This window comes from Antechinus flavipes, chromosome 5, assembly GCF_016432865.1.
Source record: "Antechinus flavipes isolate AdamAnt ecotype Samford, QLD, Australia chromosome 5, AdamAnt_v2, whole genome shotgun sequence".
Classification (NCBI taxonomy): Eukaryota; Metazoa; Chordata; class Mammalia; order Dasyuromorphia; family Dasyuridae; genus Antechinus; species Antechinus flavipes.
The window spans coordinates 275,146,596-275,379,046 of NC_067402.1; the positions used below are offsets into that span (position 1 = coordinate 275,146,596).

The following is a 232,451-nucleotide window of genomic DNA, read 5'->3' on the forward strand; positions in this document are numbered from 1 at the left end:
TTAGTATCTCTACTGGGTCTGTATCCCAAAGAGATCATAAAAAAGGGAAAAGGAGCCTCGTGTGCAAAAATGTTTGCTACAGCTCTTTTTGTAGTGGCAAGGAACTGGAAACTGAGTGGAGGCCCATCAGTTGGAGAATGGCTGAGTAAGTTATTATATGTGAATGTTATAGAATGTTATTGTTCTATAAGAAATGATCAGCAGGATGATTTGAGAGGCCTGGGGAGACTTATATGAACTGATGCTAAGTGAAATGAGCAGAACCAGGAGATCACTATACAGGGAACAGCAAGATTATAAGATGATCTATTGTGATGCTTGTGGATCTTTTCAACAGCGAGGTGATTCAGGCAAATTCCACAGTTCCAGTCTTGTGATGAAGAGAACCATCTGTACCCAAAGAGAGCCCTGGGACTAAGTGTGGATCACAACAAGTATTTTCACCTTTTTTTTTTTTTTGTTGTTGTTTGCTTAAATTGTTTTCTTTCTCATTTTTTCCCTTTATGATCTGATTTTTTTTTGGTGCAGCATGATAATTGCAGAAATATGTATAGAAGAATTGTACATGTTTATCATATAATTGGATTACTTGCAGCGTAGGGAAGGGGGAAGAAAAGGAGGGAGAAAAATACTTGGAATACAAGGTTTTGCAAGGGTGAACGTTGAAAACTATCTATGAATGTTTTGAAAATAAAAAGCTTTTAAAAAATAGGGGCTGTAGCCAAGCAGCAACAACAAAACAACCTGTATGTGCAGCTCTTTCTGTTGCTTAGGAAGCTAGAACACAATGGTCTTTGAAGAATCGAAAATAAGTATCACACAAGTACATCAGATATATAAATGTTAGAACAAAGAAGAAAAGTCAAAAAGAAAATGGTGTAAAGAAAGCTATAAGGCAAACATTTACAAAAGGGAGATATGTAGGTCAAATATAACAGGGACTGCAGGAGGGCAATCTTGTCCCAGAAGCATCTTGTAAAGTCAAGAGAAAGCAAGGGACCTTAGCATAAGGTACCCTCCCCATGTGGAAGAATGATGGACAAATGGCAGAAAGGATGAGTTAGCAACTGTGGGATTATGATTTGTCAAATTGGAAGGGACATCCAAATTGATGAGAACTCAGAGACATTGATAAAAATCAGTGCTTTATAAATGTTTACTAATTCATTGACTTGGCCTTTGAAGCCTTTCAATATTGGTTTTTATGTTATCACCCTCTTACATGTTATACATTCTGGACAAACTGACCTATTTTCTGTCTCTTATACAATATATTATTTCTTGCCTCTTTGCCTTTAAACTGGGCAGTCTCTCATGCCTACACTGCATTCTCTCACCTCAAAGAATGCAAAGATTACAGTTAGATGGGATGTTAGAAACATCCTATATTTTATAGAGAAAATAAAAACAAACTGAGATTCATTTGGTGAAAATAGCATGGTATTTCCAAAATAATTCAAGTTATTACTATTATTATTTTCCCTGCAATGAATTTTTGTGCCTCTTTGACCAATCTTTTCATGATTTTCTTGCATCTTTTTCATTTCTTTCCCCATTTTCCACTACTGCTATTATTTTTTTCTTTAACTCTTCCAGAAATCCTTGTACATAAGTCCAATTAGCATTTTTCTTTGAGGCTTTATTTGTAGTTTTTTTTCTCCTTTACATTATTGTCTTCCAAGTTTGTGTCTCAATCTCCTCTGCCACTAAAGTAGTTTTTTATGATCCAGTTTGATGTTGCTGTTTGCTTATGTTGCTTGATTTTGAACTTTAGGTTAAAATTAGGTTCTGTACACCTGGGGTGGGGAGGCATTGTGCCAAGCTTCAGGTTTTTTCGTGCTACTGTTTTCAGAGCTAGTTCTGAGGGTATGCATGCTGGCGGTAAGGATAGGAAGATAGAGAATGTTACAACTTCCGGAACCACCACTTAAAACTTGACCAACTTGTCATGATTCTAGTATAAACATAACTTGGGTTTACACTGCACTCCTCCTAACAAGGAACTCTATTGGAGATGATTTCCTGGCTTATTTATTTGTGATAATCATATGGGCCCTTGAGGTTTCTAAATTCTGGTAGTTTCCTTTTTGCAAAGGAAACCTGGAGATGTGAGCAAAGGGTCAGAATGAGGAAATCCTGGCATGAGTTACTCTGATTGGAATGGAGGAAGCAGGTAGAGCAATATTGGGTAAGGACAGACAAGAAAACAAGGTGAAAAAGGTTAGTTGAAAGGTTTGTGCTTGATTTAGTAAGGAAAAGAGAACAGGGGTTCTTTTCTAGCATAGGCTACAGAGCAGGGGAACTAAGAGCAAATCACAGTTCTGCTATTGACTACTTGTGAGTCATTGGGCATCACTTCTGCACTCTGTGCCTCAGTTTTCTCATCTATAAAGAGAAGAGGTTGGGCTAAATGCCACTGAAGTCCCTTCCTGCTCTAGGTTTGTGATTTTAGGTCATTCAACTGTTCTGTGCCTCAGTTTCCCCTTCAGTGAGGGGATCGCATAGAGGCTGATCTGTGATTCCCTGCAGCACTAGCTGCATGTTCTCTTAGGTCCCCTGCAGCATTAGCTCTAGGTCCATGATTTTAGGCCATTTAATCACTCCCTGCCTCAGTTTCCCCATGGGTAAAATGAGAGGGTTGCATAGATGCTGATCTGAGGTACCTTGCAGAGCTAGCTCTAGGTCCACGATTTTAGGCCATTTAATTAATCCCCTGCCTCAGTTTCCCCATGGGTAAAATGAGAGGGTTGCATAGATGCTGCTCTGAGGTCTCTTGAAGAACTAGCTCTAGGTCCGTGATTTTAGGACATTTAATCACTCCCTGCCTCAGTTTCCCCATGGATAAAATGAAGGGGTTGCATAGATGCTGATCTGTGATCCCCTGCAGCACTAGTTCTAGGTCCATGATTTCAGGTCATTTAATTACCCCCTGTTTCAGTTTCCCCATATGTAAAATGAGGGAGTTGCATAGATGCATGCCCTCTAAGGTCTCCTGCAGCACTAGCTCTAGGTCCATGATTTTAGGCCATTTAATTACTCCCTGCTTCAATTTCCCTATCTGTAAAATGAGGAAGTTGCATAGATGCATGCCCTCTAAGGTCTCCTGCAGCACTAGCTCTAGGTCTATGATTTTAGGCCATTTAATTATCCCCTGCCTCAGTTTCTCCATGGGTAAAATGAAGGGGTTGCATAGATGCTGATCTGTGATCCCCTGCAGCACTAGCTTTAGGTCCATGACTTTAGGCCACTTAATTACTCCCTGCTTCAATTTCCCTATCTGTAAAATGAGGGAGTTGCATAGATGCATGCCCTCTAAGGTCTCCTGCAGCACTAGCTCTAGGTCTATGATTTTAGGCCATTTAATTATCCCCTGCCTCAGTTTCTCCATGGGTAAAATGAAAGGGTTGCATAGATGCTGATCTGTGATCCCCTGCAGCACTAGCTTTAGGTCCATGACTTTAGGCCACTTAATTACTCCCTGCTTCAATTTCCCTATCTGTAAAATGAGGGAGTTGCATAGATGCATGCCCTCTAAGGTCTCCTGCAGCACTAGCTCTAGGTCTATGATTTTAGGCCATTTAATTATCCCCTGCCTCAGTTTCCCCATGGGTAAAATGAAGGGGTTGCATAGATGCTGATCTGTGATCCCCTGCAGCACTAGCTTTAGGTCCATGATTTTAGGTCATTAAAAAAAAAAAAATCACCCCCTGCCTCAGTTTCTCCATCTGTAAAATGAGGGGAGTTTATTGATCCTCTGCGATAGCTTCAGAAGCTGCAAATCGTAGGCAAGCTACAAGGACAAGTTTAGTTCTCTCTCCCTCCATGCCCCGCCCCTTTCCCCCTACTCTCTCCCGTCCCTCCCAGGGAAAGGGGCCCCGCCCCGTCCGCGCGCTTCCGCCCGCCCACGTGATGTCTCTCTAGCGGCCCCTCCCCTCGCTCTCGCGGTCATGGCGGCGCCCAGAGTCAGGGTGCGCACGTGAGCGAGGACCCCCCGCGGCGTTAGGGTCTCGGTTGCTGTCTCCGCCCTCGACTCGCCCGCCCCCTTCCCGCCAGCCCCACTTCTCGGTTCGCGGACAGTCCAGGCGCCCGCAGCCATGAAGCCGAAACCCTTTGCCCACAAAACGGAGAACACGTATCGGGTAAGCACGGGGCCTTGACTGGCCTGGGCCGGAGCCGAGGCGCAGATCTCGGGCGGGAGCAGGGTTGGGGGCTCTTCCAAGGCCTCCGAAAGGCTGCGGCCGCAGCAGGGCCCGAGCAGGGGGCGGGGAGAGGCGCGCGGCCTCAGCTTCCTTCTCTGTGAAATGAGGGAGGGTCGGGCGCGGATCGCTCCGCGACCCCCGCCAGCCCCTGTTCGGCTTGTCCCTGTCCTCGAGCGCGGCGCTTCCCCCTCCTCCTCCGCCCCTCCCCCCGCCTCAGTTTCCCTTGTCTGTAAACCGAGATCCCCGGCCTCCTAGCAGGGAAAAGGGCGTCCTGTCGCTTCTTGGCCGCTCTTTAATTCCCCATTGCACAAATCCTGCTCAGGGCTCCTGCCAGGGCATTTTAAGCCCCTGTCCTCAGGGAGCTTCCAGTAGATGGGCGGGAGCCTCGGTAAGGGCCTCTGCAGCCCGCAGCGCCTTCCCGGTCCAGCCTCTGAGCATCTTCCCGGAATCTGAGATCATCCCGGTTTATTAACGCCTCCCTCGTATCCCTACCCTCCTGGGGCTCCCCATTTAACGGGGACCCCCACTGGGGATCCCTGAGAAGCTGCTGGCCGGATGTTTGGGAAATCATCTTGTAGAGGGGAAACGCCCCCGGGGTTGGAGTGCTTGTCATTCAGCCTGAAAGTAAAAGCGGTTCTGCGGCACTGACGTCTGCTGCAGATCCTTAAACCAGCATCTTTCATTTTGTTCTCGCTGTCTGGAGACCTGGCTGCTGTCATCCTTATTGATAACAGCAGGACTTTGCAGCTGGCGTTTACCTAACGCTGGGAGGTGTGCAAAGCGCTTTACAGAGCTCCATTTCTACTCTCCCTCCCCCTCCCACCCGAGCCTGGGAAGAAGCTGCTCTTATTATTATTAAATAATACCTTTATATGGAGAAAGCTTACAAAGCTCGTCGGAAATACCCATTTCCTTGTATAATCTTGGAAGTGGCTGCCCTAATAATAATAATAATAGCATTTAAATGGAGGTTCGCAAAGCGCTTTAGAAAGATCTGGTTTCCTTGTATAATCTTGGGCGTAGCTGCCCTTGTGAATATTGAATAATAATAGCAGTTCTATAGAGACGATTTGCAAAGGTTTTTCAAGATGTCTCATTTTTACCTTTTTCTCCCAGTCTCGAAAGTAGCTGCTCTTATGATTATTTAATAATAGTAGCTTTATATAGAGAAGGCTTGCAAAGCACTGTAGAAACATCATTTACTAGCGCAAGCCTGGAAGTAGCTGCTCTTGTAATTATTGGATAATAATAGAATTTATATAGAGAGGATTTGCAAAGCCCTTTACCTCCCCTACCCTTTTATCACACAATCTTGGAAATGGCTGCTGTTAGGATTATTTAATAGTAATAGAAATATCTCATTTCTTCACATAATCTTGGAAGTAGCTGTTCTTGTGGTTATTTAATAATAATAGCTTTATATGGAGAAGGCTTGCAAAGTGCTTTAGAAATAAAAAATATCTCATTTCCCTGCTTAATCTTGGAAGTAGCTGTTCTTGTGGTTATTTAATAATAATAGCTTTATATGGAGAAGGCTTGCAAAGTGCTTTAGAAATAAGAAATATTATCTCATTTCCCTGCTTAATCTTGGAAGTAGCTGTTCTTGTGGTTATTGAATAATAATAGCTTTATATAGAGAAGGCTTGCAAAGTGCTTTAGAAATAAGAAATATTATCTCATTTCCCTGCTTAATCTTGGACGTAGCTGTTCTTGTGGTTATTTAATAATAATAGCTTTATATGGAGAAGGCTTGCAAAGTGCTTTAGAAATAAGAAATATTATCTCATTTCCCTGCTTAATCTTGGACGTAGCTGTTCTTGTGGTTATTTAATAATAATAGCTTTATATGGAGAAGGCTTGCAAAGTGCTTTAGAAATAAGAAATATCTCATTTCCCTGCTTAATCTTGGAAGTAGCTGTTCTTGTGGTTATTTAATAATAATAGCTTTATATGGAGAAGGCTTGCAAAGTGCTTTAGAAATAAGAAATATTATCTCATTTCCCTGCTTAATCTTGTGGTTATTTAATAATAATAGCTTTATATGGAGAAGGCTTGCAAAGTGCTTTAGAAATAAGAAATATTATCTCATTTCCCTGCTTAATCTTGGACGTAGCTGTTCTTGTGGTTATTTAATAATAATAGCTTTATATAGAGAAGGCTTGCAAAGTGCTTTAGAAATAAGAAATATTATCTCATTTCCCTGCTTAATCTTGGACGTAGCTGTTCTTGTGGTTATTTAATAATAATAGCTTTATATGAAGGCTTGCAAAGTGCTTTAGAAATAAGAAATATTATCTTATTTCCCTGCTTAATCTTGGAAGTAGCTGTTCTTGTGGTTATTTAATAATAATAGCTTTATATGGAGAAGGCTTGCAAAGTGCTTTAGAAATAAGAAATATCTCATTTCCCTGCTTAATCTTGGAAGTAGCTGTTCTTGTGGTTATTTAATAATAATAGCTTTATATGGAGAAGGCTTGCAAAGTGCTTTAGAAATAAGAAATATTATCTCATTTCCCTGCTTAATCTTGTGGTTATTTAATAATAATAGCTTTATATGGAGAAGGCTTGCAAAGTGCTTTAGAAATAAGAAATATTATCTCATTTCCCTGCTTAATCTTGGACGTAGCTGTTCTTGTGGTTATTTAATAATAATAGCCTGGAGAAGGCTTGCAAAGTGCTTTAGAAATAAGAAATAATATCTCATTTCCCTGCTTAATTTTGGACGTAGCTGTTCTTGTGGTTATTTAATAATAATAGCTTTATATGGAGAAGGCTTGCAAAGTGCTTTAGAAATAAGAAATATTATCTCATTTCCCTGCTTAATCTTGGAAGTAGCTGTTCTTGTGGTTATTTAATAATAATAGCTTTATATGGAGAAGGCTTGCAAAGTGCTTTAGAAATAAGAAATATTATCTCATTTCCCTGCTTAATTTTGGACGTAGCTGTTCTTGTGGTTATTTAATAATAATAGCTTTATATGAAGAAGGCTTGCAAAGTGCTTTAGAAATAAGAAATATTATCTCATTTCCCTGCTTAATCTTGGACGTAGCTGTTCTTGTGGTTATTTAATAATAATAGCTTTATATGAAGAAGGCTTGCAAAGTGCTTTAGAAATAAGAAATATCTCATTTCCCTGTTTAATCTTGGAAGTAGCTGTTCTTGTGGTTATTTAATAATAATAGCTTTATATGGAGAAGGCTTGCAAAGTGCTTTAGAAATAAGAAATATTATCTCATTTCCCTGCTTAATCTTGGACGTAGCTGTTCTTGTGGTTATTTAATAATAATAGCTTTATATGAAGAAGGCTTGCAAAGTGCTTTAGAAATAAGAAATATTATCTCATTTCCCTGCTTAATCTTGGATGTAGCTGTTCTTGTGGTTATTTAATAATAATAGCTTTATATGGAGAAGGCTTGCAAAGTGCTTTAGAAATAAGAAATAATATCTCATTTCCCTGCTTAATCTTGTGGTTATTTAATAATAATAGCTTTATATGGAGAAGGCTTGCAAAGTGCTTTAGAAATAAGAAATATTATCTCATTTCCCTGCTTAATCTTGGACGTAGTTGTTCTTGTGGTTATTTAATAATAATAGCTTTATATGGAGAAGGCTTGCAAAGTGCTTTAGAAATAAGAAATATTATCTCATTTCCCTGCTTAATCTTGGACGTAGCTGTTCTTGTGGTTATTTAATAATAATAGCTTTATATGGAGAAGGCTTGCAAAGTGCTTTAGAAATAAGAAATATCTCATTTCCCTGCTTAATCTTGGAAGTAGCTGTTCTTGTGGTTATTTAATAATAATAGCTTTATATGGAGAAGGCTTGCAAAGTGCTTTAGAAATAAGAAATATCTCATTTCCCTGCTTCATCTTGGAAGTAGCTGTTCTTGTGGTTATTTAATAATAATAGCTTTATATGAAGAAGGCTTGCAAAGTGCTTTAGAAATAAGAAATATTATCTCATTTCCCTGCTTAATCTTGGAAGTAGCTGCTCTTGTGTTTATTGAATAATAATATCATTTATATAGAGAAAATTTGCAAAGTGCTTTTTACAGAGTCTCATTTTTACCCCCACCCCCAGTCTGGGAAGTAGCTGCTCTGCTTTAGAAATATTATCTCATTTCCCTGTATAATCTTGGAAATAGATTTTCTTGTCATTAGCGAGTAATAGAATTTATATAAAAAAGGTTTGCAGAGTGCTTTACAGATCTCTCATTTTTATCCCTTTTCCCCACCCAGTCTGGAAAGTAGCTGCTCTTATCATTATTTAATAATAGTAGCTTTATATAGAGAAGGCTTGCAAAGCACTTTAGAAACATCTCATTTACCAGCACAAGTTTGGAAGTAATTGCTCTTGTGATTATTGAATAATAATAGAATTTACATGGAGATGATTTGCAAAGTGTTTTACCGATGTTATATTTTTCTCTCTCCCCTCCACCCCCCAGTTTGGGAAGTAGGTTTCTTATGATTATTTAATAATAATAGCTTTTTTATATAAATAAGATTTACAAAGCACTTTAGAAATATCTCATTTTTATTATTATTGAAAATAGCTGCTCTTACAGTTATTTATCAATAGTGGCATTTGTAAAGAGAAGATTTACAAAGCGCTTTAGAAATATTATCTCCTCCCCTCCCCTTTTGTCACCCTCCTCCTCTCACAGTCTTGGTGGTAGAAGCATTTATGTTTAATGAATAATAATAGCATTTGTATAGAGAAGGTTTGCAAAACGCTTTGCAAAATGTCTCATTTTATTTTCACAATCTTGGGAGTTAACCTCTATTATCAACATCATTATTATTGATAATAATGATAGGATTTATATAGTGCTTTAAGGATTACAGAGTGCTTTAGAAATCCCTCACTTTATCCTTTGTCTTGGGACATAGGAGCTTTTATGAGTGTCATTGGTGAGAATAGCTAGTATTTATATAGTGTTTTAAAGTTTACAAAGCTCTTTATGAATATTATCTCATTTTATTGTCAACAAACTTGGAAGATAGGTGCTATTGGTAACCCTATTTTACAGATGAGGAAACTGAGATTGAAAGAGGTTAAAGGTCACCTGTCTAAGAGATGGATTTGACCTTGGGACTTCCTGAGTCCAAATTGTTTGCTCTGTCCACCAGACCACAAGACCTTCCTTAAAGCAGGGGATTTTTAGACAAGTAAAATTCATGAAAGCAAACCCATATATGTAATCCTAGTACCCCAAACTCATGTTGTATACTTCCTAATGGTTTAATGTATCTGTGACCATCCTGTTTGTTTTCCGTTTTCAGTTTCTTACGTTTGCTGAGCGACTTGGGAATGTTAATATTGATATCATCCATCGGATTGATAGGACTGCCTGTTATGATGAGGTAAGAAAGCCATCCATGACAAATGTTTTCGTTATTGAAGGTTTTTTTTTTTTTTTTTTTTTTTTTTTATTAATAAGATCCCTGCTGGTGTGTGTGGAAGAGTTTTCAGGTTGATTATATTTTGACCAAATATAATGCAAGATGGTCATTATGATTGATGTTTTATACTGTACTTCAGCGCTTATAAATTATCCCCAAGAGCCTATCTAACTGCTTCCTCTGGCTTCTGATCTCTTGCCCTCTTCTTGTACTTCTCCTTGGGGAAACTTTTGCTGTCTGAGTTTTAGTTCCAAACCTCTGAAAATGCCTTCCCTAGCCTGACCCCAGAAGGCTGGACTAGAGTTCTTTTCCAAAATCAAATGAACTGCTACAGGAGAAAGTATGTTCTCTGTTACCAATGGTCTTTTTGAAAAAATATTTTCCTTTTTTGATAACAAATTTAGCAGTTATCTACAAATAATAACTTTTTTCAATGTCGAAAGAACAAGAAAGGATATTGTGTAGGAAACCACAAACTTGTTATCTTCAATTTCTTTTTAAAAATACATATTAAATTCAGCATACTAGTAACCACATACCCATTGTAACATTTTCAGCACAAAAATATGTTTTAAATATTTCAATGATAGTTTTTTTTTTCTATTGTTAATACATTCCTTCACTATCTCCCTTCCTCCAAAGAAATATCCTCCCTTATAACAAATATAATGAAGTAGAACAAGTTAGTACTTCAGCTGTGTCCAAAGATGTGTTTCATATTCTTCCTCTCCAGTCCATCCTCTGCCAAGAGGCAGGAAGTATGATTGACTGCTGTCAGCCCTGGGCAGTCTTAATTGGACACAACTCGGTCTTTCAGAGTGGTTTTCCTTTATATCACTCTGATCAATGTATTCATTGTCGTCCTGGTCTTGCTTATATCACTTAGTATCTGTTCATGCAGGTCCTTCTAAGTTTTTCTGAATCCCTTCACTAGAGGCCTAGGATTACAATTGTGGAAGGGAAGTAATTCACATAGAATCCCATTTGGAGAAAGGGGCAGATCCTGGATTGGATCCCAGCTAGGCTTTATAGGCCTTTATCCATCTTACTTTGACTTTTTTTTTTTTTTTTTTGTAATTTTGATTCTACAACTTGTGTGGTGTGCATAATTCTTAGTCAGAAGATAGCATTGGGAAAATAAAGCCAAAGATGGAGGTGTTTGATGCAGGATTGTTAAAAGCATTGCATGATTTTCTTTTAAAGGAAAGGAATTTTAATTTTAAATTCAATTTAATTTTAAAAAATTTAAGGTTTTTTTTTGTATTCTGAATGTCTAAAAAGATCATATCCATACACAGAGCAGAACATCAAAAAGAATTTTGTGTGAAATGATAAATCTCCATTTCATTCTTTTCACTTAAAAAAAATGTAATTCAAAATTATTCTGCTTTTCTGTTTATCTTCACTTTCTTCTGAAATGTACATTTAAAAAAAAAATCCTATCTTATTTTTTCCCCAATTACATATTAAAACAATCCCTAACTTTTTTTTAATGTTTCATATTCCAAATTCTATCCCTTCTTCCTTCCCTTCTCCCTCAGTGCCCTTTGCAGACCATTCAGAGTTGATGGAATACTTATTAGATCTAATGGATCTAACACCATTAGAATGTTAGCACCACATCATCAGCAAATTGCTCCTAATTACCCACTTAAATTAACTCTTGTATGTTTCACTTGATCCTTGAATTTATGTTGTGTTTCCAAGTCCTCTGTTCATTCAAGGTCTGTTTCTCCCTTTAGATGCTATATCCTGTCTTTTAGGATAATTTATTCTTATTTGTAAGCTTGTATCTTTTCCTTTTTTAGAATGGTTTATATTCTGTACTTTCATTTTTAGTAGAAGCTGCTAAGTCATATGTGTTTCTCACGATTCCATGGTACCTGAACAGTGTCTCTCTGGATATTTGTTAATTTTCCTTTGACTTGGGAGTTTGGATTTTGGTTGTGATACTCCTATGACTTTACCTTTGGAGATGCTTTTCAGGCAGACTGGTGATTTCTTTCTATCTTTTTCTTGCCTCCTAATTCTAATAAATCTAATAGATCCTTTTGTGATTTCTTAAAATATAGTGTCTGGTTTTGTTTTTAAACTTTTTTTTTTTTTTTTTTTTTTTTTTTTTGCTTTTTGCACATGGTTTTCAGGGAGTTTGTCAGGCAAATTTTAGTGTTTGTTGGGGTGTATTGATAATGTGGGAGCTTGACTTTCTAGTAGATGGTGGTTGAGATAGAAAATGCCAAAATTATTTACATCATCTGCATAAGTATGATTATTAAACCCATGAGAGGTGATGAAAACACAGAGAGAGAGACAGGCAGACAGATGGATGTATGCATGAAGACTGAGAACAAACCATCGGGTTTAACAATTAAGAAATCATTAATAACTTCAGATAGAGCAGTTTCAGTGGAGGGATGAGTTAGGAATGAATGAGAGGAAGTAGAGACGATGACTAGTTTGTCTGGATAAGGAAAAAAGAGATAGAGGATGATCACTTGAGGGGCTCACAGGGTCTAGTGAGAGTTTTTCAAGGATGGAGGAGCTGTGAGTACATTTGAAAGCTGTAGGGAAAGAACCAATAGATAGAAAGAGAATAGGGCATTATATTAAAATTTATATTGATCAAAAAAAAATATGGATTAAATCTCAGTACAAAGATAGTAGTAACTGTTGATTTTTAGCTGCTCTAAAGTTTTCCTGAACAGCCTATTTTATATTTTTAAAATCAACAAAAAAGAAATTTGCAATTTGGAAAGACTTGGCTAAGGTATAAATCATTTTCAGTTCTTACTTGGAGTATTGCCTTTGTTACATCACTAACTGTGCTTGTAGTTTGATCAGAGGGTTTTCACATGGCTTGTTTAATACAATATTTTGGTTTTCTAGGAGGTGGAAACCTATTTTTATGAAGGACTACAGAAATGGAGAGAATTGAATCTCACCGAACATTTTGGTATGTTCTATTAAAGTCGACTAATATAGTCACCAGTCATGGCAATAATGTTTTCTGTTAACAAGGAAATTCCTTGAGAATAATTCCTTTCTGTCTCTCTTCTTTTAGGGAAATTTTACAAAGAAGTTGTCGGCAAGTGCCAGTCATTCAATCAGCTGGTTTACCATCAGAAGGAGATTGTCCTGAGCTTAAAGTCCCACCTGCAGATCAAGCACAGCCTGGCCTATCAGCCACTTTTGGAGTAAGTTGAGGCTCTCTTGAGGCTCTCCAGTGAAGGCACTAAAGCACAATTGTAGATTTAAGAAAGAGGTCATCCCACCAGAGCATGAGAGCAGTCCCATCTCCCTTGGGAAGGGTCTGCAGTCTTTTAATGGAGATGGACAGAGACAGAGTGACTTAGGATACAGTTCTCTTACTAAAAGTCTTCCTCAAGTCCTAGATCTAACTCTGTTCCCAAAGGCTATGTCTTTGGACGTTTAGTGCTAGTAAGTGTTATAAGCCAGGGGGTGTAGGAGTAAAACTGGGAACAGACTTCTTGTCAAGGCCCTCTGTGATCCTGTGACCTACAAAAGTCACAGATCCTTGAAGTATAATAATTGTCAATGGTTTATGAGTCAGAAACAAGAAGAATCTACTCTTTAACATGGGCTATTTGAATATTAAAATAGTTGTCATTTATACAAAACATTGATTTACAGCAGTGATGAAAATATATAATTATACAAATGTTATAACATAGCTCTGTGTGTGTGTGTGTGTGTGTGTGTGTGTGTGTGTGTGTGTAGCTAGTTACTTGAATTTTTAAAATTAACAAAAAAGAAATTTGGAAAAGCTTGCCTAAAGGGTAAATCTTTTTCAGTTCATACCAGGAATGTTGCCATTTTATATCATTAACAACTATGCTTGGGTTTTGATTAGAAAATCTTTTTTTTTTTTTTAATTTAAATACACACAGCATTGCCTTACAACAGCGATATGTGAATATATATGTATATATGGGTGTGTGTGTATATTGTGCAATATATAGCACATAATACTATATAAGATACACATTTAGCTTTAAATTTTGAGTGTGCATCTGTATATATATGGGGGTGGAGGAGAACAGTAAGATAGAGCTTAAAAAACCCCTCCAACTCCTCCTAATTTTGTATGATAAAATTACTAGATTAATAATATTTTTCTTGATGTAAATAGAAAAAGCAATACTTGTTTGATCCAATTTTTTTTTTTTAACTTTTTATTGACAGAACCCATGCCAGGATAATTTTTTACACCATTATCCCTTGCATTCACTTCTGTTCCGATTTTTCCCCTCCCTCCCTCTACCCCCTCCCCTAGATGGCAAGCAGTCCTTTACATGTTAAATAGGTTACAGTATATCCTAGATCCAATATGTGTGTGCAGAACCGAACAGTTCTCTTGTTGCACAGGGAAAATTGGATTCAGAAGGTATAAATAACCTGGGAAGAAAAACAGAAATGTAAACAGTTTACGCTCATTTCCCAGTGTTCTTTCTTTGAATGTAGCTGCTTCTGTCCTTGATCCAATGTTTTATTGGTTTTTTTTTTTTTTTTGTCAGACTCTGAGGAGAGGAAGAATTTTTTAATGTTTGATTAAGCACTAATTTGTAAGTGCTTTGATATTTGAAAGACATTTTCATATTCTATAAGCCAACATTCTCTCTTTCCTCTCCTTCCCCTCTGCAACTCCTTTTAATTTTATTTTTCTGGGCCAGACTATGAAAATGTAGAAATGAGGTTAAATTTGCCTCTACCAAGGCAAATTTTCCTTTCTCTGTAATTTGTAGGGAGTTTCCTAGAGCCCCCAAAGGTTACTGACAGGCCAGGGTCACAGAGTCAGGTCTTTCTAAGCATGAGGTCATCCCACGTCCCCTCTCATCCTACTGCTTATGCTCCAGATACCAGGAGATTTTGGACTCCTAGTCTTGTGACGTCATGATGCCTTTTTATTATTTCCAATGCAGCCTGGTTGTTCAGTTGGCTCGGGATCTGCAGACTGACTTCTATCCAAATTTTAAAGATTTTTTCCTGGCCATCACAGCGATTCTAGAGACCCAGGACACCGAGCTGTTAGAATGGGCTTTTACGGCCCTCTCTTACCTTTACAAGTACCTCTGGAGACTTATGGTCAAGGACATGCCAAACATATACAGGTAATTCTCTCTTTTGTTGCTTGGGCTTCCCTGGTTTGTGCTTGCCTCCGGGCTACCTCTTCAGCCCGATCTCCCATGATGCACTCTCCGAGCCCTCTTCCTCTCCCTTCTGACATGCACCAGCACATTTTGCTGGCAATGACAAAAGAACCCAGCGGCTGCTTCTTTGGTTCTGGTGTAGCCCTAGAAGCCCCGAGGAGGCTTATCCCAGCTCTCGCGCTCACGGCCAGAGGGAGCCCCTCGGCCAGGCTTTCTCCTCCCCTCCGTGCTTTGCTCCCTGAGAGGTGGGGGGAGGGCCACTTCTCGGGGTTGGCTAGAGCTCCATTCCACTGTGTTCTCCCCAGGGTTTGCTGCCCGTGATTAGCACCCCAGGGCTACTAACTGCTACTGAGCACGAGCCTTTGCAGAGGACCGTTGGCTAGGACAGCCCCTCGACGTGCCGCAGGGCAAGCTGTGTGGTTACACACAAAGACGGGCACGCAGGAGCGTGGGTCAGTCCCAGTCTCCTGCTTTTCTCCTCAGCCCTTGGGCAGAGGGATGGCTCCTGGAGCATTTGCTGTGAGACTCACCAGGGCAGCTCCCCCAGTGGCGGAGCCGTGGGGGCGAGTCTGTGTCGGGAGCCGTGGCTGTGGCCCCCCACATCCCAGGAGCCCAGCCCCAGAACTTGGAGAGCTCAGTATTCTGACCTTCCTCAGCTCCCAGAGGCCATCGCCCTTCCCAGGACTCCCAGGCAGGGACAATAAACTATAGGGAGGCAGAATCCACAGCAGGCCCACACGCCCAGAGGGCACTGGTGGGGGCTCCCGGAGGCCTCTCCCCACCCAGGACTTCCAGTACTCCTTGCCTCCTAACGGCAACAGAGCTGGGCAGGAATCCAAAGAGATCCCTCAGTCAAACCTTTGTGCGAGTCTGTGCCCTTGGATTTCTCACTTGGCTTTCCTGACTGAATATGTGTCTTTCTGCTCTCCCCGATGAGATGGATAAAAGGCCCCCTCCTCGGGGGCCTTGTTCTTGAAAGACCGTCTGATGTATTGCCCAGTCGGGCTCTTGGTTACCAGGAATCTCTCACTTCCCTTGCAGTTTATACAGTACACTCCTGGCTCACCACAAATCACATATAAGAAATTTTGCAGCAGAAAGTTTTACCTTTTTGATGAGAAAGGTAAGCTCTCTTACTTCTTTTAAGTGTTTATGGAACGGCTTATTCAGGAAGAGATCCCTTCCCAGACTAGAAGCAGGTTCTGCCCCTGCTCTAAATTAGATTCAGCGCCACACAGGCACAGGCAGGGAGGAGGGAGCAGGACGGACAGCAGAGACAGCTGCCGTCAGCAGGGGAAAGCACAGACTGGTCGGCAAGCCAGAGGGAGGGAGGGGCTGATGGGGCAGCCCACGAGGCAGTGGAAAGGGAACAGGAGCTAGTCCCAGCCCCCCGGACAGGGAGAGAGGAGGACGTGGGTGCAGGGGGGCACCGTAGGCAGGCGTGGTGGAGGGGACGCCTCATGAATGAGGTCTTAGATGGATCTCCCAGGCTGACGTTGGTCCTTGTGCCTCTTTCCCCTCCAGGCCCCTTGTGTCCTTGCCTCCCGCAGTAGGCTTTGTGTACCCTGGTGCAGGACACCTCATTCCCCTTTCTCTATGAGTCCTGGACCCCTCCAGGTAACAGTCTGGGGATGCAGAAAATGTTTTCAGATGCATGAATGTGTAAGACTCCCAAGGAAACCAATGACAGAAATACAGTGGTCAGAATATTAAATAAGAAGGTGATAGATGGCAGGTGAATGGCCTCAGTGCGCTAGGAAAGGGAGAGCCAGGCTGCAGAGCTTTTTATTTCGTCTTTGTACCCCCAGCCTCGCCCAGGGTCTGGCAGGTTATTGATGCTTAGGAAATATTGGTCCCTCGGAATTCAGTTGAATTTCTCCTTGGGCTTAATTCATTTCTTAGAATTCAGAGACACCATTTGGGTTTTCCTTTCATGTTTCTTCAGATTTATGTTAAGCACTTTTTAGTGTATGAAAGGCAGCTTTTGATTTAAGTCACATTTAGTCCTTTGGGTGGCTAGCTGGCTAGATACACGGAGCATTTACTATGTGTGTGCCAGGCTCTGTGCTAACTGCCGAGAGTACAAACAAAGGCAAAAACAGAGTCCCTCCCTTTGGCCCTAGAGTCTCTTGGGGGCAGGTGACACCCACAAGGGTGCTGTCTGGGGGGGAGGGGAAGAGCAGGAAAGATCTGGGGTCCCCTCCTGGGCAGGGCCCTGCCAACGAAGGGCCTCAGGTGGCAGCCTCGAGGGGCCATGTCTGCAGCGCCTGGTTTCCCTGAGCCCCTGGCACAGCACATGCCACGCAGTGAGCGCTTAATCAGTGCTTATTGAGTACGAGGTGAGGAGAGGATGAGGAGAGGAGAGGTAGTGCACTTCGACAGATGATTTTAGACATGAACTCAATCGGCGGTTAGTAACGTTAGTATATGTTGTGCTTTGTAATGAAAGTCATGAGCATGTTTCTCCCCATTATCGTTTGTAAACCATATGTAAATATGAATCCGTGTGATTGATTTCCTTTGAGAGGCAAGAGTATTGCCTTATATGATGAGCTACTCGTGATTGGTGTGAATGTTTGGGTCGCAGGTCTTTTGCTCAGGGTTTCTATAAGGGTAGGTATACTTAGTTAAAACAATTGGAGATCATGTTTTGAACCTTTAAATATTTATTTTCCTGTGTTAAAGATACCTGAGACAGTTTACAAATAAAATAAAAAGTTGATTTGTTATAAGTTATACGTTTAAAAGCTATGAATGACCTTTGTTTGGGATTTTTTTCTCTAGGTTTCGGATGAAGACACCCTCTTTAATTTAATGTTTCTTGACCTTGGCAAATATCCCACAAAAGCGGAAGGTGTTGGACAGTTACTTTTTGAAATGTGCAAAGGAGTTAGAAATATGTTCCACTCCTGTACATCCAAGGTAAATAAAGGAGGGGAAAGGATTGGATGGGGGGATGAAAAGAAGTAAAGAATGACTTGGGGAGTGAGGGTAAAGAGCAGTAAGAGGAGAGGCGAGCCGGAGAGGGAGTTGTACTTGTTCATTACGACTTCTGGTTCTCTGATACCAGTCTAGGGCATCAAATCTCTTCAGTCGCTTGCTCTGGGAATAGCCCTTTCTCTCCAGCTCTCACCTGGGGCCTTCCTGTTGGCCCTGCATTCTTTTATCAGTCAGGTCCCTTTTTCCTCTTTTCTTTAAAGAAATGTTTGTTTTGGCTGTTGGCCCAAACCCCAAAGGGCGTGCCAACTGGAATTCCCCCGTCATTCCCCCAAGCACGATAAAGTATTTCTGCTCCATAATTTTTGGTTCTCTGCCAGATTTAGGGCGGGGGAATTGAGAAATGATTCTTGATCCATAAATCAGTTCTGGAAAGGGAAGGAACTAAGGATGGGCTGGCTAACTGAAAAAAATTTGAGAATGGGAAGAGGAAAGCGATGGCGAATCTGGACAGCAGACTAAAAGGCAGAGCTGTCACCTTGCCGACAAAGATCCCTAGAGTCAAAGCTAAGGATTTTACAGTAGCGACACATGGCGGTGAGAGCTGGACCACAAGGAAGGCTGAGCCCCATGGAGTCAAGGCTTGGACATTCTGGTGCTGGAGGTGACTTTGGGTTTAAAAGTCCCTTGGACAACAAGGAGATCAAATGATCAGTTTCTTAGGAATCACTTCAGGCTGTTCCCTGGAAGGTCCGGGGTGGGAGGGAGGAGGGGGCTGCGTTGGAGAAGACCTGATGTTGGGAGAGGGCAGCAGATGAGACGAGCCGACGGTCTCATGGCAGCCACGGACATGAGCTTGGACAGACTTTGGGAGAAGATGCGCAATAGAAGAGCCCCATGTGCCGGGATCCCTGGGTCAGAGAGAGTCAGGCGGGACTAAGCTGGGGGCCCCTGGAATCGGGAAGAGCCGAGTGCAAATTCCGCCTTAGACTCTTACTAGCTGTGTGACCCTGGGCACAGACAGTTCTGTCCGTCTCAGTTCCCTCATCTGTAAAATGGGCAAAGGAGCCCCTCCCTCGCAGGATGATCGCAGGGTTTAGGAGGGGCCGTCTGCAGACAGCTTTACCAGCTTCAACGTTTTGGGGAATGCTTCCAGTTACTGTCTATTAGGTTAACTTTAGAACAGGTGTGAATGTCGCGTTGGCTTTGGCTTTTCCCAGGCAGTCCGGGCAATCCTGAAGAAGCTGGGCCCAGTTACAGAGACCGAAGCACAGCTGCCCTGGCACCTGGTGGCCGAGGCGCTCAGGCAGATGGTCAGGGCGTCGGCTGCCTATGTCTACAAGGACCACTTTGGCGTGTTTTGGGAGTGCTTGCAGGTGAGTCTGGCTTGGAGGAACCGCGGGACGGAGGAGAGCGGCAGAGCAGGGAGAGCTGGCCTTGCCCCCGGGTTTGAGCCTTGCCTGCGCCCGCTGCTCTTTGACCTGGCGCAGGTCACGGTTCCAGGCAGCCGGCTCTAAGATTGTGGGCAGGGCCGAAGCCCACGACATCACAGGGCCAGACGGAAGGAGGGTCTGTACAACCTTCTGTGGCAGGGATTTTCTGGCCGGTGCCGAGGAAGGTTCCATTGAACTGAATTTCACTGCATAATAACTAAAACCGAACCCACGGGGGTAGTAGGGGTGTCTCAGTCGGTCGGTGACCGATGAGTGAGCCTTCATGAGGCCCCTGCTGTGTGCCGGGCCTGTGGTGGGAGCCCGCTCCGCACGCATTTTCCTGAGTGCCGGTGACCCCTGGGGCCCTCCCGGCAGCCGTGGTCCTTCCCTCTCCTTGGCAGGAAGCGCTCCTGGAGCTCCAGGACAGAGTGTCCAAGGCCCCCTCCTCAGACGGTTCAGACCAGATGGAGAGGCTGCTGCAGGTCTACCTCATCCTGGTGAGACACGCCAGCGGCTCCAAAATCGGGCAGCCCGAAGCAATCTGCACGGTGAGTGTCCGTCCCGCCTGCCGTGGACGCGCCCTCCGGGGCCCCGAGTGCCGGCTAACCCGGGCTTTGCTCTTACAGACCATACTGCAAACCTTGGACATCCCCGATCTCTCCACTTCTTGCCGTAAGGTCCTCCTCGAGGTGATTGCCGCGTTAGTCTTGGGTGAGAATGTTTCCTTGCCAGAGACCCTCGTCCGGAAAAGCGTGGAAAAGGTAATGGGCCCGGGATTCTGGGCCAGAGTCTGGGCGCGGCCGGGGCCAGGAGATGCCCCTTGTCTAGCTGATGAGGATGGGAGGATTCGAACCCAGGACCTCAGACTCCAGAGTTGGGGCCCTTTCCGCGTTTGGGAGCCTCATAGGGGAGACATTGTGTATGACAAGGAGGGATCCCTCCCTGCTTCAAGTAGCTTCTGGTTTTGTCCCCATTCCGCCTTGACCGCCTAGTGTGTGGTCTCCCCGACACGGTCCCAGCTGCTCGGGGGGGGGGGGGGGGGGGGGGGGGGCAGGAAGGGAGCTGTGATTGGGTGGGGGGGGGGGGGAGATGGGTGTGTGTGTGTGTGTGTGTGTGTGTGTGTGTGCAGATGGGCCCCCCGCCGGTAGGGGGAGGGGAGTGCAGATGGGCCCCCTGCCGGTAGGGGGAGGGGAGTGCAGATGGGCCCCCCCCCACTGGTAGGGGGAGGGGAGTGCAGATGGGCCCCCTGCCGGTAGGGGGAGGGGAGTGCAGATGGGCCCCCTGCCGGTAGGGGGAGGGGAGTGCAGGTTCCCCCCCCCCCCCCCCCCCGCTGGTAGCTTGTGGCCACAGTCTGCTCTGAGGGCTCGGGTGTCTCCCCCCTCTCAGACCACAGAGGGCGAGCCCAGCACCACGGGCTGTCCCGATGGCATCGACGGCCTCCCTCTTGTTTTCTGGGCTCTCCCACGTGGCTTTTCCTGCCTTCAGCGTGATCCATCGCAGCCCCTTTGCTGATGAAGTTTAAGCACCCGGGAGCCAGCAGGGCGGAGGTGCCCGCCAGAGGCCCGGGCGCTGGGGCCCTCGGTTCTGTGCTGGCCCTTCCCGGCTGCAGGCGGATGTCCCGGGGCAACCACACGGCCTCCTGGCCCGCGGCTCGGTGTCCCATGTGATAGTTACCACTGATTCTCCGAAGGGCTCCCCCGGGCCTCTCCAGCCTGACTGCAGGCGGGGGCCCTGATTCCCTGGGCACCGATGGGCACCGATGGCACGGAGCCCTTTTCTGCCCTCAGGCAGGGGGCGCCAGGGACCCTGCTCCCTGGCACTACCCTCTCCTCTGTCCCGGGCAGCCGGATGCAGAGCCCTTCGTGCGGCCCGCTCACCTCCGACTCTCTGTTCATGTCCCACAGACTTTTGCAAGCGGCTTTGAAAGACGTCTGATTTTTGATTTCTCCGGAGGGATGTTCTCCATGAAGCAGTTTGAGCAGGTAGGTCAAGTATAACGTTTAGAGGGAATGGGGCCCGTGAACTTGGAGGGGGAAAAACGGCCCCTCTATTTTTCTCACCTTGGGTTTCCTTTGCCCATCTTTTGTGTTTTCTACGTGCGTTCCAATGCTGTTCTGAGACGGTGTCCTCAGGCTTCACCAGGCGGGGGGCCCCCGCTGCCTTTCTGTGTAATAATCGCCTTGGGGTCCTCGGCCTTGCCCTCCGCAGCCTCTGATGGCGGGCAGGTTCCCAGGAAGGGCAAGGCTGGGGGCACCTTTCCAGGCTGAAAGTCCCTGCCCGTGGTCCTCCGTCAGACGTTGGGCACGTGGGCCTGGGCTTCGGAGCACCTTGCAGAGCAGCGAGGCGCTTCGCCAGCTGACGGGAACTAAAAGGGGGTCTCTGCTCCTGGACCCCCCACGCGGGCGCTGTGCTCCACAGAAGCCCTGGGGCTTCGGGTGGGAGGGGGCTGGCCGGCGGGGGGCAGTTACTGGGGAGGGCCTGCCCTGGGCAGGGCCGGAGGCTCCCCTGGGGGGATTCACAACTCCTTTCGGTGCTCCCCCCTCCCCCCCCAGTTTGGGCGTTGGAGTGGTCCAAGGGTCACAGCACAGTCCTTGGGGGAGCCCTCAGAAGCCTCTTGTTTTACTGAGGAGGAAATGGAGCCCAGGGGGGTTAAGGGCCCTCCCAGACCACCCTGGGGAGAAAGCGTGGACCCCAGGGAAGTGTCGCTCAGCACTGCCCCGTCCGGGGCTTTCCATGTCTTCCAGATTTTCCTGCCCACTTTGTTGGAGTATGTGGAGAACTGCTTCCTGGCCGATGAGGCGGCTGCCAAGGAGGAGGCCTTGGCCATCCTGGCGAAGCTCATTCTGAACAAAGCCCCGCCGCCCACCATGGGCTCCATGGCCATTGAAAAGTACCCCCTGACTTTCAAGGCGAAGTCCTTGGCGTGAGTAGCTCTCTGGGGCCGAGATCCCCCTGGACAAGAGAGGAAGGGACGGGCGAGGGCTGTCCCAAGGCTGCGGGGGCGCCGCCCCTTTCTCCCTCTTCCCCATTTCCAAACGGGCCCCAGCCGCGTCTGCCTCGGGTTCTCGGGCTGACCCGCTGGGGGCAGGGAGCCGGGCTTGCCCGCCGGATGGTGCGATGGCAGGGGCACCGCTGCTGCCGCTGGCGCTTTTTCTGTGGCTCTGGGGACGCTCGGCTCCTCGGCTTCCTCACCTTGTGGAACGAGACGGGGCTAGACTCGGTGCTCGCGGGCCCCCGGGCTGGAGGCCGACTGGTCCGAGCGGAGAACGCGCTCCCTCTGTGCCGCCCCATCCCGTGTCCTCGCTCGCTCTCTCCCGCAGACCCCGTACGAGACAGAAGAGGACCAAGACCGGCGCAGAGTCGGAGCAGCTGCTGGTGTTGGGCCACGTCCTCTCCCAAATCCAGCTCCCGCCCAGCGCGGAGACGGGCTCTCTTTCCCACCTGTGGGCGGCGCTCGTGGTGCTGCCCCATCTTCGGTAAGAGGCGGGCCTCGGGCGCTCAGGGAAGGGCAGGGCCACGGGGAGGGGGCGGGTCTGCATCAAAAGGGGGGACGGTCTGCGTTGGGGAGAGGGCCTCTCACTGGTGGGCGGCCCCTGCTTCCAGTTTCCATCTTTCCCTACTCAGGAACCATTTCATTTGAACCAAAATACCTTCTGCATTAGGGGACCTAGAGACAGAGATAGAATAATCCTTGCCTTCAGAGAGCTTACGCTCTATTGGTCAAGTGCCACCAGATGAAGGGACTGTTTGGAACTGATGTGATTTCTTGTCTCCCTCACCCCTTATGAGCAGACCCATGGAGAGAGAGAAGATAGTGCCTCTGGTCACAGAACTCATAGACTCCTTCTTTGCGGCCAGCAGCAGCCCAGAGAGCGTTGGTAAAGGTGGGTGCTGCTCCCCTTTGGCCTCTGAACTTCCTCTGTTGGGTGCATCTGGCCCGGGGCCTCCCCGGGGAGCTGGGACCTTGGCCCTCGGGCAGCGAGTCCTGAGAGTGGGGCCGCCGGGCTGGCCGCGTCCAGGGTCACCCTTCCAGAATTCCTTACGCATCCTGCACGAGCGGGCACCCCCCCTCCCCGCACGAGCGGGCACCCCCCCTCCCCGCACGAGCGGGCACCCCCCCTCCCCGCAAGAGCGGGCACCCCCCCTCCCCGCACGAGCGGGCACCCCCCCTCCCCGCAGGAGCGGGCACTCCCCTCCCCCGTCCTTGGCACGGGGCCGGCAGGACTCAGAGCCTTGCTCGCCAGGTCTGTGCTGTCCTAGGAACTTAGAAAAGCCGAAGGTGGCCCTGATGTGGGCCAGAAGGGCTCTAGTCCCTCTGCTTCCTCCCCGAGTACCCAGCCTCTCGGAGCCCACAGCAACAGGAGCCACAGTAACTCGGGGTGATGGAGCACTTGGCGTCTGGGACGTCTGCTCCCGCCAACCCCTGGCAGGGCTGCTACTGTGAGGGCCGCCGAGGGCACCAGAGGTCCCATAGTACGGACAGTCTGAGGCAGGATCCACATTCAAGTCTCTTATTCCACTTTTGGTGCTCTGTCCCCCCTCAAGCTAAAAAAGACACTCCGCTTCTCCAGCTTTGTCTGGAGCACCCTCCCTCCCACCCCCCGGACAAAAAAACAAAGAACCCCCATGTCCCTGTGAGGTCTGCCAGGTTTTTGACTCTCCTTCCTTCTCTTTTACTCTTGCCGTTTAGATAATTAATTTTTATTTTACTTCAGAACACAGTTATTAAGCACCTAATGTGTTTTTAAAAGCATAGAGCTGGGGGTTGTTTTTTTCTCCCTGAAGTTGAGGTTAGCTTTGAGGCTGAATGCATGTTTGTTCAATTCACGAGTAAGTTTTGTTTTCCACCTCCTCCAGAGGAGTTATTCGTCCTGTGCCAGGCAGTAAATACTCTGCTAAGTTTAGAAGAGTCTTCTGAAATTCTCCAGTTGGTTCCTGTGGAACGAGTGAAGAAACTGTTGGAGTAAGTAAAATTGTTTCTTGGATCTTTTCAGTGGTTTAAAATAAAGAACATTCATGAGGCAACGAGAACTTGTTTGTTAAGTGCAGAACAAATATGATCTTATTTTATCCTCATTAATGCTGTTAGCCCCATTTTCTGGATGAGGAAACTCAGGCAGTTAATGGATTTGAATTTGGGTTTTCCCGGCTCCACGTGAGGTTCTTTATCCATAGTGCCACTCAGTGGCCTCTAGGGAAGGGTCTTTTGATGCTCATAGAGGTTATCTAGTCTTTTCAATCTTTAAAAGAGACACTTTTAAAAAATTAAGTTCTAATTTAATATTATTTTTTCCCCAATTAATTTTTACAATTTTAACATTGTTAGAAATTTTGAGCTCCAGATTCTCTCCCTGCCTCATTGAAAGGGCAAGCAGTTTGGCATAGGTTATCCGTTTGTGGTGCAAAAAACATGTCCATGTAAGATGTTTACAGCATTTTAAAGTAGCCTGGACAGGATCAGTCTCTAACCTGGGAATAGCCAGAGGCACATAAAGCAGGCCAGAGACAGCAGTGCCAGCAAACAAGCAGCAGCTTCACGAAGTGCTTTCAGAGGGGGAGTCGCTCTGCGGGCCTTGGGGGTTCCTGAGGAGAGCTCCTCCAGCTGGGGGGGAAGGTGCAGTGATGTACATAAGTCACAGGGGGAAGGAAGGGGAGGGCGAATTATGTGTGGGCATCTCCAGGACCGAAGGGGCTTGCCACCAGCTCGGGAGTGCAGGACAGTGTGGGCACTCGAGTTCTAAGTGATCGTTTGTGTAAAAAAAAAAAAAAGGTCATCATTGGTGGGCCCTGGACCGGAGTTCTGTGACAGGAACAGGTTCTGCAGTCTTTGATGGATTTCACTGAATGTGCAGAGGAAAGCATTGTCAGGATTTAAGCAATCATTTCAAGCTGCCAGTGAGACTGACTCCCTGAGTCAGGATCTGCTGGGAAAATGGTAGCTCTGAAGAATCTAAATTAGCAGTATATTCATTCTACATCTCTTATGAAATATGTGAGAATGACAGTTTCCTTCCCAAAGTCCTGCTGTGGAAGAAAACAGACCAAAAAACCAAAACAAGGGGGATGATTGCATTCATCGCGTCCCTTCTCCCCAGGGACTATTTTATGTTTGATCTTTGTTCCTGTGACCTTGTATGTACTGGGGCTTGATAAATGCTCCTAGAATTGTGTGCTGAGTGCATGGAGCTGTGGACCTGGAAGGAAGGTGTGAGTGAATCCCATCTTAGGGAGTCTGTAATTGGGGCCTGTTTGCTCATCTGTAACATTGCAAGCCCCTTTCAGTCGCTCTGCTGTGAATTCCACTTCCTCCCCCAGGTTATTGTTGTGAGTCAGGCGGTAGTCTCCGAGGTTGTTGGAGTGTGTTTGGAGAAAGGGCCCGGGGCCGGCCAGTGTTACAGGTGACCTGGATGGGCTCCATGACTGCTCTTTGGATTCAGTGGAAGCCTTCTTTGGGAGGGGGAGCTTCCTTGGGGGCCTCAGTGTCTCTGCCTGCCTGAGCATCCTTGCCAGAATTGTTTTCCTTGGAGAGTTAGCATGGGCTTATGATTTATTTCCTCAAGAACTAAGTTTGCGCTTCTTGTGCATGAGTTTATTCTTATGACAAAAGTTACTGGTACATGTCAGGGGATTCTGAGAGGCGCTGAAACCTATATTTTTATTTGTGGGAAAGAGAAGTGACTGGTCCTGGGAACATTTATCACCCGAATTCCCACAGCCAGTATGTATTTATTGGAGGTAGAAGCTGAACCTGGATTTTCCTGATTTGAAGGCCATCCAATTTGCCATTTATTTGTGGTTAATGGATGTAAATTTTTTTTATAGCCAGGTGAATTTTGAAGAAATCCTTGTAATACAACCCAATATTTCATGCAACAATTTGTCCCTAAGTAAAATAAGTTTGTCAGGATATAGTGAGTTAAAGAAAAGGTCTTAAATTAATATGATGGATTTTTTCTAGTATACTTTTCAAATGACTTTCATAGTAAGAGATTCAGAGAGTATCCAATGTCTTTTTTTTCTTTTTTAATAATTATACTTTGTTTTAACATTCATTTAAAAAAAATTTGAATTTCAAATTCTTTCCCTCCAACCTTTTACTCATGGGGAAAGCAAGCAATGTGATATCCATTATATGTGTGAAGTCACGCAAAACATTTTCATGTTGCCAACAATTTTCAAAAAGCAAGAAAAATAAAGTTAAAGAAATATGCTTTGATCTGTATTCTGGCTCCATTTCTTTTTGGAAGTGGACAGTATTTTTCATCATGACTCCTTTGAGGTGGGTTTGGAGCATTGTTGAGTATTGCAGAGACTAGCTAAGTCATTCACAGTTGATTATTGCCTAATTTTGCAGATTGTGTGATGTTTAGGTTTTGCTCACTTCACTTTGCATCAGTTCATATATGTCTTCTCAAGTTTTTCTGAAAATATCTTCACCATTTCTTTTCTTCTTATTTTATTTATTTATTCATTCATTTATTTACTCATTCATTCATTCATTCATTTATTTATTTTTTCCATCAATCCATTCATCCATTTATTTGTTTGTTCATTTGCAAAGCATATGCATGGGTAATTTTTCCAACACTGACCCTTGCAAAAACCTTTTATTCCAAATTTTCCCCTCCTTCCCCCGCCCCCCTCCCCTAGCTGGCAGGTAGTCCAGTATATGTTAAATATGTTGAAATATATGTTAAATACAATATATGTACGCATATTTATACAGTTATCTTGCTGCACAAGAAAAATCAGATCAAGAAGGAAGAAAAAGAAAAACTGAGAAAGAAAACAAAAAAAAAAAAAAACAAGCAAATAACACAGAGAGTGAGAATGCTATATTGTGGTCCATACACTGTTCCCATAGTCCTCTCTCTGGGTATAGATGGCTCTCTTCATCACTCAACAAGTGGAACTGGTTTGAATCATTTCACTGTTGAAGAGAGTCACGTCTATCAGAATTGATCATTGTATAATCTTTTTTAATTTTTTAAAAAGTATATTTCCATATGCATTCAGACTCCACTTCTTTCTCTGGAGGTAAATAAAATTTTTCATCATTAAATCCTTAGGAACTGGCTTTGGTCATTATATTGTTGATGACCAAAGCCAATTCCTAAGGATATTGCTGAGAACAGCTAACTTTTCAGATTTGATCATCACACAAGACTGCTATTACTATGTACAATGTTCTCCTGGTTCTGCTCACTTCTCTTTGAATCAATTCATAAAAGTTTTCCCAAGTTTTCCTGAAACCATCCTGCTCATCATTTATATCATCATCAATAATATTTCATCACAATCATATACGACAACTTGTTCAGCTGTTCTCCAGCTGATGGGCTTTCTCTGAGTTTCTCAAAGCTATAGCTTTGCTTTGGATTTTTTTTTAAAATAATTTTTTATTGATAGAATGCATGCCAGGGTAATTTTTTACAGCATTATCCCCTGCACTCGCTTCTGTTCCGATTTTTCCCCTCCCTCCCTCCACCCCCTCCCCAAGATGGCAAGCAGTCCTTTACATGTTAAATAGGTTACAGTATATCCTAGATACAATATATGTGTGTAGAACCGAACAGTTTTCTTGTTGCACAGGAAGAATAGGATTCAGAAGGTAGAAATAACCCGGAAAGAAAAACAAAAATGCAAATAGTTCACATTCATTTCCCAGTGTTCTTTCTTTGGGTGTATCTGCTTCTGTCCATCCTTGATCAATTGAAACTGAATTACCTCTCTTTATTGAAGAGATCCACTTCCATCAGAATACATCCTCAAACAGTATCGTTGTTGAGGTATATAATGATCTCCCGGTTCTGCTCATTTCACTTAGCATCAGTCCATGTAAGTCTCGCCAGTCTTCTCTGTATTCATCCTGCTGGTCATTCCTTACAGAACAATAATATTCCATAACGTTCATATACCACAATTTACTCAACCATTCTCCAATTGATGGGCATCCATGCATTTTCCAGCTTCTAGCCACTACAAACAGGGCTGCCACACACATTTTGGCACATACAGGTCCCTTTCCCTGCTTTAGTATCTCTTTGGGGTATAAGCCCAGTAGTAGCACTGCTGGATCAAAGAGTATGCACAGTTTGATAACTTTTCGAGCATAGTTCCAAATTGCTCTCCAGAATGGCTGGATGTGTTACAATTCCACCAACAATGTATCAGTGTCCCAGTTTTCCCACATTCCCTCCAACATTCCCCATTATCTTTCCCTGTCACTCTAGCCAATCTGACAGGTGTGTAGTGGTATCTCAGAGTTGTCTTAATTTGCATTTCTCTGATTAATAATGATTTGGAGCATATTTTCATATGTCTATAAATAGTTTCAATTTCTTCGTCTGAGAATTGTCTGTTCGTATCCTTTGACCATTATCATTTGGAGAATGGCTTGATTTCTTATAAATTTGAGTCAGTTCTCTATATATTTTGAAAATGAGGCCTTTATTGGAACATTTAACTGTAAAAATATTTTTCCAGTTTATTGCTTCCCTTCTAATCTTGTCTGCATTTGTTTTGTTTGTACAAAAACTTTTCAATTTAATATAATCAAAATTTTCTATTTTGTGGTCAGTAGTGATCTCTAGTTCTTCTTTGGTCATAAATTCCTCCCTTTTCCACAGGTCTGAGAGATAAACTATCCTATGCTCTTCCAATTTATTTATAATCTCATTTTAAAAAAAAATTTATTTTATTTTATAATAACTTTATATTGACAGAATCCATGCCAGGGTAATTTTTTTATAGCATTATCCCTTGTACTCGCCTATGTTTCGATTTTTTCCCCTCCCTACCTCCATCCCCTCCCCTAGATGGCAAGCAGTCTTATGTATGTTGGATATGTTGCAGTATATCCTGGATACAATATATGTTTGCAGAACCGAACAGTTCTCTTGTTGCACAGGGAGAATTGGATTCAGAAGGTATAAATAACCCGGAAAGAAAAACAAAAATGCAAATAGTTCACATTCATTTCCCAGTGTTCCTTCTTTGGGTGTAGCTGCTTCTGTCCATCATTTATCAATTGAAACTCAGGTCTCTTTGTCAAAGAAATCCACTTCCATCAGAATACATCCTCAAACAGTATTGTTGTCGAAGTATATAATGATCTCCTGGTTCTGCTCATTTCACTCAGCATCAGTTCATGTAAGTCTCGCCAGTCCTCTCTGTATTCATCCTGCTGGTCATTTCTTACAGAACAATAATATTCCATAACATTCATATACCACAATTTACCCAGCCATTCTCCAATTGATGGGCATCCATTCAGTTTCCAGCTTCTAGCCACTACAAATAGGGCTGCCACAAACATTTTGGCACATACAGGTCCCTTTCCCTTCTTTAGTATTTCTTTGGGATATAAGCCCAATAGAAACACTGCTGGATCAAAGGGTATGCACAGTTTGATAACTTTTTGGGCATAATTCCAGATTGCTCTCCAGAATGGTTGGATTCGTTCACAACTCCACCAACAATGCATCAGTGTCCCAGTTTTCCTGCATCCCCTCCAACATTCGTCATTACTTTTTCCTGTCATCTTAGCCAATCTGACAGGTGTGTAGTGGTACCTCAGAGTTGTCTTAATTTGCATTTCTCTGATCAATAGTGATTTGGAACACTCTTTCATATGAGTGGTAATAGTTTCAATTTCATCCTCTGAAAATTGTCTGTTCATATCCTTTGACCATTTATCAATTGGAGAATGGCTTGATTTCTTATAAATTTGAGTCAGTTCTCTATATATTTTGGAAATGAGGCCTTTATCAGAACCTTTAACTGTGAAGATGTTTTCCCAGTTTGTTGCTTCCCTTCTGATCTTGTTTGCATTAGTTTTATTTGTACAAAGGCTTTTTAATTTGATGTAATCAAAATTTTCTATTTTGTGATCGGTAATGGTCTCTAGTTCATCTTTGGTCACAGATTTTTTTCTCCTCCACAAGTCTGAGAGATAAACTATTCTATGTTCCTCTAATTTATTTATAGTCTCGTTCTTTATGCCTAGGTCATGGACCCATTTTGACCTTATCTTGGTGTTCTGTGTTAAGTGTGAGTCAATACCTAGTTTCTGCCATATTAGTTTCCAGTTTTCCCCTGCTGGTCATTTCTTACAGAACAATATAAATATTTTTGTACATAAGCCCTTTTTTCCTTTTCTTTGATCTCTTTGGAATACAAATCCGGCAGTGCTGTTGCTGGGTCTGAGCCGTAGTTCTTTGCGTATAGATCCGAATTGCTCTCCAGAATGTGCTCTCAGTGCATAGCTCCACCAGTAGTGCATTAGTGCCCCGCTTTTTTGTGGGTCCACTTTCACTGACGCCGTGGGACCTGGCAGAGACAGTACTGAGCAGGGAGGGAAAGATGAGGTGTAGGGTTTGTCGCTCCTTACTTGTGCGACATGGCACGAGTCTGTAGCTTCTCTAGGTTGTAGTTTCTAGGCCTCCTCTGAGTGGAATGGAAGCTCCTCGAGGGCAGGGACCAGTTCCCTTAATAAGTAAATCGTCTGCTTGTGGAAGTGAAAAGTAGACTTGACGGTTTCCCCCAGCTCAGCGTTGGGAATTCTGGTTTCAAGCATCAAAGGGAAGCTTCATAGATTGTTTCTACGCCTCGGCCATCGTTGGTCATCGCCAGCTGCCCCTGGGCGCTCCCAGGGCCCGGCTTCGTGCTTGTGGAGAACTGGGTGCTGAGGCGGGCTCTCGTTTCAGGACCTTCCCCGCGGAGCCCTCCGTGCTGCTGCTGGCCGACCTCTACTACCAGCGACTGTCGCTCCTCGGCTGTTCGGAGCCTCTGGCGGAGGAGACTTTGATGAGCCTGTTTGTCAGTCTGCAACCAAACATCTCGGCTGGCGTGTCCAAGGTAAGAGCCTGTGCTCGCCTTTCCCGGGCCCGGAAGTGTGCGGAGAGAGCCTCAGGTCTGAGGGAGCCCCTCTCCCCTTGTCTGTCCCTCCGAAGACCCCGGGGGCTTGGCCCAGGGCTCCTGGGAGAGGTTGGTGCGACTGCTCACTGGCGTTTCTGTAGCCCACTCTCGGCAGGCTCTTGTTTGGCCCGGGACCCCCGGGGGGCGCTGCTGCTGCTGTCTGCATTTAGAACTGAAAAGGGGGCCAGGGTCCCCGGCTCGTGGGTGGGAGGCCGCCCCGATGCCAGTGTTCTGGCTCCAGGCCTGGCGCTCCTGAGGAGGGCCCCATGAGTGGTGGTGTAGAAACGTCCAGCCCCAAGAAGGCCCCGCGCGCTCTGTCCCTGCTGTTCTGCTGTTAGTGGGAGGCCCCTGCCGCGGCTCAGGGAGGCCTGTGTCCGGGCCAGCAGCCCAGGCAGGCGACCCCGGCCCCTCTTGGGAGGAGGCTCCTCTGAGATGGCCCGCGGCCCTCCCCTGCTCCCTCAAGGGCCTTGGCAGAGCCCAGGAAAACGGCTCTGGCCACTCCGGGCTTGTGTTAGGTGACCAGTCCGTGTGTCCTTCAGACATCATCCGTGGATGGGTCTCAGAGGCAGCGGGGGCTTTGGAGTGACTATGTGATGGCTGGGTGACCTGGCCTAGGCCCCTCACCTCAGTTTGCCTTGGTCTCCTCATCTGTGGAATGGGGCAATGAGAGGGAAAGTGTTTGCCAGCGGTATCTGTGGTGGAGATGAGGAAACTGAACAGAGAAGATGTTAGTGGGACTTCTCGGGGGGGGGGGGGGGAGGGGGCTGGGAGGAGCCTCTCTGGGCTTCCAGCCCTGCTGGCCGGCTGCCCTCCCTCCCCTCCCGCTGCAAGGGCTCCTGTCAGCCCTGTGCTGGGGGCGTTTCTGGGGCCCTGGCTAGGTGGCCTGGCAGCGTCCTCCCCTGGGCAGCCTCGGGCCCGAGGGAGGTGCTTGGTGAGCGGCCGGTGCCGCTGGGAGCTCGGGGTCAGGGGGCCGGGCCGGGCTGCGGGCGCTCTTGGCCCACTGGATTCTGCCTTGGGTGCTGAGCGGGAGTGGGGGCTTGTTCTCCGCCCCTGTGCAGGCCGGGAGACAGGCCCCGCCCCTCAGGACAGCCCTTCTGCTGGCCCAGAGCTCAGGGCAGTGCCCGGCTCACGGATTTTTCTTTGTCTTCCTTTTGATCAGATTCGACTTTTGACGATAAGAATCCTGAATCACTTTAAGGTCCAGCTTCCCGAGGCGATGGAGGTATTGCAGCCCCTTCCCCTGGGATTTCAGTTGCTCTGTTCCTTTCCTCTACTTGCCGCTTACTCACGGGGCACTTGGAGTGCCCTGGAGTTGGAGGCCCACGGGAGGCCCAAATCTTACCTGTTCATGTGACCTGTGTCTGAGTTTCCTCCTCTCTCTGAGATGGAGTAAAGCAGAGCAGCTCTAGCTCCCCTGATGCTAATGGGAATAATGAGGACTGTCCTGTTTTCTTTCTTTTTTGATGATTTAAAATACTTTTGTTTGAAATACATCACTTTTTCAAAATAATTGAAATTTTATTGCCATCTTATTTTTATTAATATTGCTTTGTAACCTTTAAAATATATTTTTGCATAGGTTGATGGGATAGGGGAGCACCAGTCTATCTTTGCTACCTTGCTGCAATCTGAACTTGTCCCAGCAACTGTGAACGATTACCGAGAGAAGCTTTTGCATTTGAGAAAACTGAGACATGACTTGGTCCAGGCGTCCATCCCTGACGGACCTTTACATGAGGTAAAGGCAGTATCCATGTAGAGTCCTTCTGTCCCGGGGTTTGGAGACCGGCTGATCTGAAGACATAAGCTGTGACTTCCCATGGGCCCGATCCCTGCAGCTTGTCCGCCTCCCAGGCCTTCCCTGCCTCTCTCTCCCTTCCCACTGCTTGGCCTGGGGACGCGGGCCAGCCTCTCTGGGCCGTCTCTTCTTGCACTCGCCCTGTTCCGCCCCGTGGTGCTTCCCTGTGGGGGAGCGAGCCCAGCCTCTGCCCACAGAGCGCCGGCTCAGAAGGCTTTCCCGGCTGGGCCGGCCTGGTGTCGGGCCTGCCTGCGGTGGGGTGGGGAGCTCACGTGCAGTCTGGCTGCGGGGCGAGAACTGGGGCCCAGAAACTCTGCTCCATCACGCAGAGCTGTGCCCGTGCCAGGAAGGTGAATCAGCCCTGGAGGGCCGGCCCACTTCCCAAAGTCCCACCTCTGTTTTCTCTTTGGAGCCTTGGCTAGTTCAGTAAATATTTTCATTCTAAGTAAGCCTTTTACTCATTTGCCACAGTGACGGCCCTTCCCTTCCTTTGCCTATCAGAGATCTAGCCTTTCTAATCAAGAATTAAAAAGAGTGTAGTAAAACCAACCAGCCCATCCAAAGCCTGACGCTGCCTGAAGTTTGGCACCCTCGGTGCCCGCCTCCTGTGCCAAGAGCCAGTGACGCCATCCTTGGCCCATCAGCGGCTTGGCGGCAGGCGGTTTCGGTGGATCTGTTGGTCTTTCTGTTTGCATCACTAGCAGTGTGTGTGGTTTTCCTGGTTCTGCTGCGTCCCTTTGCCTTGGCTCGTGTGAGTTCCTGGGCACCTTTGCCCCCTCCCGTGGCCTGGGCAGGTTTCACTGCATCCACACGCCATGCTGCTCTAGCCATCCCCGTGAGCAGGCACCTGCCTCGTTCTAGGCTTTGCTACCGTCGCAGGCATTGCTGTAAACATGTTGGCGGCACTTTCCCCCTTTGCTGGTCACCCACAGTTTATATGTGGGGGAGTCTGCTCCTCCAGCACCCTTTGCATCCTAATCCCAACAGATTGCAGGTGACGGCACCTTTTAGTGATGTCCGTTGTTGTTTGGTCACATCTGACTCTTCGTGACCACTTTGGGGTTTTCTTGGCAGAGATACTGGGGTGGTTTGCCATTTCCTTCTCCGGCTCTTTTTATAGATGGGGAAATGGAGGCAAACCAGGGATAAGGGACTTGCCCAGGGTCAAGTGCCTGAGACTAGATTTGAACTCAGGTCAGACCTGGTGTTCTGTCTACTGTGCTATCTAGTTCCGTCCCCTCCCCTTTAAAATTTTTTTAATATTTTTCTCCAGTTACATTTAAAAACAATTTTATCCTTCATTTCATACAGTTTTGAGATCCAAATTCTTTTCCACCCTTCCTTCCCTTCCTCCTCTCTGCCTACCTCCTCAAGCAGTTTGATGAAGATTGTGCATATTCTGTCGTGCAAAATGTATTTCCATGTTAATATGAAAGGAAACGTAGTAAACCCTCTCTTCCCTATCTCCCCACTTTACCCAAAAGAAAAGAAAAATAAGAGTTTAAAAGTATGCTTCAATCTGCATTCATATGCCATCATTTTTTTCTCTAGAGGTGGGGTAGCATTTTTCAACCTTCAGAATGATCTTGGATCTTTGTATTACTGAAAATTTAGCTGCCCCTTAAACAGACCCCTCATTAATTCTTTTTGGAAATCCTTCTATAAGCTGTCTGTCTCCCCTCTGTCTTTAGCTGACTTTCTACGCTTCCATCTCTTTATCTTTGTTTATTATCTTCATTCTACCTATTCTTCCATGTGTCTTTCTGTCATTCTCTCCGTCGTAGTGGTCAGAGAGGTTGGGTCCGAGCTTGCTCAGTGTGCCCAGCTGTCCGTTCTCGAGCAGTTGCCAATCTCTCTCGGGAGGGTGCTCAAGGCCCGGGTCCCACCTTTTGCCTTTCCCTGCCCCCTCCTCAAACAGGCCTTAGTTACATTTGGGGTTCTGAACTGTGAGAGAGCGTGATGTGAAGTGATGGAGTATCTCTTTCCTCAGGAGACATTGAAACCTTCTTCTTCCTCCTCCTGTGCTTTTTTCTCTCCTGAGAGAAAAGGTAGCCCATTAACTGGAACACTTAATTTTTTAAACTGTTGGTGATGAAATTCAGCATTATCAAGACTTAACATTCGAAAATAAGAGAAACCTGGAAATTTAAACATTTAATTTTCATTCTTGAGTGATTTCTGGACTTCTGTTTACTTCTGCGTCCACTTAGACCTCCCTTCTGTTTGCCCCCAGGTCCCGCTCCGGTACCTGCTCAGCATGCTGTATATTAACTTCAGCGTTCTCTGGGATCCCGTCATTGAACTCATCGCGTAAGTGTGGGACACGTGGGAGAATGATTAGAGGGGAGTGGCTGTGACCGGGTGGGGGGGCAGCCAATCCTTGGTGGGATGGTCAGTGCTGAAGGGTGACAACAGAGACATGGGCCTTCCAGAGGAGAAGCAGCCGCCTCTCGCCGAGGGCTTTGGCTCGCTGTGGGAAGGAACTCTGGTCTTGGTCGGACACACCGTGGGGGGCTGCTCCTGATGGCAGGGGGTGGAAAGTGCTGGCATGGACATAGAAAGCACTCAGCAAATGTTGTCTTGCCCCAGTAATCCCCAGAGGTGGGGGCCATTATGATCAAAACTCTTTTGGTAGCTTTTAAATCAAAATGAAACAAAGCAAGAAGATTCTGAGACAGTTATGAGACATCTCATTTTCTACAAATGTGCCGGATGGTCTTTTAACTTAACTGGCTTTTGTCCTGTTGAGCCTAGATTATTGATGGAAAGCGGCTTCTTTCCTATTCTTGTATTTGAAGGGCTTGCTTCCTAGGAACAGCGGGTGTATCACGGGTCAGGGGTGACTTAAGACTGGGCCATTGGTACTTTGGGTCCAAAACTGGAACAAAAGGATACAACTGTGACCCACTCAAAACCCAAGGAGAGCTGGCGAGAGCCCAGAAGGGATGCTGTGCTGAGTGAACATCCCAGTGGTGGTGTAGACTCTAGAGCATGATCTTTAGTTCCAAGAACCAATCAAATCTTAGGGTCAGCGTTAACACCTTTTTAAGGAATAGCTTGGCAATGAGGGGCAGACAGTTAGGCCTCTTGCATAGACTAGGAAGCATTGTGTGTGTGTGTGTGTGTGTGTGTGTGTGTAATTTTTTTTTAAAACATAGATTGTATATATTTGAACATAGGAGAGAAATCCCCACCAAGATTAAAGCTGTTAGGTTCCTATTTTAAGAGATATCTAATTACTCTTTTCTCCTCTGGATGCGGGGCAACTTCCCTCTCCCCATTGTTTGTCAAATCTTAATCCTATTTTGTAATTCTAGGATTCCATTTCTTGCAACAGGCTTCTTAAACTCCTCTTTTGAACACTGTCTAAACTTATTATTCTGTTTCTTAGTTCTTATGCCAATGAGATGGAAAACAAAATGTTTTGGAAAGTCTACTATGAACATTTGGAGAAAGCCGCTACACGTGCTGGTATGTAACGTTATTTTGGGTTGGTGCTTAAAGTTTTTAGTCTTCATGCTCATTTACTCATGAAGTTAGGTAATATTTTGCATTCTTTTTAGCTCACTTTTTTGGAAATCTTTTCTTTCAATATTTTAGAAATTAATTCATGATCACAAAAAAACCCAAGTAGGATTTTGGAATCATCTATTTACTGCTGAAAGGGACTTCAGACATAACCTAGTCAATTCTCATTTTATTAATGAAAAAATAGATTGCAAGGTTGATCTCTTAAGTGACATATGGAGGTAATGAGTATCAGCCTCGATTTGAATTCTGATCCTTGGGCTCAAATGCAAGACTCTTTCCACTGCACTATGCTTTTACATATCATATGCTTCCTGTTGCTTCCTGTACTACTAAAATCTTTCGGAATTGTGTTTTCTTAAGTTTTATTGGTGCCTTTTTTCTTTTTGCACCACAAGCCTATTATATTGCACCCTTTCCTAATTAGAACCTTTGTTTGTAACAAAACTAACACTGAAGCAAAACGCACCAATACAGATAAGGCCTTTAATTGTTTGCAATATGTGGGTAAGTTCTTCTCAACCCCTAATCTAAAGCAGAAAAAGTTCTTTCATTATATTTTCTTTGGAACGGGCTATCAGTTATGACTGTTATTCTGAGTTCAGCTGCCTCTTTGCAGTGTTATTTTTCCATTGATGTTATTGAAGTAATCGTGTGTATTGTCCTGTTGCATTTTTGTTTTGTGTCACCTGGTTCAAATCTCAGTTGTCTTTCTAAGTTAGCTGTTATTAAACAGTAATATTCAGTTATACTGATATGTTACAGCACAAAAGTGCGAGGCAAAGGAATTAGACTTCTGCTCCAAAGACAGTACTTGTAGGGAGCCATTGCAAATTCTGATTAAAGGAAGGAACAGTCCAGATTTATGCATGATAAAAGACTATTTTGGCAACTCTAGAAAAGGAAGCATGAAGAGAGGGAGAGAAGAACCTTGGGAAAATAGGGGACTGTATCACAGGAAGAAAGTTCTAATATTTTAGTAGGCGGTAATGAGAATGTGGATTAGGATCATGGCAGTGGGAACAGAGGAGAGAAGAAATGAGCAATATGGGAGAAGACTCGGTATCATTTGTATAGTGCAGAATTATTTGTGTTTTATGTTTTCACATCACCTACATTTTGTCTTGTAGCTTAACTCCAGTTCCTCTTATAACAAAGACTAAAAAAAAAAGGTGAAAGAATTCAGCTAACATAAAAGTGTGACATTCTATATGGTCCCCTAATTCTTCAACAGAGCACCAGGATGTGCTTTCTTCCATCTATTCTTTGAGCTCATTCTTTAGGCTCTAAACTGACATTACTCTTGTTTTCCTTTGTTTTGAGATTGTTATTTCTATTTCTATTGTTTGGTCATTGGTTATTTTGTTTTTCTGATTCTGTGTCCTTCATTCATCATCTCTTTTTATGCATCTTCCCACAATTCTCTGTAGTTATCATATTTATATTTCTTTACAGTTTAGAAATTATTCTTTCCATTCATGTACTGTAAATTTTTTAACTGCCCTCTAACTAGTAGACAACTATTTTGTTCTAGTAAAAGTACTGCTGTAAATACTTTGCTGTATATTTTGTTGTTGAACTCCTGGTGGTAGTTGCTTAGCAGGGGAATTTCCTGGTCAGAGTGTGGCCATTTTTGGTTATCCTCTTAGCAGGATTCTGAATCAGAAAGTGGTCCTGTTTACAGCTCTACCAACCATGCCCTGAGTTCACACCAACAGTGCACTGGCGTGTCTGTCTTTCCACAACCTCTCCAGCATTTGGTATTCCTACATTCGGTCATGTCTGCAGGACTTGAGATCCCACCTCAGAGTGGTTCCGATTTATTTTTTTCTTAATGCTGATGATTTGGGGCATTTTTTCATGTCATTGTTAGAGGTTTGTAATTTTTCTGAAACCTGTTTATGTCCTTTGACTACTTAGTGCTGGGGAATGGCTTTTGGTCCTTGTGTGCAGTTGGGCTGGTTTGAGTGTAATGGCACTCCCTGTTCTGTGAGAGGTCTCCGTGGGCTAGGGGCCAGTCCCATAGGCTGGATCCCCATTCTGTCTCTGGCCCATCCGACCTTGTGATCCTGGTTATGTCACTGAATCTGCCAGTGCCCCAAGCAGCTTTCTGAGATGCTTAAGTTGCCAAACAGTTGCTGATCTGCCTTGGTAAAGGGAGCTCTTCCTATGGAATTCTCTCTACCAATGAAATCACAGGTCAGGTCCAAAAAGATAAAGAAACGCTGCTCAGGTGAAAAATGGGCCCAGCCGCTGAAGCTGTCATGGTGTGGTTAGTCCAGATATTTGTCCTATTGGTATTTATTACTTTAAAAGGAAAAGAGCCCTCATAGTGATGCTTCTTGGGACCACCATGCAGTGTCTTTTTCTCCCACAGAGAAGGAACTACAGAATGACTTCAGAGATAAACGTCTTCGCAGTAAAGTTGTCGAGAAGACCAAGATGGGAGATGTGGACACCCTTTATCACGAACAGCTGGAACAAAGAACCGATTGTCGGGAGAGGCTGGACCACACCAACTTTCGCTTTTTGCTCTGGAAGGCCCTGGCGAAATTCCCAGAGAGAGTTGAGCCCCGGTCCCGGGAACTCTCCCCTCTTTTCCTGAGATTTATTAGGTAAGGAATTCTCCTCCTGGGATCTGTCCTGGAGTTTCCTAAGGGAGAGATGAAATTTGTGAATATTAATGAGCTCACTGGGGATAGCTCTTGTAAGCCGGAGTGTCAGGTATTGCGCCAACTATGTTCCCAAGGGCTCCAGAGCAGATGAAAATGTAATTGGGGAGATAGTGACCAAGATAAATACAAACCCAGTAGAATGAAGATAAGGTTAACACACGGTTCTCTAAGTCGGCCTCCATGCACGGTTCCTTGTGGGATCCTTTTTTTAAATGATAGTTTCCACCATTCCTCTTTGAGCTTGACACCACTGTGTAATAGCCTGTGCCTAGGGAATGGGAATCCACCCGGGGAGCGGTGTCCACTCCTTTCTAGGATCCTCTTGTTAGAGGGCCTGTGCCGGTGGGCTCTTGAGCTCAGGCCTTAGTGTCCTCGTCTCTGAAAAAGGAGGAGGTTGGACTCAGTGGCCTTCCCGGTAGGTCCTTGTGTACTCTGCTGTGTCCTGGGCCTGTTCTCTGAGAATCAGCTCCCAAACAGCATGAGCCTGAAATTCTGCATCTTCACCCAAAAGCGGGGGTGTGGTGCCCGGTGACTGAGGCCCAGGGCAAGGCCCGGTCGCTTGTGTCGCCTCATTTGCCACGTCCCTAATAGCCATCGTCTGTCCAGGACGAGAAGAAGCCCTCTCTGGGGACCCTCAGTCAGGAGGAGCCCCCGCCCCAACCTTATTGCCAGGGCAGCCTTTCTCCCCACCACAGGCAGGAGCCCTCCTGCCTCCTTGTTCTCTTTGTGGCCCCCACAAAAGCGGGCTCCAAGCAGTAGTTGGTGGAGACCGTGGTCGGCCTTTACAACATCATCCTCAGGAGAGGAATTCTGGCTTCCAGATAGCTTCTAAAGTCCCTATATCTTTCGTGGTTCTGGTAGCTGGTGATTAAATTAAATTTATCTGGAGCCTAATTATCTTTGGGTCTACAGAACTTGTCTGGCTCTTCCCAGAGTAGTCTGCACTGTAGGAAAAAGAGAGTGTCTTTAAGAGACAGAATGCCGGTGCTAGAAGGGACTCCTGAGACTGCCGAGGCCGGTCAGTGGCTCCTGACTTCCCTGGCCTTTGCAAGGCGGAGTAGGCCCATTTTCTTTGGATTGGGATCAGTCTCCATGTTTTGTCTTCCCTTTCTGCAGCTGAGGCCCCGAGTAGGCCGGTGACTTGTTCCATGTGGCAGAGCTAGCAAGTGGCAGGGTCAGGGCTTTGACCCCAAGTCCAGGGCTCTTTGCTCTGTGCTATGTCTTGCACAGCCCTCTTGGCTTTATGTCATGGTGAAATCTGGCTGGGCAGCTTCCACCAGGGGCTTGCATTGCAGCCTTTGCTCTATAACCAAGCTGTCAGTGTAATTCTACCTCTTCTTGGGGATCTGTATGTGGGTGATTTGCCTCCTGGGATTAACTCATTCAGGATTAATTAAGTGCTTGCTGTGTGCATGGCACTGTGCTGGGTGCAGAGATACAATATAAAAATCGAGCATCCCCTGCCTCAGCAGGCTTCCTTTTTACTGAAGAAATAGACCACATCTACTCATAAGCAAAGCAAAAAGAATAATGAGCAAGACAAGTGTGATGTTCTCTCTAAAATGTTAGTTCTCTGTTGGGAGCAGCCTTCCGTTTCTGTTCAGTAATCACCCCAAATGCAGCCAGGGCTTAAAGTCCAAATCCTTTATTGTCTCCTTCAAAGTCCTGTCTCCTTCCCTTGGGGCTGGGCCAGTTTTCTGAGGCCTTCCCGATCTTGGTTTCAGTGGAGAAGCGAAGGAGGAGAAGCTGCCATCAGGGCGGCGTGAGATGGGATGCATCTGTCTGAGTCCAAGGGCTTGGGCTCCAGCCTTCTGTCCGCTTGTCTCTGAATCTCTGGCTGAGGCTTCTGGCTTATATGCCCCACACTGAGTACACACCAATCACCATCACTAGGAAACCATTATTTGTTGTAGGATTAAATCAATGCTAAACTAGACTTAACCACTGTCTCCTCAATTCCACTTAGTGGGATTCACGTTCTGGCCCATAACATCTCCTTGTAGGATTAAATCAATCCTACTGAACCGTGCTAAATGAGATACCCATTGTCTCTATCAATTCCACGGAATCCTTTGTTTCAAGTTCAGAGTTCTGGACCATAACAGACATCAACAGGTGGGAGCATCAGGGAAGGCTGCCTGCAAAATAACAATAATAATAACCAGCATTTACATAAACATTTCAAAGTTTGCAAAGCCCTTGGCAAATGCCTTCTGATCTTCACAGCTCTAGGAGGGAGGTGCTGTGATTATTCCCGTTCTGTAGATGAGGGAATTGGAGTGGTTCTGCTGGCTGAGGCTGGATTTGAACTCAGACCTTCCCAGCTCCAGGTCTGGTGCACGGTAGTGCTCCCTCGCTCTCATGGAGTGGAGACGGCTCTAGGGGAAGAGCCCTGGGTCGCTTGGTTACCCACAGTCTGCTGGCTGGGCTCGGTCCCCAACACCAGGCAGGGAGAAGAAGCTGAGGCCATGCAGGCCCCTGCCCCTGCCCCTGCCCCCGGAGGCTTCCTGTGCACTGGAGCCCTCCACCCAGAGACAAGGAATTAGCGCCACCGGATTAGCTGGGAGGGGTCTGCCCTGGGCAAGAAGAGGGTATGGAAGGGCCCCAGGCCTGCTCCCGAGGCAGCCCCTCCCCTTTCTTCTCTGATGTCACTGAGCCTTAGAAGACCTGGGACATTCCTTCCTCCAGGTGGCTTGTCTTCCCCACCCAGAGAAACCCAGCGCCGCGTCCCTCTTGCACTTCAGCATCTCCCGCTGCTTCAGCCAGTCCCTGAGGCACGCACAGCAAGCAGGCGGCTGAGATGTTGGGGACCTTCCAGCTGTCTGGGTCCCGAGAGACCCAGGACTCTGCTTTTAGCCTGGCCCCCTTCAGATGCTGCGGTTTTCTCGGGCTGCCCTTGCCTCCCATCCCTGGGACTGTCGGCTCTCCGGGGCCCGCTTGGGGAAATGCCATTTTACACACTTTTTCTCTTTTGTTCTTTCTCCTTTGTTCCTAGTAATGAGTATTATCCAGCAGACCATCAAGTGGCCCCAACTCAGGATCTCCTCAAGAAAGGGGATGCAGCCTCTGAAGAGGAAAAAGAGGAGGGGGCTGCTGCCGAGGGCAACGAGGGAGCTGCAAATGGGGAGGAGCTGCCCGATGAGACTGTGGTACTGGGCTTCCAGAAGAAGAAGACCAGGAGAGCCGCAGCCAAGTGAGTGCTTTGGGGGCCCTTGTCTTGAGGTCCTCACCGCAGAGGGGAGCAAAGAGGCAGCCAGGTCTTGTGGGGTCTCCCTGGCCCATTTTAGTTGCCTCCCATGAGACTCCTACAGTGACCAGTTGCTTATAAATTTATTTCTGAGCCATGCAGACCATTGAAGATCAAAGTGATGGTGATAGCCTGCATTTCTATAGCACTTTTAGGTTTGCAAAGACCTTTCTTTGTTTAGCTTTTTGGATCTTCAAAACTCATTTACAAAGAAGGAAACCAAGACTGAGAAAGGTGAAGGAAATTGTCCCTGATGACACAGCTAGCTATTAAGTGTCTGAGGAAGGGTTTAAATTCAGATCTTCTGACCATGGAATCATCTAGCTACCTGGAAGAGTAATTCATGTAGTAGATTTAAAAGAAATTATTAACTGGCCATTTCAATAAATATATTTTCTTTTTTTTTTTCTTAGTTACATGTAAGCAAAAGTTTGTCCCTCCTTATGGCTCTCCCTTTTTCCCTGAGAAGGCAAGCATCTTGATATAGATTATACATGTACAGTCATGCACAACATATCCATGCTAGCCATATGGCAGAAGAAAATGCAGATCAAAAATGTAGTAAAGTAAAAAAATCTGCTTCAATTTGCTGTCAGGCTCCTTCAGTTCTTTGTCCGGAAGTGGATCGCATTTTTCATATGAGTCCTTCAGAATTATCTTGGATTGTTGTATTGCTGAGAGTAGCTCAGTGATTCCCAGTTGATCATCATGCTATATTGCAATGACCATGTTCAGTATTCTCCTGATTCTGCTCCCTTCACTCTGTATCAATAAAAGTCATTTTAAAACCTTTAAGTACTGATGACCTGCTGAAGAAAATGCACCAAACAATTTTTAAGACTAACAATTGTCTTTTCACACTGGAAGAGAAATTTGTGCTAGAGAATTTCAAATTAAGGATTTTGATGCAAGGGAGGGGAACGTAATAGGATTTTTAAAAGTCTTAGAAATTATAGCTCACTCAGGAGAAATAAACCTTGCCAGCAGCTGAGTAGGAAAGCAGACTCCAGCTTCACCACGGTGGGTGGGACACCAGCTGGGGGGGCTCCAGCCTCACCACCAGGGGTGGGACACAACAGCTGGGGACATTTCAGAACTATGTTGGAAGACTTGCTCATACGTGAGCTCAGGAGGTTTGAGGGCTGTCAGAAAATCACAGTGTGAGATTCTGAGGGAGTGGTGCGCGTTGTTTATTCCAACATTTTTCCTTCTTGTTTTGTTTAGGCAATTAATTGCTCATCTGCAGGTTTTCTCTAAATTTTCAAATCCTCGGTCCTTATATCTGGAGTCCCAGCTGTATGAACTGTATCTGCAGGTAAGTGAGACGAGGGATTGGCTTTCGTAGAGGTCTAGACTTGCAGTAGGAAGGGAGAACCCAGAGTCCCAGCTGTAGGGTATGGGACGGATCTGAAGCAGAGCCTTCCCGACTCCAGGCCCCCGGCCCCTGTCACTAGCTGCCAGTGCCCCTTCCCCTCGTCTTTGTGAGCCCTTTCCTCCTGTTATCTAAAAGTAAGCATAGCTGGGAAGCAGAGTTCTTAAAGATAGTGAATATAGTGCCCTCCGTGCTTGACAATAGGATTGTAAAACCAGGGACTCGAAAGAGACTCCAAGGTCCCCTCCTTCAGCTTCTTGTCCAGTGTATGGATTTTCTCTGGAAAATCTTCGGTAAATGTTTTTCCTTCTGCAGAATAGAAATGTGAGTCAAGTACTAAAACAGCAATATTAGCCGGCATTGACGCCGCACTTTGAGGTTTGAGCGTGAGCACCTTCAGAGAGCAGGGGCTCTCCCTCACAAGACAGGCAGTCCCTTCTGTTCCCAGAGGGAGCTAATGTTCGGCCACTCATCACAGTGAGCCGCTCTCCTTCCTGCTGCCCTGTTACTAATAATTTTCCCTCTGCGGTCCAAAGAGAATAAACCTGATTGGCCCTTCTGTCACCCGTTAGGCCTGCGATGATTGATGAGCTTTTTGGTATTCATGAAATTCATTTAGTTCTTTTTTTAAAGCATAATCACAATCTCTTATATTTCCGGACCCCGCAGTTTGTGGCCATTCCTTGCTCCAGGGCCATCGACTCATCCAGCTCTGCTGCTCCAGAGTGATGCTGCTGTAGCTGTTTGTGTCCATGGGCCCTTCTTTTTGTCATTGTCTAGATATTTCCGATCCCTGTTCTGTCATCTGCCTTGTTCCCTTTGTACCTTCTCTGGGAGTGCCTTTTAGGGATTTCCATCTGGTCATTAATAAAGATGTCGAGCAGAGCCGGGCTCATGCAGGACCCGTCCCCTTTGGCTGATACCGATCCATTCCTCGGTGTCTTGGTTATGCTTTATCACCAGTTCAGCCCTGTAGCCTTCCCGAGGCAGCCCAGTGACTAGAGTGCTGGACTGGAGCCAGGAAGGTGGAGTTCCCATGCGGCCTCGCTGTGGGGCCCCGGGCCAACCCCTTCCCTTTTCTCAGACTCACTTTCCCCCTCGATCATCATAAGGATCAAATGAGGTGATAATTGTTACGTCCCACACAAGGCTGCTGCTGTTCTAATTTGACTCATATTGCTACGAGAAGTTTCTAAGGATGTTTAAAGCCTTTGTGGAGATTTGTTTAAATCCACATATGATAAGTCTGGGTTCATTAGTCTAGTTCTCACAAAAGAAAATACAGTAAGTCTGACATGGCTTGTTCTTAGCCTATCCTTGCTCCTAGTGATCAGATCATACTTTCCTTTCTTAGGGCCCTCAAAGCCACCCATATAGTAATCCACTGGATTCATTTAATCAAATAATTGACCACTGGAATCATATAAACTATTTTAATCTCCCTGAGATTATGTTCTGAAAGTATTGATTTGGATAAGTAAAAATGAAACATTGCTGACTTCAACATGGAGTGATGAATTAATACGCAGAGCAGAATTTGTACTTTGATGGGATGACTGATCATAAGAATGGACCATAGATGAAGATATGGACAATTTATCTTTTTCTAGTTAGAGGTGATTTTTTACAGGAGGTGAAATTTCTAGAATTGTTTATAAGGAGTTTGGTGAATAGAGTTAGAAAAGGAATTGTAGTTTAGGGTGTGGTTTCCAAGCTCTTTCAAAAGTGACATAGCAGAAGGCTTATTTAATATCAACAGAGTAATAAGTGTTGGGATGCTTTCCTAAATCTCCAAAGGAAATGTGTTTTTCTATTTAGATCTTAATAAGTTGAATTTTATGAATATATTAAAATTTACTCCATTTCAGCTTAAAATGATAAACATGGACCATATCTGCAGAGTCCAAGTTCAGAATGCCAAATTATCATCACAGATTTAGAAAAGGCATGTTCTGATCCTTTCCCTTCATTCACCGTCCTCATCCCACTTGCTCCTGCTTTGCCTCAGGAGCTGGTACTACAAGTTCAGGGACATTCTACACATTGTTAGGAGGTGGGATCAGAAATGTCTTGTGGGTGTGGGACAACAATATGAATTTTGTATTTTATTTCAATAACTCCTGACTCCTCTTCCCACCCCTATCCTTCCTAGCAAACAGGAGTGAGGTAGGAAACAGTTTTGAAAAAAAAAGGAAAATTTCTGTATTTAGCAGTAGGTATGGGCAAATGATGTAACTGCTTTACATCCTCCTCTTCCTCCTTTTTTGAGGAGATGCCCTGAGACAGCTACTTATGGAGGTGTTTTTATGAAAGAAGGGAGTTTCTTTTAATTTCTCTTGAGGATGAAATTCCAGGTGTAGGTGTGTGTGTGTGTGGGGGGGATTGTATATTTTAAATGAATGACTTTCACCTTTTTTGACCATTTTGTAAAACTTTATACATAGTTACTGTTGCATCCTGAACAAGATGTGCAAAAAATGGCCCTGGAGTGTATCATGACCTACAAGCACCCCCACATTCTGCCTTACAAGTAAGTGAGAGTGATGCAGGAGGGCAGCCGGCTGATGTTAATCTTCCATGTAGTACAGATCATTTTTATTGCAGAATAGGAAATCATTTGTTCCTTTCAAATAGAAAGGGAACCTCAGTAATAAGAATTTTATTTTTAGATTCTCCATGAAAGGAAACAGATTGTTTTAGAAATGTATAGAGTAGTTTGTATCATCACCTTTTTTTAATGCAAATATTAAAATGAATGCCTGTTAAAATAATGTTACAACTTAATGAATTAATTTTTAAAAATCCAATAAGGAGTGGATGTCAGAGTTAGGAAGACTTGGATTCAAGTTTTGTATCTGATACATAATGATCTGTGGATGCCTTCCCCACCCCCACCCCCTCCACTGGGTCAGTGGCCTTTTAGTGCCCCAGGAAATGTTTTTAAGACATTTAAAAATTCCTTCTTTTCTCCTTCCCTTTCTCCCCTCACCCTTCCCTACCCAACGTGCTATCTCTTGTGATAACGATTTCTAAAAAGAGGGTAGGGAGAATAATTTCAGGAAAACCAGCCAACATATCCATCAAATCTGATTGTCCTCTACCTCTGCAAAGGGAGGTCAGTGCCTCTTTCCATCTCTTTGAGACCAGCCTTATTCGTTATAATGACACAGAATTCCATTTTGTGGATTCTTTGTCCTTCCCGTTTTTGTCATTGTAGTTTCTGTGGAGTTTCCCTGGCCACGCCACGCTTGGGAGGATGGCATAGCTGTTCTGCATTCCAACATTGATGAATTCACAGGTCTAGATGACCCAAAAAACAAACAAACAAAACAAAACAAAAAAAAAAAAGTATTTGAAGAGAAGAAATTCTCTATATACTTGTTTTATTAAATCGTAGTTGAAGTCTATCTCAGGTTTTTTCCCCTTTCACAGTGAGCAGATACTGATTGTGTTACCTTCAGTATACAGGATGTGTTGCTGAGCACAGGACACAAAGACAAAACAAGTATATTTGCTAAGATTTCCTTGGAAAATCATCTGTTAGAACATAAAGACTCTTGTTGGTTGTTAAACAATGCTAGTTTTGCTCTTGCCTTGTGGGAAGATGAAGATGAGACTGACGAGCTACTATAATTATGACCATAAATCCCCTGACCCTCTGATTTATGTTTATTATCTACAGGGAGAATTTGCAGAGGTTGTTGGAAGACAAGAGCTTTAAAGAAGAAATTGTCCATTTTAGCATTTCCGAGGAGAATACAATTGTGAAAACAGCTCACAGAGCCGATCTTTTTTCAGTGCTTCTGAGGTATGTTGACTACAAATATACAAGGAGTGGGTAGAAGGCGAGCCTTGGAGTCTGGAAGGCCTGCGTTCAAGGCCCGCCTTTGACACGTACTGACCCTGGGGTCCCTGGCAAATCCCAGACCACTCTGCACAGCCATAAAGTGCGAGGCCAGAATGCCCACCTGCCTTGTGGGGGGAGATCCCACTCCGGATGTTTTCCACCCCAGTGAAATCATAGATCGAATTCTATCCATTTCCTCCCTCTGGCCCCCCTACCGCAGTACGGGTCGATGTTTTAGCAGTAATGTTTTAGGGATGTCACTTAGAGACTGACCAGCCTTTAGTATACAGTCCCAGCATCTTGGAGCTGAAGAGAGCTTTAGAGTCCAGTTTGTGCCTGCCAATGCCTCCTCGGTGCCCTCCCCTAAAGGATTCATCCAGTTTTTCCTGGAGGAATGGTAAACAAGCAGCTACTGTGTATTCCCAGCCCCTGTCAGATAGGTTCTGAACCCATTTTGAGTTTAGGCTGTAGTTGGTCTGGCAGCTGGACCTGAATCCATTTCTGCCAAGTGCCTTCTGTTTTCTCAGAAGTTCAAATAGGGGTCCTTCCCTAGGTACTTTATATTTTGGGGCTTCTGAGTTCAGTTGTTTTCGATCCTTTCTTCTTGAGTTGAACCAGATCCATGTCAATTGAGGTTTTGTACCAGCACCCGTCTCTTTACCAGTTTCACTCATGGGGAGAGTCATTGTGGTGGAGTGGAAAGAGATTTGGATCGGGGGAAGAAATCCCAGCTCCTGCTGTAATTAGCTCTGTGATCTCTGGCAGATTGTTTGACCTTGACATGGGCTTCAGTTGCGTCCTCTAGAATGAGGAGTTTGGGCTATATCAGGTGCTCCTAATCTTTTTTGCTTTCTGGATCTCTTGGGCAGACTGAGGGAGCCCAAGAACCTCATAATAATGTTTGTGGTTGTGGAATTCTGAAAAACCAAATATATTGACATAGAATTATAGTATTGCAAAAAGAAAAGGTCATGGATGCCAGATGAAACCTCCTGGGCTAGAGACTCTCGAAAGTCCCTTTCGTCTTTGAATCCTAGACCCGCCTGCCTCTCCATCTTTCCCCCATTTGTCCTGCTCAGCCCATGCCCGGAAAAAATCCTTTCCTTGCTCCACATGGCACCTTCCCAGCACTCAGCTGTCGTGCAGTCTGCTGCCTCAAAGCTTTCCTTCCAGCAGGCCCAGCCCCAGGGAGAGTCCCAGTGAAGACCACTTCCTCCTGTTTCCATAGAAGAGAATGGCCTCCTGCTTTGTCTCTGCTCCTTCATGCCATGGACAGCTTGGATGACTTCCTCATTCACATTCACTCCGGCAGTCATGGCATCCCTGAGAGTAGTGCAACAGTTAGCTCTGCGTGTTCTTTCATCAAGGATACAATTCAGCTAGGAGCCCTCTTAGTAGCAGCTCAGTTACACTGGGTTTCAGTTCCCTCTTGCTCCCTGTAACTCTCTGCTCCCCATTTCGGATCTGTCACTGTCCTCAGTAGCCTGGTGAGAGTGGAGAGAGCTACACTTCTGCTCTCACATCAGTTTCTTCTCTTTGGCTTAAATCTGATGAAAATGAATGACGGGCCTTCTCTTGGCTCTCCCTGAGTCAAAGATGTTTTCAGCTTTTCTTTTCATGGCTGTTCTAGCTGATGTCCAGATAATCCAAGTTCTTCATCCTTGTAGCACTAGGCCCTGTGCCCATTCTATGATCTTTTCCAGAAGTACCATCTCTTTCCTCCTTTTGACAAGGAGGTCTGTGTACCACGCTCATCAAACTTGGCTCCTCTTCTTCTCTTCCCTTGATCCTCCCCTTCACAGTCATGTTATTCTTCACAAGTTCATAGCTTCTTGATGTCAAGTTCTGCTCCACCCACTCTCTTTAATTGTTTTATTTATCTTTTAAAAGCTGCTTTTTGAATAATGTACTATTCATTTGTCATATTCCATCAAATGTGTTAAAGCCTATATTTTCTTAACTTTTACTCTTTTGGAAATTATTGATAATGTAATTAATACATTTCAGACTATGATAATATTTAAGAGTTTTATTTTTTTCCTATTTTTAATAGCTTTTTATTTTACCAAATACATGCAAAGATAGTTTTCATCATTCATCTTTGCAAAACCTTGTATTCTAACTTTTTCTCCCTTTCTTCCCCTATCTCCTCCTATTGACAGCAAGCAATAGGTTAAATATGTGCAATTTTTCTAACTATATTTCCATATTTGTCATGCTGCACAAGAAAAATCAGATCAAAAAGTGAAAGAAAAAAACACAAGGAAAAAAACAAGCAAACAATAACAAAATTAGGTGAAAATTCTATGTTATGATCCACATTCAATCCCCATAGTCTTCTCTCTGATTGCACATGACTCTCTCCATCACAAGTCTATTGGAATTGCCTTGAATCACCTCATTGGTAAAAAGAGCCAACTTCCATCAGAATTGATCATCACAAAATCTTGTTGCCGTGTATAATGATCTCCTGGTTCTGATCGTTTCACGCAGCATCAGTTCATGTCAGTCTCTCCAGGCCTCTCTAAAATCATCCTGTTGGTCATTTCTTATAGAACAATAATATTCCATAACATTCATATACCACAACTTGTTCAGCCGTTCTCCAGCTGATGGGCAGCCATTCTCCAGTTCCTTGCTAGGACTGATACAAACATTTTTGCCCGTGTAGGAACTTTTTCTTTTTTATAATCTCTTTGGGATACAGACACTACAGCTTTATTACTTTATCGGAAATAGAGAAGTATAGGCCCAAGGACGGTGCATAATTTGTTAAACCTTCATTAGTTTGCCAGATTCCCGGGACCAGTCTGATGAAGGTAGTATTGGACTGAAGTTGGCAAACCTTGGTTTTATTCTGGATTCTGCCACTGATGAATTATCTTTGGGAAATCTCTTGGCCCTTGTGTGTAACAATGGCAGTCAAGGTTACTATCATCTAGGCCCCGGTGATGCAATGCAAGGAATTTCATTAAAACAGGTTGTGAAATGGATGGATGGTGAATTAACCTCTTTTATTTTTGGTTTTGTAGAATTCTTTATGGACGAATGAAAAACAAGACTGGGAGTAAGACTCAGGGCAAGTCGGCCTCGGGGACGCGCATGTCGATTGTCTTGCGGTTCCTCGCGGGGTCTTCGTCCGAAGAGGTCCACATGTTCTTAGACCTGCTCTTTGAGCCCGTGAAGCACTTCAAAAACGGTACTGACTCATTGTGGCCCCCTCCGGTGTGAGCGCCCCGACCCTGCTCCTCCCCTAATTCTGGGTGCCGGTTCTCTGTGGGTCCGGGTCTGAGGGACAGTGGGCAGAACGCGCACGCTGATGCTGGCCCGGGTTGTTGTGAGGAGGACGGGCCCAGGAGGTCCGGGATTCATTGGGGCGGGGAGCTTCCTCTCCAGGGGCAGGGCTGCCCCTTGTTTGCAGCTTAGGGAATTCCCTGGGGGTGAGATGACTTGGGGGTCCCTCCCCTCCCAGAGCCTCAGAGACGGCACCGAGGGGCACTGCCCTTCGCCTCGGCGCTCCCCACCCGGTCCTGTCTCTCCCGATGGGATCTGGTCACAGATCAGGAAACGGCCTTGGCCGCAAACAGTGATGGACAGGGTGGCAGGGGAGAAGACCGGTAAAGGGAGCGGCTTCAGTTTCACAGGAGAGGGGCCCACGCGTGACCTGGTGATTTCTTTGGGAGAGCGAGCTTCCTGGTGTGGAGCCCCTCTCCCCTCGGGCCTGGAAATGGACAGTGGCTGGCCCTGAGCTCGGCTCTCGTGACCTGCTCTGTCTGCGCTGGGCAAGGCTCTGCTTGGTAACGAGTATCCGGAGCCAGGCTCGCAGGCAGCAGGGCCGGACCTGGTCTGCCCACGACGCCCCTCTCACAGGCTCTAAAAGGCTCCGGCCTTAAGGACCATGGAGGGCCAGATGAGCCCTGGGGCGCTCACGTTCCTCGTCGCCGCCGTCGTTCTCAGGAGCAGCTGCGGCACGTTCCTTCTCTCAGGCCTCTGTTTCTCGGCTTTTGCCAGGGCCCTGCCACTCTGCGGTCCTGCGAGCTGTGGAGGACCTGGATCTGTCCAGGGTCATCCCCTTGGGCCGTCAGCACGGTGTCTTCAACAGCCTGGAGCTGGTCTTAAAGAACATCGGTCACCTGGCCAGCCCCTACCTGTCGGAGATCCTGCAGATCCTGCTCTGCATGACGGCGACCGTGTCCCACGCCCTTCAGCAGAGGGAGAAGGTGAGGAGGCCGGGGGCAGGCCGCGGGGCTGGGCTGTGGAGGGGCCGTGCCCCACGTCTGCCCTGAGACCCTGGGGCCGCCGCAGACAGGCGCACCCGTGGAACCGCTGGGCACTGAGGCAGGGGCTGGGTGGGTCGCAGTGCGCTTGGGAGAGCTGGGTGAGGAAGAGCCTTTTTTTGCTGCCGAGATCCAGAGCTTCCCCAAGTGCTGTTCCTTGCAGCCGTCCGTCTTTATCTTTCTTCATTCTGCAGACCTGGATGCTTGCGGTTTTCCCTGCTTTGGTTTCCCCTGGCTCTCCTCCTTCCCCAGCTCTCCTTTGCTTCCTTTTCCCAGTCCCTCAAAGTGGTTGTTCTCCAAGGTTCTCCTGCCGCCAGGACCACTTTTACGCCCCTCCCTCCCAAGCCTAGACTTCCTGATTTAACGCTTCAGTTGGAAATTAAACAGTTCCCCATAGAAACCCAAGGAATGCTTAACCTGGTGTCTACGCACTTGTTTTTAAGATGTATTTTAATAACTATATTTTGATGAAATTCATTTCCTTTGTAATCCTGTGTATTTTCTGAAAAGGGGTCTGTAGATTGATTGCCGAAGGGAGCCGTGACGCCAAAACGTTTAGGAACCCCTGCCCCAGCCTCCCCTCCCCCCTGCCAGAGCCAGCTTCCTCCGCAGGGTATCGTGCCAGTCTGGGCAGTTGACCTTTTGGACGTTTGTGTGTCCCCTCCCTGTCCTTGGCCCCACGGAGAGCACTTTTTCGTGCTTCTTTGATCTCCTTGCCTGGCAGTGTCCTTGTCTAAGGTGCTTCCTGAGTACTCCTTGGGTTAGATCAGTGCGTGCCATAGCTGCTCACGATCCTTCAGACTCTTTATTGCAGAGCAAGTACGGTTCTGTCCCCGCTCGAGCCGGGCCTTCGAGGCCTTGCCCAGGCCGGTGCCGAGTTCTCCTGGCCTCCCTCTCCCTGGCTGCTGATACTGTTGACTATGCGACTTCTAAACGGGAAGCCGTGGTGCCTCCTAATCTGCATTTCTGAACCGTTGCTTAACTTAGCGGTTACTTAGTAATGGGGGCGATCTCAGGCCAACTCCGAAGGTCTTTGTGACTTGGCATTGTGTTAAGGACGGTGGTGGTCAGTGACCCAAAGGCCCTTGGCCTTAGAGGACCTTAGCCCTGAGCTTCCCCAGGTGACAGAGGTGGAAACAGCACCCAGGCCTCTCTTTCCAGATTCATCATTTTTCTTCGCTAAAGAAATCTGAGACTTAATTTTTCTTCAAGTGTTATAGGAATTAAAAAAATTATTTTCATAATAACAATAACAATAGCTAACGTTTGCATAGTGTTTTAAAGTTTGCAAAGTACTTTACAGGTATTCTTGTATTTGCTTTTCATACTTTATCACTTCTGTGAGGCTGGTGCTATTTTCCCCATTTTACAGTTGAGGAAACAAGTGAGTGAGGAAGAAGATGAAGCAGGATTTGAACTTGCCTCTTCTTGGCTTCAGACCCGGCACTTTAATTGTTCTGCCACTGTGCCACCTCATTACATGTTCTAACAAATTTACACATTTATCAAGTTGCTTCCCTGGATTTGGATGTTCAGTTTTGAGTAAAGATTCTCTGTTTTCAGATGGTTAGAACTTAACCACCTTAAGTTCTAACACTTAGAAAATTTTGCCTATGCTTTATTTTTTATTATCCGTAAATACTATGTTATTATTTATTATTGCCTATGCTCTTATGTTTACACTGAAAATGGACCCAGATCCTGAACTGAAAGCAGTCTCACTGGGATGTGGCTGATTTTCTCTCCTGAGTTTCTGTTTGTGTTGTTATTTTGGAAGTGGAGCACAGAAATCCCTCAGGACATGGAATGTATGGGTCCCATCTTTTTTCTTCCTCCCCAACTCTGAAGGCATCCTTGCAGGCCTTGTCGTGTGTGTCTTGAGGGTCTCATCTACAGCTACCTTGTTCTTTCATATTGTGAGCTTGGACAACATTCTTGCTAACTAACTCCCTCTTTTTTTAATTTAAAGCTTTTTATTTTCAAAACATATGCTTAGTTTTCAACATTCACTCCTGAAAAACCTGTGTTCCAAAATTTTTTCCCCTTACTTCCCCTCATCCCCTTCCCAGATGATGGGCAATCCAATATAGGTTAAACATGTGCAATTCTATACATATTTCCACAATTATGCTCCACAAGAAAAATCAGATCAAAAAGAAAAAAAAGAAAAAACAAAATGCAAGCAAATAACAACAAAAAAAGGGAAAGTACAATGTTGTGATCTACACTCAGTCCCCACAGCCCTCTCTCTCTAGGCGCACATGGCTCTCCATCACAAGTCCTTTGGAACTGGTTTGCATCATCTCACTGTTGAAAAGAGCCACATTCATGAAAATTGATCATTGTATAATTTTCTTGTTGCCGTGTGCAATGATCTCCTGGTTCTACTCACTTCACTTAACATAAGTTCATGTAAGTCTCTCCAGATGTCTCTGAAATCATCCTGCTGGTCCTTTCTTACAGAACAATAATATTCTATAACATTCATATACAATAACTTATTCAACCATCCTCCAACTGATGGGTATCCACTCAGTTTCTAATTTCTTGCCACTACAAACAGGGCTGCCACAAACATTTTTGCACACGTTGGTCCCTTTCCCTCCTTTAATATCTCTTTGGGATACTGGCCCAGTAGAGACACTGCTGGAATACAGAGTATGCACAATTGTTCTCCAGAATGGCTGGATGTGTTCACAACTCCACCACCAATGTATCAGTATCCCAATTTTCCCACATCCCCTCAACATTTGTCATTCTCTTTTCCCTGTCATCTTAGCCAATCTGAGAAGTGTGTAGTGGTTCCTCAGGTGCAATTTGCTTTTCTTTCTGATGAATAGTGATTTAGAGCATTTTTCCATATGATTAGAAATGGTTTCAGTTTCTTCATCTGAAAATTATCTGTCCATACCTTTTGACCATTTATCAGTTGGAGAATGGTTTGGTTCTTATAAATTTGTGTCAGTTCTCTATATCTTTTAGAAATGAGGCCTATAATAGAACCCTTGATGAAAATTTTTTCCCAGTTTATTGCTTTCCTTCTAATTTTATGTACATTGCTTTTGTTTTACACTTTTAAATTTAATATAATCAAAATTGTCTATTTTGTATTCCATAATGCACTCTAGTTCTTTAGCCACAAATTCCTTCCTTCTCCACACATCTGAGAAGCAGACTATCCTTTGTTCTTCTGATTTGTTTACAATATATTACTCTTTATGTCTCGATCATGAATCAATTTCAGCCTTATCTTGGTATAGAGTAGCTGTCTGTTTTAACAGTTGGTCCTGATTGGGGCAGCCAGGTGGTGCAGCTCTGAAGTCAGGAGGACCGGAGTTCAAATCCAGCCTCAGACACTTAACACTTCCTGGCTGTGTGACTTGGACAAGCCACTTAACTTCAATTGCCTCAGCAAAAAAAAAACCAATTGGTCCTGATTATCCAAATCATTCTTAAAAATTGAGACTGTGTCCTCCATCTTTTTTAAGTTGGTGCCCTCTTCCTAGTCTCCTCCTGCTTGTGATGGCCAGAACAGATACTTTCAATGGGTCAGAACTTTGTTTGTCTAGAGGCTTGGTTATTCTGGGCAATGTGCTTTCCCCTCTAAACTCTATCTCTTGATATTTAAATAAGGTCTTTTCCCACTTCAAATTGATGTTCCCCCAGGAAACAGGGTGAGCTCATCTCAGCCCCCCACTCGAATACACTGGGCCTTGGCATGGCAGAGATGACCAGCCCCAAGGCCACTCTCCTGTTGTCCTTCTCTCCCCTCTCTGCCTTGTTTTCCTATACCTAAGGATGGATTAGTGATTCAGTGCCTTCTCCCTTCTGGGTTCCTTCCCAGTTTGTTCCTGGAACTCTGGGGAGCACTGGGCTGGAACCATGTCTTACTGACCATGGTCTTTGGATACGCCAGGCAAAAACCACATTCTTCTTGTCATTTCAAACAAACAGACTTCATTCTCTTAAATGTAACAAAGTCCTTGGGGAGGGCTGCTTTCTTGGAACTTGGTCTGCTAGGCTCTGGGGGGCAGAATCAGCAGGGAGAGAAGTGCCAGGGGGCCAGGCCGGGCCAGGTCTGGACAGGCAATTTCTTACCTGGCAAATGATTTGTGTCCTAAAGTTTATTTGCAAAGGGAAATAAATTTAATGCTGTAAAGGGCCTGATACCACGTCCCCTGGCCGGCCTGTACAAGCCAAGCTTTGAGCACTATGTTTGAAAATGGAATTCAGGTCTTTGCTGTGATGCTGACTGACTTCATGACTGTAGATGCATTATTTAAACCTAATTTCTCATGGGTAATAATGGGAATAATAATGCAGGTGCTGTATTTCTTCGTAGGGTGGCTAGGACAGAAAAATCTCCAGCAATTAGAAAGATTTCTGCATAAGTGAGAGCTCTTACTTAGCCAATAGTATTTTATGACTCGGTGAGTTCATCTGTCCCAATACTCCCCAGCCTCCTAGATCCTGTACATGAAAACTTTAAAAGTCCCTCTCCAGCTAGTACCACTCAATTGTAAGCAGACTTTATAGGATGAATGAATGAAAAAGCAATTATTAAATGCTTTCTGTGTCCCATACACTAGGGATGGATTAGTGATTCAGTGCCTTCTCCCTTCTGGGTTCCTTCCCAGTTTGTTCCTGGAACTCTGGGGAGCACTGGGCTGGAACCATGTCTTACTGACCATGGTCTTTGGATACACCAGGCAAAAACCACATTCTTCTTGTCATTTCAAACAAACAGACTTCATTCTCTTAAATGTAGCAAAGTCCTCGGGGAGGGCTGCTTTCCAGAAGCGGTGATAGATTTGTGATGATTTTGTTCTAGAGCTGAAAGTGGAGAGTTGGGATAGGCAGCGAGGTGAAGTGGAGGGGTCAAGGAGATGTCTGGGTTGCCCTAAGGTGCTTTGGTTCCCTAAATAAACTCACTCATTATTGGGGCAGTTGAGTTCAGCTCCTGGGAATTTTTTTTTTTTAATTTTTATTTAATGATTACTTTATATTGACATTATCCCTTGCACTCGTTTCTTTTCTGATTTTTTCCTGGGAATTTTTAAAGCTGGATGAATTGATTCCCCCAGAGTTGTTCTTGGGCTGCTGGTGGGGTGTCAGGCTCTTAGAACCTTCACAGTGGATAGACTCAAACCTGCCTTGGCCAGAATCAAGGTAGTATGATGATCTTTCATTTTCACATCTGCTTTTGATTTCTCCTCTCTAAAACTGTTGGCGTGAGACCTGAGGTAGCTTCCCCCAGCCAACTCTTTGTACAGCAGGGTGCTGATTTTTCCCCAGCATCAGAACTTCCCCTCCAATCAAATCACTTCCCTGCATCTTCTGTACAGAACCTGCCATGGCTTCTGTAATTGATTTCTGTCAGAGTGGCTTCTTAACTCTTATGCTTTAGATCATCTTCTTTACTTCTGCCTTAGGCGGGAAATCCCAAAATGCACATTTCTGTTAGAAAGGATACAGTTATCATTCACTTTTCCTGTGGTTCCCCAACAGTTTTGTGATTCTGATTTCTAAAGTCCAGAAAATAGTCATACTCAAATTAGCTATTGGCAAACAGTATTCAGCATTTGTTTATATTATTATTACGCTTCTGAATTTGGCTAACACCAAATAAAGAGGACAATAGTAGAACAAGAAAAAGAAATTGCATGTAATCTCCATTATGTGTAATGTCCATTGGTACGATTATCTCTGAGCTGCTTTTCTTCAGATTCTCTCATGTCTTATCTGAAGGGTTGTTTTTGATGCACAGACCTCTGGTTTTCCTTATGGGTACCTCACAAAATATTCTTTTCTTGCTCTATTAAATAAAATGTTCATTTAACAAAAAGGTAGCACCCTACATTATGAATTTTTTAAAGTACATTTTCTAAAATCCCAGTTTCATGACACAGTTCCTTACGTCTAAAATTGACTGTCAATAAGAAGCCATCTGCCCCAGCCAGTACTTGACCAGTGATTCTTTCTAAACATTCCTGATGAGTTGGTCATGTAGCCTCTTTCTGAAAGTCTGCAGACAATAGGATCCCCTTAGAAAGTGATGCTACCTCCCAAGGCCTCTCTTTACACTTGGAGAAAGTTTTCATTGTTTGAAAGCTTTTTCTTATGTCAAGCTCTTAATTGTTTTTAATTCCATGTGGGATCAAGGTAAAAAAGATTGAATCCCTTTTCTTCATTATCATCCTTGAAAGTGAAGAGATTTATCTTATCAGAAGAGATAAGATTTCTCTTCTGAAATCTTTTTCTCTTTTCTTTTTTCTTTTTCTCTTTTCCATGTTAAACATTTAAGAATAAATTGTGATGGCAATGAAATCTGCTGCGTAGTGTGGTGAGACAAGCACCATATCAAAATTCAGAGACTGGATAGGGCCTAGACTTGGCTGTGAATATGACTTTCACTGCAAAATGAGGAGTTTGGCCTCAAACATTAATTCTTACCTGGTATCTAGGGACTTTTTTCTGGAAATCATCGGGGAATGTATTTTCTGTGTATTGAAAATGGGTTACAGTTCACCATATGTCTTTTTAGTGCTATCTATCTATAGACTAAATTTAATCTATTAAAAGGGGAGAAAAACTGCATATATAAAATAGAACAAAAAAAGAACAGTTTATCTGTAACCTGGAATCTCCATTGTATGTAGCTTGCCCTTTTTTCCACACCACATGGCTTGCATACTCTTCTTTGTCTACAGTTTCCCCTCTTTTCAATTTCCACCTTTATTTTTGTAAAATTTTGAATTGCAAACTTTTTTTCTCCTTCCCTTCCCTTCCCTTCCTGACATAGTTATACATAGTTATACATCTGACATAGTTATACATGTACAGTCATTTTTAACAGTTCCACATAAGTCATGTTGGGAAGAAAAAACCAGAACAAAAAGGGAAAACTGTGAGAAAGAAAAAAAAAACTAAAACAAGGTGAAAAAAGTTGCCTCAGTCTGCTTCTAGGATGCTTTTAGGTTGTTTTTTTCCATCCAAAATATTGGAATTGTCTTGAATCAGCCAGTTTTCCTCTTAAGGAAGGTGACTTGTTCACTTGATCACCTATGATGGAGGGTGAGAGCCCATGCTTGTAACACTTGTCCTCCTATCTTCTGGTATGGTGGATAACATCTCTTCCAGATGGTCATTGCTTCATTGTGCTAAGAGAGAGCTTCTGTTTTTTCAGATACAACTGAGGGTCATTAATCCCCTAAAACATCTGAGGCGTCTCGGACTCAAGCTGATAGATGAGTTTTTTTCCGAGCAGGAAACTTACAACTTCAGCACTGATGAAATCGATGCTGTTTTCCAAGGTGCCATTTGGCCTCAGGTAAGGGATGCATTCAGGATTCAGTTCAGCAGATACACGATGAGAGGTGGGGAGGGCCGGGCCTTAGTCAGCGCGAGCTCTGGGGCCTGGAGCCCGGGGCTCCCTCCACAGCTGATTGCCCTTTGCTGCCTCTGTGATTTTAGGCTAGCCTCGCTCCGGTGGCTTCTCCTCCACAAGACACGTTTCTCTGATGCATTTATTAAAGCCATTAGTTATGGGCCATAAAGATTATCTTGGGGTTAGCAATCTCCACAGAAAAGTGGACTTTGAGTTACAGTGTTACCCATGATGATTCTTTATCTTCTAGATCACCAGACTTGCATCTGAGAGCCAGTATTCACCAACTCTTCTGCTGAAACTTATTCATACTTGGAGTAAAAACCCCAGGTACAGTTTTCCTCCCTCCCTTCTTTTTTCCTGGTCGCTTGCCTTCAAAGTTTGTCACGCATGGAATTTGTCCTTGACAACAGATTTCTGGTGTTGGCTCGATATCTGACCTCAGCCAAACGGGGCCTGAAAAGCAGAAACAGTATGGAAAAGGGGCTGGACTATACTTGATTTACCTAGATATTGCTGTTTTCCGAATATAGACTTAGCGATAAAAGTTGAGTGGGAATGGGGCCTCGTGTCATTTGTGACTCTTACCTAAAAACAAAAGAATTTCATAATTAACTACCACAGCTATTATAGATTTGAAGGTGCTCTTCCTAAATGATTGCCTACCTCATGCAGCAGACATAAATTCTCTTGCTATTTTTGCTTGGGCAGTGTGCTATAGTTTGACAGAACACTGAGGACTGGGCTTAACCAGGAATCCTTGTTTCTTGTTTTGCTTCTCTGGGCCTCAGTTTCCTCGTCTCTTAAAATCAAATGATTGAACTAAGATTCCATTGTCTTTTCTGTCATGGTAACATGGTGAAGGGAGGGGGATAGTATTTAGTATTATCCTTTGCCTTTTAAAAATATATATATATATATATATATATATATATATATATATATACACACACACACACATATATTCTCAAAAAGAGCTACAAAACTTTCTTTTTCTGAAATGTCCTATGTTATTTTTAAAATTTAAAAAATACATTTTTATTGGTCTTTCATTTCCTCTTACTTACCTTATTCACTATACTTGTTCATAATTATTTTCAACTTTTAAAACTAACATAAATCGATTTTCACCCCCTTTCACCTGCCCTAAGCCCCACTTTGGAAAAGTTTTTAACAAATAAGCATAGTCGAGCAAAAACCAATTTCCTCATTGTCATATTTTAAAATATTTACTCCTTATTCTGTCTTCTGAGCCTGTCACTTCTCAATCAGAAAAAACTGACTGATTAGTGTTCTTATGAGTAACTTTGAACAACTTGAAAACTGATCAGTTCAGCTGTCAACTGCTATTATTTTTATATGCATGTATATATCAGCTCTCACACTGATGATATATAGATATATAAACAATTAAAGACCACAAGTTATTCCTCAGAAGATAACATCAAAAGATATGACTGGTTCTCCAAAGAAGTAAGAACTACTAATAATAGATAAAAGAAGGCCCCAGATTGCTAATGCAAATCAGAAAAAAACCTGAATTTTCATCTCATACTTGCTAACGTGAAGAAAAAAAACCAGTGTTGAAGATATTGCAGAAAAATAGGCACACTAATGCTGTGTTATGTATGTGTATATATAGGCTACCAAAATAAACTCATAACATTCTACTATGATAATCACAACCCAGGAAGCAATAATAGAAAGGAATGAAGTCTCATTCAAAATAATTATAAAATATACAAATCATCTGCAAGTTATTCTAACAAAGCACACTTAATGCCCAGATGAATACAATTAGAAGATGATTCTTTAAGAAATAAAAATAGGCACAACTTAAGTAGATAGGAGACCATTTAGTCCTCAGGACTGGGCCTTGCCAATATAATAAAAATGACAGTACTACTAAAATTAACTTGCACATTTATTGCTATGCCAATAGATTGCCAAAAGGATACCGTACAGAGCTAGAATAAAACATAAACAAAAAAAAAAGCCTTCCTTGATGATGATGCTTTTGATGGGAATGATGAAGCAACAGCACTTTTGGACCTTAAACTGTATTATGAAAACAGTTAGCAAAATTACTTGATAAGGTTAAACAATAGGAAAAGTAAATCCATGGAACAGACTAGACTAGGAAGAATCTGGAATAATTGTATTATGTAGATTGTTAATCCTTAAAATATAAACTACCTAGCAAGGTAAGTTGCATGTTGGACGTGGAAAACTGTAAAGCAGTATGGGAGAAATTAGTCTTAGATTAACATTTTGTATCATTTTACACAAAGACTACTGAATGGACGTGTCATCTGAATATTGAAGACCATACCTCCCCCAAAAAAATTAGAAAGGAAGTATATAATCTAACTTTCTTTCTAGCTATATGCAGGGAACATGGATTATTTATCATACAAGGTATATTTGCCATTACAATAAAATCGAATAGATAATTTTAATTATGTGAAATCCAAGTGCTTTTTCATAAACATTATTAGTGTATCAGGGGTCAACTGGAGGGGAAAATATTCATGTTACTTTTTCCTGAATGGGCATTATTTTCATGTTTTTCTCACAGATACTTCCCTTTGCTGGCTAAACAGAAACCTGGGGAGCCAGAGTACGACATCCTCAGTAATGTGTTTGCCGTTCTCTCGGCCAAGATCATGTCTGAAGTCACAGCCAGTGTCGTGATGGATATAGCTGACAACCTCCTTAATACGCCAGATTTTGAACCCACAGACACAGTATCAGAGCTGAGTGTGACTGGATGTGTTTATACAGAGATAACAGAAAATGTGGACGGTATGATAAGAGACAGATCAATATTAGGATCTTGGTGTAGAGCACTGTTTGTGCCCTCCTTCTCTCTCTTCCTTCCTTCCCCCTTCTTCTGCTTTCTTTTAAACCAGAATTGTGATTTCAACCATGTATAAAGCTCCTTTCAGCAGAGTGGCTACAGCAGTAGCGTCCAAGTCAGAGAGAAATTAGAGCCCACTAAGCCATACATAAGGCTATCTGTGGGCTGCATATTTCCTGAGTTTAAAGAGTCATCTTATTTGTTGTTGTTTGTTTTTGTTTTTTTTTTTTTTTTGCTGGGGGGCTGGGGGGGATATTTTGGTCTACCCTAAGGAGTGCCTGTCTTAGACCCCTGAGAAGTCAAGTGACATGTTCGTGCAGGAAGCATGCATCAGAGGGAGAAATTGAATCCAGGTCTCCCTCACGCTCAGGTCAGCTCTCTGTCCATTATCCCAAGCTAGCCTTTCACAACTCTTGTTGTCTCAGCAGCAGAGCTAATTTTTAAATAGAACAAATCCCAGTTTGCTAAGTAGCTATGGCCATTATGGCTTTTATTTTATGTTTCCCTTTCTGTAAATCTTCATTTTAATTCCAATGGTTCTGTGATCTCACCTCCCAGGATGGGCACCGTCTGCTCCATTGCAGTTGCAATGTCTGGGAATTGCTTCTCTGACTTTATTTTCCCCACAGAGAATTCTGACCTGCAGTGCTTTCCTCTTGGTGATCAGTCCCACACTGCTGGGTCTTTCCACTTTGCATCCTTTGCTTTCACTTGCTTCTGGTTCACCTCCGTTTCCAATTATTCAGTTGCAGTTGCAATTTTGCTTTGATAGAAATAACTGCTAGGAAACATTTTAGTTGAAAACTTTTAACACTAATCTGTCAAAATAACTATAAATTTGTGGTGGTTTTAATTACTTATTTATATAGATGATTAAATTATAGTAAATTTTTGTAGACTGTATAACGATTATAGAATAGATATTATGTCTAGTTTAAGTGGATAGAAACATATGTTTTTGGTAGTGGAAAGGTCATTGACTCTGCAGTCAAAGGACCTGGGTTCAAACCCTACCCTTGATGCTTGCCACTTGTGTGACTTTGGTTGAGACCTCAGTTTTGTCCTGTCAGAACAGGCAGTAATTCCATGGAAGGAGTGCTGGTTATAAGACTGAGGCTAGAACCCAGTTCTCCCTGTAATCATGGACAAATCGCTTTCTTTCTCTCTTGGGAAAGATGACTTCCGAGGTTTCCCCCAGCTCTTGACGTGTAACTGATTATTTGTCACTTGAGATATAAATGGGAATGACGGGGCCTCCTCTGCTCGGATTCTCCTCCACTTTTGCCATGCTGGCCATCTGACAGAAAAGCCTGTCAGCTCTGCTGGGAGCTCTCAAGACAAACAAACTCATTGCAAGCCTGGGCCTTGCAGCCACCCCTAGATTCAGTCGCGGAAGTCTGAGGCGGTTTGGATGGGGAAGCGGGCACCCCACAGGATCCCTTTGGTCCTGCTGTCCTAGTTGGGCCGTGATTGAGGATTCCAGCTCTGTCCGATTTGACACAAGAGCAGCTTGGGAAGGCCGAGACCCTGACCTCACCTGTCTGTTACAGAGTCCATCACTGTGGGCGGAAGGCTGATGCTGCCCCAGGTGCCTGCCATCCTTAAGTACCTCAGCAGGACCATGGTCAATGTGGAGAAGGTGAGGAAGAAGAAGTACCGGGCCCAGGTCAGCAAGGAGCTCAGCATCCTTTCCAGGTGAGAGCCGCGAGGCCTGGGGTTTTCGCTGAATCGTATTTATGGCGCATCCCAATTGTCAGTTATGTTTCTGTTTTAAAAAAAAAAAGTTTTGACTCTTGAAAGACCTTTGCTTTTAAGTCAGCCCAGGGTTTAATTTGCCGTTGTCTTAGGAGCCAGTGACATAAGAAAGAACTTTCCCGAGGCAGGCGCCCCCCTTGTTTTATGCAGACTGGTGACTTCATCCTTGTTGGAAGCTCCCAGTGAATAACTTCCCTGCCCCATTGAGCACTGCTCAGGGTCTTGAGAAGATGCCTGCGATAATGAAGTTTCAAGTGCCCAGAATCCCGTGCGCCAGAGGCAGGCCTTAATCCAGCCTTTCTGGCCTCTGTTGGCTTGGCTGGCGCCCTTGCCTTGACCGGACCTCACAGGGGTGATTTCTGTCCTTGACCGTGGTCCATGGGGCTGGACTTGTGACCCTGTGGACGCTAGCATGTGAGGAGGCCGCCTGGCCAGTGCAAAGTGCCGCTTCTGACACTTACGGACTCTGGCTCGGGGCTAGATGGGGGACTGGACCCTCAGGGGTGGCCTCCAGGCCCTGGCAGTTCTAGGTCTGTGATCTTTTGACCCAGCAGTCCCGAGGCCTTCTGGGAGAATGGGAAACAGTAGTGAGCATCAGACTCAAAAATTGTCTATTTGACGAGTACCTCGGGAGCCTTGGCTCCCACGATTGTCCAGGTAGGAGGTGTTTCTTAAGTACTTCCCATGGGCGGCCCAAGAATACCAAGACCAGACCAGGATTAGCAAAAGCCAAGCGCTTGTGGCAGCCAATCACTCCTTTCTTAACGGTTGAGTTTTTATCCTTACAGGATCAGCAAGTTTATGAAAGACAAGGAGCAGAGCTCCGTCCTCATCACCCTCCTCCTCCCTTTCTTGCATCGCAGCAACATTGTCGAGGTAAGTGCACGTTGGACGTTATCCAAGCAGTGGACTCCCAGGCCAGGGGTCCGCAGGCTCATAGGGCAGCCCAGATGCCGCTGACTTCGGACTTGTGGCCAGAGCACATCTCTTCTGTTCTGGTCAAACTGCCCTGAGTCAATGAAGTGGAGAAGAGCTTCCCGTCCATCCGCTGAGAGCTGGATGGAAGAAGTAGGGATGCTTAGCCCTCCTTGGATTTCTGTGTTCTGTCTGTCAAGTTGGCCAAGAGGCCTGTGAGAAAGTACCCCATTTACAGAAGAGAAAACAGGATGGAGAAGTTAAGGGATTGCCCACAGTCACACACAGAAGGTGCCGGGCTCGGACTCGGACCCAGGGCTAAAGCCCCTGCCCAGCCCCTCTGATTTTTTGGCACTAAAATGCTTTTAGAGGTTTCTGATTCGGTTCTTTGCATTTCTTTCCCTTAAACGTAGAGAGGAACTAGGGTAGGACCATATCTGGACAGTTTTCCTCCCCACTCACACTCTGGGTGTGAGAAAGGCCGAGGATCTGGGGAAAGTGGCCACCATAGATAAAAGTAGTTGTCTCCCCTCTCATAAGGAGGCTGTGTCTCTGGTGGCATGGGAATCCTACTGTAGGACAGTGGGAAGAACGGCAGTGGAAATCCTGATGACTCGCATTAATTGGGCTGTTACACAAGGTGGAGATTTGAAGAGAGTCTCATCAAGCTCATAGCTTCAGCTTCCTAAGGAGAAGTGCCCTCGGCAGCTTCTGAAGTTGGCCTGTGCTCTCACTCCTGCAGACCTAGTGTGGCCTTCCCTTCACGGGTCATCTGGATACCATTTCATTCTTCCTGATTTGTGAATAAGTCTGCTAAAACACAGTCTGCCTTTAGCAGTTGCGTTTTGTTAAAACAAAAACAGACCCAGAAACTTTAGCTTAATTTTTGGACTTTGATCCTTGCTATTACATCTAATAATAGTAATAATAATCCAAATTCTTTAAGGTTTGCACAATGCTTCACAGATATTTTCTCATTTTATCCTCATAGCAGTTCTGAGAAGTAGGTGCTATCATCACCTTCCCTTTATAGATGAGGTAACAGAGAGAGTTTAAATGACTTGTCTAGGATCACCCAGCTAATGAATGTCTTGAGGTTGGATTTCAACTCGGATCTTTTTGAATCCAGACCCTATTATCCATTTTGCAACCTAGCAACCTCAAAAACTACATTGAAAGGATCAGAGATTAGTAGTCAAAGGAACCTTAAAGGTCATCTGGGTGAACCTTTTTTTTTTTTTTTTTTTTTTTTTTGAAACAGATGAGGGAACTGAGACCCAGAGATTAGGGGCATTTTGTCATAAGATTTTTAATAAGATTTGAAGCTGGGATTTTTTGGGGAAAAAATTTCGTTCTCTTCCCTTTTTTCTCATAGATTCATAGTTCTTATTTGACCAGAGAATGATAGAAAGTGTTCATCCTTTTTCTTTACTAGAAAGAACCAACCAACTTTTAAAGTAATTTGAGATGGAAAGGTCCTTAGAGGGTGCCTCATTCAGGTAAACTGAGTGCCAGATCAGTGATGTGAGCTGCTCTAAGGGATATAGTTGGGTAGTTTTGATAGAGGCTAGTCTTAACAAAACCTCACCCTAAAGGGAGGGAAGGAAGAAACTGCTCAAGATAAAGCTGCTCTTAATTTCAAAAGTGGCTGTGGATTTGGGGGGTAATTAGAATTCTAAGCATTTAAAAACAATTTGTAGGAAAAGTATAATCAGAGCAAAAACCACACATATGCAGATAATTGCATTTGGAGAGGGAGATCATGTGACCGTTTCCCATCCCTCACCTCTTCCTCAGTGTCATTCTCCCAAATTCTGAAACGCTCTCTCTTTTGATCTTAATAGGACACTGAGATTGATATCCTGGTGACCATACAGAACTTGTTAAAGAATTGTCTGGAGCCAACGAGTTTCCTGAAGCCCTTGTCAAGGCTTTTCTCTGTCATTCAAAGCAAAATGTCCCGACAGATGCTCTGTACAGTTTTTAAGGTAGGTACATTTGGTATTTTAGCAGCAATTGGCCTTTTGTTTTGTAGAAAATTAATAGGATATTTCAAGCTTGGTTTTAATTTTGTCATCCTTCTGTTTGCTTTTTATAAGGAGCTAGAAAGTAGTTATAGCCATCAAACACCCAAATGAATTGGAATTCTCATTGATTTGGGTGGGTCCTTTGATGATATAGATTACAGCTCATCCACACCTGCCCATTTAGTGGGACACTTTTTCCCGTGTCCTCCCATAAATTCATCCTCGGGCTCCACCTACATTTGAGAATCCTAAGTGCTGGGAGAAATATTTTCTGATACTCAATCTAATTTCTAATTTCTCAACGATTTCTTTTGTTTTAGACACTTTCTGATTATGACAGTAGATTGGAGTACATTACAGAAGTGGTCAAGGTATGAAAATAATTTATTCTCTTCTTTCAGAAATAGGTATTTTTATGCCTTTTGTTTGTACACTGACTATTTCCCGGAAGGTTTGATGTGGAGAGATTATTGTGCACACTCTTCCTCGGTGGGTCCTTGGGGCAGGGCTTCCTTCTTCATAACTGTTTCCTAGAAAAGCTGTTGACCGGCCCTGAAGTCAGCTGGGCTGTTGTTCAGCTCGTGGCTCTGTTTACTGCCCTCTCCTCCCAGATATTTCAGGTCAGGCCTGCGTTTGCTCTCCTGCCTCAGCCTGGCAAAGCTTGATGCCGTCTCCACATCACCGGAGGAGGGTGCCCAAGCCGAGGCCAGAGTGCTGACTGCTCGTTTCTTTATCATTCAAAAGTAATTCATGATTTCCGTCCTGTGTTTCCTGTAGCTGAATGCTTTTGATCAGAGACACCTGGATGACATCAACTTTGACGTTCGCTTGTCAGCTTTCCAGAAAATTACTTCTCGCATCAAAGAGATGGAAACTGTAGACATCGCCTTCTTAATTCCTGTGATGCACAATTGTTTCTACACATTACAGGTGAGTCGTTCTGGCAGAGCTTGATAGAGCTTTATTTTAATTTGGGTGTTGCCATCTGTGGCCTTTTTGGTCGTTAGAAGTCGTGTCCCAACATTCATTCAAAACATATGCATTTTTGAAGCCCTTGGTCCTTGTGGGATGTATATTTGTGTAATTGTGTCCAGTAGATATAATATACAGCAATGTTATGCTGACGTAAATAGTGGGAGCTGCTGAACAGTTTGGAGACAGTGTGGTAGAGAAGCTCCAGGTGGAAACCCTCCTTTGGATATTAGGACCCTTTGACCTTGAATAAGTTCCTTAACTCTCAAATTCCCTGCGAGGGGGGTGAGCCGCAAGTCTGCCTCTGATGTCCCTCCCGCAGCTCCTGGTCCGTTATCCTGTGACGTGTCAGGACATTGAGATATCATAAAGCAGCGTGTTCTGGGCGACGGGTGGGGGAGAATATTGTTAAGGCCTGGTGGGGTGAGCAGGGAGAACTTCATCCAGGAGGTGGTCATGGGAGACTGCTTTGCCTGTTTTGTGAATGCAAGTACGTAGGGAGCAAAGGGTGGTGGGAGCTAGAGTTTGGTTGGGGCAGAGAGTTGGGACAGGGAGTAATCTGAGGACACAAAAAAGGTGTGGGGGCCCTGGATGGGAGGGCCACCCTGGCGACCACTCCCTGCAGAGGAGGGGCCGGCGTGTGTCCGAGGAGGTCACAGGTTCTTTTTCTTTCCTAATCATTCCAACCCAATTCATTTCCATGAAGAAGGGAATAGAGCACCCCACCATGTACCCCCAACACCCTCCCCAGCACTTTCCCAGATTCTCGGGCCCAATCCCCCGAGGCGAGGAGGAGCGTGGGCGCTTCTGTAAGCGGGGGTCTCTGTGTGATACGGGGCTGGCCTGCACCCGCCGGCCCTGGTTTAGAATTTGACTTTGATCTCGTGAGTCTCCAGGGGTCGCTGCTTCCTGGGGGAAAGCAGAGCCTCCCGGCCCCTTGGGTGGCTCGGCGCACTCTGTGACTGCCCTTGTTGCCCCCTCCTCTCCTCAGCTGAAGGACATGGCCCTGAGTGACAGCGCCAGCCTGTGCTTGACCACCATCATCCACCGGCTGGCGGCCGCGGACGTCACGGAGGCCCAGTACCGAGAAGTCATTCAGCGCACGCTCTTGGAGACCCTGAGGAAAGGCCTCAAGAACCCAGCCGAGGTGGGTGAGGGTGACGGGGCTTCTCCAGGCCCTCCTGGTGCGAGAGCCGGTCGGTGACGCCAGTCGTCAGGCTCATTATCCTCCCATTGTCGGTGCTCTTCTCGTCCATTCTTGCTCTTTTTCCTCTCGGTGTATTCCCCCGTCGTTTACCCTGTGGGAGTTATCTCAGAGGCCGCTCCTGGCTTTCCTTGTGCCCCAGAGCCCTCCCACGGGGCCAGCCCCGGGCTTGGGGGCCGTGAGAGTCTGACTAGCTGGCTCCTTGTTTCTCTGCATCTGATAACCCCGTGGGGGCTCTTTCCAGCGGTAGAGTGATTGTAAATAAGGATGCCTTGGACCTTGTGTAGTTTATTTTGAGACCCAAGTGGGCGCTTCCCTCAGCAGTGAGTAAGCGTGCCCGTTTGTTCTCATCCCCGCCAGCTTTCAACCTCGTGGCATCGTTTTTGCCCATGCTGGGTTGGGTGTCTCCTGGTGCCTTGGAGCTGTTCTAATCTGTGTCTCTGGTTATGTTAGTGAGATCCTTGAGCATCTTGTCACATGATTATCAGTGCCTTGCATTCTTTGCAAAATCATCCATTCATCTGCTTTTGTCCATTGGGGACGGGGTGGCAGTTACATCTGTGCTTTAGACATCAAGGAGTTTTTTTCTATCTGAAAAAGCAATATGTTTATTTTTTCCCCCTCAATCTGATATTTGCAGAGTATCCAGCAGGAATACACCACTTTACTTTCCTGTTTAATTCAAACCTTTCCAAACCACCCAGAATTTAAAGACTTGGTTCAGCTGAGTGACTTCAATGATCCTGAAATGGACTTTTTTGAGAACATGAAACACATTCAGGTAAGCACTGCCTCCACTTTCCTCGACATTGGCTTCGGTCAGTCTTCCTCCATTAACACCATAATTAAGTAATTCCCGAGGTCTCGCTAGATTTTGCTGGACCTCATCTTTATGGGGTGCAGCAAACACCTGCTTCCACTGGTCGAACTTTCTGGATAGCGTCACAGAGCCAGCATGGCCTGGGGAGCAGGAGACTGCCTCGGCTGCAGAAAGACGGGGTTCAACTCCTGCTTGGGACCCCCAAAGGCTGTGTGACCCTGGGGAAGAAGCGTGACCTCTCGGGGGCCCCTGAGAGAACTTCTCCGAGAGAACTTACACAGCACGTGCATCTCTGCACCTGAAAGGAGACTTGTTATACTGGAGCCATCCCAAGTTTAGTCCAAAAAATAGAATTTGTTTATATCATGTGAGACTTTTAAGGGCTTTTTGCTGCACTTGTGAGGTTGGTGACACAAGCAGTCTAACTGCTATTTTATACCTGAAGGAACAGATTCAGAGAGAGTCATAAGCAGATTTACCAGTTATCTTGCATTTGTCTCACGTGTTGTCTGAGAAACTCCTTGGATTCAGTTTCTTCCTCCATGAAGACTGGATGGCCTCTGGCCTCCCTCCCAGTTCTCCATCTGTTCTTGGAGCCCGAATAGCTGCACGTTGAACCCCAGTTCCCCCATCTGAGAAGTGAAGGGTTGTCTCCGCCCCGGGAGCTCCCTCCGAGCTGCACTTCTGGAGGATCTTGGTGGGACGTGCCCCGAGGGCCGCGGGCTGGGTCTGGCTCCTCGGCCACATGCTTAGAGAGGGGGGTCTCTCCGAGTGGAAGAGGTCTCCTCCACGCCGGGCTGGTGGCCGGGGGCCCAGCGCGGGCGCGTTGTTCGTGTGGGTTTCTCACCCATCTCATTCGCTTTCGATGTCTTTTCAGATCCACAGGAGAGCCAGAGCCTTGAAGAAACTTGGCAAACGCCTGACAGAGGGCAAGTTTGTTCTGTCGTCCAAGTCCCTCCAGAACTACATCATGCCCTACGCCACGACGCCGATTTTTGATGAGAAAATGCTTAAGGTAAGAGTTTATAAAGGAGAGGGAGCAGTCCGAGCCCACCACAGGCTGCTCTGGGGCTGGGGATGAAACGGCGGCAGTGGAAGGCCATCCGGGGAGCTCGGGGGGACGTGTGTAAGCACAGAGCGCACATGCACAGTGGGAGGGAGCGTCGGGTTCGGTGACATGCCCGGCTGCAAGCACTGAGGCTTCCCTTGCTCCTCTCCCATGGGAGCGTGGGACCCAGCACCCCAACGCCCTTGTGCTCTCACTGAGTCCCCCGGGGCCCCTCCCTGAACTCCATCCGGCCTGGCTCCGTCCTTTGGTTAGTAAGGGAGCGGGGGGTTCAAGGAATACCAGACGCATGGAGGTTTTGGCCTGCTCTTTTTCTCTTCTTTTGGATGCTTCTGCCTGGTGCTGTGAAAGGAGGGAGGACCTTGTCGTTTGTGGAGGAGCGGGTGGGGAAGGGCCTGTGTCTTAGGAACTGGACCAGACCAGGGTTCTTCACTTTTTTGGTATCCTAGATCCCTTTGACAATCTAATGAAGCTTATGGACCTCTTTTAATGAGGTTGTAAATTCATAAAATAAAGTACAATAAAGGGAAACCAGCTATAATAAAATACAGCTATCAAAGTATTTTAAGAAACAAGTTCGGGTACTGGACTAGAGATTCCCTAGCTCCTTAGCTGTGCCATTAAAATGTGTTGTAATTCTTTTCTGGATATTTAAAAATAATCAATTACTTGAATAAGCAAATGGCAGCACCCTCCTATTTCAGGCAGCCAAAATAAATCTGCAGGGTTAAGCTGATGATGGGTGGTAGCTGGAGAGGGGCCTCCTTTCTCTGGGTGGCTGTAAGGGCAGATGCCTCGGGCCCCTTGCCTGGGGCCTGCTGCCTGTTATCTCCCCTGGGAGAGCAGCGGGCAGAAGTCCTTCCCGCCACACATTGTGCACTATACTTCGGATCAACCTTTCCTGTCAGGAGTTTCTTCTTTCCCACTCTCCCTCTGGTCCTTAAACGAACTGGGCGCTCCAAGGTCTTGGCCCAGCCTCCCACCCCCATCTTTAGATTGCTCGTGTCTCCCACGTGGGTGCCTTTGCCCAGGCAGTCCCCAGGGTCCTGGAATATGCTCCCTCCCCACTTGCTGCAGGCCCGGCTGAGCCTCTGAGCTCACATTCTCTACTACTCCCTTTTCTATTACGCAGCATCTCCCCAGAGAGGAGGCAGGGCTGCTCCTTGCACACAGTAGGTGCTCAGTAAATAATGGTTAACTTCACCCACTGTTCTTGTTTTGTTGTAGCATGAAAACATAACAACCGCTTCCATGGAGCTTATTGGAGCTATTTGCAGGCACCTTACCTGGCCAGGATATATGTATTACTTGAAATTTTTCATTCATGTCTTACACACAGGACAGATCAATCAAAAGTTGGGCGTCAGGTACGGTTGCCCTCGTTTTTGTTACCCAAGCCCGTTTTTTAAAGTCTTTCACTGATACATTTTTATAACTGATATTTGTTATTTGGGGATTATAATGATCAGTCTATGTTATGCATGTTTAAATGAATTAGAAATAAAGCCAATAAAGTATAAAGTTTTATCCTCCCCTTTTGATAATATATTTTTAAACCAAGTAACCTTAATTAATCTAATAACTCTACTTATTTTTCTTTTTTGATAGCTTGTTAGTCATAGTACTAGAAGCTTTCCACTTTGACCATGAAACTCTTGAGAAACAAATGGAAAAAATTCAGAGTGAAGAAAGTAAGTTTTTTCTTTTCACAACTTTTTAACCAAATTTTCAGAGTTTTTTTTTTTTTGGGGGGGGGGGGCGGTGTTTGGTCATTTACTACCATATGTAGATCACTTATTCAGTTCCACAGACATTCATGGAAGGCTTGTTCTGTGTCAGGCTTTGGATACAGAGACAGTAACAACCTGGTGCCTGCCCTCACGGAGCTTATATTCCATATTGTCGTTTGGTCACATTCATTTGTGTCTGATTCTTGATGCTCCATTTGGGCTTTTCCAGGCAAAAATAATAGAATTGTTTACCATTTTATTTAGCTCATTTCATTATTATTCTTCATAATAAAACAACAAAAGCAATTACTATAATGGCATAAAACAGGAATTAGGGAAGGGGTTCTAAGTTGAGTTGGGAGTACATAGGCGTACATGTAAGTGATTGTGGGTTTCCTACTGTTCCTGAGATCCGTATCTTTTAAAGCAGAGTTAATACCTTATATTAATTCACTTGTTGGGTGATCAGCTGGGTAGTGCCACGGGTGGCGTGCTGGCTGGGCTAGTTCTTGAGGCAGGAAGACGCATAGACGCATTTCCCTGAGTTGAACACTGCCCTCAGACACCTCCTGGCTGTTTGACCCTGGACAGGTCACTTTACTGTGTTTACCTCAGTTTCCCCAGCTGTAAGATGAGCTGGGGAAGGAAGTGGCGAAGCACTTCTGTATTTGTCAGGAATGAGGCCACAGAGAGTCGGACACCAGTGAAATGACCGGGCAACATTTCACATTAAAAGAGACCGGACTAGTCTGTCGCTGTTCCTCTTTGTTGGACCTTGAGGTCTTTTGTCACCCTCACTCCTGGGGAAGGGTGGGTTTTAGTGAATGACACCTTAGTGCTGTTTCATTGTCTTCACTACGGTGGGAGGGGGCTCCGACCCTGCTGTCTGCCCCGCCCTTGGGAAGGAGAGCAGCGCCGGGAGCCCGGTGCCCCCTGGCAGTCTGTGCTGCAGCCCCTGTGCCGGCCGGAGCCGCCGGGCGGGAGGCGGACGGAGCGCCCGCCTTGTCCTGGGCTCCCCGGGGCCCGGGACTGACCCTGGGGGCCAGGCAGGTTCTTGGGCTTCCTCCTCCGTGCGCTGGCACCATAATGTCTGCCTCCCGGAAGGGTTAGTAGGGTCAGATGGGCTGGAGAGGTCATATATGTGAGCTTGGGATGTCTAAACAGCACCATGGAAATGGTACTTCCTCCTCTTTGTTATCAGTGTCATTCATGAAGTCATGTGCTTGTCTGAAGCATCTTTTCTTTGCTAATTCACGAATTGTCTAATGGCAGGATGCGGGGATCGGAGTGTCAGGGCTCATCCCTCTGGGATCCTCGGGGGAGTCGCCTTCCCCCTCCCGTGTGTTTCCTTGTCTGTAAATGACCCCTAGCTCTAGGACCCTCGGAGCCCTGACCTTTCTGGCTGTTGGCCACACACGGGCCTCTGGCCCAGCCTCCCTCGCCCTCACCCCTGTCCCGGGGCTGCCCCGCCTGCTTCTGTAGGGAAGTTGCCGCATCTTGAGGGTTGATTTACAAATGTCTGGGAGTTTGGGCTGACTTCCTCGGTCCCTAAAGAAGTGCCTGTGGGAGAGTTGGCTGTTTTCTGTTATGGGCAGAGGGGCGGCTGCCGCTCCCTGGAGTGGGGGAGAGCCCCCGGAGGGACGCGCTTGCAGCGGGCTCCTTGTTGGTGCTGGGCCATGTCTCGGGCCTCCCGTGAGCTCCCAGAGCAGTCCTGAGCCTGAGGGGGAGGAGGCAGAGCTGGGGCAGATGTTGGGCTGGGTTGGTAGGGTCCTTGAAGCCCTTAGAGTCACTGTACACAAGCTCCTCCGGGGGGTGGGGGGGCTGGGCCGGCGGCCCTCCCCCCTCTTCCTGATGGGGAGAGGGGAGAGCCCTGCCTCTGGCGGCCGGTGTTCCTTCTATTTGAGCCTGGGCACTGTTTTCTCTCTTGCCTGTGCAGATGCCATGGAGGTGGATGTGCCCACCGAGCAGGAGCCCATGGAGGTGGATCCCCCCAGCGAAGAGGGGAAGAAGGAAGAGGAAGAAGAGAAGGGGCCGCGTCCGTGCGAGGCTGGCGAGAGCCTCCCGGGCCCGGCCCCGGAGATCTCGGCCCCAGAGATCTCAGCCCCAGAGACCTCGGCCCCAGAGACCTCAGCCCCAGAGACCTCGGCCCCAGAGACCTCGGCCCCGGAGATCTCAGCCCCAGAGACCTCGGCCCCAGAGCCCGAGGAGGGCCTCCAGGTGCTCCCGGGCCTCCCCAAGAGCAAGCAGGAGCTGGAGTGTTTGGTCAAGCAGATCCACAAAACCATCAACAGCAGCGTCCTTCCCAAGCTTCACAAATGCCTTTCTGCCACGGTAACGCTGCTGCGGCGCGAGGGCGGGGGTCACAGCCCGAGAGCGCCCCAGAGGTGGGCCTGCTGCCCGCCCCCGAGCCGGCGGGCCCTCGCCTCTGATCTCGGAGCTCCCGGCTTCTGGCCAGGCTGTGCCTAAAGGCAGCTCTGTCCTGGCCGCCGGGATTGGGTGCGGCTGAATCGCCACTGCAGCGGGGGTCGGGGTCCTCAGGCGAGCGGCGCCCAGAGTAGTCAGTCTCGGGTGGGATTCTCTCCTGATTCCCGCTCCTCCCCGGCCAGAGTTCTGTGGCTGGGTCCTTCTGCCTCCTTGATGTGGCTCTATCTTGGTCTCACAAGTGGCCCCATACAGCTTTTTTTCTCATTTCTAACCCCCTTATTCCTCACTCAGCTTCCTGCTACCTCCCTAAGTGAAGGCCGGTCCCTTTCATGGCTGATAATAATCCACATCTTTAATTGTCATGACAAGTATCGAAGGGAGCAGAACGTGCCTTTGCCACGCCGGGTATCACACCGACGGCTGGGCAGCGGCAGCGGGGGCTGGTAGAGCCAGAGACTTGGGGGTCCGGGCTGTCTCAGGCTGCCGTAGCTGCCCTGGGCAAGCCCACAGCTTCCCAGAGTCCCCAACGACAGAAAACGGGGGCTCGTTTGGCTCGGCAGCTTTGGGCTTGGGGTGGGGTATTCCTGAGTGTCCCCGGGTTTGGGCTTTTAGGAAGTGTTCCCTTTGTCCTCCAGTTCTGAGAGGACCGGCAGAGTTCCCGGCTTTTTGTGGTCAGTTTTCCAGGGAGCTGGATGCTGCCGGCCGGTTTTCCGCGTCTGTCTGTGGTCTCATTCCTTTCTCTCTGCCTGGCCCTTTTCTGCCTTTCTGGGCTGCAGCAGAACCCCACGCCGCTTCTCGGGTTCTCTTCATTGACTTTCGGTGGGGTCCTGTACTTGCTGGGGGGCCCGCGGGGGAGCTGGAGCCTTTCCTGTCCGGGCAGGTGCACAAGCTGGGGGCGGGGCTGAGGGTCTGCTGGGAGCCTCCACCTCCCGCTGCCTCCGCAGAGAAGACCCGGGTTGGGCTTGAGGGACCCCAGGAAAACCGCCCTTCCCGGGGCCAGATGGCTGCTTCTAAAGTAGCTTCCATGACTCTAACTGAACTCATCTTGCAGACGAAAAGGGAGGAGGAGCACAAGCTCATCAAGTCCAAGGTCGTCAACGACGAGGAGATCGTTCGCATCCCCCTGGCCTTCGCCATGGTCAAACTCATGCAGTCCCTGCCGCAGGAAGTCATGGAAGCCAACCTGCCAAGGTGCGCGGGCCCCCGGCCCCTCCCCCAGCGCGGCCTGTGAGACCGGGGGGAGGCCTGGGCTCACGCTCGGCCTCCTGAAGGGGAGCAACTGCCCTTGGGAGGCAGGGACCTGAGGGGGAGGAGGCCCGTTCTGTAGTGAGGAAACGGAGGCCCTCAGGTCACAGCCTGCGGGGCTTGGAGGGAGATGGGGCTCAGGCCTCCTCGTCCAAGCAGGGAGAAATCGGCTTCAGGTGGGGGGGGGTCTCCTTGGGAGGGTCCCGCTCTGATGGTCAGAAAGACTACATGTCACCGGCAACCCGTGGCTCGGTGCCCCGGAGGGAGCCTTGGAGGCCGGGGCAGATTGGCTCCCTCTGGGAGCAGCTGGTGCCCCCGCCTGTCCTGGCGTTCCCAGTGGGCGCCTTGCCCTGTTCTCTACAAGCTGAGTGTGAGCCCCTCGAGGGCAGGGCCTGCTTTTAATTTCTGACTAGCCCCACCATGTCCCAGGCCTGGGTGTAGTAGCTGGTAGGTCTTTCTCTTCTTTCTCCCTCTTCTTCTTCCTCCTCCGTTAATATCGCATGTAGAGTTTACTATGCTTCCTAATGGGGAGAAATTGGTCAAGTTTGCTCAAAGAAGGTCTTTGTTTGCTTCTGTTTATTTGATTCTTTTTTCTTCTCTCATTATTTTTTAATAGTATTTTGCTGAAAGTGTGTACCCTCCTACGGAATCGAGCCCAGGAGATCCGGGATGTTGCTCGCAACACCCTTACAAAAATAATAGAAACCTTGGGTGTGCATTATCTGCAATACATTTTAAAAGAATTACAGAGCACCCTTGTTCGTGGATACCAGGTAGTGAACTTTTAATTTTTAGTGGGTAACTAGGAAGCGCCACAGTGAATAGCGCCCTGAGCCTGGGGTCAGAAAGACGTGAGTTCAAGGCCGGCCTCAGATACTTACTATTTGTGATCCTGGGCAAGTCACTTAGCGTGTTCGCTTTGATTTTCTCGTCTGTAAAATGAGGATCATAATAGCTCTTTCCTCCTATGGTTGTGGTGAGGACCACAAGAGAGTGCTTAGCAGAGGGCCTGGCACAAAGTAAGCACTGTTATTAGCTATTGCTATTATTATTATAAGGTAGCTATTATTGTTGTCATTACTATTATTTTTTTGGTCTGTGCTTGAATTTTTTACATTAAGTACTACAAGATTAAAGAAACTGGAACCCAGGAAATTTTTATAAAATGGTCACTGTCTCTGTAGAATTTAATGAAGGTAAACTGAGGCACAGGAGTTCAAGCTTTGTCAGTTTATTAGCCGGGTGCCACTTGTTTCCAGAGTGGAGTTAGGCCGGTCACCCAGAGGAGGGGCAGTGCTCCTTTTTTATAAGATAGGCTAAAGAGCAGAGCCGGGTGGGTGACTAAAACAACACAGTGGGTTATGGGTTAGCAACATCGTGGGGGAGAGGACAACACTAACAAGAGTGGGCTGACGCTGACGCGGGGCTGGCAAACCCCCTTTTTGTTTTAAAGCAGGGCTCGGTTGGTTTATGGGCTGATCAGCAGCCTGAGATCACTGAAGGTAGACCAAGGAGCAGCCTCCCTGGCTCCGGGGAGGTCGATAAGGCCCTCCTTAACTGTGCTGGGACAGGCAGGGAGGAGCAGTGTCTCTGGAAGCGTACCAGGTCTGCTTGTGGGCCTGCACCAGTAGCAACAGGGGTTTCTTCTGACTCAGAGTAGCCCAAGAAACGTTGAGTCCTCCTTCAAGGTCAGAGAGAGTGGCCAGACTCCCTGGTGTCCACCCACGGCCCTCGTGGAGAGCAGATCCTTGTGGCCAGATAAGAGCAGTGGCGAGCCGGGGATCTGAAGCGCTGACCTTCACTCATGGGCAGAGAGCACTCGGGCAGTCACCCAGCAATTCAGAAGAGGGCCAGTTAGGAAAGGACAGGGTCCGTGGGCTTCCCCCGTCGCCCAGATTCTCTGACTGTTCTTTCCAGCCATCCAAGGAGAAGCAGACTGCAGAGCATGGAGCTCATCTCCATCATGTTTTAGAATAGGGGCTGAGGGTCTTAACTTTGCGCCCACCGCCCTTCTAGCCTGCCCCCCACCCCATGGAGCTTTTTTGGCAGAGCAGGAACTAACCTCCCTGCCTCCTCCTTCACATCCCTCCAGGTTCACGTGCTCACCTTCACTGTTTACATCTTACTGAAAGGGCTTGCAAACAGCCTCAAAGTTGGAGAGTTGGACCCTTGCTTGGACATCATGATTGGGGTAAGAGCTTTTTATTTCGCTGCCTTAAGGCAAAATTCTGACTTAATCATCATCACTTTGGCTTTCCTCAAGGTTAAAGTTGAAGAAACAAAATCCCAAAGTCAGCTGAGGGGGTGGGGTGGGCAGAGGCCAGAAGGTGGGCCCCAGATGGTCGTGGTCCATAGCTTAAGGTCCCGTTCTGCACGGATGTACCACGGTTACAAGTCAGAAAATGATTTAGAAGCATTTAAAAATAAGTTTCATAGTAAACAGCCGCAAGAGCAACCAGACCTGTGAAACCAGAGCAATGTTTTACCCCAGCTCCCTCCTTTGACAAGGATTAAACAGCCTGCTGGGAGAGCGAGATTTGTTGTTCTCTGGTCCCTCCCCTGGGCCCGGGATGGGGCAGCCCGGAGGACGAGTCCCTGAGTCCAGAGCCGGGCGGTGGGTCTCTGCCCCGAGGCCCTCCCTCTGCCCCCGGCTCGCCGGTGACCCCGACCGGGCCCCCGGCCTCACTCACTGGGCTTTCTCTCCCACCAGATCTTTAACCACGAGCTCTTCGGCAGCGTCGCTGAGGAGAAGGAGGTGAAGGGGATCATCTCCAAGGTCATGGAGGCCCGGCGAAGCAAGAGCTACGATTCTTATGAAATCCTCGGCCGGTTCGTCGGGAAGGACCAGGTCACCAAGCTCATCCTTCCCCTGAAAGAGGTGAGGCTCTGCCCTCCCTCCTTAAGGCCCTGAGTGCAGCCTCCTAGTGCAGGGACTGGCAGACAGTCAGGGCCTGTCGAGAGACCGGAACGGCCCCGTCCTGCCAGCTCAGGTTATAGGATCCCAGGGACAGCGCGAAGGGAGCTCTGGGCGCAGCTGCTCCGCCCTTCTGGTCTGATAGGGGAAAGAGCGTGGCGGTGCCCCTGCAGCCCACTGCAGCGCTTTCCCTGCATTCCCCCGTTAATGCGGCCTCTCACCCCCCGCAGATCCTACAGAACACCACCAGCCTGAAGCTGGCGCGCAAAGTGCACGAAGCCCTGCGCCGCATCGTGGCGGGCCTGATCGTCAACGCGGGGATGACTGCCGAGTGCGTCCTGCTGCTCGGCCACGGGCTCATCAGCGAGAACCTCCCTCTGTTAACAGAGAAGGAGAGGTGAGTGCCGGCCTCCCCAGCATCGGTGTTCCCCTCGATAAGTGAGAATGCGCCGCTTGGAGGGGTGGGCTCCCCCTTACAAGTCACATTTTAGGGGTGTCTTGGGGTTTCATAGAGCCCCAGCTCTCCCCTATTTCTCCCCTCCCCTCTCAGAGATCCTTCCCCTGCAGCAGAGTTTTTGCCAAACAAAAAAAAGGAAGGGGAGGGAAGGAAGAGCATCTGGCGCTTTAATCGGCTCCGGAGTTTCCCCACAGAATTGTGTCGCTCGGTGTCCCTGCACGGTTTGTTTGTGGCTCCGCTAAGCGGAACACACTGACACATTTTGTTTGTGGAACGCCACAAAAGGACGTGCGCCCCCCACGGCATCCCAGCGGGTTAGGAAGGCGGGACTGCCTGCTGGGGACCCGGCTTCAGGTCCTGCCCAGCGTGTGCTCTCCGAGGGCTCTGGGGGATTCCTCCACCGGGTCTGGCCTTTTTGTCTTGTATTTGGAATTTAACCGTCCCCGCCTCCAGCCGGGCCCCCAAAAAGCAGCTCGGGGTAAGACACGAGGCTCCCTTGTCGCCCCTGGCATTCCCCCGCTGAATGGGGGCGGTGAGCCAGGGGAAATGTAAAGAACTTTCAGAAGCCTTGGGGAAAAGCGTTGCAGGAGGACACTGAGGCGCGGGGGTGCAGACGGCCTTTTGTGTGCGTACACTGCCCACGAGGCAATAATGGTGCGTTTTCCCCTGGGTGCGCTAGCGAGGTAGCTACTTCAGAAATGGAAGAGTGAAAAGTCTTGCTCGGTTAGTTTAAACTGGACGGGATCCGAGGCTTTTCCTGACTGATGACAGCCCCCGGTGTCTGGCAGCTGCCCCTCGCCCAGGGGCCTCGCGTGGTGAAGCTGGGCCGGGTCCTCGGGCCTCGTTACAAAGCACAGGAAAGTGCGCGGAGGGAGCGAGGAGCCCGACACCGGGGGCCTCCCTCCTCCCCGAGCTGGCTAATGTTCTCCTCTCCCTGGCCATGTGTCCGCAGGAGCCAAGCCGAGCCCCTTCCCGACCCGCGCCTGCCCCCGCAGAGCTGCCTCCTGCTCCCGCCCACCCCCAGCCGAGGCGGGCCGAAGGCGGCCGTCAGCCGCAGGACCAACATGCACATCTTGGTGGAGGCTGGGCTGCGGGTGAGTGCTGAAGGCTCAGGTGCCCCCTGCCGCCCCCTGCCGCCCCCTGCTCCCCCCTGCTCCATGCTATGGGTGGGGGACACGGAAGTCAGACAGGCGCCCCCTGCCGCCCCCTGCCCCCTGCCCCCTGCCCTGGGTGGGGGACACGGAAGTCGGACAGGCGCCCCCTGCCGTGGGTGGGGGACAAGGAAGTCGGACAGGCGCCCCCTGCCGCGGGTGGGGGACACGGAAGTCGGACAGGCGCCCCCTGCCGTGGGTGGGGGACACGGAAGTTGGACAGGCGCCCCCTGCCGCGGGTGGGGGACACGGAAGTCAGACAGGCGGCCCCTGGGCTCCCCGCCCCTCCTGGGCCAGAGCGCCCCCTTCGGCCACGTGGCCCTGCCTAAGTTCAGGCCTTCCTCCCTTAGCTGCTGCACATGAGCCTGAAGCGGTCCAAGGTGAACTCCTCCGACGAGCGCGTGCTGGAGATGCTGGATCCTTTCACGTCCCTGCTCATCGATTGCCTCAAGTCCAGAGATGCCAAGGTGAGGACTCGAAGCCCCCCGGGCCCCAGGGTCAGAGGTCCGGCCGTGGAGACCGCCTGGTCCAAAGCCCCTTCCGGCTTGGGGCCGACGGGCTGAGACCCCCAGAGGGGGCTGGGAGGCCCGGCCCCGGTTCCAACGCTGCCTTCGTGCCCTGGCCGGGCTGCCTTGGGCCTTGCCCCCCGGGACCCGCCTGGGTGCAGGGCTTGGCCTTGGGGGGGCAGGGGCCAGCAGCCCCCTCCTTAGTCCGCCAGGCCCACGCCGACCAACATGTCGCCACTGCCCGGAGCTCCTCACCCAGGGAGGCTGCCGAGCTTCTGTCCCCCTCGGTCCTGGTGCTCAGCGTGGCCCTGAGCGCTCTCGGGCACCAGCGCCCCTGGGGATTCCAGCCGCAGCGGTGGGGACTGGGGGGGACACCTTGAGCCTCATCCAGCCCAGCCCCTCTGCTTTACAGAATGGGGGGAGGGAATGATGCTTCCTACGTCACACAAACAGGGCCAAAAGCCTCTGTGCCTGCAGTCGCTATCGTTCCTTGAATTTATCCCATATAGGGGAGCTTGAAACGTTTAAAAACATTAGTGTTTTTTGCTTTTTTTCACCCTTGTTTCTGAATTCTTGCCTGTGAGGCCTCCATTATGCCAAATACAAAAAAACCCTCAAATGGTTAAAAACAAAGAATAAGAAAAACAGCAGCAGGGGGGACAGGCAGTTCTGCCAGCCCTGCCGAGCCCCCCGGGTGCCCCGAGCAGGCAGGGACTGGGTCACAGTGAGTGTGAGCCGGGGCTCTGTGAGGGTCCCATGGGGGAAGCCGACCAGGGCCCTCTCTTCTCAGCCTCTCCCTGTGTTGCTGTTTCTGTGGGGCCATAAATTACCCGCATGGAAGGACCCTGTGAGGCTGTTCAGGTGCCTTGTTGAGTCTTCCCTCTGTCATCGAAGTTCAGGATAGGTTAGAACTTGGCAGCTTGGAGCATGTTCTGAAAGTGGATTTTCTTTGTCTTTTCTTGTTTTTTTAAGCTTTTTATTTTCAAAAATTTTTTCAACATTGACTCTTAACAAGACTTTCTGTTCCAAATTTTCCCCTCCTTCCCTCCACTTGCTCCCCTAGATGGCAGGTTATCCAGTGTACATTAAACATCTTAAAAATATATATGAAATTCAATATATACATATTTATGTAATTGTGCTGCACAATAACAATCAGATCAAAAAGGAAAAAAATGAGAAAGAAAACAAAATGCAAAAGAAGTAGGTTTTCACCAGCACCAACGTGCTCATTGATTAGTTCCCTTCCTAAGGACCATTTGGATGGCGAAGAAGGCGTTCCCTCGGTAGCTGCTGCTTCCGCCCCACATGGGTGCAGCAGGCTGCAAACCGAGGGCCCCGGGGAGGAGCGGCATTGCCCGGTCACCCCCACGGACGGGGCAGCCCGGGCAGGAGGCCGTGTTTGCTTCCTTGGTCCAGATGGCGACAGAACTCCTGCCTCCTTAGGACACGCAGGGCCAGGGCTGCGCCCCACAGCAGTGAGAGCCCAGCTTCCTTGCAGGGCAGGCCTGGCACGGAGGGCAGAAGGCACTTGATAACAAGGAGATTTGGGTGGCCCCGAGTCACCACGTCCTCCTGTCCGCTCCTGCCACGCTCCTTGCTCTGGGTCTGCCCGTGCACCTGGCGTATTTCTCGGCAGAGGAAGGGCCGGGGCCGTCGCATCCTTAGGGAGTTCCCTCTCGGGGCTGCCAGAAGGCTGAGGGGAGCGTGGGCCCAGCCACGGGGCCTCTACAGCCTGACTGTTGTCTCCAGGTCATCACGGGAGCCTTGCAGTCTCTCATCTGGGTGCTGAAGTTCCCCCTGCCCTCCGTCACGAAGAACTCGGAGAAGCTCACCAAGCAGCTCTTCCTTCTGCTCAAAGACTACGCCAGGCTCGGGGCTGCCAGAGGCCAGAACTTCCACCTGGTCGTCAACTGCTTCAAGGTGAGGGAGCGGGGGGCCAGCGGGGTCTGCGCTTCCGAGGAAGGGGGCGAGGTCCCCTCAGAGGGAGCATTGCTGTGTCGGGGGCTCCCTGAGAGCGGAGAAGGCGCAGAGAGGAGCCAGATGAACCTATTTGTGCCATAGCAAAGAAACGGAGCCTTGCCAGGGCCCGCCCTGCTCCGGGCTGTCCCCAAAGGGCCCCCCTAGACTCACCCGTTTGGGGGGTGGTTGTGCTGGCCCGTCAGGCCCTCCGGTCCGGTGCCTGCGTTCTCTGCTCCCCTCGTTGCACCTGCCCTGCGGCGGGCCTGGTGGCTGCGGCTCGCGTCAAGCTTGCTGTCCTCAGGAAGGCTTCTGTCATCCCGGTGTCTGTCTCTCACGCCCGCTCGAGGACAGCCTGCCTCCGTGTGCCCGGCACACCGCGCTGCCGGAGGCGGGCCGCTCATCCGTGGCGCTGGGTTTTCCTTTTCAGTGTATGACCTTCCTCGTGAAGAAGGTCAAGTGCCACAAGATCACCGAGAGGCAGCTCCAGGTCCTGCTGGCCTACGCCGAGGAGGACATCTACGACTCGTCGCGCCAGGCGACCGCCTTCGGGCTCCTGAAGGTACACGGGCCCCCCGTTCGCACTCTGTTGTAGCAGGACCCTCGTGGCCTAAGCTTGCACAGACTCTGTAGAGAACCGATTAGCTTGGCAGATAAACTATTCCCGTGTGAGTCCCCGTAGCTAAGGAACTTTGCAAAGCGGGTCGCCTCCAGCTGTCTTAGGCTGCCCCTGCTGGGCTGGAGGCTCTTCGAGGCGGGGTCTGCCTTAGCTGAACACGTGTCTCACTTGGCTAGCATGGCACGCGGCAAGGTCTGCTCCTCTGCATCATCACAGCCACTGTTCCTTACCGCCCGGTAATGTTCCATATACCGCTTTTGTCGGGTCATGTCCCAGCCAGTGAGAATTGTTCCTGATTCTTTGCTAACACCAAAAAGGGTGGCCGTAAATTTGGCTCACCAGCTTTGATTCCCTTGGCATATCTGTCTGCTTGTGGGATTTTTAGGGCAAAAGTGGTGGACATTTTAGACACATTATTAGCCTAATTCTAAATGAGAATACAAATTGCTCAGTAAAGCTGAGTTACATATTTCTTCTGTTGTATTGCAATAGTTGCGAACTTAAATTCTTAAGCGCTTTTAAAATGAGTCTAAAAAACAAGTGTAAGGCTTCTACACAAAAAGTGCATTTTCCCTTCTGTATGTAGTAATGAGTCTGTTCTTATGTTTTAGGCCATTTTATCAAGAAAATTGATGGTCCCAGAAATTGATGATGTCATGAAAAAAGTGTCCCAGTTTGCAATTACTGGACAAAGCGAACCAGTCAGAGTCCAGTGTAGACAGGTTTGTTCTAGAGTCCTTGCTGTATGTTCTTGGTTTGGGTGTGACCTCTTCATTGTTTGTTTGCTTCGGTTTTGTTGTTTGTTTTGTTTTTGTGAGGCATTGGGGCTAAGTGACTTGCCCAGAGTCACACAGCTGCGAGTGTTCAGTCTGACTTCAGGGCTGGTGCGCTATCCACTTGCTTTGGGTTTGGTAGAGAGGGAACTGAAGGGCTACCTGAGGGCCAGTGGCAACACGCTCCCCGGCCAGCAGCCGGGCCCTGACTGTTAGAGAAGGAGCAGAACCGGTACGTTCTCTTTGTACAGCCAGGAGCGTGTAAGATGGAGCATCTTTTTTGCTCTCGGTGCCGCTTGTTAGTGCCTACGTTTGTGAAAGCTCGTTACGTGCATTGTTTGTATGACTGCAGAAGAGAGGGAGGGACGCACCTCTGCGAGAACAGGGGACAGAGAGGAGATCGCGGGGGGCAGAGCTCGGTCACCACGGCTGAGGTGCTGAAGGACAACTAGGCTCCTGGGCTGGGGGCGGAGCTTCCGCTTAGCTTCCTCAGACAAGTGCCAGAAGGGAGGGGACGTGGGTGAGAGGGAGACACTGGCTGCGGACTGCACGGGCGGCCAGAGGCGGCACAGGCCGAGGCGGCACAGGCCGAGGCCTTCTGCCGAAGCAGACGCTGCCTCCTCCGTCCCTTAGCTTTCCCATCCACGGAAGGCCCAGGCTCAGGGCGGCAGGGGCCAGAGGGGGCGGACCCATTGGTGGGTCACCTGGCCCAGGCCTTCCTCCGACTTGTGTTCAGTCAGCGTCACTTCTAGAGTCTGGGCTCATCTCTGGGCCAAGACTGGAGTGGGATGTGTGTGGGAGAGGCTAATTCCTGGTTTTCATCATTTATTTTTCAGGTTTATCTGAAATACCTTCTTGACTACCCTATTGGGACCAAACTGAAATCCAACTTGGAGTTCATGCTGGCTCAGTTGAAGTAAGTTAGAGCAGAAGCTGCAGCTTCTGGAAAGATCTTGGGGGTCCCAGGAACCATCCAGTCCAGTTCCCTCCTCTTAATATAAAAATAAAGACTTTCTCAAGGCCCCATAGTAATCAGTATCCAAAATGGGTTTGAAATCCTGGTCCTCTGACCCCACAGTGAGGCTCTTTTCATTGGAGCCCACTGCTTTCCCTGTCGGTGGGCTTTCCTTCCATCTAGGTGGGTCACCCTTGAAACGGCAGTGTAAGGTTTCAGAAATCCCCAAGCAGGCTGTCTTCTACTTGACTTTCTTGTTTAGTCTCACTGTTCTGAGGTGTAGCCTGATAAACTTTTTAAAGCCAGCTTCCTTGCTTTGTCTTAATTAGTGGATGTGGCAAACGAGAGGGATAGTATTATTTCCCATGGATCCACATATCTTGCATTATAGCAAAGTAACCCGGATAATCATTGATTGTATTTAAGTAAGTGTGGATTATTTCATGAACTCCAGTGTCCCCCACCCATTATCTAGACTGACTTCTCCCTGGCCTTTATATAAACGGTTCGCTCTCCCAAACCAGCCTTTGGTAGCTAAAACTGTAGGAGGGATGGCCTGCCCTGGGATATGAGAGCCGGAGGACCTGGGAACCATTCAGTCTTTATACCTGAGCAATCTGAGGCTTGAATATATGTAAGGCCACTTAGCAGCTGGCAGTTTAAGGGATTAAAAATTAAGAAATTGTATTAAAAATATTTAAGGAAATAATTGGGATTTATTTTTAGTAGCTTAAATTTAGTATCTTCAATTAAAGATTGAGAGGATGGCACACAGTAATGGAAACTGTGTTAGGGGCAGGGGATCAAAGTTCCAGAGAAGCAACTCTAGGCCTGATGTCAGGAAACCTTTTAGAGGCCTCTGGAAGTGTAACAGAATTAGGAAGTCACCATGGGACACCCAGCTCTATAGGGGAAGGGACTGTAGAGGTCACCTAGTGCTGGTCACTCATCAGACCTTTGAGAGGTCAGGTAACTTACCTGGCATCACCTTGTCAAATAACTGACAAGGGCGGGCTTCAGATGCAGGACTCCATCACCAATTTTCCTTTTTCAGTCCCACACTGCCTCAGGCTAAGACTGTTCAGCTCCTTTGTTAGGTCTGGTCTTCACTAGTCTTTATATATTTATTTTTCTCAGCAGTATTGCATTCTTACAAATACATGTAAAGATAGTTTTCATCATTCGTTTTTATAAATTTTTATGTTCCAAATCTTCCCCCTCCCTCCCCCCCCAGACAGCAAGCAGTCTGATAGAGATTATACATGTCCAGTCTTTTTAAACATTGCCCTATTAGTCATGTTGTGCAAGAAAAATCAGACTAAAAGGGGAAAAACATGAGAAAGAAAAGGCAAACAAATTTAAATAAAGGTGCTATACTTTCATCCACGTTCGGTCCCCATAGTTCTCTCTCTGGGTATGGCACTTTCCATCTCAAATCTATTGGATCACTGCGTTGCTGAGAATTACCAAGTCTGTCATAGTTGGTCATCACGTACTCTTACTTAAGCACTTGTTAAGTACTTACCCTGTGCCAAGGCACTCTGCCAAGCACTGAGGTTACAAAGAAAAGCAAAAAACCGCTCTCTGCCTTGGAGGAGGTGACAGTCTAATGGGGTCGAGACAGCAAATTATGTCCAAATGAGCTAGATACAAAATACATTGGGTATGTTCTCAGAAGAAAGACCCTGAATGGCGGGAAGGTTGACCAAGGGTTCTTGCAGAAGAGCCAGTGGTGGAGGGAAGAAAGGGAGAACTTGGGACATGGAGGATGCTTCTCCAGGGGTATCTTGGATGAGGGGCACGGAGGGTCCTTTGGACCCAGATTCTGTGATTTTGAAGATATTAATGTCTGTGCTTGCTGCCTTTGCCTTAGCTATGACTACGAGGCGGGGAGAGAGTCTGCTTTGGAAATGATTGCCCACCTGTTTGAAACCTTCCCTCAGGTAAGGAGCGCCAGCTAGAGCGGGTTTGGGGCCTGGGCTGAGACTGGCGAGGGAGGAAGCGCTGGCCCACACCCGCTCCTTCCCGTCTCTCTTAGGGGCTGCTCCACGAGAACTGCGGGCTCTTCTTCGTTCCCCTGTGCCTCATGATGATCAATGACAACTCTGCCAAGTGTAAGAGGATGGCTTCCATGGCCATCAAGCTGTTGCTCACTAAAGTCAGCCTGGAGGACAAAGACCTGATGTATGTGCTCGTGGCCAAATGGTTTGGGAGTCAGAAGGTAGGGAGTGTTTCAGTGCATTCTGCTTATGGCCCGCTGAGGGGGGAGGGGGAGCTGGCGGGAGGCGGGGGCCTCTAGTGAGCTGCGAGCTCCCGGACGGGTCCCCGGGCGGGTCCTGCTCTGCCTGACCCTGGGCTGGCCTCCTTCCCTGGACCTGCCTCTTGGGCCCTGCCTCCTTTGGATTGGTTATGGCTCTACCTGCAGAGTCTTACGTGTCCCCACCTTCTCCCCGTAAAACGGAAGCTCTTTGCAGGCATCTCTTCTGTCTGCAGCACCCGGCACACAGCAGTACCAGCCCAGGGCCTGGTACACGGGGAACACTTGGTCACTAGAACCCCATGAAATCACAGATCTGGGCCCCCACTTGTCAAAAGCCCGAGAAGCAGCAATGGGAATGGCTCTTTTTCTAAGTCTGGGTGGCTTAGGCCGCCTGCCCCGAGATGTCGGGAGGCCTTAGGGATGCCCCGACCCTGCGGCAGCCACTGACGGCCTTGGGCCTTCTCTCCCGCCGGCAGAGTCTGCAGAAGCGCTTGGCTGCCCAGACCTGTGGCCTCTTCGTGGAGGCCGAGGGCCCAGCTTTTGAGAGGAGGTTCGCGACGGTCCTCCCTGTGATCGAGAGAGAGCTTGAACCTTCCCAGCTCCGGGATGTAAGTTGTCTGCTGTGCAGGAAAAGCTTCTTATCTGTGTGTTTCTTTTAGTTTGGGTGAAAGTTGTACCCTGGGAAAGAAAAGCCTCCCTCCTGGCACAGATGCCAAGCGCATTAGGGTCAGAAAATCCTAGTTGAAAACGGGGCTGGTTCCTTGGCTCCCTGCTCTCGCTCCTTAGTGGGTTCATCTAGTTTCTGCTTCAGCTATCATTTCTGTGCACTAGGATCTCTGTCCTTCTTGGACTTTGCAGGCCACAGCAGCCCTCCCTGCTCTCTGCTCCCTTGTGGAGATTATCTCCCCCCCGTGAGCCAGGGCCCTCCTGCTTCTAATCTGTATTTGTATGGCCTGCACCAAACACAGTACGTGGCAGACACTGAGGGCTTCACAAATGCTCATTCTTCAGTCCATCCACACACCCACCCAGCTGGCCTTTGTGTCTTATTTAAACTTCCGTGATCGGAAATAAAATGAGGGGGCTGGATGAAGGGAATATCATGACCCTGAGGCCTTTTGCAAGAAACACATTACTGTCTGTACATTTATATTATCCAACATGTCATTCCCCTTCAGGTATTCCGTAGTAATAAAAAGAAGTTAGGGATTTTAAAATTAAATGTCCATTTCCTTATTATTTTGACTTTTTAAAGGAGGGGCATTGTGGCCTGTGGATAGAGTCCGGCCTCGGAGCCGGGAGGACAGTGTGACCCCTGCCGGGCCGGGGGCCAGCCTCGTCACACTCTGCATTGGCCCCTGCCTTGTCTTGTCCTTCTCAGAATGACCTCATTCATGTTTGGGTTTGGTTTTTAGCTCATTGAAGAAACTGATGAAAAAGCGTCAGACCGACTTCTCTTTGGTTTTCTTATTCTGATCACTAAACTCATCAAGGAGTCCAATTTTCTCCAGCTCACCAAATATCCGGAGAGTCTGAACAATATCTGGAGTAAGTCGCTTGTGCTCAGATCGCCGATCCCCCATTTCCTTGGCTCCTTGGCAGGAAAAACCTTGCAGGCTTGTCCACAGGTGGCTGCCCCGGGGGGCCGATGTTTCCGGGGGAGCCTGGAACACCCTTCTCAGTAGGCCCAAGGCCTTCCTCACCATTCAGAGGCTCCTCGGGGTATAGGGAGTGCTGGCGTGGCGTGCCAGCCACTGCCAGGCGGGCATTCTGCAGGGGAGACAGCCCTTCCCTGGAGAGACTGAGACCCCGCGGGTGGGGCAGGAGGAGATGAGGATGGCAGGCCAGAAGGTGAAGCCGGAGCCTCTGTGAGCAAACGCACAAGGCGAGACTGTAAATAGGGTGACAGGGCGGCACTAGAAGGACCCCAGAGACAGGGATGGATCCACTTGTGATAAATTGTCTCTGAGGAGTCATGGGTACCAAGGGTCCCCAAAGTCTCAGGGAACTTTCAGGCTGCTGAAGCTTGCTCGTGTGGCCATATCTGTATCTGTGCCTATAGACCCTCGTGTATTTTCTACCGAGCATGTGGACAGACACTCCTGCCATGACCCCCATAATTATAGAAGTGGCCGTCTTTGTTGTCTTTGCACCAAGTTCCCGGGATCACTTAGGATGGATGCTCAAACTTCCAGTGGAACCCAACAGTTCCCCACAGGGCTAAGCGATAAAGAATAAAAAAGTCTCTCCCCCCACAGGTCACATCCAGACCCATCTGTCACACCCCCACAGCTGGGTATGGCTCACTTCAGCCCAGATTTTTGGACTGTTGTTTGCCTCCTGCAAACCAGAGGACCTGATTAAGAGGTGGGCTGCCCAGCAGTCTAAGAAGAAGCAGTCAGGCCCGGTAGCCATTAACTTCCTCACAAAGGACCTGGATCACAAGGTAGGATGTCGCAGGGCAGTCACAGGAAATCTCTCCCCTCGGGGTCCCCCCAATGTCTCCCTCAAGGCCCTTGTGTGTGACTCATTTTTATAGCACGAGGCAGGACGGAAAGTGTGCTGTTGGGGAGGGAGAAGAAACGATGGAAGTCCAGGGGCCAGGGAGTGTGTGTGTGTGTGTGTGGTCACGTGCTTGTTACCTTTCTACAAACCCTGTGTAGGTGTAAGCGAATAGTAATTTATAACAGTTTTTTTTTTTTTTTTTACCACTAAGTCCCCCTACCCACCTTACTAAATTTTATCGTTTCCGTCAAACCCCAAAACCAGAAGATAGGCCTTTAGTATGGTAATTTAATACTGTGGAGAAATAGGTACTAAAACATATGTAAACAGTAATTAAGCTTGACTCAAGCCCACCAAACTACTATTCACTACTATAAACTGTATTATCATAAACTATCATAAATTATTATAAGATTATAGGATATTATAGAAAATCCTTAAATGTGTTTAAACTTTTTATAAAAACTAGATAGGTATACCATCTTTCAAACCGAAACCTTAGTTCATCTATTTTATAAGTTGAAACACGAGTGAGCAGGTGAATAACCGGCACTCATGCATCACTTACAAGGTTGCAGAGCACTTTGTACCCATTATTTCCTGGGCTGCTGTATCAGTAATGAGCTGTTTAATGATCATGGGATCCTGAGACCTTCGGCTAGTGATCTCCTTTTGTAAAAGAGGCAGGCCCACTGATCTGGGCAGGGCCCTCCAGCCCATATGGGCCCGGAAGCCAGACCCAGAGCTTGCTAATTCCAGGCTCCGAGGTGTCTTTGTCAGGTTCACAGACTTCTCTCTTGTGTGTAAAGGGTTTCTCTGACCCTGTGAAAAGAAAGGGGAGCATTTAGCGAGCACTTTCTGTGTGCGTACCTCTGGAGGTGGGTGATTGTCACCTGCTACTTGGGTTTCTCTGAAGGAGTCTGCAATAGTGGGGGGGGGTGTCATGTCTGGTCCTTGGGGGTCAGCAGTACGGGGTGAGGGGGAGCACCATGTCTAAAACAGCCCGACCTTTCTTATCGTTTCAGATGAAAAGACTGGCTTTAGCTTTTTGCTTTCAGTTGCAGTCGAAGTTTCTGGATATGTCTCTGGGAGAACAGGTAGGCATGAGAATGCTCTGAACGGGCACACTTGGGCGTACAAGCATGTAGGCATAGGTGTAGGTGTAAGCGAATAGTAATTTATAACAGTTTGTTTTTTTTTTTACCACTAAGTCCCCCTACCCCCCTTACTAAATTTTATCGTTTGCGTCAAACCCCAAAACCAGATGATAGGCCTTTAGTATGGTAATTTAATACTGTGGAGAAATAGGTACTAAAACATATGTAAACAGTAATTAAGCTCGACTCAAGCCCACCAAGCTACCATTCACTACTATAAACTGTATTATCATAAACTATCATAAATTATTATAAGATTAATAGGATATTATAGAAAATCCTTAAATGTGTTTAAACTTTTTATAAAAACTAGATAGGTATACCATCTTTCAAACCGAAACCTTAGTTCATCTATTTTATAAGTTTTGAAAAAAAATGCAAAATTTTTAATACTGACATAGTATATAAACTTGAATTTTATCAAAAATTATTTATTAGTTTGTGTAGCTTAACCCAAAGCAAAGCACTGAAAATGCTTAGATGGGCTTTAATCAGTCCCACAAGCACAAGGGTTTGGTCCTGGCCTTTCTGTTAATTTTTATTAGACCTGCATGTGCAAGTTTCCATACCCCGGTGAGTGTGCCCTTTTAACTTATATCAAGTTTAAAGGAGCGGGATATCAGGCACACTTCCCAGAGTAGCCCGTGACACCTTGGCTGCCCACTCATTTACAAGGGACACGACTGGTTCCGAGGGGTTTTACTCGGGTCTACCTACAAGGCACACTGGTCACGCAGAGGGTGGCTGGGCAGCCAGCGTCTCCCCGCTGGCTTGTCTCTCCTTTGGTCTCGCGATTCCCTGGGAGGTGGAGGTGTTGTCTCCCTGACAGGTGAGGAAACTGAGTCAGACCAAGGACAGGTGAGCTAGCTAAGCAGCATCAGTGGCCCAATTAGTGCCCAGCTCCTCCTGGCCCCAGGCCCAGCACGCTCCCCTTTGCACCACCCACCATCTCTACCTGGCCCTCTGTAAAGTAAACGGGGATAAGGAAGTCCCGTTCTGCCTTTGGGATAGCCGCTTGACCCTCGTTATAGTGGGCCGGCCAGAGAGCCTCAGCAGCCCGGGCCTCCAGGTTTTGTCTGTAAAGTGGCGGGGGAGGAGGGTCTCCGGTGACACAAAGGCCAGGATGACGAGCGAGAGCCCGAAGCTTTACCTGCCGAGTCCATGTTGGGGCCTGCGGCTTCCAGCTGCCTCCGCCTGCCGTGTTCTCCCCTCTCCTCGGCCCAGCCCGGCATCTTTGGGGATGGAAAAGTCTGTGTTAGTGTGGGGAGGGACGCATTATGCAGTCAGTCAGAGTTGCTGAAAGGGCAGGGGACAAGGATGCTGCCTGAGGCCAAGGGTCACGTGGCCAGGCTGGGTCAGAGGCAGGCCTTGAAGCGAGCTCTTCTGACTCCCAAGCCCTCAGCCGCTGAACCTGCAAAGAGAATGATCCAAAAACAAGTCTCCCTCCCACCGGCCCCTCCAGTGGATAAATGGAGAATCGCCCGTGTCTCAGCCCCAGCTTAGCAAACCTTTTGTTTCAGGAGGGCAAAGAAGCGGCCGCGGCTGCCTTCTGTTTTTCCTCTTCACCTGCTAGAGTCCGTGCCAGGGCCTAGCGGAGAGCCATGAGGTGATTCAGTGATTAGGGGGAGGAAGCACAGTCCCGAGGGGGCTTGAGTCACAGGCCCTTTTCTCCTAGAGAGTTCTCCCAGAAGGTTTGAAACCCCTTCTGACGGCAGATTGGTGGCCAAGGGCTTCGACTTCCTCTTGGCTAAAAGGAGGCCGTCTGTTGTCCCGAGTCCTTTTTGCTTCTGTTTTTGGTGGCCCAGACGCTGCATCTTGTTAAACCCGGGCCTCAGGGAGGCTCGACTGGGCCTCCTCCGATCGGTGGTCAGGTCTCCCTGTACTTTGCCTTTGCACGTCCAGCCCTTAGCACATAGAAAGGGCTCGACAGAAACTTCCGTTTGTTCCAGTGGGAATGACTATTAGCAAGCTTAGCCTTGTCAGGAGGAGTTTCATAGAACGAATGTCAAAAGGGGACGTGGCAGTGTTAGATGCCGGGCTCTAACAGCCCCTCTCTGCCCTCAGAAAACAGGTCCTTCTAGCGGAGCGCAGGTGAAGTTCACCCTTGGGGAGGAGCTCTCAAGCAGGGCGAGCCGTCCTCCTGCCCCATCCCAGGGTCTCTCTCCTACCCGTGGGGGGCCAGGCGTGGCCCCCAGAATGAGCTTCCTAAGCCTGCTGTGAAGGTCTGGGAGAGTCAGCGCGCAGACCTGGAGGCGAGAACCTGACAGTAGGGGCTTATGAGAAAAGAAGCTGATGTGCCTTTCTCTCTCTTTGTTAAAGATCGTTAAGAATCTCTTGTTTGTGGCCAAAGTCATCTATCTGCTGGTGCTCCATGCAGCAGAGAAGGAACAGGCCCCAGAGGAGACCGGGGAGGCGGCTGCCCCAGAAACATCCCAGGCCGCCAGCAGCGAGGAGGGGGCCGGGCGCTCCGAAGAGGCCCCCGACAATGAAAACGAGGCGGCTGGGTCGGCGGAGAAGGCCGGGGCGGAGGAAGAGCTCGGCAGGCCCGCCAATCTCTTCTGGCTGATCCACAAGCTGTCTGTCATGGCCAAACGAGAAGCCGCCTACTCGCCCAAAAATCCTTTAAAGGTGAGACTCTCAGAAGCCGGTTTCCTCTGCAGCCCTCGCTGCTGGGCTTTGTGCCTCTAAAGCGGGCTCCGGCCTGGCGGACCCTGGGGGTGGCCCCTGCATCCCCCGTCCCCGCCTGCTGGCTCACGCCCACTCTGTGCTTTCAGAGAACCTGCATCTTCAAGTTCCTTGGAGCTCTGGCCCTTGATCTGGGCCCGGACAAGGTGCGGCCTTTCCTCCCCATGATCCTCGCCCCGCTGTTCCGGGAGCTGAACAGCACCTACTCAGAGCAAGGTGAGGAGCGGGGCTGGGGGCTGGGGCTTCGGGGGGAGGGCTCCCAGGGCACCTACTTGGGAAGAGCTGGTCTGCAGCCACAGGGGTGTCACGGAGGGGAGGGCAGGAAGCCGCCCACTTCCTTCTCTTCCCCCTTGTTGTACGTCCAGGCGTGCCCCTCCCCGACTCCTAGCTCCCCAGCCCCTCCTTGTGCAGCAGCCTCCTCTGCCTGGGGTATCCAGGGAGGGTCTGGGCGGCTTTAGTCACCCCCTTTCCTCCTTGGAGCCCCTGCCTCTGTCAGAGACCTGGCCTTTTTTCTGGGCTGTCTTTGCCGGATGGCGGGGAATGACCCCATGTCCCTGTGTGTCCCTTTGTCATGAGCAGACCCTTCCCTGAAGAACCTCTCCCAGGAGATCCTGGAGCTGCTCAAGAAGATGGTGGGCCTGGAGGCCTTCTCGCTGGCCTTCGCCTCAGTGCAGAAGCGGGCCAGAGACAAGAGGGCGCTCCGCCTGAGGCGCAAAGCCATGCAGGTGAGGCCTGGCCCCGCCCCCTCCCCTCCTACCCATCTTCTGCTCCTCCCCTTCCCCAGGTGTTCCCCAAGGTTGGCCCCCATCTTTCCCACCCTCCCACCCCCTGTCCGTGGCCCCTCCTCCTCCCATCTGTGGCCCCTCCCCTTTTCCATCTTCAGCTCCTCCTCTTCCCCAGGTGTTCCCCAAGGTTGGCCCCCACCTTTCCCACCCCCCCATCCCCCCATCTATGGCCCCTCCCCTTTCCCAGCCTCTTCAAGGTTGGCCCCCATCCCCCCCTTATGGCTCCTCCCCTTTCCCAGCCTCCCATCCCCCCATCTATGGGCCCTCTCCTTTCCCAGCCTCTTCAAGATTGGCCCCCATCCCCCCATCTATGGCCCCTCCCCTTTCCCAGCCTCCCCAAGGCCCCCCCCCCCCCCCCCCCCCCCCCGTTGTGGCCCCTCCCCCTTCCCAGCCTCCCTAAGGCAGGCCCCTCCCCAGGTGTTCCCCATGGTCAGTTCCCCGCCCCCCCCCGCCCCTCCCTCCATCGCACCCCCTCTCCCCTTGCAGTTCGTCACTAACCCCGACATCGCGGCCAAGAAGAAGATGAAGAAGCACAAGAACAAGAGCGAGGCCAAGAAGAGGAAGATCGAGTTCCTGCGGCCGGGCTACAAAGCCAAGAGGCCCCGGAGCCAGGGCCTGCGCGATCTGGCCATGGTGGAGTGAGGCCCCGGCCTGCCGGGCCCGTGTACAGTACCGTGTTAATAGCGCCCCTGGTTTTAAACATTAAATACGCTGAAAGTTCGCTGCCCCTGGTCTGCATTTGTGCGCCCGTGTACAGAGGGAGGCAGCCCCGCTTTCCAGAGAACGAGAAGGAAAGCTTTTTCTCCTTTTGCGCTGCGGGGGCCCGAGGCTCCTGTCGGAAGTGAGTCTGGTGAAGCCGGGGCCCTTCCGCATGAATGCTCCGGAGAGATGGAAGAAAAGGCTGGTTCAGGTAGAGTTTAGGGCTAGGCGAGATGGCCTCTCTTTTTTCCCGTCCAACCTCACAGACCCCCTGAGCCCCCTCTCCTCCTCCTCCTGTGGGTCTCAGATCAAGGGCCTTGGGCGACATCTGCCTTGGGATCTGGCTCCATCCCCTACGGGGGCTGGGGACAGGTCGCAGGGCGGAGCCTTCCCATAAGGTAATGCGAATTTGGGGCAAGTCATTTAATGATACGGATCCCTGCCTAGTGCTAAGCACCTGTAGTGACTCACTTAAGGGTCCCCGACTCCCCTGGGAGGTAGGGGACGCTATCAGCCCCTTTTGCGGAAGAGTAGACTGAGGCTGGCGGGGGTTCAGTGACTCGCCTGGGTCCCACAACTCCCGGGTGTCTGGCCCAGCCGGCACCCCTTAGCTCTCTTCAGAGAAGGTGCCAACCTAGGTAGGAGTTTGTTCCTCGGGAGTTCCTCATACCAATGAAACTCGGGCAGAACCAGTTGTTGGCCATCTCCCCAACCGAGTCAGATTTCGGAGTCTGCCAGTGTTGCTTCTACCTCAGACTTCTCCTAGAGCCTTGACATGGCCTTGTGTTCCGGTGGTCCAGTTTAAAGTTCGCGTCCCCACTGTCCGCTGATCTCAGTGACCCTTTCCCCGTGGCCAGTAGTAGTTGACCGTTTTGTACAGTGTTGTTGCTTGCCTGACAGATGTAATTGTTGTCTTGTATTTCTATTACCCTTTGACCCAGTATGATTGACAGCTGTCACCTAGTGGTGTGGCCCATCACACGCTAGCAAGTCATCTCGTTTTTAATCTATATTTGCAAATGTCTCAATATTAAAGTTGTTATGTTTTATGGAAACCGTGTGTGTCGTCTATACAGAAACGGAGTTTCTTTTCTCCTGATCCCTCTGCCCTTGGAAATGGGCCCAGCATCCCGTGGGGTTACAGGGGGAAGGAAATGTGCCAAGCAGGTGCCCCTCAAGGAGAGGGAGGTGGGCTATTCACTTCCTCTTCCTTTTCTGCCCCTTGCCCCGAGACTACGGAAATGTCCGTGGCCTTCTCTGCTCATCGGAAAGCACGGGACTAAGGAGCCAGCGGCAGGGCGTAGTTGCGAGAGTGCCGGGCTTGGAAGCCGGGGAGATCTGGATTCAAATCCTGCCTCTCACACTTGACAGCCGTACAACCCAGGGAAAGTCAACTCATCCCTTACTTCACAGCAGAATTTACACATGAATTGCTGATCTCCATTAGAGAGGGAGGCCCTACACCGAGGAAACCCAGTAATCGACAGCTCCCCCACTCTTTGATCCCTCCTTTAAATAACCTAGTACAAAACAACATCTCTTTCCCACAAACTCAGAGGCGATCTAGACAGCATCTTAAGTGCTCTTTGTGATGAATGACCTCGTTAATGAGGTCAAAGTCAAAGTCAACAGCACCTCTCACTAATGAGGTCAAGATCACTAGTAGGCAAGCTGTGAGTTTTGCTCCATTACGTACCAAAATCCCGCCCATGCTACTTCAACCAGATTGAAATGTCAAGGAAACTTCCATCTCACTGCCTGAAAAATCCCCACGCATTTGCCCCACCAGGCGTCTCTAGCGTTTACCTAAAAAGGGAATGTTACTTTTTAACCAGCTTTTGGGGATAGCAAGCGTTCCATATCTGCCTTCCAGAGAGGTCTTTCTGTCTCTTTTGACGGAAAATTCTTTTTTCTATGAGGAAAATAATTCACTAAAATGGATCACTATATCTCAGTCATTGTATACAACGTTCCACCTTTTGCTTTGGCAGAATATGGGTATCTTCTCATTGCTCTTTGGGGTCATTTATCATATGGAACTTTACAACATTATTTTTTGTGTTTCATGGCAATTAAACTTTGGCCTTGTGGCGGTTATTATTATATATTGGCTTTTCAGCTCCGCTTAGCTCATTCACATCACATTCTATAACTAACTTTCCACGTTTTGTCTATCTAGCCCAATCCAATCATCTTCGAGCAGTCATTTCCAGTTATATCCATGTAGTAGTTCAGCCATTTCCGAATGAGCAGTATCTTTTATTTGCTACCTCAAAAAGGTAAGAATATTTTGGTGTATGTGGAAGCTTTCTTTTTATCAATGCCCTCTAGTGTTTAATCTGTGTTTGAAGCGTGGCCATTTCCACCACTCCCTGCATAATTGTGAACTGCTTTCTAGAGAATTGTACAAATTCATAGCTCCATCGGTACCTGTCATCCTACAACTCTGTAACTTTGAGGATTTTTATCTTTGACTGGTTTTATTTTCCCCCCAATTTGCTGGATATGAGGTGAGTCAAGGCTGGTTTGCATTTTTATTGCTTGTTAGGGAGTTAGAACATTCATATGGTTAATTGTATGCAATTCTTTTGAGAACTTCATATCTGAGGTATATTGTTAATAGTAATAATCATCTTAGTGTCCAATTCTTTATATAATAATCTGTCCCCAAACAACTTAACTGCAGAGTACAATTTAATTTAATGAATTAGATACTAAATCTAGCATCTGGTATTTATAGGTAAGCTTCAAAGCTACTGGAATACCCAAGATCATACAGCTAGAGTTGGGATTAAAATATCCAGGCCTCCTGAGCCCTTAATTCATACTGAATTATGGACATTTCTATTGCTTGGCTCTATCAATCCTTTATTCAAATTCTTAGTATATGTATTATGCGTTTGAAAAAAGTCCAAGGACACTCAGTATAGACATTCCAGGCTATCAGGAACTCTAAAACCTCAAATTCTGGCCACTGAACTCGATGAGAATTTACTGCAAGCTCAGAGAGGACAACTCTACAAAACTTTCAATCAGTCCAGAGGTGACCACACCCAGAAATGGGGAAAGGTTAAAGCTAGGCCTTCTCCAGGGTCGATAATGATGTCTGGTGTGTTGTCGATTCCCAGAAATATACCTGAATTTGGGAGATGACACATTTCTGATGTGGATAATTAACAACTTTAGAACTGGTTCAAAGAAGTCTACACAAACCATGTTGAATTTATAGTGATTACTACAAGAATTGGAACTTCATTTAGGAAGAGTTGTTCAGTTTCATTTCAAAGGTTAATAGGCAATTTATAAATTTAATTGATTCTATCTTATTTGTCATCTCCCAAAATCCTGACTGCCTACATACTGTCTTCAAGGTACTGTCGCACTGGACGCATTTGGCCGACCTATTACTATGAATTCTTAGATAGATTTGAACACTTCTCAAAAGAATTGTATACTGTTAACTGTGGGAACGTTCCAGCTGTCAAATAAGCAAAAAATGCAAATCAAGACCTCACATCCAGTAAATTGGCAAAACCCCCAAAACCCACAATGCTACAGACAAAGAAAGACTTGAGTTTGGAGGGAGAATCTGAATGCTATGCCTGTGGGTTTAGGTAGGTCATTTTACATCTGGTTTCAGTTCCCAAAAACATCAAAAGAGGGGGATTGATCTCTAATGTCCCTTCTGAGACTATGTATTCAGTCTGCTTACAGTTGTACCTTGTTGCTTAGCCTGATGAGGGGGAAGAGGAAAGTGAATCCCTGGTGATTTACAAAGGAGAGAAAGAATAAAGGAGTATGCACCCCCCTCCACTTCCCCCCCCATAAGAGCTTTGGGTCATCCACTAAGAGACTTATGGTACTTTCCTTGCCAAGAGGCCTCCAGAGTTCTGATTACAGATTATTTGAAAGGTGATTCTAAGGCCTATAAACACAAGCCTACTCTGTGTTGTATGGGGTCAGGAAGGATGAGACAATCCCGAGGGGCGATCTGTGGGTTCTAGCACTTCCCTCCCCTTCCCATCAGCAGCTCTTTGCTTTGCTGCAGCTCTGGCCCACCTGCCCGGGGATAACAGCAGCAGAAAAGAATCCATTCTACAGTGACAGTTACGATATTTTATTAGTGTTTACAACAAACAAGCTACAGCCACTAACTCCAAAATTAAATTTTAATTCCAACAAGGATGCATTTTTCAAAAGGACCATACCTGGCTAGAAATTCCATACAAATGAACAGACTCTATCTTAACAAAACAGGAAAGAAAAGATTATATAATACAGAATAGACATTCAGTTGGTTCAATCAAGATAAGATATCCCTTGAACAAAGACTTTTATTTTCGATATTACGCGTGTTTCAGTCAGTCCAGTATATGCCAGAAACTATTAACATTTGATGGTAGTGTGTGGCTCTTTTGACTGTTTCAGAAGGGAAGCCTGATGCACCTTCCCTGTGTCAGACTACTGCCGGCTCTTCAACGTTTCTACCAACCTGTAAGAAAAGAACACGTATTTTAGTAGGATAAACTTCAAATGTGCTCCCCAGAGTAGTCAGCATTCCCCTGCAAACCAAGCTCTTAGGAGGGCACATTTGAAACCTCTCAGCCCCTTCAGTATAATCGTGGCCACGAGAGTTCTCGTGTGCTAACACACAGACATAGCAGTCAGGGAGTGCAAAAGTCAGCAGCCTTGCCTAAAAAACAAGGGGTGGCCTGGCTCCCCCTTCCCAGCTCTACAATCCCACAGTCTTGCAGCTATCCATCAGGAAGTCTTGCAGGTTACTTTAGGGGTTCGGTCTATATGGCTTGGTCCTATTCCATGATTGATTAGAAGCCATGTTTCTTGGGATACAGAATTCCAATCTCAGAGGATGGGACCAAGCCAGAAAGGAGGAGCTGATACACCATATTGCCATCATCGCAATAGTAAAGACTCTGCGGAAGACACTTGCCATTCCATTGCCTCATCAAGGCCAGTGCCTTTAGTCGCTGATGTTTTGAAAATCTGCCATTTTCGATCCTTCAAGGCAGGAAGTCCAAGTGAATTTGCCATCTCTGTGGGGGTCATGGCCTGTTCCATGTCCTGTTTGTTTGCAAACACCACTAAAATCGCTTTCCTTAGCTCTTCTTCCTACAGATAAGGAATAAATACAATTTGTCTGTTTCACAAGTGTAATCCCGACTGATAAATCCTATCTCTAATCTTAAAAAAATGCTTATTTCTGTTAATGTAAGGGAAGTTTGAGGTTAAAACATCTCAAGGTCTAGATTCTACAAATCAAACTCCATTACCATAAATATGCCTTATTCAAAAGTTTTTGTGTAATAAGATTGTAGGAAATAAACTTATTTAAATCTCATAAATACCTAATTTAAAGGGTGAAACTGAGTAAATTCCTTGTACCTCTAACAGAATTTAATTTTAAAAGTTCTTATAAATGTGAAGCTACCTCATAAAAAACTGAAAAGTATTTTGTTTTTCTTTTTTTTTGGTGAGGTGAAAGAATAAATACTTTTCAACTGAAAAAAATTTTTTTAGAAATTAAAAGTGATGTAAGCCATAAAATTTGTAATTTCCACCCAGGAAGCAGCCAACAATGGTCTGACAATATCATATAAGCCAACTCTATTCTTGGAAATGTCTTTTTGTTTGGAAAACTTGTTCCTTCCTACATAAGATGGTCTAGACCATAAACCTTAAGTATCCCCAGTGGCTGATCCTGTTCTCTGGAAAGTTCCCTTTTTAGCAGTACTAAATTTAAAAAGTTGAACCAATAAAACTTTATAGCTATTACATGATGCTTAGATGAAGGCATGACCTTTGAAAGCTTAACTTTTCTTTTAGAAATACTTTTGGAGGGGATATCAGACCCACAGAAAAAGCTTAGGTTCACACAGGGCAGTGTATTGAGTGCCTGCTACCTGGGCCCCAGGAGAATGGTCTGGGTTTTCTGCAGGTTACGCTGCCAATTGGCAAGTGAACCTGCCCTCTCTGCCTGACTCCCAGCTCTGACACTTATAACTGGCCTTTAAGCTGCTGCTTGTCTCAGGGAATTTATTGTATGGTCTGTGGAACAAGGAAGATGAACCAAGGTCTTTTCATGTTCTTTCCTATGCTAAGATTCTAAAAGTATGAACAATTTTATAGAAAAATAACTTTTTCCTATTTCTTTAAAAAAAAAAAAAAAAGAGAGAGAATCCTACCACACCTCCCCAAAGCAACCCAACACAAGGAAACATTTTTCACAGATGGATGAAGGTTTTCTTACCTCCAACATGGCAACTAACTCTGATTTGGAAACTCCAATTCGGTCTCGATCACAGCTGTCTACGACATAAATGACTGCATCCGTGTTTGAATAATAACATCGCCAGTACGGCCTGCAGAAAATGCAAAAGTAAAAGCTCTCATAATTTGAAATAAGCTTTATGGTTTGCAAAACTATTAAATTTGATAAGCTAAATAATTGTCTTAGTACCATACAACAAATTGTTTGTTACCTGATACTTGTCTGTCCTCCTAAATCCCAGACTTGAAATTTAAGGTTTTTGTATGTCACTGTCTCAACATTGAAACCGATGGCTAAAAGAAAAAACAAATCAGCAATTCTTTTAAAAAAATTATTTTTTAACATTTAAAAAAAATGAGTCTCAAATTTTCTCCCTCTTTTCAGTCCTCTTCTAAATATTGAGAAGACAAGAAATATAGCAATTATAAATACAAAATCATGCAAAACATTTATTTCAAAATTAGCCATGTTGTGGGGGGAGGGGGAACAACAAGAAAAATTAAAAAAAAAAAAAAACTTTAAAAAAGTATGTTTCAGTCTATACTCAGAGTTCTCCTTCTCTCTCTGGAAGTAGACAACATTTTGTTATCATGAGTTCTTTGGAATATTCTTGGGTCAGAGTAACATTATACTGATCAGAGTAACTAAAATCTTTCATAGTTGATCATAATACAATAATGCTGTTTCCGTATACAATGTTCTCCTGGTTCTACTCCCTTCATATAAGTTTTCCTAGGGTTTTGTGAAACCATTCCCCATCATTTCTTATAGTACAAGAATATTCCATCCTATTCATATACCAGAACTCGTTCAGTCCTTCCCCAGTTAATGGACCTCCCCCTAATTTCCAATTCTTCACAATCATAAAAGGAACTGTTATAATGTATTTTTGAACACACAGGCCCTTTTCCTTTGATTTCTTTGGGATACAGACTAATACTGGTATTATTGGATCAAAAGGTATTATGTACATTTTTATTACCCCTTGGACATAGTTCTAAACTATTCACCAAAATGGTTGGATAAGTTTGCATTGCCATCAGCTAGATTAGTGTCCCTGTTTTTCACAGCCCCTCTAACGTTTGTCATTTTCCTTTGTTCTCATGCTAGCCAATCTGAATGGATGTGAGGTGTCACCTCAGTTATTTTAATTTGCCTTTTTCTAATCAGTAGTGATTATACCAACTTTTCATATGATTATAGATAGATCTGATTTCTTCTGAAAACTGCCTGTTAATATTCTTTGCTCATTTATCAATTGAGGAATGGCTCAGTTTCTTATATATTTGAGAAATTAGGTTTTTATCAGAGAAATTTACTGTAAAATTTTTCCCCAGTTTTCCTTATAATTTTCCCTATATTGCTTTAAAAAAAAAATACTAGCTTTTTATTTTTCAAAATACATGCAAAGATAATTTTCAACATTCATCCTTGCAAAAAACCTTGTGTTCCATATCTTTCTCCCTCCCCACTTCCCCCTTTCTCCTAGACAGCAAGTAATTCAATATAGATTAAACATGTGCAATTCTTCTAAACATATTTCCCCATTTAACATGCTGCACAAGAAAAATCAGATCAAAAAGGGAAAAGAAATGAGAGAGAAAAAAACAATAAGCAGCAAACGAATAATAAAAACAAGGTGAAAATACTATGTTGTGATTCATATTCAATCTCCATAGTCTTCTCTCTGGATGCAGATGGCTCTCTCCATCACAAGTCTATTGGACACTGGTTTTGTTGTGCAAAACCTTTTTAATTTTATGTGATCAAAATTATCTATTTTTTCAAGCTATCATCTTCTTATCTCCTGGTTGGTTATAACCTCTTCCTTTCTCCATATATGTAACAAGTATCTTATTCCACACTCCTCTAATCTGTTATATTATATTTATGATTTAGAAATTAGTCAAGTTTTACTTACTGGGAATAGTAGTAACAACTTCTCCAACTTGTAATCTGTACAAAATGGTGGTTTTTCCAGCTCCATCTAATCCCAAAATCAAAATCCTCATTTCCCGAGTTCCAAACAGACTGGAAAAAATAGTTGAGAAAAAGCCACCTACCAAAATAAATAAATTCCATATTAATTGGGGGACTAGATTTTACAAAAGAAAACATTTGATTAGATTGTAATTCTGCCTTTCCTTTCAAAGGATCAACTAAAATTTTTTCCCCAAAAAAATATTGCTGTCAACAGCTTAAACTTTTAAATTCAGTTTCATCAGGGGGAAGGGAAGGGGGGGATTAAAATGTTTCCATTTCATGAAGGATAAAGGCATTGTTTCATTACCCATCACTCCCACTTATATACATTGAATTGCAGGCTATTCATTCATCAACCAACTCTTATCTGTTACCATATATATATCTCACTAAGTATTGCAACTGAGTCCCTGCTGAGGCACCACAGCCTAAGATTATTTGATAACTTTAGGAGAGGAAGCTACAGAAGGCCAAGAAACTTCAGGAACAGGCATCACTCAGCAGCACCCCTTTCTCTAGGATCCCTCTGCTTTGGATCTTTCTGGGAAATTGAGATTTCCAATGCTCCATGAAGCCAAGGAGTTCCTAATAGGTGAAATTCTTCTCTACCAGAAGTAGCCAATTCCCCAATCAAATTAAAATGTAACTAGGAAACATTTAAGAAAATAAAAATATAATGAAACACAGTGTTAATTTGTGGTCTACATCAACAGATAGCCACTAAGGATCCATTTCTACTTTGATTTTAATAACACTATTCTCCACTGCCATAAAACAACACTTTGTAAACTATGGGTGGAGACCCATAAACTGAATGTGTGTGTGTGTGTGTATGTGTGTGGGGGGATGTCACACAAAATTTGGCAACAATAAAAAGGTTTCTGAATGCTCTATCTCCTGCAGTATCAAATATTCCGCAACAATTTAATTCCTTATATTGATGTTTATCTTTCTTGTGGAAGAGGACCATGCTATACCATGACATACAAATGAATTGGATTTAAATGACGAGGGTTGGGCCACACTTTCCCCTCCAGAGCCATTGGGGCTCAGTGACCCAGAGCAGGACGACTGGAGATGGCCTGGATGCAGTGGGAGATATTGGCCCTTTTAAGCTAAGGTCTTTAACAGGTCTAGGTTTGGATTGAGGTTAGGTGGCAAATGAGTCAAAGAATGGCTTCTTTTAAGGGGCTTTTTTATTTTTACATAAAGAATTTTGAGTGGGTGAATTCCTTAGATAAAAATAAACAAACAATCCATCTCATTAATAAGGAAATTTGCTTTCTTTAATGAACTGTAAAATTACATGTATACATGAATGATATATATGTATATCAAAGAATTATTATCACTAAATGTTTCCTATTTTATGACCCATATATTCAGAGTCATGTAAAAATTTCTTGGGTAAAAAGGATTACAAGTGAAAAAAGTTAGCTCTGCCATAAAACCCTGAGTCTGATTCTCAGACTTTATAGACAAAGGGAGGAAAAGCTCTACTTGTCTTATAGAATCCAAACTGACACTGCAAATATATACCTATGAGAGTTAGATGAACTAGCCAGTAAAGTGAGGATGCCTTAGTTGATGATATCCCTATCTCTGGGAAGGGAAATTCACTTCAGCATTTGTGAAGGGTTAGGTCCTTATAATATATGATATGATAAGCATCAGGGTCACACAGATGAACATCCACACCATCCCTGTCCTCAAGGAGCATGTAATCTGGCAGATGATTGAGGCACGCAGACCAATATTTGTAATCAAATTAGAATATGACTGCGTGCACGAGTGAGCCACACGAGGAAGGATCAATTCTGAGGGAACATGGAAGACTTCACGGCTGTAAACAAAAAGGATTTCACCAGGCAGAGAACTAGGAACGTGCCTGAGTGCACTCTCTTGTGGAGAGCTGTGTACAAATATCAGCTCTCCCCACTAAGTCACAAGTTTCTTGAGGGCAGTTTGAGAATGAAATGGAAAAGATAGAAGCCTGGGGGTAGGGGCTTGAATAAGAGGCCACTCCCATACTCTAGCCAAGATGTAAAGGCAGCCTGAATTAGGGTGGTGGCAGTGGGAGGAGTGGAAAAGTGGGAGCAATTGGGAAAGATCTCTCTGAGGTAAAACTAACCAGGACTCAACATCTGACTGGACACAGGTATAAGACAAAGAAAGGATCCCAAATAATTCTGAGATTCTGAAGCCAAACTATCTTCAACAGAAAATAGAAAGTTAGGAGGAAGTATGAGTGTTTTGAGAGGAAAAGGTAAATTTAATTTGGGGTACCCCAACTAGGATCATCTAGATGGAAATGTCCGAAACTGGGTTTGGAGACAGAGATCTGGGAGTCTCCTGCATCAAGATGGCCGCTGAAGTCAAAGGTGGAGATGAGATCACACAGAGAGAAAAAGGATTAGAGAGTGTGGAGGGGGAACACCCATCCTTACTTAGAAGGTGGGAAGAGGACAAAAAGGGACACCTGGAGAGGGAGCAGAAAGAGCAGGAGTGAAACATGTTAAACAACCAAGTAAAAGCAGAGCACCAAGCAGTTGTCCAAAGGTAAGGAATGATCACAATCAGGAGAGCACTGGTGACAGCAAAAGTTTGGAAACGGAGATCATTATTTTACAGGGATACAATTAAATAACGGAGTTGGGAAAAGTGAAGAATGTAAGCAGAGACTGCTCTTTCTAGACATCTACCAGTAAAGAGGAATTCCAAGGTTGGACTACAAGCTTTGAAAATCCTTTTGGACAGGGGCAGCTAGGTGGTGCAGTAGATAGAGCACCAGCCCTTTAGTCAGGAGGACTTGAGTTCAAATTTGACCTCAGACACTTAACACTTCCTGGCTGTGGGACCCTGAGCAAGTCACTTAACTCCAATTGCCTCAGCAAAAACAAACAAACAAACAAAAAAAAAAAAAACCCCAAAAAACAAAAACAAAAACATCGACAGGACAGCAGAGAGAAATGAGGGAGCTTATGACAGACATCCTCCTTTCTACAAAATGGAAAGCAAAACCAACTCCATGTGCCACTGTATTTACAGAAGGCAGCAGCATGGTAACCATCTATCCAATCTTCTCATCAACATGACAGACTTTGTTCTTCCTCAGTATCCCAATCACCTTTTTTTTTTTTTTATTGTAATAAGTTTATTTATGTTTAATACACATTACTTGGTGTTTAGAAAGAAAAATCAAAGCAAAAGGGAAAAACCATGGGAGAAAGAAAAAAAAAAAACAGAAAAAAGAAGTGAACACATTCTCCTTAGATCTTTTTCTGTCCAAAGTCTGTTGGAATTGCTTTGAATCACTGAACCACTGAGAAGAAACACCTCTGGTCACTGCACATTCTTGCCATTATTGTGTACAATGTATTCCTGGTTCTGTTTGCTGAGAATCAATGTTCATATAAATCTTTCTAGGCTTTTCTATAATCAACTTGTTAAAAACACAATTTGTTCAGCCATTTCTCAACTTGGTGCCACAAAAAGAGCTGCTACAAACATTTTTGCACATGTGGAAAATGTTTCCCTCCTTTATAATCTCTGGGATACAGGCTCAGTAATAGCACTACTGGGTCAAAGGGCAAGCACAGTTTGATGGCCCTTTGGGCATAGTTCCAGATTACTCCCCAGAATGGAGTCCCAACCACTTTCAAACAGATCCTTGTCATCCCAATCCCACTCTTGTCCCATCTCTAATCTGTCCTTTACCACACCAGGGTCATAACATTCCCCTGCTCAGAAATCCCTAAGCAGAATTCAAATTCTTTGGCTTACTGCCAAAGCAAAGTTCCAACTCTTTGACTCCGGGCTTGCAGGTATGCCTTTGTTCACCCTTCCCTTCCCTTTCACCTGCAGAATTCCTAGCATTCCATTAATACCCAATAAAAAATTCCACACTTAATAAAAGCGTCCTTATTCCTCCACTAGAAATAATTTTCCTCTTTTGCCCTCACCTAAAACTTTGTTTTTATTCCCCTTAAGGTCCTTATGTAGTAATGTTTTGTGTTAGCTATGTGCATTTGTCATATCCCAACATTCTCTAATAGCAGCATTGCGTAAATTTTTCATTTCCCCAAGGACCTGGTAAAATCAATGTACTGCATGCACACCGTATGTGCTGAATGTTGAATGAATGCTAAAGAAGTATTTTCCTATTAAAGGTTTTTATGAGTAATAACAATATAGTTGGTTTAATGAATTCAAGATTGTGAATATTCAGAAGTTTCTCTCTGATTATAATCAAGATATCCCCAATCTCTGTCACCCAGGCTCATACTCTGGACTCTTATCTCACTTCTCATATCCAAACTATGGCTATTATCATCCCTACATGTCCTAACATCTCTTACGTGGTTCCTTTTCTCCACTCCCAGAACTCCGGCACTATCTTTGTACAGACTACAGACCCTCATACCTATCTAGACTTCTGTGATAATTATCCAATGATCTCAAGTCTCTCCCCAGACTCATCCATCCTTCACTCAGCTCAACAAAGGGATTTTCTCATAAACATCAGGTGTAACCTGATAGGATCCTGTCACCTTCAAGATCTTGTGTGGGGTAGTTAAAGCCCTGCACTACTATGAGCTTTTCCAACATTTTGATCCTTTCTGACCTAGGGATACTGGTATTCTTACTGTTGCCAAACACGACGCTTCATCGCACTACTCTGATCTTTTACTTGGCTGCTCTCAATGTCTGGAATGCTCTTCCTACTTACCTCTGGCTGCTAAGTTTCTTTAGCTTTCTGCAAGACTTAGTTCAAATCTGACCTTCTGCAGGAGGTTTCTCCTTACCTTCCCCGCTGTGAGAGCCTTTCCATAAAGTATGTGTGTTTGTGTATGTGTAATTTTTTTATGTTGTTTTCACCATTAGAATGTGAACTCCTTGAAGGCAGCATTGCACAATATTTTCACCTTTCTTTGTGACTCCAGAATTTAGTACAGTGCCTGGAATACAATAAGTGCTTAACAAACGACAGCTGGACCAATTTTAAGAAAATATTTTTTCTAATAACAACAGAAAATGTGGCAAAGTCAGCTTCTGATAGCAGAACTACAGGCTGTGTCATTATCAACATGTGAAATCTAACAAAACCAAAGAGTCCCCACCCTCAAGAAATTTATTATTTAATTGAGAAGACAGAGTTAATGTTACCATCTATACAGTAAGTAATAAAGATGTCCTAAAGTAATATATTAATTATCAAATGAATGATATGGACAATACAACTATTAGTTTTGAAGAGGTTGAAATTACTATGGGCTAAAATGGATATTAGGATATTTTTTAAAGCTGTTTTTAGCTTTGGTGAACAACAAGCAAAGGCAATAAGCATGATGTGGGAACAGGGAGTAGACATTAAGTTTGGCTGCAACTGAGAAGTTTCTATAGAAGGCTAAGAGCCAGACAGCATCAGTTTTGAAAAATGAATAGGATGCTACTGAAGATTTCTGAGCATTGTAGTGACAAACTATCACAGATCTAAGGAGGGAAGGGGTCTTAAAGACCATTTTAGTCTAATCTCTTTTACAAATGAAACTGAGGCCATGCTAGCTTGCTTGGACAAGCTGAACTCATGCAGCTAAGTACATGGTAGGTTCAGGATTTGAACCAGGGTCCTTTGATTCTAAATCAGTTCTTTTTCCATTAGACTAAGGCTCTTAATTCTTTTTGTGGATTTTTCTTGGATCCAATCTAGGAAAGCCTATAGACCCCTTCTCAGAATAATTTTTTTAAGTGCATAAAACAAAATACATAAGATTATGAAGAAAACCAATTGTACTGAAATAGTTATCAATTAAAAAAAAAAATTCACAACTGACCTAATCTTTCTGGAGAGCAATTCGAAACTATGCCCAAATGGCTATAAAACTGTATACCTTTTGATCCTGCAATACTACTACCAGACCTGTATCCAAAAGAGATCATAAAAATTGGAAGTACAAAAATATTTGGAGTAGTCTTTTTGGGGTGGTAAAGAATTGGAAATTGAAAGGATGCCCATCAGTTGGGGGATGGCTGAACAAATTGTGATTTATGAATGTAATAGAATACTATGGTCCTATTAGAAATGACAAATAACTAAAATGCAGAAAAAAAAGACTTACATGATCTGATGCAAAGTGAGGTAAGCAGAACCAGGACATAATACATAGTAATAGCAATAATGTACAATAATCAATCACGATTGATTTAAGTCTTCAGCAATACAATAATCCAAGACAATTCCAAGACTCACGATGGAAAATTCTATCCACATTCAAAGAAAGAACTATGGAGTCTGAACGTAGATCCAAGCATACTATTTTCACTTTTTTTTTTTTTTAAATTTTTTTAAATTTTTTTTTCCCTTTTTGTTCTGTATCTTCTAACACAATATATCTAATATGGAAATATTTTATGTGAGTGCACATATTTATGTAACCTATATCTACATATTTATATAACCTATCATCTCAAGGTTCTGATTATAAGGAGGAAAGATGGGGCAGCTAGGTGGGGCAATGAATATGGTACCAGTCCTGAAGTCAGGAGGACCTGAGTTTAAATCTGGCCTCAGACACTTAATGATTCCTAGCTGTGTGACTGTGCAAATCACTTAACCCCAACTGCCTCAGCAAAAAAAAAAAAAAAAAAAAAAAAAAAAAAAAAAAAAAAAGGAGGAAAGAAAAAAAGTTAGAAATGAAAAATTTTATTTTAAAAAAAGGAATGTTAAAAATTGTTTTTTGATGTAATTGGAAAAATAAAATATTAAAAAAAAAAAGAAATCCACAGATTTCAGATTAAAAACACTATGCACTAGCCCAGTATAATTCAATTCAACAAATATTAAGAGCTTACTAGTTCAAGATACTGTAGATACCAAGATAAAATCAAAGTCCCTATCCTCAAACCTCTTATAATCAGGAGAAAAGAAGGAAGAAAAACTATATGTTGTGAGAAAGAGAACATTTAGAACTGCAGAGATTTAAAAAAAAAAAGTTTCATAGGAACCTAAATGTCTTGAAGGAAAGACTTTTGAGAGGCAAAGACCAGGAAGGAAGGAATTCCACAAGGAAAAACAGGTTGCGTAAACATTTGGAGGCAGGATATGAAGTGTTGGGTTGGATTTAGGTGGACAGTAGGGTTGGATAAAGGAAGTAAAAAACAAGGTAGACTAGAGCAAAATTATGGAGAGCCTAAATGTCAACATAAGGAGTTTGTTTTTTATCTTATAAGCAATGGGCAACCAAGTTTTTGAGACAAAAAGTAACATAATCAAATGTATCCTTTAGGGAGATGAGGTTGGCAACAGTATAAAAGTCTGAATGGAAAAAAAAAAAAAGTAATTAGAAGGTTATTGAAGTAGTCCAGTTGTGAAGTGATGAGGACTTGAACTAAAACTGTAACTGTGTAAGTGATGCTTTGAATAAAAATAATGAACTGTGGGAGAAGGCAGGGGGGCAGGTTTAGGATGACAATGAGCTCTATTTTGGAAGTATTTAAGTGTAAGACACCTGCCAAACATCTGGGAGAGCAGAAGATAGACTAAGGCTGTTAATAGGGAATCTTGGAATCCATTAATTACTAGGGAAAAAAATACCCTACCATCTAGGGCTATTGGTAGCCAAACCAGAGGCCATCTAGGACAATCAGTACCCAAACCAAGAATCCCAACCCAGAGATCACTTAGTGCAATCAGTACTCAAATCAATCCCAAACAGAGACCACCTAGGGTAATGAATACCCAAACCAAGAAAACCAAACTGATTGGTTAATCAGTACCCAAACCAAGAATTCTAAACAGAGACCACCTAGTTCAATTAATACCCAAACTAAAAATGCCAGAGACCATCTAGGGCAATCAATACCCAAACCAAGAATTCTAAACAGAGACCACCTACTGCAATCAATACCCAAATCAAGAATCTCAAACAGAACACCTACAATAATGAATACCCAAACCAAGACGATTAGGACAATCAGTACCCAAACCAAGAATCCCAAATCAAAAAATGACGACAGATTCAACAAGGAGTTATCTATTCCTTTATTCAATCTTTTCTGATGAAGGGAAACTGACTCCATAAAATTTTATTAAGCACTTATGCGTCATGTTTTGTCCTGCATCCTAAGAATTCAAACCTAAAACCAAACAACCAGTATCCTTAAGGACGGACATATTTTCAAATATTTTCATTTCTCTCTCTCTCCCCCCTTTCCTTTCTCCCTCCCTATATATGTAAATAATATATCCAGAGCAATTCCCAGAGGAACAGCACAGAATTAATACAAAAGGCAATTTATTAACAACAGAACAAATGTTCCAGAGACCAGAGAGAAGGGAATAGAGAAGAAAGGCGCTGATACTGATGAAGGTGAAGGAGCAGGGAAGGGAGCTTTGCCCCCAGCAGACTATAATTTGCCCAAGAGGAGTCACTGCATTTAGGGCACCTCTGTAAGTGTGGGAGCTAGCTATGTGCACAAGGAAGATGTCTGCAAGCTCACGGGCTGGAACCAGAAACCAGGGGTGTACGGGATCAGAGATACAGCGGAAAGGCACCTTAAAGTCCGTTATGTCCAATCGCCACAATTTTGCAGACGAGAAAACAGGTCTCTGGAGATGCTGGGGGACTAACTTGAGGTCACCCTGGTATTAAGTCGCCCGGGCTTGAGCCCGCAAAGACGGGACTTCCCCTCAAGCCCCTTCTTTGGGCAGTTATCGAATAAATGAAAGCAAGGCTCTCTTCTGAACTTGCTTCTCTTCACCCTCCCTACCAGAGCAATCACCCCGGGCGGGCAAAGTGCCCGAGCCCAAGCTGATCATGAAAATCCAACTCTATTTATCTGAATGTCTGCCCCGTTCATTCCCCTGCTCTCCCTCTTTTCTTCTTCCCCCCACAAATGCTCGGCGAAGGGGCACACATCTCTCTCCCCTCCATAGGAGATACTGGCTCCAGAAGGTTCAGCGGGAAATGAGGGAAGGGGCATCCTCAGCGCGGAAGGGTAAAGGAGAAGATCGGGGTCGTGGAGCTGGAAGGCGCCCCGGAGGTACTCGAGGCCCAGTTCCACCCATTTTACAGATGGGGAAACTGAGGCACGATGGGTTGGGGGGAAGGACTTGCCCAAGCCTCGGGGATGGGGGGAGGTCCCCCAGCAGGGGGGCTGCAGGGAATAAGAACGGGAAGGGGGAGACCCTTCTTCGGACCCGCCCCCGGCCGGAAGTCTCACCCATGGCTGCGCTGGCTCTCCGCTGCTTAATGCGCGGCTCCCGACTCCTACAACGCTTTTTCAGGCCTCAGCGCCGCCGCGGCCGATCGGCCTCCTCGGGCTCCCCGACCCCAGCCCCGGCCCCGGCAGAGAGTCCTTTGCAGCAGCTACTTCCACGTCAGACTCCCGGCTGAAGCGGGGGCGGGGAGAAAGGGAAACTGCGGCTGCGCAGTGGTGCCAAGCCAATTCCGCGTTGGTGATGGCACTTTCGACATGGTGTCTTTCCACTTATTATTTGGAAAAATGAAATAGATGAAAATTAAGAAATTGCACAGATTCCTATATATTATAGACTGTTTTATGTATTATTTAGTTATATTCTGTATAAATTTTGGTTTTATTTTTTGTTTGCCTAGACAGTGTGGCTAATCTGCTGACGCTGAATAGGAGCCTTCGCGAGTCCGGGGGTGGGGCCTCTGGCGCAGACTGCGGCAGCACGGGGATGTACAGCACGCATGCTCGGATTCCTGAGAGGCGGTGGCTGCTCCTGACAGGAGCGGCGGAGGCGGCGAAACTTCGGCTCCCTAAGTTCTGCCCTCGGATCTACGTGTAGCGGAAATGAACCCCCATCGGCCCCAAGGCAGTAGGCCGTGGAGCTGCGGGGGTCCTGAGCCGAGACCTGCTGCCCACGGCTGTAAACGCGAGGCCGGGGCTGGAGAGAGGCCTGAGGGCCTGAGTTAGACGTGAGGGGATTTCCCGCGGCGTGGACTTAGAGCGGAGGGGGGAGAAGGGGGGCGGGGTTCAGAGCCCCGCCCCTTTACATTACAGATGGGGAGACTGAGGCATGGGGAGGTTATTCAAAGCTGCAGGGCCTCGAAGCCTGTCCCCTTACATTGTAGATGGGGAAGATCATGGACTCAGAGCCTTACTCCTTTATATTACAAATGGAGAAACTGAGGCACAGGGAGGAAAAGGCTCGGAGCTGGAAGAGAGCCTCAGAGTCCTGCCCTGTCATAAGTGGAGAAACGGAGGCACAAAAATTATTATAGACCGAGGAGTCCTAGAGACCAATGCGTCTCAACAGATAAGGAAACTGAGGCGCAGAGATTAATGGTTTTAAAAGATCATGGAATCAAGTTGCAAGGAACCTCAAAAGCTATTGATGTCCACCTCTTCCTTCTTCCCCCTCCCCCCCTCGTTTTAAAGACGAGGACACTTGGGGCTCTAGGAATGGAACCGGTCTAGTCCAGCCCCTGCACACACTTTACAAGAAGAAAACAAGTCCATGTTTTCCATGGCTATGTAGGTACTAAATGGGAGAATTCACACCCAGGTCCTCCTATTCCTCTTTCTGCTATACCATGCTGATTAACCTGGCACTAGGATAATGAATGTGAATGAAATCCACAATTAATTCCTTGGGAGGTCCTTTGGTTGAAAGTGATGACTGCTCAACAATGATCCAGACCTAGAAGAAACTTTAGAGATCCATGAACGCAACCCCTTTATTTTACAAACTAAGGTCCATAAAGGGGAAATAATTTGCCTAGGATCCCACTGGTAGCAAATGATGGAGCAAGGATTTGAATGCAGGTCCTTTAAAAAAATTATTTATACTAGGTAACCATTGTTTGGTATGTCAGTCTTTTGGAATGATTTATGAAAACATTGCCTCCATTTACATAAAGGTGTAAGGCTTGAAAGAACTTGGGTAAGAGCGGTGTTTATCCCAGAGAGATGATAGAGATAGCTCTGTCACCTACCACCTGTGTGATTTTGGGCAAGTCATTTTATGTCTTTGCATTTCAGAAATTAGGAAGTTGAACAAGATGGACTTTTGAGATCACTTCCAGCTGAAAATCTACAATTCTCTGAAGACAGGATAGTTGTATTCAAGTACTTGAAGATCTGCTACTTTGGACATTGATTTGTTTTTGTGCCCAGAGAACAGAAGGTGCAAGGGGTGAGATTACAGAGAGACCGATATAGGCTTGATGAAAGAAAATCTTTAACAATGCAGCGCAGAGTTGAAATGAGCTCTTTATAGTAATACAGAATTGGAATAGGCTGTCTCAGTAGGTAGTATGTTTTCCTCTCACTAGAGTCTTTAAAGCCAAGATAGATGCTCACTGAAGATGTGTTTGGGAAAATCTGTTGTGTAGCTGATGAGACAACTCCTTCATTAGTTAAGTGCCACTTATTTGTATGCCCTAAAGTTATCACAATATACCTCCAGTTAGGCTATCTGGGATAGAAGTGAGTGTTGAACAATTGAATATTTCTGATGTTGAAAAGATATAGCTTTGTGGCGATTGTGATATCAGTATCACTCAATAGTAATATGACTGCACTGACCCAGTCTCTTCCATTACCAAGACAGTTAATTCTTTGCCTATTATCTCCCCACCCTGAAGCCTGAACACCTCTTGATTTTCCTATCAGCCGGGCTGTTTAAAAACAAGTACCTACATCAAACACATTCTCCTGAAAACGCAAAAGAAAACTGGCTAAGTCCCAATATTTAAAAATTTAATAATTCCTTACATTGTAGTTGCACTGAAATTTTGACTGGGAAAAAAAAGATCACTATGGATTTAATAATGCTTTTAAAGTTTATCACAACTAAATACATTTTAAAATAATGCATATATGAGAAATTTTGTATCCCCTTACAAAAATACCAACCCTGTTAGGTGTGGGCCATAGGTTGGGAAATACAGGTAGACTGAATTTTAATTACTGAACTAAAAGGTAATAGTGTTTCATAATTATTTATGCTGAGCACTTTGTAGGCAAATCTCTTATCAAACTGAAGAATTAAGAGAATTCTCTAAGCAAGCCAGTTTTTAAAAAGTTATCTGATGATTTGGCTAAAAAGATTTTTAAAAAATCTTTTGCATTTAATAAAGATCTACCCATGGTTTATTTCAGAAAAGAAACTAAAGTTCCACCCCTACTTTTAAGAAATTTAAAGTCTGAAGATGGAATGTGGCCACCCTTTGAAATTTGAGGGAGGTAAGTTTAGGAGAAATAAAATGAAGTAATTTTTTAAAATAACTTTTTATTGACAGAACCCATGCCAGGGTAATTTTTTACAACATTATCCCTTGCACTCGTTTCTGTTCCGATTTTTCCCCTCCCTCCCTCCACCCCCTCCCCCAGATGGCAAGCAGTCCTTTACATGTTGAATAGGTTACAGTATATTCTAGATACAATATATGTGTGTAGAACCAAACAGTTTTCTTGTTGCATAGGGAGAATTGGATTTTGAAGGTATAAATAACCCGGGAAGAAAAACAAAAATGCAAGCAGTTTATATTCATTTCCCAGTGTTCTTTCTTTGGGTGTAGCTACTTCTGTCCATCACTGATCAATTGAAACTGAATTAGCTCTCTTTAACAAAGATCTACTTCCATCAGAATACATCCTCAAACAGTATTGTTGTTGAGGTATATAATGATCTCCTGGTTCTGCTCATTTCACTTAGCATCAGTTCATGTAAGTCTCGCCAGTCCTCTCTGTATTCATCCTGCTTGGTCATTCCTAAAATGAAGTAATAAAATTGTGTTTTACTATTCCAGGAGGTGATACTGATAGAAAATGTGCGGGAATTAAAAAAGATTTAGATAATTTATGAATTGTAGAGCCATAAATGGCCTAAAAAGCATGTAGTTGACTTTAGGGGACATAGTCATGTTTTCCTACACTAGTTATGGTAGCCTTAGATCTCATGAGGCTCAAAGTATCTGGGCTCTAATTCTATCAACCACTAATTGGTTGTGTGACCTTGGACAAATGGCATCATTTTACCGAACTTGTTTTCTCATCTTTGAGTTCCCTTTTTTCCTCTATACTTCAGAAGCATCATCTCCCATTTTCTCCTTCTTTGCCATAGTCTTTAATGACAAGGTGATCCTCTTTGCCAAAGACAGTCCTTCAGTTTGTACCTTTGATCCCATCCTTTCCCGTCTCCTTCATTCACCTTCCTTCATTTGGTCACTTTCATCTTCAGTTTTCTTCTCTACTAGGATCCTTGTGCTTCTTACAAGCATTCTAGGCTCCCTGATCTCCTTCAAAGCCCAGCTTAGGTCAGGTATCATCTGTATGAGCTTTCCTAATCTCAATTTTTAACAGCTCTTCCTCATGAAATTACTTTCCATTGTTTTGAGTGGACCTTATCTCTACTATTGCATCCTTTTAATTAAATATATACTCCTTGCAGGCAGAGATGCTTATTTTGTCTTTGTATATTTATAACTTTTGTACCTAATAGTACAATTCATGTAGGAGAAACAATGTTTATTGAATCTGCAAATTGTTATTTTTACTAAGTCATCTGCTAAGACCTTTTAAGCTCTAAGACTCCATAATTCTGTTGTGGCTTTTGTTGGTCGACAGAAGATGGGACAAGATGAACCATGGGTCTTTCACAGCATGATGAATGTTTTGGTCCTGGAGAAGATGAGCAAAAAACTATGCAGATTTTTTTTTTTTTCTTTGCTGTTATTTTTCTTATGAGGAACTGGAGATACTGCTTAATGACCAGTTTTGATTATTTACCAATGCCTTATTTTGGGGAAAGTGTGAGCCTTCCTTTTGACTCTTTAGCCTCATTTTTACTAATATTTTTTCTTGTATTATCATACTCATTTTACTTAATAAAGCATCAAAGTTGCTTTTTACAAATGTTTGTTAATGTCAAATCATTTTCTTCCATTCTTAGCCAATGTTTTTCTTTCTCAAATACGGATATTTATATATTGTTTCATTTATAACACATTCTTTTATTTTTATGAAACCCTTTTTTATATGTTCACTGTGTCTACCTCTAATAAACCAAAACTTAGATTTAAAAAAAATAAAATCAAAATAGGGTTAGCTTTATACTTGTTTAATTATTTTTGTTAAAACCCAACCCAAATTCAGCTTCCTCCATGAAGTCTTCTCTAATTCTCCCCATTATTAATGACCTGTTCTACCTGGAATCTATGTAGCATTTTGCTTCTTTGTAGTGAACTTATTTATTGATTATTCTGTCTTATAATTTGTTATCCCTGTCATAGCCTCATCTTACTAGACTATAAGTTCTGTGAAAGCAAGGACTTGTGTATCTTAAACTTTGTTCTGTCTTCTTCCACATCACCTAACACAGGGGTTAACACATTTGTAGTCATTCAATTGTGTCTAACTCTTTGTGAGCCTATGGACCATAGCAGCCCAATAGTATCCATAAAGTTTTTGTAATAAAGAAATTTGAATGATTTGCCATTTTCTTCTCTAATGGATTAAGGTAAACAGTTTAAGTAATTTGTCCAGGGTCACACAGGTAGTAAGAGTCTGAAGCTGGATTTGAACTCAGGCCTTCCTGACTGCATGCCCAGTGCTTCATCCACTAAGCTACCTATCTGCTTTGTACATATTAAGTATTTAGTAAATGTTAAATTGGATCATTAGATTGTCCCATCCTCCATTCCTGTGATGCTAGAGACTTTTAGTTGTTTTAATAAGTGAGAGAATATACAGAGGAAATGTTGAAAGTGCGGAGTGGAAGATGACTTAAAAGATGAAGCCTCTTACAAGCACCATTTATACAGCCTGTGATCTACCTAAACAAGGGCTTAATCTGTTCTGAGTAACTCCTATAATTATAATTCCTTTCTTCTTGGTTTTTTAAAAATCCTGTTAGATTTTTTTGTCTTGGGGTTGTTGGTGTTGTGAACAATTTTTGTTCTTTAGAGCTTCAGAATAAAGGTATTATGAAAATCAAATAAATCACATTGGCTATAATAATTGTATATCAGTTTCCTTTTACCATTCATTTCCCATTCTATTAGAGTGGACCCAACATGATTGTTTATATTTAAACATCTCAATGCAAATAAAAAAAAGATTAAAACTCAAATGTTTGAAATGAGATCAAAACATTATCCAAGCCTATTTCCTCATGCAAAATATAGATCTTTCAAGTTTAAAAAAAAAAAAAAAAGATTTTCTAGTAATGGTAAGTTTTTCTAATTATTCCTATTTGATGAGAATATTTGAATTTCTAGATTTGCTGAAAATATTTGAATTTCCTGAGCACTATAAGGTGTTCAGGGAATCCATCATAATGTGAAAGAGATAGGTTAATGATTCATTGTAAAAAAGAAAGTGAATCAAAAGTAGGTTCATTGTCCAGACTATAACATATAACTAATAGGGCAGCCACCTGTCAAATCAATCTGTCAGCCTGTATCTTGCTTAGGTTTCTAAAAAGTAGATGGAAACTAGAATTGAAGAGCAGAAAGAGTTCAAGCTGGAACATGTTTGAGATGCAATATTCTGCTTTCAGTGATCGCTTCTTTCTATTCCACACTGCATCTTTTAAACATGGATATCCTCCGCATAATGCTATATTGTTTTGAATAATGGAATAAAAGTATATCATCACTCTTTTGGGAAGAATTAAAAGTCAATGGAAAGACACTTGGTAGATATAAGTAGGATGTAGCATGTAATCAAAGATAACTTATATGAAATCATTAACATGAAAACATCAACCCCCAAGTTATTTTTCTAAAATGTTTAAGATAATATTCTCATCCTGTTATACAATATTTGTGGTTCTCTGTTACCATTACTATTAAATATATAAACTTCTCTGTTGGAAAACATTATCAAGGCTATGTGTGATTAAAAAAGGAGAACAAGAGAAAGCAACAGATGGATTTGTCAGTACCTCCCCCTTGCATTCCTCCCACAGTACTAGAATACTTTGGTATTTGGTATGGATTGACAGCATAGCATGGTGGATAGTGTGTGTACCAGACTTGGAGTCTGGAAGACCCGGAGTTAAATCCAGTCTCAGACACTCAGTAGGTGGGGACAAGTTACTCCACTTCATTATTTCTCACTTTTCTTCATTTCTAAAATGAATAGGTTGGAATCAATGGCCTCATGTCCTTTCTAGCTGTAAAAACTATGATATGAAAAAAACAGAGGCAGGCATTAATATTATTTAATACATTTATGGGAAAATATCGACAAGATGAAAAGACACGAAGGGATTATCATCTGTCTTGATAGTATAAACTCATAATGCTGAAATCACAGATCTGCCAAAGTACCATTCTACAGGCAAACTAATATATATATGTATTTTGAAATAAAGTTATTCGTATTACTCCTAATTTAATTTAATTTTGCCATCTGCTAAGGAAAAAAGAAAATCCCAAGGAAATAGGCCTGCCCTTCTCTCTGTCCTCCAGGCTATCCATATTTTATCAAGGCTGCTAGTCAAGTAGAGGGACATCATTGTTCATATTGCTTGGTTGAGAAAGGAGTCAATTTTTCTCATATTTCTGATGAAACAGATTACTGGACCTAATCATTTGGCCTGTCCTATCTTAAGGTACTCTGGGATTTACTATCTATCTTTTTCTTATGCCCTTTAGACTTCGAGACACTGTCTTTTGAGCTACTAATATACCCTGAGGATCACTGGGACATTCTAGCCATACTACAGCTGAATTTTTGAATGCCTTGCCTCTTAAAAGGTGTGAACTTCTTGAGAATAGAGACAGTCTAAGTTTTAAAATTTCTCTCCACAGCACATAATATAATACTTGGGCTTATAAATAGCACTTAATAAATGCTTTTTTTCATCCATTTATTCAATTTAGATGTCATTTACCATGCATGTAACCTTAAATCTGAAACAAAGATTGCAATTTATTAATGTGTGTTTCCTTTGTGAATATAAGCTATTTGTTTTTGAAGCTAACTCTGCAAGTAGCAGTTTAATTCTTATCCATAATTCGTGATAATCTATCCTTTACACAGCCCCCAGAGCTCCTAAGTGCTTAGGAGAATCTCATCTTGCTACATAACTATTATCTGTGGTTCTCTATTACCTTTACTATTAAACTCTTATGTTTGACCTTCAAAGTTCTTTACAACTTGTCCCATTCCTATCTTTAATGTTCTTGCACATTACTCTCCTATACACACAGTTCAGTTATACTAGTTTTTTTGTTCATCATTTCCAATGATCCATCTCTCTCACCTCTTCCTCCCTATCTCTGCCTTCTAGAATATCTGGCTTCCTTCAAGACAAAGCTCAAAGGTCGCCTTTTGCAAGAAGCCCTTCCTGGTTGCCCCATTAGTGCCTTTTATATTATCTTTGTATAGATCTTGTATATTTTGTACGTTCTCTCTGGAAAGAGACTATTTCTCATTGCCTTTGTATTCCTAGCATTTAACATAGTGCCTGATATATATAGTAATCTCTTTATAAATATTTGTTGATTCATTGGTTGTTGGGTTTGGATGATTGATACTAAAGATTTATTCTTTCTTTAAATATATTTTTAATTTATTACCTGAAACATGCTGATCTGAACCAAAATTTGATGAGGCCAAACCATCATCTCAAAGGAAGACGTTATATTTGTGAGACACCAGAAGGTGGTGCCCTTGACTTGTTAAATTATCAATCAGGTCGGTGGGAAGTAATACTTATTTACAATTGAAAAAAAAAATCTGCTTTCAAGAAAAATGGAAAATTTGCATTAATTATTTATGATTATCTTAAGTACCTAAAGCAACTGAGGGAATCTAATATGTTTTAACTATAAATCCACACAAAATCAAGTAATTGGGATATAGGTATGATGGCAGCTTAGTTCAGTGCAAAGAGCCTTAAATTTGTATTGGCAGGTTTTATTCTGCCTGTGCCACTACTTATTAGCTGTGCAGCCCTGGGCAATCATATGATCTCTGAGGCCTCAGTTACCTCATCTATAAAATGAGGGTGGACCAGACAACCTCCTTCCAGCTCCAACTGTATAAGCATGTGGATTTACAGCCAATGGACTTTGGAGTTCATCTTGTCAACTCTCCCCGACTCCTAGCACCCCCATTTGCATCTGAATGTGAATTAAGTGACTTGCTTAGGATTGTCAAGTTAATAGTTTAACTGTGATTAGAACCAGTTCCTAAGGAACCAGACCTGTCCAGTGTTCTTTTCATTATGCCTTACTACTCCTAATCATTGAGGTATAATATTTTATTTATTTTCAAATTGCTGTCATTAATTGATACATTTTTTTAAGTAAGTGCTAGCTAAGGTTGGTCCATGATAAAGATTTTATATGGGGGGCAGCTAGGTGGCGCAGTGGATAGAGCACCAGCCCTGAAGTCAGGAGGACCTGAGTTCAAATCTGGTCTCAGACACTGTCTAGCTGTGTGACCCTGGGCAAGTCACTTAACCCCAATTGCCTAAAAAAAAAAAAAAAAAGAAGATTTTATATTTATCAGTGTGTGTGTGTGTGTGTGTGTGTGTGTGTGTCTCCCATGGCATATTTGACTTTGTCATTGTTTTCTGGTGCTCAGATTTGGTTTCAAGAAATAGAGGCTATTTGTCTGTGCATAACAGAGAGCAACTCCCTATAGCTTGGTAGATGATCTCTGAGAGTTGTGACATTCAGAATGGTTTTAATGAAAACCAGTTTATACATTTGTGCTCACTTTGCAGGGTTTATTTATAAATGGTTGGGTTGGAGCTATTGTTATTGCTGGTTGTTTACTTCCAGTCATTAGCCTTTCTATTTTGATGTTTCTCTAAGCAGCTAATGATCTAATTGTACCATATCATATGATTCTGAAATTACTTGGCTGCATTTAAGCCTGATTTCTTTTTTCACTATTTTACTTCCTCATTCTGTATCAATAACCAGATATTTCCTATATGTTCAGAAGTAATCACTTTCATTTTCGGTGCTGCTCTTCTATTATTACTATATCTAACATATTGACATCTTGATTAAAATATTTATGATAAGGAAACAAAATGTCTGAATATTCTATGAAGTAATCTATGAAAATGCTCTTGAATACACAACAAAACTAGCAGCACCATTTAATTCTCTGAGGAGAATCAGAGCTGATCTATTTCATTTAGCCTCAAGTTTAAAAAAAAATGAGTTTTTTCCAAAAAAAGAGAGACCTATTTGTACAAATACACACACACACACACACACATGCGCGCGCGCGCACGAGCGCAGATAGCAGCTCTTTTTGTGGTGGTTAAGAACTGGAAATCAAAGGGATGTCCATCAATTCGGGGGATGTATAACCTGTAGCTGATCTTAGGAAGGGGAGGAAGTAAAAAGAAAAATGGGGCAATAAAATTTGGAACTCAAAACTTTAAATAAAAATGTTAAGAATTTTAAAAATGTGTCTCTGATCTTATTTACAGCAATTATGCCAATATTACTTTAATTGAGGAGTTCTTGACCGGTTTTTTGATATAGATCCCTTTGGTAATCTTGTGAAACTTATGGCCTCCTCAGAAATACAATAAAATATATAGAATTGCAAAAGAAAGCCAATTACAATGAAATATAGTTATTAAAAATTTTTTTAAACTAGTTCACAATGGATGCCCATCAATTGGAGAATGGTTGAGTAAATTGTAGTATATGAACGTTATGGAATATTATTGTTCTGTAAGGAATGACCAGCAGGATGAATACAGAGAGTACTGGCAAGACTTACATGAATTAATGCTAAGTGAAATGAGCAGAACCAGGAGATCATTATATACCTCAACAACGATCCTGTTTGAGGATGTATTCTGATGGAAGTGGATCTCTTCGATAAAGAGAGCTAATTCAGTTTCAATTGATCAAGGATGGACAGAAGCAGCTACACCCAAAGAAAGAACACTGGGAAATGAATATAAACTGCTTGCATTTTTGTTTTTCTTCCCGGGTTATTTATACTTTCTGAATCCAATTCTCCTGGTGCAACAAGAAAACTATTCGGTTCTGCACACATATATTGTATCTAGAATATACTGTAACCTATTCAACATGTATAGGACTGCTTGCCGTCTGGGGGAGGGGATGGAGGGAGGGAGGAGAAAAATCGGAACAGAAGTGAGTGCAAGGGATAATGCTGTAAAAAATTACCCTGGCATGGATTTTATCAATAAGAAGTTATTAAAAAAAAAAACTTAAAAAAATAAAAAAGTAAACTAGTTCACAAACCCCAGGCTAAGAACCCCAGCATTAATAGTTGTAGTTGTATTTCAAATAATGCTTGCAGAAAATTCTGTGATTCTCAACATACTCTGTCTCTGTTTTCATCACATAGGCACTATCATGATTCCATTTTAATGGAGGGAGGCAAATAGAGCTATCTTTTCCCTCTGTGTCATGAGATATCATAGTCAGATAATTAAATCTATTAAAGATGAACTTTCCCATATTTCACCAGTCTGAAAGTAGCAATCTGTCATTGGGACTATAGTCAAAGCCTTTCCAGTTTATTAGAATCTGCCAGAGCATACTTTTTACTATCGTAGCCTTTGAGAGTCCAAGGTCATCTCTGTGACACAAAGCATTAGAGTAAGATTTCTATAGAGGAGCCCAAATCATTGCAGCAAATGTAGACCAATTAATGCTAAATAGAAAAACAATCCATTGTGGATTGATGGGTAGATAAAAGGAAGAATCACAGGTTTGCAGAATTTCAGAATTAAAAAGTTAAAACTAATGACTAATCTATGCCTGAACCTATTGATTCAACCTATGTTTGATAAGTCACATCAGAGTGGCAAATGAATTAATGAGAAAACATTTATTAAGCGTTTACTGCATTCCAAGACAGTTCTGTTCTCAAGGACCTCACACTCTAATTATGGGAGACAATACCTAAAAACAAGTTTACTGTAGGACAGATGGAAAGGCTTGGAAGTCCAGAGGGTCTAGTGGTAAGAAAGAAGGCAAGATCTGTGGGTCTGTAGGGTACCTTAGTAGGTCAACTGATCTGGGGATCTAGAATTGTAGAGGCAGGGCAAATCATAAGACCCTGTGATCTTCTTTCTCATCAGAAGGAATGGAATAGTTGATTACCATCTCATTTGAGTCTGTGAGCAGTTAAATAGTTTAGGTAAAGGATGAAAGAAAGTGGGAAGCCTACCTTTCCCTTTCCACACTCCAGAGGAAGGGTTCCATATTGATTCTGGGATGGCCAAAGAATGGAATATTGCTAATGGCTTTGGTTCTTCTGCCCATTGAATCTAATCAGCTAATATTTACTTCTTTTGCTACCTACTGTTTTCTGAGGCAGCCCATTCCAATTATGGATAGTTTTAATTAAGAATAAGCTTTATGGGATCATAAAAAAGGAAAAAAGGATATGCATCCACATATGCAAAAATGTTTATAACAGGTATTGGAATATTTTTGTTCTATAAAAAACGACCAGCAGAATGATTTCAGAAAGGCCTGGAGAGACTTACATGAACTGATGCTAAGTGAAATGAGTATTATAACCAAGAGAACATTGTACATGGCAATAACAAGATTAAGTGAATCAGTTCTGATACACATGGCTCTTTTCAAAGATGAGTTGATTCATAGACTTGTGATGAAGAGAGCCATCTACTTCTAGAAGGAAGTCTTTGAGGTTGAGTGTGGATCACAACATGGTATTTTCACCTTTTTTGGTTTTTGCTTGCATTTTGTTTTCTTTCTCATTTTTTCGTCTTTTTGATTTGATTTTTCTTGTGTAAGCACGATTATTGTAGAAATATGTGTAGAATCGCACATGTTTAATATAGGATTACTTGTTCTCTAAGGGAAGAAGTGAGAGAAAGGGAGGGAGAAAAAAAATTGGAATACAAGGTTTTGCAAGGATAAATGTTGAAAACTATGCATATATTTTGAAAATAGAAAAAAAACCCTTAATTTTCCTCTTCATTTTCTATCCATTGCTTCTGGTCCTGACCTATGAGGCCAAATAGAACAAGATTAATCTGTCTTCCTCATAGCCCTTCAGATATTTGAAAACGACTATCATTTACCCTTGAATCTTCTTGTTATCAAACTAAACATTCCTAGTTTTTTTTTTTTAACTACTCATATGATATGAATCTGAGGTCCTTCGCCATTTAAATTGCTTTCTTCTTGATATTCTCTAACCTAACAGTGATTTTGATATAACGTAATACCCAGAACCGAACACATCAAAAGAGGACTCATCAGGGCTAGAATACAGTGGGACTATCACCTCCCTCTTCCTGGAAGCAATGCCTCTTTTAATACAGCCAAGGTCGCATTAGCTTTTATTGGATGACATATCACGCTGTTGACTCATATTGAGCTGACAATCCACCACAACCTCCATATATTTTCCAAACTACTAACTATGTGTTCCCCATCTTGTACTTTGAAATCAATTTTTGAATCCAAGTGGAAGACTTTTACCCACACTTAGAGTCAAGAACATAGTCTCTTATCTCATTGAAAAATGATAATCAAATATGAATTTTTTTAGACTTCTGATTCCATTCTTTAAAATCTTTCAGTATCATAGATTTAGATTTGGAAAGGATCTTTAAGGCTATTTTGTCCAACTTTCTCATTTTATAGATAAGGAGCAGAGCCGCAGAGAGATTAAATGACTTGTTTAGGATGACACAGCTATTAAGTTTATCTGAGGTGGGATTTGAATCCAGGTCCTCTTGATTCCAGTATTCTATCCATTATGCCAAGAATCCTACTACTCAAGATGGCTAATCTTTCTAGCTATCCCTTTGATCTTCTCTCTAGCTTCTTCCAAGAACTTTCTCCTATAATAATCTCTCATGCAAGTTTCTTTTTTATCACTGGTTCTTTCTCATTTACAAAGGAATACATTCAAATCCTCCAAAAGTCTACTTTTAACCCTTCTAACCCTAAATCCTCTGGAATCATGGATGGTTATTTCATCATTCATAATCTTACAGCTTCAAAGTTTGGCTTTTTGGTTGTTGTGATAATGTCATTTTACTATATGTTGTTTTCCTGGGTCTAATTTTATTCTTTATGATTTTTAAAAGTCTTCCAATTTGTTCATTTTCATAATATTGATGTTATAATAAAAATTGTTCTTTTGATTTGACTCCATTTTTCCTTGTTTCATATAAGACCATTAGATTTGATCATTAAGGGTCATTGGTAACTTTGGAGAGAGCAGTTGTATTTGAATGAGGAGGTTGAAAGACAGATTGTAAGGAGTTAATATTGAGAGGAGAATATGCGCAAAAGTGTTTGTAGCAGCTCTTTTTATAGTGTCAAGAAACTGAAAACTGAGTGGATACCCATTAGTTAGGGAATGGCTGAGTAAGTTATGGTGTATGAATGTTATGGAATATTATTGTTCTACAAAAAACGAGCAGCAGAATGATTTTAAAGAGGCCTGGAGAGACTTACAGGAACTGATGCTAAGTGAAGTGAGCAGAACCAGGAGATTATTATATATGGCAATGGCAAGATTAAACGATGATCAATTCTGATGGACGTGGCTCTTTTCAATAATGAGGTGATTCTGGCCAGTTCCCATGGTCTTGTGATTATGAGAGCCATCCATGCCCAGAGAGAGTTCTGTGGGGACTGAATGTGGATCACAACATAATATTTTCACTCTTTTTGTTGTTATTTGCTTCTATTTTGTTTTCTTTCTTAATTTTTTTTCCTTTTTGATCTGATTTTTCTTGTGCAGCATGATATTTGTGGAGAAAAGGGAGGAAAAATTAGAACAAAAGGTTTTATAGGGGTGAGTGTTGAAAATTATCCATGTATATATTTTGAAAATAAAAAGTTTTAATTAAAAAAAAATTGAAAGCAGAAACCCTTTCTTAAAGAATTTAGCCACAAAAAGGTGAAGAGATATGGGATGATAACAAAGTGGATAAGGATTGATCAAGTGAGAAGCATGAGAAGATATAGCACATGTGTAGGCAATAGGGAAAGAACCTTGCGACCTATATTTTCAGTGGCATAGGGACTTCCAGAGAAGAAATTCCTGACTCTGGGATCAATTCATTATCCACTGTATTACTCTATCTTTCACGTTTCTTATTTGTTATGTCTAAGAGTTAAAATCACTGATTTACTTTGAGGAAAATCATTCCTGAAGGCTCTAGGGATAACCATGAGGGATTGAATCTCTAGTATTATTCCTTATGAACCCTTATCAGTGTCCTTCCCATTATTTGTTTACAAAAAGGTAATAAAACAATAAAAAATAGTATAAAAACAATCCTCCCCAAAATTTGTAGCATACTTTCTCACAAATTGAACCTAGTACTTGGAGTCAGGAAAACCAGAGTTCAGATACTAAATAGTTATGTGATTCTAGTAAGTCATTAAGTCTCAGTTATCTTATTTGGAAAATGGGAATAAAAATATTACTCACCTTGTGGAGTTGTTGTGAGGATATAGTGGATTAATTTATGTAAAGTGCTTTTCAGACTTTAAAGCACTATGTAAGTACAAGCTATTGTTGTTATTTTTGTTATCTCCCTCACCCTCCACCCCAACAGCCTTTCCCTCATGAGAAAAATGTTGTTTGGGATAATTTGGAATTCTCTGGAGTGACCACTAGACTGGTCCACTGCTAGCCTGAAATCATCCTTGAATTGATACTGTTTTAACCATGTGTGGGGTGTTCAGGGAGGACACACTCTTGTGTGAAGGCTTTCTAAGGCTTTTCCAGGGCTGCTCTTCTGCCTTTGGTGTGTGTCTGACACTTAACTCTCCTCAGTGACTCTTAGTAACACAACCAGATAAGTCAGGTTGAGGGTCACCCACAGCCTCAGACCTGTCGGTGAAGACTTGTGCAAAATGGGAGGAAGAGAGCAATTTGTTCCAGTAGTCCTGACGGCAGCTGAAGCACTTAGACATGGAAGATGTCAAGGTCATCTATTGCATCTTGGGCCAAATTCAGTCATTCTGATTTTTCTCTTACTACATTGATAACTATGGAAGAGAGCGAGGGTGATGACTTAGTGCAACTCTGCCTCACTTAAATCCAATTCATATACAAATCAAGACATCACCCTGTTATGCCATTAGTCCTTTTTCAAAATAAAGGCTAAAAACAATAAAACATACATAGTCTGAATGGACACAACTAATCCTTTTATCCGATTAAGTGGCTTTTTTTCTTCACTCAATCAAAAAAAAAATCATAGGACCTAAACCATGTGTCTCACTTAGAATGTCATCAAATCTATTGATTAATTCAACTGAAGGGTATGAGCCTGTTGTGATTATACTAATTGGAGTAGATATGGCTCCCCACTCTTATATAGTTAATTCTGAATATTTCCACAAATTTTATCTAAAATTTTATTTTAGTAAAGAAAATAATACATTTATTATTAAGTAATAATGAAAATCATAAATTTCTAGTAATGTCAGGTCCTATGTTTTCCCTTGTGGATTCCTGTTTTCACATTACATGTGCTATGAGCAGTGTCTCAAAAATCATAGCGATCTGAAGAAATGGCAGATTCAGTGTCCTTTCTGGTTTATTACTTTGTTTCACAGCAGTTTATGTTGCTCTGTTAACTATTTAGTTATTTTCTTTCGATGTCAGTATTGTAAAAATTCATTTACCTACGTAAAGCACCAGGAATTCCCTAAAAGGAAAAACCGTAGAGAAGTGGCTTTCTAAAACCCTGATTCTTGTCAGAGGTCACTTCAGAAAGAGGACATAAATGTTACAGGGACCTCTGCTCCATTATCCTGGAGGTCATAATGCTGCCCAAGCAGAAAGAGTGTGAAAATGACTCCTCAGCTCCACTAATGAGTCCTGCAGTTTCTGTACACTGTAGCTGTTGAGAAAGACATTCGGAAATTAAGAAGTAAGAGTGTTGCAATTTTAAGTAGCTACTTTTTTTTTTTTTTTTTTTTGCTATTTTTACTTTTTAGAACCCTTTTTCCTATGGATGATAAGATTCTTTAAATGCTCCTTTTCACAAACACCAATCTGCAATAATAATATTAAATTCTGAAATAATACAAAGCCTTAAAGAGCCACTTTGAAAAATCAGATGAATAAAAACATATTACCTAGAGATGGAGAGAGACAGCTCATTGGGTTATTTTGCAATGTTTGTGTCAATGTGTGGACAATGAGCACTGAGAGGTCAGTTTGGAATATATTTAGTAAATTATGCAGTTGTTTTAATGACCATCAAATTTAGAACACAAATCTCTTTTAAATTAATCTTGTCCAATGATGCTGTCTATATAGCTATGAATCTGAGACATCCTCATCAGAAGAATTAAAATTAAAAAACAACTTGAAAAGCAACTTGGAAAATGGATGGTATAATATAGGCCGTCCCACATTGCTGACAGTGACCTGCCTGCTACTGAGGGCAGCTTCTGTCAGCCAGCTGGGAAACAGCTGCAAGCTTCCCTTTGGTTTGGGATTCTTCCTTGGTTATTCTTCTGCAGACCTCAGATGGGACTGGAGGCTGGAGGCTGGAACTGAGGCTGCTCTTGGGAGTTGAACCAGGAGGCTGCTGCTTGCCTCTGAACTTGCCCCTGTCCTGGTCCACTGCCTGGGACCTGCTACACAGTTGTTTCCTCCTGGGGATAGTTGGATGGCTCAGTGGATAGAGTACTGGCCCTGGAGTCAGGAGGCCCTGAGTTCAAATCCAACCTCAGACATTTAACATTAGCTGTGTGACCTTAGGCAAGTCACAACCCCCATTAGCTCTCAAAAAAGCAAAACAAAAACACAGTTCTTTCCCTGAAAAGCCTGGTCACAAGTCCTCTTCCCAGCTAACCCCAGATCTGTGACTTTAGACTCTGGAGCAGGTGACAGTTGTCAGTTCTCTTGCTCTGTTCTGCCCTGATAATGTGTCTAGTGCTTGACTCTCTGTGTGTGCACAGCCTGTCCCCAGAATTATTTTTCTGTCTTCTTTTGCCAACCTGTTCTTGAAAAATACATCACTATGATTTTTTTCCCTTGGATTTTGCTAGCAGGATTGTGTGGGGTATGCGTTCTAGATCTGTAGGAGTGGGCTGTACTCCTTCCTTAACTCTTTTCTTAATATCTTACAGTCCAGTTCGGATTTTATCACTCAACTGAAACCACACTCTGGAGGGTTGTTCAAGATCTCTTAATCTCCAAGTCTAATGGCCTCTTTCTAGTCCTTAACACCCTCCACCACTCTGTAGTTTTGTATCCTGTTGAGACTCTCTCTTATTAGATTCCTTCTCCCTTCTGGGTCTGGTGGTAACTGCTTTCCCTTGGTCTATCTCTTACTTATCCTACCTGCCCTCCAGGCTCTGCCCGTCACTGTGGGTATAAGTCAAAACTTAATCTTATATCCTCTTCTCTCTATATATTATCTCTAGATGACCATATCAGCTCCTGTGGATTTAATTACAGATGATTTTCAGGTCTCTATTTCTAGCCTTCCTTTCTCCTGAGCTTGAATCCCATATCATCCTGCCTTTCGGACATTTTAATTAGATATCCTAAACTCAGCATAATCAAAACAGAATTCATTAATTTCTCCTCTGATCCCCACCCCATTCCTACTATTATCATAGGAATTATCATCATTCTAGGCATCCAGGTTTCCACTTTGGTGCTATTCTCATTTACACATTTAAAAAAATTTTTTAATTTATTTTTTAACACACATTGTTTTATGAATCATGTCGAGAGAGAAAAATCAGAGCAAAAGGGGAAAACCATGGGAGAGATTTAAAAAACAGAAAAAAAGAAATGAACATAGCATGTGTTGATTTATATTGAGTCTCCTTAGTTCTTTTTCTGATGCAGATGACATTTTTTATCTAAAGTATTGGGATTGCTTTAGATCATTGAACTACTGAAAAGAAACCTTTAATAGTTGATCATCACTCTGATCTTTCTTGTGTAGCAAGATAATTGTACAAATATGTTCACATATATTGGAAAAAAATAGTTGATTATCCCAATCTTATTGTTATTGTATATAATGTACTTCTGCTTCTGCTTGTTTCACTCAGCATCAGTTCATGCCAATCTTTACAGGCCTGTCTATAATCAGCTTGCCTGTCATTTTTTATAGAACAATAATATTCCATTACCTTCATATACCACAATTTAGCCAGCCATTCCTTTGGTATTGTTCTCTATTTCTCCATCTCGCTTATCTTATACATTCATGTCACTAAATAAATTCCTGTGTTTAACATTTAAATTTCTTCACAACCTGATTCCTTCCTATTTTTCCATTTGTCTTATACATTATATATTGTTATATATCTCTGTGGAGTTTTTCTTTTTTTTAATAGATATTTTTCATATCTTTTGTTTTTATGTCAACTAGATTTCCCTATGTATCCCATCTCCTCACTCTTCCAGAGAACAATCCCTTATAATAAAGAATTTTTTAAAAGAAGAAGAGAAAAAAATTAGCAGAGAAAAATCAATATATTATGTTTCATTCCCATGGTCCTCTCATTTTTGCAAAGGAATATGTGGAAATTATCTTTTCAAATTTTTTAGGAGGGAGCCAACCTTGTTCTTTATCATTTTGAAAACTTCATCTTCAGTTATTCATATTTATATAGTTATTGTGTTCATTATTTTTCTTGCTCTGCTTTCCACATTTGGCTTCAAGCATATAAATTTTATGCATTTTTCAATTGCTTTTGGGTTCTTTGTATATTTTACCCCTTTTCTGCCACTACAGAAGCAAAAGGGGCCACCCAAACTAAAGTCACCAAGTGCTCAAAAGCAATGAGCCTTTTTCATATTTAGGTGGTCTATTTTCAGAGAGAAATCTTTTTACTTAAGACTATATTTGAAACAGTTTCAGCACAGAAAACTTACTGAAGCTTTGTCACCTAGCATAGCCTTCCAGAGTTCAGAGTCACTTCTACATCATCAGGAGGCACCCAAGAAGGCTTTCCTACATCCAGATCTAAGAAAGTAAAAACATCCTTCTAGTCCCATGATTCCTATGGCAATAGCATTTAGCATTAGAAAGAATATTAGAAATCAGGGTCCAACCTCCTTCATTCTACAAATGATGAAACTGGACTGAGAGAATTTAAGAGAGCGTCCTGCCAAAGATCACACAGAAAGTAAATAACACGAACAAACCCTGTTTGTCTGTTTCCAGAGTCAGTACTCTTTCTGCCATAACTTCAGTTAGCCATTTTAAGCGTAGAGAATAAGGAGATAAGATAGTAGATGGATCAAGTCATAAAACTAGTCATGTTTACAATTTATAAAATAGCAAAGTATTATTAATGTTGATAAATGACAGTGACTGTTGTTTAAGTAACATGGCTTTCTTATCTTCATTCTGACCCTGCTCTTTCCTCTCATGACCCTCCAAAGAAAATTGCTTTCTTTTTCTATTTTTAATGTCCAAGCTAGATCTGGTTCAACCCCTTCATTTTACTCATGATTGATGAAGCAGATTTGAGGAAGATGAACGGACTCGCCCGGGGTCACACAGCTAGGGAAACAACAGATTGTGATCAAGGTATATGGTCCTATGGTAGTGAGAGGACCTTAGTTCAAATCCTCCCTCTGACACTTAGTGTCCTATGTGACCATAGGCATGGTTTTCGGGGCCCAAGTTTCCTCATTCCTTAAAGGAAGACATTGAACTAGATCATCTTTGAAGGTTCTTGCTGTACTATAACACCTATGAAACTAATTTTATTGTTTTCCCTACCACAGTACATTGCTTCCCAATACCTACTCACAGAAATTATCAAATCTCACATATCAAAAGGCATATATGTGAAAAATCTATGTAATATAAATTTTAATAAATTATATTTCCTATGTACCAAGAAAATGTATCATTTAAAGGTATCCTAAAGGGAATTATTTTGCATGGCAAATAATCCTCTCATAGTATGAATAGTTATCCACCATTTATCAATTTTATAATTCTACATATATGTATGCATACATAAATACATGTTTTTCTATGTACATGTGATATGTATAATATTTATAAACAAAAATCTTTTAAGATTCTAATATATAACGTTATATTAAAACAAGACCTACTCGTACCACTTTCTTAGATATGAAATTAAAATTTTTAGGTTTAAATAAACTAGAACTGAAATGAGTAGTTCTTTTCATTGTCTCACATGTATATAAGCAATAGCTTTATTGCATTTGCTTTTACACTCCTCTAACTCCTTTCTTTTTCCCCAATTGGAATGCTCAACACCTCAGTCTATGCTAATTCAAGTTTAATTATCTTCCAAAATCCAGCTTATGTATCGATTCCCAAATGAAGTCTTCTTTAACTACCCTGGACAATATTACTGCCTAACTCCTAGGAGTGTTGGGAGAAAACTTCCAGTAGAACACACCTGCATCTGTTCTCGGCCCTATATTATTTAACATTTTCAGCAATAACTTGAACAAGTCACAGATAACATGTTTATCTTATTGGTAGATAGCACAAAACTGGCATAGGTAACAACACATTGGAAGGCAAAGGCAGGATTCTTAAAGACTGGGATAAGCTACATTGGTTTAAACTGAGATAAAACTTAATTGGGATAAATGTCAAGTTTTACACTTGGTCCACAAAGATAAGATGGGACATGTTTGACTAGCCAAGAGTTCAAAAGAAAATAATCTAAGGATTTTAATGAACTGCAAGTGCTACGTGAATTAATAGTGTGATATGGAAGTGGAAAAAGTAGATGCAAATCTTGAATTAAACTGAGACCTCACTTCCAGCATTAGGTGAGAGGCCCTTTGAACCTACAAAGGGATGCTACAAATTAAGAAGGATATTGATAATCTGGAGCACATCCAGAGTAGGACAGCCGGTATGTGAAGGACTCTTGTGTCCATGTGTTAAGGCTCAGGGGAAGGTACTCAGGATGTATAGCTTGGTAGTGCTGGTGAGTGGGACCAGGGTCAGGACACAACATGGTAGTTTAAGTTTTGGAAAGGCCATTGTCGGCTGGAAGAGGGATTTAATTTGCTCATTTTAAAATTCGGGGCAGTATGAGGAGCTAAGGGGTTGAGGAAGGTTCAGAAGAGAAATTTTTTTGGCTTGATAAAAGGAAAATGTTCCTCACATTTAGAGCTGTTCAAAAGTAGAATAATCTGCCTTAAGAGGAGTCAAGTTTCTCATCAAGGGATGATTTGTAATGAATGATGGATGATCACTTGTCAGAGATCTTGTCTCTGAGCTACCTGCCAACTCTGAGGCTCTGCAATACTAATTATTTTCCTACTTACTAAAACTTGAAATTTGACTCTTCCCTTTCCCTTGCTCCCAAGATCCAGTCAGTCACCAAGTCCTGTTCATTTTTTTTTATGAGGCCTCTTGCATCTGTCATTCCTTTCCATTCCCAGTGACACTTCTCTAGTCTAAGCCCTCATCATACTCTTGGATATTTATTAACCTCCTCACTGATCTCCCTGCAGTCTCTCTGCCCATTCCCTTCACCCCCAAGCTATCCTGAATACAGCTAGATTAATCTTCCTACATTATTTCTGCTTTTATCATATCTCAAAAACTTTTAGTGGTTTCCCATTACCAATAAATTTCAAACCCTTTTGGTCTGATATTTAAACTCTTTACAATCTGCCCCCAATGTACTTTAGTAATCTTATCATCCACTATTTCCCTCCACAAACACTCCATTCTAATCTACCTGGCCTGTTCATTTATTCCTTAAAAATACTTTGCACATTTTGTCTTCCAAACTTTTGCTCATCCTGATTTTCCTATCTAGAATGCCCTTTCTCTCCTCTCTGATGTAATAATAGCTTTTATATAAATATATGTTTACATATAATAGCTTTTTAAAGTTTTTGCAAAGCTCTTTACATACATATTCTCAATTGTTGAGGAAGGATTGGTAGCATGGCACTAAATTGTGTAGAGACTAGAAAGACAAATATTGGAAATTTTTAGAGATGATAATGGAAGTTGATCAGTGTATTTTACTTTATAGACTCACCCACATATCTGCCTTCTGAAATTCTTTATTTATCCAAAGATCTAATTTGGGAACAATCTCCTCCATGAAGTTTTCAGAAATTCCTCCAACTAAAAGTGATTCCTTTCTCTTGGCATCTTCTCAGCTACTTTTTCTGTTATCTCTGATACAATATATAGGCAAATGTGCTCTGTTTATACAGCTGCATATATTTCTCTTCTTTCCCTCTTGCCAATTAGAACTTGAAATCAAGGATAGTATCATGTTTTATCTGTCTTTGTACATAAATTGCTTCTTGATTATTTGTATCCCTAACTATTTCTATCTTATACATTAATGTTCCCTTTTTCCTTCCTGACTAGACACTAACTCATTCACTCATCTGTATTCTTTTTTTATTTTCTTTTTTATTTTTCTTCTTCTTCTTTTTTTTATTTTATAATAACTTTATATTGACAGAATCCATGCCAGGGTAATTTTGACTCATCCCTATTCTTAAAGAATTCTTGCTTAAAGAAATCCCAAATCTCCATTCCATTTTAACCCTTTGGTCTACTCCTTCCTTTCCAGTAATGTGAACCACTTCTATGGGACAGATCACCCCTCCATTTTTCCCAGCCAGTGCTTCCTAAAGATTCCTGAGGTTTGCCAGCTCCACTATAACTTTGCCATTAAGACGTCTGGGCCTTTCTTAGCTTTGTAGCTGAACTCTCTGACAAGTGTTGTCTTCTCCAATTAGAGTGTATATAATTGCCTTTGAAGGCTTTTGCAAAGCTCTTTATATAGATGCTCTCATTTTTTTTGGAAGGTTTGATAAGATGGCACTAAATTGTGTAGAATCTTGAAAGACAAATATTGGAAATGTTTAAAGATGATAATGGAAGTTGATCAATGTATTTCACTTATATTATAGACTCACCTACATATCTGCCTTCTGAAATTCTTCATTTATCCAAAGATCTAATTTGGGAACAATGTCCTCCATAAAGTTTTCAGAAACTTCTCCTTGAAAGCAAAGATTGTTTGCTTTTTCTATTTGTATCTCCAGTATTTAGTACAGTATCTGGCACATAGAATGCACTAATAAATACTTTATCATTCATTCATAGTAGGAACTCAGTAAACTTGTATTGAATGATGGAATGAATTAAAAAAAAAAAAACACTACAACCATTATTCAGCTGTTAAATAGGGAAATAAGGCATTTGCCTATTGACTTGCCTTCTACTTTTCCAGAGGACTAGAAGAATTAGTTAGATGCCTAGTGTTATGAGAACTTGTTTCAAAGTAGTCCAATTTTTTTGGTCTACTATTAGTTTTCTAAACAATTAGTATTAACAGGATCTGAAATAAATTTGCACAGTTAGTTTAAATGGCTATTGTGGTTTTTTTTTTTTTTTCTGTCAGAGAATAAAGAAAAAGTTGACTGCCACTATTTTTGCATGTTCCTTTAAAACTAATCACCTAACAAATTTTGCCCAACATGGACTATGAGAGCTTATGCATGATTGGCTCTGAATGGCATGGATTTATGCCATTATTTCAAAAAGTAGTGAGAAGGAATCTGCTTTCAATTCAAATAGCATGCCAAATAATATTTAGTATGTATATAACAAAATTAAGTGAATCCCCTGCCTGATAAAAAAAAAAAAACAAAGAGTCTTTACAATTTGTATAGAGAAGTTGTTTTAGATTTTGAAGTTAAAATAAGGAAGTTCTTTGAATATTGCCCAATTGAATATTGTGGGAAAGATGTAGATACATCTCAGAATTCACCATGCTGGTTTACATTAATTGAATAGATTTATTCAGCTAACATGATTTGTTTTATAGGGTTACCTCAAGACAAAGTAAAAACAATTTCAAAATTTTAAGATAGAAGAGCAATGTCAAATGAGATATATTTTTAGACATGACCAACATAAGAATTTGTTTAGCTTCACTGTCAGAACTTGTTTTGCTTGACTATGCGTACTTGTTACGAGGGTAATCTTTTTTCTTGTTTTTTTTACCCCCACTGGGAGGATATGAAAGGAAGAGAAAATATTTGTTAATTAAATAAATAAAATTTAAATTTAAAAAGATGAGAAACATGCTATTTTATGCCATTGTTCATCAGTCATTTATATTTTACATTCATTTAAATGACTATTTTTTTCTTGTAAGATATGCCATTTCTATGAATTATTGATAAATAAATGCTCTCCAAGTATATTTACATCTTTAAAGAAATACCAACTGAATTGTTGTGGCATAATTAATACTATTTTTAAAAATAGATGTTAGTCATTAAAAATAATTCTTCTCATTCAACTTAGGTACAGGAGGCAGGAGGATAGGAGGTGGGTGTTATTTTTCATTTAGCTAACTCAGTTCTGAAAAAATTCATTTCCTGAAAAATTAAGAAATCTGTATCTCAAAAGAGTAGGAAATAATAAGGATTTTGTTTGTTTATTTCATTTATCTCTTGGGATAAGAGCAAACTGTTAAAATATTTATGTAAATGGTTATTCTGTGTTATTATTTGCAAGATAAAGATAGATTCCAGTGAATTATGCAGATCAGTTCTACTTTTTGGATTTTCTAATTTGGACTCATTATAACAATTAGAATAAAGACAGACAACAGAATTGATGGGTGCCACAGAAGCTGTATCAGACATGATATATTTTTAGAATCAGAAGAGACTTTAAATATAATCTTGTTTAGCTCTCTCCTTTAATAAGTAATAAAATTGAGCCTCAGGGAGTTAAGCGATTTGCCGAAGATCATTAGTCAGCGGCAGAATCCATGTAACTTTTTTTTGAAAAAAATTATTTTCTAATAAGCATTTTTTCCTCCCTTCCGTCCCACCCCTAAGACTGGCTAGGGAAAAATTGAGATCCTTATAACAAACTTTTTTGGTCAAGCAAAAACAAGTTCCCATATTGACTATATAAAAATATGTATAATTCTGAATATCCATTACCTCTTTGTCAGGAAGTGGATACAGGACTGTTCACCCTGGGCCCTCTGGTTCATATCTTCTGACTCCTCATCTAGTGTTCTTTTCCCCATAGTGAAACTAGATTCTTTGACAGATAATGATATAAAAATTTGAAATAATCAAAAGCCCAAGAAAAAGACCTAGACAATTGGTAGCAAGGTTTATCAGACCTACACAAAAATCCCTCCTTTTCTATATTCATTAAGGATGTGTTTTCCTAAGTCCTTCAATTTATGCCCATCCTAAAAAGTATTGAAGATAAAGTGAAATGTAGTTTAAACAATAGAATTTCCCGCGTGATATGCAAATTTAAATACAACAATAGTATGGCTATTATTTATTCATTTAACAATTATTTAAGTACCTGTTCTGTACAATGTTCTGTACTCCAAGCTAAGGTAATTACATATTTATAGAATCATAGAGTTGAAAGGAATTTCATAAACCAGTATTCTAGACTGTTTCTGCATGCTCTGTTTTCTGGTCATGCTTCCTTCTTCCTATATTTATGTAGCTATTTTCTGAAGTGCCGGGCTTTATGTTTATCTCTATTCTTAATAACTTCTATCCACCATCCCAGCCTAATTTTAAAAATTAAATTTTATTTTATTTTCAGTCTTAAATCCCCTTCTTGCCTCATTCACTCATTGAGAAAACAAGAAAAACAAAGCCCATTACAAATACATATAATCATGCAAAACAAATTCCTTCATTAGTCACGACCAAAAAAGAAAAGAAAAGAAAAGAAAATATACTTCAAATACTCCTCTGAATCTATCACCTCTCTAATGGTTAATAGCATGTTTTATCACCAGTCATTTGGAACTGTATTGATTAGAGTTAATAAGTTGATTATCTCTACAATATTGTTGGTATTACATAAATTATTCCCCTGGTTCTGCTCAATTCCCTCTATATTGCTTTATATAAGTTGATAAGATATTTTTGGATACCAGTTACAATATGTTATCCTTGGGCCAAACTGAGTAAGCTGCAATTTAATAGTGATAAATATTCAGTTGTACACTTTGGTTTAAGAGGTCAACTTATATAATTAAGAGATCAACAAATATTACATATTCTGTGATTGTCTTTACATGGCCTCAGTTCTGTCTTTGTATCTTTTTAAAACTCTCTTCAGCTATGCCAGTATTTTAGATATGTTCCCTGTTTCCTCCCATACAGATCAGTTGTGGCTTTCATTACTAGCACTTTGTTTGGTCTCAGTGACACATATTGTTAGACTCTGGGGTCCATCAAATGGAAAGGCAAATCATTGTGTAGGGAAGGAGCAAGAGACTGGTAGATGTCCATAGCTGTTAATTGTCTATAAATTCTTGGTCTAACTCAAGCCCCAGAATCTTATACTCTGGTTTTATTCTTCAAAATGTAAGATTTGGTTTAATTTCTGATAATTCTAGAACAAATCATACTAATCTAACTTCATTTTCTTTTCTGACAAGTTTACTAAACTAAATGATTGTGGAATCCTGTGGATTGCAAAATGATATTTAATAAAGTTTAATGTAAGACTACTACTCCAAAAGTCAATCAAAATTTTGCCTCCATTATAGGTTTTCCCCTGAGAGTATACATCATGTTTAGGTCTCAACAGATTAAAGGGCCTTCAGTTCTCTTTCTTGGGATTCCAGCAGATCTCTTTGTTCCTTGTAATAGCCAGAGTCCAAGACTGTGGCTCAGATCTACAAGAGCCATGACCAAATAAGTCATCAAAGGGTGCTCTGTCTCAATCAGGCATCTTCAAGACGGGTTACCACCACAAGTAAGGCCTATGATGCCATGGAAGAAGATGTACCTTGTGAAGGTAAGGAATGTGAGAAAGATTTTGCCTAGATAGAAATTGTGATAGTTACCCCTGGCCCCCAGGGAAGAAGGGAATAAACATGGTGTCTTTAGACCCTGTGGAGACCAAGCTGAAAGACAAAAAATTATTCAGTCAAGGCCATGGGAACATACGGATGCTCAATTTGTAAGTTATTACTATAAAGTCCTCAGCTGACATTAACAAGAGTCCAAGACTGTTTGCACAAGTCTTTATGCCTGGGAATCTGTGGCCAGTCTTGCCTTTCACTTCTGGTGGATGGGCTTTGGCTGTGCAGTTCCCCACTACCAACAGTGTTAAGTCAACGAAGACTCAGAAATGTCCAGCAGAAGAAAATGTTCAAGATCTTAGTGCTGTGTTTATTCATTGCAACTCATCTATTCAAATGAAGCATCTGTTCAGAAAATTTGGAAGGTCATTCTGCTGCTGAAAGTGTTCTTGATCTTCCCCACTACTAATGCCTTTCCACAAAATTACCTTGTGTAATTGTGCTTCTATTTATTCTCTACTTTTTTTATTCTTCTGAACTTTTGGTCTGTAATCTGATCTCATTATTCAACTGAAACTTTCCCCCAATGTTATCATTGCTCTTTTAACTGCCAAAACTAATGATCTTTTCTCAAATTCATCTTTTTTTCCCTCTATGCAGCTTTTTGATACTGATAATCACTCTATTCTCCTTAATTCTCTCTCCCCACTAGATTTTCATGATCTCTCTCTCTCGCTCTCTTGATTCTCATTCTAACTATTAGATCACTTCTTCTCAGGCTCCTTTGCTGGATCTCCTTCCAGGTCATGGGGTTTATGGGCTTTTGTTCTGAGCTCTTTTCTTTTTTCTCTATATTGTTTGTTTCTTTTGGTGATTTTCTCAGATCCCATGTGTTCAGTTATTATCTCTATGCAGATGATTCTCAGATCTATTTATTTGTCTAGTGCATACTCCTTTCTTAATCTCCACTCTCACATCTTCAAATGTTTGTTGGGCATTTTTAGCTGTATGTCCAATAGACATCTTTTGTTTTATTTTCTATAGAAAGCAGAAAAATAATTTTTTTCCAAAGGGAAGACAGAAATTTAATTTTAAATTCCTTGGGAAAATTCTTTGGGGAAAATATAGTTTGTTACAATTACAGCACCTTTAGGATAAGTTTTTCCTATGGTTTCTGATGATTAAGAAAACAGTTACCATTCATCCTACTGCAGGAATCTGAAATATATAATTTGTTTTAAATGTGACAAAAGATGGAAGGGGAAAAGATGGAACTATCCTCAAGCTCTTAGAGTTGAATATGGGAAGAGAATAATATATTTCATTTAAAGTCATATATGTCTGCATCAGAAGAATCCATATTCTTCAATGTGTTTTCATGTACGTTAGGTAGAGTAGGCATATAATTTGACAGAGTAATTTTTTAAAGTATGTAACAAAAATAGTTTTAAAATAAAAATTCAAGTACAGTGTAAATATTTGAAGCAGCTGGTTTCTTAAGTGGAAGAGTTAAAGCATTCTTTGGATTGAGGTGTTTTCATGTCTAGAGGATTTCTTTCCCAGAAGACAAAAAAATTGCACAGACCATCCTCTATCTTAAAACCAATGATAGTTGAGATACCAATTGTTTTAATTGTTAATTGTAATGTAGATAGAGGGTTAAGCTGAGTCAGAGTGGCAATCCTCCAAAGGAGAAAGCTACAAATTGCCCAAAGTACTTATATGGTGATGGAATGGCACTGCTCCTTGCCCAATTTACCTTCTCTTGCCAAACTTCCAGAGACATCCTAAACTCAACAAGTCCTTCCTAACCCTCATCTCTTCTTAATTTCCCTATTCTTACTTAGGGTAGCACCATCTTTCCAGGATCCCCATGCTTGCAACTTGAGTGTCATCCTTGATTTCTCATTCGCTCCTTCTCTCCCTTCTTCTCTCCTTCCCTCCCTCCCTCTTTCTCTTCCTTTCTTCTCTCCCTCCCTTCCATTTTTCCCTTCTTTCTTCCCTCCCTTCTTTCCTCCTTCCCCCCTGCCACACTTCCATCACTTGTCAAGTTCTTTCTAACATCTCTTATATGTCCCTTTCACTCAACACTGCCATCACCCTAGGGCAAGCCTTCATCATTTTATATCTGGACTACTGCAATAGCTTTCTAATGGGCCTCTCTATTTCATTTCTTTTCACTTCCATTCTCCATTCAGCATAAAATGGATCAAGTTGCAAGCCTGGGTGACTGGGAGGATGGAGGTGCCCTAGATAGGAATAGGGAAGTTAAGAAGAGGTGAGAGTTCTCCTGTGAAGAAGCTTTCCCTAATCCTCCTTAATCTTAGTGCCCTCCCTCTGAGATTATCTACAATCTAATCTGCATTAAATCATGTTTGCAAATAGTTGTTTGCTAGATTGTGTGCTCCTGGAAAACAAGGCCTGGGTTTTGCCTTTCCTTGTTTTCTCCTCACTTAGTATAGTGCTTGACATATTTTAAGTGCTTCATACATGCTTTTTGACTATTTATTTTGTAATACATTTTGATTTACATCCCCTATAGGATGTAAACTCATTGAGGACAGGAATTTTTTTGTTTGTTTGTTTTTTGCCCTTGTATCCTTAATGTCTGGCCTGACACATTAGGTAATTAATAAATATAGCCTAATTTATTGACTTGGCAGAGACAGAGACAACTTGCTTTTTTTTTTTTTTTCTGGTGTAATGAACTATACTAGTTGTAAAAACATTGGAAAACTATTAGAAGAAAAGATTGTTTTTTTCCCCCTTCTTGACTGCTAGAATTTGTTGTTTATACTATACATATTGGCCTTGGAGCATATCTCAATTGGCATATTCCTACCTATTGCCTTATATTCTTGGCAAAACTAAACTGCTCAAAATCAGGGACTATTTCTTATAATTCCTTTGTACCTAACTATAGCATAATGGAAAGCTGACCTAAAAAACACTTGTTGAATTGAATCCAATCCAAATTGTTTTTCCCAAGAATTAGAACAGATACTGTTAGTTCATCTGAAACTTGCAAAATACTTAGAACAAGTCATGCTGATTTTACATTTTAGATGAAAGTTTATCACTAGTAATGTTTTTTTTTTTTTAAACAACATGGTATAATGAAATTAGAACTTCATCAGATTGCTCCAAAAATGAGTTTTGATTTTAATTCTGTCACAGACAAGCTGAATTCATCTGGGCAAGTGATTGAAACTCACTAGGTCTGCTTTTTTTACCCATCAAAATTAAAGAGATAAGATATGTTTCTTCATGTTTTCTTTGAATCCTTTGGAACCGATATGTGGCACTAATACTTGGGAGAAAGTCACACCAAGCAAAAACTAATCAATTCAAGTAAAGAATGAAAAAAAAAGATTCAGTTTAAATACAAATAGAAGTTTTTCCCAGAATGTTACCCAAAAGCTCTTACTTTCTTAAAAAAAAAAAATAGTTCCTGAATTATAAGAAGCATTTGAGTAATATGCAAATTAAAAGGAATAAAGAGAGATCAAGAGTGGACTTCCATCTCTCATACTTACTAGCTGGTCTGCCTCTGGAGAAGTCATTTCCCTCAATGAGCCTCAATTTTTTTATCTGCAAAATGGGTATAATAACCTTTATATTATTTATAGGGTTGTAGCAATAAAAGCACTTTGTAACTCTTAAATACTATAGAAAAAAGGAATTATTAATCTTAATTCTTAATATTATATTATAATTTTTTGAAAGAACTTTTGTGTGCATTCATAATTATTGACTTTCCCTCTTTTCAAAATATCTGACAATCTTTTAAGCAATAAGGAAGGAAATACCAAACTGGCAAAATGTAGGATGTGAAAATGGTATTATGGGCATGAGAAAATTGCTACTATTAGGTTAGCAAGTTTCAAGTCCTTTAGAAAAAGAAGAACTGGTTTGTTAATATAAGTTTTGCTTAGTCATGTAAAAATTTTAAAGTTATTTTACAGTTTTGTGTTAGCCTTTTCATTGGTCCCCACATGGGAATGAATGTCACATGAATTTGGTTTTGAACTCATTTTCCTTATTCTTTATTTGTAATTTGTTTATAGCTCATGGATGTTACAAAATTATTTTAATAAGTAATCGCAAACTCTCCATTCATAGCATAAATAAAATACCACCCTTTTGCTAATAGTGCTTTTTCTCTACACAAAAACTCCTTTTCTTTCTTGAATCATTATATGGATCAAATTAAATATTTTCTCTTTATCAACATTGTTTTATGAAAAAAATCTTATAGGTAGTTTATGCTCTTGATACATTTTATCAAGAATGGTCCTTGAAAAAACTATGGTGAGATGTATATTAGTTTTTTTTTCCCATCCTTTTACACATTGAATGTCATCCCTTACTATTTCTTTAGCAGGTGGGCCACCTTGGGCAGCAGTTTATGCTCTAGAGTTTTCTCAGCCTTTCTCCTCCTCCAGTTGAATGTACCTGTCTTGTACCTTTTTTTTTTTTTTCCAGTCTTTCTGGGTAGGCTGGCTAATGTGATAAAATTATTCATTTAGAGCAGTTAATGGATGATAAAGTTGATAAGTTGCTAACTCTCTCAGATAACAAATTTGCATTGTAACAGAGCCCTTAGTAGATTAACCCAAAGGAGTGACTAATGAAGGGATTTAAGTTTGTGTTCAGGAGACATTTTGGTTAAGGCTTTTTTGGCACCTCTCAGATTCCATTTCTGCTCTGCCTACACATAAGATTTGTCTTGTTTCTGAAGCCCTTGTTACATTGTCTTGTCATTACAAATCCCAGAATTATTGTAAAACAATGAACAAGCATTCTAGTTCAAGGCCCCTATTCAATACCACCTTTTCAAAGAAATGATCCCTCATTTTCCCAGTCAATAATGTCCTTTCCCTCGTGGGAACTCTCATTTTGATCATTAAGAAAGGAACCTAAATTGTGTTTGTCTTAAGGTCTGATCCATTTCTTGGTCATCTTTATAGCTTCCTGGCAAATAATCAACTTTCAATAGATGTTTGCTAAATTTAACTGAATTGAATTTCAGAGTTTCAGCGTCACGTATGAAAAAAGGTGTTCAAAACTCTGCTGAATTAGAGTTAAGAAAAGAATCCACATTTCCTTACTATTTGTACTATTATTCTTAATGCCCTACTGACCTATTTATAGAAAATAATTTTGTTCTAAGTAGACATAATTTTCCAATCAACTTTCTAGTCTTATTTTTCAAAAGGCATTATATATATATATATATGATTTCCAATTTCCTTACATTAATAATAGCTTACATTTATAAACATCAAGGTTTTTTGTTTTGTTTTGTTTTGTTTGCAAGGCAATTGGAATTAAGTGACTTGCACTAGTGTCAAATATCTTAGGTCAGATGTGAACTCAGGTCCTCTTGACTACAGGGTGGTCTATCTTCCCTTATTAAAAATTTTAAACTACTTTGCATTTTATTGGTCATTTGTGCTATTATTTCCCTCATTTTGCAGTTGAGGAAATTGAAACTCATACTGGTTAATAATGACCATGCTGTCCACCATACTTCCTCTAAATTTTCTTATTGTAAAAGACTTTACTGATTGAATGTAGATTTGGAAATTTATGTAAATCCAAAGTTGTTTTTCTCCCCATAGATGATTTTTGTGTGTGTGACAGTGGAGCTAAGTTATATGGTGCTCTAACATTCATGAACCATGAATTCATTGGAGTTCTTTGAATTTCATATGTATATGCCCACAATTTGCATTTGACGATGTAGCAAATTTATTTTGAATAACAAAAATAGGAGAGAGTAAGAAACAGCCAAGTCATCCGTTTATTGCTGTTAAACTGATCCTGTGAATATATTCCAGAAATACCTTGGCAAGTGTCTACACAATGCCCTATAAACATAATCTACTGTTACTGATCTTCTTGGTTGGGAGCTTTAAAGCTAGATCCTTTTTGAAGATAAAGCTCATTGGCCCAGACTTCTAAAGAAAGGTCATGACTTCCCTTTCCCTAGAGGTTTTTAAGAAAAAGAATGGGAACATCGATCTCCATCTGTTCTGAATAGTGGGTAGGCAAGACCAAGAGTTTTCTGACTTTCCAGGCCTAGGGTTCTTTGCAAATTGAAACAAAACTTGGGAAATGGAAATCCCCCTTTTGAAGCAGTGATATTTTTTCAACAGAGAGATAAAGTGACTATTGCTGAGTGGTTAGGAAATCCGGAATTCAGAAAACCACTACTCTTCTCCTATCTCCCACCCACCCTAACACCATCTTGCCCTTAGGTCACTAATACATTTTTTGGTTATCCCACCAAAGGTTTACTTCCTCTTCACTTAGCCTCTTTCATGAGAACATTCAAGGGTCTTCCACCACCATTCTGCCCAGTTCACTGACCTAGTGATCTATCAAAATACAAATATTTCCAAGTGGTGCAGTAGAGTGCTCGGCTCAGGAAGACCTGAGTTTAGATTTGGTCTCAGTCATTTGCTTGATGTGTGACCTTAAGCAAGCCACTTTATTTCTATTTGCTTCAGTTTTTCCAGTTATAAAATGGGGATAATAATAGCACCAATCTCCCAGGATTGTTATGGGAAATCAAATGAGAGAATATTTGTTTAAAAAAAATGCTTAAGACATTGCCTGGCGCATGGTAAGTGCAATTTAAGAACCAATTAAATACCAATAATCATTATTTTTGCTGTTCTTGATTTTATTATTATGTCAAGAGCAGCATGAAATCCAGCAAGGACAATTAGCTCTACATTCAGAGACCCAGGGTGCAAGTCACATGATTTTCCCAGTCTTCAATTCCTCATCTCTAAAATGAGGAAGTTGGATTAGATGGTCTCCAAAGTCTCTTCCAGATTCAGATATAAGCTCCTTTTGTTTTTTAAAACAAGATTCTATATTCAGAATTAAGGACTAATACTTTCATACAAAACACTAGAAAACCTAAGATCAAAGGGATCTTAGAGACCCTATATTTCAACTCTTTCATTTTGTGGATGAGGAAACTGAATCTCAGAGAGTCATAGAACTTCCAAATGGGAAGGCATACCTGAAAAAGGATCATCTCTGTGACATACCCAACAACAGGACACCCTGCCTGTGCTTAAAGATCCCAAAGGACAGAGATCCTACCTGAAAAAGGATCATCTGTGACATACCCAACAACAGGACACCCTGCCTGTGCTTAAAGATCCCAAAGGACAGAGATCCTACCTGAAAAAGGATCATCTGCGACATACCCAACAACAGGACATCCTGCCTGTGCTTAAAGATCCCAAAGGACAGAGATGCTATGTGAAAAAGGATCATCTCTGTGACATACCCAACAACAGGACACCCTGCCTGTGCTTAAAGATCCCAAAGGACAGAGATCCTACCTGAAAAAGGATCATCTCTGTGACATACCCAACAATAGGACGCCCTGCCTGTGCTTAAAGATTCCAAAGGACAGAGATCCCACCACTATCAAAGCAGCTTATTCCATTTTTGGATGCTTCTCATTGTTAGGAAGTTTCTTGTAGCTGCGTGAAGTGATTCTACTAGGATGCCCAAGTAGAAAGTATCAGAACCAAGATTTTGATTTAGAGCCCTTTAATTCTAGATCCAGTGTCCTTTCCACTATTCCAAGTGAATAAATTTTTGAGAGATGAAAATTGTTAGAAATTGGAATACTGATGAAACCAAGTTCAGTAGGGGTGGGTAAAGGAGGCTAAGTTTTTTTTTTCTTTTTTGTATTTGGTTAAAAAAAAAAACCCAAACTATTTGAAACCCTGGCATTTGTTCCATTCTATTGCCAAAGGAAAATAGAAGGTTCAATTTTTCTTTTCTAGAAATGCTCATTTCCTGAAATAAAAACATAAAACAATTAACAAACAAACAAACAAAAACCACGAGGGTTATCCTGAACAGATTTCATTTAAACCATTTATAGTATTATAAGTTTAAACTTGGAAGGAAACTTAGAGATTATCTAGTCTAGTCTTTCCTTTTCCCTCTCAGCTTTACTTAACTTTTTTTTTGTGCTATTTAAAAAAATAAATTTTACTGATAGCTTTTGCTTTTTGTTGTTTCCAGAAATGTCCCCTTCCCTCCACTTCTAGTGTTTTTTCTGGATACACTGCATTGAAAAATAGGAGTTCATTAGATATATCTAGAAATCAGGTGGCAGAAGGGGGCCACAGAATGGATTTTAATGTGTTACTTTATGATAGTGATAGTATTAAATGCAGTAGTTGAATAAGGGGAAACTTTAGGTATCATCTCTCCTTGATTATTGTTAATAATGTCCTAATTGATCTCCTTACTCCCAGCCTCTCCAATCTACATAACTCCTAAAATAATATTTCAGTAGCACAGGTAGGAATCTATTGCTTCATTCCTCAAAAATCTTCCATAATTCCCTATTGCATTTAGAATTGGAATTCCTAACTTAAACACAGATGATAGATATATACACATATATACATACATGTATAATATTAATATTTTAAATTAATTTTAATTTTGAAATATGATAAATAATATATTTATATTTTTAAAAAATTCTAACTTCTTTGTAATCCTATATATTTCATTTTATGCATATTTTGTTAAAAAATCAAGAAGGGCTCTTGAACAAGAACAGGAGAATGACCAGTAGGCAGAACTTGTATTACCTTCATTCTCTGAGAAGTACAGAGCTGGAGGACCATTTGTTTGGACCTGGAAGGTCCTCTAATCCACTCCACTTTACACAGGAGGAAACCTAGGCCCAGGCTGTGGAAGGACTTGCCCAGCCCTTCACAAGTAAAGAGATGGCAGGGCCAGAACTAGAATCCAGTTCTTTGATTCCAAGGCTAACACTCTTGCTCTGCACCCACATTTTCCCAAGACATAAAGGGCATGAGAGAAAGCACACACAATTTAGATTTGTGATGCAACAAACTACATTTGATTGAATTTTAGATCACTGTATTTGCAGTTTTTGAATTAGCACCATATAAATAAGTTTCCAATATAACTACCAAAAGTCTATTTAATCTCTGTTCTGTTGTTTTATTGCTTTTCAATTGTATCCAACTTTTTGTGACCCCATTTGGGAATTTTTTTTGGCAGAGACACTGGAGCGGTTTGCTCTTTTACTTCTCTAGCTCATTTTACAGATGAAGAAGCTGAGGTGAAGAGGATTAAGTGACTTGCCCAGGGACCCTTAGCCGTAAATGTCTGAGGCTAGATTTGAACTCAGGAAGATGAGTCTTTCCAACCCTAGGCCTGAGCCTCCATCCAGTGAGTCATTTAGCTTTCCCATCCCCTTGCAAGACAATCTAATTTCTTAATATTTTCCCCCAGACTGATAAATTGAAACAATGTAAAAAAAATCCCTGGCACTCTCTCTCTATATATATATAACCTCTACCCATGGAATTCCTCTTTAGAATTCAAAATAAAACAAAACAAAAAAAGAGAGAGGAAAAAAGAGATAAGGAGAGACAGAGACAGACAGAGAGACTGACACACACACACACACACACACACACACACTGAGTAGAGGAGACAAAATATAATACATTTTTTTGGGGGGGAGGCGGTAAGTGATTTGCCCAGAATCACATAGCTAGTGTTAAGTGTCTGTGGCCAAATTTGAACTCAAGTCCTCCTGATTTCAGGACCAGTGTTCTAAACAGTGTGCCATCTAGCTGCCCTTAAAATACATTTTTTAAAGCTTGGTTCTCATTTAGTTCCCTTGATTTCTTATAATTCCTGGGCATGAAATTGTTTTCATGACTGAGTTGGTATTTTAAATGTTTATTATTTTTTAGTCCTCCCACTTCAACAAACATTAAGCTCCTACCAAGTGTCTAGCTCTGTGCTCAATGCTGGCCTGTGAAGACAAAAAAACCAAACCCCTCAAGGAACTTATATTCAATTGGAGGAGATACATCATGGATGTGAAGAAGTGTGGGATACTTTGAGTGTTAAGATCAGAAAAGACGGCACAAACATGGAGGAGATGTGGGAAAACTTCAGGAAGCTGACCTCCGAGGGAAGAGGAGGAGGGCCTTCTGGGGTCTCCTCAGATTCCTAAAAGTATGCTCTCCCAAGTGTCGGGAGGACAGGGATGGCTGAATCAGCCTACTGAAGAGTTTTAAAGAAGATACAGGAATGAAAATGCTTTCGATCTGTTTGTGAAAACCCTAAGATAGAGCTGCTTCCTCTGCACTTCCCTAACAAGTGTGGGAATCGCTCGTTTGTACAACCCAAGCAATCTGTTTCTTACACAACTGTAGTTAGCACAATTTACCATTGTACCTTAAACAAATTCTTCTATTTGAACAAGAAAATTAAGTGATAATGAGGATGTCAGAGGAAATCCTGGGCTGAAGCTCCTTTCTGTGGAGAGCTAATGTTCTGCCACTGCTGGTATACCTTTGTATATTATTAAGTCAATGTATTGGGGTATCATATAATTACAGAGTCTACAACTAAAGCAGATCAGGTAGCTGATTCAAATGAAGCCTGATTGATATCATACTAAAATGCCATGAGACACACAAAAATGTGCCATTCCATCTGTTCTTGATTAAAGAATTATATCTTTCTTATGTTAGAACCAACAACTTCTCCCCCCCCCTTTCCTTTCCCCAAATGAACTTTTTTCTTACCTACTAGAATATCAGTTTCTTAGGAGTAGGGATTTGTTCATCCTTTGTATTTATATCCCTAGTATCTAGTACAAATTCTGACGTATAATAAACATTAAATAAATTGTTATCAGTTGTTTGATATCTTGTAGCTGTTCCTAGGATAAGGAGTGCCAGATGGGTGTAATGCAGTTTTAGGAATTAAAAACGCATTCACAGGAAAGACAACCACTCTAGTGAGATGCTCGGTCCCAGATTATGTTGTATACCCCATCTAGGTGCTTGATAACTCATTGATTCTTGGTAGAAAGATAGGAATGATTTATTGCAGATTCACCACCATTACTGAGGATATAACAAAACTCATAGATCAGATCCCATTGGGAATTAATCAGGGAAATTTGTACCACCAAGGTCCGAGTAATCCAATTCCATTCAATCAAAATGTGTTGAGTGCATAGGTCCAGAGACTGTACAGCTTTGTTCGATGGTCAGGAATTTGTTGAATTTTATTTGTAAATCTTCTCTGATTCTGAAACACTCTGGCTATATAACCTTGCTAAGTCATTTAACTTGCAGTGCCCCAGGAAACTCACTGGGAATGTAAGTTAACAGATCAGGTATCTATTCCCATTGGTAAAGTTTCCTTATTCAGAGTTATCAAAGGTCTACTCATTTCTTTCTCTGTGTCTCTCAATTTCCCTGATTAATTCTCAATAGGATCTGATTGTAAAACTTGTTCTGAAATATTTATTTAATTTACATATAAATAAATTTATTTAATAGACAGAAATAGGTTTAATTCTCATCTTAAATTTTTTAAAATGAGTAGTAAAAATAAAAATAACAAAAATCCCTTATAATAAATTCATGATCCCCTATAGTTTGCAGCCCATAGGCTGGGAATCACCTAGCTGCTTCCTGGCATTATTACCACCTCCAGCATTAACATACAACATATGTTTCACAGGTCTGGGAGCAACTGAGCTAGCTCCCAAATTATTTGAACATTATTTGAACTCTAGGTGTTTTTTTTTTTTTTTCAGGCTTCTGTGAATACACAAAAGAATGGGTTTTAAATCACTGGTAACAGATATGCAAAGAAAACCTTCATGAAACCAACTTTTGACTCAGTGCTGAGTCATACTTCCCAATAATTCTTTAATTATCTGGTTATTTTAAACAGTGGAGGAAAAAAATGACTAATTTATCATAACTTCTGACAATGTATAAAATACTGAATAAATGCTCCCATTATTGTGGGCCCAGAAATTTGAATAGAGTGCTCTCTTGGACACTCTTCCCCAGGAACTTTATGGGAATTCATACTGTATAACAAAAAGAATAAAGCAATATAAATAAAATGAATCAGGGACTAGGAGGCCTGTTCCAGTTTAGAAGCTGTTTTCTGCTTATCCTGCTTCCTTCTTTCCAAGATAATAAGATAGCCCTTTTATTTCAAAATCATTTCCACCGAGAATTTGGAACTTTCTCTACTCTTCTCGAGCCACTGACTTACCTCCTCCATTCCTTTCTGCCCTGCAAAAAAAAAAAAAAAAATTCAGGTTTTTTCAAACTTCCTTTCTTTTCCAGTTCCACACTTGAGAATCATGTCAAGATTGATCTTTATTTCCTTGACTCTAATCTCAAATGATGAGTGGCAATTTTTTTTTTTTTTTTTGGTTAGAACCCAAATCATGTACTTGTTCCTTTGAGCTCATCTTCTATTCTCTTCTGGCAGTTTTACCTCTTTCATCATCATCATCTTATCTGTGTCTATTTTTGTCTATCTCTCTTTGTTTCTCAGTCTCTTTTCCTTCTTCAATCTCTCCCCCTCTTCTAGTCCCTTCCCTACTGCTTTCAAACATGCTATTATATTCAGATTTTTCATATTCTTAAAAAAATTACAAAAGCCTATCAGTGAATTCTTATATCCTCTCAAGCTATAATCCTATATCTCTCTTCCTTTTTATAGCCAAACTAGAAAAAGTTGTCCATATTCACTGCTTCTCCCTCCCATTTCCTCATCATTTCTTACCTTCCAGCAATCTGGTTTCTATTCCCACCACAAACTGAAGCTGCTCACAAGAATACTAATCCTTTGGTAAATCCACTGGGGCTTTGCCTTTTCCTGTTCTCTTTCATTATCTCACCTAAGATTCAATAATAATTTCTGTGCAATAGACTCCCAGATACATGTAATTCTTCTGAGTTGCTTCTCCAAGCTGCCTGCTGTAATTCTTACCTAAATGTTCACATCATAAGCATTTCAAATTTTTCTTTTTTTAAGAGAATTTTCCCAGTTGCATGTAAAAAAATTAATTCATTAAAAAAATTTGAGCTCCAAATTCTTTCCCTCCTTTCCCTTCCCTCTCCCTGTGATGGCAAGCAATTTAATATAGGACATACATGTGCACGCATGCAAAATGTATCTCTATATAAATCATGTTGTGAAAAAAATTATAGGCCAACCTTCCCCTCTACCCCCAAAGAAATAAAGTAAAAAATATGCTTTGATCAGTATTCCTATTACATCAATTCTTTCTCTGGAGTGGGATCGCATTTTTTTTTTTTTTTATCATGAGTCGTTTTGGAACTGACTTGGATCATTGCTGAGAAAATGAAGTCATTTACAATCCATCATCATCATATAATATTATTGATAGATTGTGTACAATGTTCTGGTTTTGCTCACTTCACTTTGCATCAGTTCATGTAAATCTTCCTGCTATTTTTGGAAATTATCCTGCTTATCATTTCTTTTTTTCCTAATATTTTATTTTCCCCAATTACATGTAAAAATAATTTTAACATTTGTTTTAAAATTTTTTGAATTCTAAATTCTCTTTCTCCTTCCTTCCCTTTCCCCTCATTGAGAAGTCAAGCAATCTGATAAATATATGTATGTGTATGTATGTGCAAGCATGCAAAACATATTTCCATATTTGTCATGTGAAAGAAAACGGATTAAAAAAAAGAAAAAAGTAAAAGAAAAGTGTGCTTTGATCTTCATTCACATTCATTAGAAGTTTTTTCAAACTTCCTCTCTTCTCCAGTTCCCACACTTGGAATCATCTCAGGCTCAAGATTCATCTTCACTTCCTTGACTCTAACCTCAAATGATGAATGGCAATTTTTTTTTTTTGGTTAGAACCCATCAGTTCTTTTTCAGAAGATGGATAGCGTTTTTCACCATAAGTCCTTCAGAATTTTCTTGGATCATTGTATTATTGAGAATAGCGAAGTCATTCACAGTTGACCATCCTACAATATTGCAATTACTCTGTACAACTTTCTTCTGGTTTTGCTAATTTCACTTTGAATCAATTCATGTAAATATTTTCAGGTTTTTCTGAGAGCTTCTTTTCATCATTTCTTTTTTATTGTTCAATAGTATTCCATCATAATAATATGCACAGTTTGCCCAACCCTTCCCCAATTGATAGATATTCCCTCAATTTCTAATTCTTTTCCACCACTAAAAGAGTTACTATAAATATTTTTGTACAAATGGGTCCTCCCCTTTTAAATCTCTTTGGGATGCAGATCTAGAAGTGGTATTGCTGGGTCAAAGGGTATGGATAGTTTTATAGCCCTGTGGGTCTAATTTCAAATTGCTCTCCAGAATGGTTGGATCAGTTCACAACTTCACCAACAATGCATTAGTATTTCAATTTTCCCTAGCCCCTCCAACATTTATCATTTTTCTTTTCCATCATATTAGCCAATCTGGTAGGTATGAGGTGTTGCCTCAGAGTTGCTTTAATTTGCCTTTCTCTAATCAATAGTGATTTAGAGCATTTTTCACATGACCTTAGAGAGCTTTGATTTCTTCATCTAAAAACTGCTTGTTCATATCCTTTGACCATTTATCAAGTGAGAAATGACTCACTCCTATACATTTGATTCAGTTCTCTATATATTTGAGAAATGGGGTTTTGTTCCAAGCCACTTGCTGTAAAAATTTTTTCCCAGCTTTTGCTTTATTTCTAATCTTGGCTGTACTGATTTTGTTTGTTCAAACCCTTTTTAATTTAATAAAACATTTCAAATTTAAAAAGTGCAAAATAAAATTTATTATCTTTTTCCCTAAATCTGTCCCTCTTCCTAATACCTCTGTTTCCATTTGCTTAATTTAGAGTTCTTAACCTAGGGTCCACTGATTTCAGGGAGTCCATGAATTTGTATGAGAAAACAAATTCCATCTTTATTTGAAATTTAGAATTTCTTCAATTATTTTAAAAAAACCACCAAATCTGATCAGACAGTACTAAACTGCAGGCAAACTGACCATACTTTACATGACATTCCGTTTCTCTCCTTTGCAAGGGTTATTCGTTCCCTTACCTTGAATGCCCTCCCTCCTTCCCTATATTTCTTGGGATCTTGGAGAAATGCCTTCAAAGCTCATGTCAAGTGTCAGCTTCTTCAAGAAACTTTCTCTAATACCTGTGCACTTTCCTATGAACCCCACATTTACTGATCCTGTGAACATTTTGAATTTCATATTCCCAGTATAATATAAGCTCCCTGAGGAAAAAAAAAAACATTTTACTTTTTTCTTTATATTTCCCACACCTAATATAATATTTGGAACTTTGTAGCTATTTAATAAATGCTTATTAGTTGATTAATATAAATCAAATGATTCATATAAATCTTCATAGAGATATGTGTATATATACACAAATATATACATACATATATATGTACTACATAATATGTTAATATGTTGTTGTTGTTCAGTCATTTCAATCATTGATTCTTTGTGACTCCCCTTCTAGGTTTTCTTAGCAACAGTACTACAGTGGTTTTTGCCATTTCCTTTTCTTACTCATTTTATGAATGAGGAAACTGAGGCAAGCAGTGTTGAGTGACTTGCCCAGAGTCACACAAGCTAGTAAGTGAATGAGGTTAGATTTGAACTCAGGAAGAAGTTTTCCTAACTTCAGGTTCAGTACTCTATCTACTGCACCACCTACTGCCCCATTTTATTAATATATTATATGTAATATCACATATAATAAAAAATATAAATTATAATATATCATATAAAATAAATTATCTTCACTTAAATATAGAACCTAGGAGATATATTATAGATAGACATAGATAAATTAATCAATAAGTGAATATTTCTTAAGCATCTATAACTTAGATATGATTAGGCATATATATATGTAATATATGTATGTATTACATTTGTATTTGTATGTGTGTGCATACATGCAAGCAGCTCAGGAAAGACTGGTACCTTTGGTGTGAGGACTGGTGAGCCCTTTATAGAACTGCTTTTCACCTCTGGAGTCCCCCAATTCCTCCAGCTCTCACCTGTAATTTGCACAGTGGTTACACTACAGTAAATTTTTTTGACAGATGGGTTAAACCAAGTTGAAAGTAACCAAGAAATCTCAAATCCTTCAGTGAATTAAGGCAGATGTGTGTGTGTGTGTGGGAGGTCCTACCCCAAGTGTGTAAAGACTTTCCCTAGTAGAAGGGGTGGATGAGAACAACTGGTTCCAACAGCCAAGGAGGCCACTGATGTGGATGCCATGGAGCACCTTGAGGCTGGTTAGACATTGGAGAATCCAAGGTCATCCACAGCATCCTGAATCATCGCTGGTCATCTTGACTTTTGTTCTGCCAGTGACTTTGTCCAGTGGCTTTGATAACTCTGAAACAGAGTAAGCAGCCAGTGACTTTGAGCAACTTTGCCTTGCTTAAACTCAATTTATTCTCAAATCAAAAGACATCACCCATACCATTTTATCATTTTTATCTACCTAAAAGTCCTGTGCCAGGCAAGTGAGGAAGCAGCAGGTGTGGATGTCACACAGGCAGCACAGGTCATAGGGTTGTCTTCTCACTGAAACAGCAGTGTTTCCTCAAAGACTATGGGATTGTAAGGGGAAGACAGGATGGGAAAATGATGAAGGCTATGTCTGGCACAGAGTGCTGGACTGATCACAGACTCATCCACTCCAAGCTAAATATCTGCATTTAACAAAAGTGGCAGCCCCAAGAAAAAGCCCCAGAAGACTTAAGGTCAACAGATTGTTTCCCTTGGTGTGAACAGTTTGTTAAAGCTAACTTATAGGGAAAGCTGAGCCAACCTGTGATTAGCAATAGTGGAGCAGAAAGAGAGTGGACAGTTTTCAGAGATCTGGTGGATAGCATTTATTCATCTGGGCTAGAACACTCATGAACATCAAGATTTGTTTGATAAAAATGATAGAGAAATCAAGAAGCCACTAAAGGAAAAATGAGAACTATGCAAGGTTAACTAGTAGGATAGTTATTCCATCACTAAGAAGGTAGCATTCAATTTCATTAAAAGCAAAGTACTAGTGAAGCTTTGGAGAGATGCAGGATTCTTGGCTCAGTAAGAAGGCAGAGGAAATTCAGTGTTATACTTATAGAAACAACATAAAGTGCTTTTATAATGCCCTGAAGGCTGTTTATGGGCCAATGTTATGCGCATCTCAACTACTCAGTGATAATGGAGACATATTAATTAGTGATACAGACATGGTTCTGGAGTGATAGACTGAACACTTCCATTGCATTCTCAACAGACTGTCATCAATCAATGCTGAAGCCATTGGCTACATATCTCTTTCTTTTCTTTATTTCTTTTTTCTTTCTGAGGCAATTGGAGTTAAGTGACTTGTCCAGGGTCACACAGCCAGGAAGTGTCAAGTGTCTGAGGTCAGATTTGAACTCAGATCCTCCTGACTTCAAGGCTGGTGCTCTATCCATTGTGCTACCTAGCTGCCTTTATATAGGAAGCAGATTTCATTAGTGTAGGAAACCCCTGAATGAGGAAACTCCCTCCACTAGTGCAGATTGACAATTTTTTCCCTACTTTGTCTTAGAAACTTGCCCACAACATTCTGAGTTCAGTGATTTACCCAGGCTCACATAGCCAGGATGTGTCAGAGGCGGGGCTTGAATTCAGGTCATCTTTTTTTAAATAGTATTTTATTTTTTCCAATTATATGTTAAGATAGTTTTCAACATTCATTATAAGATTTTGAGTCCCATATTTTTTTTTCTTTCCTCCTTAAAACCCCTCCCCAGGACAGCAAACAATCTGATATAGATTCTACATATATATTCTACTTGTATATTATGTTTACATGATCATACATATTTCCATATTAGTCATGTTGTGAAAAAAGAATCAGAACAAAAGGGAAAAAACACAAGAAAGGAAAAAAAGGGAGAATATTCTGTTTTAATTTGCCTTCAGACTCCACAGTTCTTTCTCTGAATATTGATAGCATTTTCCAACCTGAGTCTTTTGGAATTGTCTTGGATCATTGCATTGCTGAGGAAAGCTAAGTCTATCAAAGTTGATCATAACACATTGTTGTTGTTACTGGGTACAGTGTAAATCCAGGTCTTAGCTCTAAGGTCCCCTTCTACCCGCAACACTATGATGTCTCTCATCTTTTTATTTAAGGGAAGAAATGACTTTTATAACCTGAAGGTTTAACAGAGTAGTCTGCCGGAGTTGAGACATAGACTTACAGTGAATTGACATAGAACCTGACAAGTCAGGCAATTTCCTTGTTCCTATTTGGCTTAGCGTAAAGATTTTCCCCTAATGTCACAGAAATGGGATAATTCGTGTGTAAAGTATTTTGAGCTCCTTGGAAGAAAAATGCGTTATATATATGTAAATATCTATATTTGTGCACATACTTATATATACTTATACATATATACATATAGATAGGTATACATTTTGTTTGGGTAAATTTCCAAAAGAAATATATGTATATATGTAAATACAAAAGTGTGTATATATATACATATATATACATTTATCTACCTATTTCTTTTGGAATTTTGTTTTGCTTGATTAAGTATGTTTCTATCAAGGGTTCTTTTGTTTCTTGAGTTGGGAACGGAGATGGGTAGAAGGGAGAATAAGCAGATTTTTGCTGATTGAAAAGAATATTTAATTTTCAAAAAGGCTGTTCCCTTCAAGGACTTATTATTTAGGTTTTAAGAATCGATTAGGCCTCTGTTGCCTTTTCTTTCTCCCCCTCCCCCAACCCCCTTCCCCAACATTACCCCAGTGTTATTTTGGAGTCTCTCCGACTCCAAAAGGGAGTTCTGCCAAGAACGGTTATGAGAGGAGGGTGTGACCCACCAGTGGCAGTTCTGGAGATGGCAGCTTACTGATGATGGTAGATACTATTTTGCAGAAGTTCATTGCCCTTAGATGCAACTGAAGCTATTCTGGAAAATCTTAAGCAACATATATGCTAGTTTCTAAATTATTGAGTACCCAACTTCAGGTGGATGGGTACATGTCCCCAGAACAGGGAACTGTTCCCTGGAAGGCAGGAACAGATAAAGTTGTGTTCTATTCCTCCTCATAATTCCTAGCTACAGAAACACCCACAAGATCACCTTGGAGCAATCAAAGACATGTTGCCTATGTTGGGTAAGATCTCACATCTGGCAACTGTAAACAGACAAACAATAATACTGTATTTTTTATTAGCAGGCCAGGAATAACAACTACATTGTTATTAATAACACATTTTAAAGTGCTTTTCAGATTTTAAAGTGCTATAAATGTCAGCCATTTTTATCAGCTGTACTTTTTATTAGCAGTCAATGAAGGAGATCTAGCCCTGGTAAGAGAGGAATTTGGTATTTTTTTCCTTCTTTTTTAATAACTATGTTGTCTCTTTAAAAATAAACAAATAACTCTTGTCAGCATGTTAGCCACCTCTCCAACGAAGCGTCAAAAGGAATAAAAATATTCAAAACCTTTCCCTCCTGCCTCTGTGACCTTCAACAAGTCTATTCACTGTTCTGGGCCCTGAGTTTCCTTGCTTATAAAATGAAATGGTTGGCCTAGACCATTCACACTTGCTTTTCTCTCAAGAAATTTGAAGGTAATTGTATATAAAATGAGTATCTAAATCAAATTTTTGCTGATAATAAATCATAAAAGAATGATGTCCCCTACAGTCAGTTACAAGACCCCACCTGGCGTTGTGATCCACAGTTTAAGAAGCTTTGGGCTTAGGTGACCTTTAACGTTGCTTCCAGCTGTAATTCTGCCATCTGATGATCCCCATATGCTCCACAAACATTTCAACCACAAGAATTTACTAATGACTGCTGTGACTATTTTAAGTACATTCTGTCCTCAATAGATTAAAATCCAATAAATCTCAGGCAATTTCATAGGCTCATAGATTTAGGAAGGGAAGGACCTTAGAGGACATCACATCAATCTCCTCTTTTTAAAGATGAGGAAATCAAGGCCCTGAGAAGTTGAGGAATTAGACTAAGGTCTCATGGGCAACAGTTGGCAAAGGTTGAGTGTGAACCCAGATCTTTGGATTGCAAGGTTCATTCCTTTCCTACTGTACCACCAAGAGTAGTTTTCAATAATCCACTGGTAGGAGGATGCAGACTGCATTCTATAATTCTTCACTGAGTCTGGAAAGAAGCTTCAGTTATATGTTGTCCTCTTCCAGAGCATCAAATAGAGAAAGGAAGAAAGGAAGGAAGGAAGGAAGGAAGGAAGGAAGGAAGAAGGAAGGAAGGAAGGAAAGAAGGAAGGAAAAGAGAAAGAAGAATTCAAGCCATTCTCCAATTGATAAATGGTCAAAGGATATGAACAGACAATTTTCAGATGAAGAAATTGAAATTATTTGTAGTCATATGAAAAGATGCTCCAAATCACTATTGATCAGGGAAATGCAAATTAAGACAACTCTGAGACACTACTTACACCCCTCTCAGGTTGACTAAGATGACAGGGAAAGATAATGAGGAATGTTGGAGGGGATGTGGGAAAACTGGGACACTGATACATTGTTGGTAGAGTTGTGAACTGATCCAACCATTCTGGAGAGTGATTTGGAACTATGTCCAAAGAGTTATCAAACTGTGCATACCCTTTGATCCAGCAGTGTTTCTACTGGGCCTGTATCCCAAAGGGATCTTAAAGGAGAGAAAGGGACCCTCATATGCAAAAATATCTGTGGCAGCCTTCTTTGTAGTGGCTAGAAACTGGAAACCGAGTGGATGCCCATCAACTGGAGAATGGCTGAATAAATTGTGGTATATGAATGTTATGGAATATTATTGTTCTATAAGAGATGACCAGCAGGATGAATACAGAGAGGCTTGGAGAGACTTACATGAACTGATGCAGAGTGAAATGAGCAGAACCAGGAGGTCATTATACATTGCAACAAGAAGATTATATGACAATCAATTCTGATGGACGTGGCTCTCTTCAACAATGAGGTGATTCAGGTCAGTTCCAGTGACCTTGTGACGAAGAGAGCCATATACACTCAGAGAGAGGATTGTGGGAACTGAATGTGAATCACCCCATAGTATTTTCACTTCTTTTGTTATTTGCTTACATTTTGTTTTCTTTCTCATTTTTTTCCTTTTTAATCTGATTTTTTCTTGTGCAACATGATAATTGTAGAAATATATATAGAAGAATTACACATGTTTAACATAAATTGAATTACTTGCCATGGAGGAGAGAGGGTGGGTGGAAGGAAGGGAAAAAATTTAGAATACAAGATTTTCCAAGGGTGAATGTTGAAAATTATCCGTGCATATGTTTTGAAAATAAAAAGCTATAATAAAAAATAAATAAAATAAAATTAACTTGATATCTACTTTAAAAAATTACTCTAACCTAAAATTCTTAGTGGAAAGGGCATGGGTTTTGGAGTCAAAGGAAGTGATTTCACATGCTAATTTTGCCAATTGCTGCCAGTATGTCCTTGGTCAAGTCCTCATAATTTCTCAGGACCTTTGTTTTCTCATCTTTAAAAGGAAGGAGTTGGACTCAATATCCTCTAAGAGCCTTTCCTATTCTAAAATCTGTAAAACCTGTAATTTAGTGACCCTGCCAATGTCTTTGCCAGCAGAGCCCTGAGATGAGGAGCATAGATGGCTGGGGACAGACTGCTGCACAATGATTGCATCCCCTCATTCCATAACACTTGTGTATAGAAATGAACCTGCAAAATATTTGTTTCCTTTACATGTCACAATTTTAAAAAATAAACCAAGGCCAATTTAATGAGTTTTTATTTTTCTGTTTGTTGGAAAACCCATGAAGAACTTAATATTTGGTTCTAGAATTCAGTTTTTCAGCTCCCATTAATTGGTCTCCTAAGTAATGATCTATCCTCTGTGACAAGAGACACATTTTAATTCAATCTGTGGATGAAACTATTGATTCCCAACAAGATTCTTGCCTCACATGGAGGCCCACTTTACCCAGAGGAGCAGTGTTGTATTTTATGTAAAAACATTACAGCAGCAGGGGTAGTTAAAAAAAAATATGTTTAAAATTGCAGGAAAATCAGAATAAACCCTATATTCACTGTACTAATAAAATCACATGTCAATGTCAGTTTGTTTTTATTTATACAAATAAGCAACAAGTCCATCCCAAAGTTCACAAAAGGGACTGGGAGGCCGGAGGGCTGAAAGTTGCCACCGAATTTTCGTATAATATTCATATAATTTTCATTTTCATATAAACTGATTCTCTGTCTCTCTATTGTGATAAATAGTGCATACAAACTACAAAAATAATCATCCTGGATTTTCAAAGAATAGAAGAATTCGACTCCTCCAAGGAAAAGGAACTTCTGGGGGTGCATTGTTGCTGAGAGCTAAATTGATCCTTCATTCAGTCAATCAGTCAAACAACAAGCATTTATTCTTCCCATTTTATCAGGGTGACAGCCTTGTGCACTGATAAGGGCAGTTATGGAAACTGAGGCACAGAAGTTATTTCTATAAAACTGTCTCCCTTATCTCAAGTCAGTGCTCTTTTCACAAGAGTCTTGAACTTTTATATTGAAAATAATGTAAGTCACTTCCCTCATTTTATCTGCCTCTTGCCCAGAGGGTTTTCTGAAAGGCAGAAAACCTAGATTTGATTCTAACAGTTATAGTCATTCACCTAGAATTGAAATAAAACTTAGGGGTCACCCAATTCAATCATCATATTTTTGGGAGGAGGAACCTAAGTCCCAAAGGAAGTGATTGCTGAAGACCATGTACATGGAGCCAGAATTTGAACTCAGGTCCTATGACTTCAAGCTCAGCTTTCTTTTCTTTCTTTTTTTTTATCATAGCTTTTTATTTACAAGATATGTGCATGGGTAATTTTTCAGCATTGACAATTGCAAAACCTTTTGTTCCACTTTTTCCTCTCCTTCCCTCCATCCCTTCCCCCAGATGGCAGGTAGACCAATACATGTTAAATATGTTAAAGAATGTTAAATACAATATATGTATACATGTCCAAACAGTTATTTTCAGCATTCCTTTCATTTTACTATTTCACTGGGTGACCTTCGGCATAGCAATTAGTCTTTCTGAGCCTGTTTCCTCATCTGTAAAATGGGAAAACAATATTTGCATTGCCCATCCCTCCAGGTTGTTATAAGAAAAGCACTTTGCAAACAATAAAATGTAGAAATGTAGAAATTTTATAGTTTACAAAGTAGTACTTTGTAAACTATAAAATGTAGAAATATAGAAATTTTATAGTTTAGAATCACACTTTGTAAACCATAAAATGTAGAAATGTAGAAATTTTATGGTTTACAAAGTATTGTAGGATTGTGAGCTGTTTTTTCATTTGTAAAGCTCATGGGATCATAAGTCTAGATTGGAAATAGACTTTAGAAAGGCCATCTAAGACCACCTCAACTGGGCCTCAGGCCTGACTCTGTGACTCTGGGCAAATCTCTTAATTTCTCAGCACTCGAGGCAGCTCTCCAACACTATATTCTTCCCAGCAGAAAAAGTCACAAATCTTCATTGGTCTAGGGAATTTCCTCACCAGAGAGTTCCATAAATCAGTGAAACCAGCCCATATTTCTGTGATAAAATACAAGTTAGACAATAGATACAAAAATGCCTTGTACCCGGAAATACTTTGTAAAACACTTTATTCTCATTTTACTGTGTTTATAATGCTCTGGGCTCAAGAACTGAATAGAGATGCCTTTTCATAATAACAGTCCCTGGTTTGTCTCATCCACATTATCAAATAGAAATTATGAAGGCCCTGTATCTTTTAAAAAAAAATCCCCTTTTGTAGCACTTCCCTAAAACCACCTATTTAATGCAGCCTTGCCAGTTTGCTCTTTAACAATTCAGCTTTTTATGTTATTAATGAAAACATCTTGGTAGAGGACTGAAAGTCTTCCTGGTAAGTGCTCAGCTTATGATTTCAAGATATATTACAACTTTTAATTTTCTGTTAACAGCACAATAAGTGCTGATCAATAAATGTATCTTTAATTATAGAATACTATCCAAGTTAGTTCTGATTTCATCTATTTCTTCAGCTTTGCCAGCACTTTTCCTACAAGGCCTTACACATAGAAGGCACTTAATGAAAGCTTGTCGATTGATACTCTAGGGAATCTCAATTCTTTTATGAAAGAGATTTCTGGGTTCTTGTAATCAAAGAACTCTGGTTTTAAGGCTGTAATTAAAACCACAATCCTATGTTATTGTCTGTTTCCTGATTTAAAGCTTAATAAAGTAAATCCCTTTATTTCCATGTTTTTGAATTATCAACTTTTGAAAACATTTAATAAAAAAAATTATAAAGGCTTTTTTCTTTTACCCTATTTTGAGTATCTAGTATGATGTGACTTCACAAAAAAAAAGAAAGGAAATATGATATTTGAAATTAATTGCTAAGGAACAATAGATTAACAATAAATTAACAATAAATTTTTAGGAATGTATATAAATAAACTGCTTTTAATTTTCTCTAACAGCACAATAAATGCTGATCACTAAATGTATCTTTAATTATGTATAACTATCAAAGTTATTATTTCTGATTTCATACAAATCAAAAGATAAGCAGTTTTGAATACACCATGAACTCATGCTTTTTTTTTATTAATCATCAAGAGTATCTTCTGTCTTACTGAGTAAAGGCGTAAGCGGCATTCCTAAAAACATACAGTATGAAGGGTATCTTCAAAATCTTTGTTATCAAAAAATCTAGTTGGCAGAAGCAGAGAGATCATGTGAAGTTATTTTTATGTGGCACTGTGTTAAGATGTTATTGGAGTTTTAGGGACTTCTGAAAAGCTTAATAATCTCTGAAACGATATTAAATCACTTCTATATTTATTTTCTTCAAAAATTAACTAGTAGAGGCAATAAGATTGTCAGTAACAATTTTTATTCTAATGATCATTTTTAAAAAATATTTCAACAATGGAAAAAGTTGGAAGTTATTCTAACTTGGGAAATCATTTTAAAATTTTGGATCAGTTGTCCAGAATTCTTATTTCATAAACTTTTGTTTTATTTTCATCAATTCTTCTAATGAAGTATTTTACCTTTTCAAATCTGAAATGATTCAAAATCTTTTAATTCAAAAACAATTATCTAAATGCCTGACTTTTTTTTAAGATAGGTAAATATTATTTTTTTTTAGGTTTACAACTTTGTTAATGAAGCCATGGTAAGTTTAATGCTTTTTGATTATCCCTTTCCAGCTTTTGATCGTTTCTCCCCTTTTTACTTTGCAGATGAACTATTCATAGGAAATTTTGTAATAGAATGTCTTTTCTAATTGATTAATTAGTAACGAAAGAAGTGCTTTGCAAATTGTTTTATAAAGCACTGCAATTTTATTTCCTCATTATTTTCTTAAAAGTAAGGATATTTTAAAAGAACAGGTTGCAAATTCTGCTTTTGAAACATTCTTTTACTTTAAAAATTATTAGTAATAAATCCCTTCATGCAAATGAAGGATAATTTTTTTCTTCTTCTTCTTCTTCTTTTTCCCCCCCAGCTAAGAGACATCCTAGGGTAGAAAATAGAGAACTAGCTCCAGGTCGGAAAGACCTGGGTTCAAGTGCTGCTTCTGACATATGCTGACTGTGTAGACCTGGGCAAGTCTTTTCACCTTGCTCCAGGCAATTATATTCTATATTCCTATAAATTGCAAAACAATAGCAGATCTGCATCTGGATGTGGATAGAGGGAGTTTCCTCACTGGGAGATCCCTGAATTCATGGAATCTAGGCAGGACCAAAAAAGTCCCCCATACTTCAAGGAATTTCTTGTTTTTTTGTTTTGTTTGTTTCTTTTGATTTTGTTTTTCTTTCTTTCTTTCTTTCTTTCTTTCTTTTTTCTTTCTTTCTTTCTTTCTTTCTTTCTTTCTTTCTTTCTTAAGCTTCTTAGTAGTTATTTCCTTTACCTTTTGTTCACTGCAATCTTATCTATATTTTGGACATGTTAAAGACAAAATTCCTATGGATTCTATGGTAATTGAGAATGGCAAGAGTTTCTCTATGAAACTAGATCTTGTGTTCATGTCATTCAAAATTTTGTACTTCATTTTAAATTAGCAGGAAAAAACCAACAGTGAGTATTGAACATGGGCTTAATAAACAAATGACATCTCCTTGCTCTTTCAGAGCTGGCTGGAACAAGACATGCTGGGTCAGGCATTCCAAGATGCTTTTGAGGTAATGCAGCAACATTCAGCTGGGGACCATCAGTATTCCCCAGGTAAAGATAAGCCATCCAGAAGTTATTCCCTGGAATTTTCAGTACTTTAGGGGTCAGATGGAGCTATCTGGGAGGGGTAAACAGAGGGGATAAGGACATGATGACCCTTCTTATTGAAGCAGAATTCTTATTATTGTTCTCAGGAGAATCATCCTAAAGAAACTCAACCTTGGATCTAAAATATTATGATGGAAGATATAGATTATAGTAATATGGCTTTCTACATAGAAAGACCAGAAAACCCTAACCCAAAGGACAGAGCTATTTGCCATGAAAGTCAATGTTTTTCTGTTTTTGAAATTATAGATCCCTCTTGCTGGTGATGTTACACTTGTTTAGTACTTCTCAAAATGGAAGCTTAAACCCTAGCTTTTCAGAAATTTACCCTGAAATTCTGCTTCTGCACCCCACTCAAAGCTCAGAAGTACACATGAGTCCCACATCATTCTTGGAGTTTCTTGTGATCCCCATAAAAATCCAAACCTACTAATATTGTGCCATACCATTGTGCCCAAGGAGCTTCTATTCATAAATTAATTTTTGGCAAAAGTCATTGTTTTTGTCTTGGGGTATTTTTTCTCCTTATTTGTTGTCTCTTGCTCATTTGCTACAATTCACTATTCTACTACAATTTACTTTTAAGTGCAATGATTAAGGATATATTAATACACAACTAATATACTTTATTGAGAGGTAGCATAATGTAGTAGAAATTATTTAAGATTTAAAACTAAGGACTTAGATTTAATTTCTGGGTTTGTCATTCAGTAGTTGAGGGAGGGATTAAAAGAAATGTCTTTTACCAACTTTCATGCTGAGATCATATGATCTTGGACCAATCACTTCACCTAACCGTGCTTTGTTTGGTTTCCTCATTTGTGAAAATTGTGCTCAATCCCTCCTAGAGATGGGAAGGAGAAAATGTGCAAAGTACCATGTAAACCATAAAGTGCAATATCATTAATTACTATTATTGTATTATTAATCATGTTATATTTATATTGTTTTACATATATGCTAAATAATGTTATCATGGTACATATCATTTAATATAACATAATTATGTTATACATATTATCCAAGACATATAATAACAATAATAATACTATATTGTTAATCATAGTGTTTTGGAGGAGGAAGTAAGTTGTTTGTAAAATCTTATGTATTTGAATGTTAAAGCTTTTGTTTTGAAAAAGGATCAAAGGGTGACCCCTATGAATATGTCCAATGGGATCATGAAATAAAAAAGATAAGTACTCTTGGATTAGAAGGTCTTTGTAGCTCTCCAACCCTGAAATTTGGTGTTCTCTAATGGGAGAGGCAAATCTGTATGCTAACAATCAGTGTGATGATGGAAGAGTTTCTCTGGCTGGGTGTTGCCTTCACATAAATATTTTTATAGATATTCCCTCTTTCATTTGTCATTTAGAGCTTACCACCTCACTGTTTATAGATTTCCTCTTGAGATTTTAGCATGGTAAAAATGTCCATATACAATTTGAATAGTAGAAAAAGCATTTTCAGAAGCATCCTCAAGTCATCTTTGTCGTTTGGATACACTTGGACATTTAGATACAATTTGGGAAACAGTGATCATTTCTCTATGCTGTAGTCAATATAGGCAAGACTTATTATAGCCTGCATTTGTTGTTTGACGTCAGGGAGGCATCGCCAAGACATGCAAGTGAATTGGATTTAAGGGAGGGAGGGCTGGGCAAGGTTACCTGGCTCCTCCAGAGCCATTGGGGTCCAGTGGCCAGGTACAGATCAGGATGACTGGAGATGGCTCTGGATGCTGAGGGAGCCTTTATAGAATTCTTGAAGGTTTGTAAAGTGCTTTACGTATGTTCTTTCATTGGATCCTTACAACAATCCTATGAAATGGGTACTTCTTTTAACAGATGAGGAAATTGAGGTTAGAGAACATAAGTGATGGATCCAGAGTCACAAAATTACTAAATGGCCGAGATAACATTTTTCTCTCCTGTGCCACCTGGATATCTCACCCCTACGGTTTTGTATATCAGGAAAGAAAGTCAAAGCCATTTTTGTTTGATAGTGATGCCTTCTTGGTTAGTCAGGCTTTTGCTTTTATTAGGGCAAGTATTTTCTTTAAGGAATATTTCTAAATCATTCCTTGTAAACCTATTCAAATTGAAGTATTAATATTTAAAATTATAATTATTTACTTTCTCATTTCCTTCCATAGAGAACAACTTTTGTTTCCTGATATCATGCACAATTTTTATTCTTGTTCTGGTTTGGGGCTTGTTTTTCCTCTTGTTTTGTTTTTGTCTCATTATTATTCTATTCGGTGAATTCCAAGCTTATAAAAGACAACTCTGGATGAGAATGGAATGCCATTTTCTTTAGGAAATATATTTTACACAAATTTTAAAAAGATTAACTATGACTTTTCAAGGTTCTTCTCTTTTTTTTTCCAATTAGATTACAAAAATTACTTGACTTTCGTCAATCATTATCCTCATCTCAGAGGAAATTCCAGCTGTTATGGAGTACTCCCCACAGAAGAAACTGTCTATAACTGGAGGACTGTGATTGTAAGTAAAGTTGTAGCATGATGACATTCCTTAGTCATTAGAATGGGCCCATTTCCCTGTGGTACTGAGACTAGTACAGAGGTTAAGAAAGTTTGATCCTGTGTCGAAAGCTGGCAAGTTCCTTTCCATTTGATAATAACACAATTTTAATTTGAAACCTACTGACTGCAATTATATTTCTCAATGACTACTTGTTCATGAGCCTATGAAAACAACTAACATAGATTAAGTGTAAGAGAATCATCAAAAATATTATCAGTTGTGAATCTGTTATTCAATAGATCAAATAGGATGGTATGTATATTGCTTTAATGCATTATTTAAATGTTAGTTTTTACAATAATAATAATAGTCATTATTATTCTATTCTATTCCTATAAGCTGGGGCCAGGCTGCTTCTATGAAATAGGCCTACAAACACTCATCCTGTTAGTCACGTTACAATTTTTATGGGCTATAGATTATTGTTGCTCCTTTTCCTCAAAAATCTGCAAAGGATACAAACTACCCAGCAAGCCAGTGGGGACTTGTCCAGTGACTCACCAGAGTACTCTGCCATACCATATGTTAATAATCAGCTCAGACATCCTTTCCGTATTCAAAGGAAAGAATTAAGTTTTGATTAAACTGGGCCACTCCAACCACATTTTAGCAACCACTGGAGAAGGAAAATGTGTCTAGGGTCTCTTAATTCATCCATTCATTCATCAGATGGGTTCCTTGCTGATTAAATTTTTATTTTACTTCATCATTAGAATAGTACTACTGACTTCTATTTTGAAGGAAGCATCCATCATGCTCTGCAGAATATGACTGAAAACCAGGGGATGCAGACAACTCCTGTCCAACAAAGAGGAGGAAAAGGTGTGTTGATCAATCTTTAATTTGGTGTATTTGTTCAAAATTATTTCAAAGTTTCATATCATAGTTTCTCTAAGTGTATTTTAAAATATTCTTTTCATCAAATGCTAGTGAATAAATCAGCTATATCCAACAGCTATACCATAACAAAATCTGTTGTAGTTGGATCCACATGGTCCTAGTCTCCATAGTAAACTCTATACAGTGCTTCAAAATGTTAACTCTGTCTTTATTCATGGAAGGACTGCTTCAATGGTCCCATTCACTATTGCTATAAATTTCAGGACCAAAGTTCACTCCTCCTCTCTGCATATTGTCTCCCCATATCAAAATTAAGATCCTTAAGGGCAAAGACTGTCTCTCTTTGCTATCTGGATCCCCAGTACTTAGGATAGTGCTTGGTACATAAGAAATCCTTGATAAAGGTTTGTTTTATGTTTTTGTGTTTTTGTGTGTGTTTTTTTTTTTTTGTTGTTGTTGTTGTTGAGACATTTAGGGTTAAGTGACCTGCCCAGGGTCACACAGCTAGGAAGTATTAAGTGTCTGAGACCAAATTTGAACTCAGGTCTTCTTGACTTTAGGACTGGTACTCTCTTCACTGCAACACCTAGCTGCCCCGATAATTTTTTTAAAATTTATTCTTCTTCCATAGTTCTTACACAGATTTTGCATTTTGCAAAATGCATCTTAGGTCCTCTATATGTCATTGTTGTATTTAAACTCAAAGCATAAGGAAGAAGAAATGGCTGTTTTCTGCTCAAGATTTCTTTTCATAATCTCATCCAGTGTGAGCTCCTGAGGCTCAAAGTGCATTTTTAGTATGTTTTCTTAGTATATATATATATATATATATATATATGTATTTAGCAAGAAGCCATATGAAATTAGGCACATAATAAATGTTTCTGTAGGAAATGATTTAACATGTAGAAAATGCCATGCAGTGGCTAAGGGGTCAGAAAGGTTCTGTTTTCTTTGTGTCTGACTTTTACTCTGTATCCTTTGGTAAGTCCCTTATGTTTTTCAATTCATAAAATGTAGATTATAGCATTCAAAAGATAAGGTTAATTACAAAACCTTTGAAGTTCTTGAATGAATGATGAATGGTACAGAAGTACTATTCCCCATGGAGTTTTTCTACACAGACAAATAAAGCAATTTCCTGGGAATCCATCATTCCATTTTGCTCCAAATATGTCATAGGTTATAAAAGTGGAGACTGGTTCACAATTGTGTAGTTTACTCTGCTACTCATCAGGAAGGTTTGTAATCTTTTCTGTTCCAGTGGCCATAAAAATCTAGCAGGATTTCTTGGCTAGCATCTTAATTTCTCCTGCATTGTAAAGGAGTTATTAGAAAAGAGACTCATATTTCATAGCAATGAAAATTGTCATTATTTCTAAAATGACCTTTTGTGTCAAAATGGCCAAAAACTGTGTGTGGCCAAGGTTCCTGAGAAAGTTTGGATTCATAAGTAAATGGTGAAGTTAGATTTTATGATGTATTCTGTAACTTATCTCATTTTACATTACATTATACATTATTACATAATAGCTTCTTCAAGACATATGATGAACCCAGAGTTGGTTTTTTTTCCAACTCCCTACACTAAGTCTTTTATTTTTACATAAGTCTTCATCTTGAAAATGATTTTATTATTACCTTCTATTTAGGATATCATCTTCTTTGTCCACTTTACTATGCTCTTAGGAACGTTGGTATCTAACTGTGAATCCCAAACTCAATGGAGAAGACTTGTTTTGCTTTGTTTTTTTTTTTTTTTTAAATAGAGTGATAAATAACACCAAATAGCAATAAGAGATCCCTAGGTTACAACTATAGGATATGGAAAACTTTGAATACCTTTGCTAACAAAGAATCCAACTAAAATTTGGTATGCTGATTGGGGTGTAGTCAGCTAATATCTGAGATAATTCTCTTGGTGATGGACTTCTTGGATCCCTTAGTGGTTTTAGAAGGGTAACACAATGGCCTTTTAGTGCCAGGTCACTCCCCTAACATCAATTCCTAGAAGGTGACATGACAGTAAATTGTTCTCGGCAATATGTGGTCACTTGGAATCCAGGAAGGAAATGTTTATAGAGCCATTGCTGCACACCTGATATATCTGAAGGAGCTTTCAATCCATGACATGTTTTATTCTACATTTAGGGAGAAAGAAGCTTCGACTGTTTGAATACCTTCACGAGTCTTTGTGTGATCCTGAGATGGCATCCTGCATCCAATGGGTAGATAAATCAAAGGGGGTCTTTCAGTTTATTTCCAAAAACAAAGAGAAACTTGCAGAACTTTGGGGAAGAAGGAAAGGCAATCGCAAAACCATGACTTACCAGAAAATGGCCAGAGCCTTGAGGAACTATGGAAGGACTGGGGAAATTGTGAAAATCCGCAGAAAGCTAACCTATCAATTCAGTGAGATCATCCTTCAGAGACTCTCTCCACCTTTGTTCATGGGAAAAGAAATAATCTATTCACAATATATTCAATCTGACCAAGAGCAACTAAATTTAAATAATTGGAATACCAATTATAATTATATGTATAGCAATGACCATGATCTAGGTTACTTGGACTGCTAAGAGACATGTCTACTTTCCTTCTCTCCTTGTTACTGGGTTTTGTAGGCATCAGAAATTCCTATAAGATAAGGGTTTTCCTCTCAAATCAAGGCAAAATTTATTTAGTTTCACTATTGTATACACCATTGCAAATAAATGGTGTATGCAACTCATGAAGTTGCAGGGAATTCTGTAAATGAACCCATTTTCTATGATAGACTGAACTGAATGTATCAGAATTAAATTTCTTCAAGATTACTGCTTTAAAATGTTATTTTCTCTTCAATATATACATTCAAAAGTACAAAAGTTTATTTTATTTTTGACATAAGCATTATAATCTTACCTTCGTAATAATAAATGTAATGTATGTGGTGTTTTATGGTTTAACTTTAATAACAACACAAACACGTTATGTTTATGTACACTAATCTCAGGTGATTCTCACAAAAACCTTATGAGAAAGGCATTATTTTATATATTTTCAAAACAAGAAATCAGGCTCACAGCAGTAAAGTCACTTAACAATTAATGAATCAGAAGGAGAAATGAAACACAAATTTCCTCTGATTTCACTTCCAATTATACCTTATACTGAAATCATTCTCTTAGGATAGGGGTTATTACCCCCCTTTTGTTTTTATTATAGATCTCTCTGGGCATTCTGGTGAAATCTACATACTCCTTAGAAAAACATTTTTTAAATGCATAAAATAAAGCATATTGGATTACAAAGGAAACCAATTATTTTGAATATAGTTATCAAAAATATATTAAAAAGGAAAACTTCCAGATCCCAAATTAAGAATATCTATCTTACAAACTAGTAATTACTATAACATCACATCTGAAATATTTTCCCAATTTGCATTTATATTTCTGGGATGAGTTCCCAGAAGGACAACTCCCAGAAGAGAAGAACTCTTACAGTTCTAAGATGTGCCCTATAGTATCTCCCTTCTAGAGCTACAGCTCACGAACCCCCAGCAGTGTACTTTCCATAAATACCATTCCAGTAGATTTAATCAGCTCTCAGAAAAGGCATTTATTCAAATGTTTTAGCAAGAACAGTAGTCATGGCATATTCACTTTCTCACAAATAAAGGCCAAATGCACGAATAGAGTGAATGCAGAATGTTAATGCTCCAAACAGGGAGGAAACACAAATGACTAAGTCACTTCACTACTCCTAAACTGAAGTTTCTCGATGTCCTTTCTCTGTTTTGTAAAGTCCTCCAAAGTTTTCCTCCAGACTCTCCTCTGAGTCAAATAATAGAACTAGAAGGGATTTAGAGATTATCTAGTCCAACTGCTGCATTTTACACTGATGAAGGTAAGGGCCCAGCTCATACAGGTAGTAAATAGAGAACTCAGAACTGAATCCAGGTTGCTGTCCAGTAATTTTTCAGTCCCATCTGACTCTTCAAGACCCCATGTGGGGTTTTCTTGGCAGAAGTACTAGAGGGGTTTACCATTGCCATTTCCTTTTCCAGCTCATTTTATAGATGAGAAAACTGGGGCATACAGGGTGAAACAAGGACTTGTTCAGTCACATGACTAATAAGTGTCTGCCGTGGGATATGAACTGAAAAGATGAGTCTTAATTTTTCAGGGCCCAGTATTCTATTCTTTGTGTGCCCTCATTGCCAAGTAACTGACATTATGTGATCATTTAGTTTTATAAAGTACTTTCTTCACAATAACTGTGTGAGATCGATAATGCAGTTAGTATGATCTTCATTTTACATATATACATATATATATAAGGAAACTGAGGCACAGAGAATTTAGCAGGTCCACATAGCAAGTAGTAGGGTCAAGGTCTAATTCTAAACTTTTCCAGCATCCCACAACAACAATAATAAAAAGAACATGATACTTCTCTCAAAACAAGCATGTGAAACAATCATCCCCACTTAGCAGATGAGAAAACGGAGGTCCAGAAAGGTTGAAGGACTTGCTCTCAGTCACCCAGCTATGAATTGTCAGGGCTTAGATTTTATACTGTAAGTTTATTTCCCTCTCCCTCCATTCCAACCAAGTGCACAGAGGGTTCATAATTTTTCCAGTAAAATCAGTTTTTGGTCAAAATCTGACAAATTTGTTATAACAAAATGGAATTTGGCTCCCAAGCTCATGGGGGTTCACATTTCCCCAAAGCCACAAAAACTATCTCTTCCAAAGGCTGGACCGCCAAATCCCAGCATTTCTCTGAGGCTGCTTCGGCTGCCCATTTTTCTATGTTCATTGAACATCAGCATGTGTGGCCTTCTTAACAAGACAATTAACCTTTATTACTTTTTTAGGTTTTCTTTTGCATTTTCTTTTTTTATTATTATTATAGCTTTTTTGTTTACAAAACATATGCATAGGTAATTTTTTCAGCATCCACCCTTGTAAAACCTTCTGTTCCAAAATTTCCCCTCTTTCAGCCTACTCCCTCCTCTAGATGCCCGGTAGTCCAACACATGTTAAATATGTTAAGATACACATTAAATCCAATATATGTATACATATTTATACAATTATTTTGTTGCACAAGAAAAATCAGATCTAGAAAGAAAAAAAAAAACCTAAGGAAAACAAAAATGCAAGAAAATAACAGAAAGAGTGAGAATGGTCCACACTCTGTTTCCACGGTTCCCTCTCTGGGTGTAGATGGCTCTCTTCATTGCTGAACAATTAGAACTTGTTTGAATCATCTCATTGTTGAAGAGAGCCGGTCCATCAGAGTTGATCGTGGTATAGTCTTGTTGCCGTGTATAACGATCTCCTGGTTCTGCTCATTTCACTCAGCATCAATTAACCTTTACTTCAAGGGAATGGAGGAGTAGCACCTCTGGCCAGAGCGCTGGCCAAACTTTTTCCAGGACTGCTCATCCATCTTCAGCGTCCCCTGACCGGCATTCCGTCCTGCCCCGGGGTTCCAAGAAGCTGCCGCGTGTGTAGAGGCCACAGCCCGGGGAACCCCGGCAGACAGATGGGACCAGGTTAAGGATAAAGGACAGACCCATGGGTGAGTACGGGGGGTGGGGAGGGGAACCTTGCCCCATGGGCAGATGTTCCAGTGGCCAGGATGGGCGCGGGAGCACTCGCAGCTCTGTCCGACACCAAAGGCGCCCAAGGAGTATGGGGCGCGGGCCTGAAGGCTGTCTGGCCACCGGACTTGAATGGGTCTGGAGAGAGAATGGGGCTAATGACTCTGCAGCTCTGCCTGCAGATCCACTTTGGGCTGGCGCTGGTCATCACTGACAACCAAGGGCGCACTCAGGCAAACAACCTGAGGGGATCTACGAATGGACACAGATTTGTACATGTTTAAAGAATTAAATAACCTCTTCCACAGACTCCCTGGGATCGCTTCTCTATAGTTAGCCCCCTTTTTTCAGCATTTTCTGGATAATAATACTCCATTGCCATTCTCCAGCCCTTCTTCAAGTAATGATATTTAATTCCCTTCTAAAGAATACTGTAGTGATTTGTAATCAGCAAATAATAATCCAGGAAAGTCTCACTGTCCATAGGGAATCCTTTCCCCCTATCATCCTTCAAGATGGTGGCTAACACTTTTATCAAGCAAACTTCTCTTTGCTCCTTACTTCATTTGGAACTGATGGAGCATTGGAGTTGCGATTAGAAATCTGAGAATCATTGAATAAAGTTATCTTTGTGATTTCTTCTCTCAAGTTATCTTGTATGCCTTTAACATATCAGAGAAGTCTGACTAAGGCTTTAATGTTGAGTTTTACTCTATATCTAATTAATAAATAATAACTGCATCAGAATTTTGTACTCATTACACTTTTCAGACACTTGTATGACTATAAGATTTATGGTTTACTCTTATTAAACAGGTATGATTGGAGCAGCTAGTTGGAATAGTGGATAGGGCACCAGCCCTGAAGACAGGAGGACTTGAGTTCAAATCTGGTCTCAGACACTTAACACTTCGCTGGACAAGTCACTTCACCCCAGTTGCCTCAGGGAAAAAATAAAACACCAAGTATTGTTAAATTAGTATTGATCTTTAAAATGGTGGAGTAGATAAAGCACCAGCCCTGCAATCAGGAGGACCTAACAGAGTCACTTTACCAAGCGACAAACTCTGTGATTCCCCCTGTGTCTTCATCAGAACCCCTCATCCCATGTGTGAGTACAGACCTGATATCTGAATGTGTGTCCTTTTATTCCAAGTTCAGTCAATATTGGCTAATAATAAGGTAGATGGCAATGTTGAAGAGGCTATATGTACTCTTAAAAACTCTCATTTTCCTCAGATTGATGATGTGTAAGATACTTCCATACTTAACCTTCGATGGATCCATGATCTCAGGCAAGTGGGTACCTCCTTTGAAGGAGAATATAATCCAACCGTGCATCTGATCCTGCTCAGCTTTTATCTGAGTGCTCTCACAAATTCTCCATGGAAGAGGCCCTCAATGTGTTGGGCTGCACTGGCCCCACCATCCCTCTGGGGGCAAAAAACTACATAGATGAAGAATGAAGATACATCAGCTACAGTAAGAATGTTTTAGCTTCTATAATAAAGGATTATTTCTCACTGATACTGTATATAAATAAGGCAGAGTAGAAAGAATATTAAATCTGGAGTCAGAAGCCCTGCAGCTGAATCTTGAACACTTGTTCATATCTATCCCTTATCTGTTTCCCAATTTGTAAAGAGAGATGATGATCTCTAAGCCCTTCCAGCTGTAATTCCTATGATTTTAGTACAGTGTAATTAAGATCGCCAGTTTTAAGACAATACATCTTTTAGAAATCTTTGGAGCTTTATTCTTATTGTAGGCTCAAGCATCCTAAAACTTTAAACTAATTTCAAAATCTAGAATCATAGCCCTACAGCTGGTTGGAACCAAAGAGACCAATGCCCTCTTCTTCTAGTTGAGAAAATTGAAACTAAGGGAAATTAGGTGACCTGCCCAAAGTGACATAGAGATTTGGGTCTCCTGACTCAAAGCCAGCAATCTTTCCATTGTATTGCACTCCCTTTAAGAAAACTATCCCTATATTTAAACTAGACTCGATGGGAGAGTGCTCACTGAGGCTTCTTTTGGGTTTAGTCAAGGATGAAAGAATTGAAAATAGGATGGGGTTGGGGTAGTTGGATGGCACAATGGATAGATTGGGAGTCAGGAAGACCTAAATTTGCATCTCTGTGCAAATCACTTAAACCTCTCTTGGCCTTAGTTTACTTGCCTGGAAAATGGAGAAAATAATTGAATTTGCCAGATGGGGTTGTTCTGAGGATACAATGGGATAGCAAGCCCAATAAGCCATTCTCCAATTGATCAAATTTTCTGATGAAGAAATTAAAGCCATTTCTAGTCATATGAAAAATGCTCTAAATCATTATTGATTAGAGAAATGCAAATTAAGCCAACTCTGAGGTACCACTTTATACCTCTCAGATTGGCCACCATGCAGAAAAAAATAATGATAAATGCAATGTGGGAAAATTGAGACACTAATGCATTGTTGATAGATTTGTGAATTGATCCAACCATGATGGAAAAGAAATTTAAACCATGCCCAAAGGGCTACCAAACTGCACATAGCCTTTGATCCAGCAGTGTCTCTACTTGGCCTGTATCCCAAAGGATTTTAAAGGAAGGAAAGGGACCCATATGTGCAGAAATGCTTGTGGCAGCCCTTTTTGTAGTGGCAAGAAACTGGAAACTGAGTGAATGCCCATCAGTTGGGGAATAGCTGAATAATTGCATATGAATGCAATGGAATATTATTATTCTAAAAGAAATGATGCAAAAGAAATGAAAGCAAGAGATAGCATGCACAACATTCTTCACAAATCTTAAAGCACTTTATATTGCCATCATCATCATTATTATCAAAAAAGAACAGTGAATCTTCATGTTAAATGCAGTGAACAATTTTGAGCTAAAGAGAAGCCTTTGAGGAGAAGTTCTGACTGACTTCTGTCACAGGTTGGATACTTAAAGATAAAAAAGATGAGAATAGAACTAGACTAGAATTATAGGTAGACAATAATCAGCTATGCAAGATGGACAGAAGATGAACTGTCATTCCTCTAGTAATGTTGTATGAAAATAATAATAATAATAATGGAGACTGTTATCCTGACTGCTTGGGTAGATACTTTTAAACCTGGATTCCAGGAGCAAATTCAGTTCAATTAAACAAATATCAAGTACGTGTCTACCTATATTAAAGAGTTGCTGTTGTAGTAGTTGTGGGAGGGATGTTATATTGGTAGTAGCCATAGAGAGGAGAGTCAACTAGTGTGTTGCTACAAAATACACATGATGTTTATGGGCTAGTCCTTCCTGTTGGCTACATGGGGCCTGGGAGAAGAATGAATCTGCCTATTTCCAGGAGATGGTTTCAGTGACTGGTTTAGATTTTCGTCATGGAGAATGGATGATGAAACCCATCTCCATGCTCTTGATACATAGTTGGGACACTCCAGGTACAGAATGTTGCCTTCACTGTCAAATAGTTGCTGTGTCAATAGATTTTGCATAACTGTTTTTCTTTGTTATTAGGAAAAGGTCAATAATCAGTATATACTGAGAAATAATTTGTATAAAAAGCAAAAAGTATTCAGCTTTTAAAAAAAGACTAACATGCTTCATTTGCATGTTTAAATTTTATTTTATTTTTTCAATTAATAAACAAATATTTTCTCTCCTTCCTGCTTCTTCCACCAATGAAAAAATAAAAACAAAAACAAGTATAGTTAAGCAAAACAAATTCCTGCTTTGGCCACATCCAAAACACTTTTTCATTAATGTTTCTGCTGTACTGCATGTGTGTCATTCTCTGATTGATTACCAGCAAATTTTGCAGCAAATTTTATGTATCTAGATGAAGATGTGTATAATTGTTTTATAAACGTAATTACAGATAGGATTAAATGCATTGAAAATTGGGCTGGATTTGGAGTCAGAGGATCTAAGTGTGAATCCTACCTCTGATACTTAGTTCTTGGAGAACTTTAGGCAAATCACCTCCTCTGACTTCAGCTTCTTCATCTGCAAGATGTTAACAATACTTATTAGTTATATAGATTAGGTAATGGTAATAATTAATCATTTATAGCATATATTAGTTATTATAACATCAGGATTTTTGTGAGGAAGGGTTTTGTAAACCTTAATTCACTATATAAATATGAATTTTCATCATTATTAGAGAGCAAGCCTCATAGCCAGGAAGAACTAGGTTCAAGACCCATGTCTCACACTCTGGATCAGTGCCCTGAACAAATGCTCTAAGTTATTCTTTAACATGATAAAATGAGATAAGATGCCAATCTACATCACGGGAGGGAGTTTCCTATGTCAATGAATTCACAGATTGAGTCCCTATCCCTAGCTTAATATCAATGAGAAAATAACTTTAAAGAATAATGAAAACAAGTTATCTATTTGTGATTATTTGTTTCTTTTGAAATCAAGATTACCTACATATTTTAAAATACATACAATCATCTGAAATCTGAATTCAGACAGTGGCTCTCTTTCTGGTGACTCTGCAAGGTACTTTTCTAAGTAGAAATTTGTGTGAGTCATTCAAGAAGCTCTTTATGTAGTATGATTCCATCATAGTAGATGTTAAAACCATTTTTGTGAGCACAGAATTTCCCCAGGGTACTCAAAGGAATAGGTCAGTCCTAGCCATAAAAATGTTTTTGCTATCTTGTTACTTGAAGCTGGCCCTTGGAATTGTGTAGCTACCAGAGGAAAGCCAAGATGAAATGCCTGCAGACTCAGTGCTCTCTTATCATATGTCTCATTAGATTTTTTTTTTTTAATCATACTCTTGACTTTGGTCGAGTAAAGATAGGCCATTTTTTTAATCCATAAAATTGGAGCAAATTACTTTTCAAATTTTAGGGCAAAACTGTCATCAAATTTAATAAGAGAAGCAAATAGGATCTTAGAGCTAGAGCTAGAAGAGACTTTAGAGGTCATTTAGTCTAAGACCCTCACCCCTACCCATTTTATAAAGGAGGAAACCCATAATATCCCAAACAGTTAATATCAGAATTTGAACTCCTTGTACTGGGAATACTTTAGGAGTAGTTTGTTTCTAGGGCAAAGTGTAAAAAGGGAAGTAATTGAAAAGAAGAGCATCTAAGTAGGATTGTGAAATATTTTGGCAAGATGGTAAAGTTATTTTTCTCATGTTTATTTTAAGAGGAAGTCAAGGTTAGAAGGCAAAAAAAAAAACCCACACTAGATGTCTGAAATTAATACAAAACATTGCATTGGTGGCTGCGATCACTTTCATTTCTATTTTATGAATGAGGAGCAGACGTCAAGCTGGAAAATTTAATGGAATCGTGGCATGTCAAAGCTGGGAAGAGATCTAGGAAGTCAGCATTTTATGAATAAAGATGTTGAGGCTCAGAGAAATGATGTGAATTTGCCCATGGGCTACCGGAAACTCAAGATGTGAAGCTTTGTACCAACCCTATCACATTTTCTGAATGGTAGAAGGGATCCTAGAGATAATCTAGCATTATCCCCTACCTAACATATGAACCTCTTTTTTCAATATTCCCAACAAAATGCTAGATGGGATTAGGCACTCTATCTACTTATTAAAATACTTAATTGAGTGAAGAAATGAGTTACTAGTATGTAATATGATGTCTAAAAAGTCACTGAACAAACATTTACTAAGCACCTACTGTGGCAGCACTTTTGCAAGGAGTTAAGGGAGAATCAGAGATATGATTCTTGTCTCATGAAACTTAGAGAATCATAGGAGAATAAGACATAAATGCATAAGGGGTAAAATTATATATTGGAATTATTTGTTTTTAAGAGAGAAAGCAAAGTAGTATGAAGGTCTGATGGAGAAGATATCAACCAAGAAGATCTAGGAAGGCTTCCTGGAAGAAGTGACATTTGTATTGAGTTTTAAAGGATGAGTAAGAATTCTATGGGCAAAGAGGTTGGAGGAGCAATGGACACATAGAAAATCTGAGCAAGGAATTGGTCAGTCCAGGTGGTCAGGAGCAGGATGATCCAGTTTGATCAGAGAGTAGATGGCAAATGGCTTGAGCTAAGTCTGGAAGGAAAGGGTGGTGCTATTAGTGAAGGGGGTTGACTATCAGGCTAAAGAATGAACTTTATGTGGTGGATAACGGGGAGCCACTGAAGAGTGTTGAGCAGAAAAATATCATTAGCTCTTTAGATAAGGACTACTTTAGTGGCAGCAGGGCAAAGGATGGATTGGAGGAATAGAATAAACTTGGCAATATTTTTGTGGAACCCATTTTAATTGAAAAGTATCAGACACTAAAAGGGTGAACAGAGGCAGTATGGTTGGGAAGGTCCATTGGAGAAAGACTTCCTGGTATATTCAAGATGTGATGGTGTCTTAGATGACATAAGATAAGATTTTTGTAGAGAAAGGAAAAAAAGCATTTCCTAAAGGAGACAAAGTCCATTATGGTAGGAACTAATAAATTATGGATGAGGGACTGAAAAAAATTGTCCTGAATGGAACAGAGCAGCTGTATTGAAAGACCAAATTAGAGTATTATGAAGTGGTGGAAGACCTTTGATGCTAGACTAAGGATTTAGGTATTGTTCTCATGAATTCTCAAGACTAAAGGATTCATCACCTGGTGGCCAACCCAAATCTCTCTGAACTTAGCAAAGCTGGTCCCTGGGTAAAAGATAAATACACGATGCCCAGACTTGTTCTTGAAGCCTTTCAGCTTGGTGAGGTCAGGCTACTGGTATTTGTTTGGAGAATCCATAACTCCATACTACAAAAAGACTTTTGTAGAATAACACCATGGAATTACAATAATGATAAATAATAATAATGATAGTTAGATGATGATAAAATGATGAATTTAGCCAACAATATGTCAATAGACTGGCTGGGAAATTCAGATTTGTTTGTAATAATGGAAAGGTACTGGCCCTGACTTTTGAGTGACCTTGCACAAGTTACTTCATTCTCTATTGCTTTTCTGGCTTCCCCTATAAATTATGAAAATTCACTCATTTACCTCAGATGCCTCTTAGAAGGACCAAATAGACTAATATTTCAGTGTTATGTATTTTTAAAAATCGTATCTATCATATTTCTAATATTAAAATCATCAGGAAAGAGTGATCAATTTAAAATTTTTCAATGACCCAGTATAATTGTAATGTCTTAAATAATTGAACTTTTAGTTAGAACATCCAATATGGGAGAAAAGCATAAAAAGGGAAAAAATCCTCTATTAAATTGAATACAAAGAGAGTAAATGGAATATGTTTATTGATTTTGTCTTGTCATACGATGAGGTAAACTTTCAATTTCTGTGATGCGCTGTCACAACCAAGTTTCCTCAAGCTGCCTAGAACTCTGTTTCAATCTTTCTTTCTGTCTTGTCTTTATTCCTCCCAATACATTCTTTCACCTAGTCTTGGTCCTGTCACCTCTGTGTAATATTTATTCTGGCCCAAACTGTGGGAAATCTTGTATTCTTAACTAGTTTCCTAAGTTAACTATTAATCTATTTACATGTGAGCCATTTGGCTCTTACATTTTATTGTTATTGGGGTTCCCCACTGTTCTACAGAAGCAGCAGAGAATGCTATCTAGAAGTCTGGCCTTGGAATCAGAAGGACTTAGGCCCAAAACCTATCTCTGATGCATACTAACCATGTGATCCTTAAGCTCTCAGTGCCCCAGGCAACTATCTACAACTAAAAGTTTTAAACAAATGACAGATCCCTACTAGTGGAAGGAATTCTCTTCACTTGTGAAATTATAGGTCTGAACAAACAAAAAATTAAAAGACCTTCTGTCTTTCTACTTTTTCTCTAAAAGAAATGGCCCATAGAACAAAGATTTGAGAGTAAATATTTCAAGAGCCTGATTTGGGAATAAACATTTCAAATAACCTTAGGAAACTCCCTCGTTTGTTGAAATAATTCCAATTGGCTATCATTTCAGTCAACTGGCTCCTATGGCCCCCATTTTCCAGGTACTCTTTCACATTTAGACACCAAGTGTTTACCTCTTTTGCAACAGACAGCATTTTTACAATTCAAAGAGCAAGTTATATTGGTAAAAATAGAAACATGGGGCCTTGGCACCTGAAAAGTAGCTAGTATCAAATCACATCCCAATAGAGATTACCTAGTTTTTCCATACAGAAACATTACATGAATGGATTCTTCAAATAACACTCTCCCTACTTTTTTTTTTTTTTTAGCATGCCGAGGTCTCATTTGTGATATCTATACCTCTCAAATGTTCAGTATAAATTTTCAGAGATGAATCCTTGGCTGGGGAATGTGCTCCCCTGACTCTGTGCCAGACCCAGACTTAGCCACCAGGACCACAGAGAGAGGAAGGATGGAGCCAGTTGTATGTTCAGGACTAAAACCGAGACTTAAAGCAGGAGCTGGCTAGCAGCCTATCTTCACCCCTGGCTGCGGATTTCTATCAATCAGTGGTATTCTGCAACCAGAGGCAAGGGTAGTGTACAGGGTTCTAGGACTGAGGTTCCATAAAGCTGGTATAGGCAGCTCACATTCTGTCCTAACTTAGAAACTCTAGGCTGGGGGGTTCATCATGCAATTGGAGAATTGTACCGATGGCAGGAACCTGAGAACCTCAGTCCAGTCTCCTTCACGCTTAAATTTCTTGTACAGCAACACAGACAGATGGTCAGAAGCCAGAACCTCCAAGGAGAGGCAGTGTGTGTGGTGTTAGACAGATCTGTGTAACTGTGTAAGTCAGTGGTTCTCAAAATATGGTCTAGAGAATCCTGGGGCTCTCTGAAACCCTTTTAGAGGGTCTACAAATTCAAAAATAGTTTTTATTTCCAATATGGTAAATGTCTATAAATATAACCCAGATAAACAAAAACGCTTTGGAAAGATGCTCAATCATTTTTAATAGGATAAAGATACTGAAAACAAAAGTTTGAGAACCACTGGTGTAAGTGTTCTTGCTAAGACTGTGCTGAAAGGATGGGTAGGGTCTTTTTTGGAAAAGACCCACAAGAACAGGGCCCCTCACCCATGCTAGGAGGAGAGCTTTCTAAACATTTACACAGAGACATAAGGCAAGTTACTTTACCACATCTCTTCTCTTAGCCCTGCTAAAGAAATGACCAGTATTCTTATTTAGTGTGGTCCTAGAAATAGAGTGCTAGATTGATTTCATTAGTGTCAGGAGCTCTCATGAGAAGGCTCCATCTCCCAAAGAAGATCCACAACCGTTCAGCATCTTACAGTCTCAGAAAGCTGCTTTGGTCACTGATAGATTAAATGATTTACCTGTGACCACACAGCCAATATGGAAAGGACTTGAACCCTTCCTTCCTCTGAGGCTCATTCTTTTCCCACTTTCCCACACTGCTTTTATAATTGTTTGACAGATAAAAATAGTGACTCCCATTTCTATAGTATTTTGAGGTTTCTAATATGCTTTCTGCTGTTCTCACAAACAGCCCTGAAAAATTCATAGTATATTATCATTTCCCCCATTTTACAGATAAGTGAAATGAAGCTCTGAGGAGTTGGGTGACTTGTCCTAAGTCCCAGCCAGAATTCCCAACCACATCTCTCCAACTCCAACCCACCATGACAAATTCATATTGCATTCTTAGTTTGACAACTTCCAAAAACTTAATTGGGAAAAATCTCATACAATCAATAAACTAGATAGTATTTCAAGAGACGTCACACTGTTGCTACTCTTCTCATGCTCAGCTGCCAAACTTTTGATTCTCAATATCCCCAATTAAAAAAAGTAGGTTAATTCAATAAAGATGGAGCTGCATGTTGCAGTAGAAAGCATACTATAAAGGACCTGGGTTCAAATCCTACCTATAGACTTACTTGGGATTATTATCTTAACCTTCCCATATATCAGTTGTCTTATCTGTAAATTGAATATTTGACTAAAAGTCCTCTAAGATCCCTCCTATCCTTACCTTTCTAATCCTGTGTACCTGGCACTGTGCTGGGTGCTTGGAGGAGGGATACAAGGATGAATAAGAAATAGGCCCTGCAGAGTCACCTTAAAATCAAATTGCTTAGCCACCTAGTTGGGAAGTTAGATACAGAAATGGCTTTACTATAAAGTAGAATATGATAAATGTGTGGAAGAGGAAAAACAAAGGCTCATAAAAGATCCAAGCAGAGAGAGATTGCTTCAGCCTGGGATAATCTGGGAAGATTTCATGGAGAAGGTTGTTTCTTCGAGGTGTTTCTCAGAGCTTTCAACAATTAGAGATTTGAGGTTGGAGAGAAGGTTGTTCCTTAGAAGTGTTTCTCAGAGATTTCAGCAGTTAAAGATTTGGGGTTGGAGAGGAAGTTGTTTCTTAGAGGTGTTTCTCAGAGATTTCAACAGTTAGAGATTTGGGGCTGGAAAGAAAGTTGTTTCTTAGAGGTGTTTCTCAGAGATTTCAAAAATTAGAGATTTGGATGTTGGAAAGAAGGTTGTTTCTTAGAAGTGTTTATTAGACATTTCAACAGTTAAAGATTTGGAGTTGGAGAGAAGGTTGATTCTTAGAGATTTCGACAGAAATTTGGGGTTGGAAAGGAGTTTGTTTCTTAGAGGTGTTTCTTAGAGATTTCAACAGTTAGAGATTTGGGGTTGGAGAGCAGGTTGTTCCTTGGAGATGTTTCTCAGAAATTTCAATAGTTAGAGATTGGAGGTTGGAGAGATGGAAAGGAGGAGTGTATTCTTAATGCAGGGAATCACGTAAGTGGTACATGTACTAACTGAGGCTCATGTGAAAAGTTATCTCATTCATGTTGAATGTATTTTTTGGTCTATATCTACTCAAAATCCATAACTCATCAGAGCCTTCTGATAGATATTTGCTTTGATTAGTCAGCCAGAAGATAGAACTAGTTCAGAGCAAAATCATTTAATACAATAACATAGAAAGTAGGAATAGAAAAATTTCCTTGCAGACTAAGGTTACACATACTTTGAGTGGGAAAAATAAACACATACAAAGATGCTGCCATCCATCTTCTGGTGATGTTATCCCACTATTTTTTCTGGGATTACTTTCTGTGTCACATTGTCCCCTCCTGTGTGATGACCACGTGTTTAAAATCAGCTGGAGGGAAAAATCTTCAATCTTTATTCTCAGTAGAGATGAAGAAGGATTGCAATAGCAATATGGGCAGCTGAGACAGGAAGCCAGCTAGCAGAGGGGGATCAGAGGTGAAGGGCGGTCGGTATAGCAATGCGAGCAGCTGTGACAAGACGCCAGCCAGCAGTCTCTCCTTCTGCTTCCTTTTCCACTCCCCTGCCTCCACCCATCAAAATCGTCATTTCCTATACAACACATCAGGACTTGCACAAAGAATGGGCGGGGGCCATTCTTTCTCCAAGCTTATATATTAATAGAGTATGGTCCAATTACTATTTAGCCTCACGTGCTTGGGACCTCAGTGCATCAACTCGAGCCTCAGCCCATTACACTCCTGGGCCTGCAAAGTCGAATATTAGACTTTGATTCTACTACCCACTGCAGAATTTTGAATTTCTGTTTCTTCCTACCTGCCTTGCTTTCCTGGATTAATCTTTAGTCTTTATCAGGCATATCCTTCTTTAATAATCTCATGGTCATCCTTGGACATTGCTCCTGACTATCAGCTTCTTGCCTTAATCACTTTAGAACCACTTCCAGTTTTCCAGGTTGTATGTAGTGACAAAAAAAGCCTCTCCCTGATTAAGGACAGGCTGAATTTTTAAAGTCACAGACAGAGCTTTTGAATCACTGTTACCAAAATCCAGTAACTATGCTTCTTAATTAATTCTAAGTTTCTTTTGTTTTATTTAGAGCTTATTTATTTATTTGGAACTAAAATTATAATTCTTTGTCCCAGACAATGTTCAGATTTAGGATTAAAAACTATCCATTGCATCTTCTAGCTGCTCCAGATTAAAAACTCAAGATCCTTTCTAACTTGTCATGCAAATGAATTTGAACCACAACAAAAAAGTAACAAAAAGAAACAAGGGCTTTATACTTCATTTACCTGGAGTACACGCCTGCTTTTTAAAGTATATTTGTTAGCAATAAATTGGCTTTGGCTTTGGTGCTGTGCTTTGGTCAATGAAAAAATTCTCTGCCTCCCTATACAAACAAAAACATTGAAGTGAGAAAGGGTTGGAAGATACTGGAGGACATTTTTCTTAGCCTGCATGTTTGCTTCTTTAGTTTGTGGGAGAAAAGGAAGAAGAAGAGAAATCCTTCTTTCCATTACATAGAACAATAATGGTACACAAACAGTAATTGTGTGATTTTTAGTAAAGTAGGACTAGAGCTATGGTATTGCAATTATCTACTGAGCCAATTGTGTAGGACTTTCTTAAGTGAAAGAAGAAGGAAAAATTAAAGCACAGCTTCAGTTACCCAAGCCAAAGTCATAATATCATCAGGACTCGGTTAGCTGATTTCTGCTTATATATCGGTTACCAGTTAAAATATTTATGAGACATTAGCAATATGTCAGAAATTCTAGCATCACAGGAACAGAGCCAGAGAATTAAGCCTCTAGGGCATTGGGTTTCCAGGACCAAATCTTGGTGTTCTGGTTACTACCTTCTCAGGTTTTATTGAATCGTCAGGTTTCATTAGAGCATCACTTTTAAGTGCCTCCCTAACATTTTTTCTGACTCTAAACATTTTTTTCCACTTAGGTTTGGTGTTAATAATAGACCATTTTTGTGTATGGGGGGGTCTTAGATAATTGATGATCCATTTTGAGAGTCTTGGATACTATTGAGTGGCAACATAATATAGAGCAATGGTCTCTGACTCAGAACACCTAGGTTTGAATTCCTCCTCTTATTAATTATGTAACTGTGGACAACTTATGTAAGCATAATTTTCCATTCTAGGAAATAAGGATAATATTTATATCACCTGTCTCAAAAGGTTTTCATAGTGAAAATTCTTTGTATTATTTGAAATGCCATATAAATGTAATTTTTAAAAAAACTATTAAAATATGATAATCTACAAAAGTAAAACCTTCACTAAAACTTCTTTTCAATCCTTATCATGATATGGAAGGCAACCTTGATTCTTAAATGCTATGCCAGAGGAATATACACTTGGGAAGGGAACACATCATATATCTGTCATCTGATAACCAGCCTAGCTAAGATCAGAGAGGCTCATCACCAGGCTTCAGGAGGATAAAATCTGGGGGCCTTAACAATTCCTGAATCCCATCTTCCAAATCAGAGCAGCATCATAGTCTGCTTTAGCCGAGGCAACTCTGTAGCTAGTGAGATAACATGTCCTTGAAACATTAAAGAAGTTCAAAGCTGTATAATAGATACATCCTGAAAATGGACTCTGAGATCACTGTTGCTTAAGAAAATAGGAAACTTTGCCTATTCTTTTGTGATAGAAAAAGTACTGTGAGTATAGTTTGGGCACAGAAATAAAAGGATTTGATATTCATTCTAGCAATGATTGTTTAGAAGGAATAATTATTTGTAAGAGTAGGGAAGAGGATATTCAGGTTTATTAATTCATTCAGACCCATTGAAGTCTTAGGTCCTTTCTGACATTTCTATTGCATACTTTATTTAATTTAATTTTCATTTAGATTTTGAACTTAAATACCAAATAAAATGGAATTTTCATATAAACAGAATAACAGAATATGACTAAAGCTAAAACTGGATTTCTATTATGTACAGTTTGTTTTTCTTTTTAAAAAAAATTTTATTTAACCTAATCTTTCCCAATTTCATGTAAAACAATTTTAACATTCTTTTTTTTTTTCCCAAATTTTGAATTTCAAATTCTCTCTCTCTTTTCCTTTTCCCCCTTATTGAGAAGGCAAACAATTTGATGTGAATATTTTTGTTCACATTTCTTTTTATCTCTTTGGATACAGACTTAGTAGTGGTATTGTTTGGTCAAAGGGCATACATGATTTTATAGTTCTTTGGGCATTGCTCCAAATTGATCTCCAGTATCAGTATACAACTTCACTAATAGTACATTAGTGTTTTAATTTTTCCACACCCCTAACTACATTTGTAATTTTCCTTTTTGATCATATTAGCCAATCTGACAGGTGTAAGATATTAGTTCAGAGTTATTTTAATTTGCATTTTTCTCATCAAAACAATTTGGAGCATTTTTTTCATATAATCATAGATAGCTTTGATTGCTTTGTCTAAAAACTACCTATTCGTATAAAATTGACTCAATTTTCTATGTGTTTGAGAAAAGGATGTTTTACTAGAAATTCACTGTAATGTTTTTTTTCATAGTAATGATTACCAGTCATGTATTTTCCTCCAACCTGTCTTCCCCCATGTTTATCCTACTCTCTCTCTCCTTTTAAACTTTACATTGTCAAAACATTTTGTTTCTGACTTACCTTCCTATCTGTCAGCTTTCCTCCCCCTTCTTTTATCCCCTTCTTTTTCTACTTTCCTATTTGGTGAGATAGATTTCTACACCTAACAGAATGCGTATTATTCCATCTTTGAGCCAATTTCAGTGAGAGAAAGGTTTATGTGCTCCTGCCTGCTTCCCCTCATTTTCTTTTCAGGCCTCTTTTATATCAGATAATTTATCCCATTCTACCGCTCCCTTTCCCCTTCCCCCAGTACATTCAGCCCTTAATTTAATTTTTTTAGATAATCATATCATTACATTCAACTCATACCTTTGCTTCCTATTTATACTCCTTTTAACTCCCCTAAAAATGAGAATGTTTTAGAAGTTATAAATAACATTTTCCCATGTAGAAATATAAACAGTTTAATCTTATTGAATTTCTTCTGATTTATCTGTCTTGTTTACCTTTTAATGCTTCTTTTGCATCTTGTATTTGAAAGTCAAATGTTCTATTCAGCTCTGATCTTTTTTTTAGTAATGCTTGAAAGTCCTCTATTTCATTGAATATCCATTTTTCCTTCTGAAGGATTATATTCAGTTCAGGAGGTAGGTGATTCTTGGTTAAAATCCTAGTCTTTTTTTTTCTAGAATATCATATTCCAAGCCCTCTGATTCTTTATATAGAAATTACTAAATTTTATCTTATCCTCACTGGTTCTATGATATTTGAATTTTTTTTGGCTACTGGCAGTATTTTTTCTCTTTGATCTGGGAGGTCTGGAATTTGGTTATAATATTTCTGGGAGTTTTCATCTTGGAATCTCTTTCAGGGGGTGATTGATATGTTCTTTCAATTTCTATTTCACCTTCTGATTCTAGAATATCAGAGCGGTTTTCCTTGATAATTTCTTGAAAGATGTTATCTAATTTCTTTTATTGATCATGACTTTCAGGTGGTCCAACAATTCTTAAATTCTCCTAGATCTATTCTCCAAGTCAGGCGTTTGTCCAATGAAATATTTCACATTTTCTCCTATTTTTTCATTCTTTTGATTTTATTTGATTGTTTCTTAATGGCTCATAAAATCATTTGTTTCCACTTGTTCAATTCTAACTTTTAAGGAATTATTTTCTTCAATGAGCTTTTGTACCTTCTTTTCCATTTGGGCAATTCTGCTTTTTAAGGAGTTCTCTTCAGTGGATTTTTGTATCTTCTTTTTTCACCATTTGACTTATTCTATTTTTTAAGATGTTATTTTCTTCAGTATTTTTTTCTGCTTCCTTTACCAACCTTTTGACTGTTTTTAAAGAATTTTCTTGCACCATGCTCATTTCTCTTCTCAATTTTTGCTCTACCTCTTTTAGTTGCTTTTTAAAATTCTTTTTTAGTCCCTTCTAAAGATGACTTTCTTGTCTTCTGTGTGTGTGTTTTGAGTTTCCTTGTCACCCCAGTAACTTTCTATGGCCAGAATTTTGTTTTATGGTTTGCTTATTTTTCAACTTATTTTTTAATTTTAAATTCTATGCTAATGTGGGGCTCTCCTTTCCAAGTGGAGGGGCACTTTCCCAAACTTCAGGCTTTTTATGCAACTGTTTTCATAGGTTAATGCTGGGAACATGTAAATTTTTGGTTTTTCCAAGGCCGTATTATTTAAGGAGAGGTGTTTGCTAATCTCTTTTACTATGCACTGATTTGTAAGTGTCCACAAGTACTCTCTTGAACCCTGAAACTGTAACCTGGGTCCCTGCTCCCTTGTGGTCATAAATTCTGCTTTGCTAGTGCTCTTTTTTGCACTGGGACTAAGATCCAGGACTATAAGCTCGATCCAAAGATGGGCAATGCAATATAGTCTTGCCCCTGGTGTCAACAAAGGGACCATTGTAAATCTCCCTCTGACCTGATCCCCTTATCATCTCTGGCCTGAGAGATCCGGAAACTGCCAGGGCTGCGAATGATTTAGTCAACATTGTTTCTTTCATCTTTTTTGTGGGTTCTGCTTCTCTAGAATTTGTTTAGAGTCGTTATTTAAAGCTATTTGGAGGAGTTTGGAGGAGAACTCAGATGGGTATCTTACTCTGCCTGATTGCTTTTCTTTTAAATATATAATATATTCAACATGCAATTTTCAGAGCTTCCCTATTTATCCATGATTATTTTTGCACTTTAGAAGTAAAAATATTTAAATTGCTTAGTAAATAGCAGTGTCTAATTAAGGCTAATTAGTAGGAACAGAGATCGATTATCTAAAAGAATATATTCTTGCTCATTGTTGCCTAATTAATACTAGAGAAACAATTTAGATTTGAAAAAATAAGAATATCAGTCTTCATACAGAAATAAAACTTGCCAAAGTTATGCTGTAGATGTCATGACTTAGTAACGGGGACATTAAGGACATTTTTCAATAAGTTCATTTATTAGGGTAACTCTGAGATATTTATTTTTTTTTCCTATCTGATTAAAAAGGAAAAAAATGTAAAATGATATTCGTAACAGCTCTTTTTTTTTTTTTCAACTTGTCTGTTTGTAAAAAAAAAAAAAAAACCAGAAACAAAGTGAATATCTATCAATGGCTAAACAAATGTGTAATGGAATTTCTTATACCATAAGAAATAATGCAAGGAACAGTTTCAGAGAAACTTTGGAAGACTAGAATGAACTGATGGAGGCTGGAGTAAGCAGAGGTAGGAAAATAATTTATACGATGGCCACAACCTTATAAAAAGAAAAACAGAAACAAAAATCTGTGAATGTCATAAGAACTATGATTAGTGCAATAGGTCAATTAACCAATTAATTGATCAATCACAACTTCCAAAGAATGATTAAAAATCATACAGATTCCTATTTCTCACAACAGAGATTATAGACTAGAGATACTGAATGATACATACATTTTCAAACAGAAAAATCTATGAATTTATTTTCCATAAGTACATTTGTTACAAAGGTGGACTTTTTTTGGGGGGGAGGGTGGAATTTGAGAGTTTGTGAGGATGATTCTAAAAAGGAAGAAAAGTTGAGTCATTAAGAATAATTGAGAGCACAAGAAAAGTCAGGAGGGGACACAGGGCAATCTAGGAAAGTGTTAAATTTGGAATGTAAAAAAGCTACATATAGCAATTGTGAAGACTCATGGTTTCAGAATACTTTTTTCCAGATCTTCTTTATATATAGAAATGTTTATATTTGTTGTTGTTTATCAAATTCATAATAATAAAAAGGGAAATTAATTTTTTTCTGTTTCCTATCTTTTACCACTTTATATCAGGATTGACAATTAATTTTAGTCTATTGTTCATTCTGCCACTGAATCAAAGTCCAGTTTGGACTTTGTTTTGTTTTCAGTTTTTTTCCACTAACTACTATCCCTAATAAAATATAACTATTGGATAGTCAGACTGTGTAAATCAATTAAGCAATTAAACATTAATCACATGTTCATAAACAATTAGATAATTCTATAGGATTTTTTTTCTGAATTTACTAAGTAGGAACTATATTAAATGTTTTTCTATAGTTAGAATGTATGACTTCCTCTTTCAGGAGGCAACTTGGTATAGTGGAGAAATTACTGGATTTGGAAGAAGTTTCGGATCTAAATTTCAGCTCTGCTACTTATTGCTCATTATTACATTGACTATGATGAGTCACTTAACTTTCCTTATTAGCCTCAATTTTCTCAAGAGTAAAACGTAGTATTGAACAAAATGACCTCTAGGGTTATTTCCAGCTTTTAAGTCATGAGATTCCATATTTCAAGTGAAATATAAGAATTATGCATGAGGAAATGTATGATGAGAAAAGGCCAGTCATGTAGTGAGATATAGAGAGAATAATTAGATAAAAGGTTGTTTTAGTAACCATGAAATATTTTTAAAACTAGAGGAGAGTCTTTGGTATATTGGGTCAATGTTTTATGGAGAATTTATGAAAGCACATGAATTGCTCAGGGTAAGAGATAGGCTAAAATCTTCACTGGTGGATGGAGGTTCAATACCATGGATGCTCTATCTCTGTTCTATCTCCCATCCCATTCTCTTGTTTCCTTTATAAGCTTTTAAAAATTCTTGCCTATAACAAAAGTCATCAGGGCAATCTGGACCTGATCTATATATTTGAAAAGTCATATTAGCCATAATTTGACAAACTTCTCTATGTTATTATGTTTGTAAATAGATCCTCACCACCATTTCCAGTATGCAGGATCATATTTTTATATGGTTGTAAAATTGGCCTGAGGACACAGAATTTGCTCAGCTTGTGTTTTTAGATCTCTCAAGAGACTGAAGACCTATTTCAAGGCAGTTGACATTGCTTGTGCTTAACGGTCTTCTTGGAGCCATAGATGAATGTCAAAAATCCATATCAATATCACAGGATATATTTGGGACCCTTAATGCCATGAGTCATATAAAATATTTTCTGGGATACCTGTGAGTGAATGAAAAAACATTGTAGTGTTTTTGGAAGCTACCTGTTCTTTAATTCTATTTATCATTTTTCTTAGTTGACAAAGGCCATGCTATTAGTACTTTCTCTTTAGCATACAGACCATAAAGAATTCCTTATTTCTCCACCTGACTTTGTCTGAGAAAATGATACACATGATCCCTAGCCAGCCTATGCCCAATCTTAACCAGATAAAGTTATGCCATTTTAATTACATTTCATTTTAATTAGAGAAAGGAATCTAATACTCTACTCAGTAAACTCATTATGTAGTTGATTATAATAATGTGGTTAAACATAAATGAAATACTAGAGATGCTGGCCTCTAAGACCAGGACTCTGAGGAACTAGAAGTACACTCATGCTCATAATTCATATTAATGAAATTCTGATATTATTCATCTTTTGGTTGAATCATCTTCACTTTTGTATGCAGGTAAGATATGTCCCAATATGAAATGCCTTTTTTCCTTTCTAAGTCTGATTAACCCACCACATACAATGAAGGTTCTTTCTTTCAAGTGTCAGCAGTTTAACAAGAATGATGAAGTAAGTTTTCTTGATATACAATTCTCATCTATCATATCTTTTAGACATAGTAGACCCTTAATATTTATTAATTGGAATTGATAACAATAACAATAATAAATAATATTATTCAAATAGTAAAATATCTATCTACAAAAACTGATCAGCGATTGATGCCTTTATTTTTTATTTAAATAATTTTCCCTGGTGAATAAAAATCTATTTATACTCTGACCTCTCCTACCTTATTAAAAAGAAAGAAAAATAAAATGTCTACAATAAATATTCATAGTCAATTAAAACAAATTCCAAAATAAGTTATATCCAAAATAAAAATATGTCTCTGTCTGTTACCTGAGTGCATCATCTCTCTGTTAGGAGGTAGTTAGCATGTTTCAAGTCAATCAACAAGTATTTAAGTGCTTACTATGTGCTATGCACTAAGCCAAGTACTGGGAACACAAAATATGGAATGGCAAGAAACATAGTCCTTCTCCTCAAATATTTATTCATTTATTATTAAATCATGGTTCACAACAGGTATGTTTAATTTCTTGGCTTTTTGGCATTAGATTGTGAGATTTTTATTCCCTTATGGTCATTTAAAAAAATAAAGATGTTTGCCCTGCTAAGAAAAACACATACATCTTCCTAATTTGGAAATTAATTTCCAAAGATTTATCATCTACAACTTTTCTAAAATTCTGTTCAAGTCCTTAACTTTTTTGTGTTTATTATTTGGTTAAATTATTCTATGTTTGAAAGGCATGCATTGAGTTCTCCTACTATTATTATAGCTACTATCCCTGTAACTCATTTACTTTCCTTCAATTTTATTAATCTCTCCTTTTATTTTTAGAATTTCAAGTTTGGTATTTGATTGGGGGGGTTTTAATTTGTTTTTTTTAAATAGCTTTTTTTTAGTTGTAAGCCCAATTCATTGAGCTTCTCTTTCTCTATTTTATGCAAGTTAGCATTTAGAGATATAAAATTTCCCCTTATTACCACTTTGGCTGTATCCCACAAATTTTGGTATGTTGTCTCATCACTGTCATTCTCTTGGCTGAAATTATTAATTGTATCTATGATTTGCTGTTTCACCCATTCATTCTTTAGGATGAGATTGTTTAGTTTCCAATTACTTTTTTGTCTGTTTTCACCTGGCTTTTTATTGAATCTAATTTTTATTGCATCATGATCTGAAAAAAATGCTTACTATTTCTGCCTTTCTGCATTTCATTTTGAGGTCTTTACATCCTAATATATGATAATTTTTGTATAGGTTCCATTAAGTGTCGAGAAGAAAGTGTACTCCTATCTTTATTCAATTTTCTCCAAAGATTTATCATGCCTAATTTTAAAAATATTTTATTTACCTCTTTAATTTTTATTTATTTTGTGATTTGATTTATCTAGTTCTGAGAGAACAAGGTTGAGATCCCACACTATTATAATTTTGCTGTCTATTTCTTCTTTTCTCTTAACTTCTCCTTTAGGAATTTCCATGCTATACCACTTGGTGTATATATATATATTTAGTATTGATATTGCTTCATTATTTATGGTACTCTTTAGCAAGATATCGTTTCCTTCCTTATCCTCTTTTAATTAGATCAATTTTTGCTTTTGCTTGATCTGAGATCAGGATGGCTATCCCTGCTTTTTTTTTTTACTTCACCTTATCTTTACTCTGTATCACTTTGCTTTAAATGTGTTTCTCGTAAACAATATATTATAGAATTCTGGCTTTTAATCCATTCTGCTATCCTCTTCAGCTTTATTGGAGAGTTCACCCCATTCACATTTACAGTTAAAGACTACTAATTCTGTATTTCCTGCCATCTTATTAACCCCAAATTATACTTTTCTCTTTCCTATTCCCCTTTCTTTCCTCCCCAGTATTTTATTTATGAGCACCACTTGCCTCAAGCAGCTCTCTCCCTTTAGAGTCCCTCCCCTTTTCTTATACCTTTCCCCTACTATTTCTGTTTTTCCTTTTATTTACCCTACTCTTCCCTTTTCCCCTTTTGCCTCCCACTTTTCTCAAAGATGAGAGAAGTTTCTCTGTGAAACTAAATATGTCTAATATTTTCTCGTTGAGCCAAATCTGATGAGAGTAAGATTCACACAATGTTAATCCCCTTCCCTTCTTTCCCTCAAATATAATAGATTTCCTTGTCTATTCATGAGATATAATTTCCCTCATTTTACCTCCACTTTCCCCTTTTTCCAGTACAATCCCACTTCCACTTCTAGTTTCTTTTTTATGACAGTAAAATCAAATTACATATGCACTCTCTATGTATACTCATAACAGAAATACAGTTCTTTTCTTATTACTTTTTTACCTATTTTTACTTATATATGCACTCTCTATGTATACTCATAACAGAAATACAGTTCTTTTCTTATTACTTTTTTACTTATTTTTACTTATTACTTTTTTATGCTTCTCTTGAGTTCTATATTTGGAGGTCAAATTTTTTGTTTAGCTCTGGTCTTTTCATCAGAAATAAATGGAATTCACCTGTTTCATTGAAGGTCCATCTTCTTCCCTGGAAGAAAATGCTCAGTTTAGTGGAATAGTTTATTCTTAGCTGCATTCCAAGTTCTTTTGCCTTTTGGAATATCAGATTCCAGACCCTTCAATCCTTTAAGATGGAAGTCGGTAGGTCCTGGTTAATCCTTATTGTGGCACCTTGTTATTTGGATTGTTTTTTTCTGGCTGCTTGTAATATTTTTATCTTGGTCCAATAGTGCTGGAATTTAGTCCTGATATTCCTTGGAGTTTTAATTTTGGGGTCTCTTTCAGGAGGTGTTTGGTGAATTCTTTCAATGGCTATTTTTACCTTCTGACTCTATGACATCCAGGCAGTTCTCTTTGATGATTTCCTGAAAAATAGTGTGTAGGCTCTTTTTTTTTTCATGGTTTTCAGGAAGGCCAATAATCTTTAAATTGTCTCTCCTAGATCTATTTTCCAGGTGAGTTGTTTTACCAAGTAGGTATTTTACATTTTTTTCTTTTTTTCTTTTTTCATTTTGTTTGACTGATTCTTTATGTCTCATTGAGTCATTCATTTCATTTGTTCAGTTCTGATTTTTAGTGTATTATTTTTTTATTTACTTTTATTTACTTCTTTTTGTATTGTCCAATTAAATTTTTAAATGTGTCCAATTAAATCTTTAAATGAGTTGTTTTGTTCCATGAATTTTTTTTTCCATTTCACAAATTCTGTTTTTCAGAGAGTTGTTTTCTTTTTTCTATTTTGTCAACTCTATTTTTTAAGGAGTTATATGCTTTCATTTCACTAAGTCTATTTTGAGTGAATTTTCTTCCAATAATTTCTGTATTTTCTTTTCCAAACCCTCTTGTGAAGTTCTTATTTCCTTTCCCCATTTTTTTCTTCCAGTTCTCTTTTAAGATCTTTTGTAATTTCTTCTAGGAGACCTTTGTGTGATGGGGACCAATTTATAGCACCTTTTGGGGGTTCATCTGAAGACAATCTGCTTTTAGTCTCCTCAGGGTGACTGTGGGTTCACAATATTAGAATTGTTTCTTCCTGGTTCTTTATAATATTTTCTCAACCCGGGATCTCTAGAATTTGATTTCAGGCAGTTTTCATTTTGAAATCTCTTTCAGGAGGTCATCAGTGGATTCTTTAAATTTTTATTTTATATCTGCATTGGGATAATTTTCCTTTATAATTACTTGAAATATGATGTCTAGTCTCTTTTTTTGATCAGGACTTTCAAATAACCTAATAGATTAGTTGTTTTTCTGATGAGATATTTCACATTTTGTTCTATTTTTTCTTTTTTGCTTTGTTTTATTGTTTCTTCATATCTTATAGAATCATTAGTTTTGCTGCTAATTCTAATTTTTTTCTAATTCTAAATTCTAATTTCTAAATTCTAAATTCTAAATTTTGGTTGCTCATTTAAGGAATTATTTTCTTCAGGAAACTTTTGTATTTCTTTTTCTACTTGACCAGATGTGCTTTTTAAGGAGTTCTTCGGTGAATTTGTGTTCCTCTTTTACCAATAGGACAGTTCTGTTTTTTTAAAGTGTTATTTTCTTCAGATTTTTTGTGCTTTCTTTATTTACCAAGCTGTTAATTTTGTTTCATATTTTTTTGCATCACTCTCCTTTTCCAAACTTTTCCTTTATAAGTCTTTCTTTATAAATAGTTCCTTTATAAATCTTTCTTTAAGTCAGGAACTCTGGCCATCTTGTGTCCAATTAGCATTTTTTTTCTTTGAGGCTTTGGTTGTAGTTGTTTTCACATTGTTGTTTTCTGAGTTTGCATCTTGGTCTTCCCTACCACCATAGTAGCTTTTTGTGGTTAAGTTCTTTTTTTTGTTGTTGTTTTTTCATTTTTTCAGCCTTTTCCTTGACTTTGAACTTTATGTTAAAAGTTGGGCAACTAGATGACAAAGTGAATAAAGTACCACCTTGGTGTCAGGAGCACCTGAGTTCAAATCTGGCCTCATACACTTAATATTTCCTAGCTGTGTGACCCTGAACAAATCTCTTAACCCTAGTTGCCTCACAAAGGAAAAAGAAAATAAATCTGGGCCCTACTGCTCTTGGGAGTGGGGAGGTACTTTCCTAAGCTTCTGGTTTTCTCCTTCTGTTATCTTCAGAATTAGTTCTGAAAGTCTCTTGTTGGCTCTGACTCTTCAAAATTTGTCTTGAAGCAGTATTTGAAATTGTTTGGAGGGAGGCTATTAGAGGACAGTTTGGTTGAGTTGCTCCCTCTAATCGACCATCTTAGTTAGCTCCATCCAGATCAGTTTCTGTACTAATTTTTTTAGTAATATGAGCTTTAGTGGAAAGATATTCCATTTAGAATATGTTGTGATATATGGTATAAGGTTTTTTTTTTTTTAATTACATTGTCACAGTCTAGGCATGTACACTGAATATTCTCATGTTGTTTAAGCTGTTCTTTGTTTTTCTAAGGAAGACTTTGTGATTGAGTCTACATAAGTCTCTTAAGTGCTTTGATACATTGATTCCCAAATAATTTAGATGTTTTATAGTGTATTCGGAATGGGCTGTCCTCACCTATTATTGCCTCTTGGATTTTGTTATATAGAAAAATAACTGACTTTTGAGGGTTTTTCTTTACAATGTCTAGGCTAGCTCTTTGGAGGCCCTCAGGATCAGTCAGAGTCAGGATCAATCAAAGCGCTTGGTCTTCAGGGGGAGAAGTGAAGGAGGCAGGCAAGCTGCCATGCAACTTGCCAAAGATGAATCCTGGACTCTGTAATCCAGAGCATGAAATCTCTCTCCTACTTGTCCTATGGCAGAGCAACTCTGACTTCTCTCCCTCAGCCCTCCAATCTTGCCTACGATTACCTCACCACCACACATTCAGCAAGCAGCAATGGTGAAGAGAGCCATCACATCACCATCTCATCTAAATATATGTATATAGAACCATTATCTCACATCAAATAGATAATTAGCCTTAAGTGCTCTGCTGTCTCAGATTCAAATATATCTTTTCAAAGTTTCAGCCCTCTACATTTCTTATAGCTTAAAACTTTGCTGAAGCTATTGTCTCAAAATACTAGTTTTGCTGAGTTCTTAAGATTTTTCAAATAAACCAACATATCATAAACAATTAGGGATTGTTTTACCGCCTTCTTTCCTTTTTAATGTTTTTAATTTCTTTCTCTTATCTTATAGTTAGCGTTTCCAAAACTATGTCAAATAATAGTGGGGTGAATAGAAATCTTTTCTTTATTGCCATATTTACTAGGAAAGTTTTAATGTATTCCTATTGCATATGATTTTTATTTTTGATTCTGGATAGACATTTTCTGCAATATTAAAAAATGTTTCTGTCTATGCCTATGTTATGTAGGGTTTTTTTTTTAAAGCATAAATGAGAATTGTACTTTCTGCATTTATTGAGATAATCATGTGGTCCTGGATGTTTTTGTTTTTCATATGATTAGTTATGTTAATTATTTTCCTAATGTTGAACTATCCTTGTGTCTGTGGTATAAGTCCAACTTGGTGATAGAGAATTATTTCTTAGATAAATCACCCTAGTCCATTTGATAGGATTTTAATTAAAACTTTAAAATCTATATTCATCAATGATATTATTCTATAGTTTTCCTCTTGTGCTTTATTTTTCTATGGTTTAGGTATTAGGACTATATTAGAGTTTCTGTTTCAAATTTTAAGAATAATTTTTATAGTATGGGTGCTTATTGTTATTTAAAAACTTAATAGAATTCTTCCATAATTGCATCAAGACTAGAAGTTTCCCTTCCCCCTTTCCCCCTTTGATAGCTCCTTTACAACTAATTTCATTTTTTTTTTCGTCTTCTGAGATGGGTTTTTTTTTTAAGATCTCTATTTGAGCTGTTAATTTGGGTATTTTATATTTTTAAAGATAGTCCTAAATTTCTTTTGTGTTCTTTATTTTGTTAGCATAAAGTTATGTATAACAGATTCTAATCTTATTTCTTATTATTTAGTTATGATTTCACTTTGCTTATTTGTTATTTTGTTATTTGCTTATTTGATTTGATTTTCTGTCCTTTTTAAAAAAATCAAATTGGGTAAGGTTCATCAATTTTATTCTTCTTTGCCAAAAAACAGCTTTTAGTTTTATCATTTATATATTTTTTCTAGCTTATTTTTAAGATACATTTATTTAAAACTAAAATGCACAATAAAAATACAAAAAAGAAAGAAAGAAAAAGAAGAAAAAGCAACAATGTCTTATATCAGCAGATCATCAGGAAGGATTCAAAATATGTAACAATAAGTTTCCATTTCATGAAAGCATATATATTAATAGAAGTTATAATATTCATATCTGTCCATATTTTCTTTGCTTCTTGTTGGTTTTCTTTTGTTCTCTGCTGTATACTTTTTACTTTATTCTCCCTAAATGTATTGCTTTTCTCTTCTCTTTCCTTTCTTATTTTTAAAATAATCAAAAACATCAAAACTACTCCCATGACTACTATCTTAATTAAATTTCCTCTATTCCCTAGTGAAATTAGGGTTCTAGGCTAATAGATGATACTATTTAATTATTCCTTCCTATTTTAATACAAGCATGCTATCCTTGCTTAATCCCTCATGAATGATCATTCACGTTTAACTATCTATACTTTTCTTAAATTCTATATTTGTATTTCAAAATTTCTACTGAGCTTTATTTTTTAAAAATTCATTTTTCTTTTCTCTTATTTATTTATTTTGGTCAGTGGTCCCCTGGAAGTTTTCAATTCATTAAAGATCTCCTTTTTCTTCCTACAGGTTTATGCTCAATTTTTCTGAGTTACTTATTCTTGGTTGTAATCCTATATCTTTTGCCTTTTGGTTACCAAATTTCTCATAATCCTAACTGTGACTCTTAAGGACTTGAATTCTTTCTTTTCTGGCTCTTCAAATTTTCTTCTTTGGCTAGGCAGCTCTGGATTTTGGCTATAATATTCCAGGGAATCTTTATTTTGGGGTTTCTTTCAGGAGATTTATTTGATATATATCAGGTGTATTCTATATATGTTCTTGTGATACTCTTCCTTTCTCTTTTTTCATTGTTTTTACTTGCTTTTTATAGTAGTATGCAACAATACTTTTTGTATGTAAGACATGGATCATAGAATTTATGGTCCATGTATCATACCATAAATTCTACCTAAGGAGAACATTAGGAATCATATTCTTACCTGGTTGGAATAGGAGACAGATATGTGGTGGAAATACTGGTCAGATACCACTGCTGGGAGCATTTCCATATGGAAATAGGAATCAGGGTAATATGAGAGAGGAGATCATTCTAACCTGCATCTAGTAATATCCCATTTTAACCAATTAACTTTCTCACTAGGTCCTGAGATCTCTATTTTCTAAGCTACTAGAAGACTGCAAGGGTTGTCAGTGCCCTCTAAATTTATTGAACTCTTAATTTGGCAAGCTAGATCAAAGTCACAGTTGCCCTGCCCTATTTATAGCAATGGTAGTATATAGAAATGTAGAGACTGACTACCACAACCGTAGCGTTCTCTCTCTCCATTCTCATACACTTAAAAAATGAGATGAACTTTTTACTACAAGTTAAGCTGTAAGCATTACCAATGGAGCAAAGCAAAACTACTTATGGCAGGATGACTGTGTAGGGATAGAAGAAGAAAATAGGGAGAAAAAAGGTTGATGCAATAAAGAAAGAATAAAGGAGTTTTAAGATGATGAGTGATGGTATTATCAACAGTTACCTCCAATCAGTTACCTTTCACATTCATATATCTTCCTGGAAAGTTACCCTAAATTCCATTTTCATCCACATTGGTTCACTCAACACTCCTCCTAACTTGTATCATAATGGAAGCTATCCCGGGAGCTGCCCCAATGACAAACAATATTCTTTGCTTCCAGCTCTAGGACTGGTATGGGAGGTTACATGTAATTGCAGTGAGATCAGCAGGAAGAGCAGCTGCTCCTGTTCCTTTGGCATTCCTTTGATCGTTACCTTCATGGGCCCAGCAAAATAATGCTGATTATCAAAATGACTTGCAATCACATTCCAGCCAAGGCAAGTTCGTGTCCTTCGTTGAGTGCTGACGCTTTTTTAGTTGTTTGTATTCCATTTCTGTTTATTGTTCTTTGGGCTATTGCTAGATGCCTTTGACTTGGTTAACTTTGCCCTTCCTTTTTCTGGCAGTGTGATCTGTATTCCTCTGGAGGGGAAACATAAATTGGTTCCACTTGAAAGTGTTTGATGATAGAGAAGCTTGGACAGACCAAATCCTAGGAGTGATTTCAGAGCTTAAAAATAAAAGCTTCAATTATTGTTGTAATATGAAACTATTGGAGGATGAGGCTCAGAGGTACAATGATCTAATGGGACTTCTTATTCAGAAAACTTAGTTTTGCAGGATTTGACCTTCTTGGTTAAATTAAAGCACACTGTCAATCGTCAACAAACATTTATTAAATGTCTCCTATGTGCAGGCCTTGTGCTCAAAGTTAAGGTTCACAAATACAAAAAGGAAGCAGTCTCTGTTGTCAAGAAGCTTTCAACTCATAATTGGGAAATGAATCTTCCTCAAGAATTCCAATAAGATTAACAAAGGAGAGTTTAATTTATTCATGCCAAAGTCAGTCCCAGAATTTGAAGGTGATTTTTCCAAGACTTACTCTTCCTTTCTCAATATCTATTTTTGATTCTTTCCATTTTGTTTCCACAAGCATAAAGTTTGCAGAATGCCTCTGGTTGTATTATGAAGTTTGGATGCTTCAAATGCTTCATCCGTTCAGATAATCAGCATTTCTAGTTAACTTAAGAAAAATAGCATGTCATACACTCTTCAATGTCATCGACATGGTCTCAGTTCCTTTTTCTTATTTTTGTAGCTCAATCCCATGTCCAGTGACCATTTGGTGACTAATAAGAAATTTTATAACATGAGATATTCTAGAGAGAGAGAAAGAATGAAATACAGAAAGAGAGCAAAAGAGAGAGAGAGAAAGAAAGAGAAAGAGGAAAGAAAAGTTATTTGAACTCCTCTGAGCTTTCCAGGACTTGAATATCTCTTTGAGTATATCTTTGAATATATGTCACTGGTTCTTCTCTAATTCCCAAATTTGATCAGTGCCCCCAGAGTCTTATGAGAATTTAAACTCTGCCCTTGACATTATTCCAGGGTACAGAGAGTAACCTGAGCAGACAGATGGCCTTTTGAAAGGTTCAACTGCTTACTCCCTGGGTCCAAAAGATGAAAGACTTTTTTTTTTTTTTTTGGTAAGTGACAATGAGTAGAATGGTGTTATTACCAACCCTATGGTCAAACTTCAAAAATATAAAATAAAGCCTGTATGTGATCAGTGTTTAAATGATATTGTCAAAATTGCAAGCTAAACAGACCCCTTAAGTGGAAACTGCTTCTATTTAGTTAAAGTCAGTCAGATAAAGCCATTCTGTGGATTGATCTCTTGCTAGTCTGGCTGCACAGTGCCTTCTATCCATGGCCCATCACATTTGCTATGATTTACGTTCAGCTGCAGATCCATCAAACCATTTTCTTTAAGGCTGGAGCTCCCCATAAATTATAATCCAGTCTGGACTGTGCATTGAGAAGTTCTAGAGTCACAGATCTTGAGTTCCAATTCCAACCTGCCACTGACTGAGAAGAGAGAGAGATTTCTCTATTTTGGACAACTCAATCGATACATTTAATTATATCTAATCTACCCAATCCATCAAATAAATGACTTATTTCCTTGAGAATGCACAATTACTCAATTCACAAAACATTCTCTAGAAAGAATCATTGCAATGATAATGGTAATGATTATGATGATGATTATAAAAAATAATGTCTGAATAATACTCTCCTTGATCCCTAATGGAAGTTCCTGGAGCACAGAAGATGTAGGTGATGAATGGGGAAGAATTTCAAATAAAATAAAAATTTACCTGAGCATATTTAAATTTTTGTTGATATCTTTTATATTATTTTCATTTCTGAATATATCTCTCACCTTCCCCTACCCAGCAAGTTTTCCCTTTTAAGGAAGATTTTTAAAGAAAAAAAATAGAACAGCAGAACAACCTCTCTCCTCCCTCTAATTATAGACCTCTTCTGATGTATATGCAATAATCAATACCATGAGTAACTCTACTCTCCAGTCTATACAATAAAGGGGAAAAAGTGCTTTTCTTAATATTCATCTAATATTCATTTGGTCACAAAATTTAATTTACTATTAAATCAAAATATCTTCTCCTAAATTAATCCAAAATAAATCTTTCATTTAAGAATTGATTCACAAAGGACACAGTATAGAAATTTCCATCCTGCAGGTATTTTGTACAAGACATTAGGTATAGCCTACTAATAAATGATAGGTAGATATTTTTCAGGCTGTCTTAAAGTAGCTCACAGATGTCTGACAGCTGCAGCTATTATAGCCCCCCGTAGCAGTATTGCTCTATGACTCAGAGGGATGTTTTTGCCAGAGAATTCTGTTGGTGCAATACTACCCCAGCGATACCCCTATGAGGAAATACTTGTGAGTGGTAAATAAGAGGAGAGGGGACCAGGCAAATAAACCTAAAGCCAACCCCATGATTATAGGCAAATTTTTAAAATTTAAACTACCTTATAGTAGGACTTTTTAAAAATAAAATACCACTGATACCTACTACCTGTGTGACATTGGAGAAATCACTTAATTACCATGGCTGTAGATCGCCTCCAAGGTCTCTTCCAGATCTAAATCTGTGATGTTATGATCACATCACTTTGAGCGAGAGTATTTATTAAGACCACATCACTTTGAGTGTCAGCTTCCCTCATGTGTAAAAATGACAGGATTGGACTCAATGGCCTTTGAGATCTTTTCCATCTCTAAATCTATGTCATATGATTGACCTCTAAGTAGGAGCAATTTTCAATCTTGTTCCCTATTATAGTTAAGGAAAGAGAATCAAGATGGAGCTAAGTGACTCCCTATTTTGCCAGTAAGTCAAAAATAAGTAGCTCCCACTCCATCTACATGATCAGTGAGTTTTAAAGAACTTAGGATCAGAATTGGTCAATATTTAAGTACTCACTGATATGTGTTCCAAGTAAATAAGAAGGCTAATCTTTCACTTGATAATTTATGGAGATTGCATTTAAGTGTGAAAATTCAGAATTGGTGAATTAAAATATGGCCACAAATCACAGAATCTCAAAACTGGAAAGCACATTAGAAACCATCTAATTCACACCTAAACAGAAATCCTTTCTGTTATATCCATGATGAAATTGCAGTCCATTCTCTCAGGGAAGACTAGTGGCACCTTCCAGAGGTAGCCCACTCCATTTTTGGATAGTTTTAATGAAAGGAATTTCTTTTAGACTCATAGATATAAGAAAGATGTTAAAAACCTGGTTCAATTCTTTCATTTTACAGAAGAGGTAGATATCAGACTGATTGATAGATGGATTAATAGATAAGTAGACAGATAGATAAATAGGTAGACAGATAGAAAAGTAAATAGATAATTAAATGATTACTATTTATTTGGGAATGCAAATTCAAGTAAAAGGAAAGACACTTGAAGAGTTGATCTTTTAATGGGGAAAGACAATACACAGAAGGAATCTGAAAAGGTGGCCTGGAAGGGAGGGTAAAAGGAGGGTGTCAAGAAATAGTCCAGGGCGTCCTGGACTGAGCCAGATTTGTAGTGACCATGGCTGGTGAGGGTGCTTCCTCCGATGGAAGTTCCAGGGATGCACTCATCAATCAGAGGTGAAGGCATTGCCAGTGTGAAAAGGTCACTGGGTCAGACTGAGCCCAGTTTAGAGTGGAGGAGGAAACCAAAGCCCAAGAGATGAAGTGATTTGTTCAGTGTCACAGAGCTAGAGGGGATCCAAGAGGCCATCCCCTAGCCCTAAACCCCACATTGCCCTGATCCCCTGAGTTTACCTGGAGCCAAAATCTGCCCCTTTGCCATTTCCACTCATTATTCCTAGTTCTGCCATCTATGGCCAAGCAGAACATAAATGCTAGAACACAGCTATGGTGCTCCATGCCATTTTCATCTATAGTCTAAATATCATCTCTTCAATTAATCTTAAACTTACTTGGGGGGTGGGGGTATGGGAGTAGGGATGAGGCTGGGATGTAAAACTGGGAAGTAACCCATTGGGTGAATCTTCCTGCAAGAAGAGAATTTTCCATAGGGTTTTAAAGATATGAAAAATATAGATTTATTGAGGGGAATATTACTTCAGGCAATGGATGTGACACATATGAAGCAGAAGGAACAAGTAAGCTGTACTTTGCTGTGTAAAAAAGAAAAAACAGGAAGTGAAAATTAATGAGCTGAAAACTCTTCTTGCAGCCCTTGCCCACCACTTTTCACCTCATCTGGAATAATTACTTAGAAATGGTCTGAAAACTTGGACTACAAGCTTGCTATTCCTATCCTGTAGAATTCCTACTTTGCTGTTGGGAGGAGGTAAGGGAGACAAGGAGAAAAAGTTAAGAATTCAAAATCTTATAGAGATGAATGTTGAAAACTATCTGTGCATGTATTTAGAAAAATAAAATACTATTGGGGGGGAAAAGAATGTAAGCTCCTTGAGAGGAGGGATTTTTTTATTTGAATCTTTATCTAGTCCCAGGTTCCTGGAGCAGCACAGATGGCATTCCACAAGTGTTTATCGGATTGAATAGACTTGACTGTGGCTTCCCAAATACAGCAGCACTTTAGATATATGTGACTCAAAGGCAGTTAATTGATTAATTAAACAAGCATAATATTTAATAGTTATTTAGCTAAGTTGTTTTATAATTTTTACAAATAATTTCACAAAAAGAATTCATAGCAACATCATCATTCCCTTTCTCTTTACTAATATCTGTTTTTCATATCTTTGTGCTCAGAAACCTTACATAAGACTAACTTAGGAAAGTTATTAGTGGATCGTTTTTGAGACCTTTTGGTGCAGAATCCAAAAGTCAAAGTGACAGTTTCATACCCACTGCATGAGGTTTTTCCGGACCTACTATACAACTTCCTCCCTCCCCCCCAAAAGCTGTTAATATTTCCCCATCATTGGAACTAATCTGTAGCTATCTTTCAACTTGCAAGTACCTATATATATATATATATACATATATATATATATATATATATACACATGCATACCCAAAGGAAAGAGACACAGAGACAGAGACAGAAAGACAGAGAGACAAGGAGAGAGAGAGAGAGAGAGAGAGAGAGAGAGAGAGAGAGAGAGAGAGAGAGAGAGAGAGAGATCTTGTCCATTAATTGAATAACTGGAACCAATTCAATGTAAAGGGTTAGAGTGAGCTGATTAAATTGTTGGGGTGGGGAAGGGGGCAGAAGGAGAACACACAGAGATTTTGGCCAGGTTCTGAAGACAGATGGATTTGAGAAAGCTCTAGCTTTTATGACTAGAAGATGGAGTTTTTGGAAGTTCAAGATTAATGAATGATGGAGATCTAACTGCCTCCCTTTAGATAATCGATAGGGATATTTGAGTTCAGCATTTCATATATAATATCAACTATATAACATGTGGAATTTAGTAAAAAAAAAACTTATTTGAATCAAATTCAAAGAGTTTTTTTTCTTTAAGTACTAAATAGACCTTATAACAGTTTCACATGAATATGGATACAAAATAATCCTAACTACCTTTACTGGGAAGCTGCAGTGTCCTTTTGCTGCTTTATATCTGACGTTTTTTTACAGAAACACTAAACCTCAGAGTTGGACGAGCTCTCATAGATCATGTGGTCCAATCCTTATCTTAATCAATCAATTAACCAGTAAATCAATCATTTGACAAGCTTTTATTAAGTACTTACCGTATATCAGGTTCTAGTGATACAAAGAAAAAAAAAAGTGAAGCTATCTCTAGCAAACTTAAGACACTAGAAGGTCCCAGACAAGTGATTGAAAACCTCCACTGAGAGAAAACCTGAATCCTCTCAAGACGAGGATTTCCAGATTGCATTTCTGGATAACATTCATTTTTATGCCGTTTGACCTTGCGTCCAGGTCAAATCTGCCTCTCTGCAGCTTCTTCCCATTGTTTCTAGCTCTACCTACAGGCAGCAAGTAGAAAACCATTTATCCCTTTTCCAAAGACAAACCTTCAAATAATTGGAAATAGCCATCAGCTCTCTATGAAGCACAATATACTGACAGCCAGAGAGATTTCATGGAGCAGAAACAGATCCCAGTGGACAATTACATAGAACTCTCGACTGAATAGAGAGAAATTTAGTTCCTAAAATGACAGTAGATCCCACAAAAACAGCTCAGTTAGGGTACCACAATCTATTTCTTTGCTATGTAATACCGAGGTCAACTGCCTCCAGAATAAGCAGGACATGACAGCTAAGGTTTTGCCCATGGACCAGGTTAAAAGTGGGGACTAGATTTTTAAAAAAACTAGATAATGCTGGAAATTACACTCTGCAACCACTTAATTCCCCAGCATGGAAATGCTACAACTTCTATATGGAACCCACCAGCCTTTAGAAACTTGTTATCTGAATTAGAAAGTACAGTATCTATCTAGATTAGTGTATTACATAGTGTAAGAGTATGAGATAGATGCTGAATGGAAGCAGGTGCCTTGTACTTAGGATGGTTTTCTCTGGAGCTTTATCATACTCTTTAGGAATCAGAAAATGTGAATCCTTTTTGGCTTTGTCTCACTGTTAAATGGTTACATTTAAAATCTGAAAAGGATAAGCCAAAAACTTAATAGTTTCAGTTGGTGATACAATCACTGGTAGAATATATAATATATTCTAATTCTAATATAAGAATAATTCAGATAATAAGTTCACAGTCAAAAGACCCTCCAGGGATTGTTGGCTGGGTCCTTTAAGAAATATCAGTTCATAAAGGAAACAGTATTAATGGTGAGAATCATTAAATACCTGCCCTGTGCTTCCTGAATCACTGGGCTTTGCCTTCTGTCCCACTCCTGAATCCTTTGAATCCCAGGCCTTGCCATAGACACTTGTGCTTTTGTCCTTGTCATCTGCCCTGTAGCCGTACCCTCTATATGTATTCTCTTCTAATTAATAGAAGTTAAGCTTGATGACCGAGATGTCTTGTTTTTGTATTTATATCTTCAGTGTTTAGCACATTGCTTGACACATCTTAGTAAATAACAATAATAAGCATTTTTTTTCACTTATTCATTTCCCCATTCACTAAGTTATTTTAATCACTGTAATATCTCTCACACTGGCCTTCGTGTATTCCCCTTCTGCAAACCCTCATCATCTATATGTAACTATCTTTTTTATTAAAGCTTTTTAATTTTCCAAAGATCTGAATTGATAATTTTTCAACATTAATCCTTGCAAAAAACCCTGTGTTCCAATTTCCACCCCCACCTTCTCCCCACCTCCTTCCCTAGGTAGCAAGTAATCCAATATATGTTAAACATAGTTAAAATATATGTATATATCTTCTTACTGGTTTCCTGGCTTCCATCCTCTGCCCTTTCCTATACATCTTCCATATAACCATCAAAATAATTTTTCTAAGGTTCAAGTTTAGCCATGTTACTTCTCTGCTCAAAAAGTAACTGCTAATTGCCTCTAAATTAAAATGTAAATTTGTTAGCCTGGGTGGCTGACTAAATATTACAAAAGGAGCTTGATAGCAATCTTATCTGGAAAGGGGCAAAGTCTATCACCTGAGTGACATGGAGAAATGTGCCTTCCTACTGTACATGCTGTATTTGTGGATACAAATCTATAGAGCTGGCTGATGGATCCTTTAGCTCAATGCCTTTTAGGGAACGCTGAACTTCTGATTTAAAACAGCAAGGGAAGGGAGAAAATAACTGATCACAAGATCAAGTTGGGAATAAAAACTGATCAAAAATTGGCAGCTGGAACTTGAAGCAAGATCCCTGAAGAAGAGATGAAACAACAGTCTCTTGTGGTCCTTGGTGAGTTTTTCCCAGGATTAAGAATAGTATCACTTCAGGACCTTAGAACTGGGAGGGACACGGAAGACTTGCTGGTTCAGCATGTACTTGAATGAGAATCTGAGTATTCCTGATGTGTGGAAGACCTCCATTGAAGGGGATACTAACTAGTAGCAACTCACATTTATTTAGCTATGGTTTGCCAAGTGCAGTATGGATATTGTCTCATTTGATTCTCACTGCAGCCTGTGAAGGAGGAGCTATCATTATCCCATTTTATAGGAGAAAAAAACTGAAATTGAGAGAAATCAGGTGATTTGCTCAGAGTCACCCAGCTAGTATTCAGATTAAAATTCAAACTTGGGTCTTCTTGATTCCGATGTACCACCAACTTTCCTTCCAATTCGTTCTTGAATAATAAGTTTGTCCTGACTTGAGCTGAAATCTGTCTCTCTTCATCTTCTACCCATAGTACTTAGTTCTGTCTTGTGGGGACAGGTAGAATAACCCACCTCACTTCTTCCCATGGCAGCCCTTCATTTTTTTTTTTCCTGAAGCAATTGGGATTAAGTGACTTGCCCAGGGTTACATAGCTAGGAAGTGTTAAGTGTCTGAGGTCACATTTGAACTTAGGTCCTCCTGACTTCTGGGCCAGTTCTCTATCCACTGAGCCATTTAGCTGCCCCATATTTTTTAAGACAGTTATTTTGGCTCTTCCAAGTGCATATAACTGATACTTATAGAATAGAGCCGTGGTATCACAGGATCAAGATACTATTGGGTTACTCTGTTTTCTGGCAAAATAGAAGGGAATGGGTACATTTAAATCTGAAAAGGTTTCAGCTGGTGATGCAATCACTGATAGATTAGATAATAAATTCAGAATATATCACAGTCAAAGAACCTCCTGGGATTGTTGGCTGGGTCCTTCAAGAGGCCATTAACACTTCATAGATCAGAATTTAAAACGGACTGTGGATAAGGCAATTTGAGCTTGCCCTAGAACTATATTGCTGAAATGGAAATCTCTCTATGGTGGCAAAAATAATCAGGCTTGCAGGCTCAGGCAAAGCAGGGTCTGAGCAGAGGGACAAGGAACCAGGACACTCAACCTCACTTTTCCAGGGCTGGGTTGGTCATAGTCTGTCACAATTCTACTTTTTCAGAATATTCATAGATTACAGACATTAATGTTACCAGAAATGAGGATGTCATAACTGATTATTTCTTCTTGGCTTAGATTATAGACATTAATGTTATCAGAAATAAGGAGTTTATAACTGATGATTTCTTCTCCAGACCCAAGTCTTGTGTGTGTCTGTGGGAGTCATGTTGGTCCAAGGTTGAGGTGACTGTAACTGGAGTTATCTGAGAGGATCTTACTGTACCTGTCACCAACTATATCAAATGCTCACTATACATGTCATCAGCCATATCATGTGTTCCTTTCAGCAGTCATTTTTAAACACCCCTTTTAGTAGAGTCTGACATGAAGAGAAGAGCCCCATTTCCGAGAAGAATAGGAAAAGAGGAAGCAAAAGGAGAGAATCCCTGATATGTTCTCTTTTTTGGTGAAGGTCTTTCTGTCCGGTGCCAGTCTTGGCTGTTTCTTCATCACTCCATATTTCTAACTGAAACAGGATAAGGCAAGAAGTTACTTGTTCAAGGTTCAAGTGCTCTCGTGACCCTGCCCAATATAGCTGAGAGTGTAATACAGTAGGTCCTCACGTAGGGAAGCTACAAGTCAGGCAGCCGTGGTATCACAGGATCATAGATTTAGAGCTGGCAGGGAAATAAAAAAATTAATTTTTTAAGAGTTAGCAGGGGTCTTAAGAGACTATCTGGTCCATCTCCCTCCTTTTACAGAAATGAAATAACTTATAGGACCATATAACTTATAAGCTCACAAATACTCAAAGAGGTCTTAGAAATCTGCAAGTTCAAGAAATCATCAAATTTAGTTCACTCGTTTTATAGATTTAGAAATGAGGTCCAGAGAAGGATCATAGGCCCATATATTTGGAGCTCAGAGATCTTTAAGTTCAACCTCTCATTTTACAAATTAAGAAACTAAGTCTCAAAGAAGTTAAATGACTTACTCATCATAATTTTCATTTAAATTCGTTTGCCTCTTATAACTATGAAGCTATCTGAGTAAAATTTCAGTTCATCTTTGGATTTTTGTAAGTCACTTATTTCTCTTAATATTTATTCTCCAAATTATTTCTACTATTTATTTGTGGCTCAAAATGCTATCCAGTTATGGAGAGAACTAGGAAGGGGATGATGTGGGAAGATGGGAAATCTAAAGTAAAGGAGAACACTCCTCCTCATCATCCCTTGCTCATTTCTTTTTTTTTTTAATTGAAGTTTTTTCTTTTCTTTTTTTTTTTCTGCTGAGGCAATTGAGGTTAAGTGACTTGCCCAGGGTCACACAGCTAGGAAGTATTAAGTGCTGAGGTCAGATTTAAACTCAGGTTCTCCTGACTATAGGGCTGGTGTTCTATTCAGTGCGCCACCTAAGTTTTTTTTTTATTTTATTTCCAAAACATATGCAAGGATAATTTTTCAACATTAATCCTTGCAAACTCTATGTTCCAATTTTCCACCCTTCCTCTAGATGGCATGTAATCCAATATATATTAAACATGATTTAAAAATGTTAAATCCAATATAGACATACATATGTACAATTATCTTGCTGCACAAGAAAAATCAGATCAAAAAGTAAAAAAAAAATGAGAAAGAAAGTAAAACTGAAGCACACAACAACAAAAAGGGAAAATGCTACGTTATAATCTACCCTCAGTTCCCACAGTCCTTTTTCTGGGTGTAGATGACTCTCATCATCACAAGATCATTGGAACTGGCCTGGCTCATTTCTCGAGAACTCCCTAGATTTTTTTTTACTATTTTGTATTTTTTAGGATTGTCAATCTTTTAAAAAACACATCCTCTTTGTTAAAAAGAATAAAATTATGTGAACAAGTTAACCTCCTTGGACCTCAGTTTCCTCACCTGTAAAATAAAGGAATTGGATAAAATGCCCTTTAAGGTCCTCAGTTTTAAATCTCTGCTTTTTTTGATTCTAACTTGCCGAAGTCTCTGTTCACCTATCTATAAAATAGGGGGATTATACTAGATGGCCTCTCTGATAATCTCTGTTTCTCTGAGTTTCTTCTATAAAATAAGGATAATAATTGCACCCATTTCCTACGACTATTGTGAGGCTCAAATGAGATAATATGTAGAAATTATTTCACACGATGTCTGAAACAGAGTAAGTACTAACTGATATATATGTCATTGTTTTTATATCTATGAGCCCCTGATCGATCTTCAGATCTCCAAATCCTTAAGCTTTCTTTCTGGAAATGTCTTTCAATCTTTCTCCAAATTGACCCTTCTTTGTAACAAAGAAATATATTAAGCAGAAAAAGAGTGATGTCATTTTAAAAAGAAGTACAGAATCAGACAAAATGAATTTGGAGTACTTATTACCAGGGTAAGGAGTTTCCCAGCTTGAAGAAGCTCTACTCCATACTCTACACCAGGCAAGCTTGATGAAAGCTGGAAAGAGGAGATGGAGGTAATCTCGGAGAGATGGTGTGAAGATCAGGAAAGTCTTCTTGCAGAAGGTGGGATTTGATCTGCTTCTTAAAGGAAGCCAGGGAAGCCAGGATGTGGAAGGGAGGAAAGGAAGCATTCCATTTATGAGTGATAGCCACTGAAAATTCCCAGAGGAGGGAGACGGGGCACCATATGTAGGAACAGCAAGACAGACGCCATTGGTCATAGACTATGAGCAGGGAAATAAAGTAGAAGAAAAAAACTGGAGAGGTAGGTGGGGACCAAGTGACGAAGGGCTTTGAAAGCCAAACATGATTTTATTCTGATTTCATTTTCTTCTTTATTATTCACTTGATATTTGATTCTAGAACCAATGCAGAGCCCCTTGAATTTATTGAGTTATGGAATAGGGGTCAGATTTGTGTTTTAGGAAAATCACTTTGGCAATTGCATGGAAAATGAATTGGGGTGGACAGGGTGGGTCCATCAGAAGGCTACAGCAATAGCCTAGACAAGGCATAATGACAGCCCATACTGGCGGCTATGTGAGTGGAGAGAGGAGAGATGCTGAGAAGGAAAAATTGTCAGAGGCAGCAAAAAATGCCCAAAGGTCAATTAGTGCTACAACAGGTCTAGAAGACAAGAGAGAGGTTATGTCTAAATCTGCAGATCTAGGAATTATCTACATGGGGATAAAGAGATCAGCTGAAAATAGTGTAGGGAAGGGAAGGGAAAAGAAGGGCAGGGAAGGGTCCAGCACAGAGCCTTGGGGAAAGCCCATGGTTCAGCTGAGGAGACAGAAGGAGCAGTAGGAGAGCCAGGAAAGATCAGTATCATGAAAACTTGGAGAAAAGCATATGCTGGAGGAGAGGATGATTGACAGGGCAACTATCCAGGCGCAGGAGATGGAATCCATGGATCCACTTTGCCTAGAACACAGAGTACAGCAGGGGGGCTCCTCGGGCTATTTTCATACTTTACACCAGGCAAGCTTCAACAACCCAAGGGGGTTTTCTGAAACAGAACAGTGGACTAGGGGACCTTTTGAGACCCCGTGTGCTGACTGGGAAAAATACCCTAAGAATCTGAGAGAGAAGCAGAATGAGGAAAACCTGATTTTTCTTGCTAAATTCAAATTACCAGCAGATGGCACCCAGGCTTTCTTTGAATTGGACTAGAGCTTCTAAAACACCAGAAGCAATATTATTTGGCTAATTTTTTTAAAAAATAAAGAAGGGATGGCCTGAAGTCTCTGTGCTGCTCTGTCCCTTCGGGGTTATGTGCTGTCTATATTATTCTGATGCCAGGCTGCTAATGCTTTAAGCCCGAGGCTCTAACTTGAGCAGGAAGAGTTTATTTTGGGATGAAGAATCTTTCCCTGACACTCTGGCCTTTCAATCAATGCCTTTTGTTTTTTTCTTGATGAACTGAGTGTCTTCAAGGAAGTGCAGGTTCTCTGAAGCAACAGGGACAGCCTCCGACACCAGGACAGATTGACATCGTGTCCTTATTTGGCATTTACATTTCTCCACAGTCTCTCTCCCAGCTTCTTTTTCAGGCTGACTCTCCATTCCTCCCACTCAGACGCTCCATGTTTCAGCTAAACTTGCTTACTTGCTCATTCCCTGCAGACCACATTCCATCTCCCACCTCCCCAACTTTCACTGGGCTGGGCCCCACGCCTGGACCACTCTCCTGCCTCCAGCTCCCTCAAAGGTCCTTCTTTAAGTGACTTTGGGCAATATCTCCCAAAATTACTTTTTATATATAATCCACAAGCATTTTATTTCTACTACTAATACTATATACTAATATCAATAATTCTACTAATAATAATAACTAGTATTCGAATGAATAAATAAGGCATTTAATAAGTATTTGCTAAATTCAGAGTAGGGAACTGGCTCAGTGGATGGAGTGCCAGACTTGGAGTCAGGAAAACTCATCTTTCTGGGATATTTATTAGTTGAATGATTGTGGGCAAGTCACTTAACTCTGCCTCAGTTTCCCCATCTGTAAACTGAGCTGGAGACAGAAATGACAAATCACTGCAGAATCTCTGCCAACAAAATCCCCAGTGGGGGTCAGATGCAACTGAACAATGGCACAAGAAGTTCAGAGCACTGAGCTGAGCCCTTGGATACAAACAGAAAAGTCAGACAGTCTCTGCCTTCAAAGTGCTCCCATTCCAATGGGAGACACTACACAGAAGGAAGGTTTCAGTTCCTGTCTCAGGGGAAGGTTCCTGGTCATTGAAAAAGTCATTTCCACCAATAAAATTATATTCATTTCCAATATTGAACCATTTGACAATGCTAAAATTGATAGTGAGAGCTTTGCTTTCTGAGTCTTTGATATATTCAGTCTAGCACCTAAAAGAATAATTTTGTATATTCAGGTTAGCATTTTTACATAGGGATTTAAAGCTTGCAAACAATTTATATTATGTGATTTCATCCATGTGAGGGAGGTGATTTTATCTCCATTTTACTGATGGGGAAACTAAGGCTGAATGCAACTTGCCCAGAATCACACAGCTAGTTCCTAGGCAAGACTAGAACTTGGGTTTTCTTCATTTCAAGTCCCATACTCTTTCTACTGTACCACATAGCTGTCCATTATGTCCTATATCCCTAAGGAAGACAAAGGCAAAAGTAAAACTATCCTGGTCCTCAAGGGGCTTACCATGTAGCAAGACAGACAATCTATACCTATAGATATACACAGATTAAAAACAACAACAAAATTAAATGTTTTGGAGAGAAAATCCTGCAGCTAGGAGCTGAGGCAGGCAGGAGGACTGAGGGAGTCCAGTATTTGCTTACATATGTTCATGTTGTCCCTCCCTTTCCTCTGTCCTCTCCAGTAAATGAAGTTTCCTTTGGGTCTGTGATCCCTTCATGTTGTCTCCATATCCTGAGCTCCTTGCTGAAATATAAACCTAACCACTATGTGTTCAATTAACCTGTCATATTTACCCACCTAATAATATAAAGAATACATATTATATATTACATACATAAAGAAATAAATAAGCATTCTGCATTAAAGAATAGGAGGGCTTGAAATAAGATATTCTAGAAGGCAAAAGAGTTAAGATTACAAGCAGGAACCATCTGCCCAGCAGAACTGAGTATAATCCTTCAGGGGAAAAAATGGATATTCATTGGAATAGAGGACTTCCAAACATTCCTGATGAAAAGATCAGATCCAAATAGAAAATTTGACCTCCAAGTATAAGATGCAAAAAAGCATAAACAAGAAAGAGAAATCATAAGGAATTCAATAAAATTAATAAAATTTATAACTGATATAAATGATATTTATAACTCCGAAAATTTTTTTCATTATTAAGTCAGTTAGAAGGAGTATACATAGACAGTAAGCAAAAGACTTGAATGTGATGGTATGATTATATAAAAAAATAAAATTGAGAAATGAAGAAGAATGCACTGAGAGAAGGGAAAAGGAAGAAATAGAATTATATAAATTATCTGAGGTAAAAGAACCCTGAAAGAGATTTTATGATGGAGGGGAAAAATGGGAGATGCAGGAAAGAAAACACATGAACCTCAGTCTCATTTGAAGAGATTTGAAGAGAGAATGATAAGCATACTCATTTGGGGGTAGAAATCTCTCTTATCATATATGAAAGTAGGAATGGAAGGAATAAAGGTGGGAGGATGGCTGAGAAAAGGGAGAGGTTTGGGAGAGGTAAAAGTCAGAAGCAAAACACTTTTGAGAATGAATAAAATAAAAAGAAAGAATAGAATTAACAGAGGAAATAGGATGGAGGGGAATACATAGTTGAGAATCATTATTGTGAAAAAAATTGTTTTCAGTGAGTTTCTCTTCATTTTGCAAATATATAGAAAATGGAGTCAAATTTGTAAAAATAAGAGCCATTCCTCAATTAATAAATCATCAAAGGATATGAATAGGAGTTTGCAAATAAAGTAATAAAGCTATCTAGGAATATAAAAATGCTCTAAATCACTCTTGATAAGAGAAATGCAAATTGAAACAACTCTGAACTACTACCTCACAGCTGTTAGATTGACTAATATGACACAAAAGGGAAAGTGACAAATGTCGGAAGGGATATGGGAAAATTAAAACATTAATATAGTATTGGTGATGTTGTATATTGATTCAACCATTCTGGAGAGCAATATATAGTGATGTTATTTTGTTTTATATGGACTCTGAGCCATATTCGTTTTATTTGAGATGAAATCTTATAACAATATTTTGAATCACAGCTGGTATTTCATTGGTCAAGAGAAATCTCAGTGAGTAAATGCTATTCAATACCTGGTCCTGGAGAATTGTATATCAGATTCAAATAGAGGCCATTAAAAATGGGGACTATTAAACCATATGTAAGGATCTCATATTGACTTAAAAATTGTATTGTTATTTATTTTATTCAATATTTTCTAATTACAATTTAATCTGGTTCCAATAGTACTTTTTCTGGGCTCTGAATAGGAGACCACTGATTGAGAGCACCAAGAAGTCATGACTTGCCCGGGGTCACATAGGCTGGAGATGGTGCCAGAGGAAGAGCTTGAATCTGGTCTTCCCGACTCTGAGGCAAGCTCTCTGGCCATTGTACCATGTTGCTTCAAAGTGACTTTTTAAAATGTTTTCAGCTTTTCATTAGCAAAATCAGCTTCTTTTGCAAAGAACATTAATATTACCTCAAAATTGTTAACATCACCTGTTTGGAGGGATGGGGAAGAAGGTTGGAAATAATGCATTTTTCTTTTCTTTTCTTTTTTTTTTAAACAAAAATTGAAATATTCCTTGCAGAGTACTTCAGTTTCACATCTCTAAATAGAACTAACCTCCCAATACACAAGATTTTCCCATAGTAGATAAGAAAGCTGATATATCAGATTTTGTAGGAAAAGGAAAACGAAGAACAGCAGGTGATACGTTTGGCCCATTGGGCAATATCATATGGAGAAAATTCCTCTCCAGGCCCTCCAGGGACTATCGTTTTACTCAACAGAAGCCCAGGCTTTGCAGCCTACATGACCAATTCTTTAAAATACCCAGACCTTCTTTCTCACCCACTTTCCTCTTATTAAACTTAGTTACTGCATTAATTTGACAGTCAGCCTCTAAATACAGAAAAATCTATCATGATAAAATGTAGTTGAAAAAAATTAAAATATCCCTAATTTGTTGTCATTGGTTAATTGGTCATTTCTTTGTAATCATTTTTACTTAGAGTGATTAGATATTGTAAAGGAGTAAGGGAAAAGGGACTTTTCTATCTTTAAATAGAATTCTAGAATATCTTTTATTCCGTTTTTGTTTTGTTTTTTTTCTTTTCTGGATTTAATAGTTTCTTGGCATTAGTGAGCTCCTGTAGGATACAATCTATATTCCCTCTCTTTATCTTTTTCCTATCCTTACTTAAAGTTAATGAACAGTGGGAAAATTAGGGCAGCAGCTGTTTCTCATATTGCCTTTGAATCTTTAGTAATTAGAATAGTGAATCTCACAAAACAGGCGCTTAATAAATGCTTATTGGAGTGTGGTGGAATGGTAAAATTGATGGAAAGTGTGTAAGAGACCCTACTTTAAGACATATTCATTACAAAAGCTGAGTCAGGCAACTAATTTTCAGCTAATAGATAGCTTTTTGTTTGGCTCTTCATTTCTCTCTTTGCAAAAAGACTGAACCCTTTCCTTAATGTATTTTAGTGTTGCCAAATAAATCTCTAAGTACTTGGTTGGGGGTGAGTAGGGAGAGAAAAAGCTCCTTAGTTTTATAATTCTCACTAAAATGATCATATTGATGTAAAAATAAAAAAAGTTCTTGCTGGCTCCCTTCTCTGGTTTCTATACTGGTTACATAATTTCATGTGGCACATGTCCCACTTTCCTTGATCAATTCCCAAGGATGCCTAAAACAAGCCAATGGGTTTTCTTTCTGCCTGTGACTCTTTTTATTGAACACGGTTAATGAATACTATAAATGGGATTTGAATCTTCTGTCTCCTGACTGCTGACAAAGCAACTGCTCTCCCAATGCCTTTTTTTAATCTTTAATTTTTCAACTCATTATTTAAATTGTGGAAGACCTTTATTAGAGAAACTTGCCACAAAGATTTCCCCCAGTTACATTTTATATGAAAACATTTTAATTTTGTATAATCAAAATTATACATTTTATCTTATGGAATCCTCACTTTTGCTTCTTTAGTTATGAATTTTCCCCTTATTCATAGATCTGAAAGGCAATTTGCTTCTCTAATTTGCTATTTGCTTCTCTAATCTATCTAGCAATTCCCCAATTAGAGATCACTCCATTTAGATTCTAGTTTAGTGTTAACTTTTATTTCTAAGTTATTTATCCATTTGGAGGTTATCTTGGTATATGGTATGAGATGTTAATCTACTCCCCCACTACTAAGTTTAATTCAATAAACTGACTAATTTTTTCAAAAGGTAGGTTTCCTCTAAGTAGAAAATTCTACTAGGGAGAGGAGCATTATCGCCAACGAAAATAAATGCTATGAGGAAACTCTGAGTGTTGTAGATTGTGGAATGCCAAAAGTTACTTGCATTTTAAGTGGTATATGTATGGGAAAGGGAGGAGAAAAGGGTCTTCAATTCCCTGCCCTCAGTATGATCTGTTTTTAAGTCATAACTATCATGGGATTTTATAGCAGTTCCAATTGGAAGAGAATCAGCTCTTTGAAGGGTCTCAAGGTCATCCTAGAATCCCTTCCTTTGAATCTTGGGCTCAAAGATCAAGGCAGAGAAAGAATTTCTAGCTTTGAATTTCTGGGTTCTGGGTTCAAATCCTGCCTCTGTCAGCTATCTCTGGCTGATTTTGGGCAAATCACATAATCCCATTGTGCTTCAGGTTCCTTAGATATAAAAATAAAAGTATTAGTATGCCTACTTTATAGGCAAGATTACTAAAGCTCAAGAGGTATATTATATCTTAGCTCTGACCATGCAGCTAGTAAGTGATAGAGCTGGGATTTTAATCCTCAGTCTCCCAACTCCAAAGTCATAGTTCCTTAGTCCTAAGTCAAATTTCCAGGGAGACTGACTATATACATACATACATATATTGCTGAGGCAATTGGGGTTAAGTGACTTGCCCAGGGTCACACAGCTAGGAAGTATAAAGTGTCTGAGGCTAGATTTGAACTCAGGTCCTCCTGACAGGGCTGGTGCTCTACTCACTGCGCCAACTGGCTGCCCCGACATTATTTTCTTTTAAATCTAATGGGAAGTTTCTTGTCCCAAAGATGTCCTTATTCCAGCAGAGAAAGAGCAAAGTTGCAAGACTACACAATTCTACTGTCCTCCTGCCATCACAGAGATTCGATGCATCTGTGGCCCTGTAGGACCCACTTTGGCTTGGTTCTCTGCATTATTTGGTACCATGCTGTGCAATAGGCACAGATGGCACAAAACACCTTTTAAAATTTGGTTTTCTTCAACTTTTCCGGAGGGACGATTATTGGACAAATCTCTTCAGGCAGAAGAATTTATATTGGAAATATATTTAGATCGCATTAGTTATTTCTATAACATAGAAATTTCTATTTCTATATTATTTCTAACATAATTATATTATGTTATTTCTATTTCTAGAAATAGTTATTTCTATTTCCATGTAGATTTCTATTTACACTTACACATTTGTTCACATTTACATATATATCGATATTTATACTTACATATTTATTTACATTTATACATATAAATATAAATATATGCCTTTTCAGACAAAGAGTTCTGACCCAAAGGACTGCTTTACAGGAATAAAGAATCACAGACTCAGGCAGGGAGACACAGCAGGGAGCTGCTGAGAAAGGGGAGCCTGAGCCTGAGCAGGGATGGGATGGCTTTGGTTTTCCCAAAGCAAGGCACTTGCAGAACGGGGGCCTCCTCGGAGACACAAATAGCAGCTGCAGCCATAAAGGAAAGGCACATGCTGTGGGAAGGCTCGTCAGTCACGGAGTGGTCTGTGCACCACACCCACCCAGAAGGACTGGACATCATCCAGACTTCTGAGGGGGAAGCACAGAGACATTTGGTGATGACCCTCCTTTTATTATTTTTTAATTATAGATTTTTATTTATAAAACATATGCATGGATAATTTTTCAACATTGACCTTTGCAAAACTTTCTATTCCAAATTTTCCCTTCATTCCCCCATTCCCTCTCCTAAATGTGGCCCTCACTTTAAACGTAAAACTAAAAAGACCCATAATATAGAATAGATTTTTCTGATTAAATTGTATATTCTGATTTAAGTAGTTACTCATATATGTAATATTTCAATATACCAATTTGCATGTATGTATGCATTACATATTTGTAGAATATAGACTACAACTTTTCAAGGACAGAAGACAATATAATATACTTCATAATAAAATTTGACTTCCAAAATTTCTTCTTTCTTTGATGATTCAAAAGATCCTTAAGCAACTTTGGTGACTTAGGGTAAATGTAATTCTTCAAGGAAGGAAGAAAGGAAAGAATTAAAGAATAAAGGAAAAGAAGAGAAAGTAGGGAGAGAAGGGAAGGAGAAAGGAAATGAATGATGGTAAGAAGGAAAAAAGGGTAGGAGGGAGGAAACAAACATTTATTAAATACCTACTATTTTCCAGGCACAGGGCTCAGCGTTTTATAAATATTATCACATATGATCCTCACAACAAACTAGAAAGTCAGATGCTATTATTAACTCCATTTTAACTTGTTAATTAATTATTTTATATGTTCACAGTTAATCAACTCAGTAACTTGAAGATTAAAAATGTTAACTGTCATCTGGCTCCTTCCACTCTGAATTTGTAATGGGTTTTCTTTGGAGAGTTCTTTTTCAGTTTTGGTCCCCCTTTTTCAAGCAGTCAACAAGAGAACCCTCAGTAACCTATCATAAGACTGAAACTTTTAAAACGAAATCTTGTATTTACAACCTATTTGTCAACAAATATTGATTCATTATTATTGCTTCATTAGACACATCAGTTATCACTATAGAGAACCATGTGTTTTAGTGATTGAAGGGATACAGAGATCATCCTGTAAGCATTTTATAGATGAGGAAACTAAACCTAGGGCGATATCAGGTGGGCTCCCAAGACCTAGCAGATAGAAATATCAGAATCAAAATTCACTTGGGCTACAGCATTTTCTAAAAGTTACTGCTACTTAACAATAAATTGAATATTCATTTAGTTTTCTGATTGTGACTTCAGCCTGAATAAAATAAAATAATAAATATAAGTAAATAATGAATTTGTCCCTCTGAATGGAGGAATAAAAGAAGACTTTATTTTTTATTAAAGTTCAATTATCTGAACTTTCTCACAGTTTGGATTCCAGATAAAGCAGAGATTTTGTTGTGTGAGACATTTCAAACAAAATCATCTTTTAATTTTCTAGGGCTTTAGAGATCATGAAACTTCCAGGGAAGACCCTAAAGATGTGCATAACTGTAGCAACACATATTTCTGTATATGAGACTTTCCCCGTAGTACAGATATTAACATTTTGTAATACAAGAAGTTTGGACTAGAAGAGTTTAGGGATCCCTCTTAACCCTAACCCTACAATTATTTCCATTTTCCAGTTGAGGAAACCGAGGCTGAGTGACAAAGTGATTTATTTGCTTGCCCAAACTTGTCAAACAAACAGCTAGGAAATCGAAGCTCCAGGATTCAGCGTCCCAATTCTCCAGATTCCTAGCTCAGTTCATTTTCTCCTCTCCCCCACTTCCTCCTCAGTTAGCAAGCCTTTATGGAGGGCAAAATCCACAGTAACTAAAAGAATAAATTAAAAGGGGCTCTTGGTATTTCAAAATCAGAAAGGTTGATTTTAAAACAAAAGAGATTTCCTTTTTTGTAGTCCTCATTAGGTCTCACTTAGACCAGTGTGCAATATTGAGCCTGGGACTTTAAAAAGACATTCAAGCCTTGGAAAGGGTCCAGAAAAGGGCAACCAGACTAATTTGGGAGATGAAGGGTATGTCTTATGAGCAGAGGCTTAGGGAGCTTAACATGCTTGGGCTTTAAAATGAGGTGGGTGAGACAGTGTAGCTAATGATAGCAGGCAAGGATCTGAGCATGAACTTGTTCTTGGTGCAGGGTAGAACCTACAGTCACAGTACAGAAAGACAAGAAGGCAGAATTGTTACTTTGGCTTCCCCCCTCCCATTCTAAGAATGAGAAGCAGAAGCACATTTTGTTCAAAAGGATGCTGTAAAATCTCTCTGAATTTCCTGGGGGTGTCTGAGAGCAACAGATAACTGCTATTCCTAAACTACAAAAATGTTTAAGTTACTCATTAATACTTACTCTCTAATATCAGTCACCCACAGAGAGTAGGATCCCTGATTCTAATTAGGGCCTTAAGCACATTTAGAAACAGATTAGGAAAAACTTAAATTTAAACAAAATAATCCACTTTTAATTTAATCCAGTCTAACAATTAAGTGACCCTTACATATAATATGGGATATAAGATACAGAAAGTACAAAAAAATTACAAAGACCATGCAATCTCTGCCTTCATAGATTTTATCATCTAATCACTCCATACAACATTGTATTGTATTGTATTGAGTTCTGGACTTAATAGCAAAAAAAATCTGGGTTCAACTCTCAGACATTTATCTGATTTGTAATTCTGGACAAGTCAGTTTCTCTGTGCCTTAGTTATCTATAATCTATAAAATGAATGCAGTGGTCTGTCTAAGGTCCCTTCAAAGTTCTATAAATCTATGATCCTATATAAGTAAATAAGTCTGATACTAAGGTACAATGTGATAGAGGCAAAAGAGAGATCTCAGAGGAAATTTGAGAAAAGATAAATCACTTTCTGCTTGGGACGCTGCACCCTGAAACATTTCAAACAGAATCACCTTTTAGTTTTCTCGGTTTTAGTGTTTTGATCATGAAACTTTGAGGCAAAACCCTGAAGATGTGTGTTCACGATAGCAACACATGTTTCTGATGCCCTTTGAGACTTTCCCCATTGGACAGATATTATCATTCTCATCTGCAAAACAAAAGGGTTGGACTGGGTAACTTCAATGATCCCTCTTAATTCTAATCTTATAGCTGGATTTCCATTTTCCAGATGAGGGACCTGAGGCTGAGAGATACTTGCTTGCCCAAACTTGTCAAACAAACAGTTAGAAAAGGACGTACCAGGATTCAGCATCCCAGCTCTCCAGATTTTGAGCTCAGTGGTGGTCTCAGGGGAACCTTAATGGAAAAAGTGCCTCCTAAACTGAGCCTTGAAGAAAAAAACATCATCTTCAAAGCAGAACATAAGCCTCTTGAGAGTCATCCTTTAATTTTGTTTCCCCCACAGATAAATCATGCAATAAGTCTTCGCTAACTGAATTGAACAAGTAGCGAGGAAAGAATGCTTTCCAAGCATGCGGGTCAGTTAGGAGAAGTCTGGGCAAGATCAAGGACCAGCTGGGGGAGGTATGGAGGCTTAGGATTCCTGGGGGGTCTCATATATATTTCAAAACCTCAAAGGGTATTAAAGATTGCCTAGTATGATGAGTCAGGATTTGAACTAGGTCGTCTGACTTGAAATCTGGTCCTCTTGCTTCTACAATCAGAAGAGGAGAAATTGGGGAGGGCTTTGAATTTTAGACCAATGATTTTTTTTCATATTTTATCTTTTGAGAAAGAAAATATTATGTCTAGGACTCTATTAGAGCAGCAATGTGGAGAATAGATTACAGAGGCAAGAAACAGGAGATGGGAAAACAATTAGGATCTCAGCATCCAGGGAGAAGTTCACAGGGGCTTAAACTAGAGAGATGTCTAGATGTCTATATATGCATTTATATATGTATATATTGTATACCTATATAGACACCCGGACATTATATATATATATATAAGTGCTGATATGTGAAATGGTCGAGGTAGAATAGATAGGACTTGGCAGTTGATTGGATCAAGATGGTAAAGGGTATGAAAGAATTACAGATTTAATTTAATTCAGTTCAATAATACTTGAACTAAAGTACACTATACACTAAGGTATAAAGATAAAGGTGACTGAGATTTCAATAGGAATGAATAAAAATGGGGGCATTGAGAATAGAAACAAATTGGGGAAAGAGAGTAGAGATTACGTTTCTTCTTTTTTTTTCATTTCAAAGGAGCCACTCTGTGGGAGTGTATCCTGTCATTGGATTGGTCTAAATTCACTGCAATACAAGGATTTGTCATTCTCAGAATAATGGATTATAGGATCTGTCTCATCTGTTCCCTCCTAGAAAATCACTCGATTCCAAATATCTGGGAGTCTTTCAGTTGTCAGCTTGACGGTCCAGCAGAACACCAATCAAATTTTAAGGTTCTAAAAATGAGTATGTAACTAAAACACATAGCTAAAGATGCTAATAGAATTATGCACAGGTTCAGGAGCAGCTCTGCAATTTATTCCCCCTAGTCCTGAAATAGTAGCCCTTGGAAACCAGAGTGGGCCACAAATTCCAGTTTTTGTGTCCCACTAACAGTGTGTGGGAACACTACTGACTTATCCCAGAACTAATCTGGCCCACTCCTCTTATAGCCTCATTAGAGAAAGAAGGAATCTCCTGTTGCAGTGATGACTGGCCGGATTCTTTTTTTTATTAAAGCTATTTATTTTCAAAACATATGCATGGATAATTTTTCAACATTAACCCTTGCAAAACCTTGTGTTCCCATTTTCTCTCCCTTTCCCCCTAGATGTCAAGAAATCCAATATATGTTAAACATGGTAAAATATGTTAAATCCAATATATGTAAACATATTTGTACAATTATCTTGCTGCACAAGAAAAATCAGATCAAAAAGAGAAAAAAGAGAAAACAAAATGCAAACAAACAACAACAAAAAGAGTGAGAATGCTATGTTGTGATCCATACTCAGTCCCCACAGTTTTCTCTCTGGGTTCAGATGGTTCTCTCCATCACAAGATCATTGGAACTGGCCTGAATCATCTCATTGTTGAAGAGAGCCATGGATGATTGGCCAGATTCAGAGATCTCTGTCTCAGGCTGCAAAGCAGCCCCATGTGCAGCATTGCAAGGATCCAAGGAGAAAAAGTTAGTAAGGGACTACTTACTAACTTTGCTTTGGGCTACCAGAAATGTCTCCATTTCAACAAATTTTGCTCTTGAGAATTAACAGGTTGCAGGTTCTCTCTAAAACAGACAGAAGACATCACGCTATACCATCAATCATGCCCAACAGGAGCTGGCCAGACGTAGGAGCCAATAAGTCCACTCCCAGATACGATTTCTCTCTCCTAAGACAGTCTTGGGCCGACTGGGATTTAGAGCAGGGCAAGGATCTCAGAGATCATCTAATTCAATCCCCTTGTTTTACAGATGGAGCAAAGGCTGTGCTGGAGATAAAAAGGCTCTGTGTTTCAGTCGGCCGTAGGAAAGTCGGTGCTATTATAATTCTTCATTATCTTCAGGGTCTTGCCTGGGAGTTTCATGATCAAGACACTAAACTCTCGTCAAAGACAACTAAAAGATTGGTTTTGTTGGAAATGGCTCACAATCAATCAAAAACCCAGTTTACCCAGAATCCAAACCACCAAGAAAGCTCAAATAACCAGATTACAAAAGACAGAGAGATCTTCCCTGATTTCCCAGCCAGATTTCACAGATTCGTCCAAGTATTCTAACTCGAATCAGAACTTTTTTTTGCAGACCTCACACACTCCTCCCCAGGTTCCATGCTATTCTCTGACTGCTGATCAGAAAGCATAGTCAGTAGGACCCAGACACACCATGCTGCCTCTATCTTCCTTTGCCCATTGACCACTTTCTAGTTAATTCTCTTATGATTTTATTCTCCATCTCTGTGACTTTTCTAACCAAAACATTTCTCCCCAGCACCATTTATTCCCTTATAAGAGTCATCTTCCCCTATTAGAATGTAAGCTCCCTGAAGGCAGAACTTTTTTTTTTTTGTCTTTGTTCCCCTATCCCTAAGACATAAGATCTTACAAATGCTTTTTCATCCATTCATTCAAGTTAGAAAAAAAAAGGATTCCCCCCCAAATCCCATAATTTCATTCATAATAATTAATGAATTAATTAAATGCAGCCAATTGCCTTTAAAATGCAGATTCCAACCCAACCATGACTTCTTATCCCATGAAACCCTGGTCCAAGTCTTCCCATTAATCCTCTCCTCAATGAGCTGGGGACTTTCCTTTCCTTCTCTTGACCTTACATGGGTTCCAGTGGAGCACATGGTCATCCATCCATCTATCGTCCTGTGCTCTTGTTACATAAAGCCCGCTTCATTTTCCTGTCATTCACCCATCTCTTTGGTGACATCCTCTATAATGTTTTATTGTTTTATGATCACAGTCTGCTCATGTCAGTGATGTGCCTCTCCATTACCCCTATAAATTCAGATCCCAGCTTTGTGACCTTGGGTAAATGACAATCTCTATGAGCCTGTTTCCTCTTCTATTAATTGATATAAAATTCCTTTCCCTATTTGTTTTATAAGGATCAAAAATAAAAGAATGTGTCAAAGCATTTTGTGAACCACAAATGGCTATAATTATTATTGTCACAATGTATGTTATTAGACCAAAGAAGATTTTAATAATAATTCCATGGGTCATGCTTCAGTTTTTATTAGATTACTTAATTGTCTAAAGCCTTACTTTTTTTGGACTTGGGCTAATTTTAATTTCTTTTAGACCCTGGACATTTAATTTAAGCATGTTCTAATTCTCATGTCTGCATCAGTAAAATTGAAAGATTAAAAAAAATTATGCTTCAGAAAGAAAAAATAGCCTGTCCTGGGCAGGGAATTGGGGAGGGAAGGGAGGAGGGGACAGGCGGGGACAGGAAGGGCAGGGAATGGTACATTTGTTCAAAGCCTATTTTGTTCAAAACGGTAGGAGGCGAATGTGACATCAAACCATACTCTTAGAGCTTGGAGTCAAACATAGCACGTCCATTCCTACTTCCACATGATGGCCTTTCCAGTGGTTCTCACCCAGTAAGAATAGGGTCATGATACCCCAAGGGAACTAGAGAATCTTTATCATACAAATATTGAATATACATTTCCTTTCTGAAGATTTCAAATGGAAATAATTTGCCTCTTTTTCCAAGGAGTTATTAGAACTTTCAGATGTTTATAACAGGCAAATAATGTATTAAATTTTTTAAAAAATCTAAAAAAAATAAAGTTCATCAAAATTTAAGTTTGAGGGCAGGGACTGTTTTAAATTTTGTAGCTCCAGCGTTTAGCACAGTGCCTGACTTATAGAGGATGTTCAATATATGCTTGTTCAATGATTGGTTTCCAGCTTGGTGCTTAAAAATCTTTATTTCTATCTGCTCTGTCTCTGTCTCTTTTTCTCTGTCTCTGTCTGTCTCTCTGTGTCTCTCTGTCTCTCTGGTGAAGGATTTCAGTTAGATCTTAGAGCTTCTGGAGTTTGTTAGTGTGTGATTTAGGAAACATGATTTTGTCTCCTAGTGCAGGATGGATTGGAGCCTGGAGAGATGAAAGGCAGGGGAACTAAGCTGAAGGCGATCTCGATGGTCCAGGTGGAAGGTGATGAGCACCTGAATTAAGGAGGTCACTGTGTGAGTGACTAGAAGATAACAAATGAAGGTAGAAAACACGAAGATTTGGCAACAGTTTAGTGAGAGTGAAGAGTTAAAGATGACCACTGAGGTTTTGAGCCTGAGCAGTGAGAAGTTGGAGAGGGATGTTTTTGGGGGAGAGAAAATGAGTTATATTTTGGGCATGTTATATTAGAAATGTCTATGGGACATCAGGACAGAGGGGTCCAAAAGGCAGGTATTAAGCGGGGCTGGAACAGTGGTTGGATATGTGGATCTGGGCTTCATTGAACCCATACAAGCTAGTGAGATAGTATGAAAGGGAATGATCAGGCTGGAGTATAGAATCTTGGCAGAAATTTATGGAGCACCGACTGTGTGCCCGGCACAGTGCTAAGTGCTTTACAATTATTATCTCACTTGAACTTCCCAACAATCCTGAGAAGTTGTTGCTGTTGTTGTTCCTCCTTCACTTTAGAAGAGGATCAATGACTTCATGGGTGATGTCTATGAATCGGATTTAAATGAGGAAGAGCCAAGCTGAATCCTTAATCTCACTTTCTCTTCATGAGTCAGAAATAAGAGCTGTTGGCCGATGAGGAAACAGAGACGAACAGAACGAAGTGGCCAGCCTAAGATCGCACAGCTAGCAAGTGTCTGGGGTCAGCTTGGACCCCACGACTCTCCACTGCTTCCCCATCCACCTCAGCAAGGAGACCGCATCCAGGAAGAAAAGGTGGTCAACATGCCGCAGAGAGTTCAGGAAAAGTGATGAAAAGGGCAGGAGATTTGGCAAATAGGAGATCATTGGATTTGCAGAAGGCAGATTCAGCTGAATGAGGCAGGACTTGAAAGCAGATCCTCCTGACCCTCTGATTATCTGTCTGCTGCCCTCGGCTCCCTCTCTAGTCAGGGCTTGCACAGTTGTCAGTCAAATGGAACCAGTCACATTGTGATCCCATAAATGGAAGTGTGGCTAACGAGGGGCCACATTTTAAATCTCCCTTCAGCACTACCTCTGACCCCCTCTTCCCATTTTTTGATCTCAGACTTTATCCACAATTTAGCTCCTCCAAGAATCAAGCATTTTGATATAGCAGGACTGCCTTGAGCCAGACCAATTTCTCCCCCCAGGTTATAAGATCTTCTGGCAGATGTGCATGTCAGTAAAGGGAGAAGGATCTTATACCCTGCGAGTTTCTTTCTGTAGTGTGTCACAAGCCAATAATGGCCCATCACCTCTTCGGAGGCATGCGTGAAATCTGCTTGTCACTGTAAAGATTCTCCTGCAATGTGAGACTTTGTCCTTGAACGTGTCTCATATGCGATTGTTCGTGTGCTGGAGATGCTGAAAAGTGATCCCTCTGAAGAATAGTCCTCTGTGCAGCCAGTGCCACCCAACAAAACAGCCCCTTCAGCGAGCCCGCTGCCGTGTCAGAGTGAGAGGGGTCTCCGTGACCAAAGAGTCCAGCCTAGGATTCAAAGGCAAAGAAATGGAAGCCCAGAGACTTGACAAAATAGCTAGGATTCGAATCCAGAGCTTCTGACTCCAAAGCCAGTGCTCAGAACTCTAAAAGAATCACAG

At 40.9% G+C, this 232,451-nt stretch overlaps 3 protein-coding genes and 1 long non-coding RNA gene across 6 annotated transcripts; 3 read left to right on the plus strand and 1 right to left on the minus strand.

Annotated features, from left to right (window-relative positions):
* The first annotated feature begins 3,919 nt into the window (after positions 1–3,919).
* UTP20 (UTP20 small subunit processome component) lies at positions 3,920–96,690 on the plus strand. Of its 2 annotated transcripts, XM_052001773.1 has the most exons (63): positions 3,920–4,139; positions 9,485–9,565; positions 12,491–12,557; positions 12,666–12,798; positions 14,545–14,733; positions 15,814–15,895; positions 16,297–16,389; positions 17,557–17,694; positions 18,930–19,085; positions 19,544–19,690; positions 19,769–19,903; positions 21,047–21,124; positions 21,887–22,065; positions 22,463–22,618; positions 22,935–23,026; positions 24,000–24,105; positions 30,851–31,001; positions 32,221–32,283; positions 32,641–32,799; positions 35,093–35,169; positions 36,251–36,330; positions 38,765–39,002; positions 42,058–42,255; positions 43,534–43,624; positions 46,126–46,211; positions 47,364–47,489; positions 50,561–50,727; positions 51,540–51,748; positions 58,992–59,135; positions 59,443–59,522; positions 61,771–61,997; positions 63,603–63,747; positions 64,596–64,683; positions 66,567–66,710; positions 67,070–67,120; positions 67,527–67,679; positions 68,713–68,868; positions 69,566–69,706; positions 70,623–70,760; positions 72,039–72,178; positions 72,420–72,502; positions 74,478–74,872; positions 76,017–76,156; positions 76,827–76,983; positions 78,303–78,401; positions 78,921–79,088; positions 79,355–79,521; positions 80,534–80,675; positions 81,083–81,199; positions 82,991–83,161; positions 83,628–83,759; positions 84,428–84,538; positions 85,426–85,505; positions 87,418–87,487; positions 87,583–87,765; positions 88,281–88,412; positions 89,220–89,352; positions 90,063–90,250; positions 91,335–91,406; positions 93,786–94,094; positions 94,241–94,367; positions 94,731–94,876; positions 95,423–96,690. In XM_052001773.1, exons 1-63 carry the CDS (start codon positions 4,095–4,097, stop codon positions 95,576–95,578), a joined length of 8,607 nt encoding a protein of 2,868 aa, XP_051857733.1. In that variant the 5' UTR covers positions 3,920–4,094; the 3' UTR covers positions 95,579–96,690. The 2 variants fall into 2 exon arrangements, with proteins under 2 accessions (XP_051857733.1, XP_051857734.1); XM_052001774.1 differs by lacking the exon at positions 16,297–16,389.
* Positions 96,691–99,736: 3,046 nt separating this feature from the next.
* Positions 99,737–113,309, minus strand: ARL1 (ADP ribosylation factor like GTPase 1). The gene is made up of 6 exons (XM_052001776.1): positions 113,130–113,309; positions 103,846–103,983; positions 102,136–102,217; positions 101,904–102,015; positions 100,587–100,765; positions 99,737–100,127 (listed from the first exon to the last, which is right to left on the minus strand). The coding sequence occupies exons 1-6, from the start codon at positions 113,131–113,133 to the stop codon at positions 100,097–100,099; spliced, it is 546 nt and encodes a 181-aa protein (XP_051857736.1). The 5' UTR covers positions 113,134–113,309; the 3' UTR covers positions 99,737–100,096.
* A 323-nt stretch (positions 113,310–113,632) lies between these two features.
* Positions 113,633–118,898, plus strand: LOC127564931 (uncharacterized). The gene is made up of 2 exons (XR_007954393.1): positions 113,633–115,071; positions 116,040–118,898. It is a non-coding gene; the product is annotated as an uncharacterized LOC127564931 (long non-coding RNA).
* Positions 118,899–164,471: 45,573 nt separating this feature from the next.
* SPIC (Spi-C transcription factor) lies at positions 164,472–173,253 on the plus strand. Of its 2 annotated transcripts, XM_052001795.1 has the most exons (6): positions 164,472–164,539; positions 165,794–165,820; positions 166,782–166,875; positions 169,324–169,436; positions 170,192–170,300; positions 172,470–173,253. In XM_052001795.1, the coding sequence occupies exons 2-6, from the start codon at positions 165,818–165,820 to the stop codon at positions 172,895–172,897; spliced, it is 747 nt and encodes a 248-aa protein (XP_051857755.1). In that variant the 5' UTR covers positions 164,472–164,539; positions 165,794–165,817; the 3' UTR covers positions 172,898–173,253. The 2 variants fall into 2 exon arrangements, with proteins under 2 accessions (XP_051857755.1, XP_051857756.1); XM_052001796.1 differs by lacking the exon at positions 165,794–165,820 and having other exon boundaries at positions 164,490–164,539.
* The last annotated feature ends 59,198 nt before the right edge of the window (positions 173,254–232,451 follow it).

Excerpts from the sequence above, each read along its gene's own strand:
- UTP20 (XM_052001773.1), top strand. The coding sequence starts at position 4,095 with ATGAAGCCGAAACCCTTTGCCCACAAAACGGAGAACACGTATCGG. Across the intron at positions 14,734-15,813 it reads GACATGCCAAACATATACAG|TTTATACAGTACACTCCTGG; the intron begins GTAATTCTCTCT and ends CTTCCCTTGCAG. Across the intron at positions 89,353-90,062 it reads GAGTCTGAACAATATCTGGA|GTCACATCCAGACCCATCTG; the intron begins GTAAGTCGCTTG and ends CTCCCCCCACAG.
- ARL1 (XM_052001776.1), bottom strand. Across the intron at positions 102,016-102,135 it reads GGAGGACAGACAAGTATCAG|GCCGTACTGGCGATGTTATT; the intron begins GTAACAAACAAT and ends CATTTTCTGCAG. Across the intron at positions 100,766-101,903 it reads AGTTAGTTGCCATGTTGGAG|GAAGAAGAGCTAAGGAAAGC; the intron begins GTAAGAAAACCT and ends CCTTATCTGTAG.
- SPIC (XM_052001795.1), top strand. Across the intron at positions 166,876-169,323 it reads GGACCATCAGTATTCCCCAG|ATTACAAAAATTACTTGACT; the intron begins GTAAAGATAAGC and ends TTTTCCAATTAG. Across the intron at positions 169,437-170,191 it reads ATAACTGGAGGACTGTGATT|AATAGTACTACTGACTTCTA; the intron begins GTAAGTAAAGTT and ends CTTCATCATTAG.